Source organism: Manacus candei, unplaced genomic scaffold (genome assembly GCF_025592945.1).
Source record: "Manacus candei isolate 608988 ecotype Guabito, Panama unplaced genomic scaffold, ASM2559294v1 h1tg000109l, whole genome shotgun sequence".
Lineage (NCBI taxonomy): Eukaryota > Metazoa > Chordata > Aves > Passeriformes > Pipridae > Manacus > Manacus candei.
This window is the reverse complement of record NW_026138157.1, coordinates 1,888,013-2,099,764: the sequence shown is the minus strand read 5'-3', so window position 1 is coordinate 2,099,764 and position 211,752 is coordinate 1,888,013. Positions and strand designations below refer to the sequence as shown.

The 211,752-nt window shown below is 41.4% G+C and overlaps 7 protein-coding genes, 1 long non-coding RNA gene and 1 other non-coding gene across 44 annotated transcripts; 5 read left to right on the top strand and 4 right to left on the bottom strand.

Moving 5' to 3' along the window:
- Nucleotides 1-10,904: 10,904 nt before the first annotated feature.
- On the bottom strand, nucleotides 10,905-18,124 carry HSP90AA1 (heat shock protein 90 alpha family class A member 1). Its single transcript, XM_051769628.1, has 11 exons — nucleotides 17,933-18,124; nucleotides 16,126-16,284; nucleotides 15,659-16,025; nucleotides 15,032-15,165; nucleotides 14,238-14,546; nucleotides 13,565-13,730; nucleotides 13,221-13,411; nucleotides 12,935-13,082; nucleotides 12,316-12,584; nucleotides 11,848-12,181; nucleotides 10,905-11,650 (listed from the first exon to the last, which is right to left on the bottom strand). Exons 2-11 carry the CDS (start codon nucleotides 16,282-16,284, stop codon nucleotides 11,541-11,543), a joined length of 2,187 nt encoding a protein of 728 aa, XP_051625588.1. The 5' UTR covers nucleotides 17,933-18,124; the 3' UTR covers nucleotides 10,905-11,540.
- Nucleotides 18,125-37,742: 19,618 nt separating this feature from the next.
- On the top strand, nucleotides 37,743-83,057 carry WDR20 (WD repeat domain 20). Of its 10 annotated transcripts, XR_007900165.1 has the most exons (6): nucleotides 37,760-38,096; nucleotides 65,489-65,671; nucleotides 69,770-71,047; nucleotides 72,808-72,874; nucleotides 74,296-80,531; nucleotides 82,151-83,057. XR_007900165.1 is itself a non-coding variant. In XM_051769618.1 (5 exons), exons 1-4 carry the CDS (start codon nucleotides 37,848-37,850, stop codon nucleotides 74,311-74,313), a joined length of 1,728 nt encoding a protein of 575 aa, XP_051625578.1. In that variant the 5' UTR covers nucleotides 37,760-37,847; the 3' UTR covers nucleotides 74,314-74,354; nucleotides 82,151-83,057. The 10 variants fall into 10 exon arrangements, 5 of the variants coding, with proteins under 5 accessions (XP_051625581.1, XP_051625582.1, XP_051625578.1 ...); XR_007900164.1 differs by lacking the exon at nucleotides 72,808-72,874; XR_007900166.1 differs by lacking the exon at nucleotides 74,296-80,531.
- Nucleotides 83,058-83,366: 309 nt separating this feature from the next.
- MOK (MOK protein kinase) lies at nucleotides 83,367-106,178 on the bottom strand. Of its 18 annotated transcripts, none has more exons than XR_007900173.1 (10): nucleotides 106,093-106,178; nucleotides 102,876-103,267; nucleotides 101,634-101,744; nucleotides 94,398-94,473; nucleotides 93,843-93,888; nucleotides 93,132-93,221; nucleotides 92,829-92,966; nucleotides 92,604-92,657; nucleotides 86,053-90,421; nucleotides 83,783-84,906 (listed from the first exon to the last, which is right to left on the bottom strand). XR_007900173.1 is itself a non-coding variant. In XM_051769626.1 (6 exons), the coding sequence occupies exons 1-6, from the start codon at nucleotides 103,040-103,042 to the stop codon at nucleotides 83,823-83,825; spliced, it is 507 nt and encodes a 168-aa protein (XP_051625586.1). In that variant the 5' UTR covers nucleotides 103,043-106,081; the 3' UTR covers nucleotides 83,367-83,822. The 18 variants fall into 18 exon arrangements, 1 of the variants encoding a protein (XP_051625586.1); XR_007900176.1 differs by lacking the exon at nucleotides 106,093-106,178 and having other exon boundaries at nucleotides 86,053-89,557; nucleotides 90,335-90,421; nucleotides 102,876-106,081; XR_007900170.1 differs by lacking the exon at nucleotides 106,093-106,178 and adding an exon at nucleotides 98,176-98,233 and having other exon boundaries at nucleotides 102,876-106,080.
- A 160-nt stretch (nucleotides 106,179-106,338) lies between these two features.
- Nucleotides 106,339-119,940, top strand: ZNF839 (zinc finger protein 839). Of its 3 annotated transcripts, none has more exons than XM_051769616.1 (8): nucleotides 106,339-106,435; nucleotides 110,236-111,156; nucleotides 113,124-113,375; nucleotides 114,129-114,221; nucleotides 114,568-114,720; nucleotides 115,821-115,961; nucleotides 116,918-117,056; nucleotides 118,558-119,940. In XM_051769616.1, exons 2-8 carry the CDS (start codon nucleotides 110,275-110,277, stop codon nucleotides 119,547-119,549), a joined length of 2,652 nt encoding a protein of 883 aa, XP_051625576.1. In that variant the 5' UTR covers nucleotides 106,339-106,435; nucleotides 110,236-110,274; the 3' UTR covers nucleotides 119,550-119,940. The 3 variants fall into 3 exon arrangements, with proteins under 3 accessions (XP_051625576.1, XP_051625575.1, XP_051625574.1); XM_051769615.1 differs by lacking the exon at nucleotides 106,339-106,435 and adding an exon at nucleotides 108,744-109,307 and having other exon boundaries at nucleotides 110,239-111,156; XM_051769614.1 differs by lacking the exon at nucleotides 106,339-106,435 and adding an exon at nucleotides 108,745-109,307.
- On the top strand, nucleotides 107,589-107,662 carry TRNAI-AAU (transfer RNA isoleucine (anticodon AAU)). Its single transcript has one exon. It is a non-coding gene; the product is annotated as a tRNA-Ile (tRNA).
- CINP (cyclin dependent kinase 2 interacting protein) lies at nucleotides 110,560-128,946 on the bottom strand. Of its 3 annotated transcripts, XR_007900167.1 has the most exons (6): nucleotides 128,636-128,717; nucleotides 127,442-127,610; nucleotides 126,094-126,220; nucleotides 124,435-124,564; nucleotides 122,665-122,942; nucleotides 110,560-110,631 (listed from the first exon to the last, which is right to left on the bottom strand). XR_007900167.1 is itself a non-coding variant. In XM_051769625.1 (5 exons), exons 1-5 carry the CDS (start codon nucleotides 128,842-128,844, stop codon nucleotides 122,740-122,742), a joined length of 636 nt encoding a protein of 211 aa, XP_051625585.1. In that variant the 5' UTR covers nucleotides 128,845-128,946; the 3' UTR covers nucleotides 122,619-122,739. The 3 variants fall into 3 exon arrangements, 2 of the variants coding, with proteins under 2 accessions (XP_051625585.1, XP_051625584.1); XM_051769625.1 differs by lacking the exons at nucleotides 110,560-110,631; nucleotides 128,636-128,717 and adding an exon at nucleotides 128,838-128,946 and having other exon boundaries at nucleotides 122,619-122,942; XM_051769624.1 differs by lacking the exon at nucleotides 110,560-110,631 and having other exon boundaries at nucleotides 122,619-122,942.
- TECPR2 (tectonin beta-propeller repeat containing 2) lies at nucleotides 128,893-181,274 on the top strand. Of its 6 annotated transcripts, XR_007900161.1 has the most exons (23): nucleotides 128,893-129,007; nucleotides 130,688-130,834; nucleotides 133,947-134,231; nucleotides 134,345-134,473; nucleotides 134,882-135,013; nucleotides 135,950-136,107; nucleotides 137,195-137,507; nucleotides 138,314-138,446; nucleotides 139,744-140,169; nucleotides 140,816-141,810; nucleotides 143,391-143,574; nucleotides 145,617-145,790; nucleotides 147,951-148,131; nucleotides 149,281-149,422; nucleotides 150,754-150,994; nucleotides 151,778-151,867; nucleotides 152,716-152,949; nucleotides 157,005-157,153; nucleotides 169,105-169,246; nucleotides 170,184-170,333; nucleotides 170,586-171,463; nucleotides 178,815-178,970; nucleotides 180,800-181,274. XR_007900161.1 is itself a non-coding variant. In XM_051769608.1 (21 exons), exons 3-21 carry the CDS (start codon nucleotides 134,013-134,015, stop codon nucleotides 170,741-170,743), a joined length of 4,350 nt encoding a protein of 1,449 aa, XP_051625568.1. In that variant the 5' UTR covers nucleotides 128,893-129,007; nucleotides 130,688-130,834; nucleotides 133,947-134,012; the 3' UTR covers nucleotides 170,744-173,355. The 6 variants fall into 6 exon arrangements, 5 of the variants coding, with proteins under 5 accessions (XP_051625568.1, XP_051625569.1, XP_051625572.1 ...); XM_051769608.1 differs by lacking the exons at nucleotides 178,815-178,970; nucleotides 180,800-181,274 and having other exon boundaries at nucleotides 170,586-173,355; XM_051769609.1 differs by lacking the exons at nucleotides 178,815-178,970; nucleotides 180,800-181,274 and having other exon boundaries at nucleotides 130,683-130,834; nucleotides 170,586-173,355.
- Nucleotides 181,275-188,528: 7,254 nt separating this feature from the next.
- On the bottom strand, nucleotides 188,529-190,527 carry ANKRD9 (ankyrin repeat domain 9). Its single transcript, XM_051769623.1, has 2 exons — nucleotides 190,418-190,527; nucleotides 188,529-190,056 (listed from the first exon to the last, which is right to left on the bottom strand). Exon 2 carries the CDS (start codon nucleotides 190,004-190,006, stop codon nucleotides 189,131-189,133), a length of 876 nt encoding a protein of 291 aa, XP_051625583.1. The 5' UTR covers nucleotides 190,007-190,056; nucleotides 190,418-190,527; the 3' UTR covers nucleotides 188,529-189,130.
- A 351-nt stretch (nucleotides 190,528-190,878) lies between these two features.
- On the top strand, nucleotides 190,879-202,042 carry LOC127461622 (uncharacterized). The gene is made up of 4 exons (XR_007900185.1): nucleotides 190,879-191,910; nucleotides 192,880-193,102; nucleotides 194,355-194,451; nucleotides 201,396-202,042. It is a non-coding gene; the product is annotated as an uncharacterized LOC127461622 (long non-coding RNA).
- The last annotated feature ends 9,710 nt before the right edge of the window (nucleotides 202,043-211,752 follow it).

The following is a 211,752-nucleotide window of genomic DNA, read 5'->3' as shown; positions in this document are numbered from 1 at the left end:
GATTCCATTTTTCAGGTGGATCTCAGAGTTTACAGTGACAGCACAGCTGCATTTGTAACAGGCTTGAGCCAGCTTGTTTAAAGCTTGTTCAGTTCAGGTACCCTCTGCAAAAGAAATCTCCACCAGGCTGATTCTTCAGAACAGTTTGTCCAACTATTTATTCATCCCTCAGATTAAGTCACACGGAACTTCTTTCTTCTTAGTTTTTCAGTGCCACCCTCTGGAGTGGGAATCACTTGTTTTCTTTTATTTAGGGGCTGCTTGGCCATTGTACCATCACAAGGAGCTGCCAGCAAGGTTTGTGGAGCACTGTCAGCTGGGCTTGCAATGAGCTCCAGGGAGGCTGAGGGGTTAATGCTCGTCAGAAAGGCATGGTCAGGTGTCAGCCTCATGGGGGTAAATGTTTCAGTGGCTCCAGGCACTTCAGGTGATTGCAACAGAAAGTCCTCTTGGCTAGGAAGATCCAGGGGTGCTTTCCAGTCATTTACTGTCTGAATTTCACTGACTTTTGGGCAGATCCAGTCAGGAGAATTAGGGAAGGACTCTCCCTCATCTGAAGTATCAGCATCCTCCAAAACCATTGCTTTTGGGGCACATGGTAGGACTTCTATAATATTTGAAGAATTCAAGCTACAGTCAGAATGAACAGATGCATCTTCTGAATCGCCATCATAAGGATCTAAAAACTAAAATAAACAGCTCTAGATGTGGTGGATGCTTGTTTGCCCATAAAAAACAAACAAACAAACAAAACCAAAACACCACAAGAGGCAACATACAGTGGACTTCAAAATCACTTTCAGGGATTCCCTAAGTCACAGACCTACTGTGGAAGTTTTCCTGTTAATCCACACATTCCCACCTCTATTTTAAAATTTGGATGCTACACCAAGTCCAGGCTTCTGCGTAAAACCCAAAACCTACTTGCAACCACCTGGTGTCCTTTGCTTTCTTGAGTCCTCCAGCAAGTGGGCTAGGCACGACCTAGAAGTTAACACAGGTTTATAAGGCAACTTTCCGTGAATTACTGATCAAAGAAAAACCAGAGTAGGTAAAAATCCTAAAGAAGAGGAAGCCAGATTTTACTGTCTTCCTAAAACACAGTAAAAAAGTGTCTCAGCTTAACTTTTAAAGGTCTGGTAAAGTTAGCCTAAAATAGAGTTACGGCAAGCCTCAACTGCACTTAAAATGTTGCTCTAAAGAGAGCAATGAGTAATTACATACCTCGCCACCAGAAAAATAAACCAAAACAGCATTTAAATAATAGTAGTCAGGAAATAATGTAGAGTTTAAAGAGCTTCCCTCCCACTCAGGTCTCTTTTTGTTCTTTTACATATGGATGATTTGAAATTCTAAATAGTGCTTATAGTCTGGGCCTATTAAAAAAAAAAAGTCATTCAGGGAGACTCCCTTTGGAAAGCAAACCACAGGTTTTCTGAAAGCAGTCACACAGAGAGAAAAAGAGTTCACAGCAGAGAAAGTGCTCTTTTAGAAGGATCCACCACAGCTGCTCAGAGAACACACTACCAGTCAGTGCTGTGCTGCTTCCAGTGGGAAGAGGGAGAACTGAGTACAGCTGAGGCAAAGCAGGGCTTGGGAATCTGGGCTCTTCATAACAGGAACTCAAAGGCTTTAGGAGGGGAGCTGAAGTCCAAGACCATTCATGACTCTGTATTCTTGTGCTGGTTCAAGAACTGAGACATCCCCACAAAGCCCTTCTGCTTCTCCAAACAGCCCAGAAAGCCCTCAGTCCTGGCCTGGAACCTGCCTCAGCACCCTTGGGGGGAGCAACCAAGTCTTTGTTCAGGCTGGCACATGTGCCAGCCCCCCCTCCACCCTGCCCAGACAGACAGCTGGACTTCCAGCCTTGTTTCACCCAGGAGACCACAGACAACTCCAGCTTTACCCTGCACTTTCCTGAAGGTGAAGTGGTGGCAGGTTCCTGGCAGGCAGCTTCTCTGAGTCACAGAGCACAGTGACTCACAAGGACCAACAGCAAACATCAATTCTGAAGACTTTTACCCACAAATTAATTATTTAGTTCTTCACTCCAGCATCAGGTCTTTTCTCATCAACACTAAACATTCTGGTTTGACAGAACAACATTCAGTAAGTTACCAACATCCATAACTAACTGCCACAGCAGCAGAGCTGCTCTCTTAATCTCCTCCAAAATGGACAGTCAGAAGGGAGAGATTCTCTAACCAGAGCTGTAGAAATCCTACTGGACCAGAGCTGCTTAAAGTTAACCATCAGGAACAACCCAGGTCAGCACTTCTTAGCATTTTGCTGCCTAAAACACTGTCTCTTTCCTGCCTCATCCTCCCAGAATCAGTTGTGCTAAAATTAGCAACAGCTGTAAGGAAAAGCCTGATGGAGAGGAGAGTGTAGGGTTTGGGGTTGTTGGGGTATTTTCTGCCTTTCCTTTTATACAAAACCAATAATGCCAAAACCATGCCTTAGACTCTCCCTACTGAAGGAAGAGCTGGATATCCATCAGGGAATCCCATCACCATCCAGACACTTCAATCAGTTCTTACCTCTGCCCTGGATTCAGACTCAGAGTCTGTGCTTGACTCCACTGTGCACTTCTGCTGCAGAGGAGGAAAGGAAAGAAATACCACTCAGAGCAGAAGTTACGGCAGCTTCAGGTTGAAGCTGAAGTTCTAGTACAAACCATACATGCTGAGTTTCTACAAAGCTTTCCCATCTGAAGCCAGCTTGTCCTTCCAAATATCCCACAATTGCAGTGCTGATTGGGTTGTACAAGTGAGACATAAGGAGAAAATAGAAGTCTTCCCCCTTCCACATCCCCAAAAACACAAAGGGAAGCAAACCAGAATATGCCTTGCATTTGCTAGGAACAGTTACTTCAAGTTTGTAAACAACTCTACAAAACAAATGGTATTTTACACTGTGATTTTGTTTGTTCCTTTGCATCTGGTGGTCTTACATCTCCAAAATGTAACTGCAGATAAATGACTAAAACATTCTCATTTTTGAAAGAGCTCTTGCTACAGAAACCCCCTATTTCCCAGGGTGTAGCAGAAGTGGAAGAATTTCCTCCATCTCTCCCTTTTTGTGTCTTTGCAGGTGACACCATTTAAATTAATTCACCCCACCTGTTCTTTTATAGCCCAGTGAGCTGCACCATCACGCAAATGGCAAAGCAACAAACATTTTCTGAATTATATTTCAATTGGGAGGTAGAGAAGCAGCAATCAGAAAAGTTACCATGCATTTACATGCCAGTCTTTCCACATAGTCTGGGCCTTTAACAGAATCCTCCTTTTCCTGAGCACCTACTAAAACAGGCAGAGAGTAGGAGAACACATTAGAGAATACATTCCTGTAGATAAATTACCCAGACATGGGCAATTTTAGAAGGATCGCCTTCATCCTTGTTGGTCAGAGAAGCTGGTCAGTCCTTCACAGAGTCTGTGTTAAGTTCTCAACCAAAAGTAGCTTCTGTTTAAAAAGAAACAAGAAGCAGCCACTGTCTTTGACCACAACAATTACTTCATTCATTAGTCCTTCACGCAGCATGAGAAAAAAAATTATTTTTTTAGAAAAGAAGCTTATACTCTGTAAAGTGACTTTTTTTCCTTTTCTTTAAGGTACTACAAGTTTTCTTTAAGGTACTACAAATAACACTCAAGACATCCAGCCAGACCAGGGAGGGATAAAGGCAAAGCTGTGCTACCAGCCAGCCGTCTATCCCAGTTGCCCCCCCCCAAAATTTGGTGCCTATACACTCACTCCCCACCAGGGCTCTGTTGCAGGGGGCTCCCTTCCCTCCATACCCTCCATGGGCTGCCCAGCCCCACGCCTCTTCCTCCGCCGCTGCCTCTTCTCAGCCGAGGCCATCCTGGTGCCAGCACCTCCCCCCTCCTCCAGACTTATAGGCCCGGCCTTGGCTGCCCCCACCCTCACAGGTGCCCGATCAGCCTCCTCCACCTGGAGAACTGCCCCTTCCACAAAGGTGGGAGAGAAACAAGGATAAACAAAGTCCTCCTGTGAAAGAAAGCACTTTGTGCCACTGCAGCTCCAGGCTGCTCTTCAGCAGAGCCGACTGCTCAGAGGCCTGCACTCCTCTGGTCATTGCATTTCCCTAAGTGTGTGTATAGATATATATACAAAAAAAGCACCTGCATACACAGACATGCACATGCATCTGCTTTGCGAGGCCAGGTGGCCAGAGAAGCAACACTCCCACTCCTCTCTCACTGATTTATTTTCTGCAGCCCCACTTACTTCACGTGACCCTCAGGCTGACAGAAGACAGTCCACAGTCAAAGGGAAACCCAGATCTCCCCCCCAGACTCAGCCAGGGTATTCAAAGACGTTTCTTCCCGCCATTTGCTGGAGCAGATGATCTCCCGTCTGTTGGAGGGACAGTTGTGGCTGGACACACAAAGCTTCCTAAGCACCCCTCTTAATGACTTACAATCCATCACCTGTGATTTGGATGCTGCCACCCTTACCTGCCATTGCTCCCTGAGAAAAGGAAAAACAATTCTGCCGGTTTTAAATACCAGCAATAGCATTTTCTTAGACTTACTGGAGAACCACAAATCCAGTCTATTTTTCACAAAGAAGCAGATCTGATTCCACCTTTTTGAAGGCTGCATCTCCATTCCCTTTCTTGTCACCCTTTTCATAGGAAACGAGGTACTATTTTTACTTTTCCCAAATCAAATTCCTTTTCTTCCCATTATTTCCTTCCTAGCTGGCTTTCTTGCATCTTTCTGCACAATGCAGAGGGTAATACTGTTCTAGATTAATTTTAAACTGAGTATAAAAACCTCAGTAAAACAAACATCTCGCTCCACAGCAATGTCACTCTGAAAAGGTACCGGGAACAAGTCCCTGAGAAAGTGACAGTGACAGCAGCTGCACCAGGAGCAGCTCACAAACCCCACAAGCCTTCCAGCCCACTCCTGCCTCCAGCTGAGCTAGACCCTGTTGCTTACACCTCTTGCCTTCCCAGACACTTCCTTTTAATCTCCTTACCTTCTCTAACCAGATCAGGATCATCAGATGATTATTCCCCCTCTTCAGATTCTCCAACCATTCTCAAAACAAAAGATAGCAGGCAAAAGTCTTACTCAATATTCCTTCAACATCTCCCACCATGAAGGTGGGAGCTATGGAGCTCTATGCTCTGCCTGCAGTGCCAGCTAAACTAAATGAGAGCAAATGATCATCATCCTTCATCCAAACACGTGGCTGGGAGTCTTTACTCCCACAAAAGACTGCCCCAAATTAGCTGCTTTACAGGCAACAGCTGTTGGCAACAAGGCCCAGGCTCCAGAGAATGGTTGGTCTGTGAGGGGTTTCAGATAAAATCATGACTGTGAAGGTGAGCACAGGTCAAGGCTCACACAGTGAACCTGCTGCCTGTGCCCATCTGGACAGGACTGGGCAGCAAACTTACAGGCGGACAATGGAGCAGAGCAATTTTAAAAGAGTTCTCCATGAATCCCACAGATCTTGAAGGCTTGACCTCCGTGGGTGAAGTGCATTCAAGCACCCAGGGCTGCAGTAGATCTAGATTCCTTAGACAGTTCACATGATTCCTCTGATGGAAAAGCAGCTGCCTCTTCACCATTTATTTCCATTGGTGTTTGAAAATCATTTTCCAGTTCCGTGTAAATATCACTGTGGGACTCTGTAACTGGCAGGGCTGAGTTTCCAAGTGCAAGAGTAAGCTGCAGATCTTCTAAATTGGCTAACATCTCCCAAATCTTCTGGCTCTGGCATGCTGTGCATCAGCAGAGGTTTAGCTCCTTTCTGACATTTGCTGTGAGTGACATTCCAGCTGCACCCTGAGTGAAGGGATCCCTCTTCTGAGCAACTATGGTGAGCACCCAAAAACTCAAATAAAAATGCTCCAAATGAGTGAGGCAAGGTCTGTGCTGCCAGGTTCAGTCCCCACCAACGGGATCACCGAGAAGTGGTTGGGTGGGAGCTTTCCTGCAGATTTCCAGTGCACAGAACTGTCTGATAGAGCAAAGCAGGAATGCTGGAGAGCATTTTAGCAAGTAGAGCACAACCTCCATGGCACTGTGCAGGAGAGACCATCACCATTACAGTTTCAGAAATCACTCTACACATCTGCTAAACTAACTTATGTTTTGCAACAGAAGCTTGTCAACAGCTTTTTAAAAACTGTTGCAGGAAAACCAGTGGAACAGTACATGGAAAGGCCTCTCTTCGTGAAAAAGGAGGTTTTTTGCAAAGTCCAAAACTACTTTGGACTTTATTTTTTTGTCTGATACAGAAAGACAACAATATAATTTACAACCAGTCACAAATAGGTAAGAAAAAAAACGACATAGTGCAATACCCTTGGAAACCATACTTGTGCATTTTAAAGCCCTAAAAGAGAACCCTGTGCAGTGTGAAGATAAACACCCTCTGCCTCACACCCTCTTCTTCCTCATCAAAACAGCACCTTGGTACAAAAGAGTGCACCTCTCTGTCTCCTTTTCACATCACTGCTGCTGTGGGCACTGAACATTCCCCTGATACATCCACTCCTGCTTGGACCAGTCCTGCTCAGGATGGCTTTATTCACCAGTTCTTCCCAATTACACAATTTGCTACAAGAAAATCCAGTATTTGTCTGAAATCACTTTTCATTGTCCCAGTATGACTTATTCAGATGTTTCCTAGGTAAGGTTTTCTTGGTTGAAAACGAAGAACATTTAAAGACGATCACTACGTAACAAAGTATTAGAAATGTACAGCTCTGACACTCAGGCCACTCTTTCTTCAGGGCACCATCACTCTTAGGCAACTCATGATAAAAGTTTTATTTATGCATAAGCAGAAGACCCTCTGAAATGATCTATTGCCAAGCCCTCTGCTGTCAAATTAAGACCTCCAAATGCAAACTAAGAATATAATAGACTGAACACTTCATAGTTAGTAGTAAATGAATGCAAAAGACCTGAAAAACCCCTTCCCTGGCAAGACACGATTGGCCATGAATGCAGTAAGTGTTTATGTGTTTATGTAAGTGTTAATGTGTTTATAGCACATTCTAGATGCTTTTTTGTTTCAAAAACAAATACAGTTCCCCCCCACATTCACCACAGCACAGAATTTACATTTGTATTTTTTCTGTTCCTTTTCTTGTTACATTTGGAAACCCATCTGCTTCAATTGACTGTTGCAATTTCCAGGACAATGAAAGCCATTTTTCCCTTTCGCTGCCATCCAAAATTCAGACTGTACAGCACACGGTGGTGTCAGAGACTGAAATGTTTGATGATTTATGCATTCTAGGAGACTTTTGCAGGCTTTTGACTTGCATTTCGGATGGACAGTTGGGCCCATCCCTCCCTCCAGTAAAGAGCCGAGTTTGTAGGCTTTTGACTCGCATTCTACCTCTGATGAGCAATCGGGCCCCTCCCTCCCTCCAGTGCTGAAGGTGTGCAGCCCTGAAAAGGCAAGAGCTGAGCTTGCAGGCTTTTGACTGTTGCATTGTATCTCTGATGGGCAATTGAAGGTGTCGGGCCCTGAAGGGGCAGGACCTCTGATGGCCCATAGGAGCCCATCCCCCCCCCTCTGCCAGTCGGGAAAAGGGTGGGAACCAGGCCAGACACAGCAACTCTTGAGCAGGGCCCAGGGAGAGGTTGGAGGCTCGAGGCATGGCCCGTGACACTGACCATGGATACAATAACTCATAACTTCTTGGAGTGTGGGGGCTTCCCTCCTTCACCCCCAGCAGATCAAGGCCATCACTTCAAGTGACAGACATGGAAGCTGCAACTACCAAGTGTCATCGCTGGACCCCGTGGGCGGTGACTATGGACATCTGTCCACTCTCAGCTTTTCTCTCCCTTACTCTTATCCTGCCTTTCTCTCCCCTATGCATTTTCTCCCCCCCCCCCCCCCAAGGTTATCTCTGTGTCACATTGTTATATGACAGCACCTAAAATTCTAGCATACCTGTTGATGCAAAATTGTCCCCTAGGCATTTTCTCCCCCCTGCCAAAGGTTATCTCTATGCCACATTGTTATATGACAACATAGAAATGCTAGCATGCCTGTTGATACAGAATTGTTAAAATAAACCTTGCCAGTATACGTTTTCAGCCATCGATTATTCAGTGTCGTTTCACTCTAATCCACCCCAAGGGAATTATTGATAAAAACCTGGGTTACCCCCCTCCCTTTTTCTGGGGCGGGTTGTAACAGGTGGTGGGAGCCTTTCACTACAGCAACAGGGGCACCAGCACTTCAGCTCCTAAGGCTCAAAAATCCAGAACACTTATGGAGTGGGGTTCCTTCCAGAGAGAGGAGCAGAATCAAGTACTTCTGAATCCAGCATCCAAGCTGTGCCAAGTGTTACTGTAATCACACATTCAGAGTGCTTGGCTCCACTGTCCTGCAGCTCAAATAGGGAGAAGCATTTTACTATCAGTACATAACCCTTTGCTGAACTTTGTTTTGTTAGCAGAAATGTCCCCTGTGAGCCCCAAACAGCACTGGCTGTACCATGAACCTCTCTGTAGGGTCAAAGAACCTGAAGAGAAGTGGTTACTAGGGCACCCAGCCTTTCCAGAACTCCACTGTGGTGCTCTGCAACACTTCCATCTACTGTTAAAACAGTACAAAATGTGAGAAACAGAGACCATGAACTGCTACAACAGGTAGCTGAGCAAGAGAACTTCTGGTAACAGTGTCCCTACTTCCTAAAATGTATTTCAGCAAAAAGATGGGAAATGAGGGGAGCTCTGCACCCTGTGCTGAAGCAGAAGCCACTGTCATTCATGTGCTTTGTGCAAATTCTATGGTCTGGCTGCTCAGTCTAACTCAGAAAATTACTCAAAACACCAATACATTCTCAAGGCAAGAAATACTGGAGATAACCTGCAAGTTTCACCTGAATTCTTCTCCAACCAGTAACTTAGTTTTCAAGGGAGGTAAAGACTTGAGCCATCAATTCACTGACCAAGTGAAAAACTGTCTTTAGGATCTTTTGTCACTGTAAATTTTAAATCCCAGAGTACTAATTGTAAGATATTTTCACCATTTTTTAAAACATCATGAAAGATCTCGTAAAATAGATTTTAGTCACAAGTCACACATACTTTAAAATCCACCTGCTTCATTTTGGTACATTACTACTGAATCACAATTTTTGAGAGCTAGGCCTTGAAGCAATTGCCTAAAGGAGGCTGACATCAACCCTCCCAGTGGTTTTCAGCATTGGAGCATCACCCCTGATCATCCCTTCCATCATCCATGCACCGAACTGCAAGTCATTGCTGGTGCACACACCTAACTCTGCAACTACTGCCCCTGGTTTGGTGTTGTGTTTGTTACTATGGCACCATTCGTTGCTGTGTCAAGAGGTGGTAATGGAACACACGAAGGGCATCTCACCCCGGCTGTGCTGCAAAAACAGAACTAACAAACAGCTCCTGATGTACAGGACACTCAAGTTCAAGCATGCCTCACCCAGCCCCCAGGCAGAGCCATGGGGAACATCTCCTGCCTCACTGCCCGAGAAAATTATATGCGTGTTCTGACAGTGCTTAAGGACTTTCACTGACAGGGCAGGCAGCAGCCTCTTCTGCACTTCATAACCATAATTGGGATTTTGGGGCATTTCATGTCATGACACACAATGTGAGCTGTGGAAGACAAATACCTCACCTGTAGTTATGAACCTGTAGTTCACCTAGAGCTGAACGTGCTGTGACAAAATCTGGAAATGTGAATGTGTAAAGCACTGAGAACTGTGGGAGAAGCTTTTAAATGCAAGTTTCATTGCAGAAACTGATATTCTGAACCACCTAAGGCAAGTGGCATCTATTTGCTCTTTGTTCCTACTGAGGAATAACAAACACAAGTTTAGTTTCTATGGAGCAGCTGGGGTACAGGAGAAACACAAGCCCTCAAGCACGAGAAGCCTTCAGCAATTGTGAAAGCACTACCAAAGCTGATTTATATTTTCATATAAAATCTGAAGTTTTGCCTTGGAGAAAATTCTGAGTTATCTGCAACCACACGAGCACTTTACTGCAGTGACATGCAGAAATATCAGCTTGAAGCAACCAACCCAAGGGCCGCTGAATTCATCAGTGACTAAATCTACAATAGCAGATTGAATGCAGCAGGGATTGGCCTATCCTACCCTCGAGTGCTGCTTTGACAGCCTCCTTATGAAGTCAGAACTTGTGCAACAAGTTACTTTTGCAGGAAACTTCTTCAGGTAACACTTGTCCCTTTAACACCCTTTTACAAAAAAAATCTCCCACACACCATCATGTGTGAATTATATCAGGAGCTCAAGTATCATGAAGCACAAAAGACAGAAACAGGAAACTAGATCCATGTTTGTGTAAGAGCAGGACAAGATTCTCAGAACGTGACCCTATCCACCCCCTCCTCCCTACCAAGTTCATTAACTCAAGCTTGCTGCAAATACCAAATGTAATCTGCAGGGCAAATTGGTGGAGCTACTTACTAAAAGCTTTACTACTCCTCCTTCAAAGGCCAAGTAGTTTCCTGGCAGAGTGTGATGTACAACTGACTACATAACTTCTCATGCCAAAACTTGATCACCTCCCTGCAAAACAATGGATCAGGCTTGGAGCTCCATTAGCCAAGACTTTTAACCACTGGATTTATCAACATGAATTAAACCCAAACTTAGAGCAAATCACCACTTTTTCAGAGATTGAATTGTCTTGAGTTCTTCAAGAACTGCTTTACTTTCCCGCTTTGAGGAGATACTGGTTTGCAGTGGGAGGGCCAAGCCTGTGCAATTAATACATTTAAAAGGACACAGCTGCTGCTCAGGATCCAAAGCAGTGAGTGACTGATTCTGGGCTTGAGAAGAGCAAGTTTAGTTTCAGTGATAACAGACAAGTCAATGACACGACTCAATTCTTAACACTTTTATTCTTACAGTTCTAGGTTTGAACTGTACATGCAGAGTTGCATAAGTCACAATAGAGATTTACAGTGGATTCTATTCTATGGTAGAGTGCAATCCAGAATCCTTGAACAGTATAAAAAACAACTTTAAACATCAAGAACTTGTTAGGAGCAGAAGGGTTAAAGCTTCCCCAAGAATTCCAGCTCTCCTGGATACCTAGTTACTAGGTACTGTATGTTAGACAAGAGTTGAAGAGCTGTAGAACACTAAACAAACTCAGAACATCCTGATGTCATCCCATCTTCTTTACTTCTTTCCCACATTTCTGGCAATTAAGAATAAGTCAAAAACCCTGCCACCTGCAACCAGCTAATACAGACAAAAATAACTACTTCTTAACTTGCCTGTTTAGGGTTGTACAGTGTTAAAGAAAATATTCCCTCAATGGCATTTGTATCTCACATCAGCTGAAAAAGCAATGTAACAAAAATAAAGGTAGAACATCTTTGAAAATAAATATAAAGAGGGAATGCAGACAAAGTGTCAAAGATTTTTTTTTTGGCAGGTAACATTCATAATATACAAAATATAACTTATTCATATTAGCCAAGGAAACATTCATGAGTTCCTGTAAACTGGTTTAATCCACCTCCTCCATGCGTGATGTGTCATCATCTCCTTCAAGAGGTGGCATCTCCTCAGTGACTGCTGGACTAGCTTCTTCTGCAGCAGTGTCATCTTCATCAATGCCTGTGCAGAGAACACATGGACTGTTAATGCTGACAGCACAACTCAGATCTTTATTTATTGCAGCATAACCATCTGAGGAATGGTTCCCCTTTTTCCACACATACTAAGCAGCATCAAGGTGATCTACAGACATTACACCCTGAAGGGGTGTGTGACCATACCGAGTTTACTGGAGCCAGGACAGATATGTAACTTACCCAGACCGAGTTTGATCATTCTATAAATGCGGTTGGCATGTGTCTGAGGGTCTTCTAAGCTGAAGCCAGAGGACAGGAGTGCTGTCTCATACAGCAAGATGACAAGATCCTTCACAGACTTGTCATTCTTATCAGCCTCTGCTTTCTGCCTCAGTGTTTCAATGATGGAATGATCAGGATTAATCTCCAGGTGTTTCTTTGCTGCCATGTATCCCATCGTGGAGTTGTCCCTTAATGCCTGCGCTTTCATGATCCTCTCCATGTTGGCAGTCCAGCCATATGTACTTGTCACAATGCAGCATGGAGAAGTAACTAAACGATTGGACACAACAACCTAGAAAGGGAATGCAAAGCGTTAGTGATTTAAACATTTCAACAAGTACAACTGATTTACTCATTTCAGATCACAGAACTTGTTACATGTAGACAAACTGAATACATATAAGCAAATTGGGTACTTCTATTTACCTTTTCTACTTTCTTTTCAAGGATATCTTTCATTATTTTGCAAAGGTTTTCAAACTTGGCTTTCTTCTCCTCCTGCTTCTTTTTCTCTTCCTCATCTTCTGGAAGCTCCAAACCCTCTTTTGTCACAGAAACCAGGGTCTTGCCTTCAAATTCCTTCAGCTGCTGCACACAGTATTCATCGATGGGCTCAATCATGTAGATCACCTCCAGCCCATGTTTGCGAAGGCGCTCCACAAAAGCCGAGTTGGCCACCTGATCCTTTGTCTCACCTGCAAGAAACAAGGATGCCAAAGTTGAGCCTCAGCAATAACGTAGCAGCTTGTTCATTTTCTGCACAGCCTATGCAACATTCTGTGGTGCTTCCTGTACATACCACAGGGAAAAAAAAGGGGCATGAACAGCCTGAAGAAACAAGCCTTTTAAAACTCACACCCTCAGCTTCTAATACTCTGCCCTGGTTGGGAAGTCATTTTGCATTTCCTGGAATGCCAGGTAAGAGATGTTTCCCATTCCTGCCAAGCAAGAAGACTGGGAAGCCCTGTAAGAGCACTTATACACCCCTAAAAAGCTAATTCTACATATACACCTGCATTTACATGTCATTTCAGTTCCAACTCACCAGTAATGTAGTAGACGTGTTTCTGGTTCTCCTTCATCCGAGTGCAGTAATCCTTCAGAGAAACCATTTCATCACCAGACGCAGATGTGTAGTACCTCAGTAGTTCTGAGAGTTTCTTGCGGTTCTGGGAGTCCTCATGGATGCCAAGCTACAAAGGTAGAAGAAAAAAACCTGCTACTAAATGATTCCTTTAGGTAAATACTGAACTGCGGTAGTTCAGCGGTTCAGGTGTAACAAGGATCCATAGCTGCCAGTATCAGCATTGCTAAGCAGAAAGACTACAAACCTTGATGTTCTTGGAGAACTGTTCATAGAATTTTTTGTAGTTCTCCTTGTCTTCAGCCAACTCAGTGAACAGTTCTAAGCACTTCTTCACCAAGTTCTTCCGGATAACTTTCAGGATCTTGCTCTGCTGCAGCATCTCACGAGAAATATTCAGAGGTAAATCCTCAGAATCTACCACACCTCTCATGAAATCTGGAAAATAACAAAATTACCTTTGTCAATGTCAAACATTACCAGTCACTACCCAAGTGGTTCTGCCCACTTAAATTACAGATTGGTTTTCTACAGAATTCTGGGTAACATGAACTAAGCAGTACTTTTAACTTTTCCCAAAACCATACTCACTCAGGTATTCAGGGATCAGTTCCTCGCAGTTGTCCATGATGAAAACTCTGCGCACATACAGCTTGATGTTGTTCTTCTTCTTCCTGTTTTCAAACAGATCGAAGGGTGCACGCCGTGGGACAAACAGGAGAGCCCTGAATTCCAACTGCCCTTCCACAGAGAAGTGCTGTAAGGAAGCAAGATGATCATTTTAGTCAATTTGCATGGTTTCCACTGCAATAACCTTTTAACAGCTCTTCAAAAGTACAACGCAAATGGTGACCACTGGACATCAAATTAACACAGTAGTCAAGACATAGGTCAGGAACAAGCACTTTCTTCAGACAGACACATTAAATTTGTGTGCAGTTACAGGGTTAGTTCAAATGACCTTCTGTTCCCTTTATCACAGACTGAAATTTAGGAAGCAAATATGTTCTTACAGTACTTCCCACTACAGGCACACAAAAGAGTATTATTAGAGCTCACATCTCACCCGAGGTCCTTTGAACACTACAAACTCAAATAACTCAATTTATGTATATCTGCAACCTACTTTTAAGTTTTTCAGTTTCACACAGTAAGAACTCAGCTACAAACTGGGAAGGCACATGCACTTACTGAGTGCAGACTCTGTTCAGATTATCAATACAAATGAAGCAACTAAAGTTGTGCTGGAAGACAGAAAACTTACTTTCACAGCCAAGTGGTCTTCCCAGTCATTAGTCAGACTCTTGTAGAATTCTCCATATTCCTCATTAGTTATGTCATCTGGGTTCCTGGTCCAAATGGGCTTGGTCTTGTTGAGCTCTTCCTGATCAATGTACTTCTCCTTGATCTTCTTTTTCTTCTTCTTGTCTCCATCCTTCTTCTCTTCTTCTTCATCAGAACCAACATCCTCAATCTCTGGTTTATCTTCTGTCTTTTCCTCTTTCTCTTCTTTTTCCTCTTCCTTTTCCTCAGCCTCATCATCACTCACTTCCTTATCACGTTCTTTCTCCACCTACAGAAGAGATAAGCAGTTGAAGTCAGAAAGTGGTAAGTTGCATAACTAATAGTTTTAAGGTATTCCTCACAGTCTGACAAAAATGGAAAACTACATGAACACAATGTCAATCTTTCCTCCTTGACTCAAAGGACTCCCATTCTCAGTGCTGAGACACAAGTGGTATTTTGTTTCCTCATGCTCACGGGGTAGTTCTTGCTGTTTAATTTCATTACACTGAATGACCTCAACAATACAGCAAGATGTAGTTAATGGTTTGGAGGCAGATACACCACTGGCTTTGAAAACCCCAGGTTTATTTTAATCTAGTCCTGTGAAATAGATCTGTAATTAAAAGAACTGCATATCCCAAGAGCTGCCTCCATATCACATCTGAAAGAATCGTAACTACCACAATACAAATGTACTGCTCCTTCTCACGTTACAAAAATTCACATGTCTGTAAGTGGTGATACTCATTCAGCTTCAAGCAAGATACATACAAAGAGTGTAATAGGGTAGCCGATGAACTGAGAATGCTTCTTCACAATTTCCTTGATGCGCCGTTCCTCCAGGTATTCAGTTTGATCTTCTTTAAGATGCAGAATGACTTTTGTTCCACGGCCCAGAGGTTCACCTAGAATGGAGTACACAGGTTTTACTTTGCTGCGGCATAGTAGACTTGGATTAATTCTTTAAAAAGGCACTGCTGTAAGTCATTTTTTTACCACTGGGAAAATGAAGCTTTGGGTACAGAAACAGCCTTAGCGATTTACAAGCTTGCTGTACCCAGCAGATATTGTAAAGTGAGGTTAGGGAGATATTCACTGCTCTGTTCACAGGTTATCTTTAAAGGATCTGCATACAGAGTAGTGGTACAAGTCTACAGAAAGGTTTCCATGTGTAAGCTTAAAAATCTTCAGTCTTCTTTATATAAGGCACCATTTACTTGGGCATTCCTTTACATATCAAATTACACCAACTTAATTGGGAGGGATCAGCTGGGCCTGTGCCTGATGACTCAAATAGTACTTATTTCACCTCTCCCATCTGTCTTTTCCCATGCCTTGAGTAGGTGCCACTGTCACAAATCTTTACAAAGTATTGCTGAGCAGAAACTTAATACTCACCATTATCCAGCCTGACAGTGAAGGACCCTCCAGCTGAGGACTCCCAAGCATACTGCTCGTCATCATTGTGCTTGGTGATCACTGTCACTTTTTCAGCAACCAGGTAGGCAGAGTAGAAGCCAACACCGAACTGACCAATCATGGAGATATCAGCCCCTGCCTGCAGGGCTTCCATGAAAGCCTTGGTGCCAGACTTGGCAATAGTACCAAGGTTGTTGACCAGGTCAGCTTTGGTCATCCCAATGCCGGTATCCACAATGGTTAGAGTGCGGTCATGCTTGTTTGGGATCAGGTTAATTTTCAGCTCTTTTCCAGAATCCAGCTTGCTTGGGTCAGTCAAGCTCTCATACCTGATCTTGTCCAGAGCCTGAAAATGAAGAGGCAGGCTTTAACATTCCCTGACTATTCCTAAATATTTCAGTAGCCCCAATAACATAATGAAGCAGACTAGAGCTTCAGGTACTTACATCTGAAGAATTGGAAATCAGCTCCCGGAGAAAGATTTCCTTATTGGAGTAGAAAGTGTTGATGATCAGAGACATCAACTGAGCAATCTCTGCCTGGAAGGCAAAGGTCTCCACCTCCTCCTCCATGGGTTGGTCTTGGGTTTGCACAGCTTCTGGCATCTGCAAGGAAGAAGGGAGTTGAAATTCAATTCTGGAACAGCTTGGCACACATATCCCATTGCAGGCAGTCACAGTGGTATTCTCAGATAAAATATTTCAACCACGTGGTTTCAACACTAAAGGAACACACGCATACAAAAAAAACCCCCCTCCCTGGATCTTATTTTTAGACAGTAACAATTCAGGAGTTTTAAGGAATGCAGAAACTAGATGCAAGACTTTTACTACAGGCTTGTGCTACATTCACTTTTATTTGCACCATCTGGGCTAACACAGATTCCTCTCTCCTCTGTTATTTTAGAAATTAATAGAGGACCTTTATTTCCCCTCGTCACACAAGAAGCAGATATCGTTCTCACCATAAAGTCCGTATTTGAATTACTATAATTTTGCACTTACAACTATCCCCTCCAGCAGCACACTCTACGCATTAACTGTGACTTATGCACCAACACGGCTCAGCCGGACCCGTTCCCCTTGTCTTACATGGAGTAATACCCGTCCTCAGAAGCTCCCCGAGCACTCCCATCGCCGCGGTGCAGGGCCAGCCCCAGCCCCAGCCGCAGCCCCAGCCCGCCGCTCCCCCCGCCCGCGCCGGGGCCGCCCCCGCCCCCCGAGCGGCGCGGCCGCGCAGCGCCCCCTGCCGGCGCCCGCCGGCACCGCCAAACCTTCTAGAAACTGCCAGAGCCTTCCCCGCCCGCGCCCGCCCCCCCGCCCGAGCGCTGCGGTGCCGAGCAGCCCCCCGAGCCCGCTCCTGTCTCCTCTGCCCCCCGTCCTTACCCCCCTCCCTGCCCTGCCCCCGCTCCTTCTCTCCTCCTGCACCCCGTTTCTTTCCCCCCGCTCCTTCCTCCTCTGCCCCCCCCCCCCGCCTTGCTCCCTCCTGGCACTCCAGTCCTTTCCTCCTGCCCATACTCCTTTCCCCCCCCCCAACCCCGCACGCCTTTCCTTCCCCTCTTGCACTCCATGCCTTTCCCCCGCTCCCTCCCCTCGCCGCGCTCTTTCCCTCCTGCTCGCCCCTTCCCCCCCGCGCCTCCCGCTCCTTCTCTCCCGCTCCCGACTCCTTTCCGCCCGCCCCCCTTCCCGCCCCCGCCGCTCTCCCGGACCGCAGCTCCTCCATCTTGCGCTCTCGTGGCCGAGCGCCCATTCATTGAGCGCGAACCCCCCTCGCCGCCCGCTTCCCCCGCGCCAGAGCGGGGCCGGGTCACTCCCTCCCCGGGCACCCTGCGAGGGGGAGGCGGCGCTGCGGCTGCACCCCGGGACAGGACCTTCCCTGACCGCCACCTACGGCCCCAGCCCGCCCCCCCCCCGCCGCAGGAGCTGCCGATTGCCCCCCCCCCTTCGCTGCCTTACTTCAGAAACAAAAAAAATACTAATTTAATAAAGTATATTCGGGACCATCAGCAGCGACCTCCCTTTCGGCCATACCCAGACTTGGAGCCCCATGACCCTCCGAACCCCCTACCCTTCCCGGGATCTAACGGGCCACAGAGAGCAGCACGTCCTGCGCCACGCGGCTCCCGCAGCTCCCCACCTCCACCCTCCCAAGGAGCCCCAGCCCCGCACCCCCCAACTCCCAGGATTCGGTAGGAAAACGCTCCCTTTGCGCCGATCCATCCCTGGCGCGGCGCCGGCCGCCTCCGCCGCTCACCTTGGCAGGGGGAAGGGGTGCTGCTGTCCTGACTGGCGCTGTAACACAACACTCGCTCTCCGCTGTGCGCTCGCTAGTGCGCGCTCCCCGCCGCCCGCCCCATTTATATACGGCGGGACCCGCCTCCTTCCAGAACCATCGGGAACCTTCACCGCGGGCGCGGGGGGGGCGCGGGGCGGGGGGACGCGGGGCGGGGGGCGGGGCCTGCCGGTCGAGGGGCGGGGCCTCGCCGCGCGCAGCCAATCGCGCCCGTCCGCGACAGGCGCCGCGGGGCTGGCGCCTGAATGGGCGCGAGCTAGTGCGCGCTCACCCCGGAGCCGCTTCGCCCGCAGCGATTGGCTCGGCCGGGCGGGGGGGGGGCGGGGCCTTGGGCGCCTGCGTGAGAGGCGAGTGACGTCACCCGCTGCCGCGCGCCGCTCCGAACGTCCTAGAAGGGGGCGGGGCGGAGGCCGCTTTTCCCCCCCCCCCCGCATCCCAATCCTCCTTCATCTTCCTTCATCCTCCCCCCGCCCCCGAGGAGCAGCGGGGAAGGGCCTGGAAAAGTCGGGGTCCCTCCTCCCCCAGCCGGGAGAACGGCACAGGACCGGGGTGCGGGGCGGCAGCCGCCTCCTGTCTTTGAACCCCTGTGTCCGCCGCGTTGTGCGGTGTGTGGGAGTGCGGGTGTGTGGCAGTGCAGGTGCGTGGCTGTGCAGCTGTTCAGGTGTGCGAGAGCGCATCTGTGCAGGTGTTCAGCTGTGCAGGTGTGCGGGAGCGCTGAAGTGCAGCTGTTGGGGTGTGCGGGTCTCCAGCCGTGCAGCTGTTGGGGTGTGCGGGTGTACGGCCGTGCAGCTGTTGGGGTGTGCGGGTGTACGGCCGTGCAGCTGTTGGGGTGTGCGGGTGTCCGGCTGTGCAGCTGTTGGGATGTGCGGGTGTCCGGCCGTGCAGCTGTTGGGATGTGCGGGTGTCCGGCCGTGCAGCTGTTGGGGTGTGCGGGAGCGCGGGTGCCTCGGTGCCCTCGGGCGGGCCGGGGGGCTGCGGGAGGGCGGCCCCGCGCTCCCGGTCCGGCTGGCCGGGCAGGATCCTGCCGGGCGTAGCCGGGTGAATCACGGCTCAGCGATGCTGTGGTAACGCGTTTCGCCTGCTCAGGGAAAACAAGCCCCGGTTCTCACGCCGCAGGTATCAGCGTGCGAGCCTGACAAAACCGGGCATCTCGCTCTGTGCGCTTGTGCAGGGTGGAAAGAGCCAAGGGATCGAATCCAAGCGGCTCAGCAGACCTACATAGCTATGCAGTTACTTAAGGATTTAAGTGCTAATAGTAGACACGAGGCGGATGCCTCTGCTGTTGGGTTTGTAACAGCCCAAAGCCTGAAATCCGCTGGGCTTCTCAGCCTTTACGTGGCATTTGCCATCTCATCTGGGAAATCTCGGCTGATGTTCAAAGGACACAGCAAGAGACATCTTTGTACATACATTTACACATCCTGCATAAAGGCTTTGATATGTACCCGTCTCATTACACCCAGTAGCTCTGTGATTGCAGCATTTAGCAGGGAGGGTATTTTTATATCCTGAATGACCTGATTGGGAGCAGGCAGTTAAATGCAGGTCTTCCGTTTCTCAGGAGAATGATCTGCATCCCATGTGTTCCAGACCAGGCTTCTAAAACTTTCTTCTTGGAGCTGATCCACTTTTGAGGTTATAAATACCAAGCGAAGCTGCATGTTAAAACTGTACAATGATGTAAGCATGAATCTAGACAATCTCCTGCTCTAGAGAATATTTAAGGGATAAAAAGGATGTTTCTGTAGCAAAAATTCATCCCATGTGCAACTTCTCGGCATTTTCTGTTGGCTCTTGGACATACCAAGACTTCTTTCTAGTTCCAACATCTGTCTGACTTTTGGGAATTGAAGTTTAATACACCTAACCTGCCATTCCCCTAGTTAAGCATCCTGAAATGCACTGGCTAGCATGAATTTGGTATTACAATACTTGGATCCATTAATGCTTTTAATCAAGGATCCTCATGCTGAATTTAATATTCTTTGCATCCGTTACTCTGCAGTTTGACCCAGACAAGCAAATCTGATTGAACTGAGGCCTATAGGCTTGATTTTGTTGCAGCATTATGTTTTCAGGGAGTTTTCAGTACTCCTCATAATCTGACAAGAAGATACATTAAGTACAGGTATAAAGCATCATGTAGGACATGGCAAGGAATTGAAATTACATCTTGTTTTGTTGCAGTTTCTGCAGTGTCTGGATCAGTATCTGCAATGACTTACAGGACTCTGCCCTTCTAAATCCTGGTGCTCCAGCTCTGATCCAAGCAGTTGGCCAAAATACAGGATCCTGCAGGTTATTTTAATTAGAAGGAAAAATTAATTGTGGTGTCAACAAGAACATAAAAGGGTGTATAGATGAGCTGCTGCTCAGCCCACAGGAGAAATCAAACTGTAAGGGTGAAGTTATTTGCTCACAGTTCCAAGCCACTGAAAAACCTGGATTTCAGCCAACACTCAGCCTGGAAAGTTCTACACTTATGTCTGGGTCACCTTTTTGGTACTTACTGGTCTTTTTCTGCATTTTCTTCGAGTTTGATTTTGAGGGGCTTCTCAATGCATTTCTTTTCCTTTCTCTCAAACACATCGTGCTTGTACAAAATAATGTGCACCAAAATGCTTTCTTGAGTATGACACGTTCCTTTCTTTGCACAGTGACTGTGATTTCAGTGATCTGACAGCTGCTTTGGTTGTCTGCTTCCATAAAGCAGCTTAATGGCTCTTTACCACTATCCTAATAAAGTGTGGCAGTTACACCCGAGCATAATGATGTAACTTTCATGTTTTTCTTAGACTAAAAATAGTCCTGGTATAGTATAAATTCTATAGGGTGTGCCTTTTAGGCTGAAACCCTCTTACATTCAGATTCCATTGACTGAAATGCTTTCTAACATTTATTTGCATCAAAATAACTTCTGTATTTTAGAGAACTGCTAAAGTATTACAATATATCGATATCTGTCCAAGCATTTTTGCCAGTAATATCCTATCAGATTTACTTGTGTGCTCTCCTTTTGAGGTGTCCAGAATTTTAAGGGTGCCACTTTTATAAAAATACTTAAGATGTTAATGAAAATGTTTTCTTTTCTAATTTCTTGCTTAATGTGGGTCCACTGATTCAGACTTAGGGATATATGTCATTTCGAGCATGTAAAGAACCTATGGAAGGTTTTGCATGTCTGCAGGATCATGTGTCTTTATACTGTCTAATCTAGCAGTCACATCATTCTGTTTTCTCTTTTGTGGTTGTGTTATTCAGCTTTCAAAAGCAGTCTGATTTCTTTTGTCAAAGTTGTTTGACAAGTGCACTGGGAGAATGTAATCTCATACCAAACCATCTAAGTTTTCCCAGCTCTGCTTAATCCAAGTTCCTCTGTGCCTGTGTAAAACAAATATTTTCTTCATGACTTGTGAATATCCTATATTCTTTTTGTTCTGTTATGCAGTGAGGGCTAGCAAAGACAGACTTTGTTCCTATGGTTACCTTATTTTAACTGATCCCAGTTTTGTATTGCTTCACTTTTTGCAAAAAAAAAAAAAAAAAAAAAAAAAAAGTGGTTCCAAACTTGGTTTGTGTTAATTTTGAAGGAAAATCTGAGCAAGATGGATCAATTTTTCAGCCAAGAGATTCTGCTGGTTTTCATTGAGGTAGAGTTAATTTTTTTCACAGTAGCCAGTATGGAGTTATATTTTGGATTTGTGCTGAGCACAGGCTTGATAACACAGAGATGTTTTGGTTATGGCTGGGCAGTGTTTGCACATTGTCTGGGCCTTTTCTCTTCCTCACACGGCCCACCAGTGAGGAGGACTGAGAGGCACAGGGAGCTGTGAGGGGACACAGCTGGGACAGCTGACCCCAACTCACTAAAAGCACATTCCCTACCATGTAGCCTCCAGCATTTGCTGGTTTCTTAAGGATTAGTCCCATACTTGTTCTCCATATACATTTGCATCTTAATAGAATCTTTAATTACACAATTTTGTAGAATTCCTTGCTATGTTAAAAGTTATAAAATTTAAAAAGAACAAAGTGAAAGTTGCTTGAAGAAAGTTATTTAATGTTCAAAGTATTGAAATAACACTCAGGAAAAGCGGGTTCTATTCAACTGGGTTTTATTCTTGATTCTGTCAAAGGCTTCTTCTCTGTTGCTAAATAAGATTTTTTTTATAGGCACAAAGAAATAAAAAAACATTTGCATAGAGAATTCTAATTCCAGTATTGAGCTAGCTTTTGAGTGTTTGGTCTTGTAGCCTTAATGCTGTTATAATGTTGTTTTAAAATTAATTTTGTTTGAGTTCTGACAGTTCTGTCATGTTATCTCAGTGCTTCAGGTTTCAGTTAAGGAAAACAAAACAGCAGCGACTGAAATTACCTAAACAGTAGATTTCAGAGGACTGACTTAAGTAGAAATGTGGTAATATATGTGTAGTTTGCTTTAACACATGGAATTATGCATGTAAAATCTGTGTTATCATAATGACATGCAAAGCTGGCAAGGGATCTCTGGCTGAGCAAAGCTTCATGCTTGCTTAGAACTGTTTCCCAGGCTGTCCTCCTTCGTACTTTCTCATGCCTTGCTGGAAGCTAAAGTGATCATAAGATCTGTAGGTCACAAAAAAAAAAGGTTATTCACACCAGAAAGAGGATCGGAAGTCACTTGGAAGAAATATTTTTGCCGTGAAAAAGCTACTTAAGAAGCAGAGAAGAAAATCGGTCCCACACAATGTAGTTGTACTGTACAACTGCAGGTGGCAGCAATAATTGCATGGACCCAGGGCAGTATGTACACACTCTTTTTTTCTAAAAGTTTATGGTTCTTGAAGTATGTGTCAGGGACTGAAAACTGTCAGAGTTGTCGCTCTCAGAAGGAATTTTAAAGGGATTTAAGCTGTTGAACAAGAATATATTTGTTGTAGCAGAAGTCCACAATTCCACTACTAACAAATGTCAGTTATAATTTATATTATAATTATCAGCTGCATAGGAAAGCTGAGAGAATGAGCATGGAAAGGCCTGGATTCATGGAACATTAACAAGGCCTCAGAAAAATTGTTTAATTTTATCATAAACTACTTTATATGGTGTTTGTCAAACAATTAATAGGTTAGGTTAAGATTATAAAAACTACAATTTGATATTTTAAATTGGTCCTATCTTAATATTTCGTTGTGACTGGAACAAGGGACATCTTCTTTATGGTTTTAGGCCTTATATCATGTTTTATAGTTTCCCAGAATAAATACATAATTATGCACTTCTTAGCTGAAATTATATGTACAAAGCAAGCGTTATACCTATGCAAACTTAGCAACACAAGACACTTTGTCCTCCACCGAGTTAAAAGTGTTTCTTTCAGTATCTAGTTCTGCTCTTTGTTGTAAGAGCATTGCAAGATGATTGCAGTACCTGTTTGCTGAAAGGTGCAGTCTCTGTCCAGCATGGGACCAAAAAACCAGGACACACAGTTACTTGGTTTGGAGAATGAGACATGCCCATCAGAACCCCCCTTAAATCAGGAATCTTCCCTAAATCAGGAGCAGTTACATAAAAATGTTAGCTTTGGAGGGAGGACAAGAGGTATGGTGGCAGCTGTAACTTTTATTATCTGTAGTTAAGAGCTTTGTTCTATTCATAGGCATAAGTTTTAATAGATCATAATTCAAAAGGACAAGAAGCTTGGAGAAAAAGCCCTTCCAGTGAGCAGAAGGTTTAACTAAAAAGTCCCCAGACAAACAAAATCCTAGACTTCCCACGAAGATGTTAAAAAATGATGGTGATGGTGAAGTTACATCATTAGAAAAATAACTTGATAGAGCTTCTGCATCAACAAACGTGGAAATAAACCTGATACTTTTTTCCCTGTATATATTCAAGTTCTAGGAGTTGGATTCAGTATGAGTAAGGGTTGGGGGATTAGAACATGTTACAGCTAAATGCTGTTGTATATTTACTAGGAGGTGTGGGTATGTATGGGGCACTTACACACCTTACTTTGTGTGCAAAGTAAGGTGACAAAACTATCCTTCAAGCCACCTTCTGAATAGTAGAACTGAAGACTCTAAAATCTTAAATCTAAATTAATTAAAACTAGGAAGCTATATACTATGTACAGCTATATACATAATATATACATATATATTATGTCACAAAGCATGTATTCTATACTTCACTAACATTCTTGATGCAACAGTATTTATTTTTCATATTTCTGAACACAGATGCCATTTCAGAGTGGACTTAGATACTTAGGACGTGACAGTAAAGTTGATAGTAGGAAATGAATTTTTTAGTTTATTTAAATAGACAGACAGATGGTAAGTTCTAGTCCTGGATTTTAAGCAGGTAAGCAGAAAGATTACGTATTTTTGGATACAGATTTTATATAAACAATATATTATTTAATATGGATAAATTATATTTGGGATCAAATTGCTCTAGTGACTTCTGAAAAAGCAAGAAGAAAAACTGTTGGAAAGGCCTTCATACTTCAGGAACACTTCCATCTACTTCTTAATAAGCACAGCTCCTAGAAGCAAAGAGAAAAAAACCCCTTCATACAAAGGTTTGCCTTAGATATCAGAGGCTTTAGGCAAAGACTGAGAGCAATCTTGTGTGGAGATCACTTACACTTTCAGATTTAGTTGTGAATGGAATTTCGGTTGTGTAAAGAGTCAAGGAAGTAGGTTTACTAAGCGGTGATAGCTGGAATCAGGGTGAACTAGGCTAAAAAAAAAGAATTGCACATTTTTATTGAGGATACTGAGCATGCAATAACCTCAACCCTTCACTTCTAAGAGGGCACAGAAATGGGAAGAATTGAAGAATCTTGCAGAACAACTGCTTAAATTGGTGCTAATCTGATAAACCTGATTCTAGAAAGAATTTGCAGTGCGGACTTTTAGTTAATTATTGAGTTTGAATTACAGCTCAAAAGTAGCTGTGGTATCACACAGCCAGGTTACCTTGGATCTGACCAGCATGAAAGGAGCTGTGAGAAAAAGGTCTGTAAGAAGCCTTGGCTGAGGGTTTCCCATCTCATCTCAGGAGCTGCATGGCAGCCTTGGCCCTTGGCTTTGATCCTTCCTGAGCTGTGCTGTAGCTGTGCCTGGGTTCAGCCTTTACTGATCCCAGCCTTGCCTTGCAGACCTGACTTCTTGCCTTGTTCTCTGACCTCCCTCATTATTACAGATTTCTGTGGCAATTGTTAAGCTATGGGGAGAAACATCACTGGACTATACTGTGAGCCTGCTACACTCCTAGAAGTTCAAATTTCATCATGAGGCATGCTTCAATAAAGGTTTTAGAAGTCATAGAAATTCAAAAAATCTGCAAGCTTAGGCTTCACATTTTTCAGGAAGGGAGATTGTGAGCACTTAAAATACATGTCCATGAAGCTGATTCTTCCCAGTATTTCAAACACAGGATATGTCCTCTACTTTGGCACTCTATACTTGTAAGAAAAAGTCAAGAAATTAATTTAAATCTGCCCGTATGTTCTGGGTAGGCCCTTTAGTACACGGTTGATAGATATATTTCAGACAGTACTTTCATTTTATTAGTGAGATATTGTTAAGGAAATAGACAAGGTACTAAAATTATGGAGTGGTTTCAGATAATCACAGATTAAGGCTTCACAGCTATCCATGATGAACGCTCTGCTTAGGCACAGTTTAATGTTATTTTCTTGCTGTGTCAGACAGATAAAAAGATTTCTTTCTTGTGAAAAAACAGGAGAACTCTGAATCCAAGCTTCCTCTCCACAAAAAACATTGAAAAAAAAAAGAATTGTAGCAATAAGATATTCTGATTAAAGCTGACTGTGAGTAGGTACTTTGAGAAATTTTGTCAAGAGCTGTGTAAGTACTTGATTAATCATATACAAATTTATCTGTGGGCTACAAGAACCAGGCATAGTGACTTAGAGGGAAAGTCGGTTTTCATTTCTCAAGGAGATGCTTCCTGCCATACTGAGGCAAATCTTGTGATGTAACTTGGCTCTTTATCCTGAATCCTGCTTTGCAGTCAGCTGAGCCGAGGGTATTCTTAGCCAGTTAATATGCAGGTCAGTATAATGCAGCTGCTCTACACCGTGAAAATAGGACAGATTACAGTTACTAGAAGTCACCAGGTTACTTCTTCACCAGAAGGGTGCTGGTTAATACTTGCCAGGAGATATCTCTGCCTTTTTTCCACTCGTCATTGACAAAACAAAAGAAGGAAGAAAACCCCTCCAGAATGGCTCTTTCAGCTCTGTGGGAGTTTCAATGACTCTTGTGATTGACAAACTTAAAACTGTTTCAGATGCTGACAGCCTAGGATTTCTTCATCCCTACTTTATTTGGATTGGATCTGTCTGGAAGAGTGAAAGTACTTTTATTTTGTCAAATTCAAGTTACTTTTTAAATGTCTAGTGTTTAAAATAAAAGCAGCAAGTTCACTCTAACCAGTAAAGTTCTTTATTATAAAATAAAACTATGAAAAAATTATGACAGAATGCATTTTCTATGTCTTGTTTCTTTGTCCTTCACAAAGCTTTGTACATCTACAAAGCTAAATTGCAGGAAGAGGCACTAAAGGATTGAGATTGTAAAAGGAGGGATTTTTCAGCTTTTCTTCCTCATGTCGTAGCTGCTCTTCCTAACGATTTACCTAAAATTATGTTTCCTCAGACCATTGGTTCAAAATGAAGTATCTCTTTTACCTGTGGTTCTGTAGAACTGTTCAAGCTTTTTCATCTGACAGAAATACAGTTCTAAATTTATACCAAAAATAAATATGATGATTTGGCTTTCTTCTCGTTAGTTGTCCAAGACAGAAAATTACAGTGGCCCATTCTTTTCTCGAGAAACCTCTGTGTTCACATTCCTATTATATTATTTAATTTGCGTGTTATTTCCATCTTGATGAACTTCACTGCATATCACTGCTTTTGTAAGAATAAACATGATTACAGGTTGTATGAGAAGTATTCCCACCTCTGCTTTGCAGTTTCCTAGAATGAATTCATGAAATAATACTGATGCACCTGGCATTGGAAATACCTTTCTAAATTGCCTTCTGCTCATCTGTTCTCACTTTTGGAACTAGGGCCATAATAATTCTGGCTTAAAAGCCAGAATTACTAATTAGTCACTGCCAACCAGACCTCTTTCAGAAGCATGTCTAAATATGTCAGGAGATTTCTTTGGCCCCAAATGCACAACTTCAGCATATATCAGTATAAAATGCATAATCAGAGTTTATTGCTTCACCTGCATAATTAAGATCTTCAGCTACAAACACGTATTTTCATTGTCAATTAATCCATATTTTAACAAAAGCGTGAACTGTGTCTTATTATATTCACTGAAGATAAATGTTATCTTTATAAGGTCCTCTGTCCTGCTTCGGCAGTAGTCAGTCTTAAAGAGCTCATTAGGAAAGCAAACCAAGAAATTATCACCCAAGGTAAGGTAGAGTCCTTCTTGTAAGTGTTAATGCTGACACTACAAAGACAGCTTAGTTAATGTTGTAGTAGTAGCATCTGGGAATGATGCAAGGACATTAGGTATGCAACTAGTGTTTCAAAGCATGTACTATTAGCATCTCAAACAAGGGACTTACAAAGAGCGTAATATGATAGCTGATGAATTGAGAATGCTGCTTCACAATTCCTTTGATTTGCCTTTCTTCCAAATATTCTCTTTGGTCTTCCTTCAGGCTTAGGATAATCTTTGTTCTAGTCATGGGTTCCCCATGAATGAAATATGTGAGTTTTAGTGACAGCACAAATGGCTGAATAGCAAGCTTTTTCTGAAATTAAGAGTGAATATAATTGTAATAAGAAATTCTTAATCATTGCTGACTACCTGATAATGCTGAACTGGTGTTTTATACCTATTCTGTGCTCCAACAAATGCAACAACTACAGCAATTGTACCATTTCAATGTGTATTTCCCCCAACTTTCAAAACCCTCACGAAGCACAGCAGTACAACATATGAACTGCAAGAGGGAGCTTATAATGCAGAAATTCATCAAGTTTGACCTTTTTCTTTAAATGTTACACATACTAAAACCAAAAGGCATTCTCTGCTACACCGAGTTCAGTCAATGGTTATTACCCAGCTAGGCAAATTTGCTGCCAAAGGTAGAGATACATCAGAGTGTGTGCCTGTGCTCCCACCCTGTTCTGCAACATGTTCACTTGACTCCAGGTAGCCACAAGACAGAGAACAGGGAATTCCATTCAGGAGCATTTATTGTTATCAGTGACAGCGAGAGAGCCTGGAATGCAGGTGACGTTCAGACTGCCCGTCTCTGCTTTGTGACCACGGTCACATTTGCAACCACGGAGGCAGAGAAGAAGCTGCCCCCAAAATGACCAACCCCAGAGACACCAGCATGAGGAGTATTTCTAGAGAAGCTCCACTGCTGGACCTCACAGTAATCATGGCATCAGCTTTGGTCATCCTGTACCTTAATCCATGATGTGCAGAGTGCAGCTGTGCTTGCCAGGTCAGTCATTCCCAGAATCCAGCTTGTTTGGATCAGTCGCCACCTCAGGTTTGATTCTGCCCAGACATCACAACAGGAGGCTTGGGCATTCTCAGGGGGTACTTAAGACTCTAGGCAGTGTTTTACCAGCTGAGTCACATTAATAGCCAAAGTACTTGCAACCAATGATTTGCTAACTGCCCTCCTCAGAAAGGAGGGCTGGAATAGAACTTGGCAAGCAACTATTTCAGCCTGGAAGGCAAGAGTCTTCTCCTCTTCACCCGTGGGCTGATCTTCAGTTCGCACAGACTCAGTAAGGATACATAGTGCTGAAACCTCACTGCATGTATACCCACGTGTACACTTGACTGTGGCATATGTGTTTTTAAACTGAGTGAAAAAATACCAATAATTTGTCTTGAGAGCATAGGACAGAGAAATATAATTATTATTTCACATGTATCCTTAAGACTCCAGTATATATTTAGATTTTCACTTCTCTCTGATTTCTTGCATTAAGATGAAGATAATGTAAGATGAATAGTTTAATCAAGAGAAAATCAGTAGGATCTTTAATGTAGTCATGCTAGATTGCATTATAAAGCAAGAAAAGTCATCACAAGATTTGATTTATTATCACTAATTAATTTCTCATGTACGTTCTGAGACATCCCAGAGATTAAATTTTGCAGTTATGCTAAAATAGCAAAGACTTTAACTCTCCTTTAACTGAAACACTACTCGTACAGGAATACTCTGAGGCGACTCTGTAATTTTAAAAATAAACTTGCAATTTCTCTGGGGGAATGAGTGATGTTGGTATAATGATGAGATTAATATAGATTTGTTTATAATCCCTTCAAGTTGGAATAATACTGCAAGGAAATACATTTTATTGAAGGGACATGTTATAGTGTAAAGTCCCTCCAGTTGATCATTTAACAGAAACCAAGTCTGAAGCCACCTAAAGATGTAGATTTTTTATTTAAGATAGGCTTCTATTTCATATTCCTATTTAAGTTATGCTTAAACAGCCGCCTTTATTCACCTCTTTGGAATAAAGACCACAACTCTTATGTCTGGTTACTAGCTGGTTTTTTTTGCCCACAATTCTCTCTTGTCACAGGTGTGGGAAGGAAAGAAGACAAGAAACAGAATAAATTATAATTTAAACTGACTAGAAAGACTATGATGAGATTATGTTTGAATTTTTCAAATGAAAGTGATGGAAAGAAACATACTGTAGCCACATTTCAGCTTACATTAGAAGAGCAACTAATCTTCATCAGCTAAGTCTGGCAGTAAAAGAATCACTATCATCACTCATCTTTCTGCAGAATTTATGTTGCTAACCTTCACATCACACTTTTTAAAAATAAAATCATTCCATCACTTGGTTTAGACATGCAGCAGGAGAAGAAGAGTAGAGAGAAAGTGAACGAGATTCCTTAGGAATGAAGCAAGTCAAGACAGGCCCCGAGAGTGTCTTATTCTGACATACCATGTATCAAAAGCTGACTGGGTTTGCTAACCCATGTATTAGAGGCAAGCAGCCACCTCATTTCTCATTTAGGAACTGTGATTCTGATCCTGCCTTTCAAAAGGTCTTTTATAATAATTTATTCTCACAGAAGGTAAGTAAATGCTACCTACTCAAAATAGTGTTTATATTGACATGGCACAAATGTAAATTATAATCTCATGGGTAAACTTACAGAATCACAAAGTGTTTGAGGTTGGAAGGAACCTCTGGAGGTCATCTCATCCCATTCTGTTCAAGCAGGGCCACCTGGAGCAAGTTGCCCATTACTGTGTCCACTAACAGCTGCTCTGAAATAAACTAATTGATGGGCCTGTAATTGCATCCCTTTGCAGTCACAGCAAGTGGACCACAGCCCTTCTCAGAAAGAATCTTAAAGGTATACTTTCTATAAGAGCACCTGATTCCACCACCCCAGCACTCTTTCAGCTCAACCAGCACAAGAAGCAGAAATGGAAGATATCTCCATTTGTTCATGGGAGGTGACTAAAGTGCGTTGATGGACTGTTCATGTTTCTGAATGCCAATGAAGAGAGTAGCACCCTGACTTGTCAGATTAATCCATTAAAGCCAAAGAGAAGCTTAGGAAGTGTGCTGGTAATATGCTAATGAGGATCCCTCCTCAGTGCTTGTGCTGTTGGTGCAGTGGGCAAAGGGAGAAATAGGGGTCTCTGTGACTGCCCTACCACCATCTAAGTGCTGGGACATGAGAGTGCAGCATCAAGTCTGTTCAGTTTGCAATGCTGTTAGAATTCACCAGATGGGGCTAATACAGCAAATATAAATATTCTCTATAGGAGTCATACTGAAAAAAAATACTGAGATGGATAGAGAGAGCAATATGTATTTGTGTATATGGCATAGGAGTCTTAGCCTTATAAAAGTTGGGTTTTTTAAGTTAACCCCTTACAATGAGTCCATTCTTTATAATAAATACTTAGCTACATTAATTTTCCATGCATCGTATGTTTAACTGTTCAGCCATTCCCTAATATCCCACAAACCAATAGCTGTCTCAGGAATTCTGTAGGTTAGATCAGGCTTGCTTATTTTAAGATTTTTAAAACTCTGAATAATTATAAAACCACGTACATAGAAACTGAAGGTGTATGTTGACTTAAATTCCTAGTTATTATGCTTTTTTTAAATGTTTAAATAAAAATACAAATTAAAGTTGTAAAAATCAGCTGGTTTATAAATGTGTACATCTTTCCCTTTGGTACACTGATACAGAGATTGATCTTGTCACATAAGTACATCCCCCAGATTTAATTTCATGTAGAGACTCTGAGCATATTTGGATATCACAGTAAAGTTTTAGGTAACTGATTAAAAAAAAATAAAACCCCTGCATGGCACTGCATCTGTCAAACATCCTTGTCTGTGTCAAATCACTGAATTGGGAAGTTAGCATCGGAAAATTCAAAGTAACTGTTTGTGAAAGATGTCAGACTGGTGCTCCCTGTATTTTACCATGTCTTTAAGAGGCAATTGTATCATTTTTACTCTCAAAAGGGATTGCAAATACATGAAGATTTAATATGCATCTACCCTATATTTGATTTACGAAAATAAAAATGACAGTGAACAAACAGACTTCAGATGGCATTTAACTCAACCAACAGAGCAGCTGTTGGAAAATGACATAAATCATGTTATACCCAGCACTTGGCCTTAGAAAGATGGAGGCAGCAGGCGAGGAATGTCACCGGAATGTGCATCCTTCATTACATGATTACTGATAAGTGCATGTTACATAAGAACATCATACTGTATGAACTGGATGAGGATGATAGTTTCAGATAAACCAGAAAAGCAGGGATCCAAGAGCCTACTCTACGTAGGTAATCTTTTAAACCACATTTCTTTAGCAATCCCTTGTTTTACGTATGCAGCAAGAGAAAGGGAGTAGAGAGAAACTGAATAAGTCTCATTAGGCATGGAGAAAGTCAGGCTTCCATTTAGACAGGCACTCAGGCTGCTGAAAGCCTGAATGCTGATAATTTTTTAAGATGAATTAAATTATTTGTGTGATGAAATTATAAGGTACATATGATAATGACATAAGAATACGTGTGTTATAGCAATAAATACTCATTCCCCTCAGCCAACCTCTCTTTGTCTGGTAGATGACAAAATCCCTATCTTAAAAAAATTATTCCACTTTGATGGAAAAAACTGTATTGGGAAGTTTTGCCTAAACAGTTACGCAGAATCTTCCAGTTCCTAGATATGAGTAAGTTCTGGACACCAGATGGATGGCAAAGACTTGTGAATTTAACTTATGCCCTGCTTGACTTGCAAATGAAAATCAATGACTATATGACCATAATGAAGCCAGCACATAATTCAGGGAAATAAGCTCTAATTTCTTTAAATGTGCCATGAGTCAACTAGCACTGAATGAACAGACTGTACTGTAGCCAAAGCTCTTGTGCTTCAGTGAGCTTACAGAAAAACTCATAAAAAGTCCCATTAGACAACCATTTATCTAAAACTTCAATCCTTGATCTAAAACAATTTGGAGACAGTCATTCCAGCCATGGAAATGAAATTATGCTTATGACACTGATGGAGAATCTTCTCCTAAGACTGGACAGAAAGCAGACAGCCATTCTTGTTCTGAAGCTCTCTGCAACCTTTGAGATTGTATTGTCTGATGTGAGAAAGGTGATAAGGGAATGTAGAATGTGCTAAAAAGTTTTCAGTTCCTCTTTGAGGATTATACCAAAGCAACAGAGAAAGATCTCACCATCAGCTAGGTAGATGACCTGAGGGAGAATGAGGAACCTGGGATAAATTTAAGATATCCATGCACATACCTGTCTTAGGTGCAAAAATGTTCAGAGGCTCCTGACTCTGGTCACCTTTTAGAACTTAGTCACTACTTTTTTTTTTTTTTTTTAGGCTGGTAATGCTTCCCTCTCCTTGTTCTTTCCAAGAACACCTTTCTTAGCTTTCCTTATTTTTTGTTCTGCTTAGGGACTCTTAAATCACACACTGGTAGCCACTTCTCTTGCATGGATGACTGTTAACTAACTGTTGCTCATAACAAATACAGGTTGCTTGGCTGACCTGCAACGCCCATCAATAACCATGTATTATCATAACCCAATAACCACAAGCTTCCCAGTGAAAACCAGCTGAGTGAAACAGCTGGTTCTGATGGAAGAAAAAACAATTTTGAAACCCTTATTTACAGAATATTTTGTTTCTTAAGTTGCAAACATGCAAGAGCCTATTGCAGACTGCAGTTTAGGAGTGTTCTTGGCCTTCTCTGTGGCACTACATTCTCACACTGCAACACTGTCTAGAAATTCCAGTTTTGTAAGAAACAGTCCTTGCTGCTGGCCAACCACCAGACCTTATTTATTCACAGGTTTGTCATTCCTCAGCTGATTACAGCTCTACTGTATGGATGGATAATATGTCATCCATATTTACGGAGTTTTGAGAAGTCCATAATGCTGTGGCAGATCTCAGAAACACAAGCCATTTGTAGGCATATCAAACCAATCTCTCCAGCTTTCCATAGAATTTAAATTAAATTCATTATCTCAGTCTTATCTTCAGAGAATATAATTTCCAGCACAACTATGGCTTCGAGATAATAACTGTTGTTGACAAGAACAGCACTCTTGGCTGTGGAAGTAAGGGAGTCTTTTCGGGACACAATTTACAGAGAGCTGATTGCAAACAGCAAAATGAAGTTTTCCAAAGACACAACAGAGTTCACCGTCCAAATCCAATCCCAACAATAAAGCAGATTTATTTTACCTAGCCTTCTTCAATCTAAATGTCTGTTTTTTTGAAAATATCCATTTGTTTTCCAGTAATTAAACCCCCGACTATGAAAACAAAATGTTTCACATGCTCTTGCTCTTGGGGAGGGATTAGAATACAAACAACATGCAGTGTATTCTAGCAGTGCAGAAACTTCCTTGATAACACCCTTTCACTTTGTAATACATAATGCATTATGTCATGTGTTTAATGTTGTATGTGTGGAGTGGTTCAGAAGAGATTCTTAATGCAAATAAGGGGCTATGAAACCATGCCATAATATTTTCTCATGATGAAAGCAAGTTAGATGTACCTTAAAGATTATGTAAGTACTTGGATACTTATTTTCAACACTGCCATTGTTTTTCTGCCCCCCGTATCAAATGGAACTTGCACACCATCCTCCTCACCAGCACCAGTCTTTTGCCTAGTTCAGATGTGTCACTTATAGATCTGCAGCCTCTGTCTGTTAGTAATTCACACACACTAAAAAAGTTGTTAAAATTTGACACATTGCAGAGCTTTCGACTCTTTTGACTCTTAGTTCAGTCACACACTAAATGCCTAAATTAGTTTGGGGATCAGAAGACCCAGAAAGACTTGACAGACCCACTACAGTTGACAGACAGTGCAGAGATGGTCCCCTGATTCCTACATCATAATCTGCAGGCAGTGCACACTGGAATAGGTACCGTTTGCGTGATGGAATATGGGTGTAACCACCATCTTCTTTTATTTCTTGTCTCAGAAAAGCTGGCAAATGCATAACTAATATAATTTGTTACACTTTTTGGAAAGTAACAGATGGCAATCAAATTCAAGCGCAGGAAAGTTTTGTTCATAACTGTAGTTGGATTGCAGTAAAAGCACTATTAATATTACATTTTGAAAAGTTGCAGGACCAATTTATGCCCTGCATAAAGCAATCTCCACACTACTTTATTAACATTAGTGAATTTTGCTCATGTCTGTTTTCCAATTTGCCAAAACATTTGTGAGAAGTAAAGGCCCAATACAGCAGTGATTGTGACTGACTTCAGTTTATTGGTTGTGTGGTGCATACAAAAACAACTCATCTGGGGTGTCCTGATGGGATCATTCCAGAACTATCATCACTGGTTAGCTTGAAACAGAAGAACTTACAAGTGGTACAGGGAATTTTTTCATAAGACTTATCTCTGTAATCTCTTTTCCCCCCAGCATTTGATGAGCATTGTTGATGGGGCTGTACAATAGTGTTCTTGTGACTTGCAGCTGTGTTTTTCAAATGAATATTTGTCTTGGATTCTATGTGGAATCTCTCAGCAGCTTTTATTGATGTTTCTTGTAAATGTTAAACACTACAACAATTCTTTGACTTTCTGCACCATCGTGTACTGCTGATAACTAGGTACTTGTTAACTTTGTTTATTTTTTGGATCACACTCATTCCATCAGTGATGGATGGCCTGCTGTGGTTTCAGTACGATTTGCATTCCACACAGTCCCTCTACCAAAGTTGCCTGCTTTCTTCTTCACAGTGATCTATCCAATGTTGTCCGTGTGTAAGGAATAAGACAGAGAGAGTATGTCTGCTTGGAGCAACACTTCTGGGTTTTTTTTATTATGTTGTTGTTGTTACATCCTTGTCTGTTTTGAATATTATTATTTAGAGATCCTTGCACTTCTTGCTCTTCTTTGGTGACTGAAAATATTCTGACCTTCTCTCTGGAAGTACACTCATGAAATTTCTGTATGAAATAACCACTCTTGAGATGATTTTTAAAATAATTACAGGTCTGCTCACCTACTTTATGTGCTTTTAGGAGGTCATCAATACCATCTGGCAGGGCTGGCTGGTAAGCTGACAAGATCTTTGGTCATTATTGGTTGGCTTTATCTTAAGAATTTCAAGCAAGTCTTCAATACCTGGCCTTTTGGAAGTCTAATTATCTGTACTTTTTCAGATATTCACTCAGATACATACTCTGTTCTGGAGATCTTTGGCTGTTTCATGTCTTTTATGAGCTACCTTATACTAATATTTTATGGTTAGCAGCAAGACAGTATTTAGCTGCAAACAAAATCTCTTTGAAATAAATTGGCTTGAAACTAAATCCCTTTAACCCCCTGGTGTCTGAGTGGACTTCTTCAGCTGAGCTGATCTAGTGGAAAGAAAGGGAGGTCCTGCTTCCCTCTGGCTCTGCTGTGCATTTCTGTCCTCTCCCTTATGTAGTCACTGCTTTTCATTTAACCCTATTCATTTCACATTTGCAGGGATATTAATTCTCTGTCCACTTATCCGTCAGAAATGGCTCATCATAAGTTCAGATGAGCACTGCTACTGGTGAAGCAGCAGATAGCCACGGATAGAAAGAGGAAAGCAGGGCAATGCCCTTGGTACTAGCCACATTAGATCAACACAGCTACAGCAGGAAACTGTACCTTGAAAGTATTTTTTCCTTTTATTTTTAATATAAGATGATCTAACTCTGTGCTGCGTATCTTCCCCTACTTGCACATTCCTAACTCCTTCCTTATTTTGGCTCTAGCAATTCTGTGATGACTTGGATCAGCCTGGTTGCTGATCAACACTTTGCTTCCCTGAGAACCCATAATTTCTTTGTGTGTGTTAGTTTTCAAGTGGATCTGACTCACCCTATGGTTGTATGATTACTAGAACTGATGCAAGAGAGGTAATGGAAATATCTTCCTGAAGACAGAGGAGAGGTCAAAGCCCTATTTTACAGTTGGATCAGTGTTAGATCAGTTTGAGTCAATAATGAGGCTGTAGTCAGACAAATTTTCAGCTGAATCTGCTGCCTGAAGAAACAGTCCTGACTCCCTGCCCAGTGAATACAATCCTTTCTAACCCTGTGCCACCCCCATCTGACACTGATCAGGTTCACCATGCAACACAGCTGGCTGTACGGTTGCAGGATGATCAGAACAATGAGGTGAACAACCAGTTTTTCAGGTTAACACTTCAGTCTGACTCCCCAGCCTGGCTCTGCCTGCAACAGGTTGGAGGCTGGTGCAAAGCTGGAGGGATGGAGGTACTGTCTCCATCAGGGGCTCTTACCTGGGAGCCATTGCCCCAAAAATGGCACTGCCCCAGCACATACACGTGGACACCTCCCAGCTCTGATCAGCACCTCCAGTGGTGGTAGGGACCACCTCATCCCATGTGGGGACCACCCTACCCCATCCTGAGGCAACTGGCCCCTGCGGGCCTGCAAAGCCCCTGCGAAGCCCATGTTCACACTTGCCAGCTGGAGCCGACCCCATTCTGCCCTGCCCCCTCAACAGCTGCCCCACAGTGCCACCATCTTGGGTGACCCTGGTGAGGCCACATCTGGAGTGCTGTGTCCAGACATGGAGCTCCTGGAGTGGGTCCAGCGGAGGGCAATGAGGATGATGAGGGGACTAGAGCTTCTCTCTTACAAGGAAAGGCTGAGGGAGCTGGGCCTGTTCAGCCTCAAGAAGAGACTGAGAGGGGACCTCGTCAATGTGTATAAATATCTAACAGGGGAGTGCCAAGAGGACAGAGCCGGGCTCTGCTCGGTGGTGCTGAGCAACAGGACAAGAGGCAGTGAATAGAAACTGATGCACAGGAAGTTCCACCTGAACACGAGGAAGAACTTCTGTACTGTGCAGTGATCGGGCACTGGAACAGGTTGACCAGAGAGGGTGTGGAGTCTCCCTCACCGGAGATATCCAAGAACCATCTGGACTCAACGCTGCACCGTGTGCTCTGGGATGACCCTGCTGGAGCAGGGAGGTTGGACCAGGTGTCCCACTGCTGTCCCAGGTGTCCCACTGCTGTCCCTGGTGTCCCACTGTTGTCCCTCCCAGCCTGACGCACTCCCGGACCCCGTGACTCCCCCTTCCTGGCCCCGCCCCCAGCCCACAGGCCCCGCCCCCTTCCCCGCCCCCGGGCGCGCGAGCCCGGCGCGCGCGCAGTCGCGCGGTAAACAGGCCCCGCCGGCCCCGCCCCCTCGCACCGCCCCCGCGCGCAGGGGCCGCGCGCGCGCCGGCGGCTGCGCAGTGTGGGCACATCCGGGCACTGGGGCAGGATGAGCGCTCCTTTCCAAGATGGCGGCGGAGGGAGGAGGGAAGGAGATGAACGAGATTAAGACCCAGTTCACCACCCGGGAGGGGCTGTACAAGCTGCTGAGCCACTCGGAGTACAGCCGGCCCAACCGCGTGCCCTTCAACTCGCAGGGCTCCAACCCCGTCCGTGTCTCCTTCGTCAACGTCAACGACCAGAGCGGCAACGGGGACCGGCTCTGCTTCAATGTGGGCCGAGAGCTCTACTTCTACATCTACAAGGGGGTCCGCAAGGTACCGGGGCTGCCCCGCCGGGATGGGAGGGGAGCGGCGGGGGTTCGGCGCCGCCCGCCCGCCGGAGTGCGGGAGCCGCGGGGCCGCGGCGGGGGCGGGGGGCAGAGGCCGGGCCGCCCCTCCCGCCGGGTCCCCCCGCCCCGCGGCCTCGGGACCGGGGCTCCGCGGCTCCACCGCGCTCCCGGGGAACCAGGGAGCGGCTGGGCAGGGGGAGCGCGGGCCTGGGCCGAGGGCGTTGCGAGGGCACCGCGCGGGGTCGATGGTGGGGCTGCTCCACATACGGTGCCCCCGCCGGGAGTTGTGTGTGCGAGCCCTGTGCGGGGATGCGATCGCTGGAGATCGTGCGGGAATGAGGGCTGGCGTTCCCTCCCTGGGCCTCCTTCACCTGCTGCTTCAGGTCAGAATTTGCTGGACACACTAATGCCTGTTGTGATTATGATGGTGTCAAATCCCTGCTTCCAGGATCCCTCTAGCTTTGTTTGCATGGCTGAAGCGTTCACTGCAGCGTTAGGCCTTTATTGAGGCTTCGAAGTGTGGGCTGATCCTAGGATTGTTTCTAAATGGGAGTGGTGCAGTGAACTGAGTCTTAAATATCAGATAATTAACAGAGAGAAAGTTGCTTTTGCACGAAAGAACCATTGATGCACTTGAGAGAGAGAGACTCCTTACCTGTCGTTATTGGATGCAGGACAGTGCATGCATTTGATCTCTCAGGTCATCATATTTATGAACAAATTGTTCATAACAACAGCTGTTGTTTCTTCAGGTCCTTGATTTTACAGGATTCAGAGAACAATTTGAAATTTGTCATGCCAGGTGAACGTGTGTCACTCCCAATATACGTAAACAAGATAATAACAATTGTCAGCTTTCTATTTCATGTTTCTAAAAGTGGGTGGGTGTTATTTTGTGTGCTTGGGCCTCAGCTGCCATGATGTGAATACTTTGAAATGTTCCTGCTCTTTGCCCACCATTCAAAGTGGGATGAGGGCACAGGGAGCTAGAGATGTGAGTAAGGCTGTGCAGGAAGCTTGTGGATGAGCAAGGAATTATACCTGAATCTGCTGTGTCCTAAGCCAGTGCCCCAGCACTCCTCCTCTGGGTAAAACGTCAGCACCAACAGGAGAATAAAGTCTGCGTGGTTATTTGTTGACTGTGACTTAACAGATCTAATATGTCCTGTTATAATTACATGGAGAAGTGTGTGTGTGTATTTTAGTTTCACCCTTTTATGAATTTTAATAATCAGTTATGTTTCAAATAATGTTTGGACAATAGTTTCTTTAAGCATACAAGGAGTATTTCATATCAAAGTTTTTGCTGTTTACAAGTAGTTGCTATCTTTACAAGGTATTGTGGGGAGCAATGTCTCTGAAAATCTCTATCCTAAATCATTACTGTGTTTGGGTTCTGATATTTACATTTGTTTTTTCCATGCAAAGTAACTGCAGAATTCTCTCTCTTCACTCACAGAGCAGGCCTTTATGTAGTTTAGTAATGGTACATGTGATTCTTACAAGTTCTCTTAGTCATCTCTTGCCACACTTCTGAAAAATAAAAATCTGAACCCTGGAACTTCATTGAAAATAGGGAATAGAATAATTATTTCAAATTACTAAAATAGCTTTGAGCTGAGTGAAGATTTTTTTTTTTTAAATGCTTAAAGTTACTGGTGTGATACAGAGTAACTGAGAAATTTGGGTTTGTGAGGTTGTGAATTCTGAGCTCTGAGACTTTCATACCTGTTACAGTGTGAAATGATTTTTTTCTGTGAATAGAGTAAAACATACACATTGTTAGAATTAATTTCAGTGACCTTTTACAGTGTTAACAATTTAGGATACCACTGTATATTCTATATATATAATTTATTAGTAAAGTGAACTTAGGGAACTAGCTGAAATAGGTTAAATCACGCTTAAGGAAAATGCTTTAAATGAGAATGGGGAAGATGTCTGTCTCATATCTGTAATACTTGCTGCTCTGGAATTTATTTTGAAACTATTCACTTGGAAGTAATTGTTTTGTCTGTGTACAAAGTTGACATAGGAACAGGCTGACAGCCTGTCAAGTGATCATTTGAGCTTTTTAGAATCAGAAGTTGTGTCCTGTGCCTGTCACAGAGGGGAGAGAGCTGGTGTTGCCTGAAAGGGCAGTGTGTAATTATGCCTTAAACTGGACAAACTGTCACACTCTGCATGCCTTCCTGTTCTTGGGGACAGGAGGGGGAGAGGAAGTTGACCTGTTCAAGACCAACCTATGTGTGATCCTCTGCATAATACAGATGCTGATAACTTCAGTTTTAACCGTTAGCTCACAATTATCCCTTAAAAAATTTCCCTGATGACTACAATTTTCATTCTGGCTAAGTCATATTAGAGTATTGAGTTGAATTTAGTGAAACTCTGTTGTGTGAATGTACCAGCTGGCTACAATTTATCTTTTTTTTCCTCATCTTTTTTAAGGTCTGCTGCTTTTCTTGATGAGAAAATGCTATATTTTTCCTAAAATGAGTGAAAGAACCACCAGGGCTTTGTTTTAAGTAACCACGTCTGTTAAATACTGGGATAATTCTTGCGTCAGTAATCCACTGCAGATCAGTGCACATCAAGGAAGAGTAACACTTAAGCCATGAATGACACTTAAGAATAAATAATGTAATATTGAGTCAAAGATACCACTTGACATCAGTGATGCTAATCTTCTTTTAGTTTCTCTTTAATCCTAAATGCATTGCATCTGCTACATCTAATTTGTAAGTCACCCTTTTAAGTTAACTGCTGAGGTATGTATTCTGTTCAGGATATTTAACCTATACAAACAAAAATGTTTCCAGGGATGTTTCTTTAAGCTTGATCCTTCTTCCAACACACTTGGTGGAGAAGCATCAAGAACAGTGATGTGGAGATTGGAGTACAAATGGACAATGATAATAGTTTGGTAGAGAGACCCGAGAGAGTTTTGGACAGCATTTCAAGCTGTCTTTAGAGACTTTTTGAAGCAAAATGGTATTTTCTTCCAGCTTTGTTCTTCGCCTCTTTAAAAGGGAAGCTGAGCTTTTACTGTTTAATGTTTCCATGTTACTACTAAATTTTACTGTTGTCATGAAACATGTTACCATGTTTCACGTTTTCTGTGTCCTAGAAAGTTCATCAGTTATGAGCCAGCGCATTGTTGTTTTTATAATGAAACTCATGCAGGTCTCTTTGTGTTCATAAAGCAATGCAGGCTTCCAGAAAACTGCTGTTTTCTGATTTGGATCCACTGAAAAAAGAAATGAACCTGTAGTTTAGTATGGAGAAGTTAAACTGTGATGGAATGATCTAAATATGTAATTGTTTTCAGCTGCACTGAGTGTCAGTGGGATTTCCCTTTCCTTCCTCCTTAACTTTGGCTTTAAGGTTAGATGTGTGCAGTGATCTCCAGTTAAACCCAAGGGGTATATTTTCATGAACTCAACCAATCTAGCAAGAACTGTAAATGATGGTCTAGCACTGCAGGATCCTTTTGGCAGTGTGCTCCTACCTCCTTGTCTTTGGCAGTGCTCAACCTCTGGTTAAGCTAGTTCAGCTTGCTAAACCAGCAGCAAAGTACTTGCTGTTTTTCTGTGCAGATTTTCTCTTGATTTGGTGAGTTGAACTGTGTCATCTTGAGATTAAATATTGGCAGGTACAGTGAGAGCAAGGAAAGGATTCGGGGGCACTACCCCCTTCAGTGGCCTGGACTGTCTGCTTGGATCCACTGCCTTATTATTATTCAGGTCTCTCCTGAATAAAGCCTCTACTTCAACCTTGAGTCAGGTTTGGACTGATCTGTTCTTGGGGAATTGTTGAATTAATTTTGATTAAGAGTGGGTGATAGAGGAAGCCTTTTTTATTATTTTAGGCATTTCCTTCTTCATTGAGTGAGGGTATATAGTAATATAGGTGATAGTTCAAAATTTATTGTTCAAATTATGATGCATTTATCCTTTGGACAGGTTGCCTTTTCCTGCAGCCCCAAATCAGGAGTGAGAGCTGTTGTTTGATTCTTGCTTATGAGACAGTCTTGGAGTACTTAAATATGGTTTGTGGCTAGGCTTTGCAAAATGATTTATTAGTTGATTCATTAAGCTGGAAAAGGAGAGCTCTATCTCATCTTTCTTACCTTAGGAATGACTGACAAGACAAGGCTTTCTAGATTGCTACTGACATTAACTATCAAATTCTTTTCCCCTACTAGGAAGTTGGTGCATTTTCCTGTGAGAAGTTGTGTGTGATGATGTGTTATTCTCTGTGTGTTATAAAAGTTTTCTGGGCAAGTTAGTCTGCAGCTGTCACTGCAATGCAGCCATGTAAGGTCCCTATTAACAACTGTGTTGCATGGTGCACCACCTTAATTTTTCTGTAATATATTGGCAACTTATGAAATTTGATTGTATAGTGCAGCTGATTATGTTACGTAAAACTTTCTGCATTGTATTTAAATTCTGGCTACCTGCTGTCTTTAACCTGTGGCAGACTTTCCTAACATTGGTTGTTTCATTTTTTGAAACCACTTTCTCTCAAAAAGAAACTTTCTCTTTAGTTCTGCTTTTTTCTTACAGCTACCTGAAGCAGCAACCTGTTAATAACTATGGAGTATTATGGTGTGTTGCAGTAGTGTTGGGGTAGAAACACATGTAGGTGATAAGCACAGCTTGGTGGAGGCATGGAAGGCAGAACCTGTTGACTGTCTTCTTAACCTTACATAGAACAGGTGGCTTAGAAATTTTGTTTGTACTAAGATGAAAATAATCCCATATCTCAACTACTTTTACTGAGAGTTGGCATAGTGGCAGTTCCTGGCTATCAGTAAAAAGGTTGATGACGTGTAGGATTCCTTCCTTTGCAGTTCTCTAAATTACCTTTTTTTATGTCTGGCTTGATATGGGAGTATTTGTTGTCCAGTTGAGAAGTGTTATCCTTGGTGGTGGCTTTCATTCCACAGACTGTTCACCTGGGGTCTTGTTGCAGTGACAGTGTTAGTGAGTGGCATTTGCCACTGTGCTTAATAGAATGGTCTGAGAGGAGCAGTGTGAGACATTCTGAGCTGGCAGTGGAATCTGTAGAGAAAAACTCACATTCCCACATCTTGAGGAAATCTGGTTATATGACTGTATATTTAGAGATCACAAAGCTGTGTCAGGCCTCTGGTGAAGATGCGTGGTTTAATAGCATAAATGAGCTATAAAAATGCTGAGATTTGTAGGGATCTTGGAAGATACACTAGCTCTGAAGCAGAGGGAAGTAAACCTATGTCCTAGTTCTTAAACCAGTTCTTAAACTTGTGGTAACAAGAATTCCACAGTCTCCCTAAATAACTTTTTTTGGTGCTTGATTTTCTTTCTTCCCCCTCCAATATCTAACTAAACTTGTTCAAGGCAAAAACCCCAGAAATCCAAACAGGCTGAATGCAGTTATTTACTGTGGGCATAGAGGACAGTTGACAATTGCCTTTGGCTTTTACATATTTGAAAACTTGTTGTCTTCTCAGTTTTCCCAAGGTAAATAAGTGTAGTTCTCTTAAGTTCTTCTCAGATCACAGGTTCCAAATGTTTGCTCTCCTCTGTGTTGGCTTCTGTTAGATTGTGTTTGTAGTACTTAAACTGGATGTGGTACTTGCACTGTGCCTTCAGTACAGAGCAAGAGAGTTATTGCTTGCTGTGTCTGTCTTCTAATATTCTCGCTAACATATTGAAAAATGTTGACATTTTTGAGTCCTGCTCATAGTGATGACTCACTTGGATTGTTTCTTATCATATTGCTGTTTTTCTCCATTTTTATCCATGCTTTGATTGTTGTTGTTGTTTATAAATGTCATGTTGCATTTTCATTGAATGTTGTTCTACTAAGTTTATTAGAAAGTGGTTTTATTTCCAGTTCTGTGCTACATAATGCAAAAAATCGTTCCAATCTTGATGTCATTCACAAATTTGATGTGCACTCTTCCATTAGTCAAAGTCTCTCACGCATTGCATTTGCTGCTGATCTTCTTCTCTAGTCCAGTTTTTTTATCAGAAGACAGATTAGTTTGGTGCTTGCTTTTGGTGAGTTTACCTTTTGTGGTTTTTCCCCTCTGTCTCGGAGCTTCTAGCCTGATTTTTTTTCAGTGGCTTTGATACCAAAGAACAGTTTACTACTATGACTGTTGAATGCTACTACAGTGTGTTCTGCATTTAAATACTTACTTATACCAGAATCAAACATCACTGTTGTTGCCAAAAAGATGACAGGCAAAGGTGGCTAATGGAAGTACCACAGTAGTGACAGCAGAGCTTTTCTCAAAGGTATCCAGTGCCATCCTGCAGCTGGGAAGATATTCCTGTTTTCTGCTGTAGGAATTAGCATATTTCACATTTCTCAGGTGTGCTGGATGTGACACTGTGAATCTATTTTGTCCTCCTTTCTTTTTTTTTTTTTTTTTTTTTTGAGAAATCCCTTCCTTTCTTGCAGTATTTTTTCTTTTCTGTCTTGTAGATAACAGTTGCTTTATTGGGACTGGATTAGCTGTGGAGGTATTGTGGCTACATCAGTAGTACATCGTGTTGCTCTGTGGCTTCTTGAAAGTCTCTTCAGGTGTTTAATGGAAGGATATACTTACCACTTTGAGTTTTGTGATGTAGGTGGATGTTTTCTTAATTCCAACTGGGCTGCATTAGGGACTGGTGAGACATGTTACAAAATATTCCTGTAGACTTTTTTGTAGGGTAGGCTATTTAGTGACTATTGTTTCGATGACACTGCTGAAGGAAATAATGAAGATTTAATCTAGATTACAGATATATAGATAATTTCAGTGTTTAATTTTGTTGTGAGGCTTATATAGAGCAAATAGGGCTGTATTAAAAGGAAAGACTAAAAAACTGCTTTAAAATGACAGTTACACTGTTAAATGTTTCTTGCTGTGGAGGAGGATGAAATATCTGCAGTTGACAGAGCTTGCAAGATGATTTTCATCTGGGATCTGTGTCTGAGTTGTAGGTAGTGGTATTAGTCTGTAGGGCTTTTTTCTTGTCCTGATCTGTGCTTCAAGCCTGTATCACAACTGTTTGACTTCAGTAAGCCATTGCACTGTGTTCTCTGAAGGATTACTCTCTGAGGTAACAGTTCATTTCTCTGTGGCTGCCTGCTTGGCTGGCATGTTCGAGAATGAATGCTAGACTATGCTGGCCAAACCCCCAAATTGGTAAGCAGTATTTATAGGCAGTGAATTTTTGTGTGTGTGGTTGGTTGTTGTTGTTGGTTTTGTTTTGTTTTTTTCCACTGCAATTATAATTTGTTTTTATGTTTTGTATTGAAGTGTATGTGTGGTAATATTGCATGTACATGAATTCAGTTGGGGGAATTTAAGTTGGTGTAAAACCAGTAATTGTGGCACTTATTCTTTGCAGATTGACAAAATTTTAGTCATAATGTTTCACAGATGCAAATAATGGTCATTTGTAACAAACACTTCTGTGCCTGTGGTGAGTTTTGTGGGGCAGCTTTGTCAGAATATTTACAAAAACGTTGTGCTGTGTGCCTAAATTACAAGGAGTTTGGATCATACTTTGACATCTGACAATCTGCAAATAGTTAAATTGTTAACTGTTAATAGTTAAAATGTACATTGAAGGTGCCTCAAGCTCTAATTAGAGGTTGCCTAGGCCCATCTCTGAGAGGATTGCCAGCCATAATTGTCTTGTTTGACATTCTAGAATCAAATTTAATGCCCTAGTTTGAAGTATTCCTGTAGTTTTCTGGCTAAAGGGAACCATCTGAAGTACTTTTTTTTGAAGGACATGTACCCAAGGGCCACTTGCTATCGAGTTGTCATGAATATAAGTTGATACACTTGGGGAAAATAGTATTTGCAAATGGTGCCATTTAGTGCAAATAATGCCTAATATTTCCATTCTCTATCCTCTTAGAAAGGTTAACAAAAAGAGGCAGTACTGTAAATTAAAGTAATAATACTTGGTTGTGTCCCTCTTGAAAATAGAGTATTTTTCCTTTCTTACCTCACACCACTTTTAGGTCCAAGTGTATGTGCAGTCCATTTTTTAGCATCTACATCCCACCCATTTCTTGCACCCTGTAGCTTCAAACAGAGCAGCTGCTGTTGCCTTTTGGGCTCCTGTTCAGCAGCTGTTGGTGCACTGGACACAGCCCTGTGCTCTTTGTGGGCAGGGCCACCAGCCACTGCAAGTGAAACCTCTCCAGTGGCACTGTCATAACTTGCATTGGGATTGCTCTTGCATTATTCAGTCCAGCTGTTCATAATGGAATGGTAGATCTCTAATAGGTACTTTCTGCAAATTGATTTCAGTTTTGGTTTACCAGCTATAATCAGTCTTTAATTTCATGAGTTAATCGTAATGTTCACATGTGGCTGTAATAATGATCAAAGAAACAATATTTATAATTTTTTATTATTATTTTTTAACTCCACATGGGATGGGAAGGTAGTTTTTGGTTTAATAGTGTGCAATTTTTGTACAACTAGAGGTTGTGAAGGGCTATATTAGACTAAATGCTAGTCTAAGCCAGAAATTGAACTTAAAAATGCCCTAGAGTAGGGAGAAAGCATTGCACGTTATGAGCAAATTATCCCCAGTTTCCTAGGAATAATAAAAAAAAGTAATTCTTATTATTTAACAGGAATTACATACATTTTGTCAGGAAAATGATACCACTTAGAAGTTTAAGAGGACTCAAGTTTATGGCTTTAGTGCTCCCTTTCAACTAAAGAAAGGGGGAGCAGTGACAAGAGGAGAGAGAGTGGATGCCCATATACATTGAACTGCCTTAAAAATCCCCAGCTCTGGTGGAATAAACTATTTCAATGATTCCTTAAGGACACTTTATCCTGCACAGTCATGAGAATAACTCATAACTGAGTAACATAAATGTCTTCTCTTCCTGACTTACGAATGTAACTGTAACAAATATGGAATCCTAAAAGTTGTAGTCTCATCATAATTTAGCTGTAGCAGTTTATTTCTAAGGATTTTTTACAGGTTTTCTTGGTATTTGAGGTGGGTGTTGGAGCATGACCATGATACCAGTTTGAAGCTGTCACTGAAATGAAATTTTGGCAGAAGTTGTTGTAAGGGTTTTTTTTCTGTTGTCTTGATTTTTCTGGGTTTCTGTTGGTTACTGTCAGTATTACAGAAAAATAATGATGCAATTATTTATTTTTTAAGTCATGTTAATAAGATTTAAATTATAGTTTAGATATTTGAATTTGCATATATTAGTGGTCTGAATGACAAATACTGCCTCTAAACATCAATTTAATGCTGTATTGTGAAGCCATAGATGGAGGCTTAGTCTGTATTTTCCTTCAGGTTTTGCCTTTCTTTCCTGCGGGATAGCAAACACTTGGATTTCTTTTCCAGACTTTCTTTTTAAATGACAGTATTTCTAGAGGTTGCATTTCTTCAGCATTTTTAATAGGAGAGTGGGCCAGAGACCTTCAATAGCTACCTGTTTGCACTTAGGTGTCAGGAGGGTCTATCTTTAAAAAATAATTTATGAGGGCAGGAATACCCCTTTTGAAGTTGGATATCATATATACTGCCAAATGCAGTATTTCTTACCTGTCTTACAGCCCATTTTGCATCTGTCAGTATGTATCGGTTCAAATTACTACTCTACTGCCTATAAATAACCAAATTACTATATTTTTTTGAAGTGTGCCTCTTCACTGTGGTATCTTGATTCAGGAGGAGTTTTTTCCCTGAGAAGACTTTTGGAAATACAGAGTGGAATTTGTAAAAGGAAGATGGTTGTGTTGACTAGCAAATTATTGCTGTTAATAGCATTAGCTGTATATCTCAACAGGTGACTTCGAGAAATGTCTTGCTGTTACCTCAGACTGTGAACTTATGCTCTTTTCCCTCTGAAGGTGACTGTCCAGTTACATTCACATCAGTTTAACACATGGGATGGCCTTTCCAGTGAAACTGTGGTGCCTTGTACAGAATAACTTGTGCCTGTGTTGTGCTTTGCACTAACAGTGTCAAGACTTTAAGGTGCTGTTCCAGGTTACATTTCTGACCTTCTAACAGTGTTAGCAAAATAGTTTTTGTGCCAGTGAAGTGACTGATTAAGTGTAGTTCTCTGTTTTAGCCAAAATGCAGCCTCTGTAAATTCACTAAGGTTGAACTGGGCTGGTTAAGTGTGGGCACATGTTATCACTTCTGAATCAGACAGGTGGGCAAACTGTTCTTGGGAACTCAGATGCCCAGATAAAGCTGCCTTTAGTGATGCTCCAGGTGATCCATGCTTCTCGTTGTTAGAGTAACAAAGTGCTTGCTGTCAGCTGAGTTACTGCAGCTCTAGTGGCAGCAGCTCAGCTGCTCCAACTCTGCTGCTCTGTAGCAGCGTTCTGTCTCTGTGCCCTGTGAACAACGGGTCACACCTTATGTTGAGTTTGCATGGCCAGGTATTGGTAACCGGGGTGGCTTCTGTAAGAAGGTGTCAGAAGCTGCACAAAAGAGGGCTGTGAACCTGTAAGAAACTTGTGCTGGGTCAGGCTCCTGGCAGGGACCTGCAGACCTGAAGAGAGAAGCCCATGCTGGGGCAGGTTTCCTGGAAGGACTTGTGGCCCTGTGGAGGACCCACGCTGGAGCAGGCTGTGTCTGAAGGACTGCACCCTGTGGAGAAGTGACCCATGTTGGAGCAGTTTGTTTAGAACTACCTGCAGGATGGACTCATGTTGGAGAACTTCATGGAGGACTGTCTCCCATGGGAGGGACTCCACTCTGGAGCAGGGGAAGGACTTGTCTGCCTGAGCAGCGGCAGGAACAATGTGTGATGAACGGACTGTAACCCCTATTCCCTGTCTCCCTGCACTGATGGTAGAGCTTGGAAGGAGAGAGGGTAGGAGAGGGTGTTTAAGGTTTGTTTTTACTTCTCATTATCCTGCTCTGATTTTGTTAGCAGTCAATTCAGTTAGTATCCCCAAGTTCAGTCTCTTTTGCCCATGACAGTAGTTGATGAGTGCTCTCTCCCTGTCCTTAACTCATAAATCTTTCTCTATATTTTTCTCTCTCCTCTCCAGCTGCAGAGGGGAGTGTTAGAGCAGCTTTGGTGGGTACCTGACATCCAGCCAGGGTCAACACACCTTCTGCAAACCAATATTGGACTGGCACTGATCTGGTTGATCTGTGTATTATGCTTTGTTAGTTCTAAATGGAGGGAGGCTTTGCGTGTACATGACAGCCAAAGGGGAATGCTGGTAAGATCAGGGCTTGGAGAAGTCCAGTGTTCCATGGTTAGAAAATGCTTTTGCTGTGCTTTCTCTTAGCTCATTTGGGAACCCTTTCTTCATTTTTAACACCTCTGGTTAGTAGGTGTCTTGCAGCTGTGGCACTTGCAGTGCAAGTTGATATAAAGGAGAATTTAGATTTGGACAGTCTGCTGACATCAGTGGTGGTTAAAGGTGTGATTATTTTTGACAGCAGAGATCCCTAGCATGCCTGGCATTAGTACACCCATATCGGTGGGAGGGATGATTTAATAGCTGGGCTGTGTCTGTGCCCTCACAGACTCCTGGGAGGACCTTTAGCAAAGTGCCTGAGGTGTGGGCAGTGGCCCCTCAGTGGGCAGCACTGTGTCTGCAAGGTCTGTCGGTGACAATGGACAGTCTGATCACTCCCTCCTACTCTCGAGGCAAAAGTCAGCCTGAGAAAGAGACAGTGTTGTAGGACCATTTGGTATGTGAAACACTTTTAGCCCTTTGGTGGTAATTCTTAAAGTGCTTAATAGCAGGCAAGAGGTTGTGGGTTTTTTCCACATAATATCTGTACTAGTGAAACTGTCAACTCTTACTTAAAATATCTTAATACTTTGCTTACTTTAAAATAAGGCTACTGAGAAAGCTAGTGCTGAAATTGGGAACATGTTGCCTTTTGAACTAAACCTTCTGAAGGAGGTTTCTACTTTGCAGATTAGGTGATATCTTAGAACTTGTACATATGAGATTGTGGGAAATCAGAGTTCACTGTATCTGAGTTACAGTCCTTGATACTTCTCTAGTAGCCTGTGCTTGTTCTGTAGCACTTTTCACTTGGGTAGTAATGAAATGTCTTGAGCCCTAGAAGGAAGATGCATTGCAAATTAACAAATTCAGGATAATAGTTAAAGCAAATATGTTATTTTGTCTGTCTGTTGCTATATGTAACCACAGAAAGCATAAACCAGTGGACCTCATCCTGGTTTGGAGCACAGGTTATACATTTGCTCAGCCTTTTATTCACATAACTTCTGTGGGACTGTTTTAGTGTTCTTAGGATAAGAGCCAGCTCCATCTTATTTTTAGTACAAAAGTAATTAGGGCTTTGTTCTAGTAATGTTTTCTTAACATGCTGCAACATGATGGAATTATGGGCTTGATAAAAACACTGTATCAAAAATGTCCAGCATTCTTGTAGGGCTTGCAAAATCCAACAGTAACCAGAAAAGGCCTAATTCTGAATTGCTGGACAGATGTTATAATGTTGTATTTGACTTTTATTGAGCTTTGTAATGAAAAAAATATAAATTGATTAGCAATTAACTGCTACAGTGAAGTAAGTTTCTATAGCAACGGGGCAATGCAGGGTGCAATTATTCAGACAGCTTTCCTTAGCAGATAATTTTTTCTTACAGGCAGTGAATTTACGCCGTTGGACTAAAACATTGTTTTGTTATAGCAACGGATAATCCTCAGCTCTTTTGCTGCTGCCTTTTTTCTTTTTTTTTGTTTTCCCCCTCCTTCCTAAAGAAATAACTTTCCCTCTTATGAGCTGAAAAGGGCATGGGGGAAACTTCCAGAAATAACTCCCGGTGTGGTAGAGTGGTGGAAACTTACCCTACTACTATTTGCCTGTATGTCATTAGTGTAATGGAGCTATATTAGATATATTGTTATGCAGTATGAATTTATACTTCACTTCTACCTGTTGACAAGTCTACATGAAACTGAACCTGCTCTAAGATGATGATGATCATATAGTAGCTTGCAAATTTCAAGTGAATCAGTTTAGATAAGTTGTAATGCTGATTCCCTGAACCAGTCAGACTTTTTATTTGTCCTTTGTATGTTTAAAGTCTCTATATTTTTTTTTTTTGTTTCAATACTTCTGAATACCTTCAGAGAGAAGAATATTCTACTTTAAGCTTCACTTTTGAAATTGGAAAACATTAGTCAAGGGACTGCAGGTGTTGGTTGTTTTTTTTGCCGTAAAACATTTGAAAATCCAACTTTCAAGTGTTATTATGTTTTGATCTTTTTGAAGTTAGAGGAAATGAAATTTGAACGACTTCAGTGATGAAGCTATAGCAGCCTTATTTTTTTAACAGGACACTTAATTTTGTGTTATGTTTTAATGATACTTTGGATGTGTATCTCACTTGAAAGAGAAAACAAAAGTACTTTCTGCTTTTATCAATCAGTCTCAATATCTGCTGTTGGAAGGTGTGCACCTATTGCTCAGTGCATTTTTCCAGTATCATAACAAAACCAGGATTTTAGAGACGAAAGAAATAGGATTCAAAGGTAAAGTGAAAGTAATGGCTGTGAAGGTGGGACTGACTAGAACACCTGTCCAGCAGGTCAGGTAACTTTTTTGTGTGTGCATGGGGAGGAAATGAACAACTTGGAGATGATGCTGCCATTAAGTCATGCAATGCTTCCAGTTTGTTCCACGTTTTAGGGGCCATCTAAAAGCAGTCTGCCAGCTCTAATTTAAATAAATGTTGCCTTTAACAGGTGTGATTTTTCTAACCAGTTTTTCTTGCTGAGCTGAGCCAATTTAAACAATTTCCCAGTGAAAGTAACTTACTGAGTGTTTAATAAGTATTGCAGCTGAGTATGTAAACTGAATGAAAACAACTGCTGAATTGTGCCAGAATGTGTGGTTTTACTTGGAATCCATTTGATATTTACATACCTATTTTCCTTATTTTAATTTCTTACATTTAGTATGTATATCTAATCTCTGTTTAACTCATCTGAATCATGCCTCAATTCAGCATTAAAAACAGGTGAGAAAGGACTGATTATAAGTGTGGGCAACAGTGTGACTAGACTGTAGGAGTAGGAGGAAATTAAAGGATCCACTGGAGAATAAGGAGCAAGGAGGAGATCAGAAAGGTAATATTCCTTTTTCCTTTTTTACTTTAGGGCTATGAATCTCTTATAATGTACTAAATTGTAACTATTGAGAAAGGAATTGCAGTTAACTAAGCATAAATATTAAGTGAGCCTTGCAGAACTTAATTATGAAGTGTAGTTAAGGAAAGAGGTAATTGTTACAGTACACTTCATTTTCTCAGTTCCTCAAAAGTGAAGAGACTAAAATGTGTGCTTCAGTGCCTTCCAGTCTTTACAGAAGGTGATATGTTCTTTACACAGCTGGTGACAGTCTGTAAGTAGTATTCCAGATGAACTTTATTCAGTGCCTGTGAATATTTGGTGTGCTCTGTACTATTCTGAAATCAGTGGCTTTTTAATTCACTGTATTCCTAACAGTGAAAATATCTTCTAAAAAACCCTCTGACTGCCTGTGGCTCAGTGACAGGCTGGTATTTTCTTAAGGCTTATCCTTGATTGCATTCAGATAGAGAAAAACATGCAGGGGTGCTATTCAACACACACCCCACCACCACAACAAAGAAATCCCCTTTCCATTTTAGCTTTAGAAATTCTGACATAGTAGACTTCTGTGTTAGGGTTTTTTTTGTTTTGCTGAAAGTAAAACCTTGTCTCCCTGTGGTGGGAAAGCATTGATGTATAACATGTATAATATAGACAGCTTTATTTGAAGTTCATGTACTTAGCCTTTCTAGTGTAACAGTAAGGGAGAAATGTAACTTATTACGTTCATGTCCTTGCATGAACTGGCAAATTCAGATCTGTATAGCAGTTATTTAAAATGAGGGAATTTTGGAGCTTGGAAATTCTGCTAGTAAATGCTGAGAGAAATAAAAGCTTAGTTCTTTGTATCTGAGACAACTGTTGAGAAGAGACCTTCAAGTTGAGGTCTTCTAGAGGTGGTTTTAGAAATAGTATTTTCACTGGTGACACTGGGAGAAGTAAGAGCATGTACATGGTGCTCATAATAACTTCCAGAGGAATCGCTGTTCATAAGCAGTTACTTTATGAGGAGAAACAAGCTGATGTCACAGCAGTAGTTGAAGTGAAAATTCATTGAAAAAAGACACAGGGAATTTTTGCTTCAGCCATATAACTTTGAAAAGATAACCAGAGTGTTGTGTTAATTACAAGCTGAGCCAGCTTGTGGTACAGCTGTTGAAGGCTGGAGGACATAAATGCAATTCAAAGATGTATCAAAGGAGGTTTACCAATAGAAAAAAATGAAGTGTCTTTAGTGCCATTGCACAGGGCATTGAGAAGATAGCTTTGATATTGTATGAAATTCTGGTTGCTTGTGTTGAAGGTGAATTTCAACTCCTGCTACTAAGACAAGATGGTGTCTAATGTAAAACTGGAGAAGTGTGTGATTTTTAATTTTCTGAGCAAAGCAGTCCCTAAACTTCCTTTTAGTCACACTGAAGGAAGAGGAGACATTAAATAATACAAAACCTTCCTTAGATGTATGAGACATTACCAGATCTCCCACAAATCCCAAACATGCAAAATTTGCTACTAATTCAAAGGGATCTTACTCTTTGACCAGCCATGCTGTAAGCAATTGCTAACAGTTGAACTGCAGAATGAAAATAGTGGTGTGAAAGGCTGCAGACCTTAAGGGAAGTACAGAATAGATTTTAAGAAGAGGTAGAACATTTCATCCAGAAGCTTCTTAGAGCTGAGCCAGATGAACAGAATGAAGAAAACTTATCTTTAGTAATACAGATCCAACCCTCTGTGTGGTACCCAGTGAAACCACCTTACTGGCTTTTGGATCCAGGGGAGGAAATGACTGTAGGAGACTGAGGAGCTGGAGGCAGTGATGTTCCATGAAAAAATGGATGTACAGCTAACCTGGCAGATACCATGGGAAGAGCAGGCAATGTTTAGTGGTACCTTAAGGGTTACTACAGTATCTCAGTAGTTTTGTGGGGAAACTTGGGGGGGTTGTTTTGTTTTGAATATTCTTGTGGATGGTTCTCTGTATTTTAAGTCTGCATTTGTATAGCAGGCATTTAAGGTCAGAACTATTTCTTCCTCTCTTTAACCACGAGCAGAGTAAAGGATGAGATTTTAACTGTAGTATCAGGTAATACTGGCTGCATTCATTTATTACAAAATGAAGTGACCAGCCAACCCTTACTTGTTAGGGTTTTTTATCATATGATGTAGCGAGACTGAAAAAGATGAATAGTAAGCCTGTTTTTGTTTCAGGTTTTTCTAATCTGTTTCTCACTTGCTTTTATACAAAATTTTAGTGTGCTGAGGTATTTGGTATGTTTTGTAGGAAACAGAAAAGATTCCATGTGCTTAAAACAGATGTTTCCTAATTCACAATTCTATGTTTAAGAGAAATGCTTGAAGAAAGATTTTTCTTCAAAGTGGAAGCTAAGAGAAGGGAGCAGCTGTGTTTTGGCTTTGCCCTGACAGTGCTAATCCTAGAACTTCAAGTTAGCCAGTTACCTGGCCCCTCTTGCACTGGAACAGAAGAGTTTTCCACCAGGGAAACAAACTTTAATGCATGGAAACTGTCTTTCTCATTCAAATGTACTCTTGGAGCAAATTTTTCTTTCTGACGTGAATGCACAGTCTTGATTCACAGGAGAGAAGATGGTGTCAAATAGAAACTCTGCTGTTCTAATGTATTAGCTATTTCTGTATTGGATATGCTCCTTTCCCCACATCTGAGTGCATTCTCTTTATTTGGGAACTTTTAATGCACATATTTAGCAATGAAGTTTCCCGATTAAACAACATTTTCCATTTTAAACAACAGGAAAAATCCTTTGATGTTTGTGGTAGTTAATAAGGTGGTTCCTCCAGTGTGAGAATTGCTGCTTCACTCTTTGGAGTACATTAGGATGTTAATGTATCCCGATCAATATGCAATGCTAAGCAGTTAAACGGAATTTCAAGTAGAGGCTCAGGCTGCTTGGTTACCATGGCAAACACAGTAGGAAATTCATGCCAAAGTTTGGAAACTAAGACACACAAAAGAAAACTTGTGAACTGACATAATCACTTCGGAGAGCAAATGTACCTGTTTATAATTTATTAGAATCTGTTTCCCAAAGAATACAGTTTTAAAATCCTGCTTTATCAAGCAAATCTTAATTGCTAGTTCAGAGTTTTGCACAAAGGAGGCAATATTCACAAGCAGAGAAGAGTGAGATTCTTTGTTGGCTTGCCCTCTAACTGTAAGGGCATTGAATGAATAGAATAGCCTCTTGGAGACAAGAAATTACTTAAGTACTGTAATCAAGGTTGACATATTTTCAGTGTACAATGTCTTGTTTCACAGATGTGAGTCACTCTGTCTCTCTAAAATTTGTCTATATTAATGTTTATATGTATTTTTGGTCATATATGTATGATCTGTATATATTTAGTGATTTGTCTATGTTCATAATTGCATATATATATATTTTAATAATTTATGTATGTTAAAGATCTTGTTCTATTTAACTCACTTTCCCACAGTTGTTTGTCTTAAGGCTTGCTAACTTACCAAGTTAGTATGTCAGTATTTTAATGGGGTGATTTTCAGTTTGATAGGTTCCCTGTGTAATCAGCTGTCTGTGAACACAGTATTTCATATTGCAGTCCTGTCAGTATGTTGTGGCAAAAATTGCATGTGACTTGCTGTACAGTTTTCCATAGGTGTGGTCATATGCAAATCATGCAGTTATTTTTCTCTTTCTGAATGTAAATTAGTGTGTGTATTTCCATGCATCTTTTCCAAAGTCTCATCCCCCAAAGGGCAGCTGTTATTTAGAAAGACCAATCTGTGGCTTGAGAGAGGCAGTGCTTCTAAAGACTTCCTGAAGGCTGAGGTTAGAGCTGGAGTTGGGCATTGCAGTTGTGAGCACCTGCCCTAACATGTGACTCTGCCTCATCACTTTATTTGGTTGCATAACCTGGATTGGAGATTATGGTGGAGAGTTGGAGTCTCAGGGAAAGCAGTTCAGGTTATTATTGAGAAACTATGATGAGTTTGTCTCTGCCTTTATAGCATGTGATGTCTTGGGAAGGGAGCCTGGATGTCATTCTAACTGGGAAGTAGTATTACTGGAATATGAAATGTTGGAGGTGATGGAACAAACAGGTTATGAAATGGTGTTCAGGAGTTCTTGTTACAAGTAGTAACTGTTATATTGAATTACAGGTTAGTCTGTGGGTTTTGCTGACCTCTTTAAAAAGGACTTACTAAGCACTTTATAATTAAAACAGAAGTAGAATGTGAAAACATCTGGAAGATTATACTAGGACTTCGCTCAGAGGAAAATAAGAATTTGGAGGCCACAGGAAGAGAAGAACCATGCCATTGATTAGCCACAGTAAATAAAACTGCTTCATCCCACTAATTTTAATATGTGGTAACTTACAGTTCTGAGGTAGACCTGTAACTTCAGGAAAAGAAATAAAGGAGAAAAGCAGCAGAAATTGAAGTTGGACTGATTTGACTGACACACTGGCAAGAGGCAGCTGCAAGAAACTTGGGAGATGCATTTATGCTACTTGAATGAGCAGGAATGTGTTCCCACTGATCTTTTAGTGGCACACAGTGGAGGAAAATACTTGAGTCAGTTTGGAGCTACTGCACAGAAAGAGGGGATTGCTGTAGGTGACTGCCTTAATTGGTCAATACTTGAGTCCCAATTTTTCTTTCATTGTAAGAAAATGAGTGGGGGAGAATATTAGAGACAAGATTTGAGTGAATCATATTGCATTGTATAAATCAGTAGGTCTATCTGTACGTGTTCATACAGGTCTATAAAAATTTATTATTACACAGATATTTGGAGATATGGTGGAAATTGTGACAGCTGAAAACTTTCATGGAAATACTGAGAAGGACAGGACTGCTTATTTCTAGTAAGCAATGTAAGTGCTGTGTGTATAAGGAATGTTAGCCATCATTGTCTCTTCCTGGGAACAAGAAGGTGTTCAGTAAAACCAGAGGGGAAAAGAAATCAGAACTAATACTTTTTTCCACATAATTAACTTTATCAGGGTCATCTTGCTTCAGTAATCTAAGTAAATAATGAGCAAGAACTGGGTATAAAAATATGACAATATTTGCAATTCCATGCAGTAGTTAATGCAAAAAAACAAAAAAAAAATCCTGTAAGGGTTATTAAACTTCCATGTTTGCAATTTAAATGGCTTCATGGAAAAAATATAGGGTGGACAATAATTCATTAATGCAGCTGACTTCATGAATTTACTTCTGCAACATATTTGCCCACTGTTGAAGAAATGCTAGTGGAGTAAAAAGTCCTGGATTGTGGTCCAATTCTGCACTCCATGATTATGAAGAATGTATGTGCCACGACTTGTTAAATCTGTATCTTAATTTTTAAGCCAATGAGGGGGAGACCAGTATGAAAATGTGACCTGTCACCCATGGTTTATAAATAGCCTTGAGACATCATTATTTTGAACTTAAAACTGCACAGTGAGATCTCTTTCTTACATATTTTCTTAAAAAGAGCTGAGTAGGGGGAGGAGAGGAGGAAGGTGTCTGCATCACATGCAGAACGTACGTGATTCTGAGCTAGGTTTCTGCTGGATAGGTTTTTATCCAGCAGGCTGAGCTACAGTTGAGTCAAAGTTCTGCAGACAAGCCACTGGGAAGAGACAATAATGCTGATACCACACCTTCTCCTGTCTTCCTATTAAAAAAAAGGCAACTAATTGCTTAAACCAAAATAGAATATCTAATTCAGTTCACGTCTGTTGGGAGTGTGTGATACAGTGACTTTATTCAGAGTTGTTTGAGTTTAACCAGCATGTTTACAGATTTAGTGTGGCCAAATGCATAACACTGGAGTCAAAGTCTCAATTTTTATCTGAGTTGATCATGCCATTAACTGACACCCACAATGAGGTGAACTTTGCAAAATGACCTGTGGAATATTGCTTTTCTTAGCTGTTCTTCAGTGGCTTTGCTCTTATTTAGAGGCTAAAAAGCAAGTTAAAGCTCATATGCTCTTCTTGTCTCACAGTAGTGTGTGATTTGAGTGCTTCTAGGGAGCAAAGGGAGCAGGTTTTCTGCTGCAGGTGTAATAAAATATTGACTTTGTTAAATATGTAGAAACGAACACCTTTTGAAAAGTCAAGTTCCCGTGTCACGTCACTTCCCCGGAGCTTTAGTGGTTTGATTATAGTGCAGCTGAAGATTGCTGGACTTGCTTGGAGTGCTTCCAGTCTGCTTCCTGGAGTGAGTAGGCTGTTGGGTTTCTTTTGGAGACTCTGAGCTCTCAGACCTTGTCAGGACTGTCCAGGACGTGCTCTGGAGAACTGTGCCGAGGGTCATGTTCACTACAGCACCTTGGGTCTGACCTGCCTCTTCGAACAGCGCTGGCCCAAGTTGTGTGTCCTGGTCTTCCACTCAAGAGAAGCAATGCCAGCATAGGTGAAAATTATACTGAATGAAGAACACCTTGAGTTGAAAATGCTATAAGTTTCTAAAGGAACAGTTTCAGGGACCTCAGACCTCTGTTGGGCTGTGACAAGTGGAGGCCAACAGCATTCTGTGCTCAGAAAACAGAGGAGGGGTTTTTTTGTATGGAGGGGTTCAAAACCTCATTTCAACTTCCCTCAACCTCCCTGGCCTGCAGGAGTTCAACTGTGTTAATATTCCTGTCCTGCCTTAGTGCCCTTTGCCCAGTCTTATAGACAAATAAAGGGTAAGTTAATTCTATATGTACCTGTGGAGTGAATGGGGATTTACAAACAAAAAAATTGTTTTTCTCTTTGGCAGTCTGCTGTTCCGGGTTTTTGAACTCTTTTTGAATAAAAATGTCTACTTTTCCTAGGGTTATTGGTAGACTGGTACTTTAGACAAGGTCCAAAAGATTGTGCTGATCTATACTGTAACCAGATAAATGTTTTGGTTTATAGCCTTACTAAAATGGAGGTAACATTGTTACAGTAAGTTGTAAATCAAACAGGCATTTATGTGTTATTTATGGTGTTCCCATCTACTTTCTTGATCTTGCCAATTATATAACCATTGGTTCAGTTAATATGACATAAATTTGTTTTAAATCAGTGTGTACTCTCTGCTCTGCCCAAATCCTTAGAGTAATTTTTTCTTGAAAAAGAATACAATTATTTTATTGGATCCTTCAGAAAACTACACTGATCTCTGCCTAAATATGGATTTATGTCCAGTTATCTGGACTAGAGCTTTTCCCTTAATGTAGGTGGTCATAGTTGTCTCCTGTATGAATAAATACTGAAATCTTGTTAAGCAGCGCTTTTCTCCTTTCAAAAGTCATGTATGTCTTGTATGGCCCCAAGTGGGAATTAATTCTAGAAGGGAGAAGAATATCAAGTAGCTTCCCAAATTTGCAAGCGGCTTTGTATAAAATTGATCTCTAAGACTTTGTTATGGATGAATTCTGTGGAACACTTGAAAAAAATTAGGTTAAATAAAATTACTTGGTGTCCCTGTTTTACTAGTGGAGCTGTTCTTACAGAGTATCCTAGAAACTGTCACATGCCTTAAGTGTTCCTGTTCAGCATTTAATCAAGTGCTTTGTAACTTATAAAAAAACCTTCTGCAAAGATACAGGAACCCATTTATGAAGAACAGTGTTGCGAGTGGCAAGCTATTGATGCTTCAATTCACAGGGCTGAAAGATCAGCCAAATTTTAAAAGCAAAACTAAAAATGAAATAATATTTTTCTTGTGGTTTACGAACGTGACTTTAATATAAAGCAGGTGCATTGAATGCAATGTTGCAAAATTTCCTTAGCACTGATGGCTTTGCAAGGCTCAGGAGACACTTAAAACCAGTCTGTGTGTAAACACACAACAGCTATTACACAACCCTTAAAACAAAGCACATCACTGGGGTATGGAAAAACATAACATACATTTAAGAAACCTACTGTAGCTATGTATAAATAGGGCAACTTTACAAATGGTGATTGTCTGCTGGCTTTTTATTGAATCCTGAAGAGAATTTATACCTTCTTTTTTTTAGTTCCTAAGTGAAAGCTGAGAAGCTTTCAAAGTAGTTTAGGTGTTCTGGGGACTTCTGAAGTGGCCCTGAACATATGTGTGTTCACTTGTGCGGGTTCATGAATCTGAAGGGATCCTGGAACCAATGTGAGTTCTTGCCAGACTTAAAACTTTCTCCCAAGAAAGCCCAGTCAGCTGTCTGTCAGCTTCTGTGCAGTTATATTTGTAGAAGCCAGTTTGTTTCTGACAGGCTGTGGCACTGTCAGCTTGCACCGAAGAGTGTTTTGTTAGGGCTTTATACTTGCAGGAAGTGTTGCCTGGACTTTCTGTTGTGTATCTTAATATAAACTAAGCAGAACTTTTGCTCTACATCAGTGTTTTTTTGTAGGGAAAGACAACCAGCTTGTTCCTGGAGGTTTTTTTTGCTTCCTGAAGTTCCTTTAAGACATAAACCAGACATGTTAAGTAAGCTGGGAGTGGCCATGTTGCTGCTTTGGTTGATCCTAAGCTTAGGATCCCAGGGTCATTCAGATAGGAAAGGACCTCTAAAAGTGTCCAGTCTACACTGCCCAGAGCAGGGGCAGCTGTGAAATCAGACCAGCTTGAAACAACGGTGATGTAACTATAAATTATTCTGTTGCTAATATTAAGTGATCTGTATTTGGGCTATTAAAAAAAATACCTAGAAATCTACTCCTTTGATAATAAAGTAATTAGAGAGATTTCCAGTGTGAAGTATTGAAACTGGTATTTCTGGCAGAGATTCATGTACAGAAACAATGAACAGACTTTGCCAGAAAGTTCTACAAAAGTGCCTGGGATAACTTTGCTTTCTTGTGCTCCTCAGCTTTCTCTGTTCTTTGTCTAATTGTGCAGGAAGGAGAGGGAGACCAGCACAGACATGGAGGAGGAATAAACAAGCTGTAAGGGGCCTTTTGGCTTAGTTTTCCTGTCCTTGCTAATGCAGTGAGCAAGTCTGTCTGGGAAGGCCCTGCCCTGTTCACTAGGAGACTCTGTAAGGCAAAGTGCTGCTGCAAGGCTTTCCTTGCCTCTCTTTTTTCAGCTGGGTTTTAAAGAGCATCTGTGAAGTTCAATGGAATTCACTTAGTAATAATTCTAACAGTTGATTTCTCCTGTTACTTATACAGCATTATAACATCCACAGCCTTCTCAAGAGGTTTTTTTGGCAGTAAAATTTTTGTTTAACATTTGCCCTCACTGTTCTGTCTCAGTCTTGCAGCTGTGACCCACTGAAAGCCAGTCTCCTGGCAAATGTGATATTAAATACTACTAAGTATCTGAAGGAAGCATTTTGATGACTACAGTCGAAATTACCTGAAGGAAATTAATAAACAATTTTTTTATGATCTTGGAGATGTTTTTGAGTTTGGAAGGAATTGTAACATGTATGACACATTTCTTTTAAGTAAAAGTTGCAGAAAGCTGCAAATGTAAGTTAGGAAAAGAAGAGATACAGGAAGAAATTACATCTGTCAAGGAGCATGATTAAATGTTGACTTGAAATAATGTGATTCACTGTTTAGACAATCTTGTTATGAAAGCTCTAAGTCTTGGATCAATAAAATGAATCTTGGACAGATATTAATCTGGCTCTGACCTTAGAATTACATTCAGCTACAGAACCAAGGTTATTGGTGCCCATCCTAATCAGACATCAGAATCTGAAAACTTAAATATTTGCTTCAGACTAAGGAAACTTTTTTTTTTCCTTTGGCCATTTGCTTCCTAATGTTTATGTACTTAAAACTGTGATTAATATGTTCAGTTTGACTGCCTTTCTAGTGGAAGTCATGAATCCAGGGTGAATGGGCTACTGACTGTTAGATTATTATTTTTTTCCTCCCTCCCTACCCAAGAGAGTAGGAGTAATTTTGCTAAATTAGAGTGTTGTGAGAGTTAACTACATGAGACTAGGAAGTCCCCCAAACAGTTACATGGTTCATATTTTATTTCTAGAGTAGGAATTCATCACAAAAACCTAAATGGCAAGTTGGTCAATTTTTCTTCTGTAAGTGTAAGGCTCTCTAAGATACAGTTTTAATCTGTTCAGAGACAGGACTCGGAAGCTGTTGATACCCAAAGTGCCCTGATTTTGTTCAGCTGTATCACTGACTTTATACAGGTGTGTGAGGTTCCTCTTGTTGTCTAACAACTGTTATTCCTTGTTCCTTTGCCCAGGGGGTACTTGCAGTACCCTTGTACAGAGGAACAGACTTTTAGTGCAGGTATCAGTTGGCCAAGGTGCCAGTACCAGCCTTGATTAGCTGAGATGGACTTCAAGGCTTGCACAGGTAAGGGAGGATGGTGCTCATTCCTAGACTTGCATTAGGTGCCCCAGGCTGCATTCAGTCGTGGTTACAAAGTGTTGCTCTCATTATGAATCATCCACAATGGAGCAGGTTTCTAAAAGTGCACAGTCTGGAATAGTGCTGAGTGTTTTCCATAAGAAAATTTTAAAGGCACTGGGACAGGAAGTGTGCAAATAGCCTGCTGCCAGCTCAAGTAGAGGTGAGGGTGCCTGGACCTGTGCTTTTAACCTCCATGTCTGGTAACACTCAGGATCTTTCTGGTTTTTTTCAAAGTACATCACCGTTCTTCTAAGAGGGGGCAGTTCATATCACCTTGTTCAGTAAATAGTGTCAGATCCTAGGATTTGACAGTTATAGATGCAGGTCTCATGTAAAAGCTCTTTTCTGAGAATCACATCTTCCACAAAAGAGCAAATGGACTTAGTGGTGAGCTAATGAATTGCTGAGTCCCAGGCACAATTCAATTTTATGAGTAAGCACTTTTCTTGTCCTTAGCAAAATCCAACAGCAACCTTCAGCCGTGCAGAAACACAGAAAATGTCTCATAGTTCTTAACACCCATTGATTCTGCTCTTTCAGTTAGGAGAAATCTAGACCAAAGGAATACTTCTGTGCTTGCAGATGTGACTTATCTCCATGAGACAACTGTACTGTAGCAGTAGCTGCATGGAAATAAAAGGCGGGGCATCCCTGTCAGTAGAAACCTGGTTAATTCTGGGTTGAATTAGTTTATTTATACTCCATTTAAGTTCAGACAGATTCTCACTGCCATCTGGTTCCCAGAGAACAGCTAGAACAAGCACAGTGAAATCTGTGCTTAGATTTAATTTATCAGACTTTCATGTCTTGCTCTGTGTGTGTTACCACACAATTTCGTAAGGCGAGGAACTTTAGGCACACCAAAGTTGTTGGACAACAAAAACAAAAGCTAGTGATATAAAACCTCAATCAGACTAAAGAGCAAGGTATAGTTAGTCTGAACATAGCCACCTATTGATTCTCTGCTGCTTAAAGGGATAGTGAGGATTCAGAAGAACCTGGGAATACCCATGTCCTCTGCTGTCTGGGGGAGTTCTGGTTCTCTCGTCATTCAGGATGATCCAGGCTGGGTTCTCTTTACTCTAGAATGAATCTTCAGTCTTAGATGTTGGGTCCTGCTGCAACTTTTGTCCCAAGGACAGAACCTCGGGTCTCATATGTTTGCTTTAATTCTGCATTTATTGGAGATATGGAGGGATGTATCTCTGTGTTTCTGTAGAATGGTCTTCCAGATAGATAGAAATGCCACCTCAATTTTGAGAGTTATCTGTTGACATCACTTGTTTTGTAGTGACAAAACAGGACAAGGGAGTGTTACACAGTTTAAGATATAACTGCATGGCCTCTAGGATTTGATCTTTCAGCTTCAAATTACAGATTTACATCAGTCTGTGAATGCTCTGTGCTAGACATGCGCATTATCCAGGGATCTCCCAGTTGAACTAGTATTCTATTTAATTTCTCCTTGAAGAGGTGTTGGTAATATACTTTTTTAGCTTATAATGGATCTCTGGGCTCTGGAGAGTAGCTTTTTAATCTGCTGACTTTAGAAGTTGTAATACATCATCTCATTTTGGAGTTTTCAAACAGGAGGCCATACACCTGATTAAACTGGTTTATAATATATGCTGTAAAACATAAGTGCAACTTGAACACTGTTGTGCTTATCATGCATATCCTGTAGTTAAAATTTGCCTTGGAAATGGCTCACTTCAGTAGCTAGGTAGGATTTTTCCCTACTGACAGGTCTAGTTTGTCTCTGTGTAGCTCCATGCATACCAAGGATCTGCTGCTCTTTAGACCTCGTCCTCAAAGGTTTAAAACACTGAGCAATTTTCTTTATGTGAGGCTTGTCTGCTCTCTCTTTTATTTCTGGCCTGATTTCCTCTGACTAAAAATACTGAAAAAGTATATATCAAAATTAAAATCCAAGCCCCAAATCACAGCTACATCTGAGGCCTGTAATATTGTTGAGTATCTGCAACTTTCTAATTACAGACTCTGAACCTCATAAATAGGGAGGTTAAAAAAACAAGGTTGAACCTGATGTATGATCTTGCATATTAAATGTGTGGGGTTTAATCTCTGGATGATGAAAGATTTAGTTGTCTGTTCAGAAGAGATATGGGGATAAACATGGGTGACACAACTGAGAGAGCATTTTAAATTGCTTTTCTGTTCCTTTTGATTCTTCTGACACTTTAGTGCTAGATCTTCATTTGTTTATATTGAAGTTCCTCAGTTTTGTTAGCACTTATTTTGTCAGAGCTATATTTGAATTCTCTTTTCAGTGTCAGACACACAATTACGTTGAAGCTCAGTGGTGTAAAATGTATTTTATAATCTCAGTATCAGCATCTTGAATCACTGTTCCTAGAAAATGCTCTCCTAGGATCTGGTTGATATTTTTGTAACTGTGGAGCACAATGTTGCATGTTTGCCTGTTATTAAAGGGTAGACATGCAGTTCAAGAATTGTGTGATTGAGAATATGCTATTTTTAATGCAGAATTGGTTGTACTCAAGAAAGCTGCTACTAGAAAAATAGAAGATACCTTGTTTCTTGGATGGAATGCCTCTTCTGGTAGGAGCAGACTTTTGGGATCTTGAGGATTCACAGGAGCCTTTGTAATGCTGAGTGGTTGTCACTGGTTTGTCTCGTGCTGTAGTTGCAAAGGCAAGGGCAGGTATAGTCTGTAGCAAAATTGAAAAACACAACTTGCATAATATAAAGAGATAAGCCTTTTGACAAGATCTCAGATGTCTTCGATAAATAACAGCTGCTTTTTAAAGTAGGGTTTCGTGACTGTGTAAGTTGTTGCTCAGTATAAATATTATTTTCAAATGGATCTGGTTATGTGCACACATTGTGATAAACTGTCTTAATTCTGTTTGCTCTCTTTGCAGGCTGCGGACTTGAGTAAACCAATAGACAAAAGGATATACAAAGGAACACAGCCTACATGCCATGACTTCAATCACTTAACAGCCACAGCAGAAAGTGTGTCTCTTCTAGTGGGCTTCTCCGCAGGCCAGGTCCAGCTTATAGACCCTATTAAAAAAGAAACTAGCAAATTATTTAATGAGGAAGTAAGTAGAAATCTTAACATTGTTGCATGCACTGTGTGTGTGATATTGAAGTTCCTAGATTTTCAGAGTTCTGTAACTGGCTCCATTTGCCCATGTAGCTTCTTGTTCAGTTGCAGCCTTTGTTTTTCAGCTGTTCCATCGGCTTGGAATACCTGCACAAAAATGCTATTCATGAAGGCATCTTATGGGGTTTAAGATTAAATAAGGACTTTCTGATTTGAGTAGTACTGTAACTAGTTGATGACAGTTTACTGATGGAAATAAGGTCTACAAATCTAAATGTTGCTGTGTGTGCTCTGCAGTCAGTTGTTTCTGAGGCTTCTGGTTGCCAATGAAGAAAAAAAGCATTTAAACCCCTACTTAACTAATGCATTATGGTCAAAATGTTAAATAAGTTAAAAATACCAATTTTTATGGTCAGGACGTTACAGTGGAAACTGCCTGTGTTGAGTATTCCTAAAGGCTTGTTTGGAGAAGAGTGGGGTATCAAACTGAGTGCTACATTGAAAAAGCTGAAGGGTTATGAGGCCTTGGCCATGTGATGTTCCTGAAGGAAACTCTCCATCTGCTTTTTCTGCTGCTATGCAATAAGATAGAAGGAGTACTATGTGGCACACTACTGCCAAGTTACAGGACCACTGGCTCTGCTTATCTTGTAGTATTGGCATTCTTAGAAGAGTAAGCGTCCAGATGCCAACAAGGAAAGAAATCTGGTAACTGGGACAACTTTTGACAGTGTTTTCTGCACGAGATAAGCTACAGGAATTTGTGTGGTCTGGGGGAGGTGATTTTCTTTTAAGGGGGTGGTCTTTTGCTCCTTTTGTGTTTTAATCCAGCGCTGTGGAGGGGTTTGCAGGTTTGTTTTGTTTGTGGGATTTTTGTTTGTTTTTCTTTTCCTTTTAGAAATTTCAGATCTGGATCAGAACTTTGCAGATGAAGTTAAACATCGCTCAGCTTTCAAGCTGAGCAAATATACCTTTGCCATCTCAGAGAGATGTGTTGCCTTGCTTCTTCTTTGTGCAAAGTACATTGAAATATTGTTCTCAATGGGGATGTTTTATAATTAGAACTAATTTCTCCTCAGCTTTCTAAAAGTAGCTACATGTAGATCAGAAGAGGGGTGTTTTTCTTGTTACCTGGCCTTGTCCCAACTGCTCTGTCTCTCTGCTTGTGTTGAGTTGGAAACAGTGCTGGAGAATCTCTTAATGTTGCATGGAGTACTCTGTTGGTTAGAAATTTCTGTATAAGTAGTTGAAATGTTAATTTTAGCACATTGTTCTAACATCCCTCCCCCCAAAAATACAACCTGATTTATTCTTGTGTGATAATAGTGTAAGTATTACAAATGGGAGCAGAAATACTTTGAACAGCTAGTTTCATATCACAGAATAGCTCCCAAACTCTTGTAGCTGAACTGTAGTTGCCTTTCATCTGTGCTATAGCCAGGTTACTTCACTGTGGTGGGAATATGTCCTTTGACAGGTGGAAATTTAAATGAGGTGATATATTTTCTACCAGGCTAACATAAGGATTTACTCAGTGCTACCAAAAAACTATGCACACAGGCTGCAGTTAAATGACAAATTCTTGTTTCCTATACTGACCTTATCTGCAGTTATAACTAACTCTGATAAAACTTTTATATATTTTTAATCTGTCAGTTACAGTATTGAAGTTTGCCCTGGACATGTTTTAAGTTCTGGCTTGTATCTAAAAGCCATTTCAGAGAAACATTAGTGAGCACTGATGTTTGATCCAGTTCATTTGCTTCAAGATGAAGGTGCCTGTTGGGTTTTGAATATATTTAGAGTTTAGGTAGTGTTTGAGAATAAACATTTCTTCATAAGGTGGTCTAAATGAATGTTTACATCGTTCAACAGCTCTAGCTCTAGTGCTAGAGGTAATAGAATTCACCACCTGTCTTGTTAATAATTTGGTGATTCAGGAAACCCAAAGCTCTGTTTGGACTATCACCTGTGATAGCACTTAACCATGTGTGATATGTGAAATAACTCAACCTGTTATGACACAGAAGGTTATGTTAAACATAGACTACATTAAAGCATTTTAACTTGTTATTCTTCCTCTTTTTTTTTTTTTTTTTTTTAAATTCTGTTGATGTAGAAGACAGTAGGGACTTGAAAGGCTGAGGTGAGTGATACTGTGCAGCTTGTGACTGCCTGCCTAAATCAGTCTGTATCAACAGTGGTACTCCTTCCAACTGTGACAAAATTAAACTGCTAAAAGTTATAACTTCAGAGTTTTTATCTTCCTGCTGAATTTAAAGCTCTGCTGGTTGAGAAGGGGATGAGTTGTCACTTGCTGCACAGAGACTTAAAGTCTCTCTGCATCTTGTCTCCTTGAGCTGATCTGTTCTCATTGCAAATTGCAGTTGTCTGTTTTTTACAACCTCCTTGCAGTAGAGATCAGGTTTGCAGGTCTTCTGTGCAGTATTTAGGATCATGTAGCCCAACGTGATTATGGATGTCAGATGCCATTTCTGGTATAAAAGTTGAGCTGCTGCTCTCCCAGGAAGAGGTTGTATGTCAGATTGAGCTGCTTTAGTAGAGGAGAGCAAGAAACTTTGCTTTTGCTGCCATATTAGTGATGAGAAGACTGTTGCCTTTAGCAAGCCAGAGAGCTGATGTTCCCTGTCTGTGTTCTCCTGATGTGTCTAATTTCTGATATCATCATTATTGAGACCTGAATGATATATCAGTGAACACTTGAAAAGCTGTTTAACATATCACAACAGAATCACAGAATATATTACTTTAAAGCTGCCGTATTTGAAGGAAATTTGCCAGATTTAGTTACATCTCTCAGCTCTCAAATACAGCATGGCAAATTTAACCAATGAGGAATTACAGGAGAAAGACTCACTGGTTTTACACTGAGGCTTGACAGCAGGAAAAGTATAATCTAAAATGGCCAGGTGCTGCTTTCCAGTGACAGTTACAGGCCCAGAAATGTAACAGTCAATGTAGTATCCATTAGTTTGGGGTTTTTTGTATGACAAACAGCATAGTAAGATTTTTTGGGGGGGAATCTTTTTTCTTCTTTGTTTGTAAGGCTTTTGTAACTTCTTCTGGTATCCCTTCGGCTCTTTGTATTTTCCTTCTTGCCTTTTGTGTAGCTCAGCTCTTCTTTCAGCTTATAACCAGTATGCCAAGTACAAATCTTGAATGTGCTTGTAAAGAATTACTTGTCTGCAAGTTGCAGCTGAGTGGTGCCGTGGTCAAATTGGTAAGTTTTAGAAGTCCAACAGAACTGCAGTAGCAAACTCAGGGAGTCAAACTTTACCTCTTAGAGCATTGAAGACATCGTGACCAGGAGCATTTGTTTAATGTTTGTTCATTCTTTTGCAATGATAGACTCTATAAAAATGTTTTGCTTTAAAAGAAACTGCTTAATCAGGTTGTGACAGTATTGGCAGGTACTTGGCTCTTGAAAGAAAAGAAATTGGAGGGTGGGGATTCCAAGGTGAAGAGTATGTGGTACCTTCTGAATTCACCAAACCACACGCATTTACCTACTGGCTTTCCAGCCACATGATAACAAGGTCACTTTGTGTGTAGCCTTTGCTCCCTGAATCAGTAAAAGCTGCTGGAGGCTCCTAAAGCCTTTATTTCACAGGTTGGATTTTTTTTGTGATTTCAGATAAAAACAGAGCCTGAATTTACTGTTGTTGATTTGTAAACTGTTTGCTCTATAACACAGATGAGTAACTGCCTTTCTCCCTTTTAGCTTGTTCGGTGTTTTCTTGTTCCATTTTCATGTTCTTCAACCTACACAGGGAAAAGTAAACCTAAGAGCACTACCCTCAGATTCATAGCAACAGATTGGCTTGGTTGAAGTATGATCTTTGTGGAATGTGACTGGACCATAATAACAACCTTTGAAAGTACTTTGTCTGAAAATAATTTCCTCTTTACTGCCTGATAAGTTTTTGCAAATACAGTAACATAGTTCCTGTCTAGAAAGTTGAGTTCACTTTAAGTAATTGTTCCTCATCCCCCAGAGAGCTCAGATTTACAGTTAATCATGAAAACTTTAATTTTCAGACTTTCTGATGTGTATCTTCTTTGTTTTTCACAGAGACTAATAGACAAGTCCAGAGTAACCTGTGTAAAATGGGTACCGGGTTCGGAAAGCCTTTTCCTAGTAGCTCATTCCAGTGGCAATATGTACTTGTATAACGTGGAGCACACTTGTGGTACCACAGCCCCGCACTACCAGCTACTTAAACAAGGAGAGAGTTTTGCAGTGCACACTTGCAAGAGTAAATCCACAAGAAACCCTCTGCTTAAATGGACAGTAGGTGAGGGTGCCCTGAATGAATTTGCCTTTTCCCCTGACGGGAAGTTCTTGGCGTGCGTGAGCCAGGATGGTTTTCTTCGTGTGTTTAACTTTGATTCGGTGGAATTGCATGGTACAATGAAAAGCTACTTTGGAGGACTGCTGTGTGTGTGTTGGAGTCCCGATGGGAAGTACATAGTGACAGGCGGAGAGGATGACTTGGTGACAGTTTGGTCTTTCGTGGACTGTCGAGTCATAGCGAGAGGCCACGGACACAAATCGTGGGTCAGTGTCGTTGCGTTCGATCCATATACCACTAGTGTAGAAGAGAGTGACCCGATGGAATTTAGCGGAAGTGATGAGGATTTCCAAGACCTCCATTTTGGCAGAGATCGAGCCAATAGCACGCAATCTAGATTATCCAAAAGGAACTCTACAGACAGTCGTCCAGTAAGTGTTACATATAGATTTGGTTCAGTAGGCCAGGACACACAGCTCTGTTTGTGGGATCTTACAGAAGATATCCTCTTCCCCCACCAACCTCTCTCAAGAGCAAGGACACATACAAATGTCATGAATGCCACAAGTCCACCTGCAGGAAGTGGTGGAACTAACCCGGGAAGTAATGGAAACAGTATCACAACACCTGGAAACTCTGTACCCCCTCCTCTTCCACGATCAAACAGCCTTCCACACTCTGCAGTCTCAAATGCTGGCAGTAAAAGCAGTGTCATGGATGGTGCCATTGCTTCTGGCGTTAGTAAATTTGCAACCTTATCGCTACATGATCGGAAGGAAAGACACCATGAAAAAGATCACAAGAGAAACCATAGCATGGGACATATATCTAGCAAGAGCAGTGACAAACTGAACCTAGTTACTAAAACCAAAACGGACCCAGCTAAAACTTTGGGAACACCTCTCTGTCCCCGAATGGAAGATGTTCCCTTGTTAGAGCCTCTTATCTGTAAAAAGATAGCACATGAAAGACTGACTGTGTTAATTTTTCTTGAAGACTGTATAGTCACTGCTTGTCAGGAGGGATTTATTTGCACATGGGCAAGGCCTGGTAAAGTGGTAAGTTTTAATCCTTAATGCTGCATCAAAGAACTAGAACTCTGAATAGATAGTTTTCTTGAAATATAAATGAATGTTGAATATAAAATTTCTTTATGCTTAATGTAAAAAAAAATATCCTCAGAGCCATACTTTTGGATACTGCATGCCATATTTCTGAATGATTTGAAGTGTCTTGGATACAATTATTAAGTATAGTTGCCTTCCAGCAGAAGAAATAAATACTGTGCATCTAAACTATTGATCAGTGTTCTTATACTTAAGCATAACCACAATATGGTGAAAGCTGTTTATGTAAAAATTGAAGTAAAACCTGTCAAACACTAAAATAATTATAATCCTACTAACTTTTTCTACAAAATACAGTACTCCCAATGAGAGTAGCTTACGAAAAGCTGCTGCTTTTTAGACATTGAGAAATGTGAGCCTCTGAAAAAATTAAAGCCAAAGTGTTTTATTCCTTCATACTTTTCTGTGGTGGCCTGCCATTAATGTGAAACCACTTCTTATTCAAACATCAGGCATTTTATGCACAGATTTGTGAGCCCTGTACTGACTGTAGCTTATGTTCTTGAAATTGTGAATCAGTATTATCAAGAAACTCTAATTTTAGCCAGGTATTGATTTATGTATTTAAGTTAGATAAAATCCTGCAGGCTTTCTCTGAGTAGTTTCAGTGTTCTGTTCCTGTCAGGTTTTAGGCAATTTGATCATCGACAAGCTCGTGCTTTTGATGGCACCTGTTCCATCAATTGAACCTACATTAAAATCTATTACTAGTTCTAACTCTTGTTGTTAATGCACTTGAACACCTATAAAACTTTATTTTTCCTTCTGTCCAATGTATAGCAAGCTAAATTTTTAATGAAGCTAAATGTGGTGATTCTTTTGTTAAAAAGTACTTTGTGCTACAGTAGCTCTGTCTGCCAGCAACAGTTCAAAGGAATACAGCTATGAAAACATTACCAGAGTTGGTCTGGCAAAAAGGACCATTATTTTGGTGAAAATTTCTGAAAGGGGATGTAGATTATCACCTGAAGTAAAAGAGATTATCTGGTAATACCTGAATATTGCCATGTTGGGCAACCTAAATGAAAACCTGTTGTTCGTTAGGTTTTAACCACTTGGTTCATAAATCTGACTTTTGAAGTGGAGGTACTGTATATATTTAGATACCACATCTTCATTGCTATAAACTTTCAAGTAAAACTCAATTTTTCTTAGAACTGTTTGTATAATGTAGGTTTCTTTGAGATGTTATCAAATTTGTCACAACATAGGTGTATGCATAGAGAGCTGTGTCTGCTCTGCATCTTAATGCATATTTAAAAGTTGAATCTAAAACTAAAAGCTGTAAACCCTTTTCTGGGGAGAAGGGAGGAGGGTGTTACCTAAAAGTATTTTTTTGTCTCAGAACTAGAGATCCAGCATTAATGAAGGGGGGAAAAAAAAAGAGCATCCCATCAGAATACTAAACTGTTTAAAACATTTGTCCTAAATGAAAATACTAAAGCAGTTATACTTTTGTGACTCAGTGCACTTCACATCTTATGAATTAACTTTAGATGCTTACAGCAGTGCCTCAGATTGCTATTGTGAGCTATATTTTCTTTTGGTTCTAAAATTCCTTTGCATACTACTAAACACTACATTGTTACATTTATTTTCAGTGGCTGAGGTGGGTTTTGTTAGACTGAGTATAACTTAAATATTTTTGTGTATTGACTTTGATTTGGAATATGACATTTCAAATATTTCAGAGATAAAGTATGCAGTACCAAAAATCAGGATTTATGTATTGGCCAATATGGAAAACTTTAATTACAGGTAAGTAATTTTCATGCTGAAGTTATCACTTTCAAAATTAATATATTGCACACTGATGTAAATGCCATATTGTTTAGGATGTATTTACTTAGAAATTTTCAAATTAATTTGTTTTTCTGATTTCACTTGCATTTCTAGTGAGCTCACTCTGCTGGTAAAAACTAAATTTTGAGGGCATGTTTACAGGGCTTTGATAAGAAAATACTTGTGCCAGAAGGACGTTATGAGCATCCTTTTTGTTTATAGGAAAGCACTTAATTTTATTTAATGAGAATTGTCAAAGTATAAAACACTCATGGTGATGTCTTTCTTACTGGGTTATATACCATCATTTCTGTTTCACCAGCTGCTTTATCGTAGGCTGTCCCATTACTCTGGGGTTTAAAGTTGCTATTTCTAGTCTTCCTTTGAAATATGGGTCCCCAAATGATCTTAAAACTCCATCACTTATTTGTCTGCCAGCTCTATAGAGAGAAAGCCTCTGAATCTTGCTGCTGTTTCCATCATTGCCTTCAAAAGGCCTTCAATAAATTGGTGCCACTGCCAGCCTAAAGAAAGAATTGGATGGAAAAGTGAAGGAGGCTTGCGGTGTCTAATGTAATTCCCATTGAACCTACCTTTCCCTCTCATCTCCAATATCCATCAAAAGACATGTTGGATAATTGGACAGTGTATGACAAGTTCAGTTTATTTTTCTGGTTGGGCTGGCGCTGCCCTGAGTGGAAAATAAATCCAGAAGTGTCTCTTCAGCCATGATCCTTATGATAGTTGATAGGCTGTACAGTGCTGACAGTGTCCTGGCAGTTTGTTTCTAAACTTTCCAAATTACTGCTTCTGTGTGTCCAAAATCATACCTTGAGCTTCCTCACGGGATGTGCCGTTCTTGCACTGCACTTCCAGAACTGCTGTGTGAAATCCCAGTCAGTGAGGTGAAGTGAATGGCAAAATTCAATTAGAAGCAAGTTGGATGAGGCTCAGGGTTCACTAGTTTCAGTTTTTTAATCTTATTTTTTGTTAACCTGTTTCTGTGGAATAAGGTTCAGGTGGTGAGAAAAATAGGTTGCCTTAACAAGAGTATGAACTTTTCTTCTCAGCGTGGTGACAATGAGCTGTCATCTCTCACCCCTGCCTTTCCCAGGCCCTGATAGGAAACCTAAATGGGATTACAGAACTCTTGGATTAAACTGAAAACATAGCAAAAGTATTTTAAAGGAACCAAGGTAAACTTTATGGGCTCTCTTTATAGCTTATTCAGACTGAATTACAGGATCTGCAGAAGCAAAAACCCCAACAAAACTCCCAAAAAACCAAAGTGGTACCTGGACATGCAAACCAGCTTTTTTCTGAATTTAGTGGTCAGAGGCAGTACCTGTGTGATTCCCATGTTTGAGTTTAGAACTGACTATTCACCGTCTTTGCAGCGACTCCATTTTACGTGAAGGAAAGTTGCTGATGAGTTTCCTGTGTGAGAAAGCTCGAGGTAAGATTGGCCAGAAGCACCCCCAGGAGAAATGGCAGTGTATAACCTAGCAAGAGAAACATGCTACCACTTTGTAAAACAAATGCACATGGAATTTATTTATTTGACTTATTGTACAGGAAAACTTAGACTTAAATTATAACATCCTTGAATTTTCTAGTTAACTACAATTGTAGTACAGTATCATGTTTTAGTATGACTTCTGTTTTAGTGAAAGTACTTAAACATTCATGTACTATATTTGAGTGAGATGAGCAGCTATACATACTAATTCTTCCTCAATGGAAAGGAGCATTTCATCATTACAATTGAAGTTCAATTGCTGGTATTTAAGTACTATCAAATAGATTTCTTTCAACGTGATACGGTATCTGTATAAACTTCAGGGATGATTATAGTAAAACTGAAACACAGCTATACGACATCAGGTTACCATGCTAAAATTTGAAGCTTTCTGCAATGTGCATAATAGCAAAGTTGCACATGGCCTACCCCCATTATCAGGGTGAATTAAAGCCTAGTACACTGGTGTGATATTTATAGCAAGGTGTGTGTGTGTGTGTGAGTGAGGAGGTGTGAATAGTGGCTCCAGTAAAGCCAGGAGAGATCATAACCCTGTAAAGGCTTTATGATTAGGATGTCTGGACTAGGAAATAACATGACTTTTACTAAACACTTTCTAGAAAACCCATGTTCTGAATTATCACCTCTTAAAATTTGAGTATGTACTTGGAATGACTGTATATGTCTGCCCCTTTAACAACATAAAGCTACTAAATTAATATTTAAAATGCTGGCCTGCTTATGTTACAATAATAAAATTTGTGTCAGTTAATTTACTGTCAATTTACATGTAAAGATTAAACTATTTTTTCTGCATTTTATGATTCTGTATACTGGAGTTTGTTAAAGATTGACATGTTAGGTGATACTGTACAAAATTGTATTGACTACCTTTAGTGAAAATCAAAAGTAAAATTCATATGTATTTCCTTTTTACACTTCCATCTAATTTCTTGACAACTTGAATAAATTTCATAGAGCCTTTCTAACATGAACTATTGTTAATTTAACTGTTGCAATAATTAAGCTTTAAGAAGTATTGTTGGTATATTTATAATTTTAAGAAGATCATGTTTGTTTCATACTGCTTATTTTTAGCTGTTCTATTGTCACTGTTACAGCTGAAGAACTTTACTAAATACTTGACATTACAAAATAACTTGCTGGGGTTGTCCTCTGTATACTGATGTTAAATAAAAATGTGTGATTGAACTGTAAATGTAGATAACTTTCAATAGTCCTTTCCACATTTGAGTTTTAATTTATCTTGCAGTCCTTAGGTGGTCTTATGCTATCACACTGTGCTGAGCAAATGGCCACAATGAAACTGTTAACTTGCCATATTTTAAAGTCAGAAGTTGTTGGCATCTGTAACTGCTCTGAGTCAATGTTTCACTTCATCTCAAGACGATGCAGATGTTTTAATGTTTAAATCTTGCTGATAAGGTCATGTCTTATGATAGCTATTTTTTTAGGACTAGAGTAACATGTAACAGAATACTTAGCAAACCACTTTTTGAACTTGTTTAAACTCAGATTCAGTAGAACACAGACACGCACGTGTTCAGATTCTCTCTGCCTGTCAGGCAGGAGCTGGAGCAGTGTGTTGTCATTCCTTCTAGGACTCTACAGGAGCTCTTTCCTCTGAGGACTCTGATGCAGGGTTTGTTCTTGATTCCAGCTTTAGATCTTGGTGTTTACCTAATGCATGCTGAATTTACAGCCCCGAGGATGTGGCTCATAGAGCTGATTCAAGCAAACCAGAAGTAAACTAGTATAAAACTTTGGCTGCAAAATTTCTTGGAGTCAATTTTGGCGAAGACTTAAGATATTCTCCTTCCACCTGAGGGACTAGGGATTGTGTCACCCTTGCAGCAGTGGTTCTGTGTTAACCGGTGAAAGAGCCACACAAATGATATTTATTAAAGTGTTTCAAAGGAATTTTTCAGGATTTCCAGTGTAAAAGTGAGTTACTTTGGGCCCAGACTGACAGGGAGGAGTGTTGTTTGTCTCTTATGTAAAAATACTCTCTAGACTAAAGCTGAGGGAATCATCTTTCTTAGGTGAACTTGAGAACTCTGTGGTACTTCAGAAGGTATTGATTGACCACTGTGATGATCTAAACATAGAACATAAATGTATATTTAAGAACAGGTGCCAGTATAGGAACAAAATGAAATCTGCTTGAAAGCTTCTGGGAACATCCAGTTACATCAAATGATGCAAGAACTGCTTGGTCAAACCAGTTTCTCTGAAGTCAGCGTGAACCTGAAACAAAACCAACTTCCACAGGGTTTGTGGTCAGAGAAGATTTGGCAAAAAGATGTCTTGGAACATGAAGGCGTCATCTTGCTTGTCTTTAATAGTGTTGCACAAACTTTTCAAGGAAATAACTTGTATGATCATGTTATTTTCTGGGTATTTAAGCTGGATTTTAGGTAGCTGCTGGTCAACCTTATCAAATTCATTTGCCTCTTTTCTTCTGCTGAGACCACATTCGCTTTACAGCTAAACCCAATGGGGTTGCCTTAAGCCATATGCTTTTCCCTGAGGTTTTCCCTGGTTTATCTCAATTTTGTTATTTTCTAATCTGAAAATTTTACACCTTACTGACTTTTGTAGCTTGAGGAAACTAGAGAAACTGTTCCTGAGCATGTGAGCCTCTACTACCTAAGTGAAGCTTAAGGTCCTGTTGTTCCAGGCAGGTCAGATCTCTGCTGGCAAAAGCCGTTTTTTGCCTTTCCCAGCACACAAGTAGTTGCATCTTAACTTTTTTTTTTTCCTCTTGGACATGCCTATCTTCCGTTCACCAACCATACATTATTCTTGATGTCATCTTGCCTAATACCACTGGACAGATTTTTAGTTAGTCTGCTTGTTTTCTACCAGCCTTGACTTTGCTTTTTGTTGACCATGAATAAAATGGTGATACAGGTCTGTTAGGAAAAAACCTCTTTTATGTACACAGAAGAGGAGTTGCAAGTGAAACCTCGAAGCCACTACAGTCTTTTATAAGGTCTGGTGTCAAATGGTTTAAGCATTTATACTTTTCTGTAATGCTGTTAGAACAAAGAAAAAAAAGCAAATGGAAGTCAAACAATAAATTTAAAATTCCTTTTAGTGAACGCACAAACTGCTAAAGGGTATCAACTTTGCTGATACATAAATCCCATACAAACTATTTCTAGCATGTTATGTGAATGTTCATCATGTGCTTTCCTGAGCATTCTCAGTTAAGCACTTTTATCTCCATTAGAGATTAACATCTTGAATTAGTGAGTATATACAATTCAGAGACTTTTATTCAAATGAATCAGCATTTATTTAACAAGAAACTGTTGGAGAATTTGTTTGTGCAAAACTTAAAACCAGTTCAGCTGATTTGACTACAGAATTTTAAACAAATGTGAGAAATCTCATTCTGTTTTTGGCATATTATTGCTCAAATACTGTAATGGATGTGGGCTCTTTTGTCAAGCAAAGGTCTCAGTCAAGATTACTTTGCTAAACAAAATAAGAATAAAGTACCCATGGAATATTTTTCAAATAATAAATTCCCATTATTTCAAATACTGGGAATAGTAGAAATGGTTTAACAAGTCAGTGCCCATTTTTGTATGGGCATTTGTTAATTCAGCCATATTTTAATTGGTTTAATTGCATTAGTGAAGTGTTCTATGAGACTTTTTTTTTTTACATTGGATTGTTTGTTGCGTTGAACCCTTTGTTTTCAATACCTTTCAATTTCAAAACAGAAAGTAGAAAGAGGAGCAGTTTGACATCCAGCACATTCCTGAGAGCCAGGGGAGCTGTTTCCCTGAAGGAGTTGCTCCTGTCCAGGGCAAAGGGAGCCTGTGCCAAGAGCCTCGTGAAGGAGCAGGGAGCACGTGCACTTCCTGTATCCCGCTCATGTGTCCAGACTTGCCATTTATGATCGCACCTTTGGCTCCAATTAAATCTCTTCTAATTTAAGTGAAGAAAATATTAACTCAGGAGTTACTGTTGACTTTTTTCCCACTTAGAAGTATCATAGTATCTTCCTGGGTTTTTGTTTTTAATGCAGCAATTACACGCTGATCTTTCACAGAATTAGTTTCTGCTGTGAAACCTTATGTTTCATGTCTTTTGAAAAAAAGCCAGACTTTCATCTGGAGTGTATGTGGAATTTTTAAAAAAATACCTACCCATGCAGTCTCCTGAATGGGGAGGAGGGTTTGTCTTTGCTGCAGGTCCTCAGACCACAGCTCTGAGTGCCCTGAACCTCGGGTGCAAATGACCCTCCCGATCCTGTTTGTTGGGGCTTTTCATTCCTACCCACACAAGCCTGTTTTTACCAGGTATGCAAAGTCCTGTGTGTTTCAGGAAGTCAGAGAATGCATGGAGAAACATGGATAGCCCCAGCAGCTACTGCTGACACAGCCTCTGTTCAGTACTCAGCGCTCATTGACTGAGGAAAAGTGACACCATCCTGTCGTTCATCATCCGCAGTGTCCACTAAGATGGCAGATGGGGTAGCACCCACTTGGAGGACCCTCCGAGGTTGAGATGAACATTGTTTTATCAAATTCCTGCCTTGTATCTCATAACTCTTCCATTTCCCACCCCCTGCTAGATCCATGTGCTGACAGACTATTACTACAACACTACATTATTTCCAAAACCTTTTTGAGCAGTCTCTTAATTTATTTGTGCTGCTTTCTCAGTGGGCTATGTTTGTCCCAGAGCCTGAAGCTGCTGCACTGCCTGGCAGAGCTGTGGCTGCCAATGCTCTGCTCTTCCATGTTCCTGTCACAGCTGTTCAATGGGGCAGCTTGGCTGTTGCCCCAGTAAGTTGCTGCAGCCTCTGTTCCATCTTTTCCCACCTCGTTGACCAGACTGGGTGGTTCCATCACAGCAGGCACTGTGCCCTTGTGGCTTTATTCTTTAGTTACAGGCAGGAGCTTTTTATATTTTTCATAACCTTACCCATTGTATTATTCCAGAGAACACAATTACAACTGTTCTAGTCCCATACCCTTTGTATTACAGACCAGACTCTTATAGGGCAACCTTTGTAGCAAAAGAATAATTTTATTTGAGCCCTCACTTGCTTTTCTAACATTGTGTTTAAAGTTTCCTGTTACACCTGACATAACTTCTTTCATAGCCTTGCTTGGCTCTGGTATAATGGCAAAATTCTGTACAATCTTTGTTGTTTCTCAGGATACATGAAGAGCTTTCACCATTTTGGTGAAACTTCTGTGCCTAAAAACCAAATTGATATTCTTGCTTTTCTTATATGAACATATGTCTTTTGAAATGAAGTACTTGGAAATGCTCATAGACTTTCTGGTCTCTCCAGTGGGAGTGAAGTTCTGAATGGCCATTGTAGCCTGGTCCCACATTTTAAGGAAGGACTTGCAAAGTTTTTTTCCATCAGCAGGAGCAGGAGGATATTGATCTTGAGATCATTTCCACAGCAGTGTTCCTCTGGCTTGCCTGCTCAGAGTTGCAGAATTAATTCAGAGCAAGGACTGAAATAGTGGCAGTTCCTAGGACTCACTCAAAGCCATCTGCACTGCTGCTCTTTAAAGCAGGGAGCATTCGTGGCCTGGGAGATGAAACCAGGACTGACTCCACGTTTCTACATTTGGAACTTGAATTCCAGGGTGGCTGGTAGTTATGGAGAATAAGGCACTGCATTGAATTTCAGTATGTGCTGCCAGTTTCTAGAGGAATTCTAGGAAAATGAATTCCTCTTCCTTTTGTTTCCCAAAAACTAGTTGTGTTACAGCATAAATCCAATACTAGGATAGTGGTTATTTCTCCCTCTCTCTAGTGTGGTTATGAGCCTGTTGAAAAAGACTTGATATCATGCCATCCCTAGTGCTTCCTGTGTGCTTATAAAGCACATATTTGCATATGAATAGTTTGGATTGCTGATTTGTTAAAGACTGAAAATAATACCTTTGGACGTCTTTTTCCAGGGTACTTGAAAGTTGTTTAGTGGATGTAATCTTCTGGCAAGAAAGACCTTCCAGTTGCTGCTGGATTTAATAGACTTGTGAAGAATGCTTCAGTAATGAACTAGAGAGTTCTGATTCATCCTCATCACTTTCCAACAAAACTTCCTTGGTAAAAAATTTCATAAGTGCTTCAGTGGCTTGTTTGCTCTAAAGTTCTGCCTTCTTTCACCATCTAGTCCTTAACTAATAACTAAGAAGCTTCTTGTTCTCATTAAATATGCAGTATCTTTGCACAGCCTGAATGTCAAGTGCAAAAAACAACCCACTTCAGTCTACCTCAGCAGTGTGAGAATCACAAAACCCCTGCATAAACCTGAGTACAAATAAAAGTGAGTGTCTGAGTTCCTTCAGGTGAGATCTATGGAGGGCACTAAATTAAGTGCCACATCTTTTATTAGAAATACATGTTTATTATAAATATGGAATGTATGCACATGTATACAGATCCAGAGTCTGCTATAAATCCAGCAAACTATCCAGGTTCATAACGTGTCTGAACTGGTAGATCAGATGGTTTTTTAAAAGGAAGGGCTTTGGTTTTAGTAGAAACTTGATGACTTGAATCCAGCCAGTCTGGCCCTCTTTCCACCTCTTCCATCAGTCATGGCCTCTCATTTCTTGGATCCAAGCATGAAAGAGCTCCTGTAGATTCTGAAGATGGGACATAATTCTAACTTGTATGCTAATTGCTGCCTGAGCTTGTCTAGTTTGATGGATCTGAGTCCCGGGATCCTAATTTTGAGGTAAGGACCTAAGATGGGAGCTGCTTAGGGGAGTTGCTGAAAGTGCATTTATCATGCCTACATGGTGAGGAGTTGCATGGGGATAGTCTCTGGTGTGCTTCCAGCTGCCAGTGCTCCTCAGCCTGCTGGCACTCGTTAGAACTAAATAATGACCTTGAAAGAACGCTAAATTGTATTTTGATATTAAGCTTTTCCTAAATAAGTCTGATAAACAGTTACTTCTACATGAATGATTAAAAAGGGGCTACTGTGCACAAATCTGAAATGCAGTCTGTCCATTGGTATCCACAGGTCTATCCATAGGTATAGTTGCCTTGATCCAGAGCAGTAGCCCCTGTGTAGCGAGGGGGCCGCGCAGTCGTGGGGCTGTGTCTGAAATGGAACAGGTCTCTCTTGATTTGAATGGCAGGGTGCTTAAAGCAGCTGGTAAAAAGCTTTCCTGAATGTGAGCTTGAATTGTCATGGGAAACTTTTACTGAGCTCTTGTCAGTGTTCCATTCTCTTTTAAAATCACCAAAACAAATATTTGGTTAGATTATGTATTTTTCTATCCAAAGCTTGTAATACTCGATCACATAAAAGAGATGGAGCGTTTCCCTGTCCGGTCAGGTGTCAAACTTGTTGATAGTGGAATAAGTTTGTTTGTCACTGCCCTAATAAAATGCTGATCACTTTTTTGGTGGATGATTTTTAAAGTTTCACAGTTCACAATGACTCAAAAGTGCAAGGTAGATTAAACCAAATGCTGGGATCAGATCCTTTCCGTGTCCTAAACGCACACGTTTTGTTCCCGACTGAGAGCTCTTTGTGTGCTGCTTGGCTGAGACCGTGGTGGCTTAGAGCCTGTGTAGAAGAAGGTGCTGATGTCTGGAGTAAGCAAGTGGTGGTAAAAATAAATTGTACTCATTGTAGGTTCAGGTTAAGAACTTTATAAAATACATGTCAGGTTCTCTTGCTGGATTAATGTAAACTGCTTTGTTTGCAGGGTTTATTGTCATCCCAAAACCAGGCCAATTCTCCAAGTGGAACTGTAGTATAGCCATCACACTACTGCTAGCAAATCTCTGAACGCAGGACAAGAAGTAATGACAGTGGAACCAGGAGCTGTTCTTCAGGCAAAGAGCATCACAAATTTTAATGTGGCAGAGTGTAAACATGGAATTATGTGAATCACATAGTGACTTGCAAAGGACAAATGCAATGGGTTCTCACTACAGCCGATCCTGGTAGGCTGCTCACCCAAGGAAGAGTTTGCATTGGAGAAAAAGCAAAAAGCTTCCTTTGGTGCTGCAGGAAAAAGTAGTAACATATTTGGTTTTCTTTATACTTTTCAAGTCCAGTGTAATTTAATCTCTCTATATAAATATATAAATAAAAGATATATATATATATATATATAGTGTAAAATAAGATATGTTTCTTAAATTCAAGTAAGTTCAATGGTTAAACTAGTACTTCACCATTGTTTATTTTGCACTGATTTTTTTAACCAGAGATGGCTAGAAGACAGCCTGGAATGCACTCATGGAAAATGAAAGTCATTACTTTCTGGCTTCAAAATGTTATTCAGGAAGATGGATGCTGCAATCATAGATTTTTTTAAAACAAAATTGTTTTGCACTTAAATAGTTTAATGCTAATAGAGAATTACTTTAAAATTGGTGTTCAGACACCAGAAAAACTATGTTGTGGAGAAAAGATCCTTTGTATCTATTAAACATTTATTTTAATATTGTTGTTTTCAACGGCAATCGGCTCTGTATTATATGTATAAATAATGTAATTCAGTGATGGGGGAGGGGAGTAACGGATCATTACACTAGAGATTCTCATTCATTTAAGAAAGTGATATTTCTAATTCAGAAAATACATATTAAACTATCTTGAATATGCATTTTTGTTTACCTTCTGTTCAAATTCGATCACTTTTGATGTAACCAATCCTTTGTTGAATTAAATGTTTGGTACAGAAATACTATCTAAACTTTGTAGAACAAATTCCTTTCAAAAATATCTCACCTAGAGTATTACTTCTTCTTTAATAGAGTTGAATTTCACTTAGGAAAGTGAAATACAATTGTTCTGTTCTCATTCCTAACAGCTTATCTCCAACCACATAATGAAGTTTAAATACATCATGCAGCACAAGTCTCACAGGCAGAGCTTCATGAGGTAATCCTGTAGTCTCGTGTGTTTGGAGTTGGGAAGTGGAAGATCCCAGAGTAGTAGCTGTACACTCTTTCTGACTTGGCAGTCAGAAACTGGGTCAACATACTGGAGTATTCTGAGACTCTTTTGTTTTACATCAGGCATCTCATTTATAATTCAACGCTCTTAAACTGATAAGTGTGACAGGGTCAGACAGATCCATGGATTTGCAGAGGTTAAACTCTGTTTGTCTGAACACTCCTCATTTTTAACCAGTCAGCAACACAACACACAACACTTAAATTGTTTTCAGTAGTTCTTGCAAAGATTAACTCCTCTTTCCCCCCAGAGATGGTGCTCCATGTCAAGCCTTGGAAAATAGAAGTATCTGTCACATTCTTCCCTTTATCCTATGTAGCAATGATCCCAATTGGGATTTTGGAATCCTGCAGGCAGAGTGGAATGGAGCTGCTTGCCTGAGGGTGTACGAGCTGTATCTGAGGCACATGTTACTGCCCTTCCTGCTCTCCAACGATAGAGCCTGGTAGAAATTTTTTAATTACATGTAAAATTTAGACATCTTCTGGCATGAGAAGTGATTTTTTTCCCCCAGAAATTAACAAAAATTTTGGGAGAAGCAGCTGCAGTATCTCCTTGTAACTAAGTCTTAATCTTGCTATGCAGCCATGTAGGGAACTGCTAGATTTGTTTATAAGCTGGGAATTAGTTGCCTACTTTATTCAAGATGGAGCTGTACTTTACAATGCTTATCTATTTGTGTTCTTCTAAAATACGAGGGATGGGGAAAATACTGAAACTGAGCAGGATTATTGTTCAGAAGTCTTGTTTTATTAACATAGTGGGTTTAACTGTTAAAATACAGATAAACCTTGTCACTGAAAACTAGTGTAGTTATCTCTCTGTAGACTTCTTTTATGTATGCCCTTCATACGGTCTGAGTCAAAATGAAAGAGTTGACAAAATATGCAGTAACTTTAAAAGACTTTTTTCCTTCAGCTGGAAAAATACAAAACCAGTATGGAAAGAACTGCAGTATCCAACATCAGGGTAACAACAGCAGCTACTTGTATCCATGTTGTCCCTGCCACAAATCCTAGTTCAGCAGCACACAAGGAATATTGTGTGTGTTTTCTTTTCTTCTTTACTACTTGGGCAATCATCTAGAAGTTTGAACTGCTTGTGCCACACTCTCTACCATAGGGAAAAAAAATCTTATAGGAATAAATAGGATACTAATAACTTACCAGGAAAGAACTTAAGAGTTCTACTGTAGATACAGCTCTTAATAAACTTCTTCCTACTACATTAAAAAAAATAATTAACAGTGAGTGGAACACAAATAATCTCAATATGGAATTTTAGCTGAGAGAATGAGGGTAGGAACAATACTTGCCAATTTGCAGTTTAAAGTTTGATGTATTGTAACTATAAAGCAGGTGGGAAAACTCAGGTTTGCTTATTCATCCAACTGCCAGAGAAGTGTAAATTGTCTCCAGAGGTTTAACAGCAAAGAACTTGTTATGAAATAAATATCCTTGAAGCACTGTATGTGCCACACTGTGTAAGATCCACCTGAAAGTGTAAAAGAAATGAAAAAAAATTCCAACATGGTCCTTCACTTACTTCAGATTTGCAATTTTCACAGCAAAAATGTGACATTGCCATGTTCATGATAACAGCCTGACTGCCCCAGATACAGGGTATGTGATAACATACAAGATGTCACTGTGGTAGCCTCTTCTCTTCAGGTTAAAACTTACCAAGAATTCTGACTTTGTATTTTTCCTGGCATATGAATAATCACCTACCTGATATATTAATTATGAAAGGAAACTGGCAATAACACTTTTGAAATCAGGAAGGTACCAAACTGTGCAAACACAATTTGAGGGAATTTTTTTTTAGTTGAAATACTTAAATTTCAGCATCTGTGGTTTGAGGCTTCTAGAAAAGGTTACAGGAAGCTACCAACACAATTAATACATCTCTATCAGGAACATAGTTCTGCTAATCTGAACTTTGACCTCCTGCTAGGTAAGAGAGCTCCTAGAGTGGAAACAATCTGTCAAATGTGGGTAGTAGGATTTGTCCTCTGTTTTTTTGTAAGGAATTAACAACACTGGAGAGCAAGCTCCCTTGGATCCAGTAAGTTATCTATTTTCAGACCATCATTTTTACTGCTGCACACTATGCTCAGCTCCAGATATATTAACACTAAGCAACTCACCATTTTCCTCTACGGAAAAAAGACTGGATAAGCTCATGGCACCTTCTGCTCAAGAGTTCCAAAGGTAAGAAGTCTGAGGCTGCTGTTACACTGTGTTGCCTATAGACTTGCAGTCCTTAATTCCATTTCCTAAGTGTAGTATCACACCTTTCTTTTATATATACATATGTATAAACCTATGCTAGTTTATATATATATCTTATATATTTAATATCTAAATAAACCTGTGGTAGTTATTCAAACAAATACAGGATTGCCTTATGGTTGAAGTTCTCCATCAGTATAAGGTGCTAACATAAAAGCAGGACAAAGTAGAGAGATGATTAACTGGAACATGTAACAGAGCAGGAAAACTCATCCAGTCACGGTAATTTTATGTACCCTCACTGCACTTGGGAGACACCCTGGTCAGGAGCACATTTTCTCCTTGGAACTGGAGGAAAGCAGCATCCATCCACATGGGTTTTAATAAAATGAGAAAGAGCAGTTACCTGTACCACTGTGTTCTGCTGTTCAATTCTCCCTTTCTTTTGATGTTCTCACTCTACTGGTGCAGAGCACTTCCTCCACTAAAACTCAGCTTATGTATTTGTTCAGTCCTAGTAAGAGAAATCTGCTCTTCCTCTGGCACACCTAGGACGAGTAGCAGCAGTACAGGTTTCCCTGCAGAGCCTTGTTTAAGTGCTGTAGCCTTATTTTACAAGAATTCTTGCCAGGGTGGGATATTTTTCCATTCTTGCTCTTGAGATTCTGAAAGTTCGCAGTGAACAAACAGAATAAATTGAACAAAGGTACGTGATGCAGGTGCACAATATTTAACTTGAATAGTCAAATTTGAATAAATACAAAAAAATGACTCCCACAGTATGCACCACCACATTTACCCTGTGAATATTTTCACATTTTAAAGAACCTGCTAGTAAATGTCACATTGATCCTCAGTACAGTATGTGAAAATAATACCTTCTTCAAAACATGAAGATAAACATAAGATAGACAAGTGCTTTTAAGCAGTAGATGTCAAAAGGACTCATAAAGAACTTGAGTCTCATGAGCTTCCCCACATTCTGGGGAATTCGGGTGTGCTCAAAGTTGCCCAGAATCTGAAAGGCAGAACAAGGAACAGGATCTAATCCAGTCACTAAAGAACCTTAAAAGTGCTGAGAGGCCTCTTCTGAAAAAAACAACCAACCAACAAACCACAACAAAAGGAGCTTAATGAGAGCATAATGGGCATAACTTTTATTCTAGATGACTTGTATCTTTACAAAATCTTTTTGTTAACCTATATTTTACTGCATTGTTTGAGCTGCATCTTAACTGATTAGAAATAAATAGTTTGAACTTAGAGCAGTAATCTCAAACTGATGCCTAATGCTTGGATGTGATGTGCTCCCCAGTGTTTTTCATGGTGCCTCTCTCACAACACACCCTTTGCCTCCTGCTCATGGCTGGGTTTTTGAACAGCAGCACCAAACCCCAGTGTTTGGTTATGGAAAAAAACGTTGATCACTTCCCAATTATGAGCAGACTAACTTCTATAATTTATAAAAAAATTATTTTCCAAACCTGTCCTCCATAAACACTTGGTAGGCAGAAGATTTTTAACCCCCCAGCTGAGTATGACTTGCACAGACTCTTGTTTTCTAAATAACAAAACTGTTCTGGAACACATCACCAATATTAAGTATTGCAAATTAATTAATGCAAATTTTTAGATCTCAGGAGTTTTAAAATCAATGGTATCAAGCTGGAATAACAATTCTTTCCAAGGAAGATAAGGATGTTGCCCTTTAACTCTTACCTTTTATAGCAATAGGAAACTAACATTCTGTTAAATTGTTACTGATGATCTGTGTGCAAAATTTCTGAAGTATGATGAACTACATGCCTTCACTGTGCTTTTAAGCCACTGGCTGCAATATCAGTCCCTCTTAAGACTTCTGATTAAAGTTCAGATCAATGGCTTGAACCAAACTATGACTAAATTTTACTTGCTTTCAAATCAGATAAAAAGTTGGTTTAGCTTTTAGCTAGCTTATAGTTACATAAAAATACTCAACAGTTACAGAAACTGCATCAAAACCAAGTATCTCATATGATTGCACAATCTGCACAATCTCAGTAAAACCTGAGGTGGAAGTTGCTGAATACAGGAGGAGAATAATTTCCAGAGCTGACCAAAAAAGAAATAAAATTTAAATCTAAAAAAAGTACAGCAGTTTGCTGACATTGGTAATGTAATTTGAAAACTTACATTCTGTAGATAACATTCCATTCCTAATACTTGAGCTCAAAGAATCCTTTTCATGTTATTTTTAACCAACCTCCTCCTCCACCAGGTTCTAAAAGGAACAAATACTTAGGAAGTTAAATGCAGAATGCTCTGTGCTCTGCCAGAACAATGCTTTAATTAAATATTGACCCACTTCAGGAACAGAATACCAAAATGATAGGAGAGCAGCCCTCAAACCTTGTGGGGTTTTCCTACAAATTGTCAGAGCAACAAAAAACCAGGCACTGCTGTTCTTGTTAGATGTTTAACAGCAGAAGCACGACTGGGTCTCTCTTCACTGCACAGCCGTGCTTTTCCTCACTCTTCCTTCTAAAGCAGGCGAGTGGAAATGTTTCAGGGAAGACTTAAATGCCTTCTGTTTCTCAGACTGTTGAGGAAGCAACAGAAGTTTGAAATACGCTTCAACGGGCGAGTGAGAGTCTACACCTCAGTGTTTGATCCAATAAATTGAACAGACTGGAACACAGGGTTTCCACCACTTTCCTCAGGTGCCCAGAAAACTGAGTGCAGTGTAGGAGTAGAACAGGAAGTCAATTTGGCTACTCCAGAAGAATTTCATTTTGGTAAATCTCCAAGAGGAGATCCGTTTTGTTTTGTTGTTTGTTTTTTTTCTTTCCTGGACTTTCCTAAGAGAATGCTTTTAAAATAAATAAACAAGGTTCAGGTTTTTTTCTGAGAACATCTTAAGGAATAAAATTAAAGTAGAAAATCCAAATAATCAGAGAAAAAAACCCAAACCATGGCCAAATACTATTTCAGCTCGTTCTTTTATAAAAATGACTTGCCTCACTTGATGTTTCTTGCCATCTTTCCTAAAGGAACTCCTTACAAAGCCTACATTGATGAACTCCAGACCTAAACTGGTGGAAAAAGTGAACTCTCCTATGGAAGGAGAGTTCATGCTTTCAAGGTTGCATGCACAGCAGAAAACAATTTATAATTTTTCTTTGCTACTGTAGCATGTTTTTTTTTGAGAAAAACCTGTATTGGAAAGTTTTTGATGTAGTACTAAGTTCCATCTCACCTTGTCGATACAGCAAACCCTTAGGAGTGAATACGTTGAGTTTTTTCACATAGCTGGTATATAAACAAAGTTTTAGTTTGCCAGAATTTTTAATCAGATCTTAATTTTTTATTTTGTGTCAAAAACAAGCTTAGGATTTCCCCAGATATCATCTAAATTTGCTCGAAATGTAGACTGAAGCCCTGAAAAGGCAAAAGCACACTTTCTGTCTCTGTCACAACTTCATCTGCAAACTCTTTAAGCCAAAGGCAGACAGCAAAACCAGGATGGTGATATTTAAAAATAAAGGCGGAGCTGACCCTTTAAGTAACGGTAACTCTGACAAAAGTCTACTGAAGGGATTATGGGGTATCAGAGCTTCTAAATTCTAACTCATGTATGTCAGGGATTTGGGGGGAGGGGGAAAGGCATCAGACCAAATAAAGATCTGTGTTTAGGCAGACGGAATAAACCCAAGTAATCAGCTTAAGTTAAACATTTGTTTCTAGCTAACAAGCTCAGTGCTACAAATTACTTTCTCTAAATGGGCTGACAATTCTTCCACTTAAATACTACCTGTCTTAAACTTGCCTTTGGAATTTGGCACAAATACAGAGGTACTCGCCCTTATGTATTTCTTAATAATCTTAGTTTTTTGTGCACGGTCAAAGCTTGTGTATCAGCTGCCCTAAAAAGTCTGGGGGAAAAAGAGTAGAGAAAAACATCAGTTGTGCTTTAGGTGAGGTTTGGACTCAAGGCAAAGAATTACATTGACTTGAGTTACATTCATTGTATTGCAAGCCAAGAACTCACCCTGGAAGCAAATTTCATTTCAGTCCAGCTGAAGTAAGGACAGCACTCCCCAAACTTTCTGATTTTAGTCTTCAAGAATGAAATGATTTGAAGTCACTTGCCAGAGTTCCTGAAAATAAGGGTGCTGTAATGCTTGATGGGCAGCAGTTCTCTAATTCTGGTCATATTTTATCATTGTATGCAGGAGAGAGAAACCTTTGGCAGTCAATTTGTGCACTAGAGGAGGTTTTCCTTTTCCTTTTTTTTAAAGGGGAAATCAAAACTAGAAATTCTTGACCTGTGTTAAGCAAGCTAAGGAAAAAATTATTCATGCATATTCAGAGAGGATTACAATTTACTGAAAAGAAAGAATTCATCAGATTTAGGTAATCATTTATTAGGGACAAGTAAGTAGTACTTAGGAAAAAGATGTTTTCTTTCCTAAAATGTTACATCATTGGCCTTAAAGATACTATGGAAATAAAAGGCCAAATAAGACTGACATAGGCTCAGATTTTCTCTGGTCTGACTGTCTCTGGGTAGGGATAGAAGACACTGCTCTTGGGTCAGCACAGAATGAGGTGTTTGTGGTGGTTCCTGGAGCAGAATTTGCACAGGGCTGTACAGTTCTGTTGTAGATATTTAAACAGTGAGATTAATAACTGTGGGAGTTTATACTTACTGCTTGAACTTCTTGAGAGTTGTTTTAGCAAGAGTGCCTATAATGTGGATTTTTGAAATTTGGTCCAGCTCATCAGGTCCAAGAAAACTGCAAGGTAAGAGATGGTATTAGCACTAGAGAAGACACAGTTAAACTAGTTTAGTTGCATAGCTGCCACTTTGATTAAAAAAAAAAAATCATTTCTAAAGAAGATAACACGTTAGAATTACTCATCTGTGGACAGTTTAATAATACCTACCAACAACTGATGGATAACATGAGAAGCAGAGCAACACAACTGCAGGTTTGGATGGAAAGAGTAGTTTGGGTTTTTAAACAGAAACTTGTAGATGTAAACTCTCCTCACTGGTTTGGGTAAAATATGTAAAGAGAACATCCCTCTTGGTGAAGGACAATGGATCTGGGATTTTGTTTGCTTCTAGTAAAGTGGCAGATCCCAGAAGACAGTGGGGTTTCCTCATTTTAAGACAGTAAGTCAAGCAGTCCCTCTTGCTATATATGCACATAGAAGTACATATTTATCACACTCTATTCCTAACAAACAGGTTCTTTGCAAGCAGGAATACTGGAAAGATGGTAATTTGAACTGCATTCCTGAGCTTGATCCTCAAGTAATATAAAACTTGTATAGAGTCCTTGAAAACACTGTTATCATAACAGAGCAATCTGACTTTAGTCAGGTCCACTACCATTCATTTCCTGTACATGTTACTTTTTTCCTTGGGCTTATAATTTAAGAAACACTTCAGCAGCACCATATGACTCTTGAAAGCAAATCATTCGGCCCTCTTTGTAGACAGGGTAAACTTCTTTTTAACTGTTTGCAAATTCAATCAAACAGCTGGCTGCACACTACTCTGAATGTCTTCATAAAGCTTTGAGTTGAGGAAGGAGAGAAAAAATCTGATTCACGTTGTGCAGCTGTATCAAGACAAGCAGCTGGGAGTAGCTTGTGTGAACAAAAAAATGTGCTGTCTTTGAATGTAAAACTGTAACATAGTGAAGAACAACTGTGCAAGCCATGAAAAAATGCAATCCAGGAATCATGATTTAGAAGGAACAGAAAGAGGGAAACTAAGATTTGAAAGATCAGCATGGCTGAGTAAAAGACTAAAAGTTCTTACACAATGCTGTGTAAAAGCATAAAGGCTTATACAAACACTGAACAGCAACAACTGCATGATACACTGAAAACGAAACAATCCTGTCCATAACATCCTCTAGCTTGGCAAGACTGTCTCTTTAATTTGGCAGTTTCCAATAAACATCCCTCATTTCTCTCTGAGCACACCTATAAGGTCTCTGAAAATGTGCAGTGGTTTCAAGAAGTGAAATTTTTTACATTAAGCTAAAATTACAAGGAAATATTTTTAAGGGGTTTTTTTGCCCTAAGAAAACTTAGAGAGTTTGCAGTGTGTAATTTTCTTGCCAAACTTCAAAGCCCACCTGATTCAAACTGAAATGAAACAACGTGGCATTTTTAAGGCTTTTGGTCCCAATTACTTGCAAGAGTTCTGCCACATTTGGGATTTTTCTATTAACAGTTTTCTGGCCGAAGCAGAACTGTTTCTACAAGTTAGCAGGCAAAGCATAATGGTTGTCATTTAATGTGATGGTGATGGCAGCAGCTGCACTTGCCATGTGGAGGAGGAGGAAAGAAGCAAAGCAAATGTTATCACTCCTGGTTGCATATCATAGACAGCAGTGTGGGAGGAGAATAAAGAAGAACTGCTGCTGTTGCTAGGGTACAAAGATATTGGAGAAATACTCATGGTGGTTATTTTTCCTTTTTTCTTGAAGACTAGTGACAAATTTTTTGAGTTATAGTTTCATCATCACCAAAAAGCTTAAAGGAGTTTAATCTGGGTTTTCCTGAACTGTTCCTTCATCAGAATCCGATTTCAAAATATCCCAGCACACGAGGTCTTAAACAGCACCAGGGTCTTAAATGCACTATACTAGAAATCAAAGTCATAAATCAGAGGGAGTGTATTCTCTAATCTCCTCTAGTTTTGCAAAAACTATTAGTAAGTCAAAAAAGAGGGAATACACCAAGTGTATTAACTACACTGAGAATAGTTAGTGATGCTCATGAGAGGAAATGAGCCATAGTATATACAGAGAAAAGCAGAAAAAGTAAAATTTTACAAAATCTGAAGTCATTGGGGGAAAAAAAGTGTTCAAAAATGTTATTTTCTTTGTAAATAAAATGGTTGTAATGTTGGTTGTACTATGTTCTCTTGAATATGCAACTGCTTTTATTACTAACCTGCCATAGGGTGAAGAGAGTGCCAGGCCAGACCGGATTACTGCCTCATGAACCCTGCAGATTAAGCACAGAAGAAGCTTCCACAAATCCATGGAAACGAAGATCATATTACCACGTGCCCTTAATTTATTTACTTTTGATTATCTTGAATAACAATAAGAAAAGCCTTCCACTGAACACTGTACCTTGTGATTTCACAGAAAACACAGCCAGCACTGCACATACCCATTTTGTAACTTTAGTGGCCATTTGCAGGGAAACATTCAGGTGTTTGGTACCAGCGTGGGGAGGCACAGCCCATATGTGCCTGCTGAGAACAGATACCCTACAGGATCCAAAATCTCCCAACTTCAAGGTATTCTGCTGCAAAAACAAGTAATGAATTTCAACAAACCACAAACAGTGAAATATTCAATCAAGTATTTTCCTTAAATGTGTGAAGTCATCATAAAAGAAATGACAGATTACTTTAAGAAGAAACTTTCCAAAATACCAGGGGTATCATAGCAGTAAATAGCAAGTAAATACCTTTTAAATAGCAAGTAGCTCCAGGCTTGAAGGTAATCTCTGTCCCACAGTATGTGCATATACTGTTCTGTACATCATTAAAAGAAAGACCTAAGAGTTAATTGAAGAGCATATGGACTATTACTGAAGGGAAGGCTGCTAAATAGGACATCTAGATTAAGTTATTAGAGCTCTTCTGTTTAGCAGTGATATAATAGGTGGCTTTGGCTTCTCCTGTACACTTCTGTGACTTAAAAGAAAAATTTACCTCCAGAAAATAAAGTTGCATAAACTGAATTTAAAAAGCCTTGCTTTTCAAACTTTTAGCAGAATAACCTTCTGAAACCATCAGGAGAAATTATTCCAATGAAGAAATCTTCTGAAAGCCAATGTCTTCTGACTTTTGTATAACTTCCTCTAAATGTAGGAATTGAATGTAGAAAGAAAGAACTGCAGAACTGAGCCCTACTACTTGTATCTAGGTTAACACAAAGGAAAATATATATTAATAGAGGATAAGAACAGGTTTTTAGATTGGAGGGAATACATGCAGGCTGTGATACACCTGAGTTATGTCAGGTTTTAGCTGGTAACGAGCTTGCTGGTTCATCCCCCGAGATCAGGAATACAGTATTAGAGGTAACTGTGTATGTATTTTTTTTAAAACTGCACCTTTATTCATAAAGAAACATTACCTTCTCAGAGTTAAATATCCTCACATGAAATAATTACCTTTATTATTTTTTCTGATTTCACATCTCTCTGAAGTATCCTGTTTCTGTAGTAATATAAACACACCAGAGAGAAGAATTCAGTAAAAAGATAAACATTATCAGTGCTTCCAGTTATTTGTAAAAAAAAAATACTTAGAGAAATTAACAGTTTTTTCAAACTTATCAACAGCATAGTAAAAAAATTAGTTTTGCCACTGTGGTGAGACAACAGCAACAGGTATTGGAATGGGGAACAGGCAAGTCCAGGAAGGGGATGCCAGGCTTTCTGCTTCTGCTCCCACTAGGACTACCTGAGGATTGCAAGGGCCACCCCCTCTCAGGAGGGCTTCCTGCCACAGGTCCTGGAGCTCCTTTGGGGTGCTGGCAGCAGCTCGGGCTGCCTGATGCCTTCCAGGGCTCTGCTGCAAGCAAAGATGCATCTGGGCAATGGCCTCTTCTCTCCCTGCAGGTGTCTGCTGCTGCCCCAGACAGTTCTATGTCTCTGCTTAGAAATACCCTGAACTAAATATGTGCTACATGTGCTGTAAAGTAGTTGCTGAACCAGGTCTCTTACCTATGTGTGCATTCGAGATTTGCATAACTGGTACATGTTCTTAATTTTTTTTTTTCAGGCAATAGCTTTCTCCTTCCTAGAATAAAATTTCAAGTTGTGTAAGTCCTTTTTAGTAAAGAACAGAATACAAATACTCTACTCTTCAGCTTCCACAGATGCACTGATATCACCTTTTTCAATTATACTATTTCTGTCATTTATAGCTAGCTTTGTAATCCATCTTCCACTCAACTTCAGACATAATTCAGATTTCAGTGTGCACCAGAATAGCTCAGCTAACAACTGTCAATTCAAGAGTCTGTAAGCTGCCTTAGTTTTTACTGCATGTATTTATTGCAGTATCTGTTCCCCCAAGTTCCAACAGAACTGCAATATTTCACTTCTGAACATCTAATTTCCTCTCTACACAAAGCAATTGTCCTTAAGGTTCAAGATTCATATCAATCACCTCAAGTTACTGCAGTGCTTAAATGACTGTGATTCACATTTGAATTGCAAATTAAAGGTTAACCAGTGTAGTTTAGCTTGCTGTTGCTGTTAGGTAATAATTACAGTTATAAAATTTATCTATTTTTCAGAGCCATTCAGTAACTGCTCAGCTTTTTTCTTTTATAGGCTCCAAAGGCCTTTTAATCTTGCTGTAATGCCTTTATGTAACGCTGCAATGCCATCAAGGGAGGCAGAAATGATCACATTTTTGAAAAACAAAGCAGGTACTGATCTGCCTGATGACAGTAGTATGAGTAATTGGCTGGGGAGGAGGAGGGAGATTATCAGGACAGTAACTCATTGAGGCCACCAGTCCTAGCAGCCAGACTTGTGTTCCCAACTGATTACAGGGCTCCTCCAGGCAGGCACATAATCCACTGAGCAGGATTAGATCACAAAGCACTTCGAACACAGTACCACTTACATTGGGAATTGTAGTGGTAGTGCCCCCGTGGAGATAAACGGTGCTTTAAACGTCAGGATTTTTGTCATTTATAATAGAAAAGATTTTATAAAATGCTGCTACTCAAATCAATTGGGATTATTATTAGTATTTAAGAAATCAGGCCTTCATAAAAAGAAGTCATGCTCAATTGCTTTTTCATTACAGTTCACTAGTAGAATCTGGAGCAGATGCTCCTCTGCTTCCAAATTTATCATTAGAGAAACCCTATTTGGCAGTAATGGTGAAGTGAATCCTAAGGTAGTGGCACTTGAGTCTTCTGTCATTTCACTTGAGGCATCCCCCACACCTCTCTCTGAGACATACTTGTTACGTTGCTTTAAATGACCAAACTGCTCTTGATTAAACAAAGGGCAAGACTCTTCTTCAGTTATTAAATGACTTGTGATTCCACTGTAAATTAACAGCAAGAGAATTATGACTTCATGTAAAGACCAATAGCCTTGTCTTGATTGAAGTAACATGGATCTCTTGGTTTATTAAGGAAAAAACCAAAAGTATCAACTTTCCACATTAGTAGCATTACAGTGACCCGTTCTCCTAATTATACAAGTGTCTCCATACACCTTGTTAAATTAAAAATTCATTTTCAGTCAACTCCTGCTTCAAGTTTTTCTTCATTACAAAATATTGTACAAACCATGCTTGCCTCTAAATCTTTCTAATGTAAAGATTTTTTAAATTGTTCTGCACCTACATTAAAGCTGATTTTGCAAGACAGAGCAGTCAGGAAATGACAGGCATTCGTGTTACTGTAGAAACTTACCAAAGACTACAATTCCTCTGAAATGTAACTACTTTTGTACCCTCTGCAAATGGTTTTGTGACAGCATCGCTAATGAACAATTTAATTGTTCTACAAATTAGTAATGCACTCCTTCAAATCACACTGCTGAAAATTCCAAAGGAGCTCCTTCTACTTGCCATTGTTGTGTAAAGATCCTCAGTCAGTAAGGCTGAGAAATAAGATTTCTGGCTCAGAAATAAGATTATTTTTCCAGATTAATTACGTACCTGGACCCTTTGCTGTATTTATTGTTGTTACATTTCTTGACTTTGCAAGAAGCCACAACTAGAGTTGTTTGGGGAGAAAATGGATAAAAAACTATTTCTGCCCCATAGGAAACTGTAGTAAATGAAAATTTACTTTTAACTCCAAAATTAATTTCTTAAAAATGCACTATACCTGAGACAGATTAAATGCTTGCATACTTCAGAATATCAAAATACTTTTTTGGGTATTTATTATAATCTCCATAGGAATCTGTTGTTCATTTTCCTGTTTTATTCCATGATTTGACAAGCTCCACCCCATGTGCTACCACCTCATACAACATGAAAAAAAGACACTGTGTCATGGGAAACACAGTCCAGACACAAAACCAGGATATAAAGAAATTCAGGTAGACCCAGATTAATGTTCAGATAACCCCTAACTGCAGCATTTCAGATTACTATTGAACATAGATTTCATTTTTAACTGATTCATCGTGCCATAGAAATCAGGAGGTTATTAAAACTAAGTGGTAGAAAGATAATCTTCTTATGGAAAACCTGACTTCGATAAAAACTGTATTAAAAAAAACAAACAAAGCAAAACCAGAACATACTGAAACTATGATTCTAATTTTCATCTGAATACAATGCTGGTATAGCAGGTTTTTTCACATGAAAAGGAGAGAAACACTGAGAAATGTAACCAAATGAATGCAAGTACTCTGTTGTAAAAAAAAAAAAAAAAGGCAGTTAAAGAACAAACTTAAACATTCTGATTTTTTATAAATGAAGTACAGTACAGTATCTTTCCTGGAAGGAGAAGATGCAGGATTGTTTTTAATAAATATACAATTACTCTGACTTCTCAGGATAACAAATCTACCCTGTAAAAACAAAATGTCTAATTAAAACCAGCAAACACTAATGTCTCCTTCAGTCATCAGCAAACAACTGTATTCTAATCTCACATTCTTATGTAGGTCAGAAAGAGAGTTACTCCTTTTGTTAGAGACCTGAATGCTCAGTGTCACCAATGTCATGTTCAGGAGCAAGTCTTTGTTCTGTTACACTGAATGACAGTTGTGTGCTCAGTTATTTAAAATAATCTCCCAATTGTTAAGACATTAAAAATTCTTAATTATTCATTTTAAAAAATCCTCTTTTGATAATGAATTGTAAGTATATGCCTCTTCATTTGCTGTAACTTTCTCTGTTAGTGTTTATACAAGATTTGGTTTTAAATCAGATTTTGTTCTAAACTTTTTTGTAGGAACTCTTCCTTAAGCTTTGTGGTCTCTGACATGCTTCCACAAACAGCTCCAGAATTTTTAAATAATGGTGGTTTCAGGGAATAATGTTATTTTATAAAGAAAACTTGGTAAAAGGCATTTTTACTAGATATAAAAACTGAAAATCATTATTCATTGGTTCAATAGTTTTGAAACAAATGGGAATAATTTTCTTATTACCTCACTGCAAGTCCTGCCCTAACAAATCACAGAATCACAGAATATGCAAAGTTAGAAGAGACCCACAAGAACCTGTTTAAGTTTTATTTTTGGTTACATAAAGCAATTATTTTCTCTTTTGCAGTCAAGGTTGTTTGACTGTAGAATAGATGGCCATGGACCTGATGAGAAATCTGCATTCATGCCTTAAACAAGTGGGTATATTCCACTGACAAGAGCTAAAGGGAAAAGCAGTACAGCACAACATTTCCCTGTGAGTTTTATAATCTGTAACAGTGAACAACCAAGTGAAACATAATTAATTCCACTTTGTGATCTACACAAGGAGAATTTGTGTGCTTCTTAAGCATATGCTACATACCTTTTATCAGCTCATAAATAGCCATGTCCATAAATTCACATAGCCAGCGTTTCTATCACTGCAGAAACAAGTAAGGACACTTTAACCTAGAAATAAAACTTACATGTTGATTTGAACACAGCATAGAAAAAAGTACTTAGTTTAACCGGTATTAAAATGGACATTTTCATTTTTAATTGATCCTGTCTCATAGAAGTTTTTAAACTTAAGTCTGAGGTATCATAGTTTTAGTTTATACTATTTGAAGTGTCCACTGCAGAAGTTAACTGGTTTACTCAAGAAAGATGTCTTCTGGGCATATCACCCTGTTCAGGAACAAGAAATTTCCAGTAAATTAACTGATACAGTTTTACAATAAAAGGCAGGAAAGCCATTACAGCCAATATGTGAAGATACTTTCTAGTTAGATCACCAGTAGTGTTCTATTGCATGGAAATGAGTATCTGACTGGAATCACTGTTTTGCTGACAACAGCAATTTTAAGTATAATCATGATATAATATATCTGACACTTTATTTTCCATTTCACTGCCCTGCAGAGGCAGACAGCTTTAGGTCTTCAGTTTTCCCTGTAAGATAATTGCATTACAGCACATCTGCCCTGCAATGCTGTGTTAACCCAGGCAGTAAAAGGTGGGGGTACAATCTGCAGTTCAGCTCAGACAGAGAGCAGGAGCTCTGTGAGCTGGCTGGCCAGCTGGGTTACACTTGGGTAACAACACAGCAGCTGAGACTGAGAATTCCAGAAAGCCAAGCTGCTGACACCATTACCGGCTTCCCATGTGTTTGTAGGAAACAGGCCTGTCATTAACAGTGTAGCACCTGAGCCTTGAGCAGAGGAATAAGACAGCCTGAAGGGCAGTATAACATATTTTAGAGCAGTTGACAAGTTTTGTGTCAAGTATTTGAGTAATGAAGGCTATGTCTGCTGTTGCAAAGCAATGGAGAGTAAATGCTGTCATAAAACGTGATCACCCTGTGAGACAGAACATGTCCCCAGAAGACACTGAAGTGCCTAATGAGCATAAGGAACCCAACTTCATCACTGACTGATCTCTTTCCAAATGCACAGCTCAGCTGCTGTCTCATTCTGAGCTCTAAACTTTTACTACTTGCAAAGGGGTTTCTGTAAAGTTACTTGTGAAATGACACTGCCAAATAGTTTGCCTCGATCCCTAGTTCAAGCTGACAAGTCAAACCAAGATCCTTGAAGTACCAGAGCCTATTCCAGCAGATAAGCTCTGAGTGTGCCTAACCAACACACTGTCCCAGTAGCCATGATGTGCAGTGAAAACACTAAACTGGATATGGAACATGGGTTGAAATCACCAGCAAGTAGTCCATATGATGAGATGAAATTTAACTATGCTTAACATATATTTAGTCTGTAATTTTAATACTGATGTTAAAATATTTTTTGTCTGCTGCAAAAGAGACAGAGAAAGTGAGAACTACACCACACTTTCTTAACAAAGGCAGGGATGTAGACTTCAGAATTTGAGAAATGTATTGTTTTTTCTTTTCTGTTGAAATAAAAAGATGGTTAAGTGTCTACAGGTTGTCTCTAGACCCAAAAGTTACTGGATATTTTTCAAATAAAGGAATAAGGAAGAAAGAAACGAATGCATCATACTTACAAAACAACTTCATGTAAGCATAAAGATAGTAGGATGTGGACTCGGCCTCCTTACTGCTTGTATTTCTCTCAGATTATTCCCTTGTTTCATACTGAAGTTGAATTGAAAAGACTGACTTGGAGTCAGGGACTGGATTATAATTGTCTTGGTTCCTTGCCACGAGACTGTCAGAACCTACTCCACTCTAGTCTGTCACTGAACTTTCAAATGCAGGACCTGACAAATGGTTTGCCTGCTGTTTCTTTACTGAGCAAATCAGTAATTAATAAATGTCTTTAATCCTTCTTGCAGCCTGGAGTAGCTGGACTTACCCAAACAAGAAATGTAGTAACGTATTGTGCTCCAACACCAGTTACCACGCCAAGGAGCTACCTGGCAGGAATTTTGTGTTGCATAATAGTATGTATGATATTGTTTCCTCTGTGCTGGTGCAGCATACATTCCAAACATTGCTCAGCATGATGCCTTGCCAAATGTAACATTTAAAATTAACCTCTTACATGAAAAACAGACATTATTCAACTACTGTGTAATTATTTTTTTACCCTCCTGGACTTTAATAAACAAACAAAAAAACCATGCTACAAAAGCACTGTGGAGGATGCAGGAAATAAAGAGCTTTGCACACTGTTGAATGGATCAGAGCAGGACACATTTGCCTTTGCACAGTCAGACTTAAAGCGAAACACCAAAACAAAATTTTCCACTTTGAAGTGAGGAGAAATACCTTTTATGGGCAGGTTCAGCTTAAAACACTGTTATCTTTGCTAAAAGAGTTCACTTCATCAAAAGAATCTGTCAGTCAATTTATCAAAGGGCTAAAGGCCTAAAAGATGTTTTAGATAGCTACATGAAAGAGTCTGCTTGTTGAGCCCTACCACTAAGTTGTACACATCTGCCCTTGATAAAGTTAAGGAGATGGTTTAAATACTGTTTTGATCATAAGTTGGACAATTCTGTCAGTTGTAGGAAACGTAGAAATGGACCAACAGATCTCTAACAACACAACAGAGAATCAGAAGCCACATTACTTGAAGATATTTGAGTCCTCTTTTTTTTTTAACATACAATCTTTGAAGCTCTGAGTTACATTGTGAAATCTCACCTAAGAGCAAAATGTCCCATTTAACTTTGTACAGATGAGTCATTCCAAGTGATTTCACTAGGAACTCACTATATTTAACTGAGAATACAAAGTCAATAACCCAAGAGGCACTGGTTGGCACTTACATACTTGGAGGAGAATGTCAAATCTATGTCTATACCCAGCCCTCTCCTCTATTTTCCTAACTGATAAAAAAGCACCTATTTTGTGACCATATAACGTCTAGCTGATGGATGTAATTAAATATAAATGCAAATATGATGCAGAACTAATGCTACACATGGACTAAGGATAAATACCTTCATTAAAACAGTATTTAAATAAGCCTGAAAAACACATTCTCCAGGGAGAGGACTGACACATTTCCTCCTCCGATTATTATTTATGGTTAAAAGAAAAACAGGACAAGTCCATTCAGTGCATTTGGCAAGGCAGAAATCAACTGTTTAGTCCACATTCATCTTATTTTACCCTTGAACCAGTGGCCAGGCAGCATTTAATGCAGTGGTTGACATCAGCTGGAGCACTCAAGGAAATAACCCCCCAGTGCCAAATGGGAAGGCCCTGCCTCATCAGCAGCAGAGTTCCCTTTCTGTACCACATGCAAACCTTTTTAAACCATGGCATTCAAAAAACTTCACTTAGTCTTAATTCTGTATTTCCCCACCAAATTTAAGTAAGATTTTCAGAGAATTTCTATGATTAATCATGCATACCTTTCAAAATGTTGCTTCATGTGTTTACATGCATAGTACTTTCCATTCCTAAGACTCAGTGTCTGCAGGACATCAGAAAATGCTCCCTCTCCTATCCTACCAACTGGTATCCTAAAAACAAAAATACACTGTTTCTGTATGTTTGAAATTGTTATAATGACTGTATAACAATTCTTCACTGATTTGTTAAATGCTGACTAATGGAAAACTTAAATAAAAGGTGGGGGGTTTTTGTCAACACATAAGTTATTTGAGAGAAAATATAATGAAAAACAGCAAATGAAGTTTTGCTGCCCGTATTACAGAAATCTATTTTCCTGAAAGTAAAATACAGTAATCCTTAGACAATGAACTACCACCTTCTTGCTCAGAGACATGATTCCTCTGCAGGCAGCCCTTCCCACCTTTTTTCTGCTGCAGCACATTAGCAGCTCATGTCTGAATTTATTCTTTGCTTCTCTCACAAAAAGCCCCTCCAAAATCTCCAAACCTTTATTTATACTGTACTGAAAACATAAAATTATTTTGGAAAGCAAGTGTATCATGGAATTATTATTCTAACACAGGGGTTATTTGTTGGTTTGGGGTTTTTTTTGGGGGGGGGGCTGTTGTTTGGTTTTGATTTTGTTTTTTTTTTTTTTTAAGCAAAGCAGTTTCTGACTTTAAAGTTTTATTCCCATATTAAATTCAGGTATGAGTTTTGCACTAAAATAATGTTTGCCTTTGACAATGAAGTGCTCCAAACACAAGGATGTGAAAACTCAATTCTAATTCTGCAGAAGTTTAAAAGATGAAGCATGTAAGATAAGAGTTATGAAGAAAGCTTTATTTATATTAATTTTTCAGTCTTCTAATTTCTATCAGAATTGACATTTCTTTTCTTTCCTCCTTTATTCTCCTTCAGCTTTGTGATTAACTGTTCCTTACCAATCCCAGTGCCTGGTTACCTTCACCCACTTCATCCTCCTATTTCCTTTTATTTTTAGCATCTATAGATTCTATCCTTGATAATTTTTTCAGTAATTTCATCTGAGCAAAACCTAATTCTGGTTAGCTTTATGCTGCTGTTGCTTTTGACATGGTCTTATTATTCAAGGAAGATCCAAACCCAGTCATTTTGAGGGAGGCAGGGCAGGAAACTTCTTTTATCACATTCAGCCCTTTATGGGTGTCAGAATAACTGTGGGAGTCTCCAGCTCTGTCGATAGCAGTACATTCAGTGTAGCTGCCTGTATTACTTACTGTGACAACAGTCCCTGGCAGGGATTTGTCCTGTGAGAACCAACACTCTGTGAGGCACCTTCCTTGCCTGGTGTGAGGACTCCTTCTAAGGTCAGTTCTCGAGCAGTTTCTGTCCTACTGCTTTGTTTTGGAAGATAAGAGAATTTGCTAGTAGAGATGGGGGCCATTTCGTGCCAGTTGCTCTTTGTGTCCAAGATTTCCAGATATGTTTAATTTACAAGCATAAACACAGCCTCGCAGTAGAGAAAGCCCGCCAAGAAATTTTTCAGAGGGAAAAGTTACTTAGGCAAGGGCATTCTAACACTGTCTTCCAACTAACAATCAATTTGTGTTGTCTTCATCTCTTTTCTCCTCTTCAGCTTTCACACTTACTCCCAGTTAAAAAAAAACACCTGCAACGAAACAACAAAAAGGTGTTTCGTTTCCTTATGAGCCAAATGCTTATATTTTAATTTAGTAGAAACTTTCCCTTTGCAAACCTTCCCTCTTTCTCCAATACAGTAGCAGCACTTCTGTGAAATTGTTGGTTGCTCTTCTCATTTTTATCATCTGCTGCTTTGGTTTTCTGATCACTGTCCATCCTGCTGCACCATAAACTAACTAATTAGGCCACCTAACTTTGAAAAATTGGAAAATGCAGTGTAGTTTAAAATCACTCACACCTTCTAATACACTTTATACAGACAATGTACATGCAGAACTATTTTAAAAGCAGAAACAGAATTTGAAAATCATTATGGGTAAAGGAGGTAATTTCTAACAGAGACTCTGAAACAGAGAGGGCACCATGGGACTGTTTAATTCCTGTGGTTGTTATTTGATAACTGGACTGAGGAAATAACACACCTTGTCAGCAGAAATCACACATTGCACCGTGTTTCCCACCTTCACTGTAAGTTTTCATTTCCTATCTAAATTGCTAAATATAAGATGGAGATCATAAATTCAGAATATTTAAACCCCACTCTTACAGAATTCCAAAGAGAAATTGTCAATGGATTTTTTTGGTAACAACTTATACTCCAGCCAGTTAGAAAGACAATGACTATACTTGATCATATAATGTCAGAGCCACCCCTGTGACAAAAAAATACCCAAGGCAGACACAAAATAAGTTAACTATTTGTTGACCTACTCTTTTATTATAATAAATGGCAATCCCATATTTTTCTTTTCTCAAATGGAAGTAATTGATTCTCTGGCATTAAACAAAAAAAAAATCATATGACCTGAAAATAAGATCTTAATATCTATGGCATACCAGCCATAGTGCTAATGAACCAAAGTACTTAGGCAGGGAAAGCATTATTGTACAAATTTCTTGAAAATATCTTCATATATATAAAGAAGTCACACAGTATATGTTTATATAATTTGGGTTTGTTTGTATTTTCTTCTATACATGTATTTTACTCCTACGAGAGAAGTCCAGATGACAGGGGAGGGCTCAAAACAATTTGATCTCTTTTAAATTGAAGAATTCTAATAGTGCAAGAAGAGCTAATCCTTTACACACTTTAAAATATTCTTACAGCACTGAAGGTGTTTTTCATGTAAGCATATAAAGCTTGTTACAAAAATTTTTTGCAACAGAGTGCTCTGAAGACAAACACTCCACACATAACAAACAACTGAGCCTTCAACTTAAGAGAGAGCCACCCAGCAAAAAGAATGACAGCAAAGACCTGAACACTTTCAATTAATTGAACAACGTGCAGAATAAGGAATGAAAACAGTGTTATTTGACATATCTCTTTGAAGCATAAAATCAACATGTAAGCTCTGAACAATCAGCAGCTGAAAGAAAATCAGGCATTGTAAGAATAAGAGCATAGGAGTTTATATGGAATAAGATGAAATAAAATTTAGACTAACAATTTATTACAAAATTTGATTTTGCATCCACAAGCCAAGGTTTCTGGAGATTCCTAAAAATCCACTCCAGCACCATCCTGACCCTTTGAGAGTGACCAGGCAGCAACAAAACCCCACCAAAACAACAGACTTCAAACACACCCTGAACAAGAACAGCCAGGTCACAGCCCAGCAATTGTAAGCTATGAAACTTAGTACAGCTACAAAACAAAACTTATTACCAGTTAGATTACCTGAATTTATGGTACTCAGAGATGAAGATGGACAGAAAGGTTAAAAATTTTAAGACTGAAGGCTTCTGGGATGAAATCAAAGGAAGTGTTTTAATTACACTTGCACAGAACATTGAATGAAGGAGACCTAACCACTGGTTAGCAGTTCTTTCATGCCATCTGTAACATATTATCTAACCTCTCCCTTCCCTCCCTTCTGTTTCAGCACACACAGATGCTCAGGCTTGGAATCGTTAGTGGAAAGGCAAATAAAGGTTAGGAAGAACAAGTTGTAGCAATGTGAACTCGTCTAACACCAAAAAAGTGGCCATGAATCATTCAACAAAATAACAGTTTCATGTGCAAGAGACTACAGGACCTAGGAAATAAGGAACAGTCTAAATTAACATTATGGGCAAGTGATGGAATTCAAAGACAACACCACTGTAACTAGAGAGCATGGAAGATTAATCATCATTTGGAATTAAAAAATCCAATAGAAAATGACAGAAAAGACAGCACTACAACAGTCAAAACAGGATGTTATAAAAATCTAAAGCAGACACTTTGTTACAAAAATGCCAAGATGCTGAAGAAGAAAAAGCCATGATGTTTAAGTATGACACTGATGCACCTGGGAAGGGAGAAGCATACAAAGAAGTTTAAAAAGCTGCACGAAATGGAGCTTCAGTCAAAGCCACAAGGCCATGGCACGTAATTATTGCACTCAGAGACACGCCAGATGTGCAAGGTGTGACACAGGATGATGTGAAGAAGGATGCTAAGAGTTGGAAGGAAAGACATGTAGAACAAGGAAAACTTAGCAATTCCCGAGAAAGCACTTGGAGAGACCAGCAGACAGACAGAGCGATGCTCCACAGCAGTGGGACAAAGATCTATTCGTACCCTGTCATGGGACGCAGAGGGACCAGCGTTGGCAAGTGAGAGCCAGGAGCTGCCCCCGGGCTGTGGGGACGGCGTTCCCAGGGGCCACAGGAACACCTACGGCCCCCTCAGCGCGGGTGCTCCCGGGGGCTGCGGCCCCCTCGGTGACCACCGGCCCCCCCAGAGGCGCCAGGCCCCCGCCACCCCTCAGGAAGGGCCCGCGGCTTTCCCTCGCGCCCCCTTACTGCGCATCCCGCGCCGTCCCGCAGATCCCAGGCCGGGCGGGCGAGCAGCAGCTCCCACCCCGGCCCCGCTGCCAGCCTTACCCCTCAGGCCGCCATGTTGTGTTCCCGTCGCCCCGGCAACCGCGCACGCGCCAGCCCCGCGCCCCGGCCCGCTGCACACGGCACGCCGGGGGCGCGCACGCGCAGTACGCCCCTTGCCCCGCCCGTGCGCGCCAGGTGAGGCGCGTTTGGGAACGGTGGTGCTTGGTTTAAGTCTGTTGTTTTAAGGGAAAGGGGAGGCAATCCCAAAGTGAGCCGGCTGTCTGGACGAGAGCCACTGGGATGAGCAGTAACTGGGGGAAGGGTAATTCCGGTAGTGCGAGGTTGCAACCCATTGACCACGTACCCAAAACGGACCCCAGACTCAAATGGAAGGAAGAATGCGCCTGCCGACTAATTAGCACGAGAAGCGAGAGATTTAACTAGCAAATAAGGGTTTGAGTACTCATTAATAGAAAAGCTGTGTAATTTGTAACCAGTGAATGCCGATGCCTTTGTTTGTTAAAATGTATAATAGCGTTAAGTTTTGATGATCAGTGAGCTGGAAGTTTGTGGGTTACTACCCAGTCCCCTACTTCGTGCAAACTGGAATAAAAAAACCTAGAAAACCCTCGCCTCGGTATGTGAATTGTCGCTGCGTTGTGCGTGAATTGAGCCGCGTTCTGGACAACACCACGGGGCGGAATTCCCGGGGACAGCGAGGGGTTTAAGGAAGGCAGCCCTGGGACCGTCGGATTAGTGCTCCATAAATCCAGCGGCGGGCCCTGGCTGCTGTGGCCGGAGCAGCGCCTGTCGCTCAGGTTCATCCCCGGTGATGGGCTGATCCCTGGCGGATCCCGCGCGCCATTGCGATGCGGGATGTGCCGGGATGGGATGGGGGGAGCAGACTGGAGAGGAGCTCGGAGACCACAGTCCGACCTATAGTGAACCAGCCTCCACAAAAAACCGCTGCATTTTGGAGCGCTGTGTCGTCGCCTCCCGCCCCATTGTCCTCACCCCCTCGGTGTTTGCCAAAACAGACATCGTGTGTTTTAACGTAGACTTCAAAGGTGAGCAGAAAAGTTATGTTGTAAGTATCAAAATACTAGGAAAATCGTTTGTCCGTGCAAGCTAACACTGCGTTAAACTTCAGAAGAGTAAATGCTTTTTTTTAAAAAACAGTTCAGATATTTTAATTAAATGAAACTGGAATCATATCCTAGAAAACGTGGAGAAGTATTAGTTGTCCCATGATCGCGTGTTATTGTTATTACCTCCCAGGCGCTGCATCTCCATAAGAGGAGCGCAGACTGCTTTGTGGTTTGGCTGAAGAGTTTAGCGTGTGTTCCCGCTTGCGCGGGCCCGGCTGCGGCGCTCCTGGGGGCGAGGAGGTTCCCCGTCTCGGCTGTTGTCTTCACTGTGGCGTCGTAGGGCTACTATGCCCTTATCTACCGCAGAGGCGACAAACGCCGTCAAGTGGCCGGTTAGCTCAGTTGGTTAGAGCGTGGTGCTAATAACGCCAAGGTCGCGGGTTCGATCCCCGTACGGGCCATCCGAGCTTTTCTTTTTTGCCGTCTCCCCAGCTTGTCCAAGCGACTCCCTCCCACCCGCCGCACACACATTTCTCCTGAGACGCTCGGGGTGACCTCTACACAAGGGCACGGCCGCGGGGTGAGGTGTGCGTGTGTGTGGGTCGAGCACCCGGGGCGGCTGCAGCGCTGCCCATGCTCCTGCGGCAGATGGAGCCCGCCCGGCCCGGGCACAGCGTCCATTTCTGTTTCTGCGCGGGCGGCTGCGGCGTGCTCGGGTCACCCCTTTGGGCGCGGTTTCCACCGTGCAGGTTCCGCTTCACGCACTCCCTGCAACCTGGTCGCTTGTCTTGCTCCCGAAACCCTGCCCGGTGAGAGCGACTGTCGGAGCATAGAATCACCGAGTGGGTCAGGTTGGAAAGGACCACAGTGGGAGACCTGGTCCCACCTCCCTGCTCAAGCAGGGTTATTCTGCACGTGGCACAAGATTGCGTCCACATGGTTCTTGAATATCTCTAGTGAAGGAGACTGTACACTCTCTCCGGTCAACCTGTTCCAGTGCCCGATCACTGCACAGTAAAGAAGTTCTTCCCCGTGTTCAGGTGGAACTTCCCGTGCACCAGATTCTGCCCGCTGCCTCTCCTGCTATTGCTCGGCACCACCAAGCAGAGCCCAGCTCCGTCCTCCTGGCACCCCCCCACCCTTTAGATATTTATACTCATTAATGAGGTCCCCTTTCAGTCGCCTCTTCTCGAGGCTGGACAGGCTCAGCTCCCTCAGCCTTTTCTTGTAAGAGAGATGCTCCAGTCCTCCAGTCGTCCCCGTTGCCGTCTGCTAGACCCGCTCCAGCAGGTCCACGTCCCTCTTGTACTGACACTGGGTACTGACCGCACCTGGAGCGCGGGGAAGCGCAACTCGCACTAACTCCACCCGCAGGTCCCACCTCCGGGGCCGGGCGCTGCGGGCGCACCTCCGCCGGGTTTTGCCCGCGCGAGCCGCCGTCGGCTCCCGGCGGCCCCGCCCCGGGGGGGCGCGGCGGGCGCTGCCGGGGGCGCCATTGGCCCCGTTGGCCCCGCTGGCCCCGCCGCCGGTGCCCCGCGCGCCGCCCGCGCCGCTGACACCGCCCGGGGCCGCGGATGCGGCGCCCGCCCGCCCGCGCCTGCCAAGATGGCGGCTCCCGGGGCGGGGGGCGCCGGGGCGCCTCCGCCGCCGCCCCCTGAGGACGAGCCCCCCGGGGCTGCCCTCGGCGCGGCCGCGGCGGCGGGGCGGGAGGAGCTGCTGGCGGTGACGGAGGAGCTGGTGCAGAGCCTGTCCGCCCTGGAGGGCGGCGCGGCGGGGAGCGGCGCCGTGCTGTACCTGCGGGCGGACGGCAGCGCGGCGGAGGGCACGGGGCTGCTGGAGCGGCTGCTGGAGAGCCCCGGGCCGCCCCTGCCGGCCAGGCCCGCCGCCGCGCCGCTGGCCCCCGCCGAGCTCCGGCGGGTCATCGAGCAAGTGAGCAAGGCCCAGGAGCAGCAGAAGCCGCTGGCGGCCGCCGCCGCCCCCCCTTTGCAGCCGTGCCCGGCGGGCGGCATCATGCAGAACGCCGCCCGGCAGCTGCAGAGCGTGGCCCAGCAGGTTGCCCTGCAGCAGGGCCGGGCCGCGGCGGCCGCACGGCTCCTCCCGCAGAAGGTAACCCAGGGGCTGGGCGGGGAGGGAAAGAGGGAGCCTGCGGTACCCACTCGGTGGTGAAATCCACGGCTCCGGCGGGTTTAATTGCTTAATTGCTTTAAATATGTTTCTTTTTTTTTTTTTTTGCCTTCCTCTTCAGTAACACCTGCCCTCGGGTGTAGACTCGAGTGCCACAGCTCAAAGACACAGGCTTCAACGTGGTTTAGGAAAATCTGTACTTGAACGTAGCTAATAGCTGCCGTGGTCAGTGTTTCTGTCTGACAATATGTGCAGTGAGAACTGCTTAGAAGGGATGTTTCACAGTAGTGATGCACAGGTAGATAATGTGTGCACTTCTTACAAGAAGGTGACAGTACCTCTGCTTTCAGCCCACGTTCTGGGGTGCAGGGGTTGTCAAGTGATTGATTTGAGTTGAGGCAGAACTTTGGATGAGGAGGAGAGACTGTGAGGGAGATGATCAATAACGTGTACCTTCTCTGAATCATCACCACAAAGTTTTTTTGAAGTGAGCACATATTATAGTGCGTTCTGGACCAGGTATTTGGCCTGTGTCATGTAGCATGCTGTAGTTCTCCTGCGTGTGGGGTTTGCTGAAGGTTATGAAGGTTGGTGATGGTGTTGACTCTGCTATTCCAAACAGGCCTGCTAGCAGGAAACAAAGCTGTGACATGGCCTCAGAGCAAACTTTACATGCTTTAGTTGAACAGCAATCACAGCAGTAAATGTGCAGGAAAACCCGTAGCTGGAAGGAAGGGAATTTATGCTTTGATGTTAAATCTGTGCTTTGATGCATTAAAATGGAAAACTTATGATGTGCAGTGGTTTCTTCAAGCTTTTCTTTAAGGGCATGTGTGTATTATCTTGATAAGTACTGTATTTATTAATACTGTATTTGTGTAATTGCAACTCTTCCTTTTTTCCACAAAAGCAGCTGGAAGCCATTTGTGTCCAAGTTCAGCCAGGACAGATGAAGGAAACTGAAAGGCCAATGACATCATTGGCACCAGTCCAGTCCAAAACTATAACGCTGAGTCAGCCGGTTGGTAGGAATTCTGGCATGCCAGGACTTGGCATTATTAATCCCCAGATAATTAGGATACAGCCTGTTTCAGGAACTGAGCAGCAGCAGCTATTCCTGCATAGTTCTTCCGAGTCTCCAGTTCAGTTGCTTATGCAGAGACCTTTGCCATCTCATGGATCGGTGTCTGTGAACAAGATTCCCACATCTAAGATGGTAAATGGACAGAAAGCTGCTCGTGCCGCAGTGTCGGCTTCAAGGTCTCCAAACACTACCGTGGCTGCAGCCAGTTCAAGTACACCATGCCTTGAAAAAAAGCAAAAGGATGACAAGTTAAAAAAATCCTTGAAGGTGAAAACTCGTTCTGGACGGATTTCACGCCCCCCCAAATACAAAGCTAAAGACTATAAATTCATTAAAATGGAGGATTTGGCTGATGGTCATCAGTCTGATTCTGATGACTACTCTGAGCTGAGTATAGAAGATGATGAAGAAGGAAAGGTGAAGGGAAAGGATGCATTATTCAGTTCTTCAAATTATAATCTGAAGCCCAAAATGTTTAAATGTCAGACTTGTGAAAAATCTTACATAGGAAAAGGAGGATTAGCAAGACATTATAAACTTAACCCAGGCCATGGACAGCTGGAGTCTTCACCTCAAAAAATACCTCTAAATAAGCCTAATGGAAGTATATTTGTGGACAATGCCTGTGGAATAAGAGAGGAAAGGATGAGTCCAGCATATTTGGATTCAATTGCTGTCACTTTAAATCATCAAAATGCTCTAGCTACCAATCTGGAAGAAACTGTTGATTCAAAGGCTGGAGAAAAGGTAAAGTGTTACTTGGAAAAGCTGTCAGTTCTGTGGGAAGTAGAATGGCAGTTCTGCAGCCATATCATCTTGTTCTGCTCAGAAATATCCACCTATACACTACATTAAACAAATTTCCCGTTGAAGTGCTTTAAAAATCAAATTGTCTCTTGCAGTTTGCAGGAATAGTACTCTTGCACAGACACCTACAACTGAGTGTTCATTTGTTACTGCATGCAGTTTTCACCTTGTCTGCATAAATACATTCTTCTCTGCATTTGGATAAGAACACTCTTATTCATTTACAGCCTTTAGCATGACAGCAGGACATTATCTGCTCTATCAATTTCTGTTACTGCAATAGTGTCATCACAAAAATCTCTTTATTTTCCACACAGCAGTGGACTGCAGCTTTTCCTAGAACAGGTGTTCAAAGCCTGGCTTTGAAACCTTGCATGCCAAATACTCTGGTTAAACTTGACTCTCTGGGTTGGAAGCTACTTCAGCTGCAAATTTTTTTCTGTGATGTTTTAAGCTGGTAACTTAAAAGTTTCTGGTTTAATATTTAAATGACTCTTAACATCTTGCAGCAAGAGCTGATGCAGCTGCTGTCTAGGAAAAAGTACTCATTTAGATGTAGGAGTGTCACATTTATTTAGTTTGTACTTATGAAGTTGCTCTCAGGAAAGCAAAAATGTACAGCTTATGTTGCCAGTGCAGCAACCCAACCTCCCCTCATCCTCTACACTAATGTATCATCTTTGGAAAAAGAGAACTGCAGAATACTGAAGTTTGCTCTTTGAATTATTGTAGAGTTGTTACTTCCCTGTACAGCACTTATTTTACCCAGGATGATGAGGATTTAGAAAAGACTTAGTCTTGTATATTTTACTACTCCTGAATCCTAGATTGCGACTGTACCTGCTGCTTTTAACTAGCAAGTTCTACAAATGTGTTCTACACATTTGCACATAAACTCATTGATATGTTACAGGTTTTGGTCAAGTGAATACTTCCTAGAAAGAATAGCAGGATTATTAAAATTGATACAGACAGGAAGGCAATCAAGATACCCACGCTCAGCCTAGTCTGATGTCACATTTAGAACTAATTTAGTAACTTAATCCCTGGATAGAACTGACATAAATTCGCCATTTTTAGAGCTTTCCTAATCAGTAGAATAGTAGGGAGCTACTGAATGCTGAGATGCAAACGTACAGATTATGCAAAGAAGCCTGATATACCTCAGTACTATTATAAACTCCTTTCTTAAAAGATACTAGAACATTCTTAGAAATTCTAGCTTGGAAGGGAAGATGTGTTCAGTAAGAAATTACTGCTTTGAACAGTAAAAAAAATTGCCCTGAAATCACAATAACTTAGCAACTCAAAAGTACCTTTTCTATTTTTATGGGGTCCTGTAACAGGAGCTGCTTCTTAGCTGTGTTCCTTGGGAAGACTAAGAATTTTGAAATGTGGGAACTGGGCAATATATTTTGATATTCAGTTAGTGGGCTTGTCCGTGTAAGAGTTCTTGTCTTTCCTATAAATTTTTTATGCTTTGACATGGTTAGAATAAAACCCAGCTTACTCTTTGGGTATGTTTAACTGCTGAATAAGTTTTATTTCTACAACCTCTTTATTTGAAGATGATGTATTTTACTTCAAAAATATTAAATGTATTTAACTGACTTAAAACAGTTCTTTAATTATATTCCCATAATCTCTGTATTTTGGATGACATTTTGTGGATCAAAAATACTAACTTTGCAAATAATGGCATGTATGTGTTGCAGAAGTAGCAGTCTTACTAATGTGCTGGATTTATTCCACAACTTTTCTTTGCAAGTTATGTTTGTATCCAGCTTTGCATTTTTTTAATATGCTATTTGTTGTTTGCATAGATGACAAACTTAATTATAAAACTGTCTTCCTCAAAATAGTATTTAAAATGGTGAATAAATACTTTTTTCTTTCTTTTAATTAAGACTTCAAAGACTGCAGAAAGCAGACAGTTGCTGGCAGAGCAACAAAATGAAACCAGTTCAGGACACCGGGGACCAGTAACTCCAAAGGGACCTGGAAGGCCCAGACGACCAAAGAGACGTGGTCGACCAAGGATGGGTGGAAGATCCAGGTGTTCTGGAAGGCTTAGCAGACCTGGTCAGTCCCCTTCAAAGTCACTTAGTAGTGTGTCAGCAGAACACAATGTATTCAGAAGAAAAGCTAGGTTAAAAGAGGTATGGTTCTCTTCTGCAATTACTTCACAAGTGTCTTCCCCCTGCCCTCTTTTTTTTTTCCTTTTTTTTTTTAATCACTTATTTTCAAAAAAGATTTTGTTGGAATTTTTTTTTACATACTTGTGTACTGACAAGATGAAAGCCTAAGATGTCTTCTCAGAAGAAGACATTAAGTTGTCTTTTAAGAAAAAAAATACTTCCAGCAGAACAGTGGAAAAAGAGAAAATGGGATGTCAGTCTGGAAAGGGGCTTTTGACATGTAGATGTACTCTTGCTATCCTTTTTCTGGAGAAGGAAAGTTACTAGCCACTAATATCTATCTCCTCCAACACAGTAAAAATCACAAACTCAACTGGAGTTGAACAACATCAATAAAGAAAAAAAAACAACCAAGTCCACAAAGAAGGTCTTGGGGGAGGATAGAATGGGGATTAAAATCCATGCAACTAACACAGTTCACTCTTCTGTTTCCTATGTGTTGTAGATCCTTTATGGCTACTAAAGCTACTGAGGTTGCTGTTCTTTCTATGAATTGGCAACATCTGTGGGACTGAGTTTTGTCTTTAGATGAGTAGTAACTGTTCTGAGGTGTTCTAACTTAACGTTTTGGTGTTAGTTTGCATCTGTTCTCCAAGCTGATTAAACATAGGGCATATCTTTCAGAAAAAAAGTAGTGATATGTTATGTTCTGCAAATGGGATGCATAACCTGTGGGCTGCTTTTTCCTAATAAACTCATTCTGGCTTTTGACAGTTAATACAACAGTGTGATAATGAAGACTTAATGGAGCTGGCTCTCCCACGTCTTACAAAGCTTGTTACAGTGTATGAATTTCTGTTGATGAAGGTGAGTTTTTATGTAAAAATGTTAAATTACTTTTGGGACACTTTCATTAGTATACATTAAAAGATTCCTTTAGAGACATAATTGAATTTCCTAAGTTGGAACTGTATGGCACGTAGATGTTCCACACATCACTTCAGTCTTACAGAGGCAAAACTCTGCTAGGTCTCAACACAAAGCCTTGCTTTTTGCTGCCTGGTTCAGTGGCATTTTGAACATTCCATAATCTTTTGACTTTAATGTTTCTGTTTTAAAATGTTGAACAAAACAAACTTGACAGATTTTAATTTCATCTTTTTTAAAATACAGGAGAAACGAGCCCTTTTTTTTTTTCCCCTCTTATTTCTAGGTTGAAAAAGGATATCCAGCCAAAGCTTACTTTCCAGATGTGTATAGGGAATTTGAAGACTTGCATAACATGGTAAAGAAAATGGCTTATGATCACCTCAGTAATTCTGATTCTGTGAGTTGCCAGCAGCCTGTTGAAATAAAAGATGCTAAGGTAATAAAGCACTGTTTGGAACCATGATTTTTTTTCCTTTGTCTGCTTTATTTTAGATGCATTGCATTTTTAATTTTCTCTGATAGGTTTTGTTGTGCTGGTGAATTTATTTGAAGAAAACGTGATTTTTGATTAGCAAAAATAGTCATTATTGTAAAAAGTCCAACAACTTACCAAGAAGAAATAAAGAAGAATAAACTAGAATTGTAGTTTTATGTCAGTGGATACAACTAGAAATATAAAAAGCAATTCTAGCAGTGCTGATACCTGCCTTGCATATCTAGGGTAGTATGAAGCTGCATGTTACTGAAAGGTGTATTTGGCATTAACTGCTGATAAAAGTACATCCTGATGTTTGATAAGGAAGGAGGGTCTATATTTAAAATAAGTGACCTTGATTTAAAGCGATAAGTAGTTTCATTGCAAAATGAGGACAAACTGAATGCATCTATGCAGTTCATAGTCATAACTAACAAATGTGAAAGGCAGTGAACACGTTAATAAAACTGCAGACTATTATTTTAGTGATTTCACATTTGTTGTTTGTGAAGCTGCATCTAGAAAGACAGATGGAACCTCTTTCTTTTTTCCCTTCTGTGTTAATGTGCACTCTTAATATAGAATGATGCTCTTTAAAAAAGAAAACCAAAACAAGACTAAACCAAAACCCAAAACAACCCTACCTTGATAAGATGAAACATAGGAGTGGAATGTGAGGAGGGGGGAAAAGAATCTTTAACCTACTCGGAGATACTCTAAACAGGAAGACTTTAAATGTTTTTTTATATGATAGCCTCAACAACCTTCTTTATTAAACTCTGCTCTGAGTAACTCTCTCTGGATTCTATATATAACCATTGTACTCCTGATTCTTTTGAGTTTGCCTGTTAATAGTCACCTTCAAATGAAGGTCATGTATCAATGTGGAGGCTGGTAGAAAACAGGGGAGTCTAAATACTTGCAGTGAGCCGTGATGACTGTCAGGCTACACATTGTGTAGTTCTAGTTCAGCTTTAAGAGAACTAATCCACATTTCAGCATTTATGCATTCAGATTTGAGAGGTTAACTTTTACTTTTTTCCCTACATCTGTTTTTAAAGGTTGCTGAATCGCTGGGAATTACAGAAATACTCACTGGAGAACGAAAGACAGAAGGTGCAGACTCTTGTTCACAATGTGTAATTAAAATGGTTAGTGAGCAAGTGCCTGTGGAGATACTGGGACAAAAACGGTTAGCTGAGGTATGGAATACCTTTGTGAAAGTTAAAAGTGAAACTGAGACAAATTAAAACTTGTTAAAACAAAATCATATTAGTATTATCTGACTTGGGTTAAAGTATGGCTTTTGTGGTGTTCAGAAATACTTAAAGTACTTTCTACTGTGGTATCATAGCAGGGCCTATTAACTAGCACATTAAATATGTACTTTGGGAAGATACTTGGTAGCATTCAGGACAGAATCTCAAAGGCTTACAGGTAATGTCATGATATGGGGATGGAAGGATTTTGTGGAGATTCTAGTAAATGGGGGCCCAACAAATTCCAATAACTTGTGTTGGAGGAAATGGCCTAACCTACAGCAGGCTTGGACATGGGAGAAGTGGTTGCTGTGCTAATTGGTGGTAGATAGAGGGGCACAAAAACAGTTCCTTTCTTTCTGACGAGTCGCTTGACCAGCTTTAGTCTGTCTGCAGTTTAGCTGTAGCAGAAAGCCGTGTTTGCTCTTCTTGGATGTCACATCTCTGTGGTTCATCCCCTTGAATTATCTACTTTTTGTTTAATCCAGAGTTGTTCGTGGTGGTAGATAAATTAGACTAGTGCTTTTTTCATTTTCTGCCTGATAGTGTTTTCTTCATGAACCAAACAATGCTGGGCAAGCTGTGCCTGTATTGAAGCTGGACAGAGCTTACAGCAGGTTTCATGGGTACAGCTAATCACAAAGGCTCGAGGAAATCCTGTAATGTTGAAGCAAGGCCAGATTATTTCAACCAAGAATCAGAAGTAATTGGTGGCATTTTGGCAAAGTGTGATAGCTGTGTTTAAATCCTTACCTTTTAGGAAGACCTGTAGCATAAATCCTGTTTTCAAGCATCATCAGGTTCAGCTTCCCCAAAGTGCTCCACAATTAGTTTGTGATCTTTTCCAATATTGTCAACTGTTATGGTGGCAGCCAGTTAATCATCTCTTGTATTGACAGAACTCAGGGGAGGAACTGTTGCCACCAGCCAAGAGGACCAAGTTAGAAGACATAACAGAGAATGTGAATAATGCTTATGCCAGTCAAGATGAAGTGAAAGAAAAGAGTGGGAATTTGTGTACACTGTTTGAAAAAGATGGTAACCTCTTCACATTTACCAATTCTGTTCTGTTCATACAGGAGCTGAACAAGTCTCTTGTTCTTCAAGCTACCATGGGTTTTGTCTTGGAAGTTTCTTTTCTTAACTTGTTCCCCAGGTCCTTCAAAAGCAGTAGTTTAACTGGAAAGGCCTCATGGATAATGCAGACCACAGCAGTAGTTCAATTCTGGATGCATGATAATCCAGTTATTGATACTACTGCAGTACTGTGAGCATGGTACTGTCCTCTGCTGTGTGCTTCCTGTCCATCCCATCCCTCATAATGAGGATGGTGCCATGACCATTGTGTCAGCCGTGGGAGAGCAGAGGAAGAGGAAGCAGAGTGTGTGTCCTTCCTCCTTGGCTCAGCAGGCTGCAATAGCAGAATTACCAGAGCTTAGTGGATCTTGGGGGAGTGCCAGTGCAGGCTGCCCCTCAGATTGGCAGGGTAGCAGTGAAAAGAAAGAAAATCTCGAGTAAGATGTGTACATCAGTACCATCATCTTGCTTTGTAAATGCCTTTTTCTGCTGTTGCTGTAAGCAGCTTTGCTCTTGCCCTTTGCATGTCTTTCAGTCAACGGTGGTTTTTGTTTCCCCCACTTAGTTTGTTTTTCTTTCTCTGTATGACCATGCTTATTTCTTGCTGTACTGTGGTTTTTTTCTGGGATATGAGTTTTCAAAATTTTTTTTTTCACTTGTATCTGCTAGTCGGGCTTTTGCTAGTCTACAGTGCAAAAAGTTAAAAATAGTCCCTTCTGCACTGTTAGGCCTCCTTTGTTGTGCAGTGATATCTTTCATAACAAAAAAACCCCAAACCAACCTACTTGTTCCTTTTGACCTGCAATAATAAAAACTGGCAGGTCATACTACTGCATCTTAGTAGTTATTGTGATCTGGCACTTGGTCCAGGTCCAGGAATTGGTAAAACACTGCATTTCTAGTGTGTTTTACCTTTTCTGCCGCAGGAAGAAAGTGCTGCTGGGGCTGTTAGCACAGTTAATTAATATGTAATAACTTGATGAAATGTCTGAGTCCAGGATGAGCTTAATTATCAACAGAAATTTTATCAAGTTTAAATGCTTCTGTCAGCTTACTAATGGTGATGGGGATGAGCAGCTGACAAGTTTGTGCCCAGTGAAGTCTTTATCTTTTAATGTTACTGACTGCATGACAGATGGAAGACAATTGAGTTTGACTTTCAGACCAGGTTGTTTTCAGGATTAACAGAAAAATTATGCTTTTTAATATATCTTACCATAGAAATACTGATAATATATCATTATGCAAAAATTCCTTAAGTATTTTTATACTGAATTTCTCATTGGGAAGTTCTGTGGAACTTGTAGGTGCTTCAGGTTTGCTAATTTGGGGGAAGAAAGCAGGGAAGTAGTCTAGCAGGGAAGTAGTCTAGCTTTCCCTCCAAAATTATTGCTGAAAAATAGTTTTCTGGTCATGCAATATTAGATTGCCCAACAAAACTATATTTCTTTCCCCTTTTCAGGTTTTAATCCATTAAATGGAGAAATCCTGCTTTCAGAAGATAGGCATATCACTTGCTGCACAACTGGAAGTACATTACCAACAGCAGAGGAACATAATTCACTTGCTGATTCAGGAGTTAGCATCGCTGCTGAAAATTCAGGTACCTTCTCCCAGACCGTGGAAATGAGGATAGAATATTCCCAGCCTGTGAACATACAGGGACCAGATCTGGCGGGTGACGCACCCCTGGTGCACACTGAGGTCGTGCTGCCTGCTGAAGCAGATGGTTCACCAGAGCTGGTTCAGGGGCACTTTGTGAGCGAGAATGTGGTGGGTGGACTGGCAGCTCCGGAACTTTGCAGCTCCGTGTCGGAGCATGCAGGGGGCAGTCAGAGCACTGACTTACCAACCAGTGAGGAAAATGGCCACAATCAAAAATATCAGGAACTGCAAGAAGAAAACCCTAATTTTGCAATTAAAGAACATTCTGAGCAACTTTGTAACGCTGGTATGACTGACGAGATGCAGGAACTTGAAAAGGTTTTTTCAGCAAACGTTGTGCCAATAAACTACCCACACAGTGCTCAGGCTGAGTCGCACCCAGACGCTGTCCAGGGAGCCTCCCTGTCTGCTCATGTGAACCATGAAAATGCTTTTAAAAACCAGACTGACTATTCTTGTGGCACAGAGGAAGCACATGAGCTGGCGAATACAGTAACTGTAGATGAAACTGTAGCTTTTGAGATTTCCGATGAGAGCCATGATTTTTTGTCTCAGGGACACGAACAGATTTTTATTCAGACTTCAGACGGGCTTATCCTGTCTCATCCAGACACTGCTGTTTTGTCTCGGGCAGAGGGCATTGTTATTGTAACTGATTCCAGCGGTACTACAATGCACATTCGTACACCTGAGGGGATACCTTTGGAAACTGTGGAAGCACTACTGGCAATGGAGGCAGGTGGCCAAAGTGAAGACATTTTGCTCTCGCAAAGTGAATTGGAGCCATAAATTAGAAAAACCCTATAAGCTTTCTTCTGGAAAAGACTGATTATAAAATGTATATTTTTCTAATGTGAATACTGAGATAATTGAAATTTAACTTATTTGTAAACTGTTTCTATGCCCTGTACTTTTTATAACTTATGTTTATATAAATCTAGCAGCATTGCAACCAAAAATTCTAGAATTAACATTGTTCTATTTGCTTTATATGTTGGGGATGGGTGGAAAGTAGAAATCTGTCAACCCTAAAATTGTTGCACTGTTCCCTTTTGTTACCTAATTCCTTCTCTCTCTCTAGCCATCTAAAAATGCAGTAAGTTGTACTGCTGTTCAGCAGTGATGTGCTGTGTACTGGCAAGCTGTATATGGGTAAAATAAAAGCTATATTAAAAATGTGCATTTTCTGTGCCACTGAGGTTACAAAACACTTTTTGGTATTGCAGTTTTTCGAAGTGTGAATATTCATTAGCATCTAGACTTGATGCACATAAATCTGCCTGGAAAAATGGGCAGTTTTAAGTATAATCCACAGTTGGGCATTACAGGAACAATGTGACAGTCTAGCTGATCCTTACTGAAATAACCATCCACAGAGTTAGTGACAGAAATAGCCTCAAACAAGATCCGATTTGTACTGAACTGCTGGAAATATATTTAAGTTTTGTGTAATGTTCATCCACACCTTTAAAAATTGCTGCTACTTAGACAAAAAGGGGAAGGTGCATAACTAGTGATCTGATTTTCCTTAATGAGGTACCAAATTCTCTTTTGCTTTAGTCTGCAATGGCCTATTTTTGTGAGACTGGTATTACACGTTTTTCCTTTCACATGATGCATCCTTTATCAGTTCTACCCTTTGACCTTCCTAGTAATTTCACACTGCCTTGCACTGTTTAATCATAATACAAAGGTATCTGTGACTCCCTGTTTCTCTAGGCAGGGAGAAAAGTTGGCAAATCACTTGGCAATGGCTATCTCGTATTTTTGTCATACTTTCAATACGATCCTTAGATAATGTATTTTTGTGGAGACCTCCCAGCAGCTTCTTGCCCAAGGCACTGTCTTGTCTTCCAAGAAGTTTTAAGAGGTGAAAAAGAACAGTGTTGAATGAGTAGACATTGCTGTAAATTGGTAACATATCCTTAAAATGTGTGTGTCACCTCATTACTAAATAAAGGAGGCTCCTGAGATAACTGGACAAATCCACTAAGGACCTTGATCTGCAGGAGAGCTGTTTTGTTGATAAATCAAATATGAACACAATTTTTTTCATGGTATTGTTACTGAAGAACAACACAAAAAATTGAGTCTAAACAGGAGAGAGAACAACTTAGAGGTGAAATAATCTATGTCCCTTTAACGTAGCTGGTTTGGTTTTATTTGTTTGGTTGGGTTTTCTCTTGGTTGCCTAAGTAGAAGATGAATTTGATTAGTCAAAGCACTGCCTTTTAGGTGTGGTTGTGAAAGATGCTCTGTATTAATGAGCTCCTGTCTGGTGGTTGGGTTTATGGTGTAGTGTTTGATTTGGGTTTTTCCCCATCTTTGTTTTATTAGGAGGTGGTAATGGCCAGAGGATACAGTCCTACCCTGTAAGTGAAGGTAGCATATAAAGGCAGATTCTGCTGGTCTTTCAAAGTCTTTGATTGCAGTGAGCAATTCTTTATTACACTCTTTTGTACTGGCTGTCTAATCACTACATCTGAAGGCTTCAAATATAACAATCAACTGCTTAGAGCTATAATGACAAAACATCTCTGCAATGATTTTGCAGTAATCTTCCCATGTCTGACAGCAATCAATAAGCAAGGGGGTCTGTGAATACGAAGACCTCTTCCTGAAGAGCTTATTTCCTCTAAGAAACAAGCAAACCACAATTTCCACCTGTGCAGAAAATGAATATTTGCTTCATTTCTGTCTTCCCTATTGATTTGCACATGCTGGGAAATACAATACACCTACTCCCATCTTAAAAGAACAATCCTATATGTGAACCAATCTTTTCTCCTTGGAAAATATTTTTGAAGTATGAAGGTGTTTCCATAGTGACACGGGTCTGGCCCTACTCAGATAAATTAAAGTGGCTGTTAAACTAGGTGGAACACTTGCACTGAAAAATAATAAAACCCAACAAAGCTGTTCCTAACTGATTGTGTTCTCCTTGAGCTACAGCAGAATTGCTTTTTAGACACTAGAAATTTGGGCTAAGAATAGAACTCTATTAGCTGTCAGAAAGAACCTCGTTCAACACAGCAACACGTTGAGAAAACTTTACCAATTCGTGTCTGTCTGTTCTGTTACTGCAGCAAACTTATCAAGCTTATGAGGTTTCAGCCTAGAGCCAGTTAAGTAAGTGATGCTGCTTTAGCTATCAGTACAGAGAGGCAAACGAAAATCACTTGATATCAGTAGCAGTAATCCAAGGAAAAACTCACAGAGCCCTGTGAGGTGGAGGAAACAATATAGGATACGGCCCTGACTGAAGGAGGTCTTCTATTTATTGAATAGATGCTTTCATGAAACATCTCTAAGAGAAAAAGTTAAAATTAATAAAGAGAAAAGACATTTTTATATGACTGTGGAATGCTGAGTTGTACTAAATCTTCCCAGCGTGGTAGTTCAGGCTTGGATCACTCTTGAAGGGTGATGCACCTAACACCACCAGACTCAAAACCAAACCAGAATTTACACTATTGTCTACAACTGCATTTCAGAATCACATACCAAACTGTGTGGATCCTTTTGGATCCTGCCTTTTTTTGCCTTCCTCTTCTTCACTTATGAAGCCAGTACAAAAGCACTCGTCCTGTTAAATCATGCAAAAGACCCCCCATGAAAGATCATGAAGTGCTGAAATTCTATGGCCAAAGGGACCGTGTAGGTCCTTCAGATTGTCAAGACTTGGAAAGAAGTAACATTCTTTGCTGTAGCTGTCTATGTGCTTACTTCTTCCTGATTATAGGGGACTTAGCCTCCTACCTGTATCCTCTCTACTGCTCTTAAAACGGATAAAACAACCCAAACCAGATTGTCCCATGCAGAAACAGGAGTATCAGCTAAGACAAAATAATAAATACAAACAGAGAAAAACTTTTTTAATAAGTTTTACAAAAATTCAACTTACGTGGTAAACCTTGAAATTTGCCATTTCAGTTTCATGTAAGCATCACTAGAAGCCAGCCATGTAACTTTTGGAATTCTAGCACTTTCTGTGTCCTGTCTCCAGCAGCATGGCTTCAAGTAGCAGTGTGCTGCTGTTCTCAATGTAAGGCTGGTATAACCACGATGATAAATACACCATCAGCAGATCCTGGTCAGCAGAATGAGCTATGTCTTGTACAATTGCTTGCTTGAGTTGTAGTTCCTTCTTGTACATTTCGGAGAGCTTCAAAGAGACCTCGTCTGGAATGGATTAAAAAACCCAGCACATTGACCAGAATATATCAGCGATTCTCTACAAGTTAAATTACACTTGAAATATGTGGATCATTAAAAAATCCACCTACCTTACATAAGCTATTGCCCAAATACAGACACCTTGTTTTTTAGAGCATTAATCATGTTTTTACACTAGAATATCAAATGCTAAACAATTTCCTCAGCTTTGGGATATATTTTACACACATCTGATTTTGACATGAGTCCCCATTTAATTCTAGAATAAGCAGTGGTATTGGTTCTCAGAATCCACCAGAAAATTAGCAATTAGAATCAATAATTATCAATTATAGCTATTCCTCAAATAACTGAAATTTGATTTTAAAATCTGGTAATGCTATCCTGCAATACAAGCTTCACATTTTAGAGTCCCTACTGATTTTAGCTAAACTAAAGAATGCCCCCACATGCTGTCAGGCACTTCAGCAATGCATGATCACCAATGAGTGATATCAATAATGAAAAACAACAGCGAAAAACAACAGCAAAAACCCCAACAGACCAAAACTGAAGTAATGTAAAAACTAATACTGTTACTAGCTATGTTAGTAATACTGGCAGGGGGATTAAATGCATCTGTATAATAATCTTTAATTGTCTGACTTCCTAAAAAATAACCATACAAATTATTTTTAAAGAGAGACTGATCCTGTGTTTCTAACTTAGCCTGAACTATCACTGCCTGCAGAAGGATTTAGTCTTTCATGCAGTAGACAGCATCACTAAATGATTCAGTCACAATGGGTGTTTTGATAGCAGTTGTCTTTGTCATTCTTACCCTTTTAAGCTGACAGAAACTAATACATAAAATTCCTGCTAAATTGTGGTAGTGAAGAAGCAGGGCTTCACGTGACTTCCACTTCACAAAGAAGGCATTTGGTTTGCATGCAATCAGGCTTCTCTTGAATTCAGACAGTCTTAAAACTGGGGTAATACCAGTTGGGAGGCAGTACCTTTTGCCATCAAGTGAATGCTAAAAGAATTAACAGTAGACAGTAACATTTCTTTACTTGTCTTGACTGACACTGAGATCAGAGGTATTTTTCTTTGGCTGCCTGCAGAATTAACTGAGGTATAGCTTGCTCTTTGCATTCAAGGATTTAATTTCAGTGTCAAGCAGCTAAGCCTACAGCTTAACACCACCAACTTGCACATAAATCTCTCCCTTCAGAGGACGTGGCTGTTGCAGCTTGGCCACTGTGAGCTGCTGACAAGCTTAGTTCTGTGCTGTAACTGTTGCATGGCAGACAATGCCTGGCACTTCACACAAGCAGGGATCAGCAGTAACCCTGAGCCAAGTGGTGCATTCATGTGTTTATTGATTAGTCAATTGTAAAGGAGACATATACCCTCTCTCAGGCAAGACATCCAGATAAAAGGGTTTACTTTTCAGTCTTAAATTAGATGACATCAAAGACACAATGTAGTTAGCTAAGATAATCAATATTTTACTTACAGAAATATGGTGTGGGCCATGTATGAAAGAAGGGTGCTGTGCAATTCCCAGCTCCATGGTGGAATGCTTCCAAGTCACAGATTGCTTTAGTAGTCAAAGTAAGCTTTTCCATTTTCAGTTGTATTTTTGTCTGAAAAAATAATGTATGTGTAATCTTAATGAACATCTCAGGAACATCAGGCTACTATAATCTCAAGGATTTTTTAAAAACATGCTATTTATGAAGGCTATTTAGTTCTAAATCACAGTTTTTTAACTCCAGAGGGACATGACACCTGGAATCTATATATTTAATATGAGATATCTTGAAATTTTGAACACTGCAGATATGACTGATTTTGCATTCTTTTGTTTCCCTCATGTAGAAATAAACTAAAGCTTTCTGTCATTTTTTCTCTCTCTAGGTTTTTCCTATAGCAATTTAGCACTGGGGAAAAACATCAAACAAGTGTAGCACAAGCCCTATCAACATAGATTTTCTTACATTACCATGTAAAAATGTCTTAAATTTGATTTCAAAAGATCAGCAGCAGGTGAGAAAAGCAGCTCAAGCTACTACTGACAAGGTATCTAGGCTGATCTAACAGCCTGCTTCAAAAAACAGGTCATTCCATTCACTTGCTTCATGTTCACCTGACTTTGTGCATTGCTGATGGGGATGAATATTTACAACAAAATGGAGCTTGCAGGCAGTATCTTTAAGTCCAGCAGTTAAAATAGAGATATTTCTATAAATTCATAAGGAATGAAAAATAAAATAGATCATTGTAGTTATTTTTAGTATCCAATCTAACACTGTTTAGACTCGTATTACTCAGGAATAGTAAAAAATTGAATCAACACACTTGGTAGTCTGAATACAAAATTACCTCAAGGGAAAAAGAACCCAATGAAAAAAACACACAAATTACTGTTACTTTTTCCCCCAGCACAAAATTTGAGAGAAATCTAGCTAGTTTCCTGCTTTTTCTAAATACTGGATGACTGGTATGCTGCCTATGTAAAAAAAGGAGATCTACCATCTTTTTAATGGGCCTCCACTTTGGCAGAAGGCTCTAAAAGTTATTTTTAATATGAATTTTAAATTACAGTTTCAGGCAGAAAAATACAGTTTGTTTCTTGTCAAACTGACAGGTGGCATTAATTCCTAGCAATGGATCCAGAAAAAAAAGGGTTACATAATAATTATCTTACTCCACTCTCTAGAGAAGGAGATCTGCACAGCAAATGCAGGTAGGCAGACTAAAAATATAACTGCATTATGTCTGATCAAAGACAGCTGCAAGGATATGATGGCAGGTAAAGCACTACTTTATGCTTTGTTGTTTCTTTTGTTCTAAACAGAGAGAATATCCAGTATGAGAGAATATGTGCAGTTTTAGAATGCATTCTTTGTACAACTTATTTCCAGATCACTTTATAAAGGGAGGAGTAGAATTATAAACAGAAGGCAGATGTAAAACCAACTTTCAAATTTACCGATCAGGCAAATAAATGGTGCATGCTGGATTTATAATCATTTAGGTTTGAAGCCAAAGAACTATGAAAGAAACCCCCAATTTTCTGTCTACAATAAATACTGGAGAACATTTCCTTATGTCATATTTGAGCACACTTGGAACTGATTCATATCGACTAAGATTGGAAAAGGAGCGTTACCATCTGCTTTAAGGTCTCGAGTAATTCTGCACAGCAATTGTCCAGTTCTTCGTTGTATCTTGGGGTTGGCTTTTCAGGTTCTGTGACACTGTTATCACATGCTATCTCCAGTTTTCTGTCTTGAAATCTAAAATAGAAACATAAGGCAGAGTAAACAATTGCATATAGGTTTACTTGAGCTGTGCAGATTTAAAATTCATGTGGCCTGATCCTACAAAATCTCTCTCTCACAGATTGTTCGTGAGAATACCTACATAAAAACTGCACAAGGCCATGAGAACAAATAGGGATGACACCACAATCCTCAAGAGAAACACAGACCTACTCTACCTCAGAGCATGTGCTTGAAAACAGTGTGCTTGCAGGTGTTAAGATAACACTTTTTCCCTCTGCCCCTGTGTTGGAGGTTGTTCTCCCATAATGGAAAAGGTTTGCCCAGGCTTCATCTGCTCTGGATGACAACCTGGTGCCTCACCACAAACTCATATTTGTGCACAATTTAAGCCAAAACATTCATCTGTGAACCCAGAGCAGCCAATGTACAGACACCTACCCTGCCTGGCAGACTTTAGAGGGAGCTGCTAGAGAGCAAAAGCAACATCTGGCACCATTACAGCAAAATACTCCTCAGCTTGTACCTGTCAGAACCCTGTCAGGCAAACTCTTCAGCTGTCAGGACTCTGGAGAAGCTTCTTCTCACAACCCTCTTAATTAGGTTTTTCTTTACAGTATCAAAATAATAGCTCTACCAAAGTGAGGTGGTTTTGGTGGTTTTTTTTTTGTTTTTTTTTTTTTTTTTTTTTAGTTTTTCACCTTTTTTGTTGTTTTGTTGGTTTTTAGTTTTGGGGGTTTATGTATGGTGGTGGTGTGGTTTTTTTGTCTGTTGGGGTTTTTTTAAGTCATTACTGTTAAAACTTTTTTGTCTGTACAAATCACTGATTCTTTCTTCAAATCTGTTGAACTTTTCGCTTGAGTGAAACGTGTAAAATATGTAAGAGAGTAAGGGAACTCACGTGGGTGAGATTTATAGATTTTAACTTTGTGGATTATATAAGTATTTTAAATATCTGTTATGTTTGACTACGTAAAAGAAATGTTTTCCATTTCTTGCAAATGACATTACTTTATGAGATTACTTTAATCTTTATGAGACATTTATTATTTGAATATAAATAGTTTATGTAACCCAAAAGTGCAGCTGCTGAGTTTGATCTAAGAGCTAGCTTACCCACTGTGGCATGTTTTCTCTCCTGTCTCCAAAAAGAACTTTTTAGTGAAGAAAACAGATTAATCTCACAAAAAAGGCAATCTTTACACTGTCTTTATTTCTGTGTATTAGCATACTTACTGCTCACTGATCTTCATGTTGACTATTTTGTTTGCCACAGTAAATCCATTATCATTCAGTCTCTCCCATTTCATCATTAAATTATGCCAGTCTGCTGCATTATCTTTAATTTTTCTTGCACTGACAGATAAAACAGGCCTTCTTGGAGTACTATCAGCAGGACTTTTTGCTGTATGAGAAAATAAAGATATTGAAGCCATTTAAAGCATACAGAAATAAATCAGTGTCCATCAGCAGTTTGTGTGAATGATTTCCATGCTCTACTGAAGAATATTGATTAAAGTAAAACAGAATTTACATTAACTGTCTCTGGTCATGAAATCTAATTCCTCATCTATCAGTCTTATTACTATTTATAAGAAAACAAGGTTATTTAAAGAACACGAGCACATTCTGCATGTGATATTGCAGCACGGACAGCAGCATCTTTGCAGAGCTGACTAATCTAGCAGTCTTCTGACAGTCAAATACTAATGCAGTATAGGAAATCACGGCAACAATTACTGCATGCCTCCAGTGCTCATGCCATGAAAAGTATGAATTAATTCATGGCAACACACGAGTTGGAAGAGTTTGGGGGAAGGCTGAGTGCTGCTGCAGACGGTGGGCACTTTACTGCTTGAGCACAAAGCCCACATCTCACGGTGTCTCCGTGGAGCCCAGAGAGCAACAGGGACCTGCAACACATCCCTCTGAGCACACGAAGCAGCCCCACCTTCACACAGCAGGCACTGCCCCAGCAGCCAACGCAGGGCTCCACACCAAGCAATAACACCCTGCCTGCTCGTTTGCTGGCTTTAACTTTTATCCACAGAGACGCCCGAAAAGTGGTCCCAGATGTGAAGGCCACACATAATCAAAGAATGGATCAGGCTGGAAGGGACCACAGTGGGTCAGCTGGTCCCACCCCCTTGCTGAAGCAGGGTCATCCCAGAGCACAAGGCACAAGATTGCGTCCAGATGGTTCCTGGATATCTCCAGTGAGGGAGACCCCACACCCTCTGTGGTTAATCTGTCCCAGTGCTCGGTCACTGCGCAGTAAAGTTCTTTCTCATATTCAGATGGAGTTTCCTGTGCATCGGTGTCTGCCCGCTGCCTCTTGTGCTATTGCTCGGCACCACCGAGCAGTGCCCCGCTCCATCCTCTTGGCACCCCCCCCTTCAGATATTTATACACACTGATGAGGTAACACACATGGTGCGACACGGGTGTCCTCCGCTCCTCCCGGGGCACCGCCCACACCCGGGCGTGACAGCGACATCCCGGCGGGCTGGCGGGGCACCACGGGCACATTAAACCTCGTTAGCTCACCAAGGAACCACCAGGACCCGCCTCCGGCTGCTCCGGCTGCTCCCCCCTCTCCCTCCCTCTCCCTCCCGCTCCCTCCCGCACTCACCCGCCATGGCGGCCCCGCCGCCCGCGGAAGTTCGCTCACGTCCGGCCCCGCCCAGCCCGGCCCCGCCGAGCGGCGCAGCCACCGGGGCCGCCGCCGCTCCGCCGCCTCGGGGCCCGGGCAGCGCCGCTCCCGCCGCCCCTCCGTGACGGGCCGCCCCGCGCTCCGGAGCGGTGAGTGCAGCCGAGCCTGGCGGGACGGCCGGGGGGCTGCCCGGCTGTCGCTGCCCTCCCCGGGCGCCGCCGGCGGGGCCTGCCGCGGCCGCCTGTTGCGGGCGGTGCTGCTGGCCGGCCCCCGGGGCTCGGGCAGCGCCGGGTGAGGGGGCTCGGGGCGGGGGCTCGGCGGCTGTTCCCGCTGCTCGAGGGGCTGCGCCGCCCGCCCCTTCCCGGAGCGCTGGGTCTGGGCGGTAAATCCGGCATAAGCCGAGGTAAAGCCGGCGGGAAGGCGAGGCGGCCCCGCGGGTGTCCGGCCGGGAGCCCCCGGCTCTGTCCCTGTCCCCTGGCGGGAGCTGCGGCCCCGCGGGGGGCGAGGAGGCACCTGTTGGAAAGGAGTGTTTTGGAACATCTGTCGGAATATGGTCGTGCGTCTGAGGAAGGGAGGTTAAGATAAAGTGTAATAATGGCTTCAAACTGAAAGAGGGCAGGCATATATATTAGGTATATAATAGACATTAGGTATATGCATGGTATTAAGAAGATGGATATATGTATGATATTAGGAAGAAATTCTTTACTGCGAGGGTGGAACGGGTTGCCCAGTGAAGCTGTGGATACCCCATCCCTGGAAGTGTTCAGGGCCAGCTTGAATGGGGCTTTGAGCAACCTGGTCCTAGTGGAAGGTGTCCCTGCCCATGGCAGGGGGGTTGGAACTGGATGATCTTTTAAGGTCCCTTCCAACCCAAACCTTCTAGGATTCTATGAAGGATTCCTAGGGAAGATGAGTGTACTCATCAGCATGAGTACAGCCAGGCTTCCCTGGCTTCTCTTGGCATACTGGGATGCACAGTGACACTGGATTCTACTTCTATCCTTTCCATCTCTTTTGTCTAGATTTGTTCGTTGGTTTTACAGTCTATTTTTTATTATTTCAAAGAGAAAATAAACAAACCTCATTTCAGCCAAAAATTCATGAGCTGTGTAAAGCAAAGTGTGTGTTAATCAGGTAACCGTGACCTGTGTGCTGCTGGTCATTTGCCTGAGCACAGGACACAAGAAATCAGAGCTCCTTCGGGGGTGTGTGCATCTGTGTTCTCCCCTCTACTTGGCAGCAGTTTGCTGTAAAAACCTCTGGTGATATGGCAGTCAGGTACCCTGCTCTGGAGCTAAAGGTGTGAGAAGTATTAGAAAAGAAAACAGCTTTCCTCTTTAGTTGGCAGGATCTAGTTGAGAACAGAGGCTGTTGTGTTTAGCTGTGGTCATAGATATGAGTTTGTCTATGCTCTGAAGAACTTAAATGTAAGTTTTTATGCCACAGATTAAAAAAAAACCAAACGGAGCTGTTGTCCCTCTTGTCCAAACAGGACACTTGGGCTCAGAGAAATGCAGTGACAGCTTAAGCTTCCCGCAGTCCATCTGTGGCATACCCTGGCACTGAACCTTTAACCACTGCCTGTCTGCTGAACCAGGGGATTATCTCTCTCTTTAGCTGCCTCTGTTAGGCAGCACTGAACCTTATTCCTGTTCCTGAGAACAGAGAAAATAAAATTAAAAAGTCTGCTTTTCAGAACATAGCCTTGAATGCAGTATTTGAAAGCATGTTGTGAACTTTGTGAAATGAGAAGGAAGAAGGACTGTCTGCCTGGTGATTGTTTTTGATGTGGTATTTTTCTCCACTTTATCTCTGCTGCAGGACAGCTGCTTAGCACAAGCTGATTTGCCCTGTACAGCTGTTATGTACTTCAGAATAACTGTGGCTGAGTGAACAGAGAGAACATACACATCCAGTTCCAAAATCTACCTGAGAAAATAGATTATATCCCCTGTTTGCCTTGGATTAATGAGGTAGGAAAAACAGATAACAATTAATCCTAAAACTGTTAATAAAGAGGAAGAGAGTCCATGTGATGCACAACTGTCATTAGAGGATATTGAAGACTTTAGAATCAAAAGCAGAGAATTGTGGCATTTGTGCAGGTGTTTTGAATGTGTAGGCCACATGGGAAATTTTCTAGTCCCTTGTACATTTGTTTTGTATACATAAAATTACTTAATTACTAGTGTTTTTAGTAAAGTCATGGGTTTGAGCTTTTAGTTACATGTTTTTACACAAGCAGTGCAAGTGTTCTGTTAGTCTGTAAAAACACTCAAGATGAAACTAATTTGTGTATGATGGCAAAAAATTATAGTTTATGAATAAATTTTTACATTTTTTGATTTTACAGGGTGAATGGATTATAGAGAAAAAAAGTGAATTTCATTTTATTACAATTTTGTCGTCAGAGAATATTGAAATAAGATTATATATTATATGAAGAGTGAGAACCCTAACCTAACAGCAGTTTTTAAACTTAACTTAGTACGTGACAAGAAATAATTTCTCCCCTTGTTTTCTGTTGGTGGGAAGGAAAACTCTACCAAATTTTCCCTTTCTTTAATCTTTTTTTTTTTTTTTTTAAATTGAATGTAAACTTACAAAACATGCATCAGGTTGCAGATAGAGTTGTTGTAGAGGAAAGAGTAATAGTCTTTTTCTTGATAATACAAATGAGCATATTTCCGTAGTTTGTAAAGAATTACGAAGTTTTTAATGGTTTAGCTGAGCTGGAAGGGGAAGTGATGGAAACAGAGAGGATAAATTCTGAAGACTTGGAAGGTCCTTTGGCAACTGGGGAGCATGAGGTGGTTCCAGCTACAAGAGCAGCTTGAGATGCTGACAGATGTGGATTGTAGGAGTCGCAAAGGGGACTTGAAAAACAAAATACATGAAATTCATGAGACAGTAGCTGGGTAGTGGTGGAAGTTGGACTAGACAGAGGAAGATTTGTACATGTGAGATTCAGGACTGGATTTTATTCTCTCTGAAAAAAGGGGGAAAAAAAGAATAAAAGACCATGAACTAGCAAAGACCATGAACTAGCAAAATTACTAAACTTGCAAAACAGCCTATTTAGAACAGCAAATGGGAGACTTTAGCAGTGGGTTCTCTTTTTATTTAGTTGACTGTTGATAGAAAGTAGTAAGTGCTGAAGGAACAGGCAGGAAACCTAAAATAGTGCAAGGAAAATAGATGCTATGTGAAAACATTGTGAAAGAGTTGTGATGCACTGGGGTTATCTGTTAACCTACAAAACATCTCTGAAAGGAACTCTTCATTCAGAAATACTTTGGACGCATAAATCAGCAAATCTTTGTGATATTTTTGGAATAGGTGTCGTGAGAGGTTAGTAAACACTAAAGGGGAGTAGAATTGATTTCTTAGCTCTAGCAACCAGTAAAATTTATCACAATTTAAGAACATCTAGTAACTGGTGCTAGCTTAGTTACTGGCAGTTTTTGTAACAGATAAAATATGAGCCCAGTAACCAATTTTTATTCCTGCAGTCTTGTCTGACATGGGCTTGCATGGGTAATGTCATGCAAACAATCCCTTTGGATTTAGTGGAGTTGTATGTTGATAGCAAGGGCCCAAAGCGAGTGTGCTGAATCCTCTTGCACAATAACTGAAATAGTTTGAAAATTGAGACATCTGAGCTTTTTGCAGTAATGGAGATATGAAACTAGAGCAGCTATTTTTTTTTTTTAATTTTGTTGATATACACTGTAAGCAGTGTGTGAAACTGCCAAACAAATGCCATTTTCCATCCTTAGAGAACTTAAAACTAGGCACAATAGGACATATCACAAATTACAGTAGGGATACTTCATGGAATAATTTTAAGTATTTAGAAGCATTTCTAGTGTCAATTAGTAGACTTCTGTTTTTCATTTCTCTAAGGAAGTTATAAGTTTGCTGAAGCTAAAGAAAATCTTCAACGTTAAGACTGTAAACAACCATAAAAAACTTTTGTCTTTACAGAAGTTCAAAATTCTTGTCTTGGAAAACTGCAGGTATTTTTGGCAGATTCTAAACAATTCTGTTGATTGGTCTTGCTCACAGCAAAATAAAATTCTAGAAGTGGAGGTTTCTTTTCTGTATTTCAAAGTCATCCATGAGGAGAACTGCTGCAAAATGTTCTCGTCAAGGTTGTTGCAACGAGAAAAATTCTGGGTTTAAATAAATATTTTGAATATTTTCAAGTTTGTCATGGTCATAGCAGCTTTTTCTGAAGAAACCAGTATGTTATTACTGTGATGAGCGATGGCTACATTTTTTTTCTCCTCAAAGAAGGCAAACAGACTCTTTGTTTCTGTTATTCTTAGATATTGTCCTCTAAGTATATTTACAGTGTCACTCACAAGCATGAAATTATTTGCTTATCCATAAAAGAAAACATGGACATATGGTACTTTTTTTTCTGTTTGCTCCTTATCTTTCTAAATACAGTTGCTACATGGATATTTTCCTGGGTCTGTCAAAATGGAATTTCTTCCATTTTTGCTTTGCCCCTTTCCTTCCACATTATTTTTATGTTTTGGTTATTATTTGATTATATAGCAGGTGTAGCTTTAAGTGAATTGTTTCTCAGCCATGTTTTTTCTTGGGCTGTGGGGCCTTAAGGAGTGGAGCACAAATACTAGTTTGCTGCTTTAATCTTACAGTGCTGTCTGACACAGTCAATGTCCCATGCTCTTGACACTGGTTGGATTGAGGGTAGAGGCTGCAGATAGATGAAGAAATATATCACGTGGGTTGTTCTGTGCCAGAGGCCTTGTGGTTCTTTCACTAGGCAGAGGAGAAGAAATACTGCATTTGAATTCAACTTTGACAAGCTTACAGCTGCTAGAAAAAGTGGTTATCCCATATTTAGTGGTTACCATGCATCCTTAGATGTTCTGAGAAATACACCTAATTGTTAAAAAGAAAGTTCTTCTAAGAATAACTACATTCACTATGAGAGTTTAGCTTGCTTTTCCTTTATTAAAAGCAAAAAGTGAGAATTTTTTAGTCCCTACTTGCTAAATGGTGGCTCTCTGTTAACAAGTAAATGACATGTATTTTGCTTTTGCCTTTCAGATTTCCTTATGTGGTCGAGTAGATGTGTTTATTTCAGCCTTAAAATTGCTGGTGCAAATCCTTGCTATGGCATCTGTGGCTTCACCGGTTATATTTAAGGAATTTTGTCCCTTATATTATCTCCTCAATGCCATTCCTACAAAGATCCAAAAAGGCTTTCGCTCTATTGTGGTGTATCTCACAGCACTTGATACCAATGGAGACTACATTGCTGTGGGGAGCAGCATTGGGATGCTTTATCTCTACTGCAGACAATTAAACCAGATGAAAAAATACAATTTTGAGGTAAATACCAACTTTTACTGTTATCTCTTCTGATGAAGCTGAGTTGCTCAGAATTGATCTCCTGTTTGTGTCTCATTAACTTTGTGAGTTCTTGGTATGGTTTCTTTCAACAGGGGAAGTGTGAATCTATTACTTTTGTAAAGCTGCTGAGTTGTTTTGATGATCTGGTTGCTGTTGGTACAGCCTCAGGTCGGGTTGCAGTTTTTCAGCTTGTGTCTTCATTACCTGGAAGAAACAAACAGGTAAATCTTTGCATTTGGCTAAACTTCTGTGAGGTTTAGTTTAGCCAATCCTAGTAGAGTGTTACTGTGATTCTTTGTAATAGTGAAACACAGCAAGTTTTGCCTGATTAAGTATCTGTGAATATGTTTTAGGCTTCATATGTTAAACTTAAATGTAAGCATGCTTTACATTACAAAAAATGTATTTAATCAAATATGCTTTTGAGAGATTTCTCCTGTGTAATAACTGATCAATTCAGTGGTGGGGTTTTTGGATTTGTCTTTAGGTTTTTTGTGCTAAATAAACGTTAGAAGGACCTCCACTTTTGTACTTGATCTCCAGTTAAATCAGGCGAAAGTCACTGAATAGACTTTGTGCCTCCATTTCTCTTCACCTCATTCCTGCATTGCTTTGATATTGTTTCACAGCTCCGGAGATTTGATGTTGCTGGCATCCACAAAAGTAGCATTACAGCTTTGGCTTGGAGTCCCAATGGAATGAAATTATTCTCTGGAGATGACAAAGGAAAGATTGTCTACTCTGCCCTAGACCTAGACCAGGTGAACATTTGTTGTAGAGACCTTAATTCACATTTACATTTTCCTAAAAGAATGCTTGTGTGTTTACATATCTAGCAGTTAGGTAATTGCTTAGTGTGGTGTATTTAATTGGATGGCTTTATTGGTATGTGTACACTTGGCAAAGTGTGTGCACACCCACATGACAACCACTGGATATCCTTCACAACTGCCTTACCTTTTATAAAAAGTAATATATATTAAAGGAAATAGTGATCCTTCTCTTTTTTCAAATTTCTGTCTGTATAACTACCGTATCTTCCTTCAGCGTTCAGCCAGTACTTTCTCTTTTGTTTTGAAAGGGTACTTTTGAAGAATGTGACTTTATAGATGAGGTCATTTTCCCAGAATTGTTCAGCATCTGAGTCTGGAGTGTAGAATGAAACTAATATTTGGGTGCTGCTGGCCTCACATACATGTTACGAGTGAATGGGATTTTTCTAACATCTTGTTTATTATACAGAACTGGGATGTCAACAAAACAAATGCTAATTTGAATTTCTATATGGGAGAAACATTTAGACAACATCTATCCTAATTTATCTGTGACTGTCCCTCGTGTGCTTTGACAGAAGGGTTTACATTGCCAAATGTAATGATTGTCTCAGCATTGTATGACCCGACAGTGGAAGAAAACATGTCCTGGAGCTTCTATTGATTCCAAGTGAAATGTGTTAGCTAATATTCCAAGAGAAATTGAATTTCGTGGTGTGCCACTGTGGCATACACAATCTCCCTCCCTCTTGCCTACATAAATGAACTCCACGTTTTAATATTAATTGAACTTTGGGCAACCAGAGTTCAAAAGCTTTCGTTTGTTTGTTTTCCCTTGGGCTTATAAATTTCTTCTGAGTGTTAATGACTACCTTGTATTTTTAGGAAGGTTTGACTTTTGTTAATTGTATGTATCTCCTAAAGGGTATTTGCAACTCCAGCCTTGTATTGGAAGAGCCATCTTCGATTGTCCAGTTGGATTACAACCAGAAGGTGCTGCTTGTCTCTACTTTACAACGCACTCTACTTTTTTACACAGAAGAGAAATCCGTCAACCAAGTTGGAACACAGCCCAGAAAAAAGTAACCCTCATAAAATCTTGATGCAGGCACATCTATTAATGCTAGCATTTCAGAGTGGATTACAGAGAGAGTGATCTAAGCAGTGAAATTAATACAACGCAGCAGACTGCTCATACAAAGTTAGTTACAGTAGCTCTGTGTGATCAAGCATGAAGTGACAGTTCTACCTATTTAGAGAGTACGTGTTTGCAAATATGTGACAATCGTATTTTCAAGGCACTATTACACAAAAATATTTTAAGATGTTTTCTCATGGTTTAAACTGAAATCACTGCCAGACTTCCTCTGCTGTCCCTCTTGGTTTACTGTGACTTGGTGTGAGCGAGCATTGTAATCAGGTCTGTCTAATGGGTGATGAAATATTTGATGCTAAAAGCAAGTCAGCATCCCGATTTTTCTTATACACTGAAGTGAATTAAAAGGGAAAATGTATAGAAAGCACTTAATTTGACTTGAAAACTAGGAACTTGTGTGGCTTTGACATCTTCTATTGTGTAATCTCTCGGATATGAAGGAAGAGGGAACCCAGTCCTAGAACAGCATGACTGACTATATCTGTAAATAGAGGACATTGACCCTTGAAAGAAGGTCCCTGATGTATCTGTCCAGGGGTTTGAATAGTAAGAGGGTTTTCCTGGGCGACAGTAATGCTGTTTCTGTGTATGAGAGATGAAGGTTTCAGCAGCTGAGGTCTGTTCCATGCTTCTTGCAACCAGAGGTTATCAGTTTCTTAGCGTTGTTTGGTAGTATTTTGCTTGTTTTTTATTCTGGGAGAGGGATGATGCATATCTCATATTCTGAGATGGACATAGTGCCATTAAGGCTATGAAGCTTATTAGGAAGAGTCATTTAATTTGCTTAATTGATGTAGTGTCTAACATGCAAAGCTGAGGGGAAACTGCTGTTATTTGAAAGCACTGCTCTTGTCTTACTGTATCTAAATTTGTACTTTGGACATTTGATTGAATATTTTAATCAAAGCCCTTTTCTTTTTGATAATTTACGGTTGTAAATTTGTACCATTAGTTTTAAAAATTGTTTCTAAGTTACGTATCTAGCTTTTAAAATAAATTCTTTTGCATTTTAGCACTGGCAAGTTTGGAGCATGTTTTATACCTGGCCTGTGTAAACAAAGTGACCTGACACTATTTGCTGCCAGACCTGGGCTTCGTCTCTGGAAGTCTGATGTTCACGGAACTGTTCAGGCCACATTCATTTTAAAAGATGTATTTGCTGGAGGGATAAAAACTTTTGAACTGTATCCTCGTTTGGAACCACCTGACAGAGGAAGTTACAGCTCTCCAGAGAAACACCTTGGGCTTGTTTCGTGCTTTTTCCGAGAAGGATGGGTGCTGACCTGGAATGAATACAGCATCTACTTGCTGGACACTGTGAACCAGGTAGATAAACCTTGTGGGTGCATGTTTTCTTTCTTTCTTGTTTTTGTTCATGATGTGCCATGAGACACTGTTTGGGTTATCCATTATACTACTGTGGTTTAACTGCTTACTTAAAATGACCAAAAAAAGACTTAATTCTCTCCCTTTTCAAGTTGTTATTGCAATGATACACCCACAAACTAGCTCGATATGTTATATATAAAAACTCCATTTATTTAAAGCTTTCAATTGAGGTGTTAATGTCATAATCAATTCTGATGCTTAGCAAAGCATCTAGAAATCTAAAATCTAGTAATTAATGCAAAAGGATTTTTTATGCTTATAAAATATGCTTGAAACTATTTATTTTTTCCCTTCTACTACCGTTGGTGTCTGCAAAAAAATAAGTACTACACTTTATTTGGTGTAGAGTGAGGTGTTGTTTATTTTGTCTTATTGAAAGTGCATATGGAAGGGAATACAAGCTAGTATCTTTTTGTCTAAATGTATTAGACGTTTGTACTATGGCATTCTTCTGCCAACAAATTGTGTACTGCTGAAGTTGTTATATTGTTGCTGCTAGCTGGGTAGAGAAAGTGAATATATCTGTGGAATTGAAATTAGTATAAAAATTAGTTACATTGTGATTAAAGGGCTCTTTCCTGTTGCTTTTTTCTATTTTCTTTCTTTTTGCTAAGATAAAAATCTTTATCCTTTAACTGCATACATTGATTAAAATCCAGTGAACAGTTTTGTTGAGTACCATGTTTTGCAAACAGTGTGTTAATCTGATGCCAATTATTTGTTTCTGTGTTGACTCTTTATAGGCTTTGATTGGTGGCTTGGAAGGATATGGTGATATTGTGTCTGTGTCCTGTACCAACAATGAGATTTTTCTCTTGAAGGGAGATAGAGACATAATAAGAATTTCAAGTAGACCTGAAGGACTGTCATCAATAGGTTTGTATAGATTAGTAAGCTTTAGTATGTACCTTATGGAACATGGTGCTTAGGCACTTTTTTAATATAAACCCAAAAAAACCAAAACCAACAAAAACAACCCAAAACAAAACAAACCTGCACAAAACTCTTCAGATTACTGCAAAAACCTACCAGGTTCTGTAGAGTTGCTTATCTCTTTTAACAGATTATATTTAGAAATCTGGTTTATCTGCTTATCTGCTGTTTTGGCTGTAGTGAGAATGGGGGCATTAAGAAATTAAATATGATTCCCTTTTTTTGAGAATGGATCAGCATTATCCTAATGAGGAATCTCTAATCTGTGCATTTGAGACCTTATTCTGAACCATGACACCGAAGCAGTTTGGATTCCTGATCATGGTTATCCCTTTACTGGTCAGTCTCAATAGCTGAATTGTTGATTCTGTGCCACCTGTCACCACCCACATTCTGGAGAAAATCTCAGCCTTCCTCAGAATGAAAAAGAAAGAACAGACAAATAAACCCAAAGAATGCTCGCTAAAATTCCAAAAAGAATTTGAGAGTTTCTTTTCATATTTGTTGCCATCTAAGTTCAGCATTTATGTTACTAGAACTCTCTGGAAGGGACTACTAGTGCATTTAAAACACTCCATCTTAGCTTTGTTTTAGCAAAATGCTAGTAAATATGCAATGAAGTCTCATTGAATGCTGGAGAACTTAACCTTCTTATTATTGCATGTTAGTGATAGCTTTAGTCATTTAAGCAGTTCTTTACTCACAGACTTATAGAGACTAAGTATAGTTTACAAGGAGCCTTCTTGAATTATATTTTATTTTAATCACCCCAGCAGTTTATTTGGTAGTTTTCCTTGATTTTTTTCAAGCTACTGAATGTTTGAATGAGGAAGGTAAAGATATAGGATGGCACTTCAGTGTGTGATACAATTCCAAGCTGCAGACCTGTACTTTCTTTATACATAAACATAAATTCAGAATTTTGCTAGTAGAAACTTCATACAGAGTTTGGGGGATTGATTTTACTAAAATGTTTTCATATAGATTAACCTACAGGAAGTTTACATTGCATGTGTGTGCAAATATATATGTAGGTATATACATATATATATATATCTTAAATATTTTGTGAACTTAGAATTTTTATTTTTTTTTTTGCATAAAGATTCTTTTCTTTCAATACTCTCCAAGGACTAAGCCCCTACTCACCTGATGCTAGTATTTATTCTTGAACTAGTATTTATACTTTTCTTTTGGACAGTTTCAGATGTGAATTTAAAATTATTGAATCCTTTAACAGATACGAGTCCTAAGTTGCTGACCCCATCATCAGTAGTTTCATCTGTATCATCCAGCCCTTCAGTGGAAACAGATAAAAAAATGGTTACTTCCCTTTTGGTTACTGGTGATAAAAATGGTTCTTTGGCGAAAGATGATCTGGAAACTCCAACGCTGTCTGAGAAGAGTTTTGATAGAATGGGAGACTTGAGCAATGAAATGAGAAAAAGGGGCTGCTCTGTAGTAAGTGAATCACGAAGCAGGAGCAGTTCTGTGAACTCTGTGGACAGTGGCTCGAGCTTTATGATGTGTGCAGAGCAACTTTCAGAAGCTCAGAGAGAAGGTCAACTTTCTTCACAACGGTTCAGCACCATCAGCTCTGAAGATTTTGATCAAGAACTCATTGTAAAGCCAATTAAAGTAAAAAAGAAAAGAAAGAAGAAGCAGGGTAGGTCTGGCAGAACTTTCCCTGTCAGTGCTTGTTATTAGAGCATGGTCACTTCTGATGCTTCACGGGAGAGAGTGTGTCTGTTTGGCATGCTTTGCTTATGTTGTATTGTCGTACTTCTGAAATAATTGAGGGGTCACTGTGGACCATTTCTGTTTCGGATGAAAGCCTGTTTTGAAAGTGATAAATTGATTAAGTCTTTTTAGATCTATTTGTTTTATTCTTTTAATTTTGTTTTGCTTCATTTAAACATGCTCAAAGTTCTAATGTATGGATTAATGGCAGCATGCAGTGGACTCTGTTTCCAGTTTCATGTTGGAATTGTGTAATATCTATTAATCCTATTCTGAATATTTGACAGTGTCTTTCTTATCTGTTGTTTTTTAGTTTGCTAAAATAGTGTGAGTACTTGATTGTTTTAATTGTTTACTATTATGGTGTTACAACTTGAAAATGTTTTGCTGTTAAGACTTTTATTGGCTTTATATATATCATTTAGTGTTAAGGTTGAAAAAAAAATCAGTATGTCGAAATTTAGATTTAGCTCTGTTCTTCCCCCAGTTATAAAAATACTTTAATCTCTTTGCATTGGAATTTGACTGTACTAATATTATTTACACCCCCCTTTTTTTTTTTGTGAGAACAGAAAGTGGGACAAGGAAAAACCACAGCTCTCTGGAAGGCACACCAATTTATGAGCGTCAGCTTTCTGGTGACAGTCCCCATTCATTGAATGCAGACTCCTTTTCCATGACCTCCAGCATAATGAGTGGCAGCATTGATCATTTGAGCACTGGATCTCCAGATCAGGAAAGCATGTTCAGTATGGAGTCCCATACGATCTTGCAAGAAGATAATGGTTCAGAAACTTTCAGTGTCCTGCAGTCTCCTGAGTCAGCAACTGTACTAATTAATGAAGAAAATGGAGAAGTGGTTGATTTGCAGAAACTTCCAAACAGTGACAGTGGCATGGGTACTTCAGCTATTATAGATACTTTGACATCTGCATCTCCTCTGATCCTCACAGAAGACTTGACAAGCGGTATTGATGGTGAATATAATGGTAGTGTGGTTTCTGCAAGCAAAGAATTCTGTCCTGGAAAGCTGAACCAAGAGGAGGAGCAGGATTTTCCTATGTTGTGTAAAATAGATGAAGATTTGGATAAAATGAAGCTGCAGGATACTGAAAAGTCTTTTGAAGGGCCAGACCTTACAGACCAGGCATTTTTGGAACGTGACCATACATTTGGTGTTCAGACATCACTGACACCAAAGGAAAGTGATGAAATTGGTAGGGAAGACCAGCAGGAGCTCTCCCTAATCCACAGCGCTCTGTCAGACCCTTCTGTGCTCCACTTTGACATCTCTAACGATGTTTGTTCAGATAACGCTTCCATTTCTGGATGGAATTTTGAAAGTGCAATCAAAGCTAAATCTAGTGCTAGCACTGCTGAATGGGTAGCAGACACTCATGAAAGTAAGACTGAGAAATCTGCCTCAAGTGATGAAGAGGATATTTATGGCCATGGATTACCATATTCATCCTCGGAGACCAGCGTGCCTGAAGCTGGTGCTGTGCCTGGCTCACAGGATGTGGCCAAGATAAGCGCCGATGAAATGGTGCTGTTAAAATCTGATCAGGTATTTGTTTTCAGTTTAGCTAAAGTACCTTTTAACTTTCAAAAGAAACAGCTTTTCAAAAGCAGCGTTCCTATAATTACTGTCCTTTAAATCTGTAGAGAGCAATTTTTTTCCGCTTCGTTCAAGTAAACAAGTAAAGCAAAAAGCCAAAAGCGACACGTAACTCTTACAAACTGTGATGTATCTGACTTCAGAATGGGTGATGTGTGCTTACAATGAAGAGAAGCTGCTCTGGCTGTGTTATTCCCAGCTCAACAAAAATCATGTTAGAAAGCCATCCATTACAGAGTGAGCAGTAAAACCAAGTCATGCTCAAGTACTGCACATTGTTTGGGTCTCCAGTAGCCCAAATTCTGTGTGAATGCTGTTCCCAAATTCAACTGACTTCATGGGGAATTAATGCTGATTATCTCACATGACTGGCTCCTGGTTAAGGGTTATTTTGCCTGTAAATACTCAAAATAAGGATTAGTCTCTGTGCCCTAGCCAGCAGTTAGAACTATTTAAAATGATGACAGTTTCTTTTTTTGTTATCCCTTTTTCCTTTATTGTTATTTTTCTGTTATCCCTTTTTCCTTTATTGTTATTTTTCTGTTATCCCTTTTTCCTTTATTGTTATTTTTATGTTATCACTCTTTCCTTCATTGTTATTTTGTGGATGAATGTTTCCAGAAACAATAATTCTCATCAGACTATAGAAAAGAAGTACTAAAAATTAATTGTAAAACCTGCAAAACTGCCAGACTTACTGGAAATTTTAGCAGAAGTCTGAAGAAGGAAATGCAGTTCTTCTAAATTAGGGGTTTTTTAGGTCTGTGGATTTTTTTTTTTTTTTTTTTTTTAGATCTGTAACAGCCTTGAATTGAGAGCAACCAAGAATTTGCTCATAAAGGCTGAGTTACAAGTTGTTGGGAACAAGTCTAGTAGCAACTGCAGCCCATACTGTAGAAGGCTCCTAGTTTCAGGTTATTGTGTTCTCTCACTGTGACATGTTCAGAAAGGCTCCACTAATCCTTTCATTGCAGGTCACGTGTGCAGTGCTTGAGTTCATGGCACACAAGCCATCAAAATTTCAGATAGCAGCCTGCAAACCAAACTTCTGCAAGACGTGGGTCCTGTACCACACAGAGAGTATTGGAGTTGGATATTTAGCTGTCTCTGCACTCTAGCTGTCTTGTTCCCTTTGCTCATCACTTCCTAGACAATGAATAATTTCCTGCACTAAAGACAGACTGTAGCTTTTTATGTATTTCTTTTTTGCACCTGCCATTTACTTTAAGTATGTGTTCTTTAACTAATAAGAGAAGATTTTCCACTTTTTGGAGGTGGATGACAGTGTGGAGGGGTTTGTTTTTTTTGCTAAAACTGTTGTTCTAGCAGTCTTATTGTGCAGTACATAGAGAACACTGACAGATGTAGTTTTTATTTTACACAAGGCAAATTTATTCATTGATTAAGGTTACTTAAGATTGTTAAGTTCAGCGTTTTTTAATCAAAACATGGGAGGTGCTGTACTTACATACCCGTTTTCTTGTGCAGTTGGAAGTCACCTGACACTGTTCTGACTGTACAGTTTTTAGTTTGCAGAGAGCTGGATGGGGTACTCTGGCCCTGGTTATGGCATCCTGAGCCTGGTTGTTTCAGAAAAGTACATTTGGTGCCTGGACTACCGAGGCAGCCTGTACTGCAGTGCCCTTCCTGCGGCCGGGCTGCGCTGGCAGAAGTTTGAGGATGGAGTCCAGCAAGTGGCAGTGTCCCCATCAGGTAGGTTGGTTTCTGCTGCACTGTCACCTCGAAAACTTGCATAAACTTGGGCATTTTCTTTGCTTTTTTTGTTTAATTAGATGAAACTTGTAATTTTCGAGATTACAGATAGAGTTCGGTGCAAATGTAATTTCCGCTTAGGCAGTTTATTGTTTTTTATTTAAGTACGATATTTATGAAAACTTGGTTGTTTATGGCTTGTTTCACATAAAAGTAATGTGTTGGTTTTGTTTTTTAAAAAAAACCCTCACAGTTACATGACTTCAGTACCTCTGCATCCCATGTTGTAGAGTAAGTGGCTGTCTTTCTAATGGGTTCACGTTGCATTTTGGAAGATTTTCAACCTGCGTTTGCCTGATTGAAGTGAACTTCAGAAGTAGCAGTTCAATGGTAGGCAGAGATGAATGAAGAGCTCCCTTTCTATACAAAACCTTGATTTTTGTTACAGAACTAGAGAAATTCTTTACTGTGGGGGTGGTGAGGCAATGGAACAGGTTGCCCAGAGAAGCTGTGGATGCCCCATCCCTGCAAGTGTTCAAGGCCAGGTTGGATGGGGCCCTGAGCAATCTGGTGTAGTGGAAGCTCTCCCTGTCCATATCAAGGGGAGTTGGAACTAGCTGATCTTTAAGATCCCCTTCCTCCCAAACCATTTTAAATTCACAAATTTAAAATTCTTTTTGTTGTAAATGTTGAATTGCTTTTGCATATGTGTGGATTTGTTGATTTGATTTCTTTTTAAATACTGAAGAAAAAAATGCCTTTTAAGGTTTGATGCATTTGCACATGAATTTGTTCTGAGTGGTTGGGAAGGAGGATTATGTTGGATTAAAAATAAGTAGGTTTTGGTTATCAACTTGTCACTTTTGGCCTTCCAGATTGTTCCAGGACTGGTGGGAAAATACAAGTTTCTCAGCTATTTCCATTACTTTGTCTTCTGCCTTGCTACTTCTTTTCTTCCCTGTTGTTTCTAAAAGCACATGTCAATCTTCCCTTCTCTCTGTAGGGGAAGAAAGAAATTCTATTTAATCTGTAGCTGACCTTTGTTATGGCTAAAACAATTTAGGAGTAGTTGTGCTAGGTGAGATCGTAGATTCATCCAGCTCAGTATCTTACCCGTAAGAGTGGTCAAAAGCAGGTCCCTGCAGAAAAGTCAAAGCAGTGGGCATGTGTGAAGTGTGCCCTTGGTAGTTTCAGGCTACAATTGGTGGCTCAGAGATTTCCTGGGCAAAAGGTTGTTCTTCTGTGTTTACTATCCTTCAGTTCTAGGAACTCACCCAGCTTTTCATTGAATCTATGGAAGCCATTTTTGCCATGGATGTATTAATGCAGGAGCACGTTAACCACAAATGTCAAAGTGGAATCAAATGCTACTTTGTGGAATTATTCAAAGGAGGTTAATATGACAATGTACTGTTCTGGTATGAACTAGCAGTTAAGTTTGGGCTTCTGTTTGGTTTTCTTTTTCTAAACTGTCCTTGCTAATTCAAATGAAGGGAGAATTCTGGAGGATTTGTGCAGTGGCATTGCTGAGTAACGAGAAGGTAATAACACTGCCCAGTGCAGGGTGGCCAGCACACCTGGTCAGTCACTTGTGACTGGTCCACAAAAACTGTGATTTACTACTAATATTTGTGAAAGGTGGAAGTACCAAAATTAAACCCTTTTCCTTTATGCACCAAGGATGTACTAGACTAGGACAGAAGCAAGCCATGAACTTCAGTCTCTCAGCATTGGCCCTGACATGGAACTTGTTTGTTACTGTTCAGTGTTTAACTGAGGAAAAGTAACTTGCATTTGAACATTTAAAAATCACACATATTCTAATGGTATATGCATTTCAGCAGTTCTTAGACAAGTTAGTCACTGCTCTGGTCTTGCTTTTAAAAAAAAAAAATTCCAAGTGTTTTTTAATCTTGCATTTTTGTTTAATGCTACTGCTTTCCTTTTCCTCTCCCATTGGTTTGGGTGTAGGTAGGACACATCAGCTGAGTCTGTTACAGTAATTGCTGAGTGCTGTTATGTTCTCTCAACTCCTCACATAGGGGCTCTTCTCTGGAAGATTGAGCAGAAGACTAACAAAGCCTTTGCTTGTGGAAAAGTAACTATAAAAGGAAAACGCCACTGGTATGAGGCTTTACCCCAGGCTGTATTTGTAGCTTTAAGTGATGACACCGCCTGGATTATCAGAACAAATGGAGATCTCTATCTGCAAACAGGTACCTGAATTAATTACAGGCTCTTTGAATTTTTGCAGGCTGAGATCATTAGATTTCAAATGTATAGAATGTCCACAGTTTACTATAAACTTTTATCTGCAGCCAGGACATAGGGAAGCCTTTTTATCCTGAGAAAAGTTTGGAAACAGTTGTGAAGTATTGTGTCATTAGGAGAGTGGAAAAGCCAGTTCATGGACACTTTTTATGTGTGCCAAGTGGAGTACCTACAGTATAGAGAGTTTATGACATGGAGAGGATATAGGATGGATGCAGAGAAATGGAAAGGGATTGCAGAAAATATGAAAATAATATCCTTGCTTTGGCAGTGGTATGGTGCACTGAAACAACTGAGCTTTAAGTGCGTTTTCTTGATTTAGGGATTTTAACAGTTTTAGAAGGACTTTGAAAGGCGGTGAGATACTGTGTTCAGAAGGAATTTAGGTATGGGGGCAGAAAAGGGGAAAGTATTTGTATTGTGTTTTGAAAAGCACAGATCTCTTGAAGGTAAGAGTTACCACTTGATAATGAAAGTGTTCTGAGACAGATCATGAAGTACTTTGGAAGTATAAACAAGTGGTATGTATTTTATGTGATAGAGAAAGCAAAGCCATGGAGGAATGGAATGGGCTGTGGAGCAGCATCTTTGCAGCTGCCTTCTTGTTGGATGTGAATGAGGCAAGGACTGGAAAAGGCATAGTGCAGTGTCAACTTTGAAGTCATGGCCATAGTTTTAAGTTCTTCAGTGAATAGAAGAGGATGCATTTGAAGGTGTTATGCAAACGATATTAATGCTAAATACAAGGAGCAAGGATGAAGGTACAAGTTTTAGAGTTAAAGGAGAAAAGTATCAAGGACTCCTGGGCATGCTGGTGTTGCACAGAGAGCTGACTTGGTAAGGAAAAATTACCAATAATATGATGAAGGAATTACTGGAGAATGAAGAGGAAGACTGAGGTAAAGGGGAAACTGTAAGACATACTAAAGCAGGACAGCATTTCAGAGTGGCTGTCAAAATTCTCATTTACTTTTAATTTTGGCACTCTCCTATTTTCTTTTTTAAATTTAATTACTGTAGCACAATACAGAAATTCTTCATGATTAAGAAAACTGTTTAAGTACACATAATAGAAATTACTTTCTTTTAATTAAATGTAGTAGTTACAGAGAAATCAAGTGGCCCTGCCCATGGTCACGTGCATAGTGCCAGCCAGCTTGGATAGTGGTGATCAAGAGTGAACTTTGATGCCAATCACGCAGGGCTCTGTGGAGGTTTGAATCAACATTTTTCTGCCCTGTGAGAGATTGGTTTGATTACATCAGCTTACATTCTGCTGTTTTTAGGCTCCTAAATTTGTCTTTTGATGCGAGAAGTAAATTTGCAGTATATATGTCTTGTTAATGTGAGACTACCAGTGGAAGTTTTTTCTCCAGGATTTTTTCATTCCCTTCACTGTCTCATCTAACATTTATAACAAAAGTGTGTGCTCAGAGGTTTAGAAATGAGCATTCTTGTCAATTTAGAGTATCACATAGATGAATCTTTTTGTACTGGCTTTGGCAGCATAAGATGAAACAAAAACTGTGTCTCCTGAGGTGTTTTACATGGAGCTGTGTAAATCAAGCTTCAGTGTAATTGTGAAGAAGATATGTTCCTATAGATTAGATATATAGATGTGTGCAACGTGCCTGTAAAGCTAGCAGAACCTCTCTGCTCCTTTCAGTACTACAGACTGTGGCATGCTCTTTTGCAATTGCTCTCCACTATTCAGATCAGGTTGCTTCTCTCCCTGGCATGTTTTGGGCAAAAGTTCTTCCTTTACTGACTTTTCCTTTGATGCTTCTGTCAGGTCTAATAGGGATTTTATAAATGGAGATTCCTGGTACTGACACTAGAGGGAGAAAAGGAACAGAAATGACAGGACATGACTAGTGGGCCCTGCAGGATGTTGGAGGATGTACAGTGCTTTATTTCTTAAAATGTAAACTCACCTATATTAGAGGAAATTATTAATAGTTTGTAGAAAGGAAATAATGATCAAATGACAAATGTTAGCGTGTCAGGGATATTCCTCTTCTCATTTTCTTTTGCTGAGTTGCTTTTATCTCTTTTTGTTGCAAAAGCCAAAGTTTGTAAAGCAATCCTCGTTTTTTGATTTCTAGGCCTGAGTGTGGATCGTCCTTGTGCCCGAGCAGTAAAGGTTGACTGCCCTTATCCACTGTCACAGGTTACATCCAGAAATAATGTAGTGTGGGCCCTGAGTGAGCAGCGGGCCCTGCTGTACCGGGAGGGAGTGCGCAGCTTCTGTCCTGAGGGAGAGCAGTGGAAGAGTGATATTGTCAGGTAATGGCACTGTGGTGGGGCATTTCTTCTTTTATTAAGTACTGCTTCATGCCATAATGGCTTTGATGAGCTCACCAGTTATTTGAGGGTTTGTTTTTGGTTTTTTTTTTTCCCTGAGATTAAATCTCAGCATTTTCTTGGTCATCCAGTCACAGATTTTTATAAATACTTTGTGTAGTTGATATTTAGCTTTGTAGTTGATCCTGTGCTCGCAGTAGTTGTTTCGTGCTCAAGTTAAAAGCCCTGAGTCTCTAATGCTGGCTTTAAGAATCTAGAATGTAGTCTCTCTTGTGACATCAGCCTGAAGCAAGTATAGGAGGAAATTCCAGTTCTTGTCGTCATATGATTTTATCTACTGGATATTCTATTGTGAAGCTTTAACTTGTCTTACCTCACAGCCTGGTATTTTGGCCCTTGAAAAATCTAAGAAACTACTCAGTGTTTTTGTTCAAACCTGAAATTTGCATGCACTTTGATTAGTTTATTTAGTGATAAAGCTGCTTGACCTACACCTTAGCTACATTTAGTGTTCTTGGGGTTTGTATTAAAATTGCAGAAAGCAGTCAGTATTTGTTCTTAAATTGTCGAGAAAGGTTATCTGAAAGAACTAGCATTGTTTGCTACCTTTTCAGTGTTTCATACGATCACCTGTTGAATTTCTGAGCTTGAAAATTGTTTACTTATGCAGAAAACTTGCAGTCCTAACTTCAGCGTTTATCTTTGCCATATAGTTAGGTTAAGTTTTCTATTTATGGTCCCTGAACTGCTAGTATTGTTCTCAGAATAGGTCAAGGAAGTTGGAGGAGACACATTTATGAGGCTGTTTTATCAAAAACTCAAAGAACACAGCTCTTGATTGCTTAAAATAGGTTTTGTTTAGTTTTATTGTTATGTATCCAAGTTTCAAATCTTTAGTAATCTTTGAAAGACTTGTTTTTTTTATTGTTGAATGTTTTTTACTTATACAAACTAATGAAATATAAATTACTGAACAACCGTGAAAATTTGATATCAAATGTGTTTTTTAGCTTGGCCCCACTGAGTTCAATCATTTTAAACTGCTATTAGCATTGTAACAGCTTCCTTAAAATACCATAAACATAAATTTGAAGTAAGGTTTTTAATTTTTTTGCTTGTTTGCATTTCCAGTGAAATGCAAGCTTTGGAACCAGTGTGCATAACCCTTGGAGATCAGCAGACATTATGGGCTTTGGATATCCATGGCAATCTCTGGTTCAGAACTGGTATAGTTTCAAAGAAACCACAAGGAGATGATAACCATTGGTGGCAAGTAGGCATTTTTTTATTTTGCTTTCAGTTTAGTCTTTTAGCTTGGGTTTATTATTTGTGTTGTTTTCCCACAAGATCGAAGATAAAAATTGATTGCTCAATATATTATAGCACTCTTTATTCAGTATATTAAAACTGCAGTGTGGCTATGGCTGAAATCCCTTTTCATGTCTGCCATAAAGGGTGGGGGGAAAAACCATCCCATGGTCATCCAGAGCAGCATCACAGGAATTTCCAAGAACAGAAGAAATGCTCTGCCAGGTCATATCAATGGTGACTGTAGCCTGGTACCTTTACCCTGGCAGTAGAACATGCTGTTGAGGCCCAGCATCAGATCGTCTGGCTGCTGAATGCAGCCTCTTCTCTTCTCTTCCAGTGCCCATCCTTTTCCTTAGCTGAGTAAAATAAATAATAAGTAACTGTGCAAAAAAAATGTGTTACACATTTTTCCATTCAGTTGAGGTTTCTTTGAACCGTGTGGAGCTGTTTGCCTCAGTCACAGCTCATGCGGGTAAAAGCAACTCAGTTACTGCAAGTGCTGTCTGGTTTTGATTTAGAATTCCTGACTCTGGTTTCTCCAGCTTTTCTTGTTTTCCCCAGAGGCAGGAGTGGGGAAGAAGAGGGTACAAAAATTGTTATACAGAAAATTTGTTTGTCTACATGCCTACCTAAGTTAATAGAATTTCAGTTTATGTGCATATATAATCTCTTCTTGCATGTGGGCATCATGAGTAGCTTGGCTTTGAGGTTATTGGCAAACTGGTTCTCTTTTTGTGCTCTTAGGCATTTCCTTCCTTTCTAAGAGTATCCCAGAGTGTTGCCAACCTAGTTGTCCGTGGCCAAACTTGGGCAATTGCTTACTTAGACCACCTCCTTCATTATGAATTAAAATGTCCATGAGGTTGTTGTAAAGGAGTATTGCATACAAGTTTTTGTGATGTGGTTTGAATTGCTACACTGCTCAAATTTCTCTCTTCCTTTGGGAAATTGAAAATTCACCTCTTGGTTTGCAGAGTTCAACATGTTTTTAGAGGCGGAGAAGAGGTGACGTCCTAAAAAGAAGGGCTTTTATAAATGCAGAATTCTAAATGGATTGTTGGGTAGGAGGGAGTTGTAAGCTGATGCTTAATATTGATTGTGGTTTATTAGCAAGACACTTATTCAAAATGTACCTTTTTTATTTTTCCCCTCCTGCACTTTGAAGCTTTCTAAACTCTTGGTAAGATTTCCTGTCCATAAAGAACCCACACCAAAAAAACAGCTTCTGGTAAAAGATTGTGCAGTTGAGCCAAAAGCTTAATTAAATATCAAGAGCACTTTTTTTTCCCCCAGGTGAGCATCACTGATTACGTAGTGTTTGACCAGTGCAGCCTGTTCCAGACAATAATCCAGGCAACTCATACAGTGGCAACAGCAGCTCAGGCACCTGTGGAGAAGGTGGCTGATAAGCTTCGAATGGCATTTTGGTCACAGCAGCTTCAGTGTCAGCCCAGCCTCCTTGGAGTTAATGGCAGTGGAGTCTGGATCTCTTCAGGCAAAAATGAATTCCATGTAGCAAAGGGAAACTTAATAGGTTGGTGTGTTTTTACGTCTAATGTTTTTAAGTTACGAAAATTAGGAGGAAATAACTAACTACAGCACCACAAAAATTACCCATGGCAAGTCAGGGCAGCTTTAACAAACATGCTTAAAAATTAATTTAAATGATTCATTAGCATTTAGTCTTAAATACTTTCTCATTTAAAGGGAAATATTTTTTGTGGAAAAGTCGTTGTCAGCTGGTGAGCTGTGCACAAGTAACTCCTTTTAACACCTACACTTCTCTGCGATGAGAAGTCTCTTCTCTGGGATGAGAAGGCAGCCTTAAGCTTAAGTTTTATTTAGCACAATGGAGTCTGGTTCACCATCAGTGTGACTATGCAAAACAGTAATGTTATGGTTTTACAGTGCTAGTAGAGGAATTGCTTTATTTTTCTTGCTTTATTTCTCAAAATAAAATTTTGATTTGGTACATTTCTTCATCCAGGTAAATGCTAACAATAGGCCTAGGACATTTTTTAACCTCATGACCAAAGTGGTCCCCTGTTGAAGACAACTAATCTTGTCCTTGATCCTTTTCTGCATTCCCAGTTTTCTCTCTGTGTGTATACATATGTATACATATGTGTCAGGAGGACACATATGTTCCCTCTCCCCTCAACAGTTTCTTAGAAGATTTACATAGAAAATCTTGTCTAAGTGATATTTAATAATTGATTGCAATAGAATTTCTTTCAAACTGTAACATTTTAAGTAACAACAAATTTTAAGAGAAAATTAAGTTTCATATTAATGCTGCCCTGTCCTTCCTTTCAAGGCACTTATTGGAATAATATTGTGCCTCGTGGTACTGCTTCTGCCACAAAGTGGATTTTTGTGTTGGCTTCCACAGCTTCATCTAAAGAAGGTTAGTGAATCAACAGTGCAGGCATATAATATCTGATTTTTAAATAGAGTGGAATTGATGGTGTAAGTAATTAAATGTCCTTGAATTACTTCAGATTTTGGGTGTCTCTTCTGTATGCAGGGATCTAAAGTATTTGAAGTAGGGTGGAAATATGTCTGTAAAACTACTGGAGATTAAAATAACATATTATTCACTCTCACCTTTGGTGTGGAGTGGCATCCAACAGAGAAATGGGCAGTTCTTTAAGAGCAGTAACTCCCTAAATTGCTGATGCATGAATCACCAGAATTTGTAATAGGAAATCTTGGAGCACGCTCTGCTGGAATGCCTGTACTAACCTAGTGTTTCCCCTGTCAGTACAGTTATTGCAGCAAAATTGCACATTTCATCAGTAAAACTGAGACCATGCTAGGAAATTGAACTTCTAGTTACAATAGTTAGCAACTCCATTATCTACGTACACTGGCTTTATTGGCAAAAATATGTGATTTAGGGCTGAAAAAGAATACTTTGTATTCAAAGGCTGTTATCAAGGATGAGAGCAAAAGAATAAAGGGAGGTGATAGTGCATTGTTACGTGTGTCTTTTCTCTGTTAGTTTCTTCAAATGAAACACTTCTTCAAATGAGATCACTTAGTAATTGATTTGAGAAATAGAGTATTTAAGTGCCTAAATGAGGGCTTAGGATGTGTATTTTTACTTCAAAGTCTTACCTTATGAACATAGCCAAGAAGCTTTCGTTTTGCCTTTGAATGCACTGATCATTTTTTTTCAGAAAAAAGTAAATGTGTAAGTTTTCTCAGAGTGGATTAGAAATTATTTTAATAACAGAAATATCCTTTCCATAGGAAGCTTTCTGTGGCTGTGCCAAAGCAACAAGGATCTGTTTTGTGTCAGTGATCAGAATCCTCAGTTTCGTCCTTCTACAGTCCAGCTGCCACCAGAGGCCGAGATGGTGCACTACTCTGCCTGCCAGGATGCCATTTGGGGTTTGGATAGTCTTGGGCAGATATTTATCAGAACACTTTCATCCAGCTGCCCAACAGGGATGCACTGGACAAAACTGGATCTCACCCAACTAGGTATGACATTTTTATTGAGTAGAATATCTCTTAACCCGTAGCATACTGTCAATGTTTTCCGTAAGTATCCTTCAGTTTACTGATATAGGATATAATATTTACTGGATCAAATAGTAACTTACAGTAATGGGCCTCACGGCAGAGGACTGTAAAATACCTGGAACAGCTGTGGCTTTCAAACAGTGTTCTGTTTAGCCTTTTCCTGTGGACATCACGTTTACTGTTTGCAAGATAATTTGCAGTTGGTCAGTCTGAGATGGCTCAGCCTGACACGGTGCTGTGCAGGTTTACCAGCAGCTTAACTAGTCTGACTCTTGTTCTGCAGTGTAACCATAATCACCTGGTCTCAGGCAGTTCCATACACAAAGCCCTGAATGTTGTGATTAAAAACAGGCTTTTAACAGTGCCAAAAAATCTGCATTAGGATCCTGTCAAGGAAAAATTATGCTCTGAGAGTTGCATCATCCATGAGTGACAGAGCTGATAACACCCATGTTCAGGTTTATACTGATCTAATAATTCAGCATAATGCTTAGAACATGGTGCTGGTTAACTGCTCTTTTCATTTGCTTAGGTGGTTGACCATGTTTTGATCATTAAAATATACTCCCACTTTGGAGTTTGGCTCTGGGGTAATCAGGTTACTTGTCAACTTCATCAGCAGTATTCCAATCAGATTTATTTCTGTGCTAGTCTGACTTAAAACATTCCTATCTCCATGCTAACCTGCATTCCTGTTTCAAGTGAAGATAAAAGAAATTGAGACTATGCACCATTCTCACACCATTTTAAAAATAATTCACCTGTTTTACAATTGTTCTATTTTTAATGGCAATGTTAATGACTGGTCTGAGAATAGACAAGCAGTTTTAACTTCAGGGATGAAGAAAGGCAGACACAGCTGGCACACTTTAAGCCTCATGTACGATTTTGGTGTACAGTTTGTAATACTTCATGGAAAACTTTTTAAAATGTGTATTCTAAAATTAATTTGTTTGTCAGTTGCACACCAGGTTTTTCAGACCTGATGAATTCATCATCAGCCTGGAGAAGAGGAGGCTCAGGGGAGACCTCATCACTCTCTACAACTCCCTGAAAGGAGGTTGTAGCCAGGTGGGGGTTGGTCTCTTCTCCCAGGCAGCTCTGAGCAAGACAAGAGGGCATGGTCTTAAGCTGTGCCAGGGGAGGTTTAGGTTGGATATTAGGAAGAAATTCTTTACAGAAAGGGTAATCAGGCATTGGAATGGGCTGCCCAGGGAAGTGGTGGATTCCCTGTCCCTGGAGGTTTTTAAGATGAGACTGGATGTGGCACTCAGTGCCATGGTCTGGTAACCATGGCGGTGTTGGATCAAGGGTTGGACTTGATGGTCTCGGAGGTCCCTTCCAACCCAGCTGATTCTGTGATTCTATGACGTGAATTGGTTCCAAATGACTCACCATACCATAGTTTAAACACTGTTTGATGCCTTTTACCTTCACTGACCTACAGGATCGATTTGTTGACTGTCCTTCTCATATTCCGTAATACAGTTTGAAAGTTTTTTCACTAACCACTGCTTTCCAGCAATTCAGACAGTAACTATTTAACAGAAATAATAAATAACTTCTTGCTATTGTCTGAAAATCTCAAAAGAATTAATAAAGGAAATCAGCACAATCGGAGTTGGTGGACTGTAATATCTGGCCTGTGAACTTCAGCAGTTTAGAATTTCAACCTTTACATTCAGGTGTTCTTGTCAGCTCTGTGGCACATGGTGGTGGTATAGCAGAGATCTGGGTCAGGAAATACTTCAAACACTCCACTTTACCTGTCACTTGTGGGTTAATACTGAAATGTGAAAATGTTTTAGGGGTTTTTCCTCCTGTTAATTGCAAATGGTAGATCACTGCTGACAAGTGCGTATCCATGGCTATAATACAAGAGCTTTTATTTGCTCTAATGGGGCTGAGGAGATTGGAGAACTATTGTTATTTTTCAGGTGTTATATTTAAGTTTACTCCTGAAACCTTAGGGCTGTTATTGGGGGGGCATGAGGAAGTGGGAGCAAATTGCTGAAAAATGCAATTCAGAATTCTGTGAAGTGCTGGGGTTGCCAGCATTAAGGTTGAAATATTCATATTATGTTGGTAGTATCATCCTCTTGCCTTTACACTATGTACTGGGAGTAAATTATTTTGATTAGAGTTCCACTACTGCTATCTAGATTAGTACCTAGTAAATTATTTTGATTAGAGTTCCACTACTGCTATCTAAACACAGTAGAATGACCTTTAGGTTTTAACAATAAACAATGCCTTTGAATCCTGCTACTTGCTCTAAACAGGAGATGATTGTGGTTAGCATGACCTTTTCCTAAGATCCAAACAGTAAGAGGGAGGAGGGAGGGACCCCAAAATATTTACATAAGGGCGGCTTTTTTGAATATCAGATTGTCCTGTAGACATAAATAATATCAGCTGTGCCGAGTAGGTGATATGTGATTCCACGTGTGAGTGCTCTGATGTTTGTCTGGATCAGAACACTTCAACAGCTGAGGTGTCATATGATGAAGCCATTACTTCAAGTCATGTTAGAAGGAATAATAAGGTTTGAAGTAAGATTTTGACTTTGTACCTGAACGTCAAGCCCCTCCCTGCAAAAAGAAGTTGTTATAGGTATTCTTATCCCAAGCAGTAGAGGTTTTTTGTGTATAGTTTTGTCATTTTGTTTTTAATGTGAAGCTGTATGATTAAAGGAAATTTTGGGATGAGAATAATTAATTCATATTCCTATGATTCAGAGAGTTAAATAATTTTGGTTAATGAGATCTGCTTACTATTACAGATAATTTAAAAATGAGGCTGTGTTGTCCTGTTGTTTCCTATTCTTTCCCTCAGCAAGCCTTAACAACAAGGAATACTGCCTTTTGCAGAAGTAAATGCTTTGAACTTGCACTCTGTGGGATAAAATTGCACCCCATTCTTTAAGGAATGCTGTGCCTGATGCATTTTACAAGGGTTTGTTGCCAGACTTCACATACCTGAAGAGTGAACTGTTACCAAGAATGGGATATCCCAAGCAGCACTGGCATGTTCAGTTAACCAGCAAGGCCTATTTTTAGAGCCTTTAGTTTGGAGTCTGACCAGAGCATTCCTTCTGTAGTGTGTCTGTACTGATGGGTCCCTCGTTCTTTGGAACGTGTTTTCTGTTACTTAGCACTGTATTGTCCAACAGGGGGAGAAAAAAAGAAATAAAATGGTAGTTATATTACATCACATGGCTATTTTAAAATGAATGTGAAAGAGTTTCAGTAGACAGTTAACTAGGAGTTCTTTTAGTCTAAAATATCAGACATACTTCTCTACTGTCCTTGCAGGTATCTAGACTAAACCCAAACCACAAACCACCCCAAAATTCCAAAAGACACTTATTTGGCAGCTTCTTTTTCGTGGTGCTGACTTACACAGGGTTAAAATACCGCTGCATTTGATATGACTGTAATAAATACATACACTGGTGAATATAAATCCGTTTGAAAATGAGTTCCTTTATTTACAGATGTGACACTGGTATGTTAACACTGAAATGCATAATCCACGTGCTCTCATATTTTTGAAGTGCTGGCATTAGGGAATGTTCTTTGCTGAATGTGTATTAGCGGATCAACACCTTTAAAAGTCTACAAGCCTGGCCAGCCACAGAGAAGAGTTCGTGTTAGGTCATGTGAAAGTTTGTCTAGGCACTGATAACATTTGTCATGGAATGGTTCCCTGCTTGAATTTGGTTATTTTAATAGCATATTTTTCATGTGCTTTAGAAATTGCAGTATCCTGTGACTAAAACATTTATTTTAAGATTTAGAAGAGAAATTTCTCAGATATATACTGCCTATTAGCTTTATTCATTGCATCCAGTGATTTTTTTTTTTAGTCTCATAACTTGTATTAACTTTTAATCATTTTTATGTGACTGTGTTTAAAGCTAGTTTAATACAATGAAGTCCAAATAAAAGTTCTCATTATTAGCTGAATTTGAAAGGATAATGCCAGGTTGTTAATACTCTCTTTGTTATTAGGTGCTGTAAAGCTGATCAGCTTGACCTGTGGAAATCAGCATGTTTGGGCCTGTGACACCAATGGTGGCATTTATTTCCGTGTAGGAACTCAGCCTCTTAACCCAAGTTTGATGCTTCCTGCATGGATAATGATTGAGCCACCTATACAGGTAAAGTGTTGATTGTAACCTGGTGGTTGATTGTAACTGTTGTAACCTGGTGATTTAGGTCTATGCTAAACAATAAAACAATATTTTTAACACTCACGGAAAATAGTAGAGACGCAGGTTTTTGTTTTCCTTTCCTGATGAAAATTTACTCTTCTTGTAGCACGCAGAAGCTTTATAGGCACATAGCAGAGGGCAGGATTGAGCTACATCCTGGTGTGTGCTAAGCAAGGATGGGCAAACAGCACAGAGCACAGGGTGAGGGAAGGCTCTGCTCAAGTGGCGTGGTGCTGAAGTGCCTGCCTCCCTCTTCCTTTATCCTCACCCTTGTGAGTCTGGGATGCTTGCTAGAGTGCTGTGGGAAAGGCATCACAGCAGGTGACACTTGTTGGGCTGTACAGGGTTCGCCAGGTGTGAGGGTCTGGCTGTGGGTTCCTGTGGACCTGAGGGAATGGCCTGAAGTTGTGTCAAGGGAGATTTAGGGTAGATATCAGGAAAAGGTTATTCACTCAGAGGGTGGTTGGGCACTGGAACAGGGCTCCCCAAAGAAGTGGTCACTGCACCAAGCCTGACAGAGTTCAAGAAGCTTTTGAACTATACTGGTATTTAGGCACATGGTGGTACTCTTGGGGATGGTCCCGTGCAGGGCCAAGAGTTGGACTTGATGATCCTTGTGGGTCCGTTCGAACTCAGCATGGTCTGTGATTCTGTGAATTCAGGGACTTTCCTTACCATGCAGTCATTTCTAAGTATATGGTACAAGGATACAGAGTGGAAAGAAGCCTCCTAAAGTACCCTGGGAACATATTTTCTGAATATAGAAAACAGACATAATCTGTTTCTCCAGTGCCTGTTGTTTGCTTTCTGGTTGCTTGTTTGTTTTTTTTTAATCTCTCCTTAAACATCACTGCTTGCTTTCGTTTCTGCTGTAGTAATTTGCAAGTTAATCTATAAGATGAGAGTAATTTCTGTGTCTGTGAGTTGGGACTGTCCTAATGGAGCTGACCTTTGACTGCTGATTTCATTCTTTGCCCCTTGGCATGAAAATGCTTGAACTGAACTCTCTGTGATCTCGCAGAGTAGCGGTGGATGTGTTTGCCTACTTGATTTACATTTTATGATGTTACATCATTTCTTTTAAAGATTTTGAAATGTGTGGTACTTTTGAAAGGACATATTAAGAAATTCAAGTAAATCTGGGGCAGTGGAGTTGCAGTAGTTTATTTGGGTTTTATAGTTTGCTTTTAGTTCTGCTTGTCTCTCATCAGCCAGTTGCTGGCTCCTGTGTACCTTAGGGTATAACAGCGAAGAGGGGCAGTGGAATAGTGAAATGAAACTGCGGATCTGCATCCCATCAATTAGCACAGCACTGGTTGGATGACTAATCCTATACTGGGAATGTTATCCCAGGGAAATGGCACCTTATTTTGCAAGATAGCAGAGCAGACGGAGAAATAGTTGCCAATATCTCTTGCAAAAAGGACTTGGTTACTCTGCTCATTCTTTGTGTGCTGCAAGTGGGTCTTTTTCATGTAATCTATAAGAGGCATGTTTTCCCTGCTAACAAGGGATGGGGCAGCAGGAAGAGGAGACTGAATGTGTCAGTGATGACATCTCCCACAAAGGTAGTATTCTTAAAAAGAGGGGAGAAAACGTTCCACTTAAACTGAGTTTGCCAAGAGACAGAAAATTAAACTTGTGTAGTGTCTTCTTACCAAAGGTCTATCCAGGAAAAGGCTCAATAAGCTGTTTCTCTATGCTGATACTGTTTTCTCTGTCATAAGTTATTCTCTACTCCTCAACTGAAGTAGATTAAACTGCTCAATGCAAAGGTGTTTACAACAGTTGGCATTTGCTGTGGCTCATGATTTGGCAGTGACTTCCTTATGTAGAAAGTGGACAAGGTTGAAAATCAAATTATTTCCTATTATCTTATCAAGAAAGCTGGATGATATTGGCTTCCAAAAATTATAACCTTCTGATACCCAGAGCAGTGTCATTCTCTTTCCTGACATGGCAAATTTAATGAGTCACTATGAAAGGGCAAAAATTCAAACATTGCTTGTAGAGAAGATGAAAACTCGTGGGTTGTGTGCTTGTTTTGAGACAATTCCAGCATGTTAAAACAAGTCATTAAAGGAGCAGCCATTCATGCTTTTACAGAGGCTTAATGCAAAATAAGAAAATATGTGAACTTTTAAAATATTTCCAAATGCTAGCTTAGTGTTTGGATAACAAATATAACATGATGTCTGAAAAGTGAACTGTTCAGTGAACAGTATTTGCTTATTAGGAGCAAATTACTAACTGTTATCTGTCCCTTAATTGACTTTGACATAGTTCATGCTGCCTCTCTTCAGAACGGCAGAAATACTGTAAGAAGTATCTGTGAACAATTCAGCCATTTTCTGTTTGAAGAAGGAAATCAAAATTGCCTTTCACTTTCTTTAAGTACAGGAGCACTCTCAAATAACATAATTTGAAACCAACTATGGATATTTCATTCCCCAGTAAATGTCAGAGCCAATATGACTTGCCTATCCCAGATCTCATGACTCATGAGCAGCTTGTGAGCAGCTGCAGACTCTGCTTTTATGGTGTCACTTCTCCTTAAAGGAGTGCTGTAGTTGCACAGCATCTGTCTTTTAACAGCTTCACAAAGGTATTCAGAGACTGTAATTTTGATGAGATTTTGCTCATGGTAAAATGAGTGAATATAATTTAAGTTCAGTCTTTGGCTCTGTGATGCTGTATTTTTTCTTAAATCTAGACTAAACCCATTCTCCTTTGTTACTCTTCCCTCTGTACCTCTCCACTGCAGCATCTCTTGAGATGAAAAATAACATTGTATGTTCTCTGCCCTCCCTCTTTATTTTATCGGGCATTTCAGAAGTGGTTGATAACATTGTTAGAGTATCTTGAGCAGTAATAGGTTATATATAGATGTTTTCTGTGCTTCATCAGTTCTGTTCTGCAGTCTTAAAAGTCAAAATGATGATGTAGTTAAGCAGCTTTTTGGAAGCTGCTTCAAGGACATTGACAAAACTGATCAAAATGGTTTGATGAAATTATTTTGGACCAGAAAATAGAAAGTGTTCTTCATTCAGTTGTTAATATACAGCATAAAACTATGATCTACTGTAGCATGTCTTTATATAGATTACATTTAATTTTTTAAAAAAGAGAAGGAAATATAAATATTATTTAAGAAGATGCTAATGGAGTATGTTTCTATATATGTGTGAACATATATTTATTATGATTTAATGCTTTTCAGATTTCTGACCTAAAGGAACAATAATAAAAATAAAATAAAAAATTAGTATAGTTTATAAGACTACTTTAAGTGATTGTAGAGCAGAAGTTGATCAAAAGTTAAAAATCATTAAATTACTTTAAAAGGTCCCCAGAAGTTGAACTGCTTGAAAATAATTCTTTCTGCATTTCGTCTTTGGTTTCTGGCACCTTCTGAAAAAGATGAGACAAAATCTGCTCTTGAGAAACACTTAAGTTCCTACAAGCACAACTTAACATACAAACTGTCCTTAAGAACCACCTTCTCAGATTTGCAGTAAGAGATCTATCAGCTAAACAACTTTATTTGACAAGATTAAAGGAAAGATTAAAAAAATGATCATAATAAGTATTTGTAAGAAGTTACTAATCTATTGATTGTAAATAATCAGTCTTACTCTAAAAATATATTGAAACATTTTATTGTCATTTGCTTAACTGCTGCTCTGTTGTTCATTTGTAACTAAATTTCATAGAGAATAGGATTGAAAAAGCAATTTTATTAAATCAAGAAGTCTGTTTAAAAATCCATGTAGATTGTCTGAACTGTGGAGTACAAGGGGTTTATGTAAGGAAGTGTTTGCTATTTGACTACTGCATAAAGCTTTTTCCAGGGTCTCAGCAGACAAGCACCACTTAACTTAGTTTGCCATAAAATTGTCACCTGCAGTATGTTCGTTTCAAGTTAGAAAAACTTTTGATTTACTACCGTTCCCATAAGCAACCTGGTAATTGTCTCTTTATATTTTAAGCTTGATATCATAGGTAAGAGAAATTCTTATAGGTAGTAGAAGTTCTTGCTGACCTAGGAAGAGTTATTTTTTCCTCGTACACAGACTTCCAAAAAAAAAATAAAAAATCAAGGCTGTTCATGCTTTCGCAGTTGTTCAAACACTATTAAAGCTAGCAAATAGTAGTTTAAAAATATCATTTGAAATTTAGGCAAATTATCTGTAATTCTGAGAAATCTGTACAGGATAGATTTAATTTCTTTTCAATACCTTACACTGAACATAGATTAAGAAAAGGTTAGGAGGTTGATTGTGCCTTATGGGTAAGTGGTGACTTGTTAGAAATTGTTGCATGATCTTTATTTCGTTTCCTTTCTTTAAATAAAATTCTGCTTATTACAGAACACTTAATGTGGACTTGGGGACTTTCTTCCTCTGCCATCTGCCTTGCTTTTGCATTTTTCAGTGAGATTTCTATTATTATGAAGTCCTGTTCCGTGTTAAGTGGTACTTAGAGGAGGAAGTGATGAGCACTTCTCAAGATCAGATTTTACCATTAAGCTGAAATGGAGGAAGGGTTTGTTTGAAATGATCCTCAGGGCTTGGATATTTGGAGGGGAAGGGATTTTTCTGTTGAAAATGCTTCATAACTCTTACTCAGAATCATCTATGGTACTTTTGAACTCACTTGCCGTGGAAATCTCTGTTCTTTCGAAGGCATACTCCATATGACTGTTCTTTCAAAGTCTGATTGTTTTCCCTAGCACAGACTGGCTTGCATTACCCACCTATGGCACAGACATCTTTTTGAGTTGCTACAAGATCTGCTTTGGAGTGCTCAGATGAGATTCAGACAAAGTGTCTTTTATTAGATCCAGTCTGCCTGGGTTGGAGAAAGAATACACTCATTAAACCTTCTGGTTATCTCTAGACCAGACTAACTAGTCTATTGTTTCATATATCTTTACTCACATGAGGCCTCTGAAGACGTTAACAGGGAGAGGATTTTCCTGGAGGACTGCACTTTTCAAGATGATATAGAGAAAAACCGTTTGACAGCATCTGTCTCGAGGTGGATTGCAAATAAATATAGGAGATCAAAGCTCCTGCAGCTTTGTATTTTGTTTAGCTCATTTAAGATGCCATATTGTTTAAGTTCAAGTCTGTGCTATTCTTCATAGGCATGCCTTTCTTAAGTAACTGTAAGTAAAAGGTGCTTTTAGAGGCTGAAAAAGTGCAGTTCCAGCATTTGTACTGAAGTTGCCTCGTGCCGATTCCATTGCTGAGTTTAGTGCTTATTATCTTCCTTTTTGTTGCTGGTTAAGAAAACTGCTGTCACTATATTTCACTGTATTTTGCTACTTTGGAGTTTTAGCCTTCTGATTCTTGTTTTAAGGCATTGCTATCGTCACGTTCAGAGAAGTGTGCGTGTGGCCTGTCCTATTAGATAGCAGTTGTTATCAGCACCAGAAGCTTCGGATGCCAAAAAGTGCACGAACTGAGGTACACCCAGAAAACTGAGTAGGCAATCCTTCTGTGTCCTTCTGAAGTGTGATCTCGAGGTGTTGTGTTTGCTTTTTGACAAGACTGGCTGACACTGAAAACAATAACTGTCAGAAAGAGAGCCTTCAGTTTTCATACTTCCATTTGTTCAGTACTGGAAACATCCTCACACCTGCACTCTTCCAACGTGCCTGTATTTTGGTTAGCTAAAAGAGAATTATATATTTAATTATTTTTCAGAGAGATGAAGAAACACATTTAACGTTCAGTTGGGCAAATAAAGTAACTACAATTATCATTGAGTTTTGAGAGTTATCAGTGTTATTCTATTTAAAAATAAAAACGCCATCTTGTAAAAAATTCATGGGTAGAGGGTACATATCGTGATTTAGCAAGCATATGCCTTGGTTGCACAGAGTAAGGAGACACCCTGGGATATCTGCTGGAAGCATCAGACCCTTTGACCTTGAGTTGGGAGCTTGAAGGCCCCTCCCCATGGTGTATTACTGTCTCCCTGTTTTATGATGATGCTGTAAGCAGACAACCTCTGACAACCTCTCTTTACAGACCAGCCCAGCAATCCACCCTCCTCCAGGGAGTTGGAGAGCTGGGTTGTGGTGCCTCTCCTGCCCCAATGACCCTTCCTAGAGATCTGCCAAATGGTCTGGTCTGTGGGAAGTCCCCGTCTGCTGATCCCAAATCCAATGAATCTAAGAACTAGGCAAAGCAGAGGAGATTGGTCTATATATAGTCTCGTAAATGGATCATCTATCTGGGAGGCAGTGACGTGGGTTCTGATCCCTGACCCCTGGAGTACTATTGTTTTTTATTCCAGTAGTTATTTAATTGAATTGTAACACGTGAAGTTTATTCATTTGTTCATAAACCAGAGCAGTAGTGAAATGGGGATTTCTGTCACTGTCAGAGGTGTGTGGTGTTTTCATCACAAACTTATTAAGGAATGTGAACAAACAATTAAAAAGCAAAATGGCAGAAAAAGCAACAGATCAATAACTGGTTAAAACTGCTTTAGCAAAGCAGAGCTGAGGCTGAAGTTAAAATAAATGCTTTGCTTTCATTGGTAAAGTATTTAAGTTTTAAACAATAAAGAGGTGCACTTTACTGGCATAGCCACCCATAGAGGGTGTTTTCACTGATGCTCCTTAGGTGTGTTTATAAAAAAAGTAAAAGTTACTCAGAGCTTTGCTTGGTACAAGGTTTTTATTACCTAGTGCTAAATTATAGAAATAAATCAATTATTAGAAATACCTGTACTGGGAATTACAGGCAGCTTATCTCCTACACTGCAGTTTATAGTCTTAGTTATAAGACTGTGACTAGAAGACAATTGGGCAAAGCTGACTAGATCTGTAGTTTGTACAATCTTTAATGTGATTACATGAAATTTTAATTATTTTTTTAATTGCTTGTAAGGAACAGTTGTACTAAATATTTTAAACGTATTTTATGGTTCTGTTGAGCTTTATCATGCTGAATAGTTGCATTGGTTTGGTTTGATCTTTTCCATGATTTGATGCCGTATGTTGTTGTCTTTCCCACGTTTGTTCATGAAAAAATGCAGAAATAAAAAGTTTAGAGATAACAGAGGGCAGAGGTCAAGGAATTTACTCCTCAGCTTTGCTTTTTCCTCCTGATTGAGCTAGCCATAGATAGCACAATAGATATCTCCTTAATTGGAGATACCCAACTGAGGCCTTTGTCCCTTTATTCACTAAAGGCAGAAAGTGGGGGAAAGGGTGCTGTTGTTTTTTCTGAGGCTTCTGAGGAAAATAATGCTCCATTTTTTCAGACAATAAATAATAATGTTTTTCTGACAGTTTAATGCCAGCATTACTGAAGAACACCTGGCATTGAGGGAAGACCAAACATAGATTGATCTTTCCTGCTCCTGTATATTGCCTTGAACTTCTCTGCAGAGAAAAAAGCAGCACTTAATTTAGCAAGCTAATGCTGAAAGTACTTTACAACCTTCATTCAAATAGACCTCAGATAATAATATAGAAATAGGCATATATTAGGGGAGGGCCTCTCTAAGTTAGGTTTTTTGTTTGTTATTCATGTTAATAGGGTCTTGATGCTGTTAGTCATGAAAACAGTCAGATTAGTGTGATACACACATAAGGCTCAACAGTGTGAGAAGTATCTCTGATGTGACCTTCTTGTGGCCTGGGCTGGACCAGGTGAAGGCAAGGAGAACATTTGTGTTGCATGTAGCCACCAACTCATTCTAAAAAGGACTGGGCTTGGACAGACCTATAATGTTTTGTTTAGTCTTCCTTACCCTGGATATTTGCAGCAGAACAGAGATAGTGGAGGTTGTCTGGTACATGGACTCTCTGCTCCTGAAAAGTGACGTAGAAAATGTTCTGGTGCCTTTTTGTGCGTGTGTTTGTCTTTTCTTCCTTGACAAGGAAGTTGAACCATTGGGATTTGGGTTCAACTGTGATCAGTAAGACAAAACTTCTGGGTAGGATGTCAGGGGACGTGGGAGGGGGAGTGTATTAGTTTTTACTTTGGATTTTGTGTGATACTATTTTTCAAATGAAATCCTTACACCGAGGCTTGTCTCTCTGTGGTTTGCAGAAACAAAGGAAATTATTTGCACAGAATTATAAAGCTAATGGACAACTTGATAAATATGTTTAGCATAGACACTGTTTCTTGATATCATTTAAGAATTTGCCAGTTAAGTGATTCCTTCTAGTTTACTTCATTTTATCAACATTGTTTTCTTATGACGTGTGTGTACTAGCAAGTTCTTTTTTGTTGCTTTTATTTGTAGCAGACAACAAAGATATTCACAGCTCTTAGTATGTAGTTTTAGTGTTGAAAAGTGCATAGTTGGCAATATATGTGTTGCAGTCCATGGCTGTGATGGGAAATCCTTCATATCGAAAGACAGAGAGTGACTGGGGTGTTTGTAGCCAATGCACAAGACCAGAGGGCAGGTGGATCTTTTCTTCTTGGCTAAAACAGTCAGACTCTTGAGATTTTTAGAGTTTAGAAATTTTTGACACCCGAAGTAAAAGGAAAGCAACGTTCCACCATTTTTTATCACATAACACTGGATCCATTAATGATCCATAACATGATGATCTCTCTCAGCATTGAGTATTGTGGGTAAATGTGGATAAAAGCAGATTTTTGTGTGTCAGCATTAGAGGAGGATAGCTGAGAGACTGGTGTGAGGCTCTTTAAAATTCCAGATTCTTCAGTAAATTACAAATAGGACATGTTTTACAGTCAAGGTATATCAATCTCATGGATCCTGTTGGAAGTTAAACCAGCTGAGAAAAGGCTATGCTAAGATAATTTATTAATCTTCATGGTTATCAGCCTCAGGAATGTTATCAGCAGATTTATGAATTTGCACAGATCTCTCTCTTTACTGCTGTGAGAGAACTGCATTTAACCTTTAAGTGCAGCTGTAGAGACTTTCTTGTTACATAGATTATAAAACACTTAAAGCATGCTTATGGTAATTCAGACTTAGTGAAACTAGGGGATATCTGAGATAATGTCAGCATGATTGTTCCAAAAAATGGTACGTTATGTCAAGAAAATGTTAAATTAATTTTATCTGCCTTACTGTGTTAGCCATGAGAACACCTTTTTGGTGTAGATGGTGGCTTTCTGGGTAAGAAAAACCAAAACAACAGAGGTCAAATCTCTGCAACAGGCTCTGAGAATTGCCTGTACTTGTTTCCAATGTCTTGTCCCTGGTTTGTGCCAAAAGCTGGTGTACATAATAATGATGGCAGTGTCTGTCCTGTCAGTTCTGCCCTTCATTGGCTGTTTCACAGCAGAAAGCTGTGGTGGGTGGAGGTGAGTTGGCTGGATCTCTCACAGTGAGAGTACCAGGATTGTTTTATTGGTGCAAGTTTATCAGGAAGAGCTAAGTAGCCTGAAGAAGGAAGAGAAGCTGGAGGTGAAGTACCCAGAGAGCTCACTTAGGGAAGTAAAGAATGAGAAGAATTTTTGGCCAAGCTTGTAGACACATTACTTTGAATTTCATGATTGCCATTTGTTTCTTAGATGTGTTAGTGCTGCAGAATAGGGGAGAAGTAATGTCTCTAAGTATACTTGAACCTGCAGTGGTATCAGAAGCAACCTAGTTGAGATTCATGCAGCTCCTTTCATGGCACTCCTTTGGGGCGTTTTGTCTGCTTTTCTTAGCCTCCACAGCCTGTAAACCTGTAGTAATACACAGACGTAGGTACTAGGTATAAGCACTCAGTAAGTCATTTTGGATGGAAATACTCCTCCAGTTCTTTCTCAGAGAATTCTTTTCTAGACAAATGACAGAGGAAGAGAACAGTGGGATCCTGACATAGGACAGTGGAGGGCAAAGTGCACAAATCCCAACAGCTCAGCAACAAAAGTCACACCAAGCTGTTGGGTACAATTTGTGAAGGCCCCTGGTTGGAACATGAAGTGTATTGCAGGGCATAGGCAATTCATGGTATGGAGGAGATGGGGCAGAAAATCATAAATCTGAGGAAGGAGGTGATTGTTAGAAGAACATGGTAAGGAGAAGGAGATAAGTGGATTTGAAAATATAAAAATTTGAAAAAAAAATATAAAAGGCAAAGGTCTCCTGGTAGTGCAGTGCTTCAGCCTGCAGAAGGTAATAACTGCACAACTTCCTTACTAGAAAACATGGAACTGCAAAAACAGAAATATGGAGAGGCATGTGATGCAGCTGAAAGCAGCACAGAAGTGAGGCACCACTCCATGGCAGTGGTGTGGGGAAGTGAGCAGGGAGAAAGAGGGAGTGAGAGCCAAAGTAGCTGTAGAAAGAAGCAGAGAAGAAATGGAGGGGAGAAACAGAAACAGGTCCAGGACTAGGGAGCACTTCCAGTGAAGGGGCAGAAAGCCCAGAGGGGAAAATTGTGTGGTGTTTTGGGGGATTTTGGTTTTACTGTGGTTTGGGTTTGAATATGTTTGGAGGTTTTTAATGTAGTTTGTTGTTTTGGGGTTTTTAGTTTAATACCAGTTTGAAAGTAGCTAGGCAGCTATGTATTCTATGTAGTTAGTGCTTTTCAAGACAATTAGTGGCTTTACTTGTAAGTGTTCAAACTGCAGCCACTGTAAATTTACTGTGAGCAGAGGTAAACAATTGATCAAGCCTCTACAGCCTGAAGCTTCCAATGGAGGGCAAATACCTAATGAGAGCAAAAACATGAGAAGATAGTCTGTTGAAGGCCTTAAAACCTGAATAGACAGGATTGATTTGGTGATGCAAGTCAAACTTGGTTATAGCTGGGTCAGACACATGTCAGCACCAGAATTTTAAAAGCAAAACCGAAGCAGGTAACTGTGTGTACACAGAAGGCCCATCTGGGACTGGGTTGTGTCCTTATATATATATATATATACACACACACACACATGCAGATTATGCTTCTGTATTCCTAGGATTGTACATACAAATTGCTGTTTGCTCTTCTGCTTATCACAGTGGAAATTAAGCTTTTGCCTGTGAGGCTAAAGCAGGGAATTCAGTGTTGTTTTGTGAGGAGATGTGTTTCAGGGCATCTTACTGTCTTCTGCAGTGCCTTTATTAGGCTGATGTGGAGAAAAAGTTTTTTGTTTGTTTTTGTCTGTGTTTTATTTGAAGAACATGTTTTGCAGGATATTTGCAAACATCCAAACCTGTTGGCTGATATATTTTGCTACAAAATCACCATCGTTTTGATGTCAGTGACACTGATTTTGAGCAGTAGTTGAGGCAAATCTCCATAGAAGCAGATGGAGTAAGGACGTGCCTGGGAGCAGAATGGGAAGTGTGTTTCACTTGTATTTGCCAACAGGTAGTGTTGTGGATCCTCTCCTGCAGGTGTGGCTGCTCCAGTGCTGCAGTGGTCTGCAGCGAGTTCCATGGTTGTATTCCTATAGAATGGAGCACAGGGAAGAAGACAGATCACCATTTCATTACAAAGAGGAACCATTTAGACTGTAACAAATTGTACTGCTTGTATATGCTTAGAAATAAAGTGCAAAGTTAGTTATGTTAGGAAACCTTCAGGAAGGTAGGAGGAAAACACTGTACTTTGTACATTTCATTGGAAGAGTTCCCTCCAACTTTCAATTGAAACATATTTGACTGTAACAGCAGTGGGTAAGCAAATATTAACATTATTAGACTTGAATACTGAACATTGAATATCATTATCAGTAATTGAGTGACATTCATTCATATTCCTTTCCATTTAGAAAGGGATTGACTTCTTGGAAAATTAATAATCTTGTACAGTAACATATACAATATCAGTTAGATTGCTCCCTGTCTTTAGTATCTGGTCAATATTTTACTGTGGATGTGTACTTTTGTGAAGAACAAGTGATACAATAGTACAAAGATGCAGTAGTTCAAAGTTTAAATACTGTGCTTAATTTTTATAGCCAGTAGGAATCAACTTGGTCAGCATTCATTCAAGTCCAAATGATCAGATGTTGTGGGCAATTGATAGCAAATGGAATGTCCATGTGCGAGTTGGAATTACAGATGAAATGCCTGTAGGCACTGACTGGGAACATGTACCAGGTAAAAATTAATGCATCAGTTCCTTGTTGTTTCTGCCATTTTCTCAGTTTTTGTTTTGTTTAGATTTTTTTCTTGTTGCTTTTTAAATTGAATAGTAATGCTTAAATAAAATATTTTTTCTGGCAGTCAAGTGTTTGATAAGGGTTATCTTTTAAAGAGAACCTTGGTTTTACTTAAAAACACTAAGTAGTTAACTGGGAGAAGTACAATGGTTTTTAGGCTGCTGCCACTGAATTAATAAGTGGTACAGTTCCCTTTCAGATAGAACTAAAGCAGAATTCCTAAGCAGTAGGAAACTATTTTGCCATGGAAAGTTTTGTATTTAAATGTGGTATCACACGGGGTTACTATGTAGATGTGGGTAACAAAAACCTAATGCTATTTTGCACATCTCTCTACTAATCCTGAATGCTGGATGTGTTGTGGAGTAGCTAGTTACACTTTTGCCTTGCCTGTAAACAAAACTAAATTTTAGGTGTTTCTTTCTAAATAACTGTGTGTTGACACTGTCTGCTTTTTAAAGATTTGTCACTGCATAAACACATGGCACTTAGTTGCAGAGTACTTGTGAAGAGGCAAAGAAAAAGTCCACAATATCTGTAATAGTCACCATTTTTAGACAAGATTGTAATTGTTGGATTATTCCCCATGTGATAGTAACATACAGTGGAGGCTCCAAAAGTGTGTTACGAAGGTCCTCTAACTGGATGTTGCTTGTGACTGTGGCCACATAATAAAATGTATCCACAGTGTGGCCAGTAGATGCAGAATACAAACTCTGCAATTAAAAAGCTTTTTTGGTCACCAGTGCTTCATATAAGAGTATATAAAACTATTACGGTCTTGACATCTGCTCTTAGTGAATTTTTCTGCAAGTATATTTAGTACCCAGGAAAGGCTGTGATTTTTTTTCCTCTTTGTGTCCAAATCTCTGTAGGTTTGCAGGCTTGCCAGCTGGCCATAAGTACAAGGACCGTTTGGGCACGGTGTCCCAATGGAGATGTAGCTCGTCGGTACGGCATTACTGACAAGAATCCTGCAGGAGACTACTGGAAGAAGATTCCTGGAAATGTCTCACGCTTAACAGGCAAGTTGGTTCTGCATGAGAGTCTGTCCAAAACATGGTGATGTCTGCTTTGACTTCTCCCTGATGGTGCTCAGGCTGGACCATATGCAGGGAGAACTGCATGCTCTGTGAGAGTTTCACCAAGGGTGCCTTTATCACATTAGTAAAAACCTTCTCGGGGTATAATTAGGAAAACAGATACAAATATTTATTTAATGTTTATAATTGGAACCTGCTGCCTTAATTAAAAGATGGATAATTTCTGCTTTGCAGTGACCCCTCTAGATGAACTGTGGGCAATCAGTACTTCAGGATCCCTGCTCCAGCGCCTCACTAAGACCTTTAGCCATTCCCATAGTTTGCAGAAAAATAATGACACTTCTGTTCTGCTTCACCCTGATGATTTTGAAGATGAATGGGAAGTGATATGAAGTCTCTCAAGCTTGTGAAGCAGTGAAAAAAACAGGACAGAATTTCTGTGATGTATGTACAGAATATTGGATCTAAAAGCCACTCATATTGGACCTGTGATATTAGCACTTTTGTATTGAAAAACTGACCTGTTAAATAGCCCCCAAGCTGTGAGTTCTGATGTTTGTTACATTATCTTTTGGGAGACTCTTTAGATGTGGCATACTGCAATTGTTATACTGTATTACTGTAGAAGCTCCTTTGGAAATATAACCCTTAAGTTAATCTTACTAGCAGTGGAAGTGACTACTTCACAACAGCATGCACACTAATGTACTGATTTCGAGAAGGAATTCTGTTGCATTAAATATTTCTCTACAGCAGAAACACTAAGCATTTCTCAATTTCTTCTTGTACTTGGAACTCCAAACTGATGGGATTGCTCTCTGACTGTTGTACATACATTTAGAATTATTTTTCCTTGCAGCATGGAAGAAAATATGGTGAAGTATTTCTTAGTAAGATTTGAGAACATCATGATTACACAGTATTGGTGTTGAAATTAACTTAGTTTGATCCATTTCCACATAAATATTTGCAAGGCTATACTAACCTTCCGTTTCTTGAAATTTCGTTCATAATTTGGCTTTATTCACAAGGGAGAAGTTTGGATTACACCTGATATCAGGGGGACTTTCACCCATTTCCATAGCCATCAGGAAGCTGACAGATTTTTGGGGGTAAGTCCCAGTTTGGAATAAGAAGAGGTCGCTTGTTGGGTTTTGTAGTACAAAGCAGGAATGTAAAGGCAGCTTTCATAATTCCTGTTGTGCTGTATTTGTGCCTCCAGCCAGTGCTTTAACATTTGGACTCATATTGTTTTGAGTACCAAACTTAGATGTATTAAGAGAAAAAGTGGTAATAGATAGAATTACCTATATATCCCATTAAAAATTGTGATATTGTGAGAAAATACTTAACAATATTCTGATTTTTAGCTATGTTAGCTAAATTTTGAAGTGTCTTATATGTAACAGAGGTTGCAGCAGGAGTATGTGATGAACTGGGAAGTAACTTAAGTTAATAATTGCAGTTTATTTTTCTTTATACTAAATCTTCTTTGAAAGATACCTCATCTTTTTTAAGCAATAGAACTATAGATGAGAGAACCTGAGTTCACTATGTAGGCAGAGGAGTTATTTTGTGTTTGTTCTAAGCTTATAAATCATCAGAATGTTTTAAGCAGCTGTTAACCAATACTGTAAAAGAGCCAGCTTCAGAAAAGGCCAAGAGTTGCCAAGTGGGGATGTTTCTGTTTTGAGAACTTAATACACACGGAAAAGGATGTGTTTTCTTTTGAACCTCTGTTCTCTTTCAGAACAGTTCATGCGTGTACTGCACTAAACTTGGAACAAACATGGTGCAAGGTGAGAATGTGAATCAGTGGGGAGAGAACCAAGTTATGTCACCTTTTTTTTAGTAGCACTTGTGATATTGGCTGTGAGTTCTCAGCCTGATCTCAGTCTTACAGGGAGGACAGATTTGTTTCCCTTTTACAGATGATATGTTCGCTTCTTTCTTGTTCATCTGTATACAGAGATTACCCCAGAGGGTTTTTTTAGCCTGTCTGGCAGTGGATGGTAATGGAATCAGCTTGTGAAGTAACCCAGTATGTTTTATGCAAGCATAGCTTGGTGTCTTGAGGACCCTAAAGAAGCTGAAATTCAGCTTAAAAGTATCTTGTGGCAGCTCCTGAGTCAATCACTTTGGAGAAAGGACACGAGTACTTCTCTGTGCCCTGCCAAGCACCGGATGCTCAAATACAATGGCATTATTTAATAGTGACACTTTTGTATTACATTTTTCAAAGTCATCTTAGTAATGGTTTGAGCTTGCTAGTTGTTTATTTACTGTATAATACTGTTCCTTGCTATGGTCATTAATATTAAATTGATGTCAAGAGCTCTTATCAGACTACTTTTTAGGGTAGCTTAAATAAAATTAGGATGGATTTTTTTACTTTTATTTCTGTATTTAGGTTTTTGGTTTTGTTTGTGCTTTGAGACAAGTGCAATAAACTAGATTTTTAAGAAATAAATAACTGTGGTAAGAGTCATCTGTTGTATGATTCACAAGAGAGTTCTCTGTGTCTGGAAACTGTCTTGTGAAAGACAGGCATGCTTATGAAATCCCTCCCCTAATGGTACCCCAGATGATATGGTAATGACAGTGTAAGGACCTGGATACTGTAAAGTTTATTTCATATATGTTTTTAATTATGACAGGCGTGTCAAACCAGCAAAATGGTCATCTTTCAAGGAAAGAAAATTAAGCACTTCTCATATTTGAATATTAAGCTTGTTGCCTCCATATTAAGATGGTTTTGCTGTCATAGAAGTAAACAAATTTCTTTCCTTACATGCTGAACAAAAATTGCATGTTAAATATCTTAGCTTTCAGTGAAAAATATGCATGTACAGTCCCAGCTAGAAACTGTTCAAGCAGAAAATGGGTGATTGTACCACGTGCTGTAACTGCACCCTTCCTTGAATTTTACATTATCTGAGGACTTCCTGTGTTTCTGGCCTTTAACTGGAATGCAGCTGGGCCTTACAAGAGAGCACCTTGGCTTCACTTCCCAGAGGAGAGAACTGTTTCCTGACAGTCAGGACCTGGGTAACTTCACACAAGAAAACATAGCAATGATTAATGAGGCTTCTGACTCTTAAACACACTTCCAGCCCCAGGAATCCTGTTCAGATTCAAATGGCAATGTCCTTGCCAATTATCATAGCTTTTATCTTGACAGACTGGTTCAGCTGCTTCTCTGACTCCTACAGGGAACTGGTAGTCTCCTTACAGCACCAGCTCGTGTCTATTATGCAGGAGTGATCCTTATGTCACAGCTTAAGGAAAATGGCTGTGATGAGTTGTTGTGAAACAGCCATCTTAGATATATAAGAAACTCTTGATTTTTTCTTTGTCTCACAGCAATAAAAATGAATAGGATCATGTTAAAGGGTACAAAGAAAATCTTTTGCTAACAAGTGTCAAAGAAAATGCATTAATGGCTTCAGTAAGATAGTTGAAGTGTTGTTATGAAACACTGCTACCACTAAGAAAAATTATATTGAACACTTAGGTCATTGTCTAAATATAGCTTTAAGTATACAGCTACAAAGATTCACATTTCTGTGGCCTTTGTACCTGTTCAAAGAGTGTCTGATGCAATGAACAAGCATTCCCCCTTCTTCTCCACACACTTGTGAACATCAGAAAGTTTGAACTCCATAACTCCACTATGTTACTTTCCAATAGATGAGTCCTGTCAAGTATTTTGAAGGTGCTTGTGGGTTATTTTAGACTAGTGTGGTATTCTGGCTTATATTTTTGCTTTTCTTTTAAAAGTCTCTTAAATGAGTGAGCTGTTGCTAGTTGTTTCTGCTGGAGTTCTGGGTAGATTTCAAGGAGCAACCTTGAGACAGCTTTTCAGTAAATGCTGTTCTGAGTGTAGAGGCTTGAAATTCAAGTGCTTATATGCCTATGGCTGGGCCTGGGAAGTTAGCAATTAGTAAAACATAGTGTATGAAGATATGGAGATGGCATTACCTCGATGTAAATTCTCTGGTCTTCAGTTTTTACATTAACTGGCCCTGTCCAGATTCCATCCCTCCTGTCAGAAGTAGAGAAGCATCTCTTCTTACTTTAATTTTTGTTTAAATAAAAAACCAAAGGTTAAACCATCAGGTTTTTGTATCTGGATTGAGGATTTCTGGTGGTAAAATATGAGATGCAAGCTTTTATTCCTTTTGCAGCCTTCCTGAAAGTTGCGTGTTGGAAACAGTATTATGGTGGCAAGTAGCTAGCAAAGAAAGCTGATGTATCCAAACAAAGTAGATCACCCTGATTGTTTAATAATAAGTTATTGCAGTTAAATAACTACAATAGTAGTTAACCACTCTCACATCAGCGGGACAGAAGAGAACTTGTAATATAGAGGACTAAATTTTAATTACTGGAAAGCGAAAGTTGGGTTGCAGTCATTATCTTTTGTGAATTACTACAACCAAAGCTCCACTGATAAGGATTAAAATATCTGGATGAATGAAATTATCTCCTTAGTCTGCTGAATAGCAATATCTAGGTTTATCAGCTATGCATTTCTCATCACTTGAATGGGTTCAATGCAGGAAATGTTTTAGAATATACTGTGGCTGGTATCATACTGGAAGCTGTGTGAAATTACCACGATGATTCCTTTGGTTTTTTGAATTTATTAGCCATAAAGTTAAAATCCTGCTTGATGCTAGTGGAGGAAAAAAGTATAGAAAAAGTAAAGATCTGTTGAGAATCTTTATGTTTTTACAGATGGTGGACTTTTTATATACGTATATATATGCACATATATGAAAGATTTGATTTTTGTTCTCTAAAAGCTAATACAGTGATTATAAAATACCAAAAAATACTAAATCTTCCAAACTGAAAAATGCCCTTTCCATCTTGGCTCTCGGAAATTACTTTAAAATATAGTGATTTTTATAGTCTGTGATTCTCTGATAGAGGCACTGAATAGCACTGAGTGGAGCTGCAGTTTTGAATTAATCTTTCAAACATTATTCACTATTTCTGATATAGAAGAAACCAGTGTCTTATTTTTCTATTTTAATATACTTTTTCTCATAGCCTCAGCTGAGATACACTTAGAGCAGATAAAGGAAGGAGACTTCAATTTACAACACTTGTGTTTTGAATCTCATATCCAGATAAAATATACCTAAGGATGTGTATGGAATTGTATTGACATCCTGTACTTACTGTCTTGAGTTTGCACAAGTTGACTGTGTCCTTTATTTGTATTCAGTGGACCTGCTGTCTAATCAGTGTGGTGAGCCTTGGCTGGGAGCTCTCTGCTGTTTAGGGGTGTGCACAAGTATCTCGTGTATGGAATGGAGAAGTGGCACAGGTGTTATGTCTGTTAAAGCATGAAATGAGAATACTCAAGAGGTGACTCCTTGCTGAGGCTGCTGTGTTTTGCCTAACTAGGGGCTGGATGAATTTAGCTAAGCTCTGCTGGGTCAGGTGAAAGATCAAGCTAACTAGAACTCTCCCAGAAAAAAATAAAAGCCTGGGAGGAAAGTTCCAGGGAAGCCCCCAGCAGACTGCCTGGCACGTGTGTGCCTGGCTACAGAACAGGGGGATATGTACAGAAGAGAATGAATTTGCTTGAGCTGCAGAGGAAAAACTGCAACTACCAGCAAGAAACCCCACAATCCCCGGTTGTTCTAGGGAACAGACCGGCCAGCTGATCATGGGAAGTGCAAAGTAAGTAGGGTAATTGCTAGAATGACTGAGATTTTACTTGCTCAGCTCCCACGCTTGTCTTGCTAAATCCGTTTTGTGCCTCAGCAGATGGGCTTTAGTCTGTTCCCTCCATGAGCCGCACCCAGCGCTCCAAACTGGGAATAAAAACATGCCAAGTGGTGGATCTGCACTTTGTTCCGTGGTGCTGTGGTGCAAGTCAGTCCTTTTAAGTTGAGGAGAACATGGTAAATGATCAGTGGAACACTTTGAAATAACATGTTTAGCACTGTTGATTCATTTTATAATTGCTGTACTAATAATGCTGACCTCGTTAAAATCGAAGCCATAGGTACTCATGTGGGAGATCTGTCGGGCTACAGGTCTAATTAGCTGGTTACTTAAAGTACTGTCAACATGGGGTCTGTTTAAAACAACAACAAAAAAATCTGAAATACGTGTTTGTCTGTACTAGGAATGGATACTTTGGGAAACTGAGTCTTGTTGCTTTCAGGGCCTGCTAGCTGCTTTTCATACTGTTCTTTGCTTAGTGGAGAGATCTTTCTCCTGCCCTGCCATGCACAATTACATGTTTACATGGCACCCATATGGAGCATTCCTGGGAGGAAAACAGGAGAGTGTAGAGGCAGTTCTGAGCACCTGCTTTCCTTCCTCCCCATCTTCTAATTGCCATAGGACAGGAGTTGAGGTCCAGGGAGGTAGTGAAGCATCTCTTCTTACTTTAATTTTTGTTTAAATAAAAAACCAAAGGTTAAACCATCAGGTTTTTGTATCAAACCTTGTCCACAGTCCTTTGCAGCATGTTTTTCACCATTCCTGGCTGCTTGCAATATAGTAACTTCCTAAACCCGATTTCAATAGAAGACTTTCAAGACAGAAGGTGACAGATGGTTGGCTGGGTATTTTCTTTTTTTAATGGGCGAGATGAGTTTTCAAGGCATACTGAGCAAGGTGAGCTCAGCTTTCACTTAAAAGGCCATGCTTCATTCAATCCCTGAGTTTCGCAATCAGGCAGCCAGTGATTTCTCAAAGCCAGTTTTAGAAGCAGGTTGGCATCTATCTTGCTGTCACCTTCAGAGACCTAAAGAATAATATTGTCTCTGCAGAACTGTGCTGCCAAGAGCCCAGATTTCAGTGTGTTTGTTCTGGGCAGCATGGACAGGCTCGGCGCCTACATAGGATTCCCTGCCTGGTGAGTTTTGCCAGCTTCCGTGGTGAATAACAGGAATCTTTTGCAGATCTTGGCAAATACGTGGTTTCTTAGATCTGTCTCTCAGGATTCTTGCTTTAGGTCTGGAGTTCCCTGCTGCAGATCCTAAAGTGAGCCAAGGTGGAACACGTCAGTGTAACAGATACATAAATCTCATCCTTGATCAGTTATTACATGTGAAACCTTGTTTATGCTCTCTCCGTGATGAATTTCACCAAATCTCATGCAGTTTTTCATTTAAAAAGTTAAAGAAGTTATCACTGAGGGGAGAAGCACAGCCCTTATTGTATCTACCGTCTACAATTTTTTTAGGACATTAATGAGTGACAATGATTTTCAGCTTGAAATGGGTATTTTGAAATCCAGTGTGTAACGGACCCAAGAATTAGGCCCCTCACCCAGATAGTTTGCATATTATTTTCCTATTTACATTCTGCATTCAAGATTCTTACCTTTCATTATTGATCTCTGTTAGTTTTACAGTTACCAACTTGTACAGAGTGAGTAGATGTAAAATAGCAATTCCCCAGATTCTGGAGTGCGTTGTCTTGGGTCACCACTAAAACTTCAGATTTTCCTGCACTTTTTCCATCAAGGTTTTAATAAAAAGCACTGCAGAAGTTGTACACTTCTGTAAACAAATTTGGCCTGGTTGTCAGTGCTTGATGGAGCATCTTTGAGAATCACTGCTCCATAAACACTGCTGCAGTGGGAATATGTACATAGTTTTTCCAAAAAGAATAAATAACCCGACAGCTATTGAAAATGAGTTTACTTTTGTTTATTAATACTGGTATAATTGATGTCTTAGCTTGTATTTGGCTGTTTTCCCAATAGCAGAGTTACAGTATCTGAATTCAGTTGTCATGTTAAGCTCAGGAAGAACTGGTCCCAGTTATAACTGTACTGTGGTGACTAGGGGAGAAAAACATTTTTTTTTTTTTTTTTTTTTACTATTTTGAAAAATTATTTTGTGAAAACACAGCCAGGCAAGTAGGGAATATTGGAACTCTTGTCTTTCGTATTTAGTCCTATATGTATCCATGGCAAAGCTTTCATTACAGTGGATCCTGGATATGGCTTCAGGAATATTGTTAGTAGGATCTAACACTTTGCCATATGACATCCCTGGAGGCAACTCTGCTTCTCTTCAGCCAAGTATGGGATGTTTTTGGAAGCCATCCCAAGCGAGTGATTTTACAAAATAAATGTATCTACTTGCTATGATGTGATAGCCAGGTACTGAGTGTCTTTCTTCTTTGGTAATGACTCATAAAATTTTAACATGGATGACACCTGGGGAAGGGTGTTTTTTTCCTCTCTTTATCCCAGTGTCTCTGCTGTGGTTCACATAAGGGATATCTTCGGAAGCAGTTCTGTGCCACTGGTTGGGAAACAGGAGCTTATCTTTTCAAAAGATAGTCGAGTCACGGGGAGCCTGTGTTGTTGGTTTTGTGTAATGTTTGCAGTTTTGGTCCTGGTTTGGGGTGAAGCTCTTCTGCATCATGTAGAGCTAATGTAGTTTTGTTTCCCTCTGATATTGATGTGTTCACATCTAGGCTACTAAAAACAGCTGGAAGCACCTAAATTTCATAAAAGACATTCTGAGAAGACCAGTATGAGCAGAGATAATGCTCCCCTTGGAGAAGGGGATGAAAGTGGAAGAGCCTTTAAAGAATACCTGCCTTAATCCGTGGTTGCTCAGGAGAGCAGAGGTAAGATAATGGTTTCAGGGATCACTGAAGAAAATAATTCTGATCTATGGAAGAAGAATGAGGAAACAAGAATCAGGCTTAATGGCAGGAAACATTTCCTTATAATAAGACTTAGTAGGTTGTGCTGTTGTCAGGAAATGGTGGCAGTTCCATTCCATGAAGCCTTTAAGATTGGACAAAGGGAACAATCCCTGTAAAGAGAAAGGGATGAGAACATCTATTTATCAGAGCCATTTAATGTTTTGTTGCTTTGCTTGATTCTTTTATGTTGGTGATAACACCTTGTTTTCACTTTAAGTACTCTTAGGTCCTTTTGTGTTCTGCTTGGTAGATCTAAATGGCACTAGCCATTAGGAATCTTGAAGGTGAAGAAAATGTGCATCTTTCTTTGATGTCATTTACACCAAATCACAGAATATTCTGAGTTGGAAGGGACCCATAAGGATCATCGAGTCCAACTCTTGAGTGAGTGGCCCATACAGTCACTTGGTGCTGTGAACTCTCAGCATTTCTGCACATCAGTCCCCCAGCAGTTCTCATATCCTTGAGAACATTCAGGGCTCATTGACAGCCTGTGTGAAAACAGGGCTCTTTATTGTAGAGGAGGCACGAAAGTAACACAATCAGCTGGCTAATAACATGTGTAACATCACCTGTAATACCTGTAACATAAAGGGGTCGGTTTGTTTGTTTTTATTTTCAGAATCAGTATGTCAAGAGCATAAATAAGAGAGATTAATTTGACCACTGATGATTTGGCATTACAACAGTATGGAAGATTTGTAAAAGGAAAATGGTTAGACTTGTGTAGTAAATCCATTTTTGTCAAGCTCTAGGTGCTGGTTCCAGTAGTCTTTCTCCACAGAAGTGATCCATCCACAAGTGGATGCTTACATACAGTCTTTGATTTCAACAGGCCTGAGCTGTGTGATGTAACTCTTTTACTTATTACCTGGTAATCGTCTCCAAAACCAGCCATCTTATGTATTTCTCCCTGTTTTCTTGTGGTGGCAGCACTTTCCAAGGGGATGATCAGGAGTAAATTTGTTTTTACCTTAAGGCAGATTAAGACAGAGAGGAGGCAAACAAGAGACAGGAGTAAAAGCTTTGCTGCTGACAGACTGACTGTGGTCAGGCAGTTCCCAAAAGCTGCTCAGAAAGGAGCAAACCTGAGTGGTGAGCAGGCTGGGGTGACCCTCGCTGACCAGTTCAGCAGAGTGTCACACTTGGAGCTACAGTGAGGATGTGGGATTTGGAGCAGCATGATGATCAGGACAGGTACATCCTACAGTGATAGAAAAGTAAGCAACAAACCAATAAAGAGTTATATTTTCCCATAATTCCATAAAGATTTATGTTGCAGAGGCTGGGGATCTAGGAAGGCAGGCAGAAATGCCACGAGTGTGGTGTTAGTTTCATGTTTTGATACTTCAAAGAATACAGGTTCCCCGTAGGCTCAGAGCTCAAGACTTGCTGTCACAAGGCGTGCCAGTTCTTTGCTAGCTGAGCTAAAAGTCATGGGCTCAGATAGCCAAATTGGATTTTTTTCTTCCCAGACACCAGCTAGAGAGGTAGGACACACGTCATTCTGCCACACCATATTTAATGTCTAGGTCACCAAGGCCACCTGTGGTCAACATGATATTAAAACAGCATGTTTGTTATGTGTCCTGTCTGGAAGGGTGTCTCCTACAGGGTCAGCTGCATCGGTGTCAGGTTTGGATCTGAGTAAAGCTTAAGTGTAGCCAAATTAATGAATAGGGCCTGGTAAGGTCACAGTCCAAAGCAGGGATTTGGTTGCATAAAATTCTATGCTTTTGTTTCAACAGGGAGTCTACACAAGATTTGTTTGGTATCTGAGCAACCAGTTTCTAAAGCATCAAATCCCAAAAAGGAGGCAGGAAAGACTTCTTTTGATTCTGGAACAAAAGACTTCCGAATACCCTCCCAGCTCTGTGTCCTTGGTTTGGTACAGTACAGTGCCACTTCCCATGCATGAACTGCAAATGCTGAAAGGTGAATAAATGCAGATCCAGACTAACAGCTGGGACTTGTTACCTCCCAGAGTGAGTGCTCAGTGCTGCTTAGCACCCTCTGAAAGGCACAGCATTTGCTAAGCAGAGCTTTTCTTTCTGAGTTGGAGGTGGGCAGAACCAGGCTCTGTGTCACTTCTTCCCTCTTCTGCTTGACTCTAGCTTGGAAAATTACTCTTTCACTATCAGGGCTGGCAAAGCAACTCACTTCCCCTTTTTTCTCCTCCCCTCATGCAGCTGAAGTGGAAAGAGGATGGGAACACATCAGAGTCCTGCTGTTTGAGCAGAGTGTTGTGGTTCTCCTTCTAGCCCCAGGGGGTTTGGCTGCACAGCAGAGAGAAACACCTGCCTGGTACCAGCAAAAATGCTGTTTGCATGTGCAGCATGGACCATTGCAGGACAATGTCTGCTGCTAGCTGGCTTGTGTTGTGAGTACCTGTGAGACTTGAGGATTTAAAGGCCACTGCAGGGCCATATTGAGCCAGAGACCTCCGGTGATAAGAATATTTGCTGATATTACTGATAAGAATATTTACTGATATTACCGATAAGAATATTTGCTGATGTTACACAGAAAAAGCTCGAGCTCAGAAGCTGAGATTTAACTGCTCTGTGTCTCTCTAAATTGGCAAGGGGGAGTAGATGTGATTTGAGTTGGTTGTTAATCATGTGGGCAGTGGCTCAGTACCACAGGCACATCGTTACTAGGCATATCTAAGCCCTTACGTAAGCACAGCTGATACCGTGTGGTACCAAAGAATTAGGACCTCAGGTTCTCGCATTATTCATGATAAAAGTGTTGTGGTGCTTGGCCCCACTGTCTGCCTGGCCATGCTGTCTTCCCAAACCCCCAGCTGCTTCCTACTGTGTGCTTCCACAGAGGCCTGATCTCACTGGGGAGCTGGGACTTACCCAGTCCCTTCAGCAGTGAAGGATAGATTGGATGCTCTTTGCCCATTACCATGCTGGTAGTGTGCTTTCCCTGCATCCTAAGACCGGGGGATAGAAGGGGTCAGTGGCAGACAGGAGTCTTTGGACAGGCTGTGCTGGTAGAGAGGACTTTATTCCTGAGAGAAAGAATGGAGGGGGGAGTGCCTCCCACTGCAAACCCAGTCTGGAGTGACAACCCTCAGGAAGAGTCATAGTCTCATAGAGACCAGACTGACTGGAGCAAAGGATTATGAGGAGATACACCCTGAGTCTTTCACCTAGAGCACGATGGCTGATGGGATGATAGGCTTGCTGACCTATCGTGAAGGTTGGGATGAAGTTGCTGGGTGTGGACTGGCCATCTCTGGCTGGCATGTTGGACAGAGCTCCAACACCACAGCCAGCGTTCTCCATACTGAAGGCAGCCTGGGTGATACGTAGCTGGCATTTCACTTTGAAGGAAATTGTCTGGTTTTATACTTCAAAATATTCTACCTGATGAGTGACTCAGTGAGTGACTCACCTGGTCTGCCCTTCCAGCAGCTCACAGCTGTCACAGGAGGTGTTTTTCTACCAGGGCGTTCATGGTCTAACCACAGCCCTGGTGCTGCTACTGGCAGGGAAAATGAGGTGGCAGCAAAGCTGAGTCAAACCTTGGGCATCTGAAGGAGGAGGCAAACCCAAGGGAGTGCCAAGCCCTTCCCAATGGCGTGTGAGTGTTTTTCCCATTGCTAGTGCTGGGAGCTCTGCAGTGACTCTGTGGCCCTGCGGTGCTCTCAGCAGTTTTCAGAGGCTCAGGGTTCCCAGGGTCCCAGCCTCACTCCTGGGCAAGGCTGCAGATGTGTTACACAGAGTGATGTGCCCATCTCCTCACAGAAGCAGTGGGCAAGCAGTCACTTTGGTCACCTTCATTACTAGTTTGGGACTTTTATCCAGCCTGCCTTTGACCACAGCCCTGACCAAGCATGTCATTAACAAGAAACTGAAATCAGTTTGAGTCTGCATCCCTCTTTCTTGTCACTTTGAGTCACTAACCATCATTAGCTTTCCTTATTGCAGGAGTTGGAGAGAGCAGGAGAGCATTAGCAGATGGTTTTGGAGGAAAGCATGTTCAAAAACTCAGCTCCTCAAGGGACTTCATTCTCTCTCTTACTGTGAATTAGAAATTACTTATCCATTTAGGCTTTGCTCTAAAACGCTGCTGCAAACATTGTCAGGGAAATGACATCACATGAAAAACAAGAGTGTGATGTAGTATGTGTTTACTACAATTTACTTGCCCTATTAAAAGAAAAACCCTAATGATTATAAAATAAAGCCTGAATTTTAAGAGCATGATGGCAAAAAACCACCCCTTACATCAAAACAGTAATTACCATTGGGGCTGGAACAAAGGAGCAGAGGGACAATTTTGGGCAAAGGAGCTTTGCTGGCTGAGAGAGAAGATGGGGCTGCCCAGTCTTCCAAATAGAGTCAGGGTCTGTGGACACTGCCTGATTACTGGTGGGAGCACAGACAGTTGGCCCTCAGAGCCATGAGGCTGTGGGAGAGGAGCCGTGGTGCTCATGGCAAAGGGTGCAGGAATCAGTGAGCCAAGTAGCAGGGAGGGCGCTGCCCTCAGAGCTGGAAGCTGCTCCCTGTCCTGGCTGAGGCATGCAGCCAAGTGCTTTCTGCCTGGAAGTCTCTTTCTCCTCCCTTGGCCTCCTTCCACTGCTTTCCACAGGGGACCCTAAGGGAAGAACTTGGCTGGCCCCAATGCCTTGTTCATCTCCCTTTTCATATCCATGGAGCTTATTGCCGTTGTGTTTGCTTTAGTTGGGGAGCACAGGGAAGGGGAGACTGGCCCATCATCTCCCTTCACATCCCAGGTGTGCAGGTATCTTGCCGTGGCTCCAAATGGGTTGCATCAGGCCTGAACTGGGGAATTGGGCTTTTCAGGCCTAATATCCTTTCCTGAAGGAGAAGTGTTGATTTGCACTGTTTCCCATTAGATTTGTAGTACAGGAAAAATAACTTTACAGTGGCTGGTGTGACTGGAGCTCACCCACAGTCCTGACTTACTGGCTCAGACTTGCTGAAACCTTGCTCGCAGAGCTGAAGTCCAGGTGTGGGACAGCTCAAAGTCCTTCTCTGCCTTTCCTGCTTCTTTGAATTGGGTCTCTGCCTCTCTCCTTGCTGACTCAGATCCAGTTTGGCCCATTCTCGCATTTGCATTAGGAAATCAATAATTTCTCTCACAGAATAAGGAGGCAGGTTGATGGCAGGGGATGTTTTGGGGTTTAGGGACAGATGAGATTGAGGTTAGCTGGATGGGACCTTTGCTTGGCTCAGCCACGAGTTCCGAAAAGAGCCTTGGATGCTTCACAGTTTAAAAATCTATAAAATAGGATTGAATTTAAAGTAGATGCTGTCAGCCAGTCATGTGATAAGCCCAGCATGGGAACTGCTGGCCTGCATCATCCACAATTGAGATTAGATGACTGGACTCTTCTGGCTATAGCAATAACCCCTAAGCATAATGAGTTCCTCTTTGTTTGAGGATTCTAAAGATTTGCTTTGTTGATTTATGTGTTTTGTTTTTTTCATTTATCGACTAAACCACTGGGCAAAGAGATACCAGTAATTTCAGAGGTCATCAGGGTGGGGCAAGTGGGGACAACATTTCTACCCCAGCTAAACTTGGATCCATTTCTTGTAGAAGCAGTGAGGATCTCTGATTTTTTTTTTTGCAAACTATATTTCTGTTTTCTGCTATGACTGCTGAGTTAGGTTTTGTGAGGGAGCTCAGCTCCTTCTGCTCTTGTGCTACACATGCAAATGTACCTGCATGGTGGAAAGAGCAGGAGTAAATCAGTGCAAGCAGCAGCCTTGCAGCACCATAGATGTGATTCTTGTGCATGATAATAGAGGACAGTTTGGTGTGGTCTGAGCGAGTCATAAGCAGAGCTTCTTTTTCACATGTTGTAGGCAGAGGAGGAAAGACTGCTGAAGCCAGGCTGGGAATTAATGGTGGTGTAGCCTCAGACAGGTGCTGACACCAAGCAGTGATGGGAATACTGCCACCAACCTAGGTGTTATGAAAGTTGGTTTGCAAGGATTTACACTGTTCTTTAAATATTGAGCACATGGCACGGGTGCCTTGTTTGCCCAGACGGGATGATGCAATGCACAATGATCTGCTGATGTCAATAGATTTCTTGTATTGCAAGTCAAAAACCCATATGGCTTGAACACCAGACATAGGACAAATAGGGTTTAGGAAACAAACCTGGAACGATGGCCCATTTCTGCTATCTGTCCTTCCATGCCTCTGTGCCAGATCTTACTATTTTGAACTTTATTTTCAAACCAGCCTATAATTGCAGCCTTACCTATGGCCAAGGCCTCTTCTCCTGGCAGGCCTTGTGCTTGGTTTCCTCCTTCATTTTCTCCTTTACTTAATGCCTGCCTCAGTTTGCAAGGCTTGTCTGCAAGGAGTCTGTTCATTAACAGCCCCATTTCTTTCCCTGTGAAGCTGTTATGAAACCCTTACCTGTTTGCAGCAGATATTCTTTGTATGGTCCTGAGTGTGAAGCTCATGTTAGGCTTGATATTCCATAACTGTGCATATTTGTGAAGCAAGTGATTTTTCAGGTGTGCTTAGTATTGGCATCTTCTGCCAAAATTAAGCACTGCCCACCTCTGCCAATGCTCATACCAGGCTGTGACCATGGCAAGGACAAGGATCCAGCTTGCATGGCAGGACAGTATATCAGAGACAAATGTTATAGTAAGGGATTTTTTTAGACTGCTTAAACCACCTAGTTTTGTGTTTACATAAGTTTTAATTCTTTAACTACTTAATATTTTAGGTAAAAGAAGACTTAAAAATCACAAATCCATCTTTTAAATGAGTTACTCAAAATTACAGTAGACTTCATCTCCTTCAGCAGACTCTAGACAGGCTAAACTTTGGGAGCAGCAGAGAGGAGTCAATTGCAGAGTCAAAATTAAAAGTAACTCAGTACTTCCTCTCTCCCCCTGCTTTCTGAATGAAAATGTTTCAGGCCTTTTTTACCTGTCACAGCAAATAAAACCACTTTGTACTAAAAGGTAGGTCGTATATGAATATTTTGTTTTTAAAGTGCTTGAGCAACCCATGGGAAATATTTATTAGATTTCATCACTGATGATAGAAAGTAGTTTTCATAATGGAAAGCAGTTTTTTAGAGGACTGGCTGTAACTAAGCTTTTAAGGAATGCTGGCTCTGTATACTGCATTACATGCTTTTGAAAGCTTTTCCTACAGATGAGTGATTTGCCTTGTATGCAGGTAAGACAGAACTGACCTTGCAGGTAAGACTTTTAAGTATATCTCCTTACCCCTGTGCTCTCATGGTGTTAGGACTTGGTGAATCTTCTTTCCCACACCCTTGTGGCCCAGCTCCTTGGCTCTAGCACCACAGTCCTCTTCTGCAGTGACATAATCCCTGTCTACATTTGCTTTATTAAGCTTGTCAGTGGTGGTGCAACTGGCACTAATTGGCACTTTTGTTGGTAGCCTTCTCCAAGAGATGGAAAACTGAACAGGCTGTGGAGCCTGCACTCCACTGTGCTCCAAAGGTGGCAGAGGACAGAGACATGCTGGCAGGTCAGTCTGAGGAAAGCTGATGCTGCTATTGCTTGATGTATAAACAAAGGGCTTCTGTTTCCAAAGCCAAGAAGCCTCAGCCTTTTTCCAAGCTGTGACTCTGTCTGAAAAACAAGCCTGGACCCAGTTGGGTGAGTGATCCGTGTAGTCACCAGTGCAGTTTGCCCACAGTTCCTCTCAGCCCCTCCAGGTGAAGCGTCGCAGACATCAGCGAGCCACACGCAGTGAGGTCCCTCTGTGATCTCCAGCAGAGCGAACCCCGGTGTGGGCTCAGCACTAAGTCTGACTTCTGTCCCAGAATAACAGGAAGGGCACAGCAGTTAGCTGGCTTTGGACCCATCACAAACATGTGGAGGGGATCTGTTTTGTTTGTTGAAATGAACTACCCCAGGGCTGGTGGGAGGGCCGTAGGGAATCACAGGGCAGCCTTTACCTCGAATTCATGTGTTGTTAAGGGCTCATTTTAAGGTGCAGGATGTCCCGCCCAGCCTGTCATGCTGTTCCAATGTGTAATTACCCTCACAGCTTGGGAGCAGGAGCATCTTCCAGCACTCAGTTCAACTAACCAACTCCCCACTGCTGAATCGCGTTATGTCTCTGTCAGCAAAGCTGATAAACATTTCCTCCCACCCCCAGCTCTGTCTCTTCCCCCACCTCACAACACTTTGCCATGTGCAAGTTAGACCTGACTGCTTTACTACTTGTCTGTAAGTGGCTGAGGGATTAGTTCTTTAGATTTCTGTATTTCTATAATCCACAAGGTAGCTGAAGAGAACAGTTAGAATTGTTCCATGCTTTCCAGCAAGGGACCTGAATTTCCCATGGTAATTAGTTTAAGCATGTATCAGCTTGGTTTCTTGGGAAAAAAAGGAACATTTGCTCTTCTAGGAAACATTTTCAGTGCCCTTACTCTAAGAATAGCAATCTTCTTTCTGTTTCTTCTCAAATTTCAGAAGTATGGCTTATCTTTTATTGTGCTGCAGTATGGAGATTATTTTAGATTAAATACCACTATGTTCTGCTGAAGGATGAACAGCTTATAGTGCCTCATTCTGTGGTTTTCTTTTTTTTTTTTTTTTTTGCCTTAACCAAAATTAATTCACAAATAAAGACATTTGTGCCTTGAACACGGCCTCTTCTCTCTGAGCGCATCAGTTCCTTGATGACCCCAGAGGGAACAGCAGTGCTGAAATAGTTCAAGTAGCAAACAACTCCTTGGCTATGAATTTAAGCACTGAAACAAAACCCTCCAGTTTCAATGACAACTTCCAAGAACAGAGCCAAAGCTCCAGTGCTGTGGCCTAGGAGATTGCGATCAATGCAGGGCCGGTGGAGCAGGCACAGCTCCCTGAAAAGCACGCAGGGACAGTGCCAGTTCTACAGGGACTGCCTGGAATGCTGTAGAGTAAAGGTTGCAAAGCAAAGAACTGAAACTGTACCCTTTGCTTGGTCAAAACAGAAGTATTGGAAGCAGGACATTACCCTTAAAGGGCTTTTTGATCTGGAGCAGCTGTGAGGGGGTTTTTTTTTTGTACCTGGGAGCATCTTAGAAGGGATAGTTGGGGGAAGGTTGGATATCTAAGCTACTCCTCTGGTACCCAGAGTGGACATGAAGACTGCTGAAGTGCTGACAGCTGAAGCTAAGCCTGCTGGGGAGTGGCAGTGGAGGGACCAGAATCCACAATCCATCCAAAAAGCCATGCTCTAGAGTCCTGGGCCCTTGCCATACCTCCTTAAATCCCTCTGGGAATAGCAGAGAGCAGGCACAAGCAGGTTGGCCCTCCCTGCTGTGTGTTACCCTCTTCACCCTGCAGCAATCACACAGAGGGGCTCCAGGGTCCAGCCCTGCCAGGGCAGGAGCAATTTTGGCCAGAGCACTGTGTGTACTCCAGGTCTTCACTGCCTGACAACAAGCACCTTGGTCCTCCAAGAGGAATAGAGAGAACTTTAGAAGGAAGCCAACTGTTATTTATGCATATTTTAAAATATATTTTGTTCACATGCACATCTCTGGCAGGCATGTTTAGGGAAGTTGTAACAGTATCTGGCATCTCTTTGGTCTTGTGTACAAGATGAGGAAGTTTTCATCTGTGCCTTTAAAAAAAACCCGCATCTCTGCCAAGATGTATTAGGAGAGCTGTAAAAAAGGAGTCATCCTGTTCCAGGACGGCGAGGCTTATGTAACAGGGAAATCCTAACAAAAAGATACTCCCCCACCCTGCACACGCTCTTCCAAGGCACATGCCAGTTCAGGGTTTTCAGTTGCTTGATTTGTATTTTGATCACATCTGCCACTGGTTTATTCAGATGTATTTACAAATATGTTCTTCCACATACCCTCATTTGTACATGCTATAGAACATCTTTATAAAATGCAGCATGGCCCTCACCTCATCACAAGGGTCTTTAAATAAAATATACTGTAAAGTGCCAGATATAATTCTTTTAAAAATACAGTTCTCATTAAAACAGATACTTGGCCACTGCATTAGCAGCTTTGTATACTGATACACTTTTAGCCCAAGTCTATTTCTGTCAGGTGAGCGGGAGGCTCTCATACCGCCCTTCTAGCTTTCCAGTTTCAAGTCCAAAGGCTTTAGAAAATGAGGCAGAGGCAGATTGTCCAGAGCCTCTGGGAAATGCTCAGGTGAAATGGTCCTGATCAAGACACGCATGGCTCCGACAAACAGTGAGGGGGGAGCTAAGCCCACCAGGCACTGGAACCTGTTCTCCCCCAGGAGGTCCTGCCACTGCTGCCGGTTGTCCAACAGTTGCTGTTTCATCGCAAACTGGAGGTCCTGAGGCACGAAGAGAAAGAGGCAGTCGAGGCAGAGGAGCTTGGCACGCATGTTAGCCGCCGGCATGTGGGAGATCTGCTGCAGCAGGGTGTCGACGGGGGTGTTCCCGGCGCTGTCCCGCAGGGAGGGCGATGCTCCGTGCCCGAGCAGCAGGAGCAGGCACTCGGGCCGCACCAGTTCGCAGGCCATGTGCAGGGCTGTCTTGCCGCCCTCCACGCGGCTGCAGCCTCGGCGGTCCAGGTGCCCGGCTCTGTCGCCCGGCGGGAAGGCTTGGATGGCCTTGAGGATTCGGAAGAGGATCCGGACGCGGTTGTAGCGGACGGCCATGGCCAGGTGCGGGGCCGACTGGCAGCAGCTGAAGCTTTGGCTGGGCACGGCCAGGGCGCTCTGGGGGAACTTAGTCAGCAGGTGCCGGGCGTAGGGCTGGTGGTCGTGCACCAGCGCGTACAGCAGCGCCTCCGAGGGCGAGTACACGCTCACCTTGCCCCCGTCCTCCCAGTGGAAGACCTCCATGGTCCGCATGTCCTCCAGGAACCAGACGGGCAGCAGGTCCCTCACCGCCTGGTAGAAGGCGAAGGAGGATTTCTTGCACTGCTTCTGGGACTGGGCGCCGCAGCCGCCGACCCACCGGACGCTCCAGGGCATGGCGGGCGGCCGGGCTCCGCCGGGGGCTGCCTCCCACCATCGGCCCGGACCTGCGGGAGCGGACGGGCGGTCAGTACCGGGATGCTGACAGGATTCCCGGGGCTGCGGCAGGGGCTGGCCGGCCCGCCCCCCGGCCGGCGCGGGGCACAACGAGCCGCCGCGGCACCTCGGTGCAGGAGACACCCGTATCCCGGTGCACGGGACGCCCACGTCCCCGGCGCACGGGCACCCGGTACAGGGGAACGGCCTCCGCTCAGCGCACAGGACGCCCACGATCCTGGTGCACGGGAACCCGGTACGCGGAAACGGCCTCCCCGCGGCGCGCAGGACGCCCGTACGCCGGTGCGCTACGGAGAAACGGCCTCCCCCCGAGCGCACGGAGACCCCTCGCCCCTCCGTCCCCCCGCTCACCTCCCCGCCGGTCCCGCAGTGCCGCCGGTCCCGCAGTGCCGCCCGTGCCGTGTCCGCCGCAGCGCAGGGGCAGGAGGCGGGAGCGGCGCGCGCCGCCGCGGGGCCCTTTTATGGCCCCCCCGCGCGGGCGGTGAAGGTCGGTCAGGACCGGGGAACTGTCCGGCCGCCGCCGATTGGCCGCCGCCCCGGCGCCCCGCGCGCCCATTGGCTGCGCCGGGAGGACGGGGCCCGGCGCCGGCGCGCGCGTCACGCCAGGCAAAGTTCCAAGAAACTTGTCTGAGGGCGCGGAGTCCCGGGGGGGCGGGGCGGGAATGCCGCGGGGCGGGGGCGGCGCTGCCGGGGCTGGGTTGGGGGGGGGACGGGGATTGGGGCCGTGGGGTTACGATGGCGTGGGGGTCCCGGGGTCTGGGGACATCGGGGCCCGGGAGCATGGGGGTCCTGGGGGCATGGGGGTCCTGGGGGCATGGAGTCGCGAGGGTCTGGGGGCATGCGGTGCCAGGGATGTGGGGTCTCAGCAGGACGGGAACCATGGGCTCCTGAGGTCCCAGAGGTATGGAGTTCAGTTAAATGGTGTCCTGGGGATATGGAGTCCTAGAGATGAGGGATGCAGAGAGCACAGGATCCCGAGGTCATGGGCTCTTGAGGTCCCAGAGATACAGGGTGTAGGTACGTGGTGTCCTGGGGGTATGGTGTTCTGGGAATATGGGTTTCTCGGGATAAGGGGTGCAGGGAGCAGAGAGCACAGGATCTTGGGGTCCTGGGCTCCTGAGGTCCCAGAGGTTTGGAGTCCAGGTACGTGATGCATGGTGTCCTGGGGGCATAGGGTGCTAGGGATATGGGGTTCTGGGCATAAGGGATGAAGAGAGCAGAGAGCATAGGATCCCAGGGTCACAGGGTCCTAAGTCTGTGCCTGGGGCACACCAGGGCCTGGACACACGGGTCAAGGGCACGTGGCATCTGGGCCACAGCGAGACCTGTGCACAGGGGCTGTGGAACAGCTGGGCTCCTGGATGTAGGAGGCTGCAGATGTGCAGTGCCTGGGCACATGGGTGCAGGGCAGGTGGTGTCACACCCCCCCATCCTGGCAGGGCCCAACCTGGCCTGTGCCAATCCTCGGCTTGTCCTGCCCACCCCCCTGAGTGGCTCTGACGGGAGCCTGGCACTGGCACTGCCCTTCAGCCGGCGCACGTGTGCATACATGTGCTTGTTGCTAAACTTGTCCCTCTCATATGTCTCCCAGACATTTGCCTTGAAGGTTTTGGCTACAGAAGGGTAAAGAGATGGCCATGGTGTGGGGTGAGCTCAGCTCTGCCTACAGCCCTGCGCCAGGGACTCCCCTTGGGCTCCTGCAGTCCCTTGGCCCTAGAATGTGTGTGTACAGGGAACAGCCACACATTGGGAAAGCAAGTGCCGGCATTACTGGGATCTGCTCTCTCATAAGGCCTCCTTACTTATAGCGAATCCTGGGATCTGCTCCACCCTTATCTCCACAGGTGGGTTCAGAGCATTTCCCTCCTTCTCACTGTGTTTGACCCCAGTATCTGCCCTGCTTTCAGCCATTGTCTGCTCAGTCAGAAAGATCAGACTCTGCAGGTGGGCAATGCCAGTCACGGATGGGTTCATGGCTGACAGCTCTGGTTTCTCCATCTTTGGGGTTTCCCAACATTCCCCTCACCAGCACTGAGCTGCTGCTGTTTGCTGCTGGAATGGGAGATACTTTCCATACATCCCAGTACGACCTATGATCCCACACACTGTGAGGAGTCACCAGACATGGGCTGAAATGCCCCACTTCCCTGCAGCCCTCTCTGTGAAGCTGCTCGGGGTGGCAGGGAGAGAGATCAGAGCTCCCAGCCCTCCCCTTGACCCCAGTGAGCACGAAGCTGGTGAGGAACAGCCGTCCCCTTTGTCGTGCCTCTTCTGAACCACCATTCAGCCAGGGAAACAATGCTTAAACTGTGCTTGGTTTGCTTTGTAACTTCTTCCCTGCCACGTGATGCTCACACCAAACCCCAGGGGTCCCGTGTGAGGGGATGCAGGCAGGTGGGTGAGCCAGGCAGGATACTGCACACCAGTGTCATGTTTAGAAACTCTTGGTGACTACATCTGAGGAAGGGAATAAAAGAAGGATAACATGAGCTGAGCTGCTTTGCCGGAGAGAATTACGTCCAGTGCTTGTCAGCACGATTCGTCATCCGAGGATCCCCGTGGATCCACCACGACTCCTGGCGTCTTGGATGTCAGCCACGGCACGGAAAATCCTCTTTCACCGCTCATTTCCGATTCCAGGTGAAAACTCATTAAAGGCAGCTGCTTCACCACTCCCTGCTGTCACCAGGGCACTCACATATCAGTCACGTCCTATCACTGCAGGCATGGGACAATTTGTGCCAAAGTGCGGGATCAAGAGAAATGGTTTAAAAATAGATGATTCTACAGCCCTCCCTTTGTGTCTGTTGCAGCCTCACCTGCCTGTGCCTTGCCACCCATCGCTGATGGCAGCAGTACCCATCACCTCTCTGTGTGCCACCTGCTCTGGGAGATGGCCACGTGCAACCATGAAGCCCGTATCCTTTGCTCCTCATTGCCAGGACATTGTCATTGATTTGGATGTCCGGTGTAGTGACTAGCCAAGTTGCCCAGCGTTTTTACTCATCGTCCACACATGCCTGGGCAAGCCAAATGGTATTGGAGTCCAAAGGCAGGGCATTAGCACAGTTGCAAAGCAAAACTGCCTTTTGTGTAGGAAAGTAATGTCTTTGGTTTGGAAGTGGGACTTTTTTTCGCAGGCCAAACGCTCCTATAGAGGTGGAGGAAAGAGTTACAACCATAGGGTGCTTTGGGCCTAGCACTGGCTTAAAAATTGGCCAGAGTGTGGTGAGTCCTTGCAGCCTCACAGCTGGGTAACCCATAGGCTGACCCGTGTTTGCAAAATGTGTTTTTCACATGCATTTGTAGGAAAGGCAGCCTTTTTGTGGGATACACTGGATTTTATTTGCCCCCAAAATTGTTTATAGAGTGCCCAGCACTAGCAATGAAACAAGAAAGGTTTTAATTTTGAGATATATATATTTTTTTGTGCAGCCCCATGGGCATGACTTGTTTGTTTGAAGTCCAGCCTGGTTTTAATCACCTTGAATTAAGTAACTGATCTTCCTAATGATCCGACTATGAGAGGGCTTATCACAGGTTCCTTGGCACATGACGAAGATTACTCTGTTGGTGCAACCCCTTCCGAGTAATGTGACGTGTCCTCTCAGAGCTATTTTTGTCTTCACCCTCATCTGGGACCTTGATCCTTTGGTTTCTCCAGCCATTGACCAGCTAAAATCCTCTTAATGCTACGGAAACCCCAACTACGTAATGGGACGACAGAAAAAGCTCTGCCATTTCTTGTTGCAGACGTCATTTGCTTCCTGAGGCTTTCATTAAATTGAGGGCAGGATCATATTGACTTAACGGACATGACTGTGGGTGTAATTAAAAACCAAATGAAAAGAGGCAGTATCAGGGAGCACACTGAACATGGTTAATGTTTAGTGCTGGGTTTGAGCATGTGATGAAAATGGGAAGAGTACATCCCTTATCCTTGAACAGGGCTGAAGGATATGGGGTTTACTCCAGTCCTTGCAAGGATTCTGTGCATGGGTTTGACTCTGAATATTTACCAGTCTCCCCTCAAAGGTGGCAGACTCAGGACCAAAGGTCAGCAGAGTTAGGACAACAGCTCCAGACCCATGGTGGGCTGGAGCAGCAGAGCTGCCACTTTGCTTTAATCCTCTGGGGACTTCGTCAACAAGTTAGAGAGAAATGCCTAACGTCCTGTTTAGCTAAAATTAAACATCTTCAAAGAGGTGTAGGGAATGAGGAGAGTTGGGGGTTTGCAGCAAGGGGCACTGGGCTGGAATATACACACTGTGTCGCCCTCTTACTGCAGGTACATCACTGATCTCCAGTTTAATCTCTCTGTGCCACCAGCATTTTGTCTGTAGAAGAAGTGCTGTAATGCTGCTTCAACTGTCCTGTTTTAGCTGGTAAGTTCTTTAGGTCATGGATATTATGCAAGTGTATTGTTTTGGTCCTTGAGGTCCTGGCTCTGTGTGGGGAACCCTCTGCTCTGCTGTGTTAGACTGGGGACTGAGGCTGGTCATCCTGCAGAGAGACATAGCACAGAGCTGCTGGCAGTCACTAGACAGGATTTGTTCTCCTTTGGTGAGGACAAGCCATGTGAGGAGGTGGATGGCAGCCCCAGGCACTCTATTCAGCTGTGATGAATAATAGCTGCTGCTGACACCTCGTGGAAGCCTTACACAAATATTTTCTCCAGAAACCTTTTGGTTTCGTTTCCCCTTCTGCTGCTGGTTCCCCGTCTGAGGAGCTGGGAGCTGGCCCTTTGCTTCTGTCATCTCTGGAGCACGCAGCTGGGAAGGAGGCAGCAGGGACCTTGTCTACCTGCAGCACCAGGGATGGGAAGGAAGCCGAGGAAGGCTGCCCAGGGCTGTCCTTTCCCTCCTAAAAATGGTGGTGAGTGAGGGCAGTTCACCATAGATATGTGTTGCACATCAGATGCAGAGAGGAGAGCACTCCCCTCCCAGGTTACAGACCTGGGTCTGTAACACCCATCATGCACATGCCTTTTGTGTGCCTGTTTCCCCATCTCCCTTTTTCAGGGGAGCATACTGGGAAGTGGCTGTTACAAATCACACTGTCCTTTCATTTCAGAATCTTGAATCACTTTGAAAGAGAGTGAAAAGTTTTCCTGGGAAGTGCAAAAATATTTTCATTTGAGAAACAAGACCACTGAAGAAGCTACAGTGTCAGTGCTGATCTGGGTTGGGGCACTGCTCCTGGCTCCTGTGCTGGAACCACCAGACAACATCACTCCATCCAGGGGAGGAGTCGTGGCCTTGAATCTCGCCCTGTTCTCACCACTCACCATCACACTGCCTTGCTCAGCACCCACTTCTTCTTCCTCCTCAGTCTTCATTTGTATTACAGTCACTCTCTACTTGCTTGATTTTGTATGAATCACCATTTCACACTGAGCCTGAGTTGCCCATAACTTCAGCTGCTTTGCTTTCTCTGCTGCATTATAGGGTCAGCTCCATCCTGACCCACGGCATGAAAAAAGGTCTGCTTTGGAAACAACAAAGTGAGCAAGTCTTCACTTGTTACTTTTGTTTCCTGGCTGCTGCTGAGTGAATTCCAAAAATATGCATCCCAAATGATACTTGGTGACTGAGCACTGGAACAGGTTGCCCGGAGAGGTTAAGGAGTCTCCTTCCCTGGAGATATTAAAAGCTGTTGGGACACAATCCTGAGTAATGTGTTCCAGGAGACTCTGCTTGAGCAGGACTAGATGATCTCCACTGGTCCCTTCCAACCTTACCCATCTGTAATTCTTGGGAGCCCAAGTGATGCTCTGATACACTTTGTTTTGGAAAGGAAATGTCTCAACCAACTCTGGAGGAAGTATATGGTGTGAGGGTTGACCACTGCCAAACATCAGTCCCAGCTAATGGGAGGCTGAATAAGCAGCTCAGTTGGTGTCACGGATTTTTTGAGGCTGTCATTGTTCACTTGGTGGGACAACCCAGTTTTTAAGGCTTTGAAACTTATTTTTTATTCTGGTTCCTCGATAGAGAAAAGTGGTTTTGCAGAAGTGAGACGGACAGCAAGGTGATGAGATCTTTTAGCTGCAGCTGTCTCACAAGCCCTCAGGGATGCTCACAGGCTGTCATCAGTGTCCTCTTCACTTTGACTGGGTTCGTGGGCCACCCCTCATTAAGCCTTGATTTTGACACCTGTAATAAAAGAGCCACGTTCATCCTTTTGGAAACTTGGAGAAACCCCCAGAACTGCAGCAGAGATTAAATTTCATCCCTCATGTTGCAGAGGAAAGCTGAAATGTGTAGTTGTCCCTTAAAAGACTGAAAAGTACCCTTTGGGGAGCCTTTCTGTTTCGTAAGCAAGCGTTCGAGAGGGGTCAGAGAGCTCCTGGCGCCTGTGAAGGATTTTGGCCTTCAGCTTGATGTTGGTTGTTAAAAATATTTTCCCAGATGTATTAATACAACCAGACTGGATTGCATCTGAGCTGAACATTGTGAGCCTCAGGCAGGACATAAATATAGAAGCAAAACAGCCTGACATAAGAGTCATCTGTCCTCTTGTACACAAGAAGTGAAGGGGAAAGAGAGGGAACTTATTCTGTTGCAATTTTTAGACACTTCCAGGAATTAGCCCGAGCCTCAGAGAGTGCCTGCATGGGGGTCCTGGGGCACAGAAGCCCCCATGTATCACTCTCAGCCCCTGGTGTACTATGTCACAGGACTGCACATTTAGCACATTTTTAACTCAGGGTTAGATTTGCCTAGACAAGGTCTGCAATCAGGAATGACTATTTGTGTGATGTGTTTGCCTAACAGGATTACCCTTATCATAATGATATAGCAACCTGGCCTTGGCAGAGCAAACCCCAAGGGCTCAGGGGGTCAAACCCTTGCCTCCATTGCCCCAAATATGCACAGCACAGCTTGTCTCTTATCATGCAATATCCAGTCCTGCTTCAGCTGGCATTCAGATTTTGGAAAGAGCAATTGTGCCGTGTAATGCTGCCTGCTGACATCACACTTGGCATTTCCCTCTCTGCACCTGAAAAAAAAAATCAATAATATTCAAAGGTTAGAAAAATGAAGCAGTGTTTTACAATTAGAGAATGGGTTGCCTTCCCCAGTGGAAATTGCTCTGAGCAGGTGCCTGATTGAATTCAGTGAGAATTTGTTGCCCTCTGGCTCCATAAGAAACAATGAGTTGTCTGCTTTTGAATTGTACATCTTAAAATAATTACAAAATCATCTGCTCATCCATAAAAGTGTACCTGTGATTATTAAAGTTTGCTAACTTAAAAGACTTGAGGGAGGTGCAGGATGAAAGCTCAGTTTTCCCACAGATAAGTAGGACAAAGGCTTTGCGCAGAGCCTGACCCCACTGATCTTATCCACCCAGGCTTATCCACTACAGTTTCTGGCCAGGCTGGGGACACCTCCTGGCTCCCTGTTGGTGTCATTTTAACCCCAGCACTTCTCAGGCCAGCTGACGTGAGCCTGTCCTTACCAGCTCCCAGGCTATTTGCAGAAGCAGAACCTGCCGCTCGCTATGTGTCAGTTCCAAAACAAGCAGGATCCTCTATTTATAATGTGCTATAATTGACCTGAATGAAACCTGTGGTTCTTCAGGCTGCAGGGCCCCAGGACTGCTGATGCAGTGGCACCCTAATTCCAAGGGATGCTGCTGGGAATGCCAAAATGGCTCTGCATAAAGCCGAGGGATGTGTAGGTACATAGTGTGAGCGGTACATTCACAGGCTCCTGGTTTCTGGAGCAGGCTGTACTCATCAGAGCTATGTAGATCCCCTTCTCTAGATAAGATCTGGGGGGATGGAGCCTCTTTGGAGCAAAGCAGAGAGATATTTTTGTGCTGCAGTAGCTTCACTGTGTAAATGCTTGGGTTGCCACGGGGAGCATTACCTTTTTTTCCCCCAAGGCATTTATAGCTGGGATGTGAGCAGGGCTCTGCGACTCAGGAATTATCTATTCAACCATTGGGCCTAAAAGATTTGAGTTCACCTGTGATTAGTGTATATTTAATTGTGGTGGCGTGTGTGGCTGCTCAGATCCTGGTGTTCAGCATGGAACTGTTCTGACCTCGTAGCCTGTTACAGGACAAACTCCTGTCTAAGACAAAGAAAAGCAGCCACCTCACTTTTGTTTAGAGGCCAGTACATACAGTATAATGCTCACCCAAGGGTTGATTTGATCTGTCTTTGCTGTATAAACTTCTCCGCCATTTGAATCGTAAAACACAATAGATATAAGGCCAAGCAGAAGGATTAAAAAAAGAATTGGCTAATGCTTTGCGTGTCTTAGAGGACTTATTTTTATTCCCATTTGTTCATTCTCACTGCTCTTGGCTGCCGCTGGGGCTGTTGAAATAACAAACAGGGATGAAGAAAGAGGGCAGCTCTGCCGTGAGCTTCCTTCAGTGGGAAGCGGCTGCGGTGCAGCAGTTAACTCTAACAGCGACTGCAGCCTCCATAGCTTTGTGGCCTACATCCCAACAGGAAACCTGCCTTGTTTCTGTCAAAAAAGAGATTGGATTATCAGTCAAAAGCCTTTTTGATGCGAAGTGGTGTTTAGAAAGAGTCTGTCTTTCCCTTTTGCTTTGTAAAAAAAGTAGTCAGAAGTCTTCTAGCGCTGCCTGCTGCTGCTCTGCTGCCAAGAAAACCTCCCGGGTCTGGTGATGAGGCCTCTGTAATATTTCCGGTTTCTCTGTAATTATTTTCTAATTAAGTTTTCAAATCCAAGTACAATCATGAGGTTAAACCATAGAGAGTTCACAGTAGGGTCTTTCCGTTTGCTTTTTCTTTTTCTAAATCAGTAGCTATCCCCTACGTGGAGGTGATAGATAATTATGTGCATATGAAGGTGCTCAGAACCAGGATAGCAATGCCTTTTACCCGCTGAATTCAGCACTGGCATTGCTTTATGCAACTTTCTATTTGGAAGCATTGCTTTTGCAATTGTAATTGCCTGATCAGATTTGTCTATTAGTATGTCTACTCATGGCTTATTAAGTGGCTGGGGCATTAGGGTGCAGCTCTCCTTGACAGCATTTTCCTCTGCTCCTCCACATGCAATTTAGGGAAATGGGAGTAATGATTTTTCCAAAGTGTTGCCAGTGTTTTTTGATGCCTCCAGATCAGAAATCAGAAATAAAAAAGGTCTAAAAAGATGATGTAAGGTAATGGGGAGATGAGATACATGACAAAAATAAGTCACGTGTAAATAGTGAAGCCCAGCTGCTAAGCACAGGACAAAGGTTGGCTTGCTCCCTGCCCCTACCTGAGCTGTGTAGGGGCCCCAGTGATCTCCTCCCCTTTGGCTCTGCTCCCTGGACCTCTCCTGTAGCCCTACTTGGATACTGGGACCAGGACAGGCTCACTGGGCTCACCATCACTTTCCGTCTCAGCAGCAGGGCTGCCCACAGTGGAGCAGCCACCACTGACCTGAACAGTGTGTTTGGAGGATTTTTATTGCAGAAAAGTGTGAAGAACACTTGGACAAGGTTTTGGGCTCCTTCAGAGTTTTTTGCAGAGCTGCAGGTCTGGGCAGAGCTGGTGCCTGTGCTGGCCCTCCAGCCCACCTGTGTACCCCACACACACCAACGTGGTCCCTCTCAGGTGAGGGTTGTTTGGTGGCTTTTGGGAGTGCTGATGTGTGGCAGCTCACTCGGTGATGGGTACAGCAGCATCTCCTGAAACACCCAACCATGCAAGTGGGACTTTCACTCATGATAAGGAGCATTGCAGGAGACAGACAAAATACTCAGGCTCCCCTCTTCACATCTCTTCTCTGTTGCTGCCAGCCTTTAGCCCCACTCTCCTGCCCCAAAATCAGGGATAGCAGAATCCTGTGTCCCAGTTTACAGCCAGGTGTTTCAGCTTAAACTACTGAGGAAAGTGGGTTGGGGCTAATGTATCGGTGTGCTAGAGGAATGTAAGCCTTGGAGTAATGCCTGTGCTTGGGAGATGTAATGCCATTGAGTTGGGTTGGGTTGGGTTTTGTTTGGTTTGGTTTCTTAAGTGATGTCAGCATTTGAGATCTCTTAGACTTGTGTCTGGGTTAAACCCACAGGAAATGTAAGATTTTGTATCAGTTTACCCTGGAAATCTTACTGCTGTCTCCGAGGCTCAAGTGCTCCTGGAGGCAGCCTGCCCTTGCAATTCATGTGTTCTGTGAAGCAGAAAGAAAAATATACTGGCCAGGGTTCAAGCACCTTTCTTGGTTGTCTTGGTGATAAGTGCCTGATAAGAGTTCAAGGTCTTTGCTTGCTTGTGTAGAATAAAAGCAGCTTTTCTTAAGTTATGGCTGGCATCCATGGTCACCCAGAGGGTGCTGATCAGTTGTTCCCAATGTCTGGGCTGTTCTTAGTGAGTAAGACAAGGTCGTGCTGTGTGGGTTTAATTTGTCCTACAACAGAGGTGACCCTACAGGTTTTCAGTCTCTGGCACACTGTAGTGGCTATGCCATGGCAAGCATTTGGGATAAGCTGACTGTGTCCTCTGGAGGGCTGGGGCTTTGTGGAAGGAGTGCAGGATGGTGGCACAAGCCGACTGCAGTTGGTAGCCCACTGCACTGGTCCCTGGAAGCAAGCCAAAGATAGCTGCTGTGTTAGCACCATCATTAGGTTTCAGAGTTGACAGCTTGTGGAGATGTAGAGGCAAGGTAAGCCTTCTTGGTGCTGCCACTTCCAGCTTTTGTTGTCTGGGGAAAAAGGGAATGGTTCTCTGATGCTTGGTTTGTGCTCTGAGAGACTAAGCATGTCTGAGGGCTGGGGTTTTTTTAGCAGGAGTGTGTGGATGGTGGTGTAGGGAGAGGTGAGGCGAGGTCAGAGCAGTGGGATGGAACATTCAGGCTTACTCTCAGGGCTCCAGTGGGCTGAAGCAGATGTCAGAAGCTGAAGTCTTTGGGTCACCTGCAGCGGTGAGGATGGAGCTGCATCCACTGCTGCCTCCAGCCCATGCTCTCATGAGGGTTCCCCAGCCCCGTCTGCCTGACGCCATGGGAAACTTCCCAAAGCTGGAGCCTCAACTGCCCTCATTTCTATACAGGCTGTTTAGTCATTTCCCACTTATAAACAAACATTTTAGAGACACTGCAGGAGCTGAGCCACTAAGAGGACAAAGCTCCATTGCTTTTAAAGTAGCTTGTTCATCAGCGAGTTTTATCATGCAGTGGCTCAGCCACTGATGAACTGAAATCATGCTCTGCTTGTGGTACAGGGAACAGGAAAATGTCCTTCTGGAGGCCAGTCTTTCAATCTTCAGCTTGAACATTTTAAGTATTGTAATTGGGGTGCCTTTTTTTCTGAGATTTTTTTTTTAAGGAAAAATTATTTTATTTTTCCTTTTCTTTTTTAGTGAGGCCTGGCTTTGTCTCACTGTCTTTCCACTGATGAACCCATGCTGTCTTGAGACCTCTCCTTCCTTACATGCAGAGGTATTCCTGGATTTCTCTGAGGACACTTGCATTGACAGCAACAGAGATCTGAAGTGTGGTGTTTGCTGCAAATTAAGGCAAACAATTGACCTCAGTCCTTGAAAACGGAGGAATCTACTCACCCATGTTTAACTGCTCTCTGGATTCTGCACTTTTCTAACCTTCATTTCCACTTGTATGACCTGCCCAGAGGTGTGGGCTCACATGTTACTCCTGCTGACCTGGGCAGGACATTGTGTGCCTGGCGCGCCGTCCGCACTGATGTGGTTCTTGAAAACCCGATGTGACTGAGGGCATCCAGAGCTTGGGGGTGAGTTGTTGCCAGGTCTCCTGGAGCACTACCCAGCAGTGCTGGAAACAGCCTCAGGGATAAACACTCATGCAAATGATCAGGCAGACCCTTCCTCAAGGAGGGCCTCCCAAGACAATGTTTGTAGGGCTTAAAGTGGAAAATTGTTTCACCAAAAAAATTCCAGAGAGAGGGATAAGTAGTCAAAAAAAACAGTGGGAAGTTTTTAAATAAAATTTTAAACAGCATAATGGACATTTTAATTGAGAGATTTATTCTTGTCTCATTAAAAAAAAAAAGGTCAAAACTGTTATTTACCTAAAAGCTGTATCACGAGGGGCGGAGGCTGCCAGCATGAGGCAGGCAGAGCTGTGGGGCTGAGCCAGAGCCCCTGGGTACCACCTCTCCTGCTCTGCCCTCGGGCTGTGGGCTGGCACAGGCACAGAGCTCCTTCCTGCCCACCGGCAGCCTGATAAACACGGCTGGCTTGTGCTCACTGCTCAGCACAAGCTGGGTCGAGGCACCTGATAAATCTAAGCCAAAAAACGGAAGAGCGCTGGGCTGCTGAGGATGGAGCTGCTGTCAATTTGTTTTTCTTGGCTCAGCAGTTTCCCCTGAGATCTCCATCAGCGAATCGATGCTCGGTGTGGTGCTGTCCTGTCTCAGCTCCTCATCCCGGGAGGTGGGTGTCCTCAGGCTGGCCCCGAGGGACGTGTGGCCTGCAACAGCCACCCAGAGCAGCAGCCTGGGGCTGGCTCGACACTGAGCTTAACCCCCATCGGAGCTGCTGAGGTTCACTTCAGAGCTCAGTGTGTGCCAGGTGCTCTCTGAACTGAGACACCTACCTGGCTGCCAGTGTGAGGGGTGCATCACTCTGTTACATAAATATTTTGGGTTCCTTCCAGGTTACTGCACTCCACTAGGAGCTAGAAAATAGCATTTTCTGCAGGACTACCCCTTCTGTAGCAACAGCCTGCTTCTGTTTCCATGAGGCAGATTCAGGTTTTCCGGTGACATTGGTCAGGCACAAAAATCACATGCTCTGAGAGACGCAAACCAACAGTTTTGGCTGCCTTACCCCAAATGTCAGATTGTTTCAGTATTTTTTTTTTTTAATGATTTTTATCTTTACGGCTCTTCTCGCTAAGCTATTTAAAACTAGAAAACCAAGAAGCTTGTTGTAATTAAATTGGGACCACGGTACAAATCACCAGGGCTCTTCCCACCCACGTTCCGGCCAAAGTTGACTTGCGGTGCCTGTTCCAACTTGTAGCAGCTGCGAATGTATCGGCAGCCGAAGGTTCCCCCCTGCAGCACAGTGACAGCTACTGCAGGTGCCCCACTAGCTGGAGCTCATTTATCCACGTGGATTTTCATGTTAAGAAAAATGGGAAAAAAGAAGGCATCTTGCTCTGCTAAGATTCAGAGAAAATTCTACTGACTTTCAGTAGACGCAGATGGGGTTGTTAATGGCATGGAGGAATTGGCAATTATTGGCACTTCTTTGTGAGGCCCAACCTGGGGAGTTTCCCAGGGGGATGTGTTAGGCCACAGGTATTGGTATAACAAATACATCCACGGGTCAGCACCAGACAGCAGTTTTGCCCCTCAGCCATGATAAGACAGAAGAAAAAGGGGGCTAAAAGTTTAAATGGTTCAAGGGACAACTGAAAAAATTAATGGAGAAACTTGCTGAGGAATACTGAGGCAACACTACAGCCCAAGGATGTGCCTAAGAATGAAACTGTTGGAGGTAGTGGGAGTTTTGGGGGAAACATTTTTATTGATTCTCTGTTCTTGTAGTACCCCCTCCTCTGGGTGCACCCAGGATGGATGGACCTTCACCTGATCCAGCCCCACAGCTCTTGTTCTCTTAAAGGCATCTGTGCCAGTACTTACCAAAGCATTTGGGCTTTCTGTTGCTGCAGACTCTAACTGAATTTAGGCAATTGCAGGTAAAGGTACTACACAGAGGTCACAGATGAAATGCCCTTTCTAACTTTACCTGGTTAGATCCTTTTCTAAAGGAAAATTGAGCTCCTGAGAAATGTACTGGCCTTGTTCATCACCTACACCAAAGTGTGCCCACTGCGTTTACCACCTACACCAAGGTCTGCTGCCCACCTTGTGCATCACCTACACCAAGGGCATCTACCCGAGCATGTATTGACCTGCTCCATTTTAGGGACACAGTGGGGCTTGACCAGTAGTTGGCAGAGGCTCATAAAGCAGTAAAGCTTTGTTCATGAAGCTTTGTTCCCCTCTTACATGCACATACAGACCTCCTGAGCTTTAGCTGGCTGCTGGCACAGCCCTCAGCTTAGCACAGACTGTGTTTTCTCATGTGAAATTCAATAAATTCAGCATTTTCAGGACCTCGGCATAATCAGGGTTTTCAATCTTCTCCTTCATTGCCTTCTAATATACCCTCCTAACAATTAACTCTGTGTGCTGGGAGAATGCCAAATGCAGGGTAAAAGACTTCGTTTTTCTTTCCCATAATTAAATGTCGTGTTCGCCGCTGTCTCTCCCACTCGATTAAGTGTCCATGTAAGGTCTAAAATGCTCTTTGGTGAATTAGCATAAAGTCTGTGAGGATTTCAACCAACATTCTCCCTCTCGTTGCATCTGTGCAGTTCACGAAGAGCAGCATTGGCTGGCGCTGGGGGCTGTTCCCCCGGCCTTTTTCGGGGGGTCTGGCTCAGAGAGCACTGTGAGGCTGCCTGCCCACCTCCCCTCACCCCCTGCCCGGAGCAGTCATGCCTGGATACAGAGCCTGTGACCCTCTGCACAGCGTCGTGGCTGTGCCTGGCTCGCTCCCACAGGAAACTGCTTGGATGTCAGAGGAAACAGCTTTTTACTGCAACTCTGTAAAAACCACTTGCAAACCTCTCCCTAGTCTCCATCCGTGCTGCAGGCTAATTGGGGCAGCTAGCTGTTAGGAGTCCTTTTCTTTAATTACATCTAAAGTTATACTGGAGAAACATTCCCCAAGAGAGACTCTGGCAACATCTGCAGCACTGCATGTGATGGCAAAAATACAGTAGGGTGTCACTGGACTAAAAGATGTGTGAGTTATGGGCTGGGAGGTGCAGTATCAGAACTTTCTACCACTTCAGGGTGAGCTGGAAGCAAGATGGTTGGGTCCTCAGCACAACATAAGTAGCATGGTTGCCCTGCCTGGCAGCCCTGTCCTGGGGAATGGCTCATTCCTGCTTGGAGGGTTTCCCCAAAATACATTCCCTGGAGCTAGTGCACTTTTTGCCACATCCCCCAGGGCTAGTCTGTGCTACACAACTCCAGGTAGAAGGTGCTGGTAGGTACCAGGGCAGTGTGACATCCTCTAGGGGCATCCTCAACTTCTACTCAACTTTTCAGCACAGCCCTGGCTCCTGGCAAGAGTCTGTCCTTGTCTCCTTTACATCCTGCAATGCTTAGCCCCACTCTTTACCCTTCAAAATGTTCCTGGAGCCTTTTTTTCCCCCCCACTGTGCTCATTTGCTTAAAATCATAGAGTTGTTTAGGTTGGAAAAAGATCTTTAAGACCTTTAAGATCATCAACCCAGCACTGCCAAGTCCACCACTAAACCATGTCCCTAAGAGCCACATCTACACATCTTTTTAACACCTTTAGGGACAGTGACTCCACCACTTCTCTGTGCAGCTTGTTTCAATGCCTGATCACCCTTTCAGTGAAGCAATTGTTCCTCATATCTAATCTAAACCTTCCCTGGCACAACTTGAGGGTGTTTCTTCCTGTCCTATTGTTGTTTCTTTAATTGTCATAAGTCTTTAATCTTCATAACTTCAGGTTTGTTACCAAATTCACAAGCAGTCTCTGATACAGGAAGATGGGTCATTATAAGTTGGAAGAAGACTTGGTAGTGAGAGGAACAGAGCTGGCAGATAAACTTGGAATGTGGTTATGAGTCCCAAGCCCTCCTTGCCCAGGGATGCCTCTGTTCCCTGAGGAGGGATCACACTGGGTGGGATCTCATACCACTGCTATTTCCCCAGCTCCTCCTGCAGCTCTCTCTATGTCCCTTGGATAAACAGCTGCAGAAAAGGAGCCTTTGTTTCCAGCAGTGTTGGGGGAATGGCTCGTGGTGGTACAGATAACCCTGCCTGCAGACAAGCTGAGAGGCTGCAGTACAACCGGGAGGGTACACAATGTATTATTCGCCAGCTGTTTCCTCTCCTTTCAAGACCTTTTTTATAAAACCAGGGGCTGGAAGTGATGCATGTGAGATGTGCAATCAACCACACAGAAGGAGTTTGAGCTTTTGTCTTGCTGGGTACTCAGACCATCCCCGTCATGAGGAACTGGTTTGTGCAAATCTGTGTCTGGACCTCCATGGTGTTTGACCGCAGGTGGCCCATGAATGTGTTTTCTTTCCACTCTGGCTGCCTGCTGAAGACCTGAAAATCTGATTTACAGTGGTGCCAGGTACCTGCAGCTTTGACAGACGGTAGCAGGAACAATGCTTTAAACATACAGAGAGGCACTCCCATGACTGGGGTCTTGGGGCTTTCTGCTTGGGCTCCTGGGTGTTCACAGCCTCCCCTTTGTATGACCCAGTCCCTAAGGGGGGGATAGCGACAGCCCCCCACTCCTTGGGCTGCAGATAAAGATGTTCTCACCTGCACTGGTGAGGTGCTACAGAGAAAAGCCCATGAGAAAAAAAATACAGGTCCCCATGTCCGAGTCCAGCACCGAGGAAAAACAATTGCCAAAGATGTGAATAAAAAGCATTCTTTTTTTTTCCCTTCAATCTAGCTATTCAGATGGCCATGAAAAATATGTCTGTTCTTTTCTTTTATAACCTCTTACAAGCTCTCAATTTTAGCATCGACTCCCCAGAGCCCATAAAATAAATGAGTAGCAACACCATAAAAATCAACAAAATCCAAACCCGTAGCCAGTTCAAATTCTGTCTCATTAAATGCATATTAAGAAAAATGCCTCATCTTACATAAATATGTAATTGTTTATAAATCTGTAACTAATTTAAGCTATTTGAAACAGTCCATAGTAGAATGACCCAGAAATGGAACAGGGTGCCAATAGACCATACTAAAAGACAAGAACAGATTAAATGGGAAATACCTCTATTTTAATATATTTGAAATTTTTTTCCCTAGAAAACCCATGTTAAAGAAAAAGGTAAATTTTTTCATTTATTTCATCTATTTGGCTTTAAATAATATTTCCCCTCTAGATGCTCAGCACCCTGCCATACCCAGTAACTGAGGACTTAACCCAGGGATCATCTGGCCAGGCACCTTCTTCTCCAGCCTGCCAGTTTCTAGCAGTGGGTACCCAACCTGCTTTCTACCAACACCTTCACCTCTGCAGAGCAACAGCAGAGTCCTGAGAGAGGTTATTGGGAAAGGACAGTATCCTCTTGCACTGCCTCTCCAGTTTGCATAACAGCTATCTCAGAGCTGGAAAACAGTCTTTTGTGCCTGCAGCTTCAAGGGGAACCCATGGCAGGGTGAATAGAGGAGTAGACATAAAAAAATACGGACAAACACATTACATTTCTGTTCTTTGTGCTGAATATTGATGCACAGTGAGTTGCACCTGGCCTGTGCAGCCAATTCCTATGCAATCCCCTGGCCCGGGATGATGCGAAATGCTTCCCAGCCTCCCAGGTCACATGTTGACAAGGTCTAGGCATCAAGTTGAGACTGGTCCAGCCATTCCCCAATTCCAGCCAGGTGCTATTCCAAGAAAAGAAGAGCAAGGTTAAGTTCTGGATCCTCCTTCAGCATTGTCCTAGGACAGAACCATCCTTCACGGGTACACTCCTGCTCCCAAGTGTACCTTTGCCATGAAACCAGAGGGTGGCTCCAGGCTTTCCCTCAGTCTGTCAGGGAAGAGAAGGGACTCAGTCTCCCAAGAGAAGGTGGAAACAGCTGAGCTGGGAAGAAGACAACCCAACCCTGTCCTAGCTGTGCCTGAGATCCAGCACCAATTCCCTCTGCAAGTGCACTGGTGGGGAGTTAAAATGTTGCTTTCCCTTTTGTGGAAACAGAGCTGGCCTCAGAGTGGGGGTGAGCTTTTGCTGCTGCTGCTGGTGGGTGCACGATGACAACCCACATGACTACGTTCCCAGCAGTGGGTATAGCGAAGTGCTGCCAGATGATGACACCTCACACGGTCTCAGGGATGCTTTTAGATTCATCTATGAATAACTCCCTGTGTTTTCATTTCTGGAAACATAAATACGTATCCCCAAATGCTCCTGATTGTCACACGCCTCATCAGCCTGGAAGCTGGTAAATTGGTGACTGATTTCAAGTCTGTCCAACATAAGGCTCTGTGATTGATCAGCATGGCCGGAGCCGTCCTCATCTCACTCCTATGCCAAAATCCTAGGAGGGTGTGCTCATCACAGTGACAGGCTGGGAACGAGCTGAGGAGGAAAGCTGCAAGAGCTGGGTCAGTCCTGGAGCAGGCTGGCATAACTTCAGCTGATTTGAATGTGAATTACACCCATTTAGGCCAGGCCTGGAATTTGCCCCTGGCATGGGCTGACTCTCTGCAGTTTCACTAAATCCAGTTGTTTGTGCCCCAAAATGCTGTCTGTGGGAAAAGAGCTGAGCAAAAGCAGATAGTGGTGCCACCCTGGGCTGTGGTTTTGCCTAGGAGAAATGTGACTAATATGAGCAATTCTTTCTTGTGATCTAACTTAGATTTTAACTTTTTTAAAAATTGCAGTAATGAATAAGTATATGGGATGCAGACACATAAACTCTCATCCATGATCACACTCTCTAAATACTGGCTGATTCAAGTATAAGTGTTTTGTTTCTGGATTTAAACTTCCTCCAGATTTAGTACTTTTGAAGTGGACATTTTGTCATGCTGAGATGCTCAGTGCAGATATTGGATTTGATCTGGTTGCTACCAGTTTCTTGGGTGATTTGGGATCTGGGCTTTGTCACGTAATTCTGCCTCTGACATCAAAAGTCTCTTTGGGCTCTTGACTATCTGAGCTGCTGGTTTTGGGGTATGAGGATATGTTGGTAGGGCTCCCTCACAGACAGGAGATCAGCATTTCCACTTCCCCAAAGGGTTACTTTGTAGCATATTTTAGCTGTTGGGTGACTAAATTAATGTTCCACTTAGTGGCAGCATAGGAGGGATATCGGTGACTCCACTGATGGGAACACACATGCACATGTGCATTAGAGACCAAGTACAGTGTCATGTCTATTAAGAAGATATTTGCAGGTGACAAATCTGCTGAGATCAGAACCACCCCCAAACCACCCACTGCTGGTGGGACCACGTCCCTGTGCCCAGCACTGCCTCTCCACCCTCTGGCGCCACGAAAATCACCCAGGGTGAGCTGCCGCCTCCAGCCAGCTCAGCGTGGATCTGCCAACTTCAAATATCACCCTGGGCCATTATCTGTTAGAAATGCAGCTCTTCCTGGGATCAAAGAAAGCAATGACATTGAAAAAAGACTCATCAGAGCTTTGAATTCATGTCCCCTGCTGGGGCAGGACGGCCACCCACAGGAGCAGCGGAGGACACAGCCATGCCCTGCAAAGGTCATGCTTCACTCCAGGTGGAAATGGCACTTTAAGGCACTCTCCAGCCTCTTTTAAAAGTCTTAATAATTTTAAGTCCCACATTTGGCTAAGGTAAAACAAATCACAATTCTAGTCACTCACATGAGAGTTATTTTAGGATAAAGAGCAGCGGCATTTGCAGTCTGGTGAGACGCTCCTTGCAAGTATTAATTTGGTCTTGTTGCTGGGGGGACTTTCTGGAGAAAGGAGTGTTGAGAAGACAGGAAAAAAAAAAGCAGAGAAGGAAATTGGAAAGCGAAGGTCTTGTCTCTGCTGTCTGGAGATGATCTTCACCCATGGTGGTGAAGTGTCCTTATCTAGACCTCTGTACTTGGGCAGAGATGTGGAAGGAACAGCAGTTTTGGCCCTAAAAATGCAGAAGTAGGAGGTGATGTTTTGCTTTCCTGCTGCTCACGGGGAGTCACCCAAAAGCCTACTGCAGTGGAGAGCAAAATGTGGCCACAGTGATCCAATGCTTATCGAGCTGGGGAGGATCTGAAGTCAACTAATTTGGTAACAGCCTTTTTGTGTAGTGTAATCCCACGTTGGTCCTTAAAATACTAAATCAAGAGTGAAATCAAGATTTTTCTCACCACTGAATTTAGTTTGGTCTTTCCAAATGGGATAATACAGTGGAATGCCACATTTATTGGAGCTGATATATTTCATCCCCTTTGATTTTCTAGTTTGTCTTGAGCGGCTGAGGACTTTCCCATAGAATAGCTTCATGCTCTGCAGACTGCTCAGAGCAGGTCATATTAACAAACTGTGGATAGTGCTTCAGAGACCATCTCAGAAACAAGAGGCTGTACCTCCAACCCAGACTGCAAGCCTCTGGGCTGTCCAACATCAGGCTTCCTTATTCCAGCACTGGTTTTCCCAGCAGGACCCAGGCTGTATGAAACAAGCTATCAGTGAGATTACTGCATGGCTGGGCTCTGCTTCTATGGGACAAGAAACTCCATTGAAGAACCAGTGTGAGTTGCAGGGCAGAGTGTGCACTGTGCTGAACTGGGTGGCACTGGTTTGGAGGCTACTGGTACATGGGGAACAGCGGGAGGTTGTGTATCCTAATATTCAGTTCCCTATGTGCAAAGGCTGTCACAGGACGTGTGACTCATACTTCATGGGCCTGCAACTGCTTTTGTTAATGTTGCTGGCCCAAGTGGCCTGGGAAAGGGTGATCAGGAGAGATCCCATGGCGGACAGTCCAAGCACAGCCTCCTCTGCCACTGTAGTGGGATTGGAGGCAGTTCCCAGGGAAGGGCAGTGGGCTCAGGGGCCATGGCTGCCCTTGCCTGCCTCTGCCTGACCCAGTCCAGGAGGCATTCTTTCCCTGAGGTGGGAGAAAGTCACATGTGCATTGCAAGAAGTTTTTTGGGAATCCTTTGCCATTGGGTTTGCCATCCATTAGGGTTTGCCATCCATTAGGGTTTGCCATCCATTGCCCCTGTTTTCCACCAGCTGTGTGCAGATAGCCTTGGCAGCAACAAGGACTTCCCAGCCTGTTCCTTAGGACCAGTCTGACAGAGGCATCCTGTGTGCAGTGTTGTGAAATCCAATCTGTTTTGGTTTTTTTCTCTGTGACACAGATCTCACTTTACCTGCCTGTTTCCTGCCCACCAGCAGCTCAAGGAGCCAGATATGTCTTACACTGAGCCCTTGCTTGAAGTCAGAGAAGTTTCCACAGCTTTCAGTCACAGATCTGAGTGTGCTGATGACTGACTACAGCTTGCAAGGACCACTCCACGCACACTGTCTTCTCTGTCCATTGTGAAACAGAGAGGTGTGACAGAGAGATGACAAACTGAATGAATCAGAGACACTGTGTTTTCAGTTGTTTACATTCAATAGACCAAATCTTCAGGGCTGAATTTTTCTCTTTCAGTTCCCCTTGGGTGCTTAAATTGCACACAACACTTTGCAAATATAGATTTCCACCTTGCGTGCAAAAACAACGAGATTAATAGTTTTAGTACAGATGGCTCTTGTAAAACTGTTCTGATTCTAAATATTAAAGGATACTTTTAGAACCCCAGGTCCTCATTCATGGTATTAGAGTCAAACCTTAGCTTTCATTTTATGTTAAATTCTATTCCAGCTTATAATTTTGCCCCAGAAAGGCTTAGGAAAATGAAAAAAATAAAAGACACTATCAAATAAATTGCTTTTGAGATTATTGGTGATTTTTACATTAGATCATTTGAGCCTGGTGTTATCTCCAAGTTCTGGAGTCACAGCTAAATAATGTCAAAAAAAAAAAAAAGGGTATTTGAGATAAGGTCCCTTTTAAACAAATAGTATGTGAGGAGCTGACCAATGCTAAAACCTCTTGAAAAAAACTCTGCGACACAACCCAGTGAGTGCAACCCAGCATGGTTTCTGCCTGGTTCCACAGGATGCTG

What these genes read in the sequence shown, in the direction of transcription:
- HSP90AA1 (XM_051769628.1), bottom strand. Translation starts at nt 16,284, where the DNA reads ATGCCAGAAGCTGTGCAAACCCAAGACCAACCCATGGAGGAGGAGGTG. An exon ending in AGTTCTCCAAGAACATCAAG is followed by an intron (nt 13,083 to 13,220) that starts GTTTGTAGTCTT and finishes CTACCTTTGTAG; the next exon opens with CTTGGCATCCATGAGGACTC. An exon ending in AATGATCAAACTCGGTCTGG is followed by an intron (nt 11,651 to 11,847) that starts GTAAGTTACATA and finishes TTCTCTGCACAG; the next exon opens with GCATTGATGAAGATGACACT.
- WDR20 (XM_051769617.1), top strand. Translation starts at nt 37,848, where the DNA reads ATGGCGGCGGAGGGAGGAGGGAAGGAGATGAACGAGATTAAGACCCAG. An exon ending in TCTACAAGGGGGTCCGCAAG is followed by an intron (nt 38,097 to 65,488) that starts GTACCGGGGCTG and finishes CTCTCTTTGCAG; the next exon opens with GCTGCGGACTTGAGTAAACC. An exon ending in GCAAATTATTTAATGAGGAA is followed by an intron (nt 65,672 to 69,769) that starts GTAAGTAGAAAT and finishes TGTTTTTCACAG; the next exon opens with AGACTAATAGACAAGTCCAG.
- MOK (XM_051769626.1), bottom strand. Translation starts at nt 103,042, where the DNA reads ATGGCCCCCATCTCTACTAGCAAATTCTCTTATCTTCCAAAACAAAGC. An exon ending in TGCCAGGGACTGTTGTCACA is followed by an intron (nt 101,745 to 102,875) that starts GTAAGTAATACA and finishes TTTTGTTTTTAG; the next exon opens with GATACCAGTTGGTAGGATAG. An exon ending in CTCTCTTCACCCTATGGCAG is followed by an intron (nt 90,422 to 92,603) that starts GTTAGTAATAAA and finishes CTTACCTTGCAG; the next exon opens with TTTTCTTGGACCTGATGAGC.
- ZNF839 (XM_051769614.1), top strand. Translation starts at nt 108,807, where the DNA reads ATGGCGGCTCCCGGGGCGGGGGGCGCCGGGGCGCCTCCGCCGCCGCCC. An exon ending in ATTCAAAGGCTGGAGAAAAG is followed by an intron (nt 111,157 to 113,123) that starts GTAAAGTGTTAC and finishes CTTTTAATTAAG; the next exon opens with ACTTCAAAGACTGCAGAAAG. An exon ending in TACACTGTTTGAAAAAGATG is followed by an intron (nt 117,057 to 118,557) that starts GTAACCTCTTCA and finishes TCCCCTTTTCAG; the next exon opens with GTTTTAATCCATTAAATGGA.
- CINP (XM_051769624.1), bottom strand. Translation starts at nt 128,702, where the DNA reads ATGTCGCTGTCACGCCCGGGTGTGGGCGGTGCCCCGGGAGGAGCGGAG. An exon ending in TCGAGACCTTAAAGCAGATG is followed by an intron (nt 124,565 to 126,093) that starts GTAACGCTCCTT and finishes TTATTTTTTCAG; the next exon opens with ACAAAAATACAACTGAAAAT. An exon ending in ATGGCCCACACCATATTTCT is followed by an intron (nt 122,943 to 124,434) that starts GTAAGTAAAATA and finishes AATCCATTCCAG; the next exon opens with ACGAGGTCTCTTTGAAGCTC.
- TECPR2 (XM_051769608.1), top strand. Translation starts at nt 134,013, where the DNA reads ATGGCATCTGTGGCTTCACCGGTTATATTTAAGGAATTTTGTCCCTTA. An exon ending in TACCTGGAAGAAACAAACAG is followed by an intron (nt 134,474 to 134,881) that starts GTAAATCTTTGC and finishes ATTGTTTCACAG; the next exon opens with CTCCGGAGATTTGATGTTGC. An exon ending in CACAGCTTCATCTAAAGAAG is followed by an intron (nt 151,868 to 152,715) that starts GTTAGTGAATCA and finishes TCCTTTCCATAG; the next exon opens with GAAGCTTTCTGTGGCTGTGC.
- ANKRD9 (XM_051769623.1), bottom strand. Translation starts at nt 190,006, where the DNA reads ATGCCCTGGAGCGTCCGGTGGGTCGGCGGCTGCGGCGCCCAGTCCCAG.